A 288,358-nucleotide genomic window follows, 5' to 3' on the forward strand; every position below is an offset into this window, starting at 1 on the left:
TTCAGACAAAAGTTATGTGGTTTCAAGGGGGACATGGAACGGTGCCATTAGTTTGACCTTGAAGAGTCAGCTGAAAGTCACGTGAAGATCACCTCCAACTTTTTAAATGGGACACCCTACATGCTTTTGCATATTCTTGTAGTTCATCTCGAGTTCTTTCCAAAACACTATAATTGTTAGTTTTCATTAAGTACTTTCCGAGTTATGAGGCTTGAAATAATTTCTTAATTTTACATAAACTGTAAAATATCTTGTAAAATATTCATTTTTCGATTATCTTACCTTAATACTTTTATATACAAAATAATGAGAGGAATCAATTGGTGTAAAGAAAACACAGTTATTTTTAAGAAAAAAAATGTAATTGTTAATTGCAAATTACATTTTTCTTTTCGAAACAGTTATGTGTTTGTGATGCGGGATACATTTCACTTTGCATAGAAAGTTACAAATGTAACATTTTTCGCGCACAAATAGTTTAATAATTCATCATATTTTGTTGTTAAAGCGAGAAACTTGTAAAACTTCATGTTAACTGTACAACAATCTATCTTGTATTAACTCACCTTTTCTTAAATATTTTCAAAGAAATCATAAGTCATAAGAAAAGTCATAAGAAATATCAAAAACAGAAGCCTATCATTGTTCCACTATCTGATTTCAATATAAGAAAGGTAAACAATGTCAAACGACAACATAGTTTATATACGGTGTCATAAAATTACATATTATTTATTAGACATTTTTTGTTGATAACTTTTTAATAAACAATTTCCGCCGACTAAAACCTCCACAACATTACTCAGAGTGATGATCTTGATAACATATGTGAGAATTATTGAAATCGGGAGGTGGTCCGTTTAAGTAAATAATTACGACCTGTGCCGATGCGGGCACGTCAAGTTTTCATAACTTACTTCGATTTAGAGACTGTAAACGTAGCGACTTAAAACTTGCGTAAAACGTTTTTTATAAATTATACACATTGTATAAAAAATGTTTTAGGAATTAAAAGAATCCTAATTCTCATTTAGTGTTGATTTTAAATATTTTAAAAATCCAGTTTCTCTGAATAAATATAAAATGCGTTTTAATTTCTTAGGGAGAATTTATGTATAATATTTCTACAATGTAAGAGATTGATATATTATATTTCATGACAAATATTATATCAAATTTACAAATTGCTCTTAAGTACTTGGCTAATAGTAATTATTGATTTCATATTTAGTTTTAATATTATATTTTTTAATATTTTTTCATGAAAATTATTTGTTGTTTTGTTTTTTAAAAAAATGATTTTGTGAAGGAAAATTACTGTAAATTATTTTTAAGGACTTTTTTTATTAAACATTTTGTTGCATACGAGGTAGAATATTTTTTATATACTTGACGTATTTTTTTCACCTTTGTAATCCTGTTTTCTGTAATAGAAGATAACTAACAGATACATTGAAAGACATATTCTACGTAATTACCGGAAATTTTTATCGTGTTTATTTGTTAGACATTTATATGGACATTTATAACCGTAAATATAACATTTAAATATAAAATAAATATCATACATTTTAAGATACAAACATCAAATATAAATATATCTGAATCTGTTGGAGTAATAGTATAAAAGGTTGTTGTTTTACGTGCGTTAGCTTAATACGTGACATCGTTTAATGGTGTATTATTAATTATTAATCGATGTGTGTACTCTTGTATTTATTGATATTTTAATATGTCTATTAAGGTAAATGTTTACTTTAGATTACACAGCTCGAAAAATTTTTATTTTCACATATGTTGTAGAGCAGAGCTGTCCACGTTTTGCACATTTCGGCCGATTTCCGTTAGTCAACACCTATCGCCTCCCACTTACGACTCGAGATCTTAACAACGAGCCAGCTAATAACCGTAACCAAGACGCGCGACACTTTACTTCAGGTACGGCGCATCTATAACGCGATGCCGTTCCCTACGCCCCGTCTGCCAAATGTCAATATTTTATTATTAATGTAATTAATAATCGGGAATTGAAACTTTGTTATACATTTTGAATTAATTATCTGAAAAGATTTTAAAGAACTCGCGTATTTTTTTAAAGTATTAAGTTGTAGAGGATACATTCCTAAGTAATACACCATTTGAATTTTGCGACGGTCTCTCTTCGTTCCTGAGATATGCGGTTTTGAAATTTTATACTTACTTGTATCACCTTTTCGTTACATTCTAAATATGTTTATATTTTTCTGTTTACATTTACCGGGATCATCTTTCTGAATAATTTTCAGAAGGTTTTAGCCGCTTCTTATTTATTAAATAGTTATTAACAAAAAAGTTTCATGAATAGAATATAATTTTACCATATCATGTATGTTTAAGAAGAAATATATTTAATACAATATATGTATTTGTAAACTTTGCTTTGTCTTGCAAAGTACATGCGTGGATAGATCTTCGAAAGATATAACCTAACCCAATCTGTGTCTGAAGTGTAGGAAATACCTTGATATATGACATTTCGCTTTATATGATTCATATAGTTTATATAAGTTTGTAACTTTCTATGCAAAGCCAGGTATATTCCACATTTCAGACACGGGTTGGGTTATATCTTCCGAAAGTGGGGCCCCCCCGTAGGGGGGGCGGAACATGCGGTGCCCCCGCATGTACTTTGCAAAACAAAGCAAAGTTTACAAATACATATATTCTATTAAAATTATTTTTGTATTTATTATTTTTATCCTTTTTCAGCCTATATCTCCAAAACTATTTGAGTCCGACCCTTATATATACATACGAAATTACTCGGGAAGATCTCCCCTATTACATATTTAAAAATAAAGCAAATCGGAGAGGAGGCCCCTTTTATGTATAATTACCTAACAAATAATATTGACGATGTATATTCCTAATGATCTTAAGGAGTCATGTCTAGTTATAAAAAAGTAAAAAAAATGGATTTTTAAGTCTTTACATTTTCTTGGAGTATATCATTAAAAATATTTCCTAAAAGTTTCAAATTAATCGAATGAAAATTGACGGAGTTACAGGTATACGTTTCATGAAGCGTCAGAATGGATGACTTCGTTTAAACACGACATGAAAAGCTTTACCATTTGATGTCTTGAGGGCTATCAAGCTAATATATGAAGATTTAAATAAACTAAAATTATATGGCCCAGGATTAGATAATTCTGTGTAAGTTAAAAATATTTATATTTTATTTAAGCATAAACTTAACAAAACTTTAAACACGTTTTTCTTGAAATCACTTTTTCAAAGTCGGTGAGCAAGATATTTCGATAACTGTTACACCGATTTGTTTGAAATTTTACAGGCTTCTTCTACATATAAAAACTAGTAGATGAACGAAAGATTTTTTATTTTAACGGATACTTTCTTTTTAATTAATAAAAATGAGCGATTTTTAAGTCGAAAAAAAATATCTTACATTTAGTCAAATGGCTGCCACATTTTGTCCCAAACAATTTTTCGATTAATCCTTCGTTCATCTACTAGACAATTTCATACATTAACATTTTATCGAATTTTTTATATCAGATGAATCAGCTTCGAAGCACTTCTCATCGCGCAGCGCTTTTTAAAAAGCAATATCCGGGAGAAATAGTTATAACTTCTACATTTCTTAATATTTTATTTAAAAAATATAATAATATCCTTAATATTTATACTTTTAAGTAAAAATTTATTTGTTAAAAAAAGAATTATTACACTTTGCAAAATAAATTTCCAAAGGTCATATTTTCTTCAGTCTAAGGGCATGACCTCTAGATGCTTCCTATGACTGACAATAAGTGCAAAATTCATCAATTCAAACTTAAAACAAACAAAATTTTACGAAGCATCTGGAATAAAATAATGCAAGAATGTATACGCCATTAGTTGTGCATTTGCGCGCCGCGATACTCTAATACGACATAGTAATATGAAAATATAATATGTATCTAATAATTAATATGTATCTAACAATAAGCGCAAAAAATATAATGAATGCCTACTCAACCTGTCGATTCTTAGCTGAAGGACGTGTAGCTAAAATGTTTCACTCCTATTTTGATTTTGCATATTTGTGTGAAGCAACCTTTTTTTCTTTAAACATGATTAAAACTTTCTAATGTTCTAGTCTGATTTAATGTATAATGCTGCAATCAAATCTTCATAAGTTTAGATAGCATATAATAATAAAAATTTGGCAAATATCGTACATTTTATGCAATTATTATTTTATACAATTTATTACATTTAAGACATTTAAGATACCAACTAAATTATATTGAATAAGTGAAATTATGAAATAACAACGCATCAAACTTACAAGGAAACAGATCGTGATAAGAATTTTCGACGAATAAATATACTTGAAAAATATCATTGATCAGGCAAAAACAGAAATAAGAGATAGTGATCAAGCAAAGACTAGAGATTAAAAACAGTTGTTAAATAATTATAACAATTATTACCTAACAAGATCGACAAAACAAATGAATAAAAAAATTAAGAGTTTTAGAGCAAGAGATGTATATCGATTTTAATCGGGTTTTAAATGATGCATGAATTATGCAGTTTCTACACATTATTATGTAGTTTAGTACACATTACGTATTATGTAATTTGCATTCTTTTCATCATAACCATATCTTTCTCTTTGATTCAGTGAAATTTCTTCTTCTTATCTTTCATTTCTTTACTCAAGCCATCAGTGATCGACCTATTCTTTATTCTTCCCTAGCATTATAAATACATTTTTCTATGCAATTTCTATTATCATAATTTTCTTCATAATTCTTCTAAACTTCATAATTACATAATTGCACACGGTACTATAGCCAAACCGATGCATGCGATAGTAATTTTACATGAGAATAAATTGCACTAGTACATATATAGTGAAATGATAGGTACGTGAAGCCAAGCGAGACAGCAGAAAGCAAAAAAGGAAAAGAATAAAATAAATAAAAAAATAACAATAAGTAACAATGAAACAATTCATCGGATATCACAGCAGCATAGGATGCTTTTGCTTGCATCTTTTTCCATAATGTTCATTAATGTTCCATAATGTAATTAAAGCTAATAAAATTTATTTTACAATTCTTCATACAATTTCAGGATAAAGAATTAGATAAAGAAATTTTACTGCAATTTTTAAAGTACATTTATATCAAACATAGATATAGTGATTATAATTAATATTAAATATAAATAACCTATAATTATAATAAATATAAATAATTCTATAAATAATCTAAAATTGTAAAATATTACGATAATATAAATATTTTATTTTCTTTTCATCATGTGAATATTTATATATTACTTTATCTTAAATATACCCAACTGATAACAATACCTATATGAAATGTTTCAATTGTCGAATTCATATACGTTTTTAATTCCAAAAGTATTTTTAACTCAATTTTTAATTCAACATCTCATTAAATAAAAAAAATTATCGCAACATATTCAGTGAGTCATGATTTTTAAATATAATCAGTCAAGAAACGACTGTGTTACGGACAGTTAAAACGAACAGTTGAAACAGTGCGTATAGATGTAGATCAATATTAATTATTAATATAACTCTTTAATTCATATTAGTAGTATTGTTTTCAAAAATCATATGTTAAAAATAATTACTTTTATTAATATTAAAATTTTAATAAAAAAAAGCGTTCAAAATAATATATTCAATCATTATATAGGGTGTTTGAAAACTTTTCGCACTCGAAGTGTGAAAGTAGATTGACACAAATTAAGAAGGAAGGACCTCTACTGTTTTGCGATATTCGCAATAATTAACGAAAAATTAATCAAAAAAGAGAGTGGTGAGTCCGGGCCTCACTCACCACCCCTTGCCCATTCACCACTTCGCCGCGCGCTTAGTATAAGGTTACAGTGGGACGACTTTCGTCGCCACGCGCTTCTACTCACGCAGATTGGCCGACCTTCTTTAATTAATTTTTCGTTAATTATTGCGTATATCGCAAAACAGTAAAGATCCTTCCTTCTTAATTTGAGCCAATCTATCTTCACACTTCTGGAGTGCGAAAAGTTTTCAGACACCCTATATAGTCTATATGCAATAATTTCAGATTGTGTTATTAATTTTGTGAAGGAAGGTAAACGATACCATAAAAATGCTTAAACTAGAAATGCCTACATTTAAAGAAATATTAAAAGAGACTAGAGGAAACGAGCAACTTTTAGAAGAGCTACTGGATAAACTTCGACTATGGTTGAAGCAACAAATTCATCTTCCTCAAGGTTTGTATTTTTATTCAAAGATAAAGAAAAACGGTAAATATCTAGATGGACGACAATCTCACCAATGATCTTAATTTTGATATATTTTATCAAGGTCATAATCCTGAGTAACCTCCAAAAAGTTTTAGTTAGCGGTCATTATTTATTTAAAAGTTATTAACAATTAATTGTAAATAGTAAAAACATGCATTAAACATGTTCATGCGAAGATTTGGTGATCCATTTTCCTTTTCCATCCTAACGGAAAGAATATCAAATTTACACCGAGAAAACGTGAAAAAAAATTGCCAATAATATACAGTTATTTACATCGCTATAATCATACAATGACGGTCAATCAATGACGGTCTTTAAGCGTTGTTAATCAAATTCGTCTTTGAGTTGCTCCGACCGATTTCAAAATTTTTTTATAATTTTATAATTTGACTCGCACGCGTACAACGCTCCTATTTTTTATTTATATTTTATCATATGTAATTTATCGTAACGGAATATCAGATATTAATGTTTTTAATTACTGTATGTTTATGTTTATTTATCACTGTAATTTTTACTGAAGAGGGTCCGAATTGGACTGAAATGTCTACATTTTTTATTTTTGATATATACTAAAAGATTTTTAAGAAAACTGTGCTTTAATTACTGTGTTCCATTAAAGGTCTTTAATAGCCGTTTCCAAACTTTTTGTTGAAACCTAGTGTTACCCTCTGGATTTACAAAACCATTCTATTACCACGCCTCACATATGCTGCAGTGGCCTAGGATAAGTGTGGTAAAAGTGGGGACTAGGGACCTCCTCAAAAGCTTTCAGGTTGTTACCTGAAGGCGGTGATAGGGGCCATGAGAACCATCTCAACGTAGGCGTTTGAGATTGCACTCTGTCTTCTGCCCTTAGACGGCTTCATTATTAGCTTACCGTCTACAGACTAAAGTGTCAAGGTGTGTGGAGGGGCTACCGCCTTGGTCACACTAAGTTAGTGTTCCTCCAGAAACACCCATTACTCTGCTGTATAGAATACCTAGGAAATTCCAGGTTCTTAAATCCTTTAAAATTCAGATACCTTCTAGGGAAAATTAATCCAGAGTAATCCAGAGCGAATTTATCGACTAAACTTGAACATCTAGTACACGGATGTCTCAGGGGCAAATGGACGATTTGGAGCTGATATGTTTAGAATCAATCATAGAGAATCTTTTCCCCTAGGTGAGCTAGTTATGGTCTTCCAAGCCGAGATTTTGGCCATCCTTGAGTGTGTAAAAATCTTAACTTCAGTTGAAGCTATAAATAGAAATATTTATATCTGCTCCGATAGCAGAACAGCCATCAATACCTTAGCCAAGACCATCACCGAGTTCTCGGTGGTTTGGTATACAAGCACTCAACAAACTAGGTGAAACTAACAAAATCATCGTAGTCTTGGTCGCTGGTCATCAGGGAATTTTTGGCAATGAAGTGGCGGACGGCCTAGCAAAACTGGGCAACCGGATTTGAAATCCCGGCTAAGCAAGTCCTCGGCGTCCCTTTTGCCATAGGTAAAGATTTTATCAAAAAATCTTTAAATCGGGAACATCTGGTCCCGTGGGATCAAGTTCAATGCTGTCAAGCCAAACTCCTAATGAACCAATTCAAAAGGACAGATGAACTCCTAACAATGAGTAGAACAAAACTTAATATTTCCATTGGTCACGGATCATGTAGCCCTTAGGACTCACTTATTTAATTTCGGCTTACTTAGCCGAGCAGAAAGATTGTCATCTATGCGGCGGAGAAAAAGAGGATAATATTCACATTCTGTGTCACAGTCCTACCCTTGTACTTATGAGATACAGATCCTGAGTTTTCTTGTTTCCAGATCTAGTGATCTGCACAACGTAAAGGTGGGCGATCTTTACAATCTTTTTGTAAAGATCGTGAAGATAGATCACTATTCGTAACTGTTATAACGAGAGGAACGCGCATAATAAAGGACGAGAGAGAATCAGAGTTCTTGGTTTGGAATATATACTTTTATAATAATATTACGTTACAGCGTCACTTCGGTTATTATTATACTCGCTATATAAAAAAGGAGGTGGCAGCCATAACCAACAAAGGAGGCGCATCCGTCGCGTAGCTCCGACCGACGGAAGAACTGTAGTGACAGCGCAAGCATTTGAAATCCTCAACACCCCCTCAAATCAAGCGCTCTATCACTACAGAACAGTTGGTCGAATTCCGAGGAGTTCCATGCATCTGAAATGTTTCTCCTTTGAAAGTCTCTTTGTTAGGACATCTGCAGGCATCTCTTCCGTTGACAAGTATTCTAGCTCGATAAGATCCTTTTCAAGAATGTCGCGAATAAAGTGATGTCTCAGATCAATGTGCTTGGACTTTGCGTGAAAGACAGGACTTTTGGCCAATAACTGCGCCCCTTGATTGTCATTCGTCATTAATACTTTGCTCACGTCGAGAAGTCCAATTTCATTCAAAAATTTGTACAAGTGCAGGGCTTCCTTCGTGACTTCGGTTAGGGACATGTACTCAGCTTCGGTGGATGATAAGGCAACTGTGCATTGTTTCCGAGATTCCCAACTAATGGCTGCATCGCTTATTGTAAATGCATAACCCGTGTAGGATTTTCGATCAAAAGGACAACCGGCCCAATCCGCATCCGTAAAGCCTTTTAATCCTTCTGCGTTCTTACGGTATACGATGCCGTAAGAACGCAGATGGTGATGGTGTGTTTCAAATATCTCAGTACTCGTTTTGCTGCCGTCCAATGTTGTTTTCCGTGACAGGAATTGAACTGACTGAGACAGCTAACAACATAGGCCATATCTGGTCTTGTACCTACGACTAAGTAGTTTAGGGCTCCAACAAGTTCACGGTAAGGCTCTTCTCTCGATTCCTTGTCTTCGTCCTCGTTGTTTTTTGTCAATTTGCTCCCCGGTTCTATTGATGTAAGAACCGGCTTTGAGTTTTCCATTCCGAATCGTTTAATGATGTCGTTAATGTATCCTGCCTGCGACATAGCAATATAATCTTTGCCTCTTTTAATTTCTCTTCAATTCCTAGTCTCTTTTAATTTCTCTTCAATTCCTAGACAGAAATGTGCTTCACCGAGATCCTTAACCTCGAAATATTTTGAGAGACCATTTTGCAGAAAATTTAGATCCGTCGCTTTTCGATAAGCAATTAGGATGTCATCTACGTAAACAAGTACTAATATTTCCTTCCCTCTTTTTGTGAAATAAATACAGGGATCGGCACTGGTAGGCTCTAATCCTAAGCTCCTGAGTTTTTTGTCGAGTTTTCTATGCTATTGTCGACCGGTTTGTCTTAGCCCGTATAATGCCTTATTCAAACGACATACCTTGTCGTCGCCTTGCAGATCGCGAATCATCTTTCTTGCTTTTGATCCAATGGGATCAAGTTGGTTCCTTCGATTAGCAATCTCCGTCAACGATTCTAGCAATAGCTTAGGTTTCTTCATGTAAAGCTCTTCTTCGATCTCTCCATTCAAATACGCCGTGGTAATATCCAGCTGACGTATTTTGAAATCGAACTGAACTGCGAGTGCCATAATCAATCTAACGGAGCTCAGACGGGCCACTGGAGCTGAAGATATCATGAAAATCGATTCCCGACATCCCTTCGGATGTTGAGAGAATCCCTTAGCTACAACGCGTGCCTTTCTTTTCTCGATGGTACCGTCAGCGTTGTACTTATTTCTTAGAACTATTATGCAACCAATCACGTCGCGATGGCCTATTTACGACATTCCAAGTGTCGTTCTTTACAAGACATTCGATTTCAGTCAGAATTGCTTCTTTACAGTCGTCGGCGTTTGGACCTTGCAGAGCCTGATTCCAAGAGACTTCTGCAATACTCACGAATTCCGCTCCCGATGTTTTCGTGTCGAATGTTTCAGAGTCCGACTCTTGTTCTGGATTGTCTGGAACTTCTATCATGTTATATCTTCTTTTTGGTCGCCCTTTCTGACCGGTAAGGATTTTTGCTGGTCTTCCTGACAGGTCCTCTCCTGACAGTCGTATTAGCATTTCCTTCGGCTGATCCCGGTTCCTCGTGATTTTCGTTTACCGGTACGTCTCTCTCCTCGAGATGAGCGCAACTTCCTCTCCAGTAACTGGATCCAAATGGAATTCTGTAAACAGTTGAGTGATTAATCTTCTGTTCATTGATTTGGCCGTCGTCCTTGTTGCATGCTTTTAGATGCTTCTCCTTCGACTCTAGGATACCGAGGAACTTTACATCTCGAGATACAATTATCTTTTGTTCACTAGGTACCCACACGCGATATCCTTTTACTGAACTGTCATATCCAACGAAATTACATCTAATTCCTCGATGGTCGAGTTTTCTTCTTTCAGGATTCTTATTCAGGACATACGCGATCTCTCCGAATGCTTTAAAATGCTTGACATCTGATCGTTTTTTATGCCATATCTCGAAAGGCATTTCCACACCGAGTGCGGTGGTTAAACACCGATTCCTCACATAGTTTGCTGTCGATATGGCTTCTGCCTAAAACGACGATGGTAGCCTGGATTGCGCAAGTATACAGCGGGCCATTTCGACTAGAGTCCGATTTTTTCTCTCAGCTATTCCGTTTTGTTGCGGAGTGTAAGGAGCCGTTAATCTTCTGTTGATTCCTTCGTCTCTCAAAAATTTGTCGAACTCCATATTACAAAATTCTTTACCGTTATCCGATTGGAAATTTTAATTGTTTTCCCAGTTTGTTTCTCGGCATAGCTTTTAAAATCCTTAAAAGTCTATAGCGCGTCGCTTTTGTTTCGCAAAAAGCTTCACCACGAACCATCTAGAATAGTTGTCTGTGAATGTAATAAAATACCTGGCTTTTCCCCTTGATTCGGTTCTCATTGGTCCGCAGATGTTTGAATGCACGATGTCGAGAATTTCTGTGCATCTCTGCGATGATTTCGGAAAACTGGGTGCCGTGAGTTTTGCCTTTGAACAGATTTAGCATGGGAGCATTAATTTCTTGTTTCCTAAGTCCATTCCAAGAACCAATTCCTTCCGATTTAACTCCAGGAGGTCGTCTTTCTTTAGATCAGTGCTGGGATTTATTTGCAACTTTTGACCAAATTTCTTAGCTTACGCCTACCATTCCCCTCTTACCACTCGCACCTTAGCGACCACGCCACCGAACGCTCATAACTAAGGAGCGCTCAGGAACGTGCACGTCACAAATGTAATGTGACAATCTCAATCATTTCAGTTCTCTTTATTGTTTATTAATAATAAAAATAATTATTCCATTATTAATTACATATATGTTCTGTAATAATTAAAAATATTTGTGTTTTGAAACGTAATTAATAATAGAATAATTATTTTTATTATTATTAAACAATAAAAAGAACTTAGATAGATTGCCACATTACATTTGTGACACGCACCTTAGTTACGAGCGGCGCGAGCGGTAAGAAGAGAATAGTAGACATAAGCTAAGAAATTTGGCCGAAAGTTGCAAATAAATCCCAGCACTGATTTAGATGGCCAAATCTTTCGTGCCAAACTTGCAGTTTCGATTTTTGGTCATTTGTCAACGTAACGTTGGCCCTATTGCTCAGGGATAGTTCGGACGTAGTATAGATCGCCGACTCGATCTGCAATCAATAAGACTTTTCCCTTTTTATTTCTTACCTTAGCCTTTTTCTTTCTGAAGATTATTTCATTGCCGGTGTCTATAATTTTTGCTACCGACATCAAATTGCTCCAAATATCAGAAACATGTAGTGTGTTTTCCAGACATACGCCCCTCGTGGTATGTCCATTTGTTGCAATAATTTTCACAGTTTCTTTGCCTTTTGTCTGCTGACGAATGACTGGCTAAATTCAATTTGACATCATTCAATTCGGTAAGTTTTACGAAACTTCCCTCATCATTACATAGATGAGGTACAACTACTATCTAAGCACCATTCGTTTTCCTTTTTATCGAATTCGGCACGGCAAGAGTTGCATTCGGTCAATGACGTCAGAAAAGATACGTCTTTGGCGGTTCCGGCCTTTTCCTATCTTTCAGAGCACTCGGCAGCTTTATGTCCAGTTTTTCTGCACTTGTGACACATAAATTTGAAAGTTCCATCAGATTTTCCTTTCTCCGTCTTCCCTTGATTTTCCTTCTTAGGTTTTTGCCACGTTCTTCGTGCCAAAAGAGCATCGTGGTCGTCATTCTGAATTCTCTGTTTCCTTGTAGTATTCTCGTTCAAAATTTTAATTTTCAATACTTCAGGATTAGGTAGATTATCTCTCGATTCGATTGCGCATCGAAAGTTGCCGAAGCTTTCCGGCAGGCTGTGCAATAGCATAATGGATTGTAATTCATTGCTTACCTCGATAATTAATTCCGAGAGTTTATTGACAATATCGAAGAATTCATTAATGTGTTGATGTACATCACCATTTTCTTTGAGCCGATGCATCATTAATCGCTTCCAGAGAGAGGCTTTCCTAGCTGGTCCCTTCGACTCAAATATCGATTTCAGCCAGATCTCCCGCGCGGTCACACAATTCCTCACATGTTTGAGTTCAGCATCGTTGACAGCAAGATACAAATCTGCTTTGGCTTTGTTGTCTTCTTCCTTCCTGCTATTTCAGCCGCGTTCTCGGGCTTCGACTTTTGACCACTTGCATATGACCATGTTTTATTTTTTGTCATGATCGCTTGAATCCTCGATTTCCATGTATCATAGTTGTCTTTCGATAGCAGGGGGATGCGTGATGTGGTTCCCGCGTTTTGATCCATAGTTTTTGTCAAGACGTTCACGTTTCACTTAACCTGACAAATTTTTACGTATGAGTTTGTTTGCTGTGAAGACTCACTTTCTTGATTTCTGGGCTTATACTGGGCCCATAATCTGTTAAATGACGAGAGGGACGCGCAATAATAAAGGACGAGAGAATCCTTCTTATGTAATATTCAGCGATGAATCGTTATTCATACAAGAAGGAATTTTTAATTCACACAATATGCATATTTGGAGTGAAGAAAATCCCAGAGTCACACGACAGAAAAATTTCCAAATTCGTTGGAAAATCAATCTGTGGGCTGGAATAACGGGAACTCAGATACTTGGTCCAGTTGTTCTTCCAGATATTTCAACTGGCCAATCATACGTGGACTTTTTAAGAGAGAATCTGCCAGAATTCTTAGAAGAAGTTCCATTATTAGAGAGAAACAAGATTGTTTTTCAACAAGACGGTGCTGGGCCACACAACGTCAGAATCGTTACAAATTATTTGAATGAGCAATTTCCTGGACGTTGGATGGGTCGATATGGCCCGATACGGTGACCCGCAAGATCCCCGGATCTCAATCCTTTAGATTTTTTTGATGGGGATATTGTAAGGAAGTAATTTACAAAACGCTTCCCCCGAGGATGTCGACGATTTAAATGCAAGATTGCGACGTGCTATTTGGGTTATCGAAGAAGCGATGATAGAGAATGTCCAAAGAAATTTATTAAAACGCATGAGAGCTTGCATTAGAATGGATGGTGGTCATTTTGAGCACCTATTATAAGATTTTTTCAATCCGCTCTTTTTAGAGCGATCAACGACAATCCGTCAGAGCCTTCTCAGAGCGACTAAAGATAATCCGCTCTTTTCAGAGCGACCAACATATTTTTACGTGAAACATTTTATTCGCAAAAAATATAATTTAAAAAATTGGTAAAATGACAATTGCGGCCTATACGCCGATGACCTTGACCTTGACATATGTTGTCAAGGACACCTTCCCGAGTAATTTCATGTATATATATAATAGGCGGACTCGAATAGTTTAGCCCCTACCTCCATTTCAAGGTTTCAAAAGATGATAATTTTATACAATTCGGGCCTCTGCCGCGACTTTGATCTTCATATATGTTGTCAAGGGCATCATTCTAAGTAACTTTTACTTATAAAATAATTGGAGGTCGCTGCTTATTAAAAAGTTGTTAACAAATGAAGTTAATGATATAAATGATGTGAAACGAGGTGTATATTTGCAAAATTTCACATAGGTTTGCGACTTTCCACATGAAGCAAGGTCCACCTTGCCTACCGGCGGGGTGGTTGCGGGAGGGGGGCCGAAGGTCCCCCTTGCACCACCCGCGTGTGTGTGTGTACACATACATTTCTGATATTTTTTAATTGTATTAAATTTATATAGAATTTAATACAATTTAATACAATTAAAAATTATCAGAAATGTATGTGTACATACACACACACACACACACACACACACGCGGGTGGTGCAAGGGGGACCTTCGGTCCCCCTCCCGCAACCACCCCGCCAGTAGGCAAGGTGGACATTGCTTCACATGGAAAGTCGCAAACCCATGTGAAATTTTGCAAATATACACTTCGTTTCACATCATTTATATCATTAACTTCATTTTTTAATAAATTTTTAATAAACAACGAGTGACGGCTAAAACCTTTTGCATGTTACTCAGAACAGTGACCTTGATAACATATGTCAAGGTGAAGCTCAACGGAGGTGAGTCCCCTAATATCAACCTTTACCATATTTTTTAAACTTCGTGTGTTCATAACTTTTTAATAAGCAGCGACCCCCAATTATTATATAAGGAAAAGTTACTTAAAATGATGCCCTTGGCAATATATATAAAGATCAAAGTCATCGGGGCGGAGGCCCGAATTATATACAATTACCTAATTTTTTTATATAACAGCCAAAATAATGAATTTACGTAAAAAATGTTTATAACATTTTTATAAAGCTTTTTAATAGCCTCATTTTTTGTTAATAACTTTTTTGTCCAAAATCGATATTTTCGAAGATATTCAGCGAAATCTTTTGAAACTTTGAGATGGAGGTAGGGGCTAATCTATTCGAATCCGCCTATTATATACAGGGTAGGCCATTTTAATCTACGCACTAAATTATCTCAAAATCCATAAGTTTAAGACAAAAATGTTTCAGACAAAAGTTGTATGGTTTCGAGGGGGACATAAGATGGTGCCATTAGTTTGACCTTGAAGAGTCATCTGAAGGTCACGTGAAGGTCACCTCCAACTTTTTAAATGGGACACCCTATATGCTTTTACATATTCTTGTAGCTCATCTGGAGAGCTTTCCAAAACACTATAATTAAGTTAGTTTTTATTAAGTACTTTCTAAGTTATGAGGCGTGAAATCATTTCTTAATTTTACATAAACCGTAAAATAACTTGTAAAATATTCATTTTTCGATTATCTTACCTTAATATTTTTATGTACAAAATGATGAGAGGAATCAATTTATATAAAGAAAACACAGTTATTTTTAAGAAAAAATATGTAATTGTTAATTGCAAATTACATTTTTTTTCGAAACAATTATGTGTTTTTTTTACACCAATTGATTCCTCTCATTATTTTGTACATAAAAGTATTAAGGTAAGATAATCGAAAAATGAATATTTTACAAGTTATTTTACGGTTTATGTAAAATTAAGAAATGATTTCGAGCCTCATAACTCGGAAAGTACTTAATAAAAACTAACTTAATTATAGTGTTTTGGGAAGCTCTCGAGATGAGCTACAAGAATATGCAAAAGCATATAGGGTGTCCCATTTAAAAAGTTGGAGGTGACCTTCACGTGACCTTCAGATGACTCTTCAAGGTCAAACTAATGGCGCCATCTTATATCCCCCTCGACACCATACAACTTTTGTCTGAAACATGTTTGTCTTAAACTTATGGATTTTGAGATATTTCAGTGCGTAGATTAAAATGTCCTACCCTGTATATACATGAAATTACTCGGGTAGGTGTCTTTGACAACATATGTCAAGGTCAAGGTCATCGGCGTATAGGCTGCAATTGTCTATTTTACCAAAAAATTAAATCTAAATTAAAAATTAAAAATTATTAATTTTAAAATATAATTTGTCTCGGTTGCATAAAGGAAACAAAGCATATAATATTAGTAATAATATAATATTAATATTAATAATGTTTAGTTAATATTAATATAATATTAATAATGTTAAGTTTTAATATTAATATTGTTACGTCCAGGCCCGAGGAAGGATGGGCCGAAGGAAGGACGTAACACTTGTATCCCGAGAACAGGTTCCTTAAGGGCAGATGTCTCGGGTCGAGCGAGCCTGCGAGAGAGCCAAAGATAGGTCAACGACCGCAAGGGTCGATCTTACGCTATTTCCGAATGGCCGCTCGACGGTCCCCTTTTTGGTAAAGGAACTTAATCCTTTTTACCCGGGACGGGACAAAGTGCGATTCAGGAGCGTGGGTGATGAGAGGGATCGATTGAGTTGAACGCGGAAGAATAAATTTAAATGAATTTATTGTACATTATAAAGAAAGGTTATATAAAAATTTTAATCATAAATCGATACGGTCTAGTACATGATTCTGTAACAATATTAAGTGAGTATGTGTGTGTGTGTGTGAGTGTGTATGTGTATGCGTGTGTGTGTGTATATTTATGCGTGTGTGTGTATGCGAGACGAAGAGGATCTAATCAGAATCAGGAGGGTACCTTTCCCATAAGTATTCTATAGGAAAGGCGATGGGCTTATCGGTAAAAGGGGTGAAACAGGGGATGGAAATATCGGAAGGAGCGGTGCTGAGAAAAGCCTTAAGGCTAGGAATGTGTATGGGACCAGGTCCCAAGGTGAAATAACCTGGCAGAAATGGGATCTCTGTATTCAGGGTAGGTTAAGGAGAGAATTATTGCGACAGTTCGATCGGTAAGATCGATCGAGGAGAAAATAGGGGGAGGAAGAGCGGGAGGAGAGAAGAGATGAGAATGTGGAGCTGCTTCGTGGGGTGGAGAAGGAAAGGGCGACAATGGCGGAAAATCAGGCGGATGGTCGGGTTCCGTGTCGTACACGGGAGAGTAACTAGGAGCAAGAGTTCCAGGAGACAGATACGGAGAGTAATTGGGAGGAGAGGTTTGAGGGGACAGATACGAGGAGTATCTCGCGTATCTTCTTGGATGTTACCCAAGACGATTCGGGTGATAGGAAGATTCATGTTTAATTTGTTTAAATATAATGTAAAAGAAGGGTCAGCCACAGCCCGAGCCAGTAGTCTGCGCGTTCGGCGATTGCGACGGAATCGGAGTCGCTTTGCCTTGGCTTTAGTGGATTTCCTCGAAGCGGGTTCCACTAGGGAAGCGATTATAATAAGTAAAGAGAAGAAAACGGAGGGAGTTCGTAAACAAAAAAAAAGACTTACTATTTGTTTCAGAGAACGCGATTAGCGCTGGCTTGTGATGGTTGTTGCTGGCCTCTTGGCGTCGAGAATGACAGGATACTTGCACTGTTATTTAGTTGCGAACACGCACTGACTCGATGGGGTTACTGACTGTTTTTGCTAATACTATTAATCCCGAGATTTTTGAGAATAGTGGCTTAGTAATGCAAAGAATGCTGAGATACCAAATAAATAGCCGATAACTGATTAATAATAATGAAGACTTAAGAATGAAGAATACTTAAGAATGCTGATTTTTTCGAAGTTCGCGCTTATATATCGTTTTTGGATTACCTTCTCCTAGAGTGAGGAGCTAGGGAAGTTAACGAATAGAAACTCTCATTAGATTTCCATCGTCTCTTCCCTGCCCCCTCTTATGAGCGTTTAGAACAAATGTAACAAATCAGAATTTTATTAATAATAATCGAAAAGAAGGCTATTAAAGACCAAGCGAAGCGCAGGTGGTAATGCGTGACAAAAATTTTTATTTTTCAATAATTCTATATAAATTCAATAAATTCATACATACAAACGTTTCGGTCCCTTTCGGACCCTCCTCAGTGTGACAACAATAATATTCATATCAGATATAAAAAAATACAAAAATAAATAAATGAAAATTACTGTACAGGTCAAAAGATAAAATTGTAAAAATAAACACAGTCAAACAATAAAAACACCGTTAAGGATTTAAAATAAAAGCAGAATAAAAACGCAAAAACCGCGGCGCAAAACACATCCATTATTTCCAAAAACGCTACGATGTTACCTAATAATCCTCACCGTCCCACGCAACTTACAACCATCCGCCTTTAAAAATTATTGACGTAATTGTTCCCACGAAACCGTTGGCCACCAAACTCACACTCAAGCACACCCCATCGAAATCCATTCAACTTGACGTTTTTTCCAAAGAACGTTAAGGGGTTATGCCTAGTCAGGAGGTCGAAAAAAGACGAATTTTTGAGAATTTTTTTTGAAAAAGTGTATGCATATCTTTTTACAAAAGTTTCTATATTTAAAATAGTTATATTTAACAAAATTATTGTAAAATTTTGGTACAAAAATATAAATTTATGGCAAAGACAGCCGATGTCCGGGAAGCCTATATTCCAAAAGCGTTTTGCGGTGACCACTCCTGTTTGGAATTGAGTTATCTGCAATCAAAAATTCAAGAAAATTTAGTTAATATATTAGTTTATCTAGTCTTTAATGGTTCCCTGTTACAAAAAATTAATTTGCGGGAAAATGGCGGCCGCTTAAATTGAAATTATCGATTTTCGTAAAAAAAAAAAAACGCTCGTTTTTCATTCATAAAATAAAAATTACGCATTGAAAAAAAAATCCTTCGGTCAAAGACTAGATTTTTATGTTTAAAAGAAGTTTGCAAAAGTTGAAATAGATTGGTGCAGCAGTTTTCGAGATATTTTGGTCACCGTCTTTGAAAATGTGGTTTCGAGAAAAACGCGTTTAAAGTTCCGAGTCTAATTTACATTAAAATAAAAAATTTATTTTTCAACTTACACAGAGTCATCTATTCCAGGCCCATACAGTACGCCTTCTGCTGCAGTTGTTGCTTTTAAAATATTAATTTGTTCTTGTCGATGACGTATTCTTACCTCTCGAGTACTATCGAGTGTGCGGCAGTCAGAAATCTTTATGCGGCACAATAATCTCTTTTTGCAGTTTCAATTTTTTTGCAGATGCACTAAAAGTACTTTCTTCATACTCCATCGTTTTCAGATTAATATTTTGTTTCCTTTTTCTTGATCTTGATTTTCGAAAATTTTCCGATTTTTTCAAATCTCTCGAACCTTTCTTACGATCCATAATTTATTTAGAAATCGAAAAACTACGAAAGAAGCGAACGTTCGATTGCACAGGTCGATGTCAACGTCGACGTTCGTCCCTATAGCGCAGCAGCCGCGCGGGGCGCTCGCGCTCTGACGTATACTTCACGTCGTATATCTCCAACAAATTTCAACGGATTAATTTGAAACTTTCAGGGAATATTTCTAACATTATCTACTTCAAGAAAATGTGAAAATCCCAGAATCGAAAATTTGAAAATTTCTGACTAGGCATAACCCCTTAAGGAAAAGGATCGCGTGCAGTCAATGCTCAAGCGACAGTCCCATGGCAAACCAATGGTAAAAAATCTTGCAGAAAATTCGAAAGATAAAACAAAAATTACGTTGTACAGAAATGATTTCCAAATGCGTCATGATAGACTCCAAGCTAACAACAGACTGTGTGAATTTTATTACATTCGTTCGCGAATAGGAGAGCATCTTCCAAAACGGGGAGACCTAGGATTCTCAGTATCGGAGGTGGTAGTAATTTATGTCTTGCAGGATGCGTCTGCTAAAGACAAGGGATGACTTTTACTATCCCCTTGAAATTAAGATGGGTACGTATGTCGCGTCCGGTCACTCGCATTTTCATGAATAGTTTCTTTTATTTTCTATAGTTTCTATAGATTTTATGAGTTTTCAAGCGATCGGAAAATATCAAATTCGGCTGACTTGCTGACGCCTTGACTGTGACCAGATACTACTCTTTGTGATTTTGTAGCACGTTAATATCTGGCTGTCGTTTTTGGAGCACTTACTGAGAATCCTATTCCAATTTAACTGACATTAATGATTTTTTGGAAGTCATGCACGTGTGCGCCAGTTATGGGAAAGAAAAGAATCATGAAGTCCCTTGGACGTAACAATATTAATAATGTTAATATTAATAATATTATAATATTAATAATGTTGTTATTTAAAAAAAACCGAGTACATTTTATATTATACATTTTATATTTTCGAGATTATCGCATTCACAATGCGGAGGCTTCAGCCAATTATAAGACAGACTAGCATCTCGCGCTTCACGCATAATACCATACGTGCACGTTCGGCAACGCTAGGTCTTAGGCGCTAGAACCAACCTAACCTGCTTGTTATCGACGATCGTCGCGTCGCGCAGTTTTCGCATCGAGTAACGCGCGCGGTACATTGTTAACACGTTTCTTTTTCTCGTGTCGTTTTCATAATTAATTTATAACGAGTGTGTGATTAGTAATGGAGTGCGTTAATCGTTTATAAATCGTTAGTAATCGGTAGTAAATTTTTATCGATCGTGAGTGATTAAGTGCGTGAGTAAATTCGTAAATAAATACGATAAAAGAAAAGAAAAAAACTTTGCTTTCGTCTAACACGGTGTGTCAGAGTGTATGTGTGTATTAGGACAATGTCTCATTGTTATCAACAATGTGTTACATGTGTAACAATCATTTATCATCATATGAATCTCTACAAGGTAAGAATAAATAATGAGTGAGTGAGTGAGAGAGAGAGAGAGAGGGAGAGAGAGAATTAACGTGCATGTGTATATATGCGTGTACATTTTCACACATTCTCACACACACACACACACACACACACACACACACACACACACACACTGATTGCTACACTCATCGCGTATAGCAATCAGCTGATCGCGGCGAGCGCCCCGCGTAATTGCCTATATCGGCCGGTGCATCCCTGCCTACCTCTTGTACTCGTTCCATAATTAGTAAACTATTTTCCTTTGTAGTTTAAAAACTAAGCTCCGGGCAAAATTTTGCAAGAGGAAAAATCGTCTTAGAATTCATTCAAGAATTTGATATTTTAAAGACAAACGTTTGTTCAGAATCACCCTGTATACTTTTATAATAATATCACGTTACAGCGTCACTTCGGTTATTATTATACTCGCTATATAGAAAAGGATATAGATGGCAGCCGTAACCAACAAAGGAGGCACGTAGCTCCGACCGACGGAAGTACTATAGTGACAGCGCGAGCATTTGAAATCCTCAACAGTAACTTCAACTAACGGGTCACGGAGGGGTCACAGAGGAACTTTTAGGTGATAGTAGGGATTACCCTAGTCCCATCCGTTTTTCTACTACTACTACTATTACTCAGGATGTTATAAATATCTTTATTCTGTGTAACAAACAAAAGAACTCGCTCGAAAGAATACGCAGTAATAAAGAGGTTACGCCGCTACGCACGCGCTACACGCTCGACAGTTCGCACAACGCCCGCACACACGCGCCTCATGTAAGCGCGCTAAAAACAAAAAAAATACAACTTGTTGCTTTTCATCACAGGATCATGACCTTGACAACATATTTCAAGATCAAGGTCATTAGTGAGATTGTCGTTCTTCTAGATATTAACCAAAATAACATCTTATTTTAGTCAATTTATTACACATCATTTTTAAATCTAAAGAACATATTTCGTATAAATATACTTATGTATTATTAAAAAATATAATTAAAATATATATACACATAATTTATATAGAAGGAGAAATTATGTGCGAAGATTCGAAGTTGATCAGAAATCGAATATAAAATATTTGAGAAACAATATTTTCTCTCTTAGTTTTTAGTTTATTATAATAAATATATATTATATGTTATAAATCGCCCTCTAGCTCCTGAATAATAACACTGATCGATATTATTTTAGCCTTAAGAAGATGTTGGACTGTCCTGTTTTACTAACTAAAACTTTTTTGCAGACTGAAATTTTTTTATTGGTTTAATAGAATAATAAATCCTTTTCCATGATTAAAATGCACATAGTAATTAACCACGATGTTTCCGAGTTTATGTTAAAAACAAAAAAGAAATTTTAAAATTCGAGTTTTTTAATCAGATTTTGGCGTCAGGTCGCAACAATATTTGCTTAATATAAAAGTTTTGTAATTTGTACGTACGAAATAAGATCACTTCGTAGTGGGAATTGCATAAAGGAGTATCAGTGAACTTTCAGAAATGAATTTAGAAACCTAGTAAAAAATATTTCGGTGTCTAAAATTTTCATTCATGTGTGTGTGTGTGAGATCGAGGCTCAAGAGTAAAAGACCTGTGGATTACAGACCTGTAGATGACAGACCTGTAGATTAGTTGCTCGATATCGCGACAGACAGCGTTATAATTGGTTTGTATGACAAGGAGAGACAATCTCGTACTATCCTTCTTTTCCATTTCGCGTGTAATAGTATACGTCAGTATACATGTACGCGCACATTAAGGCATTACACTCTTGTGTTTCCTTTCTCGTATTGCGCGTCATAGGTCGGTAGTCCATTCTTATATTTAAGATTGTCTTAAGTCTGGTCTTAGGTCGTCTTAAGATTCTGTTCAGCCAATGAAATAGTCGTATAACATTTTTAAACCTTACTTAAGATGATCTTAAATATACGAACGGATTGTGAATACCGGCCATAGATACTCGTTGTCGTACGGCGCCGTAACAATCGTACGCCTAACAAGCTGCGCGAAAACAGCGTTACAACGTGTTATGTGGAAAATATTCTGTGTAAGTTATACATATATACAATATATACAGGGTGTCCCATTTTAAATAATACGCTCAAATATCTCCGAAACGGTGCGTTAAATAAAAAGATGTTTCAAACAAAAGTTGTATGGCTTGAAGGGGGCCATCAGATGATGGCAATGATTTGACCTTGGAGAGTCATTTAAAGGTCACGTGAAGGTCACCGTCAATTTCTTAAATGGAACTCCCTACTTTTTATTGCATATTCTTGTAGCTTATCTCGAGAGTTTTCCAAAACACTATAATAAAATATTTTTCCCTCAAGTGCTTTTTGAGTTATAAGGCTTGAAATTATTTCTTAATTTTGCATAAACCGTAAATTATCTTGTAAAATATTCATATTTCGATTATCTTACCTTAACGTTAAAAAAAATGTAATTTGCAATTAACAATTACATTTTTTTTTCGAAAGAATTATGTGTTTTCTTTACACCAATTGATTCCTCTCATTATTTTGTACGTAAAAGTATTAAGGTAAGATAATCGAAAAATGAATATTTTACAAGATATTTTACGGTTTATGTAAAATTAAGAAATGATTTCAAGCCTCATAACTCGGAAATTACTTAATGAAAACTAACTTAATTATAGTGTTTTGAAAAGCTCTCAATATAAGCTACAAGAATATTTAATAAAAAATAGGTGGTTCCATTTAAAAAATTGAAGGTGACCTTCACGTTACCTTCAAACGACTTTTCAAAGTCAAACCAATGACACCATCTTATGGCCTCCTTCAAGCCATACAACTTTTGTCTGAAACATTTCTTTCTGAAGTGCATAGTTTATGAAATATTCGACCGTTCCAGGACTTTTGGGACACCCTGCATAAAGGATACATAATATATAATACAATAATACATAATAATTAATACAAAAAGGCTGTAAAAACATTTAACGCGGTTACGCGTATTAAATAAAGCGAGAGGCCAAAGGCAACTAGAACGAGAAGCATTGCCTCGTCGCCGACTGTGGAAAGTGAGAAGGAGGCAGAAAACAATATTTCTGTATCCTCCTTTACTATCCGAAGCTAGCCGAAGCGTCGGCTCTCACGGTACGCGGTTTGCGCCTGCGCGCGTCATCCCCTCCACTATGGTTGCGTGTTGCTCGCGTGGGCATTCTGGCATCACTGTTATACGTGTCTCATGCGCTCTAGTATCGATATGTATACTTTTTTTTCTTTAAAAAATGCGGCTTAATCGCGTGCACTTAAGGTCGGCATTCATTCTATTAATTAAGAAGATAGTCATTCTATTAAATTAATTAGAGAAAATAGAAGGATTTCTAAATATCTCGAAAAGGTTGTCTTGAGAAAAAAAAGATTCAACGTTCAAGTTTAACGCTGTACCCTCTTGTATTGAAAAACAGGAAAATTCAGTTTGCTCTATTTCAACGAAAAAAGTTGGATTATAGCAATCGAATATGCATTGGAAAGGATAAGAACTTTAATGTGACGCTAATGCGAATGCTGAAAAAAATTGTTATAGATTATATAGATCTTTGGAAATGCCTCATTTTTTGTACCTTTAAGTTAGAATATCTCAAAAACTTAACATTTTCGAGGTCGTAACGAAATTCGTAATCAGCACATCAAAATCTATTAGAAACAACTTTCAAAATGAAACTTTTAGAAGCAACTTCAAAAATGAAACTTTTTTCAACCTTAAAGTAAACGAAGTTTACCCTTTAAGTTTAAAGTTCTTACCCTTTTATTTTTGTCGAATGTAATCGATGACAACTCAATATACAAGCACAGTATATACAGTAGTGCAACTCTGGCAATTTCAGCGTGGGTAAAAATGAACTGCACATGCGCGGACTTGGTAGGTAACCAATTACGGCAGTGACCTTCTGTCTCGCTTGTTCTCTCTTTCTCTCTCTTTCTAACCAATTATACACACACTATACAAGGCGAAACATCTGACATCGGAACATACACTATACTGATAACTGATAACATATAAATATACAATTTCAGATCAGTCACTCAGTGTAGTGTATTCCGATATCAGATGTCTCGTCCTGTATAGTGTGTATATAATAGATTAGAAAGAGAGAGAAAGAGAGAGCAAGCGAGACAGAAAGTCACTGCCATGATTGGTTACTTACCAAGTCCGCGCATGTGCAGTTCATTTTTACCCACGCCAACATCAAAGGTACACGCACCGGCAGGAATGGTGTCCCGGTATGTATGTGTGGACGGTCGACGTCAAACGTACACACGCGAAGCGCGCACGTATGTGAGCCAAGAATTTATTCATTAAATTTTATCTTTTTATATAATTTAATTATTTAATTTAATAAAATGAATGTCGACCTTTAGTGCCTGCGGTTAAGTCGCATTTCTTAAAGAAAGAAAAGAAAAGTATGCATATCGATAGAGCGCAAGAGACACGTATAGAAATAGCGCAGTGTATAGCTATCTCGCTCGCACTCTCTCGTTCGAGCGTCGAGTGAGAGAGACGGCTATTGGACACCTCTAACTCGGTATCACGTCTTGTAATGCTTTCTCTCTCGCTTTTATCACAGTATATACAGTAGCGCAACTCCCTGTCGGCACCTTTGAAGTTTGTGTAGCATAAAATGGAATGCGCATGCGCGAAGTCAGCGAGTATACTAGTACTGCCATCTGTACTTTCCTCTCATTCTCTCCTTTGGTTTTCGTTCTCTTTCTAACACATTATAATATGTAATATAAATTAAATTCAATAAAACTTGAATATATGTACATAAAGAAATTGTAAAAAATATAATACAAAATATATAATGCAAATATATATAAAAAATAGTATATATGACATGATGTGAATATTAATTAACCATTTTATGTCATATATAACTGATAGCAGAAAAGATATATACTCATAATACTCATATATAATTTATAATATATTTACATATTAATACTTATATATATAATTTTTAATATATTTATATATTAATTGTACATACGTATATTTTATATATATATTCAAAAACTTAAAATTAAAAAAAAAACATTTAGATCGAGACTACAATCACTTAAATTTTATTATATAAAATATATATATTTATGAGCAAAATGAATAAAAAAACAAGAAATATATATTTGTTAATAATATATATTTATTTATAAACAGTTGTATTTCGTTAAAAATATTTATTTCACAAACAGACATAATCTTGAAACTAAACCTTTTCTCTCTCAAATCATCTGACCATACCTCAGCTACTCGGTCCACCTCAGCATGAATCAGAAAGAGAGAATGAGAGAGTAGAAGAAGAGAAACAAGAAAGTGTTTTACATTCAATTAAAATACAAATGTGTGAAATACGTTATAACATATATGTCATATAAACGTTTGATGTTTACATCATATAAACATCAAACGTTTATATAACATATATGTTATAACGTATTTCACATTTGTATTTTAATTGAATGTAAAACATTTTCTTGTTTCTATTCTTCTACTCTCTCATTTTCTCTTTCTGATTCATGCTGAGGTGGATCGAGTAGCTGAGGTATGGTCAGATGATTGATTTGAGAAAGAAAAAGTTTAATTTCAAGATTATTTCTGTTTGTGAAATAAATATTTTTAACGAAATACAACTGTTTATAAATAAATATATATTATTAACAAATATATATTTCTTGTTTTTTTATTCATTTTGCTCATAAATATATATATTTTATATAATAAAATTTAAGTGATTGTAGTCTTAATCTAAATGTTTTTTTTTTAATTTTAAGTTTTTGAATATATATATAAAATATACGTATGTACAATTAATATATAAATATATTAAAAATTATATATATAAGTATTAATATGTAAATATATTATAAATTATATGTGAGTATTATGAGTATATATCTTTTCTGCTATCAGTTGTATATGACATATAAAATAGTTAATTAATATTCACATCATGTCATATGTACTATTTTTTATATATATTTGCATTATATATTTTGTATTATATTTTTCACAATTTCTTTATGTACATATATTCAAGTTTTATTGAATTTAATTTATATTACATATTATAATGTGTTAGAAAGAGAACGAAAACCAAAGGAGAGAATGAGAGGAAAGTACAGATGGCAGTACTAGTATACTCGCTGACTTCGCGCATGCGCATTCCATTTTATGCTACACAAAATCGGGAGAGTTGCGCTACTGTATATACTGTGCTTTTATGCTGTGTGCGAAGGACGCAACATCGGAACGCCTCCCACTTTATCCCCACTATCTCCTTCGCTGCCCGGCCCACGTACATGCGCGCTTCACTTGTGTGAGTGTGACGTCAGTGAACGTTAACACAAGCATACCGGGACACTATTTCTGCCGGTGCGTGTACATTCAAGAAGAAATATATTTAATAGAATATATATTTGTATGTAACTTTGGTTCGTCTTGCAGAGTACATGCATGGACACCGTGGGTTCCGCCCCCTCTACGGAGAACATTACAAATTTATCTGGAAAGTGTTTATATTTTTTTGTTTACATTTACTCTTTAAGTAAACGCGTAGGCGGAGGAGGGGCGGAGCCCCTGCACCCTCAGAAAAGACTAATCCAATCCATGTCCGACGTATGAAATATATCTCGCTTCACATGGTTCATATAGCTTTACGCAAGTTTGCAACTTTTCATACGAAACCAAGTATATCCTACACTTCAGACACAGGTTAGGTTAGGCTATATCTTCTAGTGTCCTCCCCGAAAGGGGGCGGAACCCACGGTGTCCACATATGTACTTTACAAAACGAAAAAAGTTATATATAAACACTTATTCAAAGTTTAGGTAAAATAAAAAGCGCACAATTTTTATAGTTTGTTAAATTATATTTATCTTATAGATCGTGTAGGAGATATAATTCTGCCATAATGTTAAAGAAATATAAACACATAAATAATGAAAAAACAATACAAATAAGTATGAAATTTCAAAATGCCATCTCAGAAACGAAGAGAGACCGTCGTAAAATTCAAATAGTGTATTACTTAAGAATGTCCTCTACAATATATGTCAAAATGAAAATTTTTCGTGTTATGTAACCTAAAATAAACATTTACCAAGTATAAACGTAAATATTAATTTTTATTATAAGTAGTATGAATAATTTAAGTATATAACTTTTGCATAATTTTCACAATGTTGATTATTTCACATTATCTTTCTCATAACTATTACGCGTTTAATTATTTAATTGTTACGTCCAGACCCTTGAAAGGTCGGGCCATCTGGAAGGATGCAACCTACTTACCCGGTGACACACTTATCGGGCGTGTGTATAGATCGGGTCGAGCGCACTGTCAGGGGCCTGGCACAGGTCAGTGATCAGAATGGTCTAATCTAAATATAATTGAAAAAAAAAATGTTTTTGTGTGTTGTTTTGTATATGTGAGGGAATTTCCGCGGGTGTTACATTGGTTCGGAGGACGTCAGCCAGGATAAAAGGTGGGAAGTCTAATCTTCAGGTAATTTATCTTGGCTGGATTATTACAAAATTAATTTTATTTCAATTTTTCTATTTAAACATATGTATTATAAAGTTAAAGGGGAGAGGACTAAGGGTTAAAGATTTGCAAATTGGATAGTGGACGGAGGGAATTTCTTCCACAGGGCTTGTATAGGAACTCCTAATGGAAGGTGGGAGCCAGGGAGATACCATGTAATTACGGTCCACAGGACCGGGGCCCACGCGAAAAGATCCTTCGGGAATGGGGAAGTCGATGAGGGGAAACTGGGATAGGAAATAACCTAGAGGGTGAGAAGGGGGAGGTTCAGGAGTTTCGGGACTGTTAGGAGGTCCCGACGGGGGATCGGGAGGGAAGTCGAAGGGGTTGGAATCCTCTTCGAGGTCGGGAAGATCTCTCGCAAAATCTCCCAGAGCCTCGCCGAATTCAGAAAATTCTGAGGAGGTGGAAGGGGAAGGAGGATCTGAGTCGAGGGTGATAACAGGTATGGGAAGAGTACGCTCCCGGACAGGAGGTGAGGGGGAACGAGGGGGTTCGGGAGAAGGCAAAGGAGAGGGTTCAAATACAAGGGTAGACGGGGAAGGAGAAAGTTCTGGTGGGAGCGGGGTACGAGATCTGGGGGGTGAACCAGGCGAAGGCGCGGGGCCCGGAACAGGTGTACCGGGGGAGGTCGAGGAATGCCCTGGGGACGAGATTGGAGAATAATTCGGGATAAGGGATGAGGAAGAGGGGTTAGGAGGGTGTGTGTTAGTGTTGAGTTTATTACTGTCTATACTAGTGGTCGAACGATTTACTGGACCGCCGATAGCTTGAGCCAGCCCTTCTCTTAACCGTTTGTTCCGGCGATTCCGCCAACGCCTATTGTTTGACCGCGAATTATGAGGCGACACTAGTAAAATTTAAGATACGCGATTTAGATACGGTAATTATTGATGAAGATAGATGATCGATCAGGTATATTAGGTCTCTATCAAGAAACGATCTTCAAGGTTTATTTATCGTTCAATCCTTTCATTTGAAATATATCCGATCACAATTTGAAGAAGCAATTATATATATATATATATATATATATATATATATATATTTATATATATATTTATATCGAGAAGAAAATTAAAGGGAACTAATGGGATAGATTGCTGTAAAGAATCTTTGGAGAGTCTTTGGGGAAGTATTCGTGAATTCCAATTCTGAAATCCGCAACGAATAGATAGGAGGAATATTCGTGAATTCTAATTCTGAAATCCGCAACGAATAGATAGGAGGAATATTCGTGAATTCCAATTCTGAAATCCGCAACGAATAGATAGGAGGAATATTCGTGAATTCCAATTCTGAAATCCGCAACGAATAGATAAGAGTAATATTCGTGAATTCCAATTCTGAAATCCGCAACGAATAGATAGGAGGAATATTCGTGAATTCCAATTCTGAAATCCGCAACGAATAGATAAGAGTAATATTCGTGAATTCCAATTCTGAAATCCGCAACGAATAGATAGGAGGAATATTCGTGAATTCCAATTCTGAAATCCGCAACGAATAGATAAGAGTTATATGGAAAGGGAATTGAATTGTTAACGATAAATTACTATTGATGGTTATTATGAAATTCTAACTGATCGAGAGTATTATTGATTAAATTTTTATTATTTTAAGGATCTATAGTTCAAACTCTTTAATTACTTAAAGATCGTTTTTGATATCGCCAGTCGAATGGGAAAGAGAAATAGGAACTGAGAGAGAAATTTAAACTTACTACTTATTGTGAGCGTTGCAAGGTGTTGAAAAAGAAATTTAATCCGACCGGAGCTGGAAGCGCAGGTGGGTGGCTGTTGGTTGAAGATGAGTGGAATGCTCAGTTGATCCAAAGTTCACCTCACTCACTTCACTTACTTATTGACAATGATTGAATTTAAACAGATACTCTGTGCTGCACGAAAGAGGTGTCGTAATTTCTTTAAAATGAACTGTGTTCTATGAATTGTGAACTGAAGTGTGTCCGCGTCTTCGGCTCGCGAGTTTTAAGGATTTTACTCCTCCTTCCTTCTGGATGGTGGGGAATCTTTTTAGGCGAATGAAATGATTTCTATTACTCCCTTCCTAAGGTCAAGGAGCTTGATTTTTTAAAAGGAGAGGGGTCTCTTAAGATTTTAATTGGTTAAGCCCTTTGGCTCGAGACTTAGCTCCATCCAGTAGAGAGTGGGAGTGAGCTGATTATCTTATCGCTTGGCGATTTGGCGATTCGGAGAACGCTCGAGGGTGGCCTGTCGAACGAGCGCACGTGCACTATCAATTTCAAGAATATTGCTGTATGTTTAGATTTTGACAATCTTCCCGAGAACCAGATCTTTATTTTAAGATTTCTTTAGATAGAGAGGCTTCGAATATAAAGCCGTACCAATAGATACGGGACAGTTAGAGTTTCTCATAACAATTCACGAATTTATTTCGAGTTTTGTTAACGCTATCTCGACTAGCCATTCTCAGTATTAGATTTGTTAAAGTTTAATGGCGATACCCGCGGGTTAGGTTGCGTTCTTCTAAGCGCTATCTTTATTCCTAAGAAGAATCGCTTTGCATTTCGAATGCAGGTCGATCCTTAATTTCTTTCTTCCACGAAATCGTTTCGAGGAAAGAAAAGAATCGTGGAGTCCACCGGATGTAACATAATTATTAATAATTGACAAAATTAATATGTTACATATTTGTAAAGTACATTGGCAAATATAGAGTAAGCTTTCAACTTATTTATATTTATTTATAATTTCTTTCATTATGGAATCTTAGCGTCTATAATAACCAACATTATTTTATACTTCATAGATATCTCTGAACAACGATTAAAGTTCTACATTTATAGTGCAAAATTTAACTTAGAAAAAGCCAAGAAACGCTTGGATTTGCATTATACTCTTCGTAATCTGATTCCGGAGGTTTACACCACTCGTGATCCATTGGCCGACTGTGTGATTCAAGCAACTACAATAATGTAAGTCTTTAATAATACTTCAGAATTAATATCGGATTCTTGCATAATATATTTGGTAATTATTTACTTATACGGACCACCTCGCGATTTCAATAATTCTCACATATGTTATCAAGATCATCTGAGTAATGTTGTGAAGATTTTAGTCGGCGGTCATTATTTATTAAAAAGTTATAAACATGAAAAATGTCTAATGAATAATATGTAATTTTATGACACCGTATATAAACTATGTTGTCGTTTGACATTGTTTACCTTTCTTATATTGAAATCAGGTAGTGGAACAATGGTAGGCTTCTGTTTTTGATATTTTTTATGACTTTGAAAATATTTATAAGAAAAGATGAGTTAGTACAAGACAGATTGTTGTACAGTTAACATGAAGTTCTACGAGTTTCTCGCTTTAACAACAAAATATGATGAGTTATTACACTATTTGTGCGCGAAAAATGTTATATTTGTAACTTTCTATGCAAAGTGAAGTGTATCCCGCATCACGGGTTGAGTTGGGTTCCCTAATAGCACAAAACATTGGCAAAATATTGGTATACCTTAGCTTAATATTGATTATATTGGAAATGTCTTGGCCAATATTTCCCAATGTAAAACTAATATTGGTTGTTAACAAAATGCAAGTGTTCTGCCAATATTGCAGTGCCCATGATGACCAATATTGGCTACTAAATAAATATAAATGTGTTGCCAATATGATTGCATCTATTATAATACAATATTGGTTATGAAGTGTAAATGTGTGCCAATATTGCACGTTCACACATTATATGTGAGCTTCGCGCGTCGCCACTAGGTGGTGAAAAAGAAAACACCTAACCCAAAAGTGGGACTCCATCTAAAGCAGTATATAAGGCCGCGGCACAGGTCCCACGAGTCACGACTTATCAGTCAAAGAGTGCGGTCTATTATAGCCGCACCTCCTCTAACTTTTGCGAGGAGCTCCAGAGTTCCATAAATTAACCACAGACGGTTAATTTCTTTTTTTGATGGCGAATTCCGTCATATATTAGAAACTGATCTATATCCAATGTAAAAATATTTGGGTATGTATAATTAGCCAATCTTGGTTAAAGATGAAAATAATATATTCGTCCAATATTACAATTCAATATTGGCTCAAAATGAAATCGCGTCTACTTTGCAATATTGGACTAACATGGGAAATATTGGATATATATTGTTAGCCAATATTGCTGCGATAAAGTGTGCTACTAGGATTATATCTTCTGAAGCAAAGTTCACTTAATCTTGACCTCCATTAAGAGTAAATTTTGCTTCATCTTAGGAAGTACATGCGTAGGTACAGTATGTTCCGCCTCCCTGCGAGGGCTCCACTTTCAGAAGATATAACCTAACCCAACCCGTGTTTGTGATACACTTGCGGGATACACTTCACTTTGCATAGAAAGTTACAAATCTATGTGAAATTATGCAACAATTGACTTTTCTTTCGATAAATGTATTAATGAACTTATGAAACTTCTTTTGTTTATATCTTTTAATAAACAATGACCGCCGACTAAAACCTTCACAACATTACTCAGAGTGATTATCTTGATAACATATGTGAGATTTATTGAAATCGGGAGGTGGTCCGTATAAGTAAATAATTACCATATATTTTAATGATACTTTAAATGTAATACATCTTATATCATTAAAAATTAATAACAATTTGATACAATAGTATAATGATATACATATAAGGTAAAACTGCTGTTTAGGGGAACCAGCCCGAATGACCTTGACCTTGATATATGTTGTCAAGGTCAATGTCCTGAGTAACGTGCAGGAGGTTTTAGCCGTCGCTCGTTGTTTATTAAAAAGTTATTAACAAAAGAAGTTTTATAAATGGAACTTAATTTTCAGACACCAATAACAGACCTCTTGTCGCGTTGAAAGTTATAAACGTGAATAAACGTAAAGAAAAACGCAAAAAAAGGCAAATTAAGGGTAAATAAAAAAAGGTAAACAATTTAAATTTATATAGAATTTAATACAATTTAATACAATTAAAAAATATCATAAATGTATGTGTACACACACACACACACATGCGGGGGGTGCAAGGGGGCCTTTGGCCCCACTCCCGCAACCACTCCGCCGGTAGGCAAGGTGGACCTCGCTTTACAACTTACAGCATATATCCATTGTGATTGAACTCTTCGCAATGCGTCCCCTACCGGCGGGGTGGTTGCGGGAGGGGGGGCCAAAGGCCCCCTTGCACCACCCCCGCGCGCACGGGCGCGCGTGTGTGTGTGTACACATACATTTGTGATATATTTTAATTGTATTAAATTGTATTAAATTCTATATAAATTTAAATTGTATTAAATGTATTTAAAATAATTATTTTTTTATATAATAGCTAAAATAGTAGGTTTATGAAAAAAATGCATATAACTTTTTTATAGTTTTTCAGCGGCTTTATTTTCTGCTTAAAAATTTTTTTCTCAAATTAATATTTTCGGAGATAAAAAGCATTAAAATTGTAAAATTCTTTTGTTAATAACTTTTTAATAAACAACGAGCGACGGCTAAAACCTTTTGGATGTTACTCAGGACAGTGACTTTGACAATATATGTCAAGGTCAAGGTCATTCGGGCTGGGTCCCCTAAACAGCAGTTTTACCACATATAAGTACAAATGTACATACATAATTATATGTATATAGTTGTCTTTGTTCAATCACTTAACTCGATTTTACATGAAGAAAAAAAGTAAAGAGAGAAAAAGAGAACTCATGTGAGAGATATTTTTACAAATATTTATTTATTTATTTCAGGCAATGGTTACCTCTACCAAAATTAACACCGGAAAATTTTAGAATAATTTTTTTCCGGTTAATACATTCTGACAATTCTATTTTTGATGTATATGAATATATAAAGTACGTATATTTACAAGTTAAACATAGTATATGTAAAATGTAAATACTACAGTATTATATATACACAATACAACAAACAGACAAACAACATTAATATAATAAGATAAATTTTAATTTTATAAAGATTTTATATAAATACTTTGTTCTTATTATTATACTTATTATACTTAAACTGTTATACTTATTATACTTATTATACTTAAACTGTTATGATTTATTATGGATAAATAGAAATAGATTTTTAATGAAAATCTTGACATTTTTTTATAATAATTTCACTAATGTCGAAGGCATCTAATTTATGAAAGTGCCTTTATCACTGACAATTTTGCCACCTCTGAGCCCGCGAAACTCTATGTCATTCGTAATCTTTAAAGTTTTCGCATTTGAAAACTATTACAATCTCGGCATTTCCATATTAGAATTTTCGTCTTAAAATGTTACAAAGAATTTGTCATTAAAATATTTATAATCAATTTAGGTACACCTTGTATACAGGGTGTCCCTGAATGGTCTGTACAAACTTTGCGAATAAGTTCCAGGGACCTAAACAAGCAGAAAATGTCCCATAAACATGGGGTCGGAAACGCTTGCTTCTGGAGTTACGACGGTTCGAAGTTTTCCTGCAATAGCTGGAGAAATTATCACGTCAAATCGCATAGGTGTTACAAAACTGTGTTTATTTATTTCCTCGGCTTTACCACGGACATAACAGGACAGTACACTTGTTATAGCAAATGCTCGAAATAGCCTCCGTTCGTCAGACAATGCGGCGACGTGCGCAGGCTTCCTTGGAATCTAACGGAGGCCATTTCGAGCATTTGCTATAGCAAGTGTACTGTCCTGTTATGTCCGTGGCAAAACCGAGGAAATAAATAAACACAGTTTTGTAACACCTATGCGATTTGACGTGATAATTTCTCCAGCTATTGCAGGAAAACTTCGAACCATCGTAACTCCAGAAGCAAGCGTTTCCGACCCCATGTTTATGGGACATTTTCTGCTTGTTTAGGTCCCTGGAACTTATTCACAAAGTTTGTACAGACCATTCAGAGACACCCTGTATGTACCTATATACACATATATCCGAAAATAAATATCATGCATGTTTTTATCTATCTTTCTAAAAAAAATATCAAGATAAAATAAATAAAAGCATGCTATTTTTTAATATTGCAGGTATTACACCATGATAATCGAGATGCGTATAGAGGAAGATATAGTTAATTCTGATATTATCATTTTTGACTGTACTAATTTAACTTTCGGTCATATATTGAAATTTACACCAATTGCAATAAAAAAAGTTGATACTATTCTGGTATTTAAGAAAAACGATTATTTTTTATATTTATTTCTTATATACAGGGTGACCCATTTTAACTTAGGCAGCCAAATAACTCGAAAAATAAGCAAGATAGAGAAAAATGTTTTAGACAAAAGTTGTATGGTTTCGAGGGGGCCATAAGATGGTATCATTGGTTTGACCTTGAAGAGTCATTTGAAGGTCACGTGAAGGTCACTTCAATTTTTTTAAATGGAACATCCTATATATTTTTGTACATTCTTGTAGCTCATCTCGAGAGCTTTCCAAAACACTATAATTAAGTACATTTTCGTTAAGTACTTTTTGAGTTATGAGGCTTGAAATAATTTCTTAATTTTACATAAACCGTAAAATATTTTGTAAAATATTCATTTTTCGATTATCTTACCTTAATACTTTTACGTACAAAATAATGAGAGGAATCAACTGGTGTAAAGAAAACACATAGTTGTTTTGAAGAAAAAATATATAATTTGCAATTAACAATTCCATATTTTTTCTTAAAAACAACTATGTGTTTTCTTTACACCAATTGATTCCTCTCATTATTTTGTACATAAAAGTATTAAGGTAAGATAATCGAAAAATGAATATTTTACAAGATATTTTACGGTTTATGTAAAATTAAGAAATTATTTCAAGCATCATAACTCAAAAAGTACTTAACGGAAAGGTACTTAATTATAGTGTTTTGGAAAGCTCTCGAAATAAGCTACAAGAATGTACAAAAATATATAGGGTATTCCATTTAAAAAAATTGAAGTGACCTTCACGTGACCTTCAAATGACTCTTCAAGGTCAAACCAATGATACCATCTTATGGCCCCCTCGAAACCATACAACTTTTGTCTAAAACATTTTTCTCTATCTTGCTTATTTTTCGAGTTATTTGGCTGCCTAAGTTAAAATGGGTCACCCTGTATATTAGATGTATAACTAAGTTTCCGCCGTTTTTTTACTCGAAAAAAGTATTTATTTCAAAAAAATGAATTAATATATTAATCAAAATATAATCTATTGTTTTCTATGACTTTTTCCCATCTTTTTTGCAAAAGTTGAATTCCGCGACGATAGAACGACTTGTTCTTTAAAGCAATCCATTGATCGGTGCATTTTTGCATTTCTTCGTAATTAGAGAAGTGTGTATGGGCGAGCACGTGTTGCATTGATTGGGAAAGGTGATAATCCGATGGGGTCAAGTCTGGAGAATAGGCTGGTGCGGGAGAACTTCGCATTCGAGTTCCAATAGTGTTTCTTTTACGATTCTTGCAACATGAGGTCGCGCGTTGTCATAAAAAAGAAAATCACTTTACGTTGATTACTGACATTTTTCGCATCAATTCATCAATCAATCGGTATAATTGTTATTGGTAGCGATCAGTCGTGACTGTTTCAGAAATCAATCGATGAGCTTCAGCTGCAGTTTTATTTAAATCAAAGTAGTGAAGAAGTACATATCGAAAAAACAACTTATCACGTTTCATTTTAAATCGATTCAAAAAATATCTCTTTCACAAAAAATGAATCTTTGCGCACTCAATTTTACTGACAAATGCCTAACCACTACATTTGCAGCTGGAGCCATTTAATTATGAGCGGCGGGAACTTAGTTATACTCCTAATATAATATATATTTTGCAAAAATTTTAATAATTTTTATTATTCAATTTATTTATAGGAAGCATACGGTACAAGACTCAAAGCAGTTCATTTGATAAATGCACCAAGTTTTATTGATGTCTTAATGACAATAGTTAAATCAATAATGAAAGCAAAACTTGTTAAACGAGTATGTTAACTGAATATAAATTGAAAATTTGAATTTTTATATTTCACATGTATATGGATTGAAATAATTATAATTATAATATTTTAGATACATATTTATACATCTGGAATAGAATCATTATACGGGATTATACCAAGATCTCTTTTACCAGAAGAATATGGCGGTGAACAACCATCACTGGATATTCTATCAGGTACAATATTCTTTACGAGAAAAATACAATTTTAAAAAATGTGATTTTATCAATGACTTTTGATTTTTAATATTTAAAACAAAATGTGAAAATTAATTTTTATATATATATATATATATATATATATATATATATATATACAGGGTTTACCAAAAGTGAGGAAACCCTTTAATATATCGAAAAATACGCATTTAAAAAAAAAATGTTTCATACAAAAGTTATAGGGTTCTATGTGGCGCATTACACAGCAACATTATTATGACCTCGAATAGCGTTGTCAAGGTTATGTGAAGGTCACCTCCAACTTTTTAAATGGGACACCCTATATGCTTTTGCTTATTCTTGTAGCTTATCTCGAGAGCTTTTCAAAACACTATAATTAAGTTAGTTTTCATTAAGTACTTTCCGAGTTATGAGGCTTGAAATCATTTCTTAATTTTACATAAACCATAAAATATCTAGTAAAATATTCATTTTTCGATTATCTTACCTTAATACTTTTATGTACAAAATAATGAAAGGAATCAATTGGTGTAAAGAAAAAACATAGTTGTTTTTTCTTTACACCAATTGATTCCTTTCATTATTTTGTACATAAAAGTATTAAGGTAAGATAATCGAAAAATGAATATTTTACTAGATATTTTATGGTTTATGTAAAATTAAGAAATGATTTCAAGCCTCATAACTCGGAAAGTACTTAATGAAAACTAACTTAATTATAGTGTTTTGGAAAGCTCTCGAGATAAGCTACAAGAATATGCAAAAGTATATAGGGTGTCCCATTTAAAAACTTGGATGTGACCTTCACATAACCTTGACAACGCTATTCGAGGTCATAATAATGTTGCTGTGTAATGCGCCACATAAAACCCTATAACTTTTGTATGAAACATTTTTTTTTAAATGTGTATTTTTCGAAATATTAAGGGGTTTCCACACTTTTGGTAAACCCTGTATACACACACACACACACACACACACACACACACAAGGTGTTCCATTTTAACTTTTCCCATCGAAATATCTCGTAAAGTCTAAAAGATACGAAAAAATATTTTAGACAAAAGTTATATGGTTTCGACGAGGACATAAGGTGGTGTCATTAGTTTGACCTTGGAGAGTCACGTGAAGGTCACCTTTAATTTTTTAAATGGAACTGCTTTTTATTATATGTATATTATTATATATATATACTATATATATATATATATTAATATATTATTATATATTCTTGCAGCTCATCTTGAGAGCTTTCCAAAACACTATAATGAAGTATTTTTTCATTAAGTACTTTTCGAGTTATGAGGCTTGAAATTATTTCTTAATTTTACATAAACCGTAAAAATAAAATATCTTGTAAAATATTCATTTCTCGATTATCTTACCTTAATATTTTTATGCAAAATATAATGTGAGAAATCGATTAGTGTAAAGAAAACACAATTGTTTCGGAGAAAAAATATATAATTTGCAATTAACAATTACATATTTTTTCTCAAAAATATCAAAAAATAATGTCAACCGGTCTGGAACTAGTTGACCATCAAATAGAACCAGTTCAAATAATGGATAGGAACAACAGACATAAATAGAGGGCGGTTTGGAATTACAAAATACGCACACTGTATGGGCGTGGAAGTTTTTCACTTAAATTTTAAAACGCTGTATCTCAGTGAAAAATCATCCAATTTCAAAAAATAAAAAACCGTTGAATTCGTATCATTACCAGCTATAACTTTTATTTCGAAGAAAAAATCGACTTCATTTAAAAACATGGCCTCCATGATAAAATCTCTAAAGTGGCGCCATCTACAATTAAATTAGTAATGTCATTATTTTTCTCCCTCAAAGCCATAAAACTTTTGTTGAAAACATTTTTTGAAAAAACTTCTCCTTTTCAAGATATTCGCGTGTATTGATTAAAATGATCTACTCTGTACAAACCACAAGTAGAGCTCGCTAAACTGAACTGAAAAGTCCTATACCATTTTGCAAACAACCATGTAAAATTTCGAGATATTAATTAAAAAAGATCAGCCAATTCGTGAATGGGCGCGGCGAGAAAGGCCGTCCACTGTAACTTGATACTAGGCGCGCGGGGAAATGGCAGGTGGAACGCTCTCCAAAATATGATGGCGGCTTGCGACGCTTCAGCGTTACGTTGGTGAGTAAGTCCTGCCCACCGCTTTGCCGCGCGCCTAGTATAAGGTTACATTGGGACGACCTCTCGTCGCTGCACACTTCTACTCACACAGATCGCCGACCTTCTTTTATTAATTTTTCAATAATTGTTGCAAAAATTGCAAAACAGAAGAGGACTTCCCTTCTTAATTTGAGCCAATCTACATTCCTGCTTCGGGATTGCGAAAAGTTATCAGACACCCTGTACATACAGGGTGATTCAAAACAACCTGATGTCTTTGAAATATGATATTCTTGAACGAATTCTAAGACTATTTTTCCTCTTGAAAAATTTTGTCCAAAGCTTAATTTTTGAGTTATAATAGAAAATAGTTGGCTACTCACGAGTCCGATACAACGGGCAGGCAGGGACGGCGCAACGCGTCACGAGACAAATGCTCTCCCGTTTCCTCAGACAGTCAATTTTATTGCACAATATTTGATCCTTTGAAGTGTATTAAATTATTATTGCAGTTTCTACACAATATTTAACAATATTATTACCGTCTAGGAGGGTTATAACGTAACGCTTAAGAATAAAATATTCAAACGCGAAATTACATAAAGTAACAAATAAACTGGAAATGGACGAATGAAAAACGAAATAGTAATCGCAATTTGATTAAATATTCTTATCTTCAAGAAAATTGACGAATTTTATTTCTTTCTGGGGATTACACAATATTGTTAAATATTGTGTAGAAAAACTACAATAATAATTTAATACATTTCAAAGGATCAAATATTGTGCAATAAAATTGACTGGGGAAACGGGAGAGCATTTGTCTCGTGACGCGTTGCGCCGTCCCTGCCTGCCCGTTGTATCGGACTCATGAGTAGCCAACTATTTTCTATTATAACTCAAAAATTAAGCTTTGGACAAAATTTTTCAAGAGGAAAAATAGTCTTAGAATTCGTTCAAGAATATCATATTTCAAAGACATCAGGTTGTGTTGAATCACCCTGTATATACAGGGTGTTCGGAAATCAACTGACAAATTTTCAGAGATTCGGGGGCACCATAAGAATCATTTTTTGTAAATGAACCTGAGGTCGGAAACGTGTCATTACATTGCTACGGCATACGGAGTGTTCGAAAGAGTCGGGACCTCGAAATATCACAAAAAATAGAAGTTTTACAAAAAATTGTTTCAAACAAAAGTTGTAGGGTGTAAAAAGGTCTATTTACTGGCGCCATGTGTTGATGGCGTTGCCAAGGTCACGACAAGGCCACCTTGAATTTTTGAAATGGAACCCTTCACTTTTTATTGCATATTCTTGTTGCCCTTCTCGAGACCTTTTCAAAGCACTAATTTTACCAACTTTAAGTAAGCCGTTTCGAAGTTATCGAGCTTTTCATGGTAAAATGTCTCGCCCACGAAGGCAAGAGATCCAAACACAAATTCGATTCCTAGATTGGAAGATGATCTAGCCAACCATGGCAAGATCGGTGGCTGATCCAGCCGATGAAGGCAAGATCGGTGCCTGATGATTTCAATCGGGTACGTGCTTTAACAACAGTGCACAACAGTACTGTTTGGAGTACAAACTCAAGTCTACAAAAAAATGAAGGTTTTTATTTGCACGAATGTCTGTAATAAAAAATGGCCCAAAATATCATACGCATCGGTCAGTTATAAAAGTAGATCCACCATCATTTACCACTTCTACCTTCATTCGCAGATAATAATACGATAGCTACAGTCGTCGACTTATCAGGAAAAAACTTTATAACTTCAATAACTTCGAAACGGCTTACTTAAAGTTGGTAAAATTAGTGCTTTAAAAAGGTCTCGAGAAGGGCTACAAGAATATGCAATAAAAAGTGGAGAGTTCCATTTCAAAAATTCAAGGTGGCCTTGTCGTGACCTTGGTAAGGCCATACAAGGTCAAACACATGGCGCCAGTAAGTAGACCTTTTTACACTCTACAACTTTTGTTTGAAACAATTTTTTGTAAAACTTCTATTTTTTGTGATATTTCGAGGTCCCGACTCTTTCGAACACTCCGTATGCCGTAGCGATGTAATGACACGTTTCCGACCTCAGGTTCATTTGCAAAAAATGATTCTTATGGTGCCCCCGACAATCTCTGAAAATTTGTCGATTTTAATTTCCGAACACCCTGTATACATTTATAATATATTTTTATTATATACAAATAAATATTTTTAATATACATATATTTAGAATGTAAAAAATATATTGAAGAATATCCAAATTTCTTGTTTCAGATATGTGGAAAGCAAAATTGATGGAACGAAGAGAATGGTTCCTGGAGCAAGAAAAAGTTAAAGTCAACGAATCTCTCCGATCAAATTCTGTAATAAATCCGGACGATCTATTCGGAGTTTCGGGAACATTTCGAAAATTGGACATTGACTAATATGAATATGTTTTTAAAGATATAGATAATAAGATCGATATTATCAGATATATAAAGATATATGCGCACATATAAATTATAAGTTATATAAGAATGTAATATAAGAAATTCCTAAAAATATTAATCCATAGACTAAAATAAATTTTATATTGACATTGTACGTAAAAAACAAAATTTATAACATATGATAGTAGATTATTTAGACATTGTCATAATATACATGATAAACATATGTCAAATTATACATAAAAAATATATTGAAAAAAGCGCCAACTATAATTGCATAGTAAAAAGTTATAGTTGAAATTTCTATTTTAGTAGTTATAATGTTGATAATAATAACTTTGTGCGTAGTAATAATACGAGGATGGTTTGAAAAGTCTGTGCAAAGTCAGAGAGATGGCACAATGGTGTGTATCGAGATTATTTTCAGTTAGTAGCATCTCTTGGTAGAACACATACCAAGTTTCAGCCAGATCGATCTATTTCTCTGTGTTTGGTGTTCGTTTGAATCGAGGAAGTCGAGTGATTTCTAAAATGGATGAAAGAGAATTTCGTGTGTTGATCAAACATTATTTTATGAAAGGCAAATCGCCTCAGGAGACTAAAGAGAAGCTTGATAAACATTATGGTGAATCTGCACCTCGATTAGAACAGTTTATAAGTGGTTTCAAAATTTTCGGAGTGGCCATATGAGCACAAGTGACGCTAAACGTTCTGGACGCCCTGTCTTTTGGGATTCGCAAGGAATAATCCTCCTCGACTGTATGGAAAAGGGTAAAACTATTACAGATGCATATTATTCATCGTTATTGGACTGCTTGAAAACCGAGCTGCAAGAAAAACGTCCACGATTGGCCACAAAAAAGTCTTTTTCCATCACGACAACGCATCAGCTCACTCCTCTGGAATTATGGTCGCAAAATTGATGGAGTTAAGGTTCCAACTAGTTCCGCATCTCCCCTATTCTCCAGTTTTGGCTCCCTCGGATTATTATTTGTTCCCCAATATGAAGAAATAATAATCCGAGGGAGCCAAAACTGGAGAATAGGGGAGATGCGGAACTAGTTGGAACCTTAACTCCATCAATTTTGCGACCATAATTCCAGAGGAGTGAGCTGGTGAGAAGGAGATTTTATTTTTATTAAATGAGGAGGTGATTGCGGAAACGAATGCCTATTTTGCAGAGTTGGACCAATCCTATTATTCGAAAGGGATCAACAAACTGGAGCAGCGTTGGATAAAGTATATAAGCCGGATATTGTTCCGAATGTGACCCATCGATTTGAACATCGTCCTTGTAGGAACTTAAAAAGTGATCAAAAACAAACAGAAAAAAAATTATTTTAACCACGGCAAGTGTCGTGTTAATTTTTTTTCATATGTATTAAAATTTTACAAATTAACCTCCTGAAAGTGGAGCCCCTCGCAGGGGGGCGGAACACACTGTCCACGTATGTACTTTCCAAGATGAAGTAAAGTTCACTTAATTTTGACCTCCATTAAGAGTAAATTGTGCTTCATCTTAGGAAGTACATGCGTAGGTACAGTATGTTCCGCTCCCCTGCGGGGGGCTCCACTTTCAGAAGATATAACCTAACCCAAACCGTGTTTGTGATGCGGGATACACTTCACTTTGCATAGAAAGTTACAAATCTATGTGAAATTATGTAACAATTGACTTTTCGGTAAATGTGCATAAAAGGTCAGACCTCGCCTAAATACATTTAATACAATTTAAATTTATATAGAATTTAATACAATTTAATACAATTAAAAAATATCACAAATGTATATGTACACATACACACACGCGGGGGGTGCAAGGGGGGGGCCTTCGGCCCCCACCCCGCCGGTAGGCAAGGTGGACCTCGCTTTACAACTTACAGCATATATCCATTGTGATTGAACTCTTCGCAATGCGTCCCCTACCGCCGGGAAAGATGCGAGAAAAGAGCCAAAAGCCCCCTTGCACCCTCCCGTGTGTGTGTGTGCATACACATACGTTTCTGACATTTATATAAGTATCTTTTGCAAAATATATAAAAACTTCAATTTGTTGTATCTTCTAAACCAATACTATCCCCCACTTATTTCTTGCATAGAATTACTCAGAAAACCCTCCTCTACAACATATTTAAGTAGCAATAAGTTCGATGAGGTCTAACCTTTTATGCATATTGAAATTTTAATACATATGAAAAAAAATTAACACGACACTTGCTGTGGCCAAAATTATTTTTTTCCTGTTTGTTTTTGATCACTTTTTAAATTCCTACACGGACGATGCTCAAATCGATGGGTCACATTCGGAAGAACAGTCTATAAGCCTAAAAGGAGACTACGTTGAAAAATAAAAAAGGTTTATCCCGAAAAATTAAGTAGTTTTCATTTATGCACGGACTTTTCAAATCACCCTCGTAACTTTAAATATATAATTGCCACTACAAAATAACCCAATAAATACTGATCTGTGATTTTTACACAACATTTACAGAACAGATGTTCGCTGTTCTGATTACCTTTACGTCATTTTTAGATAATGTTTATGTCAAAATGTCAGCAACATTATGCTGTATATAATACGTAACAAATACCTAAAATTTAGATTTAAAATTACATAACTATAACAAACACTGTTTTGTAACATTTACATAACATTTAAAGAACAAATATTCGTTGTTCTGGTAACTGTTTTATCTTTTTTAGGTAATTTTTAAGTCAATATATAGCAACATCAAGCTGTATATAATACGTAACAAAATAACGTAACAAACATCTAAATTATTTAGATCTTTGTTTCATATTATATACAGCATAGTATTGTTGATATATTCATCTAAAAATTACATAAATGTTACAAAATCTTTTTATTTTAATCATTGATAAGTATATATCATTTTAGTAATCTTTTTAAGAATCGATTATCCACTTTTAGTAAATTTATATTGATTCTTGCAAATAAGTAATTATACGCTGCAAAAATCATTGTATATTTACTGAAAATCAGAATAAATCTATTCCTCCCCTAATTCTTAAATTGATTACTAAAATGATATATGTACATAATTATCGATGATTAAAATATTGGTTTGCTTTTCATTAATTAAAAAATTAAGATACTTAATATATATTTATTAATATATATTTGTATTTTAAAATCGTTTATATAATGATACGGATATGTATATAAAATACAATAAAAAGTTGATTTCTTGAACAATTCTTTAATTTGATAAATTGTTAAACAAATTACAATCTTATATAACGATATTGTCATGTAACGATTTGATATTGCAACATTACCACAATATTCTGTACTGCATAAATCTAATTTAAGATAAAGAATATTATAATCTATTATAAACATAAAAACGCAAATAATTCTTGAATTATATTTGAAAGAAATAATAACATAATTTTTTATGATTTTTGAAAAAAATTCTCAGAAGAAAATTAAAAAATATCAAAATACATAAGTCTACTAATTCTGCTAAAAGAAATATTTAATTCAAATAATATCGTTGTGAGAACTCAAGTCATAATATCGTTAAGAATATAAGTTATAATAAAAAAAAGAACAGTATAGACTATGATTTTAGAACACGAAGTTCTATAAAACAGAAGTATTTAAAACCATTTAAAATCGAAAAATTTGTTAAAAAAAGAATAATTTTGTTCTGTTAATCAGGAATCTAACATAAGGCAATATTAAAAAAAAATTATAATAGAAATATTAAATTATATATAAATTTCAAAATTTCTAGGACATTTAAGTAGCTTGCGAATTTATTTCTTGGGTATCATCCTTTTGTCTGCTAAGTCTCTGAGCACCTTGGCGAAACCATTCTTTGGTGATATCTTCAAATTCTTTGTTTGTGAATTGATATCGACTCGAAATTGTTGCTAAATTATTACAGAAATTTTAAATATGAATTAAATATGAATTAAATATGGTATTTTGTAAGTATAAAAAAAAATATTATACCTTGTATACCCACTAATATGGAATTTAAACCAGAAATTTTAAAATGATTACATAATCCTTTCCAGGATGACTGTTTGGCAATTTCATTAGAAAATAAAGTGCGATATATACGAATTAAATTTTCTTTAGCGGATCTTCCGCCTATGCGAGATATATACAGCATCTTTAGAATTCTTTTAAATCTTTTAAATCTCTAGAATTCTTTTCTAAAGATTTAAAAGAATTCTAGAGATTTAAAAGATTTAAAAGAATTCTAAAGATGCTGTATATATCTCGCATAGGCGGAAGATCCGCTAAAGAAAATTTAATTCGTATATATCGCACTTTATTTTCTAATGAAATTGCCAAACAGTCATCCTGGAAAGGATTACGTAATCATTTAAAAATTTCTGGTTTAAATTCCATATTAGTGGGTATATAATTTATTTCTTAGAAATAAAACATATCGATAATATAATTTTTATCGATCTATTTAGATGAAACTTGCATTGAAATGATTAAATCCCTAATTAAACTTACAAATTTGTTATACTCATCTGCATTTTGTGACAAACTGTTTTCAAAAGCTATAACCTCATTAATAGTTTTAAGCGGGAAAGATCGCTGCGTATTTGATATATCCAAAGCTTCAGGCTTATGTTATGATTATTTTGTTTTTCTATTTCTTTTAAACGAACGTTCAGCTCTTGTATTTCTAATGAAACACCAGTTACAGCTACATATATTTTTTCGAAAATGGTCTGAAAAAATCAATAATATTGATTAAACAATACCAAAAAATATTTATAAGACAGAAAATAAATACAAAACCTTTCATTTTATCAGATATTTGTGTTATTAATGTATTTAAATCCTGTATGCCTACAAATATTAAAAAAGTATTAGAAAAATCACGCAATAAACAGGAATAAGAACTACAATTTTTAATAAAAAATGCTTTATTAGATAATATAAATAAATAGAATAAAAGAACTGTTAAGAATTAAATTTAAATTATCGCGCTGCAATATGCCCGCCTTGTGCGTGCGCCTTTCGGTCACATGACGGCTCGGTGTATATCCGAGTGCCCCCGTTATTTCCTTTTTCCGCTTTCTCTCTTATATCGTTCGTTATCAAGTGCGCACGTGATAAATCACATTGGTCTTGTAATAAGCTAAATCCGTCTGCATCTCATTAATTGAATAAATATATTCATATAGTCTAATTACCTAGATAATTTCTTTTGACCTGACTGCCGTCTCAACAGGTTATGGGCCCAGATTAATGTAATAAATAAGATCAAAAGTATTCATTCGAGTTTTCAGGTTAGCGTTACCGCGTGTTCGTGGACGTGATAAGACTAGACTTTAGTGAAATATGTCGGGAACAGCGATAAACGGAACTCGAATTGAGCCACTGTCTAAGGACAATTACGACACGTGGAAAATGCAGATAGAGGCTTTAATGATCAAAAGTGATTTATGGGAATACGTGAACGGTGAAATTACTCTTCCTGTTGTGGGAACAAGCGCCGACGCAGTAACCGTGTCAGCTTTGCAAAGTCAGTGGAGAAAAAACGATAGAAAAGCCAGATCAGATCTGATTTTCTATTCATCCGTCGCAGCTACCTCAAGTTCGAAATCTGGACACGTCACGAGAAGTATGGCTTAAGCTTGAATCAATTTACGCGTCCAAAGGACCAGCGAGGAAGGCGACGTTACTCAAGCAGCTAATTTTGCAACGCATGGTGGATGGTGAGGACGTAAGAGAGCATATGGCAAAATTTTTTGATGCCGTAGATAAACTAGCAACTATGGAGGTTGAAATCAGTGAGTTGCTATCGATAATGCTTCTTTATAGTCTCCCATCCAACTTCGATAACTTTAGAGTTGCGATTGAGTCTAGGGATGAGCTTCCTACCGTGGATGCTCTCAAAGTAAAGATTCTTGAGGAATACGATGTGAGAAAGCAAACCACAGTAGTTGAAACAGCCGGTGCTCTCGCAGCTGCACAGTCTGGACGACGACTGAGGCGCAAGAAGAGTAAAACCGATGGCAAGGCTCCTGCACTGGATGATACACGAGGAATAAAATGCTACAAGTGTGGCGTTCCCGGACATAAATCTCCTGATTGTCCTTCCAGAGAGCAGAGCGAACCCCAAGGGAAATCTAAACCAGCAGCTGTGAAATCACAAGTTAAGCGCACATGCTGTCGATGACGCATATCTGGCTTGTTACACAACCTTCGAAGAAAGAGAACAGGAATCAGGCTATCAAGCGAGTGTTCGTGCTTGGATACTCGACAGTGGCTGTACCGCTCACTTGTGTAGATACAGAAATTCCTTTGACTGGATCACTCCGTCAAGTGGAGGCAAACTCAATCTTTCCAGTCTAGCCTCGACGAGAATCGATGGCAGAGGGACAGTGAAGATGCCGGTTTCCAGTGATCAAGGTCGCAGACTAGTCGAGTTTCAAAACACTCTTTTTGTTCCAGATTTAAGAACCAATCTAGCCTCTGTAGCAAAAATTACAGACAGAGGAAATACAGTCATTTTTCAGAGTGACTCAGCGTTTGTTACTGACAGAAATGGAGTAGTGAAGATGGTAGCAGATCGACGAGGTGACCTGTATTATATCCGAGACGAAAATGAGTGTGGTGGTGCTGCACAAGCTTCTCTTCCATGCTCCGATCTGTGGTCGTGGCATGAGCGCCTTGGTCATCTGAACTCCAAGGATCTGGTCAAGGTCATAAGTGACTTAAGGTTGCCGCCACCTACAACAAAGGAAGCTGAAGATTTGAAGAAGTGTGAAGTATGCCTGAGAGGAAAGATGACAGCTCTCCCCTTTCCAAAGGACGTCCGCCGTGTACTGAGGTATTAAAAATTGTACACACAGATGTTGTAGGTCCTTTACGTGTCCAGTCGATGAGTGGCGCTACATATTTTGTCACGTTCATCGATGACAGCTCGAGATGATGCGAGGTATATTTTCTAAAGCATAAGAGTGACGTAATCGAAGCCTTCAAACAATATAAAGCCTTTGTGGAACGACAGACGGGTATGAGCATCAAGGCCTTGCAATCAGACAACAGTAGGGAGTACCGTAACACCGAAATGGATTCGTTGTTGACGAACTGTGGGATTGAGCGTAGGTGGACCGTCGCACGAACTCCTCAACAAAATGGAGTCGCGGAACGGATGAACCGAACTCTCCTCGACATGGCTCGCTGTCTTATGTTATAGTCAGGGCTACCATCGACTTTTTGGGCTGAAGCAGTGGCAACTGCATGCCACATACGCAATCGCTGTCCGTCCAGTAGCCTGAGTGGAGTTACTCCCTACGAGAAATGGACTGGCGAATTGCCTAATCTGAATCATCTCCGATCGTTTGGGTCCAATGTGTTCGTCCTGGACAAGGATCCTGCTAAAGATAAATTTGCAGCAAGGTCGACTAAAGGAACCTTCATCGGCTACCCACTAAAGGAACCTTCATCGGCTACCCACGGGAAACAAAAGGCTACAGAATTTGGATGCCGGAAATGAGAAGAGTCATAGTAGCTAGAGACGTAAAATTTCTGGAGACAAAACGTGAAGCAGTAACCGATGAGTGCGATGCTCGTGAATTATTTCAGGTACCTGAATTTTCAGACGATGAGGTTGCTGAGCCAGGAACTCCACCAAATCTGTTTGATCCTGTGCTGAGAGAGCGAACGAGTCCGTTGCATCAACCAACACCAGGAACACCAGTGGCGTCAGTACAACCGGAGGCTCTAAACAGACGCGGGCCGGGTAGACCCAAACTGTTACGCACTGGAAGCAGGGGGCGTCCTCGCAAGCTGTACCAATCGGTTCGTGAGAGTGCTGCAGATGAAGGTAATATATCAACTGAAGTAATTACAGATGAATTGGAGGATGACGTTTTTCGCGAGGAAACTGTCGACCCTGAGGATATATTTGCCGGGGTCGCCGAAGTGTCTATTCAAGAAGCACTGTCGAGTAAAGAGAAGGATGAATGGGAAGAAGCCATCCTGTTAGAAGTGGAAAGTCTGATCAAGAATGACACCTGGGAGATTGTTAGAAAACCTGACAATCAGAAGGCCATTGGCTGTCGAATAGTATTGACCAACAAATATTGTTCAGATGGTTCAATTGCGAAGAGAAAGGTAAGAATAGTAGAGAAAGGATATGGCGCTACGGTGTCGATTATCATCGCACATTCGCTCCTGTCGCTCGACTTGAGTCTATAAGGCTTATGTTGGCTCTCGCGGCAGAGCTCGGATTGACTATCTGGCAGTTTGACGCGTCACAGCATTCTTGAACGGATATCTAGAAGAGGAGGTTGTCATGCAAGTACCAGACATGCTAATGAGCTTGCTAGAGAAATTAATCCTCGAGAAAAACCCCATACCAGAGGTGAAGAGTAGAGCACAGAATATGCTGAAGGAACTGCGCGCAGGAGGAAATGCCTGCCGACTAAACAAGGCTCTGTACGGTCTGCGTCAGGCTGGTTGGCAATGGAATATTCGACTAGACGCAAAGTTAAAGAAAATGGGGCTCACGCCAATGCATGGTGAACCATGCTTATATCAAGCACATCGCGAGCGTGATGTTCTTTTATTGCTGATATATGTTGACGACATATTAGTAGCTTCACAGAACGTCGAGTGGATATCAGAGGTAAAACAGCAACTAGCGGAAGATTTTGAGATAAAAGATCTCGGACCTGCTGAACACTGTCTTGGGCTTGAAATTGTCCAAGAGAATCATGGAATAAAGCTCACTCAAAAGGGATATACGCTGGATATTCTAGCTAGGTTCGGGATGGAGCAGTGCAATACAGTGGCCACACCATCTGAAGTAAATGCCAAACAGGAAGAATTAACAAATTCAAAGACTGAGTCATTTCCGTATCGAGAGCTTGTCGGTGCACTTATGTACCTAGCGGTAGCAACAAGACCCGATATAGCCAATACAGTATCAAGATTAGCCCAATTTAATAGTGAGCCGAAGAGACAACATTGGCTAGCAGCAAAACGCGTTCTCCGCTATCTGGCAGGAACGACAAACCTTGGACTAATGTATACCAAAACGAATGAGCCTCTACATGGGTTCTCGGATGCCGATTGGGGCGGAAACAAAATTGACAGACGTTCGTTCACGGGATATGTCTACCTGCTTGGAGGTGCTGCGGTGTCGTGGAAGTCGCAAAAGCAACGCGTAGTTGCATTGTCATCAACTGAGGCGGAGTACGTGAGCATGACTGAAGCCATCAAGGAAGGAGTATATCTTCAGTATTCTTGAAGAGTTGGATCTGCCTCATATGACTGATATCACATTGTTTGTCGATAATCGTGGAGCGGAGTGCTTAGCAAGCAATCACATGTACCACCAACGTACGAAGCATATCGACATTAGATATCACTTCATCAGAGAAGCAGTCGCAAAAGGTCTTGTGATGTTCGAGCATGTGTCTACCGATCAAATGATAGCCGACATTCTCACAAAGCCACTGCCAATAACGAGTAACTGGAACTGCATCGAGGGTTTAGGATGTGTATGGACATAGCGAAATAGAGATCATAACTACCGCGTGCATCTTGAGGGGGCGTGTTAAGAATTAAATTTAAATTATCGCGCTGCAATATGACCGCCTTGTGCGTGCGCCTTTCGGTCACATGACGGCTCGGTGTATATCCGAGCGCCCCCGTTATTTCCTTTTTTCGCTTTCTCTCTTATATCGTTCGTTATCAAGTGCGCACGTGATAAATCACATTGGTCTTGTAATAAGCTAAATCCGTCTGCATCTCATTAATTGAATAAATATATGCATATAGTCTAATTATCTAGATAATTTCTTTTGACCTGACTGCCGTCTCAACAAGAACTAAAATAAGCCATTACTTTTATGCGATATAGATCCTTCAAGGATGTCCAAGTCAAGATTTTCACACACAGCTGATGAATTAAAAATATTTGAGATTTTGTTGACTAAGATATATTTATCTGTAAGATCTGGTGGAAGTGGTATAACTGATGTGATATCAAAATCAGATTCAGATTCATTATCAGAAACAATAGGTTTTGGCAACTGTTTTCTACATGGTGTACATAACTTTTTTATTTGATTTACATTGCTATCTTCGTTGATTTACATTGCTATAAGTTGTGAAGAATAGTTCCTTGCTTTCTGTCTAGCCTGATCTAATGAATCTTGATTGAAACAAAACCGCAAAATTTAAAGTTACATGATTTTTAAAATATCTTAAAAATAATTACATCATAAAAAAATTCAGAACTAAAATATAAATTATCATAATATCCATGAAATTTAATAGGATATAAAGACCACTTAGGATCATCAGGAATAGGTTTGTTTTGCGATAAAGAGATTAATATTTTTTACCGATGACCACCAGCATTTTGTTAAATTGGAACGAAGCCACAAAGATGGAACTTCTGATACGATCTCTTCTTCATTATCCCTATCGCTTGGAAAAGTTACGACAGCGAAATTTTTTCCTATTATTAATAATCTAAAAAAATAAAGTTTATTAAATAATTTATCACTGTTTTAATTTTATATTCTATTCATATCACTAATTCGCCATAAACATATTTTCTTGGTGATATAATAAAGGCAATATTACAGCTTTTTCGTCATATAAAGGCTATTTTACTCATTTTGATTTAATATCAGATAATGGAACAGTAATTAGTTCGTATTGTAATTCATTAATTTGTTTAATACCAATATTTAAAGAGTCGTATGGAATATGAAAAAATGATTTAACATTTAAACATTTTTTACCAATAACATAAATCTGTTTACTTTTTAAATAAATTTTCGTAAGCAAAATAGTTGTACCATTTAACAAAGAACAACAATTATCAGCAGTTTTTGTATTAAGTTAAAAATCTTTGCACTGAACCGATTTTATTATCTTTCTGCCATTTATAATATGTAATTTTATTGGGTATTGGATAATTTATTTTTCTTTTTTTTTCTTTTTTTTTTATTTTGTATATTTAAATTATCTTCTTCCATACAACGATTGACTAATTGTTTTAATGGTCGACTTGAAGTTCTAACTTTTGATTTAATTTTTTGCATATAATTTTCGAACTTAAACGCACTAAATTCATCAAGCGACGCGGTAGCGTCGCGACGCCAAGTACATAAAAACAGGATCCGAGCATTGAAAATCACTGTTCTCGATGTGGCGCTATCAAGTAGCTTATCCGGAATTTCACGTCATGTAAAAATTAAGATTAAGATATTTCAGAACCCCTCCGGGGTGTGCCACCTTGTCGTGGTGGAGGGGCTCCCATTCTCGTTAGAGAATGGGTCACATTGCACTTCCTCATCTCTCGGAGATAGGCTCGTGGCTTGCCGCAAGTCTGTCGAAGAGGGATGGGAAGGGGGGTTGCGCTCCCTCCGGGCACCTTGGCCTGATGCGCATAGGGGATGGCAAACCCTGACTTCAAATGCCCGGCCCACTGAATGCCGTTAGGGGTGGGAAAACACCCCGACTCATTTCTTTGCTCTCCTCTCTCTCTATTCTTTTTCTTTTAATCCCCTCAACCCTTACCTTTTCCCTTCTAACTCCTGTGCTATGGATGAATGTCTGTGTGAATGGGAGTGTGGCGCGCTGGCGCATGTGTGGGTGAGGTGTGGTTTTCGGGGGGGGGGGAAAGGGTGCCGGACAGGGGCCCCAGCCTCTGGCCCGGTTGGGTGACAAAGTCACCCGGCCGGTCCTTCGGGTTGGTGGTTCCTGGCTAGTGACACCCTAGTATGCTTGTGTGAGTATGTGTGTGTGTGTGTGAATGGGACACGGCCGGCCCCGGTGGATATTCCCGGTAGACTAACCAAGGGGGAAGTAGTTGCCCCCCGACCGCGGTGGAGGGGTGAAGTCTGTACCTGACCTCTGGCCTGGAAGATGCATAAGCCCCGGACTCCGTCCGGGGTGAGGTGCCTGAAGGGCCATGTTAAACGTGGGAAAATCGCTCCCTCTCCACTGGCGGAGCCTATGCCGGGGTTGAAACCGGGTAACCGGGCGTGTGTATGGAGGATTACCTGGCCAGTATTTCCTCATACCCGGAGCTGGGTAGGGTAAATCCCGGCACCGTCTAGCCCGAGGTTTGGGTAACTCGTGGTTCGGATCCACGGGGCCCACTCGACAGGGGTGACGTTAAACCTTTAACATCATTAGAGGCCCTGGCCCTCTCCAGGAACCTTTTTGTAGAGTCACTGTGGACGATTAGGGTTGGCCACCCGAAAGCTGCTTCTCGGTTGTCGTTCACTTTAATTAGGTTAACTGTCTAGGCGGGGAAGTGGCCCTACCATGGTAGGGTTCCCATGATGGGCGAACCGTCTTAAGTCCTGAAATCTGCCACTATGAATTCCACGCAATTAAATTCAACTACCGAGGAAGAAGAGAGAAGGCAACCATCTGTTGCCAGTATCGCGTCGATGGTCTTAATGTCCGATCACCGCGAATTACATAGCAGTGAACGCAACACTGCTGATCAGCAGGGGTACACCGCCCTGCAGCGCATGGACGCTGATCAAACGAATGTCCGACCCCTAGGGGACGGACTGTGCACTCCTGTGCCAGAGTCTCCTCAAGATATCACTTACCGGGATGAAACGATGGATGTCCGATGTCCAACATCTATGGAATGCGAGGTGAACCCAGATACCTTCCCTGGCGAACCATTCTCGGGTCGACTGAGGATGGACCTGGAACCTTCCACTTCTCCTGAGGACCCCGTCGGAATACCCGAAACACCTGAAACAGAAGAAATGACTGTGTTAATAAATCCTGAAGACGTAATAATAAATACTGCAAGCATAACCACAGGCAAACGTCCTCGGTCTCGAGAAGATTCAGATATAGAGGTTGACTCGGATCTGGACTGTACATATCGTCTTCGTCCCAGAAAGGCACGTGTAATAGAGGAATCGGCTACCGAAGAGGATAATAAACCTCTTCCCCTCCCAGCCCCGATCAAGTCCCCTCCTGCCTGTGTTGGAGAGACCACTACTGGAGAAATAGACACACAACAAACTGACGTAGACTCTGCGGGACAAAAGAAAAAGAGATTAACGAAAAAGAAATCGTCCCCTATTGCTCCTAGGTTACACCCATTACCCGGACCTTGAGAGTCTAAAAGAGCAGCCCATTGCGAGCCTGTCGGCTCTTGCGATGGACTGGCTAGATGATATTGAGCTAATCAGACGGAAGAGTAACTTACAAGGAGTAATTAGTAAATACACAAGAATGCGTATTGAACTTCTTCAAGAGGCTCTCCGTATGGTCCATAATTTCTCTCTGCGACCGGATAATCCGGACCTCCTAAAACTGAGGAATGCTCGGTTAGTGTCTGACAACCATGCACTTCAAAGAGAAAATGATTTACTAAAACTGTATGTAGATAAACTTACAAAAGAGAAGTCATTATCTAAAGCAAGTAAAATGACACGAGATGCTGAGACTGCTCCCATGGCTCCTATAATAGAGGATAGAAGTAGGATTCCCACAGAGCTTGTCGAAGAAATATCCTGGATCAAGAATAAATTACAATTAATTGAAGCCGATATGAATAAAACGGACTTACCTGATAGAACTGTCCAGAGTCCACTTCCGCAACGATCCCTTAGACCTCTCTCTGGAAAACCGGTAATAAAAAGCATAGTAGAGATAAACTCTCCGAGGAAAATAATTACTGTAAAAAATTCTACTGTGAACTTACCTATAGCTTCCTCACGCGATCCGGGAAATCTGGTCCCAGGGAAAAGATCCTTGGCCCTTGAAGATTCCCGAAATCCTGCGCCTGCCCCTAGAAAAGGAAAAACAAAAAATAGTGAAACGATTCTTACCTTTAACGACGTTCTGACTGGCCCCTGCGATCCGGATAGTCCCGACGATTGTAATCCTGGCGATCCTTGTAGTCCTGGTGGTCCCACTGGAATGATCCCTGCATCTGAAACAGAAAATAAGAACGTTAGCAATAATAACAATAAAAGTAAAGGTAGGATAAAGGATATAGCAAAGGAGAAACTAAAGGGAAAGGGAAAAGAGGAGATTGAAACAGAAGATACTGCTAGAGACGATGACACAGAAAGATGGAAGATAGTAGAGAAAAATAGGAAAAGAAAAAGGAAGAGAAAGAAGGCAGAAACAGAGAAAACGAAAGAAAAAGCAAAAGAGTCAAGAATGAGTGATACGACGAGGAATAAAACAGCTCCAGTGCCTGCTCCTAGGTCATCTGGGAAAAGCTCTGCACAACTCTTACAAAAAAGAATACCTAAGTCATCTGCAGTTGTAATAAAAGGAAAGGATGAAGGCTTCTCCTATGCGGACGCGCTGACCAGATTAAGGAATAATATCCCACTGGAACAGCTAGGAATTGCCTCCACTAAAATCAAGAAAACTGCCAACGGAGCGGTGCTAATTGAGGTCTTGAGTAACAACAATAAACAAATGGCAGAGGAACTTCGTGTCAAAGCTACGGAAGTCCTTGGTGTAACCGCCTCGATTACGAGACCTGAAGTTAAAGGATGTATTCGAGTTGTCGGATTCGATGAGTCTGTTAGTGTTACGGATATAATGACAGCCATTGCTAAAGCCGGGGGCTGTGAAACATCAGAGGTGACTGTTACACCAATTATCCCTATGCGCAATGGACTGTTCATGACATGGGTAAGATGTCCCGCCTTGGCGGCGTTAGCTGCTTCAGAACGTGGAAAATTTGCCATCGGATGGACGATGGTAAGACTAGAACTCCAGAAGCCACCAACACCCAGATGCTTCAGCTGTTGGCAAACGGGACACCATAAATCCAATTGTACCTCGGAATTCGATTACACGAATACGTGCTTTAGATGTGGCAGTCAAGGACATAAAGCAGCTAAGTGTACTAAAGAGGCTCGCTGTGTAATATGCGAGAAGCGTGGCCTACCGTCTCGCCACAGATTAGGCGCCCATCGTTGTGACTCTAATGTGACGCACCTGGATACCCAACAAGATAAGTCGGATCGGGGGCCGACAGCACCACAAAAGGATTATGAAGATTATCCAATGTAATCTCAATCGCAGTAGACCTGCATTAGATTTACTAATGCAATATACACTGGAGGAGAATATTGCTCTCTGTATTGTATCCGAACCTCCAATATTCAGGCAACAAAATACCCAATGGGCTATTAGCACAGACGGCTTGGCTGCCATCTATTATCGGCCGGAATTATGCGGCTCTCTCATGATTAATGGTAGAAGTGCGAATGGAATCTGTCTAACCAGCATAGGCGGATTTTCCTATATTGCATGCTATCTATCACCTAATGCAGATAAATCTGATGCGCTGGAATTCTTTGATAATTTAACAGATATTCTAGCTACTACGAATAACCTTGTACTGATTGCCGGAGATTTTAACTCGAAATCCCCCCTATGGGGTTCGACCTGCTACAATTGGAAAGGTCTCCTACTTGAGGAATGGATGTCCGAGAGAGACATCTGTACCTTGAATCGGGGCTCGGAACCCACCTGTGTTCGCCCACAGGGCAACTCTATTATAGATATTATTTTGGCAACGTCGCTAATGATCCCACTGATTACGGACTGGATCGTACTCACTGAATATGAGACATTATCCGACCATAAGTACATAAGTTACAAAGTAGACAATGCCCCCCGTCATGTAAATAACAGTGTACATAATCCTGTAAATAATAAACATATTAATAACTTAAACCTAAACTTAAACCTAGGCTTAAACGTAAAGACTGTACATAGCACTACACATTTCAATACAAGACAGCGCGATAAAAACGTAACTCACGTCAAGGGATGGTTGTGTACATCCGTAGACGAAGACAAATTTAAGGCAACTCTTTCATGGCACTCCCCAGCACTTATAGACATGATAGTTGATAAAGAGTTGGACACGGATGCTGTGTCCTATAAAATCCAACAAATCCTAACCGAAGCTGCAGATTCCGCGGCTAAAAGAAAACAAAGACGTAAGCGTGCTAGATCAATGTATTGGTGGAATACTCAGATCGCGGAATTGAGAACTATTACACAAAGAAAAAGAAGAATCTGGATGCGATATCGTAGTAATCAACACCTAGAGTCATATGATGAAGATAGGCAACAAATCCTACGAAGAGAGTACACGTCTAGTAAATCCGAGCTTCGAACTAGTATAATGCAAGCTAAGTCTAAGGCCTGGAATGACCTACTCTTGCTTATCGATGATGACCCCTGGGGTCTCCCTTTCAAAATTGCTATGAGCAAACTGAATAAAGGATCACCTTCGCTTACAGAACTTCTTAATGAAGAAGAACGTGAAAGAGTGCTCAGTAAACTCTTCCCTGCGGGAACTACTCATAATCCAGTCAATATATGGTCGGAATGCCGCTGGGAAGAAGATTTTGAGGTAACGTTTGCTGAAGTTGATAGAATGCTTCGTAGAAAGCCATCTAGAGGTGCCGCTCCCGGCCCTGATGGTATCCCTGATAAGATTACGAAATTATTCCCAGACAGTTTTGTTAATTTTTTAGCTAAATTTTACAGTAAATGTCTGTATGAAGGAGTATTTCCGACTCCATGGAAAAAAGGTAGATTAGTATTAATCCCAAAACCTGGTGCCCCTTCCAATGATGGTATCCCGAAATCGCGCCCAATATGTATTTTGGATGAGCTTGGCAAGGCCCTCGAGCGCATTATCCACTATAGGATTACTCGTTGGCTTCGTGATAATCCAGCTCATGCCCTATCGGAGCATCAGTTTGGCTTCGTTGAAGGCAAATCCACGATAGACGCCTTGAAATACGTTACGAATATAATTGAGAATGCATTCTCTAGAAGACACGTTGTTGTTGCTGTTAGCATCGACATTGAAAACGCATTCAATTCGTTACCTTGGCCAACGATAAGAGCTGCCTTGCGTGAAAAATCGATTCCTGACTACCTACGTAGAATAATAGATGCATACCTTTTCCAAAGAGCGATTGTTTTCCCGACGGCTCACGGCTATGAATCTCGCAGCATTCAGTCCGGTGTTCCGCAGGGGTCAGTCATCGGGCCCCTCCTGTGGAACATCGGATATGATATAGTGTTACATAAAGAGTTGGAAGCGGGCTCATTCCTCGCGTGCTACGCGGACGATATTCTTATCCTTACAGAGGCGGACAATGTTGATGAGACTCTTATGATGGCGTCTATACAAGTCCATAGAATCTTGAAAGTAATAAAAAGAATTGGCCTCCGAGTTGCTACCAGCAAAACAGAGGTCACGATCTTCTCTAGGCACTCGTTATCTATAAATATAAACACGAATTATCTTACACATAATATAAATAGTTTTGTTGTGGAAAAGGATACTGTTAAAATAACTAAACACTTTAAATATCTTGGTGTATATCTAGACAGTCGATTAACATTCGAGAAGCATTTCGAATATGCAATAAAGAAAACTGCGGGTGTTACGGGTGCACTCACACGCCTTATGCCTAATCTTCGTGGCCCCTGTGAGGCTAAAAGGAAATTATTTGCTAACGTGGTTCTATCGGTACTCTTATATGGTGCTCCCATCTGGAGTACATACTTATTCAAAAGGAAAAAGATGATCACACAAATGAATCAAAGCATTCTAATGATCTGCAATAGAGTGGTAGGAGGATACCGCACTATAGCCCAAGAGGCTACCTTATTATTAGCACGAGTTCCTCCTGTTGCTCTACAAGCGGATTGCAGACGCCGGATCTATGAAAGAGTTAAAGACTTATATAATAATGAAGAATACAGCGAGAAAGGTGCTGCCGAAATTAAGCACGAAGAAACTTTGTTAATGTACAGACAATGGTATATAAAGCTAACACATGCAGAATACGGATTAAGAACGATCAATGCGATCTTACCCTGTTATCAAAGGTGGTTAGATCGAAAGCATGGTGCTCTGGAGTTTCATCTAACACAAATACTGACAGGCCATGGAGTGTTTGGCAACTATCTGTACAGGATACAAAAAGCCGATACCCCATTATGCCTGTCATGTAATGAAGACGTAGTAGATACAGTTGAACACACGATCACGGAATGCAGTAGATGGGTCGAACAGAGACGAACCCTCACTGCAACAATAGGACCGGATCTTAATCTCAGTACAATATTCCAGAAGATGCTGGATTCTAAGAATAACTGGTTAGCAATAACCGCTTTTGCGAAACAGGTGATGTTAATTAAGGAAGACGAAGAACGCGCTAGGCAGGCGAGAAGATCGCGGTCTTACTCCCTGTCGATTAGAAGTAGTACAGATAATACCTAGATCCAGCTGATATATAAAACAAGAAAATGCATACTTTTGTATATATGTATATATGTATGGATGGATGTATGAGTGTGTGGGTGTCTGTGTGTGTAAAATGCGAATGACAGAAATTGTGTGTGTGTGTGTGTGTGTATGAGATTTGTGTGTGTATATGTACATGTAGAAAGTATGTGTAAATGTGTAAGTGAAATAAATATGTATGCATAAGAAGAAGCCTAGTAAGATTACGGCTTTAGCCATACTTACTCAGGCTCAGGATACTGAATTTTGGATTCCCAATACGGCCTCATACTAAGGGATGCCTATAGGTTTCCAACTAGAATAGAATCAAGTATAAGTTATACTATTAACCTGAGTTGTAAAACGGACGACACGAAAGCTAGAACTACCAGCACACGAAGTGCGCCTTTAGCGCTGCGGTCTCTGGATTTGGAGGAAGTTATGGCTTCCGGTTCCCTCCAATTCAGATATGACTATAGGAAGAGTTTCCACTGGGGGGTTTCGACCCCCCCACGGGCAGGGGTTTTAGTGGGTAGGCTCGCCGCAGGAGGCGGGAGAGTCCCACACTCCCCCCTGGTAGCTGGTACCGGGGGGGGGGTGCTTAAAGATGGGTCCCGGTCCTCTCCGGAACTCGGAGGTGGCCGGGACTCGGCATTTCCCCTGCTCTCCGTAAGGAAAACCAAAAAAAAAAAAAGATATTTCAGAAAGACCGTAAGCAAAAATCTAACGGCACTTTTATTATATAATGTGAATATAAGCTTTCGATTGCGACCAGTTTGAATAAAATCGGTGCAGTCAATCCTGAGAAATGATGATCGAATATCAGAATTGTGACATTTTTCCTTTTCCAGGTTCAGACTCACGTACATATGTTCGTACGCATACACGCAAAGCGAGTTTGTCCCTCAAGTGGCGTTCATACTGCTGCGTATACGATTATTGCTTCGATATGTACAATGCTTTAAGAGACAAAATCATATGCGTGCATACATGTGATATGTATATGTATGTGTATACGTACAGTAAGCGCCAATAATGCCTTAACATATGAAATTGGTCGCATTCGGGATTAATAATGACTAGTTATTATATTAAGTTATTATTAGTCTCAAATGCGACCAATTTCATATGTTAAGGCATTATTGGCGCCTACTGTACATGTAAGAGATTAATTTATCGTACAGTAACAATTTTCAAAACTATCCCTTCGGGGTGGAATTTAATATTTTAGAAACGGAGGCGTAAAAATACGGAATTTCTGCTGTTAAAAAAAAAGTAATTTATCGTATAGTAACAATTTTCAAAAACCATCCCTTATAAAAGCAAATTTCAAAAATCACCCCTTGAGGATGAAAAATAATATCTCGAAAATGATGTGTCGCAGAAATATGGGACTCACGCCGTTAATTAAGGTTTCTTACAAAGACTAATTTACCATATAATAATAATTTTTAAAAACCACCCCTTAGAGGTGAAATCTAATATCTCAGAAACGGTGTATCACAAAAATATAAAACCTATACTGTTAGTTATAACTTGTAGAAAGACTAATTAAGCGTATAATAACAATTTTTAAAAACCACCTCTTGGGGGTGAAATCTAATATTTTAGAAACGGAGTATCATAAAAATATAAAATCTGTGCCGTTAGATAAGAATTGGGTAAAGGTTGATATTAGGGGACTCATCTTCGATGAGCTTCATCTTGACATATGTTATCAAGGTCACTGTCTTGAGTAACATGCAAAAGATTTTAGGATAATTATGCATAAAAAGGGCCCACCCTCGCACAAATGTGTCATTGACATATGTTGTCAAGGTCATATCTCTAATTAATATTCTGAAGGTTTTAGCCGGCGGTCGTTCTTTATTCAAAAGTTATTAAAGTATTTATGCATAAAAGGGGCCTCCTCTCCGATTTGCTTTATTTTTAAATATGTTAGGGGAGATCTTCCTGAGTAATTTCGTATATATATATATATATATATATATAAGGGTCGTACTCAAATAGCTTTGGAGATATAGGTTGAAAAAGGATAAAAATAATAAATACAAAAATAAGGTAAACCTTCCGAAAACCAACCTATATGAAATAATGGGTAAGAATACCCAATTCCTACATATTTTTGCCTCTTGAACACGAATATTAAACTTAAATATGGCAGTCGAACTCGCAAGTTGAAGAAAAACGCAAAAAAGGTAAATTAAAAGTAAATAAAAAAAGGTAAACAATTTAAATTTATATAGAATTTAATACAATTAAAAAATATCATAAATGTATGTGTACACACACACACACACACACACACACACACACATGCGCGCGCGCGGGGGGTGCAAGGGGGGCCTTCGGCCCCACCTCCCGTCACCACCCCGCCGGTAGGCAAGATGGACCTCGCTTTACAACTTACAGTATATATCCATCGTGATTAAACTCTTCGCAATGCGTCCCCTACCGGCGGGGTGGTTGCGGGAAGGGGGCCGAAGGCCCCCCTTGCACCCTCCCGCGCGCGCGTGTGTGTGTGTGTGTGTGTGTACACAAACATTTGTGATATTTTTTAATTGTATTAAATTGTATTAAATTCTATATAAATTTAAATTGTTTACCTTTTTTTATTTACCTTTAATTTACCTTTTTTGCGTTTTTCTTCGAGTTCGACCGCCATTTTTAAGTTTCATTGTGTTCAGAAGGTAAAAATACGTAGGAATTAGGTATTTCTACCCATTATTTCATATAGGTGGGTTTTCCGAAGGTTTACCTTATTTTTGTATTTATTATTTTTATCCTTTTTCAGCCTATATCTCCAAAACTATTTGAGTCCGACCCTTATATACAGGGTGTCCCTGAATGGTCTGTACAAACTTTGTGAATAAGTTCCAGGGACCTAAATAAGCAGAAAATATCCCATAAACATGGGGTCGGAAACGCTTGCTTCTGGAGTTACGACGGTTCGAAGTTTTCCTGCAATAGCTGGAGAAATTATCACGTCAAATCGCATAGGTGTTACAAAACTGTGTTTATTTATTTCCTCGGTTTTGTCACGGACATAACAGGACAGTACACTTGCTATAGCAAATGCTTATTCACAAAGTTTGTACAGACCATTTAGGGACACCCTGTATATATACGAAATTACTCGGGAAGATCTTCCCTATAACATATTTAAAAATAAAGCAAATTGGTGAACAAATAAAGTAGAATCTTTATGTCAATATTTCTCACATTTATTTGTTAATAACTTTTGAATAAAGAATGACCGCCGGCTAAAACCTTCAGAATGTTAATCAGGGATAACATCTTCACAACATACGTCAATAACACACATTGTGCGAAGGTGGGCCCTTTTTATGCATAATTACCGATTTTAGCTGTCGCTCGTTGTTTATTAATAAGTTATAAACAAAAGAAGTTTTACGAACTTTACATAATTTTCGGACACCATGTACAATAACAAATCTCTTGTCGTGTTGAAAGTTATAAACTAATAAATGTTTATTATTGTACGATTTTACATAGATTTGTAACCTTCTATGCAAAGTGAAGTGTGTATCTCGCATCACAAACACGGGTTGGGTTAGGTTATATGTATCTTCTGAAAGTGGTGCTCCCCGCAGGGAGGCGGAACATACTGTACCTACGCTTGTACTTCCTAAGATGAAGCAAAATTTACTCTTAATTATTATAATTTAAAGGTTTAACTCAGAGACGCATTACGTACTTAGACTTGTTAAAAAGAAACTTTCATTTTCAGTAAAGTACATCTGCAAAAACTACTATCTTATGTCTCCCTCTACCCTCACTTACATCGACCAAAATTCGCTCGACTTCGATTCATTTATCGATTATCATTACAGAGAAAAATAAAAGCGCGAGATTCAGTAAAAAAACTTAACACTCCCACTAATTGAGTGCTTTTTTTCTTTAATATAAAAACAAAATTTGCATATAATCATTCACATACATATTGCACGTTAATTACATTTAAATGCTTGTTATGCCGATCTCTGTACACAGGAATCGAAATTGATCACGAGGAATTGCCTTTGTTAGGATATCCGCAAGTTGATTTTTACTACAAACATAGTGAACGTCTATGTCGCCATAGTTTAATTTTTCGCGTATATAATGGTGACGGATGTCCATATGTTTGGTACGTTCATGAAACTCAGCATTACGTATCAACTTGATGGCACTTTGATTGTCAATAAAGAGTGGTGTCGGTTCATTCAACGATTCCTTTACATCTCGTAGTAGTTGACGTATCCATACTGCTTCTCTTGCTGCACAGGAAGCAGCAATGTACTCTGCTTCTGTTGTCGACAGGGATACTGTCGATTGACGTTGACTATTCCAAGTTACCGGTCCATTACTCAGTTTAAAGATGTAGCCTGTTGTTGATCTTCTTGTATCCGTATCGCTAGCAAAATCAGAGTCCGAGTATCCTTTTAATATGTTAGGTGCATTATTCTTTGTGTACATTATTCCATAATGTTCCGTTTCTTTAAAATATTTAAATATCCTTTCTATTGCATTCCAGTGATTTTCATCATATTTATCAAGGTATCTGCTTGCAACTCCCACTGAAAATGCAATGTCTGGTCTAGATACAATTGCAGCGAACATCAAACTACCAACAGCTTCTCTGTATGGAACTTTCTGCTTTTCTCGGATTTTTGTTCCATTGTTGCTGTCCAAAGATAAATGCACATGAATATCAGCTGGTGTAGAAACCGTTTTTGCGTCTTCCATATTGAATTTCTTAATTATTCGTCTAATATAGTTTTTCTGATTGACAAATATAGAATCTTTGTTTTTGTCATCTCCATACCAACAAAACAGCCTACGGTGCTTGCTGTGATTTCAAAGCTTGTCCTCAGTTTTGATATAATATTTTGAAGAATTTTCTTGCCACTTCCCATTATTAATCCATCATCGACGTACAGGGCGAGTAATATTATGGACTTATTGAAGGTTCCTTGGTAGACACATTTATCTGCATCACTCTGAATAAATCCAATGTCCTTTAGAAAAGCATCAAAACGCTGATTCCAGCAGCCCCGGAAAGCCTTAAACAGGCTTGTTTAAGGCTATATAGTGCCTTGTTAAGTTTGCATACCATGCCAGATTTAACTGCTATTCCTTCTGGCGATAGCATATATACATCTTCTTTTAGTTCGCCGTTTAAGAATGCAGTTTTTACATCAAATTGCATGATTTCATATTCTCGTTGTATCGCAATTGCTAGCAGAATCCTAATCGAATCATATCTCACTGTCGGTGAAAAAGTGTCAGTGAAATCAATACCCTCTTTTTGAGCAAATCCTTTCGCACAGAGTCTTGCTTTAAAGCGAGTGATCTCCCCGTTAGGTTTTTGTTTTATATTGAAAACCCAACGAGAACTTATTGCTTCTTTTCCCTGTGGAAGATGAGTCTCTTCCCATGTCTTGTTTCTTGTAAGCGCATTAATTTCTTCTTGGATGGCTTCGCGCCATTCTTTATTTTTGCAACTAGTTATCGCTTCTTTATAACTCTCTGGAATCTGAATATCTGCATAATGTGCCTCATAGCGCTGTGGTCGCCTAATTTTATCCCTGGAACGCAGGTTATATTCCATGGTAGAATTCTCTTCATCGAGGACGTCTTGTTGCTGTGAATCTTCCGTTGATTCTCTTCTTGAAAATGTACATTCCTGTCATGATTTCTTCCAGGTGGTTCACATTGAGCTTCGTCTGTACCATTCTCAAAAATTATCTTTGCAGTGTTCTTCCTTTCTTTTGATACTGTTGCATTTTCATTAAATATGACATTACGTGACACCTTTATTTTTTTGGTCTCAATGTCACATAGACGATAGTTTGTAGAATTCTTATCATAGCCGACCAGCATCAGCTTTTTACTTTTAGCTGCGAGTTTGTTACGTTGTTCTTTGGGAATGTGTAAAAATGCTTCACATCCGAACGTCCTAATATGATCTAGAGCAGGTTTCTTCCCAGTCCAAAGCTCGTAGGGCGTAGAATTTGGCGCTTGTGATGTTGCAGTCCTGTTCAATATGTAGACAGCTGTGTTTACAGCTTCAGCCCATAAATATAACGGAACATCTTTTGCATACAACATCGAACGGGCACTCTCTACAATCGTTCGCATTTCACGCTCTGCTCTTCCATTTTGTTCAGGAGTTGAGGGAGCAGTAGTCTCTAATATTATTCCACATTATGAAAGATAAGCCCTAAAATCTTCGTTACAATATTCGCTGCCATTATCAACATGCAAAATTTTTACAGAATTACCAAACTTATTTTTTGCTAGTCTATTAAATTCCTTAAAACATTCTAGAGTATCACTTTTATGTTTGATGAAGAAAACTACTTTGTATCCTGACAAATCATCTTTGAACAATACAAAATATTTTGCACCTTGCACAGATGGTACAGACATTAACCCGCAGAGATCACTATCAAGCGACGCGGTAGCGTCGTGACGCCAAGTACATAAAAAACAGGACCCGAGCATTGAGAGTCACTGCTCTCGATCGACGCGGCGCTACCAAGTAGCTTATCCGGAATTTCAAATCATATAAACTTTCGATTAAGATATTTCAGAAACTAAGACCTTAAGAAAAAATCTAACGGCACTTTTATTATATAATGTGGATACAAGCTTTCGATTGCGACCAGTTTGAATAAAATCGGTGCAATCAATCCCGAGAAATGATGATCGCATATCAAAATTGTGACATTTTACGTTCTCCCGGATTTTCTGCAGTCTTACGTACGTATGCTCGCACGCACACAAGCAAAGCGAGTTTGTCCCTCAAGCGGCGTTCACATCGTGCGTATACGGTTATACGGTATGTAAAAAGCTTTAACAAGTTATATGTTGTGTGAAATTATTAATGTATAGTGCGGAATAGTGTATAACAAGGAAGAGAAGTGACATGTTAAGCAGTTAGGTTATTAAACACAAATTAATAATAAATAAATAAAAATGATAAAAATAAAAATAATAATAATAAATAAATAAGTAAATAAATAAAACTATAGTGCGGAACAAGGAAGAGAAGTGACATATTAAAGGTTACTATCAAGCGACGCGGTAGCGTCGCGACGCTAAGTACATTTATTATATAATAAAAACACAGACTTGTGTGTGTGACACTTAACAACAATCAAGTGGATTGTGAAAAATTCATCAAAAAGTAAAAATATTGTAAAATTTTTTTCATTATCTGTTTAGACATAATATATTTTGACATATTATACAGGGTGATTCTAAATAACTTTATGTTTTTGCAAAAACATAATCTTGACCGAATTCTAAGACGATTTTTCCTTTGGCAAAATTTCGTGCAAAGCATAGTTTTTGAATTATTAAAGGAAGTAGTTAACGTATGACGGGTCGAATACAAGAGGCAGACAAGGGTGGCGCGATTCACCGTCAGACGCGGGTGCTTACGCGGGGCGCCTGCTGCGATCAGCTGGTCGCTATACACATACAGACGCACATGCGAACACATACATTCTCTCTCTGTCTGTCTGTCTGTCTGTCTCTCTCTCTCTCTCTCTCATTCGCTCACTCACCTGTAATTTTTTTTTTTACGAGAGAGGGGAAAATGCATTTTATGCATACCCACCGGTCGATCCAGTGAGTTATGTGGGACTCGAGTACCAAGTCGAATTACCAACTCGGTACTCCCTACCCACTAAAAACCCCTCTCTTTTCACGAATTTCCTTTGACACACTGTCCCTCTGACTTCCCGAGATCTGTTTTCACATAACGTCAAAAAATAGTTATCATTACCTTGTTCGATGACTTTTGATGTATTGCTGTAATTGCTTGAAGGAGAAATGAATTTTCCGATAGATCGTACGTTCTCAAATTTAACGTAGATATCACGTTGCAAAAGACAAGAAATCCACACTAAATTATTAACTGAAAGTTTTTCTTCTTTCATGAACTGTATTCTTTTATAAACTTTAACGTAATCACATTTATTTACTCACTCGATGAGACGAGAAATTTACTAATGATTCTATCACTAATCACTATTAATCACTGTCGAATAATAACTGTTGGCGATTAAATATCACTTGATGAAAGAAACACTCGCGGACACGTTACTACACGACGCGACGACGCGACAATGCGACGATAATTATTCGGCGACTGCAAGCAGTTTTTTGTCATGGTAGGTTGCGGTAGGTTAAGGTACTACTGGCGCTATCGAACGCGATCATGTGTTCGATTGAAGAATGCGATAAACATAATAAACATTTAACATATTAAATATTATTATTATCATGAATGTGTGTGATATCCATACATCGTATGATATCTATTTAAAAATTAATTAGATTAAATAAGTATTTTAAAAATATTTATTACTTTTACTATTATCATGTAAAATATTAATATTAAATATTTATTTAACTATTTTATCTATTTATTTATTTATTTATCTATTTCACCTATTTATTTTTAACTATTTATTATCAATGATCGAAAATCGGTCATAAATGCGCAATGAATGCGCTCATAAATAAGCAATATTATATTACATACCCGGTTGTGATAAACAATATAAACAAATAGACCACTCGAGTGTTTATGAGGTCCTCCGGTACTTGACAATATAAACACTTCAGAATCATCTTCCACATTTTTTCTCGGAAGGAATGCAACGCATCAGCGCCGATGTTCGACTGCTTTGCGCTCTCGCGGTACACCCTCTCACCCCCAATATAAGTAATTCTAGATTTTTTTCGTTCGACGTATTCTTATCTCTCTCTCTCATTGAATTACTCGTCGCGCGAATTTATAAATAATATAAACAAATGGCGCCCCCCCCCAGAATTACCTTCAACGATTTTTTCTCGGAAGGAATGCAACGCATCAACGCCGATGTTCGGCTGCTTTGCGCTCTCGCAGTACACCCTCTCACCCCCAATATAAGTAATTCTAGATTTTTTTTTTCGTTCGACGTATTCTTATCTCTCTCTCATTGAATTACTCGTAGTGCGAATTTATAAACAATATAAACAAATGGCGCCCCCCCCCCCAGAATCACCTTCAACGATTTTTTCTCGGAAGGAATGCAACGTATTAGCGCCGATATTCGGCTGCTTTGCGCCCTTGCTTCCTCCGTTCACAAAGATAAGAAAGGGTGAAATATATATAAGGAGGATTGAAACGCATCAAATCATAGTACGTGATTTGAACGCCCATCGACACGTCGGTTGTATAGCGGTGTTCTGTTAAAAAGATTTTGCGCGATTAATGTATAAAAATGGAAGTAGACGAAGAAGATCACGCGTTGTCGATTGAATAAGACTGTTTAAAGTGTGCGCGAGACGGAAAAAATTAATATGAACAATTTTAATTATAATGTGGTCGATGATAAATATTTTGATGATGAATATTTTGATTTGTTGAAAGATGATATCATCGATACTCTGGAGGGTAAAAAAAATTTTTTGAATGTGCAACGAATATCACCGGTGCATTTTCTACGCGATCGCGAACTCGGTTTACGCGTATCACGAACTAGTAACCACGTTGTCGGACAAGGGTCTGTATCCAACGTGAACCTGCTTATCACTGGTCTTACTCCTTCCGAGAAAAAATATACAGACGAATGTTTGACGAGTGCAAGAAAGAAGAAGAATTTAGCTATGGAAATAACTATTACTGCTATACGACGAGCATTCTACGGAAGATTCTGTGTCTCGGCAAAGCTCTGGGCATTAGTATTTGTATGGATATTGGAAAGCGCGTAGAATTGGTGATAATGAACAATTTGCGTCCTTCGCAGTATAAGCGTTGGAAATATCCTAGATATGAAATAATGTTACGAAAAAATTGTGACAATGCCGATGATGATGATATGAAAGTTTTGCATTGTGTTCATGGAGATGTCTTAAACCTATGCTTTCAACGTTATAAACGTATGAATATATTCTCTATCGTTCAAGATAGCGAACGGTATTGCTTATCGTGTACAAAAGTCACGTGCAAGTGCTCCGTAGAAAACTGTGACGTAGTGTTTTAAAAGTGTGAAAGAAAAAGACAGGAAAAAAATGGAAAACATCGAGCAGATTGAACGCGACCTGGTGGAGCAGTCCCGCCAAATTGCCACCTTGGGCGAGTATTTTGCATGGCTGCAGCGTTGCGAGGAATTTATCGAACAGCTCGAAGAACGCAGCCGTGTCAAGCGTCCGCGACTCTCGATCGGAAGTAGACAGTCTTTGGTGGCTAAAATCGCGCGACTCGAAGGTGCAAAGACTCGATTGCAGAGGCGGTTTATACCCAGCGGTGGTGATTACAGCGGCGACAATAACGCGGAAAGACTCGTTTGGCGAGAGATCGATACCGCGTTCGATAGCCGTATTCTGACCGGTGCGGTGATTAACGCAACCTATATCGAACCTCGTCAATTTCTCGAGGATGCCAAAGACATCGTGCTCGAGCAAGTGCAAGACGTTATAAAAACACACAACAGTGTAAAAGTGAACACTATATTCAACGGTGAATTTGTGTCGGGTGATAAACGCGCGAATAAAAGTATCAATACGAGAAACTGTGAACTCTTTCGCACGTCCGATTTACACGAGTGGTACGAGCGTCGCGTTATCGAGCCCACCCTAGCATCGTTGGAAGAATTTCAGGAACGCGATAGTGGCTGGGCATTGTCGCGAATACAGAATTTGACTGTTAATGTAAATAAATATAATGCTATGCGCGCGGGATGTTATATTAAATTGCCGCGAGAAATTACGGCGAAGAAAGCGGTGGTTAACGTGCAATCCAGAGACAATGCGTGTTTCGCGTGGGCAGTGGTGGCCGCTCTGTAACCCGCCGAAAATCATACGGAACGGGAATCTTCATATCCCCACTATACGACGGTTAAATGTACAAAATATTGAGTTTCCGATGACGTTGAACCAACTAAAAAAGTTTGAACATATAAACAATATCTCCATCAACGTGTACAGCATCGAGAAAGAGAACTGCATCGTCCCGATACATCTTTCGGAACACAAGAAAGACAAACATGTGAACTTGCTGTACGTGCAAGACGGCAACAGCGTTGGACATTTCGCTTGGATCAAGAATCTATCGCGACTTGTCAGTTCACAGTTGAGAAAAAGGATCACAAGAAATATATCTGTGATCGGTACGTATAATTTAAATAGTTTATGTAATTATAAAATATAATGCATTGCATAAATCTTTAATTTAAATATTCTTTTACAGATGCTTGCACTATTTCGGATCGGAGAACAAGTTGCAGTCACATACGGTAGACTGCGGAAAAATAAACGACTGCGCTATCGGATTGCCGAGCGATAAGGACAAGTGGCTCGAGTTCAACAACTACACGAGGAAAGAGCGGCTTCCATTCGTGATCTATGCCGATTTGGAATGTGCGTTGACAAAGACTGACGAAGAAAAAAATTATCAGCATCATAAGGTATTTAGTATAGCTTATTATATACACTGTTCGTTCGACGACTCGTTATCCGCGTACCATTCTCGCCGCAGTATTGATTGTATCGCGTGGTTCGCCAAAGAACTTAAAAATTTAGCGTTACGTGTAAAGACTATTTTAATGACTACAAATGTCCCCATGGTAAATTTAACATCGGACGAGCGGGAAAAATTTCACAGCGCAACGCATTGTCATATATGCGAAAAACCGTTTACGCAAGAAGACGATACGCGCGTACGCGATCATTGTCATTTGACCGGGCGATATAGGGGTCCCGCGCACTCAAATTGTAATCTAAATTACAAAGAATCATTATATATTCCGATAGTCTTTCATAATTTATCCGGTTACGACGCGCATTTCATTATCGAGGATATAGCCACAGCGTTCGAAGGGGAAATCGAATTACTTCCGATAACCAAGGAAAAATATATTTCGTTTACAAAAACTGTTAAAGTCGCACAAGACAATTGGAAAAATTATATAAAATTACGCTTCATCGATTCGTACAAATTTCTTACGGCAAGTCTCGACAAATTGGCATCTTTTTTAGAGAAAGATAAACTCAAAATTTTACATTCACAATTTCAAAATTTATCTGCAGAAAATTTCAATTTATTAACACTGAAAGGCGTCTTTCCGTACGAATACATTGATTGCGTCGACAAGTTGCAAGACACGTGTTTACTACCGCGCGAATCGTTTTACAGTTCTTTGACCGGTGAAACTATATCCAAGAGCGATTACGCGCACGCCGAGAATATCTGGACGCGATTCTTCATTCGAACGCTGGGCGAATATAGCGATTTGTATCTCAAAATCGACGTCTTGTTATTAACCGATATTTTTGAAAACTTTCGCGATAGTTGCATCAAAAGTTACGGACTCGACCCCGCGTATTATTATACTCTCCCCGGATACACGTGGGATGCCATGTTAAAGCATACCAAGATTACGTTCGAATTGCTTACCGACATCGATATGGTCATGTTTATCGAACGCGGTATACGCGGTGGTCTGAGCCAATGTTCCAACAGATACGCTCGCGCTAATAACAAGTACATGCAACAATCGTACGATCCATCGAAACCATCGTCGTACTTAATGTATTTCGATGTAAATAATTTATACGGATGGGCAATGTGTCAACCGTTGCCTTACGCCGATTTTCGATGGGTCGACGACGTGTCGAATTTTGACGTAGCATCGATCGCGTTAGATTCGCCTACTGGTTATATCCTCGAAGTCGATCTCGAGTACCCGCAACATCTTCACGATACGCACACTGACCTACCGTTTTGCCCGACACGCGACGAGCCGCCCGGCAAGCGGCAAGACAAACTCCTCGCAACGCTATACGATAAGAAGCGTTACGTGATACACTACCGTAACCTACAGCAATGTACGCAACACGGCCTTCGCGTTACAAAAATACATCGCGTATTACAATTTACACAATCTCCGTGGCTTCGCAGTTATATCGAATTAAATACACAATTTAGAACACTCGCGAAAAATGATTTTGAAAAAAATTTATATAAACTGATGAATAACGCGGTATTTGGCAAGACGATGGAAAATGTGCGTAATCGTGTCGATGTAAAATTATTAACAAAGTGGGACGGACGATACGGCGCAGAAGCAATGATAGCGAAACCAAATTTTCATAGTAGAAGCGTCTTTTCGGAAAATTTGGTTGCCATAGAATTACGCAAACTTGAAGTGAAATTTTATAAACCAATCTATGTCGGCATGTGCATACTCGACATTTCTAAAACGTCCTTGTATGAATTTCATCATGAGTACATGTCACCGCTATATCGTGATAAATGCCGGGTAATGTACACCGACACAGACAGTCTTATATACCACATTGAGTGCGAAGATATGAAAATATGAAGCGCGATATCAACCGATTCGATATGAGCGATTATCCAATTGATAACGCGTACGGTATACCGCTCGCGAACAAAAAAGTGCCGGGTTTAATGAAAGATGAAAATAACGGCGCGATAATGACCGAATTCGTCGGGCTTAGAGCAAAAATGTACGCGGTGAGAGTGGACGGGAAAAAGGATACGAAGAAGGTTAAAGGCGTCAAAAGTAACGTTGTTGCGAGAACGATAACATTCGACGATTACATGCGGTGTCTGAATGACGAAATAGAAATGACACGACAGCAATCTTGCATAAGATCGAAATTGCACGAAGTGTATACCATTCGCGAAACGAAAATTGCTCTGAGTCCGTACGACGACAAGCGATATGTCATACCTGATTCGACCGACACGTTACCATGGGGACATTACCAGATACCCTTATAATATAATATATATATACAATGTAATGTAATATAATGTAATATAGTGTGTGATATAATGTAAGATATTATACTATAAAGAAATATTATTTTTGTATATGTATCTCATATGTATATGTATTTCATATATTGTATTATATACGATTATTGGAAAGGATGTATTAATAAAGATTTTTTGTATTTTATATATTTCATGTATATTTTTTATGTTGTACATATTTTTTCATAAATTTAAAAATAAATACAATTTGTATGAATTAAATCACATTGTCCTTATGTATCCAAGAATTGTGCGAATTGTCAAATCCCAGTCATTTCACGTAAACCTCGTCACCCCTCCTGCGCAGTACTTTCTCCACGAGATACACGTCCGGATAATTCGCGCGATGCAACTCGTGCTCGTAGAACGCTCCAGCGATAGATTTTTTGCGATAATCCTCGAGTAGATAGCTTACGGGATTAGTATGCTGCACTTTAAGGGGATGCTGGAATCATCGGCGAACTCATGCGCGATTTTGAGCGCCGCCTTGAAAGAATTAAAAAAAATGTTACCGACGCAGTCGGCATGAGAGTGAGCGAGATAGCAATAGGAGCGAGCGAGACAGCAATAGGAGCGAGGGAGACAGTAATAGGAGCGAGCGAGATAGTAATAGGAGCGAGCGAGACAGTAATAGGAGCGAGCGAGAAGGGAATAGCAGCGTGCAAGGAAAGGTTCGATCCTCGAGTTTTCTCTTCCAACTGCTATGCTCCTCTCGCTCGCTCCTATTACTGTCTCGCTCGCTTCTATTATTCTCTTTCGCTCGCTCGCTGAAATACATTTGTTGTGTGGTAATAATAATACACACCGCGTGATCTTTGTACATGTGTCGTTTCAAATGGTTATAAAAAAACGACTTTTTTTCTCGACCAAAATTTCGCCGCAAGGCTGAATATAATGTAGAGAACGAATAGGCATATATAAAATGTGTGTAAATTAAATTTGAAAAATATTTGTATATAATAAACATCTAATGTTATACACTTGACTTATATTTATCTGTATATAATAAATACAAATTAATTGTAATATTTAAATACATACATATTGAATATATAATTATTTTTATTTTGTATTTTATATTATAATGAATAAAATAATACTTATAATATACATATATAAATACATATATTGAATATTGTTGGAACATGTATTCATTGTTTGTGTAATTATGATGTAAAGTGTAAAATAAACATAACTATATTCAATTTGTGTAACCGTATTATATTAATTTAATAATTAATTTTGTATTTATCATATACGACTAAAATTAAGAAAAGCATATTCTTCTTTAGTTAAATTTTTTCTTCAATTATAAATGTATAGTAATATATATATATTATATATATATATATATATATATATATATATTTGTAAAATAAATATTTTATCATATTTGATATCTCTTAGACACTTTGCATACGTCTACTTCATCTTGTACATGGCTTCATTATATCATGGTTTTGCATATGCAAAATATGCAATAAATAGGAACTAAATATGTTACAATGTTTCTGAGAAATATGTGTATATAACACTATATATCTAATATCTTATACTTTTCTTATTTTTATCTGTGTCTAATAAATGCAAATAAATTGTTTATTATTTATAATACATATTAGATGTTGAATATATAATTATCTCTGTTTTGTATTTTATACCATAATGTGTGTGAAAAAATTATGAATACGTGTACATTTACAATAATAATCAATATATGTATTTATATGTATATATTGAATACTATTATAAAAATACATTTTAATAATTTCACTCATTATGGTATAAAATAGAAAAAAGCAATTTTATATTTACCTAATTGCATTATAATAAACAATTTATTTTCATTTATATTACACACAGATAAAAATTAGAAAAGTATATAATATTAGATATATAGTGTTATATACACATATTTCTAAAATTAAACATTGTTGAATATTTAGTTCCTATTTATTGCATATTTTGCAAATGCAAATCTATGATATAATGTACAAGATGAAGTAGACGTTTACAAAGTGTCTAAGAGATATTAATCAAATGTAATAAAATATTTATTTCACAAATATATATATATATATATATATATATATATATATATATATATATACAGGGTGGCCCATTTTAATGCATCCAGTCGAATATCTCGAAAACCAAGCCCGGGAGAGAAAAATGTTTCAGACAAAAGTTGTTTGGTTTCGAGGGGGCCATAAGATGGTATTATTCGTTTGACCTTGAAGAGTTATTTGAAGGTCACATGTAGGTCAGCTTCAATTTCTTAAATGGAACCTACTATTTATCATTGCACATTCTTGTAGCTCATCTCGAGAGCTTTCCAAAACACTATAATTAAGTACCTTTTCGTTAAGTACTTTTTGAGTTATGAGGCTTGAAATAATTTCTTAATTTTACAGAAACCGTAAAATATCTTGTAAAATATTCATTTTTCGATTATCTTACCTTAATACTTTTACGTACAAAATAATGAGAGGAATCAATTGGTGTAAAGAAAACACATAGTTGTTTTGAAGAAAAAATATGTAATTTGCAATTAACAATTCCATATTTTTTCTTCAAAACAACTATGTGTTTTCTTTACACCAATTGATTCCTCTCATTATTTTGTACGTAAAAGTATTAAGGTAAGATAATCGAAAAATGAATATTTTGCAAGATATTTTACGGTTTATGTAAAATTAAGAAATTATTTCAAGCCTCATAACTCAAATAGTACTTAACGAAAAGGTACTTAATTATAGTGTTTTGGAAAGCTCTCGAGATGAGCTACAAGAATGTGCAATGATAAATAGTAGGTTCCATTTAAGAAATTGAAGGTGACCTACATGTGACCTTCAAATAACTCTTCAAGGTCAAACCAATGGTACCATCTTATGTCCCCCTCGAAACCAAACAACTTTTGTCTGAAACATTTTTCTCTCCCGGGCTTGGTTTTCGAGATATTCGACTGGATGGATTAAAATGGGCCACCCTGTATATATATATATATATATATATATATATATATATATATATATATATATAATAACATATATATAATATTATACATTTATAATTGAAGAGTAATCTTTAACCAAAGAAAAATATGCTTTTCTTAATTTTAGCCGTATATGATAAATACAAAATTAATTATTTAAAAAATTAATATAATACAGTTACACAATATAGTTATCTTTTACACTTAACACCATAATGACAAAAAATGAATACATGTATTTACAATACTATTTAGTACATGTATTTGTGTATATATATTAAATGTTATAAATATACGTATTAACATTTTATTCATCATGATATAAAACACAAAATAAAGATAATTATGTGTTCAATATGTAATTGTTTGTATTCAAATATTAAATAATTTATTTGTACATATTTATTATATAGAGATAAAAATACGTAAAGTATATAACACTAGGTGTATGTATATACATATAAACGTATAATGCCAGTACACGTTAGATCGCCCCTGGCTTTATTAGTATATAAATATATTTATATTAATATAAAATATTTTTAAAAATATTTCATATATAGAATGGGCCCCATCCATCGCCCATTTTCGTAAGACGCAACCATTATATTTTCGTCTTTCCGATTTGCACACCAAGTGTATAAATAATATAGCATTCTTTTTATGCAAATGAGGGACGCATTGAATATTATTATATTAAACAAATGCTATTTATTTTGATGCAACAAACATTTATTGTGAAGGGAACGGTGACAGCTTGTTAGTTTCTATTATATTCATAAAATGACGTCTCATGCGCTCTACGTCATTAGAATATTTATCCTCACAAGGATTTCTTCCTAAAACTACAGATGTAGCAAAAGCAGCTGCATAAATTCCGCAACATATGCTATCTGGTTGTTCTTGGACTTTTTCAAATATTATATTGCTTACATTTATTCTTGGATAACGTTTGCGAATATAATCTTTCTCTTTTTCTGCCAATTTTTTATATGTACAGCCAGGTAAGCTGTCATATATATGCAGTTTGGAGCCATCACAGAAAATGCATCGCCAGTGATCAGTACAGTTGCCTCCAATTATTTGTAAACTGTTATCGCTATCACTGGCTGTTATCAGATCCGGAAACTCCAAATACAGAACGCTTTGCGTTTCGAAACAAGAAGTTTCTCTAACAACACGCAAGAATCTATCTAACGATTCATCGTTCAGTTTGCTCTGTACAGGCAGAACGTTCTCTCTCACCAAAGGAAGAGGAGCAATTATATCATCTAAAACTTTCTTACGTTTTGCTATTTCATCTTTAGTTAGATTTTGTTTAATCTTTGAATAACTGACTAAGATGCAATCGCTATCTTGCTCTGTATCCGAAACAGTACCAATATTCGCCAAGTCTGTTTGCATCAAATTCAGTTTTAATCGTTTGTTTTCTTGCTTGTTATCTACATTATTTTGTTGCGCAGTTTTGCGGATAATTTTTCTTTCAGATGCTTTTTTTTGAGCATCTTCTACATATTGCGGGTCTCTAATTAACATATGCCTGTTATGACGGCTATCCAAGATTTCTGGAAGCATACAGTCATGATAGAAACGTTTTAGAAAAGGCAGCATTTGATTTTCCCAAAAGTCATTGTCTCTATTTACTACCACAACTTTTAAACTTTTGGGAGTCCATATAGCGAATATGCAATAGTTTCGCTGCGTTATGTTCAACTGCCCTTGAACTTGATAAAAGAATCGATGATTTCGATTCATTTTATCATTATTTTTTCTGTCAAATATGCCTTTCAGTAAAGGCAATTTTTGTACAGCCTCATCAGCTGTTAAATTCTCTGCTGATAGAGGACATTTAATCTCTACCAAACCATCTTCATCGATAAGTCCATCGGGAGAAGCACCCAAAAATGGATTTTTATAATCAATGAACAATCCACATGGTTCAATTTTTTTATTTAATTTTGTAGCCAACTCTTTTCTGGCGACTTCCTCCCTATCGCGACCATATTTCATGGCTGCTGTGTCAATTTGTGAAGGATATAAAATGCTTTTTACAGTCGCTGCACAAGACGTTGTTGGTCTCATGCGACATACAGTTCCAAAATTGGATGCTGTTAGCATTTCACGCCTTAATGAATGCCATAGTTCACATTCATTTTGGTCTCTTGTATCCCGTTCAATTTTTTCCCTGTTTTCTGCATTTTCTGACAACTTTTCTATATGATTTATTTCAAGTTGTTTGTATACGTCAGGTGGAAGATCTGGCTTTTGTGATTGTGGGCCATAATATCGATCTGTTCCTGCCTCTCGTTTAAATTTTTTACATCTGCCATCCTCTTCTCGAGATTTTTTGGTTATCGCAACCTTTATTTGTCGTCGTTTTTCTAAATTTTTGACAGTCGGGGGAACATCCTTACACATGCTTTTGTATACTTGCGTAAGCACTTGTTGAGTATTATACTGCACAACAGCTCCCGCAATTCTAGCATTGTAAGAACCTCGTAAACCAAAATTAAGGCGCTTTCCACCTATTTCTTTGCAGATTATTGAATTAAACGCTTCTGCAGGATTGTTTGTCAAATTTAACAACAAACTATCGGAATAAGCACTCAAATACCTGACAGCACTTTCAATTTTGTCATATAAACCGTGGAATTTTAAATACGGCACATAATTTTGTATTTTCTCACGGTTTTCTTCGCATCTACGGCCACGTTGATTACATCCTTTATGCTCACCAAAAATATGGCTAGGAATATTTAAAATATCTTTTTGTAATTCCGTAGCTTTGTCATGGTGAGGTAATTTTTCCCCTCTTCGTAGAGCGGCAGCTTCTACTACTTCTTTCCGTATTTTTAAAATGTTGTTTTTTACAAGATTTCGTAGCTGTACAAAGCCACGTTTTCTGTGCTGTTTTAGCTGAACTGTACCTGCAACGACCTTCAACTTTTTGCACAAGTTGCGAAGCAAATGATTAGTGCATTCTACTTTTTTTACGGTCACCATTTGTTCGCGATACGGTGCGTTATTTAGTATGGCCTGATATACACTGCTGTCGCCATCAGCAATAACTGTTTTATATATCAGTCCATGCATTTCAAGGCTATTTTTAAAGCCTTCTACAATGGCGTCACTTTCCATACTTGTAGAGCTAGCGTTGCGGTCAAAATTTTTATAACATTTGTGACTGCGTGACTCGAGTCCATTTCGCTCCGCTCTGTCACACACCGTACAAAATTTGTTGCGGATACCAATGAAGAGAACTTTTTTTGTGCGGTAACCAATTATGGCACCAACACCGGAAAGTGAATCGTAAGTGTTGCCGTACGACCTCTTCATCCAACTACCATCCGCTACAACGGTTATGTATGGAATGCCATTTATAGTTTCATTCCTCTCGAGGGCGAGTTGTTTTTCTACTTCGCCTGCCATTTTCATACTTTCTGTAGCTGTTTTTTGAAAATCATCGACTAGATTTTCGCGATATTTTATATAAGTCTTTTCAGACATGCAAGGAATATTTACACCTGCACAGAACTCTTCCAGTTGGGCATAACCATTTCCAATTGTTATAGTTGTAGCTACAGCAGCTTGGTTGAGATCCAACTTTTCAGGTTCTGTGGATTCTGACCATATATTGTCTTCATAGTTGCACATTTGACATTTGAAGAAATATTGCGTCATCAACCCTTCACGATGAGATTTTATGAGTTTCCAATCTTTAAATTGGCACTCTATTCCTCGCGCATGGCTATCAAATGTTCTGTGCATCTCTGTCCATATAAAGGAAAAGTCGACAATACTGCGGCCTTTAGGCATGCATTCTTGGATACGATTTGTATCTAAAAGGCCTTTATTATCGATAACGAGATTTTCGTTATCTTCGCTATGTACAACTTTTTCTATATACATACCTGGTACGTCGCCTTTTATATCTTCGTACTGCATTACTTTGGTACTGATGTTTGAATCCATCTTGTCTGATGATTCCATTGATTCAACAAACTTGATGGATTCATTTTCAGTACCATTAGTAAGCTTAGTACCACGCAGACTTTCAACCCGCTGTAGGTTTAGCATTTGTCGCCTAGAAAAAAATAATCATATAATATTTATACGCATTTGAAACGTCATATAAAACATTATATACTCATTATTCCTTTCAATTTTCAAAAGAAAACTTCAAAAAGATACAATCTTAAAAGTAAGAACAGTTTTTTTCTTATTCTACTGTAAAAAAATTTTCATATACAATACAATATTATGTTCAAAGTAATTAAAACCTTTAAGAGTAAATATAACCAGTACATGATATACTTTTCTGGCATTATTGTTACGAACCAGCTCACGTCAGAATAGACGGCTCTGGCATTATTGTTACGAACCAGCCCACGTCAGAATAGACGCCTCTGGCATAATTGTTACGAACCAGCCCACGTCAGAATAGACGCCTCTGGCATAATTGTTACGAACCAGCCCACGTCAGAATAGACGCCTCTGGCATAATTGTTACGAACCAGCCCACGTCAGAATAGACACCTCTGGCATAATTGTTACGAACCAGCCCACGTCAGAATAGACGCCTCTGGCATTATTGTTACGAACCAGCCCACGTCAGAATAGACGCCTCTGGCATTATTGTTACGAACCAGCCCACGTCAGAATAGACGCCTCTGGCATTATTATTATGACCAGTCCACATTGAAGTATGTCTCTGGCATCAATTACTATTAACTAACTATTACGATTAACTAACTGTGTAACTACTATTTATATCAAGTGTTATTTTTATCAATAAATTAGAAAAAAACTGTTCTTCATATTTTACTTTAATATCTCGTGGATGAACTGGCGGTACACGTTTCTTTTTATCGAAATATAAGATTAATTTTATAAATTTGTTATTTGCTGAAGAAAAATCACAGAATAAAAAAAACCGTAGACTTCACTTTCAATATTTTATACAGGGTGTCCCATTTTAAAAGTTCCACTAGATTATCTCTATGGGAAAGCATTTAAGAAAAAAATGTTTCAAACAAAAGTTGTTTGATTCGAAGGGAGACATAAGATGGCGCCATTGGTTTGACCCTGAAGAGTCATTTGAAGGTTCACATAAAGGTCACCTTGAATTTTTTGAATGGAACACCCTATATATTTTTGCATATTTTTGTAGCTTATCTGGAGAGCTTTCCAAAACACTATAATTAAGTATTTTTTCATTAAGTACTTTTCGAGTTATGAGGCTTGAAATAATTTCTTAATTTTACATAAACCATAAAATATCTAGTAAAATATTCATTTTTCGATTATCTGACCTTAATACTTTTGCACAGAACAATGTGAGGAATCAATTGGTGTAAAGAAAACACATAATAGTTTCTAAAAAAAAGTATGTAATTTGCAATTAACAATTCCATATTTTTTCTACAAAACAACTATGTTTTTTATTTACACTAATTAATTCCTCACATTGTTCTGTGCACAAAAGTATTAAGGTAAGATAATCGAAAAATTAATATTTTACAAGATATTTTATGGTTTATGTAAAATTAAGAAATTATTTCAAGCCTCATAACTCAAAAAGTACTTTAACGAAAAGGTACTTAATTATAGTGTTTTGGAAAGCTCTCGAGATAAGCTACAAGAATATGCAATGACAAATGGTAGGTTCCATTTAAGAAATTGAAGGTGACCTTCATGTGACCTTCAAATAACTCTTCAAGGTCAAACCAATGATACCATCTTATGGCCCCCTCGAAACCATAAAACTTTTGTCTGAAACATTTTTCTCTAAAATGCTTTGTTTCCGAAATAATTGCGTGCGTTAATTAAAATGGCTCACCCTGTATATACAGGGTGTTTCATTTTAATCCGACCAGTCGAATATCTCGAAAACCAAGCCCGGGAGAGAAAAATATTTCAGACAAAAGTTGTTTGGTTTCGAGGGGGCCATAAGATGGTGACAATGATTTGACCTTGAACAGTCATTTGAAGGTCACATAAAGGTCACCTTAAATTTCTTAAATGGAATACCCTATATATTTTTGCACATTCTTATAGCTGACATCGAGAGCTTTCCAAAACACTATAATTAAGTACCTTTTCGTTAAGTACTTTTTGAGTTATGAGGCTTGAAATAATTTCTTAATTCTACATAAACCGTAAAATATCTAGTAAAATATTCATTTTTCGATTATCTTACCTTAATACTTTTACGTACAAAATAATGAGAGGAATCAATTGGTGTAAAGAAAACACATAGTTGTTGTTGCCCCCTCGAAACCAAATAACTTTTGTCTGAAATATTTTTCTCTCCCGGGCTTGGTTTTCGAGATATTCGACTGGTCGGATTAAAATGAAACACCCTGTATATATAGACAGAATAGTAATGGTTGCAGCACTTTTATTATTAAATTTAGGTACAAGTTAGTAATCATATATCGATATACGATATATGATTACTAACTTGTATCTAAATTTAATAATAAAAGTGCTGCAACCATTACTATTCTGTCTACAAGCTTATATGATTATGCAAAACATACCTTCTTGCCCATCCTTTCTTTCGAGAAAGTCGGAGGCGGGAAGGATATTTGTTTTTTAAGTCTTCTTTCATTTCGTATTTATTGCTGTAAGAGAATAAAATAAATAATAAATTTAAAATAATAAATTTTTCGAAATATGTTTGGGGCGATTAAAATTAAACGCCCTGTACATAATTATAATATTTCGTAATATCACAAATCAAATTAGCAATACTTACGAATAAAATTATACAATTACTGAATTGTTTAATTATACAATGTTGTTCGTTGGCTTCGTTATACGACACATATATGTTACACTTGGCAACGTCGGATCGTGCACGCGATAAGCGAGTGTCCACGCAACAAGCAGTGATGCCAGAATGGATACGCTGGCAACAGCAAATTATTTCGCATAGAGTATAGCTCGGCGTTCCTGTGGAACAGTCGAGGGTCGAGAGGCATCGAGGAACGTCGAGCTATACTCTATGTGAAATAATTTGTTGTTGCCAACGTATCCATTCTGGTATCACTGGCAACAAGTGCGAAACGTGTCTTGAAGATAATCGCAGTGTACTGAGTGCAGTAATATTCCATCCGTCGCACGATGAACACACGTAAGTACTGCGCTCGTATATACATAAAATATTACTTTTTATTAGTAGTACTACTTTTATTAGTAGGTACTTTTTATTAGTAGAAATTTATTAGATGTGATATTACAATAGTATTATTAGAAACTATATAAATAACCATGTAAATTGTAATAATATTTGTTGGTTAGGTACAGTAATAGTAATAAGACATAGTAATTAAAGACTATTTTATAAAATAAATCTGTTCGATAGACACATATACGTAAATATTAATTAATGTATATTTATTTAAGGAAGAAGTGAATCAATAGAGAGAGTGAAAAATGTTCTCTCTCCGCTGCTATCAAAAGGGCGGGAAGCGAAATCTGAGGTGAATCGTCGCAAATCAACATCCACGACGGTGCCAACAAAGTGTACAGCAACGGCGATGATGCAAAGGGCTACAACGCAAAAGTCAACGGAGTCTAAGACACCATCAACTAAATACGATGGCGACAATACGACGGCAACAATGCAAAGAGCTACCATGACAGAGCCGATGTCACCAGGGGCGACGACGGCGACGACGTATGAAAATATAAAAGAAAATGTGCATACAAATATAAAAGTAAGTAACTGCATATTTAATTATTGCATACTTTTCTTTTTACTGTATGCAGATCATAGACATATTAACATAGACTGCTCATAAGGTAGCGAAGAGTGTCCTCCTGAGAGAAAAGGATAGCATGAATTTATTTGTGTTTCTATCTTTTTCTGGTACACGCGTGATGCAATTTCAAGTTAAAAGTCAATAACTTAAAATTGCATCACGCATGTGTCAGAAAAAGACAGATACACAAGTTAATTCATGCTATCCTTTTCTCTCAGGAGGATACTCTTCGCTACCTTATGAGCAGTCTATGTTAATATGTCTATAATGCAGATATAAATAATACTTGGATTTTTTAAAATTTGTGAAAAAAGTATATTATATTAGAGATGTCCAAAATTTTATTAAAATATTGATAGGTATGGTCTCTCAGTTGTAAATATTTAAAAATATAATTAGAATATATTTATAATAATAACATTTATCTCTTATTGCTTGTAATCTGAAAACCTATTATAATCGTAACATTTTTCATTTATTCTTTCAATTCGTATTTATTTTTAATTATTAATTTGATATATTACGATAAGACACTTTATGTTTTAAGACTATAAAAACGTATTTTCTTATTGTCTTATTTCATGTATTTTCTTATTGTCTTATTTCATGTATTTCAGAGAATTAATCAAGTCGTGCGTCGGGAAGTCGCCAAAGAAAGGAAAAAAATAAAAAGAGAAGAATTTCAAAGACGAAAAATGAAATACGCGACACGTATTCCACCGATACCTGCACCACCTGTTTATGTGCCACCTTTTGTATCATCGCCAGTACCAACATCGTTTTATGTACCGACTTACGCACCATCGACTTATGCAGCGCCGTTTACATACGCACCACCGGCTCACCCACAACCACCGCCTTACGCAGCACCGACTCACCCACAACCACCGCCTTACGGAACTCCGAATGTAATATTTTCACCTTACGCGCATATGTATCGACCTCATTTTTGAAATTGATTTTTTGCGGCGAGTTTGCATTTTCAATGATATATAAAATGAAGAAAATTTTATTTTTTTTAGCGATAAACTTTTATTGCTAACATATTTCGATAAAAAAAATAATTATTTTTCAGTTGCATTTTCTTCTAAAATTTACAATTTCGGCTGGTTTGAATTTACTTAGCACGTAGGTCGTTTTGACGAATATAAATATGAAATAAATCACAATAACAATTTCAAGTATGCACAAGGTGAAACACATAGAAAAATGTAGGTCCTCTTCGATTTTAAAGTATAATTTTCTTAGAAATAATCTTTCTGACATTTTGCTGTTCTTTAAACACATATTTAAAATGCGCGATTGTTTCATAATATCGAGATATATAATTCTATCAACTATTCTATTAACTAACGAAAACGACAAACGAAATCTATTTCAACAGATTTTTTACGAACTTTCACATGTCTGCATTTTTTTGCATATTTCTAAATTTATTATCGAAAAACCTTTTTGTTGAGTTATTCAAGGGAGAAGAGAATCAGAAAGAAACCTACAATCTGTGCAACAAGCATTGTATATTGTTCGGATGGAGCGTTGTAGACGGCAATTGCAAGGAAGAAACGTAGAAAAAAGTTGTTCACTGGCGCAGATGGTATGACATTGTGATCTATGCAAATTACAAATCAAAAAGCAGCCACAAATAGTAGATATTTAAGATATAAATACACGTAAAGAAATCAGATAAATGTTTTGTTATTCTATTACAAATTCTTTGAATATTGCAATCCAATAGCGAAGACTGACATTTCGATTCTTGTAAAATATAATCTCTATGTGATTATATTTTACAAGAATCGAAATGTCAGTCTTCGCTATTGGATTGCAATATTCAAAGAATTTGTAATAGAATAACAAAACATTTATCTGATTTCTTTACGTGTATTTATATCTTAAATATCTACTATTTGTGGCTGCTTTGTGATTTGTAATTTGCATAGATCACAATGTCATACCATCTGCGCCATTTCTATATCTATGTTATAGAAATGCAAGATATCCAAAAGCTTATTAGCACATAAGAGATGAGAACGTGCGAATTTTTATTTTTGTTTCATTTTTTATTTTTTTTTTAATTTTAATTTTTATGTTTGTCACTTCTTCGTTATCTGTATGATTTAAATATAATTTTTACTGTACCTTTACAGAATAACACACCGTACATTAAACACTAGCCATATATAAAATGTTTATTTTTTTATAATAAAGATAATTTTTAAAGAAAATTAAAAGACTGCAAAATATTTTATTATATAAGTAATGATTATATAATATAATACTGATATGTTTGTACTAAATATTGAAACATGAATATATGAATAAATATATTTTGTATAAATAATTGTAAAGATAGACAAAACATATTCTTTTCTCCCTATCCCTTGTCTCCATATCTCCTAAATATAAAAACACTCCTGAATATAAAAACACTCAAAATTATTATTAATAATAATTAAAATATTTCGAACAAAAATAAAAATTGTATAATTATTATTATTATTATAATTATTCTTTCATGTTTATGCAATTAAAATATACTCATTTCTCAAATTTAGAACTACGTTCAATTATATGTGCATACGTATATACAAGATCTATGTATGTGATTTATGTCGATTGTTGTGAACAAATAATCTAGTTGTTTATTGTTCAATATAACTTATACAAATAGAGAGAGAGAGAGAGAGAGAGGAAGGAAGGATGGAAGGGAAAGAGAGAGAGAAGATGATGAGGAAGGAGAGAGAGAGAGAGAGAGAGAGAGAGAGAGAGAGAGAGAGAGAGAGAGAGAGAGAGAGAGATGGAGATGGAGATGGAGATGGAGATGGAGATGGAGATGGAACATCTTCTATCGTAATATCCTGGAACTAATTTGTTGCTATTTTTCACTCCACTTTACCTACACTCACGCATACATACACACGAATCGTTCTACATACTATACTTTTATATTAAACTTCTAATTTTGATTTCGAAGGTTCAACAATGTTTTTTCGTATAATTCGACCCAAGCAAACTTGTTTTTACGTTCATACAAATTATATAGCTTTTATATGAAGTACATATTATGACGAGTTGACAGTTCGTCTACAATTCGAGACGCCATATTAAGATAAAAATGGATAAGGAAAACTGTAATTTCATAATTATTTCTCGTTTTTCATATAAAATCGAAGTTTGCTAGGATTATTTATGTATGTACTGCAATCCTACATAAATATTTTCAATTCTGTCAAATTAATGCGACGAAAGACCAGAAGTACGAAAATGGTAATTTTGTCGGTAATACAGTCGAGTACAGCATCCCCTTAACGATCTTAAACACCTCGGTTGTCCAATTTGGCGTGTATCCTTTCTCGAAAACTGTCTTGTACTTGCTAACGCGTACCGAGTCACCTACATTGAATTTCGCCGGACCCGCGATATTTACACGGTTGTATACAGTAGCCAAGAGTCTTTCAGCGATCACGGGGGTAACGTCGACGGGTCGCATACCGATCGTTCGATGCTTGCGCGCGTTGTAATCCGATACGAGTCGCGGCAACGCGTGGATCCACTTGTAAGATCCGTTCAGCGTAAACATCTTCCACATGTCGTGTTTCAGCGTGCGATTGAATCGCTCAACGATCGATGCCTTCAATATCGAATACGTAGAATAGTGATTGATGTTATGTTTTCGCACGAATCGTTGCACGTCGGCGTTATAAAATTCCTTCCCCTTATCGGTCTGTATGTTTTTCGGGCACCTCTTGCTATCTCGAATTATCTCGGCGATAGCGTCAGCTGTCTCGCTTCCGCCTTTACTCTTGAGTGGTACAGCCCACGCGTGCTTGCTCAACGCATCGATGACTGTGAGTATGTAGTGGTAACCTCTGTTGAAACGAGAATACGGACGCATCTCGACGATTGTCATCGTATCCCCGCACTATGACGTGTCTTCGGGGAAAATTTTTTCTCGCCGGTGCGTGCAGTTCGTTCACCAACTGCCGTTTCTCTAAACTATGTTGTTTCTTCGCTTCCTCGGTTATTCCCGATCGTCGATTCATCGTTGGCGTTCGATAGACGTTCCTGGCCCGTTCGTTGGCGTTCGATAGACGTTCGATAGACGTTCCTTACACGTTTGATAGTCGTTCACTGCCGTTCTTGACCCGTTTGTTGCCGTCCTTGGCCCTGTTGGTAGTCGCTTCTAAGTAGTCCGTAGCCTCGTGCACAGTCGTTTCTGACCCGTTCGTAGCCTCGTTGACAATCGTTTCTGACCCGTTCGTAGCCGTTCCTGAGTTGTATACCGCCTCGTATGTACCCGTTTCTGACGTGTTCATAGCCTTGTTCGCAGCCGTCCTTGAGGTGCTCGTAACCTCGTTCGCAGCTGTTCTTGAATTGTTCGTAGCCTCGTTCGAGACCGTTTCCTCTTCGATCACTGCCACTCATTGTAGCTTGATAACCGTTCGATAACCGTTTATAGTCGTTCGATAATTGTTTGTAGCTGTTCGATAACTGTTCGTAGCCGTTCGATAAGCCTTTAAAGATGCTCAATAATTGTACAATAGCCGCTCCTAAGCCGTTCACTACAGCTCATTACAGATTGACAGCCGTTTCTGAATTAGCGTTAATCGCACGCCGAAGCTCGTTTATCGCAGTCTGCAAAGCTCGCACGTCCTTCTCGAACGCAGTCAGCTTCTCGTCTGATTCTTTCTGTTGATTCTTCAACGTTTTAACGCATTGTTCCACGTATAGTTGACTGCATCGGCCTTAGGTTGCGCTACACGGCGAATCTTGCGCGATCTCGCGTCATAGGCCGTAGCGACGCGACACAGAGCGTTTTGACGCAAGTAACTCTTCGCCAATTTACCCCAATGATCGCTTGTGTCGATCGCATCATTTCTCCGTTCAAATAATCCAAATTTGTTGATAGGCATTTTTTTTCGATGCGAGTGACGTCGATCGACTGATTAGTTTCGTCGAGACACCGTTTAATTTATAATAAGGCCGGATTCGCGAAGTTCTTCTAGGATCGACAGGATCTCGTTATCGTGAGCGTTGTGGCCAGCTCGGCGCGAAGCGTCGAGCAATCGTAGTCGATCCACTAGCTCGTTGGGGTCGTCCCAGTGCACGTAATCGATCTTATTGTCGGTTAGCGTCATCGCGCGAGGCATGAATACTCCCATTCCGGATTTATTTTTTTTCGATTCGATCGACATCAACGGTGCGATTATTTGTTTATACTTGTATCCCTTGTTGCTATTTAATCGACCTTGCGCATTATATTTGCGTTTATGCGCACTCGTCGCCATTAATATGCTCTTATATTTTTGCATATCGTCCTCAGTGTATATGATGTCATCGGGAATTCTCTTGAAGATCAACTCGTATAATCCAGGTGTATCGATATACCTCACTTTGTCAATGATTATAGAGTCATCTCTATCAATGTCGAATCGTTTGTTACCGAGACGCATTTCATTCTCGTCGAAATAGACACCGTACACGTGATCGATCTTGTTTTTTTCGTCGCCACTAAGGAGAGCGCTCATGTACTTTTGTCCCAGTGGTCCCAAGTGCTCTCGTAACACTTCTTGACCTTCCGACGTTTGTAACATGTTTCGAACGGATATTTCGAGCGGGTTGCCCGTGGTTTCGAAAACATTTTCGATTGCGAGTGATTCAGGGTTGATCGCGGGTTGTACGATTCTCGTTGTCGCTAACGGTGTAGAGGTTATCGGCGGTTCATCCAGTAAAGCATCCGATAGATCTGATGTACGCGGCGTCGATAAACGATTCGCCTTCAATCGTTTCCTCTTTTTCGGTGTCGCATCCTCCTCCTCCTCTTCCTCCTTGTACCGCTTGATGGGTAACGTTTTAATCTTCGCATCAGCGTTACTCTCCGGCTCGTTTTTCACCGCGATTGAGCTAGAGTTGTCGGCGATCTTTTGCAGTGGCTCGATAATAGGTCCAAAATGGGTCTTGACCGCGATATCGTCGTCGATCTTACCGGTCTTCAAAGCACGATGTTTCTTGCGGATCGATTCGCTCGTTTTCTCAATCTCCCTCGCAACCTTTTCACGCTCGCGAATATTATCGCTTCCAGCCATGTCGACGGAATGTCGAGCGTTTCACTCCTCTCGACGGAATGTCGGCAGCGACTAATCGTTTCGCGGTATCGCGAACACGTTAAATCCTTTTCTGTATCGCCCGTTCGTAAGCGAGCTGTCCTTATCTATCACTAGGAATCCATACTTTAGCTGCCAACAAGTACGACATAATTCACTGAAATCCTCGTACGACATGTCGGTATTCACGTGATCGTTGTATACGTGTTTCAAGTTGGTACCGTCCTGATTAAACAAGATCAGCAGGTTCGCGTTGTCGCGTATAAGATGTTTTGGTATTCTCGCGTACGTCTGACAGAGATAGAAGCAGTCGACGTTCGAGTGACGACCCATTGCAAAGTATTCTCTTATCGTATCTTGCTTGTCGCACGCCACGTCATCGAAGACGAAAATCGAGTTTGGACGTGCCTCGTTCGGTGGAATGACGTCACTGTTATTCGAGAACGTAAAGTAGCCGATTTCGTCGATCGGCGTCAACAAATTCTCCAGATATCGATATTTCGGCTGTTGCAGCGACTTCGAGTACACGTACACGTTCTCGAAACGTACACCGTGCGGACTTTCCAGTAGACTTATCAGAACGTTTTATCGCAATTCGAGGGGCCGCAAACGATCGCGCGTATAGTAGTCGGTAGCATCGTACCGTGTCTGCGCATCTCCGCATTGTCCCCCATTGATCGTAATCTGTCATCGCAATTCGTCACGCGTATCGTCAAAGGTTGTCGTACGAACCGCATGTTTTCTCATTCGAATCAATTTTGCGAATGATCGCGAGGGGGGAGACCTATTTATAGAAGTGTCTCGACTCGAAACCGCTCAGTATTAAAAATGTTTCTCCTTCTGTCGGATGAAAGAGACATTTTCCAGCTTACCGCTGAACAACTGCAGTATATCCCAAAGATTCTTTTACTGCAAAATTTTGGTGATTACGTGGAACGATTATGGGACAAGCTTCCAGAATATATAAAGGCTGATTCTGAGGTTCAACAATATCGTTCGTGCATGCGACATTACAATCAGCCGTGGCAGCGAACGCACATCGATGGTCCGCCACCGTTAATAAAAGATTGCTACGTATGTCAGCGAGAATTGTGAGAGGCAGCGGTCTCTTAAATCGTGCGATAAACGCGCTTCCGATCGAATTCCATATTCCCGGCTATCAGTTTTGCGGTCCAGGCACGCGGTTGCAGAAGCGATTAGCCAGAGGCGATCGAGGTATTAATCCATTGGACGCGGCGTGTCGTGAACACAATATAGCATACTCTCGGAGCAACGATCTCACCGAGAGACACGCGGCGGATAGGATACTCGCCGAGAAAGCGCGAAATCGCATCGGTGCGAGAGATTCGACTCTCCGTGAGAGAGCCGCCGCCACAGCTGTCTGGGTAGCGATAAAAGCCAAGACGAAGCTCGGTATGGGTCTGAAGAGGACAAAGACGAAGACGAAGACGAAGAAAAAAACGGCAAAGAAACGGATACTTCCGGTAGCGAAACGCGGCGGCGTGTTGCCGATTCTACCAATGTTGGGTGCGCTCGGATCCCTGATCGGTGGAGCGGCGGGTGTAGCGAAGGCGGTGAACGACGGAAAAGCCGCGCAACGTCAGTTGCAAGAGATGCTACGTCACAATCACGCCAAGGAAGGTCGCGGATTATATCTCGCTCCTTACAAATACGGACGAGGAGCCTCAACGAGAAGAAAAAAAAAAACGTCAAGGAGACGCTAAAAATGCCGCAGGGCGCAACTACCAACGTACAATTGCTACAACTGGCAAAACGTGTGCGCATTCCATATTTTAGAGGTGTTTTCATGCGCGACTCTTTACCGATCGGTGGTATATATCGAAACGAGAGCGGTATCGTAAATTTGGATAGCGTCGAAGGATCGGGTACTCATTGGGTAGCGTACGCAAATAGGGGAGATCGTGTCGTATATTTCGACAGTTTCGGCAATCTTCCACCACCGAATGAATTGGTGCGATATTTCGGACGAAACGTAACGAAGATACAGTACAATCACACACCTGTTCAAACTTACGATCAGAGCATCTGCGGACAATTGTGCTTACAGTTTCTTCGAACGGTCGATGCGTGCGAATTTAAAGACTGATATTGCGCTATTTAATTCAGTATTCGTTAAACAGTTTTGCCGACATGTCTATGACATTCACGTTGACTGGGAAGAGTAGCGTTCTCGCGGCAAACTTCTTTCCCGTCGTAGATTTGGGCAACGATGAATACGAGCTCGGTCTAACGGATTTTGAGACTTATCACACGATACCGAATGTGAATTCCTCGAATAATAAATTTTACTTTGGCAAAGACGACGCGGAAATTACGATTCCCGAGGGATCCTACGAGTTGCGAGATATACATGCATTTTTAAAACATGCAATTTCACGGAAACATCGCGATAAGAAACACATTGACGACGGTGACTATGAAGATGGAGAATATCCGATAATGCTCCGTGCTAATTACAATACGATGAGGAGCGAGATCAAATGCGCATACAGAATAAACTTTAGCAAGCCCAACAACATTGGATCGCTGCTAGGATTCTCGAATCGTATTCTCGAGCCGCGAAAATGGCACGAATCGAACATGCCGATTAACATTATCAACGTGAATATTATCCGCGTAGAGTGTAACCTGACTGCGGGCGCGTACACCAACGGCAAACTCGTTCATACGATACATGAATTTTCACCGAGGGTACCACCGGGATATAAGATATCGGAAACGCCGGCGCAGATCATTTACCTGCCGATCATCGCGCGGAGCATTACGGATTTAACGTTACGCGTTGTCGACCAGAACGGACGATTGCTCGATTTTCGAGGAGAAGAGATCACCGTAAGATTACACGTACGACGGCCATGGCGATAACATACGTATGCGACGTATGAGATGCTCGTGTTGAACGGATCGAAAGACGTGAGAGATAACGCAATCTTTACGAGGCCAGCTACAACAACAACAACGTCGACGTTCGCTAATATCCAATCATCCAAGAAAAAGAAACTCAGCGCATCGAACGTTGCGTTTTTACAATCTTTGGGATTTGCGGTGCGAAACAGCTGAACGATGACCGACATCCTCAACATCGGTGACGAACCGATCTTCGACGATCGTATCGTCAAGATCGAGACTCATACGTACAACCCGTTCGCCAATACAACGTTCGGATACAGTGACGAGATAAGAATACCCATACAACAACAGGATCTGTATACGTTGCCGTATGAGAGTTTCCTATACATCGAGGGAGAACTAACGAAAAACAGACCACCAGCTGACGGAGGAGCTGATGTGGCGCTGGGAAATAATTGCGTCGCATTCATGTTCGATGAGATTCGATACGAACTCGATGGCGTTGAGATTGATCGCAATAGAAACGTAGGAATAACTACTACGCTCAAAAACTATGTAACGGTATCATCCGATAGAAGCGTGATTATGAGGAACGCCGGCTGGGATGCGTCGACCAATGCGAATGGACACTTCAATTTTTGCGTACCGCTCTACATGTTATTGGGATTTTGCGAAGATTACAAACGCGTGGTGATTAACGCTCGTCACGAATTGATCTTAATACGATCGCGCAACGACAACAATTGTCTGCTTGGAGATTCGACGCTGGAGCCTGCGATCAACATATTCAAGATACAATGGCGAATGCCACACGTGCTGTTGAGCGAGATCGAAAAACTGTCGATGCTGCGTGCTCTGGAAAGCGGACGATATCTCAGCATGGGTTTTCGCTCGTGGGATCTGTACGAGTATCCGCTATTGCAGCGTACCACCAAGCATTCGTGGGCCATTAAGACCGCGACTCAGCTGGAGAAACCACGCTACGTTGTCTTCGCTCTGCAAACAGGCCGGAAGAATGTTATGTCTGAGGATACGAGTCGATTCGACGACTGCAAATTGTTCAACGTGAAACTCTATCTGAACTCGGAATGTTATCCGTACGATGATATGAATCTGGATTTTGATAAAAACAGATGGTCCATTCTGTACGACACGTACACGCGCTTCTGCAAGAATTATTACGGATACGAGTATCTCGAGCCGAGTCTCACCGTCTCGATGTTTCTACGTAACGGTCCGTTCGTGATTATCGATTGTTCTCGACAAAACGAATCGGTCAAGAGCGCAACCGTGGATGTGAGATTGGAATTCGAGTGTAAGGAGAACGTGCCGACGAATACCACAGCGTACTGTCTCATCATACACGATCGCGTGATCCAGTACAATCCGTTGACCAACGTTGTACGCAAAATCACCTAAGTGTTCGCTACACAAGAGAGAGGGGAAGAGGAGCAGGATATAAATCAAAGTGTTGCGAGGCGTTGGTTTTAGAGTGTCGTCATTCCTCTCGACGAGAGATCTCGTCATGTCCGTACCAACGTTTGTGGATCTGCAAGGATTTATTGTCGGGAGAAATTTTTTCGTGAAGGAAGCTGCGGTTCTGAGAAAGGGATATGTTCTCTCGTATTACTTTTTCGCAAGTCCCGTACCGTGGAGAGTGCTTACAAAATCTGAGCGATGTCAAGTCTCATGGCTGATTAGAAATCATCACGGATTACATTGGGAAGACGGAAACGTTCCGTATGGCTTGGCTCAGCGTGTAATTACAACAGCTGTCGTTGGTACGATACACGAAGAAGAAGAAGAAGAATCGTCTGTCGTGTACGTTAAAGGACTTGAAAAGCGAGAATGGCTGACCGATATACTAGACGATGCGGGAAACGGCTATATCATTGAAACCTTGGATGCTGATTACGAAGATATTGATTCTCTAAATAAATTAGATATTACCAATAGTATGCGATGTGGAAAACATGTTAAGAATTGCGCATTACAAAATGTATTCAAAATATTTAACTGGTGGTCGAAACGCCAGAAAGAATTGCAAGAAAAATAAAATATGTAAACATTAATATGTGTTATCTCTTATTTCCCCACCCTAATCCTTCATTGCGTTTCTAAGAATTCTTTTGTCCGAGCGCCGTCTCCCCTTCTCCTAAATTTCAGAGCGTTAGAAGCATTGATCCCCCACCACATTATACTTTTGGAAGATGAGCGTCACGTATACTCGGTTAATTCCTGTACGATCAGTGTCGCGTTAACCGTTCACTTTTCATAACCCCAGAGAAATGTACTACGTCGAAAGAAGCAGCAGCAGTAGCGGCGGCATCGGAAGACACGTGAATAATTACGTGCCGCGTCGTGATAAAACTCCATCGTTTGAGAACAAATGTGACGAGTAAGTTTCGTTTAACTTCTTTCTATTTTTTTTTCTATTTTTACAAATTTTATTATTATTACTATTATTCAATTTTAATTTTTCCCGTAGCATTTCATTGGAGCGTCGTGCGGTTCGTATACTAGGTAGACGATACGCATTGACAGCTACGGAATTCAAATTCCTCGAAATTAGTATCAATGTGGGTCCGCCGAGTTACGTGGTGATTGCCATAGGAGATCATCGGGGAAAGGAACTGATATTATCTCTCGAAACGTGGAAGGGACTCTACGAGGAACGTCATAATATTCTAAATCTCCTTCGGAACGGCTCTCAAGACATCTACAGTTTTATAAGTGTTGGACCGCTAACAGTGAGAGTTCATACGATTAACGACGCTAAACTCATAAGTCTCGAATCTTCAGATGTACGCATGATGATGATCGAATCGACGTTACATCGTATGTTCGATCTCGATGATTGCATAGATGTAACTTTTAATCGATTGGTTAGAGTGACCGAGACAGTCGATGTCAAATTTACGCAATTCTCCAATATCGCGTCCACTGTAACGGATCCTAAAGAAGTATCGAATGTAATACGCGCGAGTGACGCTTTCAACAAGCATCAACTCCTCGATTGCGAGCTGGCAGCTTTAGTTTTTAGTCCACATAGTTCGTAAGAAAAATATGTATAAAAAGAAGAATAAAGAGTTTCAAGTTTACTAAATCATGATGTAATTTCTTTGCACATATTTCCATCCTTTGCGCTAGTTATAAGTCTTTACCTTTTTTCTCTCTCTCGTACGCGATCATCTCGCGTTATCGTTCCCTCTCTCTCGCACGCGTTCTCCTCGCACGCGTTGTCTTTCAAAGAAATGCTGCTGTTTATATTGTTTATAAATCGGACATCGGTATATGCACTACTGTTTATATCGTTTATCAACCGCGTATGTAATATAATATTGTTTATCATTGTGATAAAACATTCAACGCGCGCCACCTCCGAAATCCCCTCCGTCCCGCGTGACGTCATTCCCCCTCGCCCCGGAGAACCCCCCTCCGCCCCTCACCCCCCTGAGATCCCTTGGTTAGAACCGGCATAGAATCATCTACTGAAAAATGAATATGTTACAAGATATTTTACGGTTTATGTAAAATTAAGAAATGATTTCAAGCCTCATAACTCGAAAAGTACTCAATGAAAAAATACTTTATTATAGTGTTTTAAAAAGCCCTCGAGATAAGCTACAAAAATATATAATGAAAAATAGAGGGTTCCATTTAAGAAATTTAAGATGACCTTCACGTGACCTTGACAACACTATTCAAGGTCGTACCAATATTACTATATAATACGTTACTTGAAACCCTACAACTTTTGTCTGAAATATTTTTGTCTGTCGTTCTTGGTTTTCGAGATATTTGGCTGGCACGAGTGGTTTGATACACCCTGTATATACAGGGTGTTCGGAAATTCATTCGACAAATTTCCAGAGATTATCGGGGGCACCATAAGAATCATTTTTTGCAAATGAACCAGGGGTCAGAAACGTGTCATTACATCGCTACGGCATACGGAGTGTTCGAAAGAGTCGGAACCTCGAAATATTACAAAAAATAGAAGTTTTACAAAAAATTGTTTCAAACAAAAGTTGTAGGGTGTAAAAAGGTCTATTTACTGGCGCCATGTGTTTGACCTTGGATGGCGTCGCTAAGGTCACGATAAGGCCACCTTGAATTTTTGAAATGGAACCCTCCACTTTTTATTCAGCCACCAATCTTGCCTCCATTGGCTGGATCAGGCACAGCAGGCGAATGCTGTACCGATATACACAAGTGCCTTTAATAAATAAATGTCATAAAATTACATTTTTTGTTTTAAATAATGGAAATTTAAGCTTAAAATTGGCGTATTCTCATAAAAAATTGAAATTAAGACAAAGATAAATATAAAATGATATATGCATATATATATATATATATATATATTGCGACGTTTTTTTTTTACTTTTAATTTTTCAATCCTCCTCGGGTGTTGGAGAGGAGGATGTTAGAAGGGGAGCGAAAACGCCGTAAAAAAAAACACAAGGCGGATAGAGATACTCGCGCTCGGAGGAACTAAGATGGAGGGTGTTCTCGCGCGAGCCGCGGCGAAGCGAAAGCCGTCTCGAGATCTCGAAGTTGGGCGCCAGATACGGTCTTTCGCGTATCAATTCGCAAAATCGTCAGAATGACGCGAAAAACGTTAGCCTGTTTCGCCACGGGCCGACTAGCTCACCTAATGGTGGAGGGGCAGGGTCCGTTGAAAAGGATATTGAATTATTTTATGCGAGGCGGTCGGTGATTACGAAAATTGACGAACACAACGGGATTTAACGCTCACGACAAACGAACACTCAAATAAGTTACGCGAATTTAATAGAAAAGAAAATGTAACAAATTTATTCAAGAATAGAAATATAATAAAAATAAGAATATAAAGGAAAAGAAATAGTGAATCCCAGAAAGAAATAATAATGACAATAATTAGCAGATCAGAATTAACGAACTATAACTGCGGTTAACATAAATTCGAAAATTTGAAATAACGTACAACAGATACTTCTTCGACAGCGGTGATAACAATAATAATACGAGATCGAGATCATAAGAAAGCTGTGATATTTGTCGTCCTCCAGGCCCGTTTTTATGGCCGGACTTTGCGAAACCGAACGGCGTTTCGAGATCGTAACGGAAATTTCGACAATCTCATTAACGACTCAATTTTACCGATCTTTATGCTTTATTCTTTCGCTCGCTCACTTAGTCGACAGCAATAAGTTCGAAAAGAGGCTTAACATTTGAGCGAGAACAATCCAGAAATCTGCGAAGACGAGAAATTGTCGCCCGCGACGAGCGCGTTCGATTCGCTCGGAATTCGATAGCCGTCGGACGTCGCTTCGCTTCTTTTCGGCGTAACGCTTTCTATCTACGCGAAATCCTCGAATTTCGACCCTTTCTCAATCTATTATGCACCGCGACACACTCAAACGTACGACAATTACCACGCAAATACCACGCAATATACTAGTATCAAGAGCGACAAGGACAGTACGACTTTTGCCACGTCGTCACACTCATACGGTCACACGCTCACATATACGCTAATTGCAGACGAAAATTGCCCGGAGATCGGTTGCGGGGATGTCTTACGCGGTTTCGACAACTCTTTTCGACAGCACGGATAGCGAACGCATTCCCCGCGATTTACCGCGCACGTGGTCGATATACGAGAGCCGGTCACTACGCGTTTTACGACACCCCGAATCCCGGAGAGAGACGAACGGTTCCTTATCAGCTACGGCCTACGTTACGATCGTCCTTGATGCCTCGGTCGCTTGTCTCCGGTCGCCCGAAATACACGAAAATCGCGAGCTTGGTACAATGCTCGAGCGACAACGAGACACGAAAATGGCGACGGCGACAGAGCGGCCGGTCCGCGGACAGAATCGCGTACGTGGCTTACAATTAGCGATGGGCAACCTCACCGATACTTTCTCCCGTGACCAGGGGATGATCCTCGGCTCGTCCTCTCAACTTGATCTCCTCGGCGACAACGACACGCTAACGATAACGACAACGACAAAATCTCTCGAACACGACTATCTGTTGAGAGCTCCCGCACCAGAATGATTCCCTGGATCTCGCGATCCAGGGTCGATAGCGGCGTCAATCCTGCGCGCAAGGATGCGCGGATTCGTGGCCAATAGCGCCGCGACACGCGAGGTATTACTGCGCCCCGCGACAACGCCGTATCGGGGGCCGTAACGGCCCCGATAATTTAAAATTCCGAATCTCGGCGACCCTGCTATCCGTGGTCTTCCGGAGGCAGGTCTATCGTCCTCCGTCCTCGGAGGGTGGCGCCGATCCGGTCCGGTTATCTCGGTTCAAGACAACTGGTTCTTCGTCGCTTTTCCATCTTTAATTGAAGGGGGCAAAATCCACCCACGAATCTGCGCTGTCCTGTTCCTCCGGCGCCTTCTCCGTTCTCAAGTCGGAGGTAGGAAATGTCGTATCGGCTGTCGTAACATGGATTCCTCTTGGGCCTTTTCCGGTTTCCTTCCGGCGGGTTGCCCGACGTCAAGAAAAGGATACAAACAAAAAATAATTAATAATAGAGCGAAATATACTAATGGCTCGTCTCTCCGGAGATTTCGGTACGGCTCTCGCAATCTTTTTCTGGCGCGGCCGCTCGGCTCGCGCCCCGTCAAGATTTCCGGGGTGGATGGACGCGCGTCGGGACGGCAACGTCACAATATATATATATATATATATATATATATATATATATATCATAGATTATTTTATTTTTCTGTTAATTATTTAATTGTAATTCTTTTCATATACAGGGTGACCCATTTTAACTTAGGCAGCCAAATAACTCGAAAAATAAGCACACTACGAAAAAATGTTTAGAATCAAAATTTTGTCATTTCGAGGGGGACGTACAATGACGTTAAAATGAGCCCCCCCACCCCTCCCCCTGGGCGGTGAGGGGGGGCAAGTTTGAAATCTTAAATGGGAACCCCTATTTTTTATTGCATATTCGGAATCTTTGGCTAAAAACACATACAATTTGTCTGAAACATTTTTCTCGATTCATGATAGATGGCGCTGTAATCGACGAAATTCAATTTCTTCGATTTCTCTTACTGAGAACCCATGCTTACGATTCTGCAATAAATTAACAATAAAAATACCACGTTTTCATTGTTAATACTCGAAATTAGTCTTAAAACAAACTTCTCATTATTTTTTATTACTCATTAATTACTTCTCAAGAAACTGCTTTTAGCGTAACCCAGGAACAACGTCGTGGACGTAGCAGTTTTCTGTTCCCTTCGGGGTGCTGATTAACGTGAGTCCCCTCGCCTCTCACAATTCGGGGTGCTTGAACGTGTGGTAACCCAGCCAGTGAAGGCAAGGTCGTGTGGTGACCCAGCCAGTGAAGGCAAGGTCGTGTGGTGACCCAACCAGTTAAGGCAAGGTCAAGTAGTGACCCAGCCAGTGAAGGCAAGGTCGTGTGGTGACCCAACCAGTTAAGGCAAGGTCAAGTAGTGACCCAGCCAGTGAAGGCAAGGTCGTGTGGTGACCCAACCAGTTAAGGCAAGGTCAAGTAGTGACCCAGCCAGTGAAGGCAAGGTCGTGTGGTGACCCAACCAGTTAAGGCAAGGTCAAGTAGTGACCCAGCCAGTGAAGGCAAGGTCGTGTGGTGACCCAACCAGTTAAGGCAAGATTGCATTGTTATCAGCTCTCTCCGCATGGAGGAGATGCTCAAAGTGTGCACCATTATTTTCTAAGGATAACAGTAATCGACAGCGAAAGTTACGTTGTACATTTTCTAGCATTAAAGGAGTTATAGCTTCACAAGCTCTTCTTATTCTTTCCATCATATTCAATCTTGTCGTTGGAGCTTTACTATACACTGCATCTTTAACGTATCCCCATAAAAAGAAATCAAGGGGGTTCAAATCCGGTGATCTCGGAGGCCACAGAACTGGTCCACCCCGCCCTATCCACCGATTTGGGAAACTTTGATTCAAAAACATCCGTACAATACGTGCATAATGAGCAGGAGCACCATCTTGTTGATACCATAAATTTAGTCTAACTGCAAGGGGAACATTCTCTAGGTATGCTGGCAAATCATTTTCGAGGAATTCTAAATACATTGGACTATTAATTGGACGTTCAAAAAAATGAGGTCCAATGACTTGGCCATTGCAAATGCCTACCCATACATATAAACTCCAACGATGTTGATTAAGCACCTCACGATACCAATGTGGATTTTCTGGTGACCAATAGTGGCAATTATGCCTATTGAGACTACCATTGCTGATGAATGTTGCTTCATCACTGAAACAAACATTACTAAAAAAATCTGGATTCTGATCTAACATCTCAAGAGCCCATCTACAAAATTGTACTCTGAGTACGTAGTCGGCCTCACTTAATTCCTGTACCAGAGTAATATGATACGGATGGTAATTGACTGATCGTAACAATCTATGTGCCGTAGTTTGAGGGATTCCCAGTTCTCGTTCTATTTGACGGGTACTAATATGGGGATTTTGATGAACCATAGCCAAAACTGCGAGCAATCTAGGGTCATTATTATTATGAAGTCTATTCCTTCGCCTTTCGCGATGAAGTGGATTATTACGAGATCTCCTTTCAATGTTTATAATTTGTTGATCAGTAGGATGGCGGCGATTTGGGAATCGCTCCGCATAAGTACGGGCAGTAAGTCTGTAATTTCTACCACATTCGCCAAAGGTTATAAGAATATCGACTACTTCTGTAGGCGTATAATTTGCCATTTTACCAGAATTTTATCAGAGTACAAATGTTAAAAAAATACATAAACACTTGTGACTTTGGCACTAAATGGACAAAATTTTGGAGGGATACTTAGAGGAACTCCATCAGATGGAAAGTCCAAAATGTCTCGGTACTTTGGACCATTCAAGTTGCCTAAAGGGCAGGTTACGCTAAAAGCAGTTTCTTGAGAAGTAATTAATGAGTAATAAAAAATAATGAGAAGTTTGTTTTAAGACTAATTTCGAGTATTAACAATGAAAACGTGGTATTTTTATTGTTAATTTATTGCAGAATCGTAAGCATGGGTTCTCAGTAAGAGAAATCGAAGAAATTGAATTTCGTCGATTACAGCGCCATCTATCATGAATCGAGAAAAATGTTTCAGACAAATTGTATGTGTTTTTAGCCAAAGATTCCGAATATGCAATAAAAAATAGGGGTTCCCATTTAAGATTTCAAACTTGCCCCCCCTCACCGCCCAGGGGGAGGGGTGGGGGGGCTCATTTTAACGTCATTGTACGTCCCCCTCGAAATGACAAAATTTTGATTCTAAACATTTTTTCGTAGTGTGCTTATTTTTCGAGTTATTTGGCTGCCTAAGTTAAAATGGGTCACCCTGTATATGACAGTTTAAAAATTTTTTTATAATAACAATAGATTTTTAATGTTTGTTATTTTATTAAATTAAATAATTTATTGATAGATATTGTGGCATATCTTTTTATAATAATACATTTAACCTGTATAAATAAAATTTGAAATGTCTTATAAAATACACTATATAAAATAGTATACGCAATAGAACATAATGTAAATAAAAATATAAATAAAATATTGGTTTATACTTACTATTAAATTCTTCATACTTTGAGCTAAAATGCAGATATCTCTTGTTGATCTAGTATTAGAAAGAATAGCGTATTTTAAGCTGTCATTAAATTTTACACTCGCCACTGAATGAATTATTATAGTCACTCTTTCTGTTAGCATTTGCCTATCGACAGCTGACAACCCTAAGTTTTCTTCAATGACATCACCGGAAATCGGAATTAATTTTTTGAAATTTGAGGGTTGCTCTTTTCGCAGTCTATCATATAACTGAAAGAAAATATATTATGTGACGTATTTATTATAATAATTGCCCTGATTCTTAAGAAACCTTTAATAATATTACATAAAAATCATAAAATATTTTGATTTATTTTATAATATCTTTTCATGTTTTTTATCGTATACTTTTATCAAATTTTAAAATTAATTTTCTAAAATAAAAAGTCTTATATAATAAAATTTATAAGAAAAATTTTGCCACTTAAATATTGTAAAGTTTTTACAAAAATACGAAAACGTAAAAAAAAAATCTACTTATGTAATAATCGGTAATTAACTTACCGGTAAGTTTAATATTTTTTCGAGCCTTTCGTTAATGCTTAATCCTTTTTTCGAACGCATCAATACAAATATCTCACGAACATCTGGGCAAGATCGCAATATTTTCTCGATGTATACTTTACCCAGAAATCCTGTCGCGCCTGTTACAAATATACTTTGTCTAACGTAAAATGTCGGAATTGAGTTGGCTGGATCAATTATATTCTCATCCATCGTTAAGTAAAAAAATAAAACCAATATAAATTATAATAACGACACTAGATACTAGCCAAAAATATATGCAAGCACTCGGAAATAGAATCGTTTGTTTTGTTACGTCCGGTGGACTCTACGATTCTTTTCTTTCCTCGAAACGATTTCGTGGAAGAAAGAAATCAAGGATCGACTTGCATTTGGAATGTAAAGCGATTCTTCTTAGGAATAAAGATAAGGCGTAGAAGAACGCAACCTAACCCGCGTGTATCGCCATTAAACTTTAACAAATCTAATTCAGAGAATGGCCAGTCGAGATAGCGCTAACGGAACACTAAATAAATTCTTGAATTAAGAGACGCGAAATTATTATAAGAAATTCCAACAGCCGTATTCATTGGTATAGCTTACTCTTGAAACCGCTCTATCTCAGGGATTATTAAAATAAAGATCTGGTTTTCGGGAAGATTGTCAAAATCTAAACATACAGCAATATTCTTGAAATTGATAGTGCACGTGCGCTTGTTCGACAGGCCACCCTCAAGCGTCCTCCGAATCGTTAAATCAAGAACGATAAGGTAATCAACTTACTCCCACTCTCTACTGGATAGAGCTAAGTCTCGAGCCAAAGGGCTTAACCAATTAAAATCTTAAGAAACGCCTCTCCTCCCAAAAATCAGCCTCCTTGTCCTTAAGAAGGGAGTATTGAAATTATTACAAAAGATTCCCACCATCCAGTAAGGAGGAGGAGTAACTTTAAAATGCAAGCGCAAGGCGCGACGCTGCGCTATTAACATTCTAGTTGACAGTTGAGTACGCTAATTCTTCTGACGGGCAGCAGTGCAGTTGACAGTTCAGTTCACAGTTCCAGTCAAGATTCAGTCATTCAATTTTAAAATTATATAGCCTTGGAGATCCTCTTTTCTTGCATTATGCAATTGAGTTATTAATCTGTTTTATCACAGTGAAAATGATTTTGTTAACATTTAATTGTGCGTCGTGTGAATTTTCTGATGAACATCTCCATTACCCAGCTCTTCATGTTATAAACCTTCGACCTCAGCTATTGCAATTTTATCAACGCACTCATTTTTGTGATGCCAACGAGTTGTGAGTAAAATTGAGTAATTTTTATTTTCTCCCTTTCCCATATCTTACTATCTCATATTTTAAAATCTATGTCTGACAAATAATTTCAAACGGTTTAATAACCATTAAATTTTTACTAATTACTATCAATCAATCAATCCTTGTCTCACCTCTTTCTAATCATCTTCCTCATCTCTCCCTGTTCGTCTAGAATCTCCTCAAGGCGGTTCACGAACGATTTCTTGTTCGTCTAGAATCTCCACAAGGCGGTTCACGAACGATTCCCTGTTCGTCTAGAATCTCCTCAAGGCGGTTTACGAACGATTTCTCGTTCGTCTAGAATCTCCGCAAGGTGGTTCGCGAACAATTTCTTATTTCTTTTTATTAGCTCTTTCTGATTTATTTAGCGAGAATTTATATCCCTAAAAAAATTACCCTTTTAAAAAAAAGGTAAAAAAAGGTGCTAAGTCCGCGTAAAAAACAGTATATGTATTTGCAAAATAGTGTATTATTAACTGTAAAAAACTATTGTAAAAAACCTGTCTCCAAAATAGTGTTATTTTAAAACTGTAAAAAATTACTGTAAAAAACCTATCTTCAAAATAGGATTATTTTAATCTACAAAATAGTTATTTTAATCTGCACAAAATAGTGTTATTTTAAACCGTAAAAAATTGTTCTACAAATTATTTTAATTTTGTGTAAAATTGTATATCCTACAAAAATAATGATATCAAAAAAATTGCGCTAAGTGAAAATAAAAACTTATAAAAATATTTTAACCAAAAAAAGTTATACAAAATAGTTGTTTTAATTTTCTACATTATATCCTAGAAAAATGATGATATCCAAAAATTACGCTAATTGAAAATAAAAACTTAAAATATTTTAAATAAAAAAAATTGTACAAAATAATTGTTTTAATTTCCTACAAATAATATTAAAAAGTTGCGCCAACTGAATAAAAATTTTCATTATAAAATATACATTTCTTTTTTATTTCCAATATTAAAAGAAAAATGATATTAAATGAATTGTAATATATCTATTATAAAAAATCGTTGAAAATATGAACAATCATATACATTGCAATAATCATATGCATATATCCTGAAAAGTTTAATTAAAAAAAAAAAAAAGGAAATGATAATACAAAATACAAAATTAAAAATTATTAAAAAAATTAAAAATTAGAAATTAATAAAAAAAAAATAAAAATTTATATAAAAATTAAAAATTAATACATATAAAAAAATTTTAGTTAAAAAACTTAGCGCTGCTACGTTGAATAATGTGCTAATGAAATTAGCACACTTTATTGTACAATAAAGTAACACTTTATTGTAATACATATTGTAATACATATATATAATAAAAATATAGAAATATATAATAAAAATAGATGACAAAGAATTAATTTTTATTTTAATCTTTTATTGTAATACATAATATAAAAATATTTTATATTGTACAATATATTTTATACATTTCTATTTTCAGATCTAACGAAAAGGAAAATGAAGAAAATCCTAAAAAGTAAGTGTAACACATTATATTATTAATACATATGCGTAAGAAATGATAGATAACAAGGGAATAAAAATTTATTTTACTATTTTTATTGTAATTCACTTATTGTAATTACTTATTTTTTATTGTAATTCATATTTGTGTTGCACACAATACATATATGCATTACAATAAAAGATTAAAATGAAGATTAATCATTTATTATCTATCATTTCTACTATCATTTCTAAACATATTTTATAATATATATTTTATATATTTATTATATATATATTTTATATGTTTCCATTCTTTCAGAACCTACAATATGGAAGAAATGGAGCCAGAAATTGAATTGTCGTCCTTTTTACGTGTTGAGGCTGAAGCGGCTTTAAAAGAAAATATAATACTTAAAAAAAAAATACAAAAATTAATGGAAACACAAAAATTAATGGAAACACAAAAAGAATCGCCGCCACCAACGATGGCATCACTACTACCGCCACTGCCGCCGTCAACGTCGTCACCGCTGCCATCGCCGTTAGCGTCGTCACCGCTGCCACCGCCGCCGTCGTCACCGATAACGACAGCGGGGCAAGTAAGAGGTAAATAATTTTGAATTATATAATTGGCACGTTAATTATAAAGGAATCAGCTAAATGAATCAGCTATGTTAAAAGTTAATAAATCTATTACATTTTCAGATTTATGAATTTAACATTGCCCAAAGTATTTTTAGCCTTCTATAGAATTAAAATTTTTATTTTCATGAATTTTTGTGTCGTATAAATTATATTTTACAAAAGAAATTTTTAATTCACAAATAATTATTTTTATATTTTAAAAGGCTAAAAGTATTTTGCGTAATGTTAAATTCATGAATCTGAATGTACATATATCAAAATTAGATTTATTAACTTTCAATATAGTTAATCCATGCAGTTCTTCTTTAAATATTATATTCAAATAAAATAACATTAAAATATTTCTTTTATTGTAGAACAACCGCGTGCACGATAGGCTAGAGCGGGACGGTCGAGAGGACGAGGCCGAGGCCGAAGTTCCAATCCAAGAACCTCAGCCCGTTATAGAAATAATATTTTTAATTTTTATTAATATTTAAATGTGTATGCGTGTGCGTGTGTGTGTGTGTGTGTATCATCATAACATAGAATATTTTTTATAAATGTGTCTTTTTGTTTTTTCTTTCTATGCTTTGCATAAACTACTTTTTATTTTTCATTTCCTTTTGCAAAGCATAAGCTATTTTTAATTTTGAAAATTTAAATATTCTATGTTATGATGATATAAAAAGATGTTTGTATGTGTGTGCATGCGTGTGCGTGTGTGTATGTATATCATCATAGCATAGAGTATTTTTTCTTTCTATGCTTTTGCATAAACTACTTTTCATTTTTTTCATTTTTAATTTTCTTTCGCAAAGCATAAGTTATTTTTAATTTTGAAATTTTGAATTTCAATACTCTATGTTATGATGATATAAAAATATGTTTGTGTGTGTGTGTGTGTGCGTGTGTATATGTGTGTGTGTGTGTGTGTGTGTATACATCATCATACATAGAATATTTTTTTTTATAAATGTGTTTTTTCGTTTTTTCTTTCTATGCTTTGCATAAACTACTTTTTATTTTTAATTTTCTTTTGCAAAGCATAAGCTACTTTTAATTTTGAAATTTAAAAATTCTATGTTATAATGATGTGTGTGTGTGTGTGTGTGTGTGTGTGTGCGTGTGTGTGTCATCATAACATAGAATATTTTTTATAAATATGTCTTTTTGTTTTTTCTTTCTATGCTTTGCACAAACTACTTTTTATTTTTCATTTCCTTTTGCAAAGCATAAGCTATTTTTAATTTTGAAAATTTAAATATTCTACGTTATGATGATATAAAAATATGTTTGTATATGTGTACATGCGTGTGCGTGTGTGTATATAATATCATCATAGCATAGAGTATTTATTTTTTCTTTCTATGCTTTTGCATAAATTACTTTTCATTTTTTTCATTTTTAATTTTCTTTCGCAAAGCATAAGTTATTTTTAATTTTGAAATTTTGAATTTCAATACTCTATGTTATGATGATATAAAAATATGTTTGTGTGTGTGTGTGCGTGTGTATATGTGTGTGTGTGTGTGTGTGTACATCATCATAACATAGAATATTTTTTTTATAAATGTGTTTTTTCGTTTTTTCTTTCTATGCTTTGCATAAACTACTTTTTATTTTTAATTTTCTTTTGCAAAGCATAAGCTACTTTTAATTTTGAAATTTAAAAATTCTATGTTATGATGATTTCTTTTAAAATCGCTTCAGCCTCAACATGTAACGATGACGATAATTCAATTACTGACTCCATTACTTCTTCCATGATTAGTTTGTGCGTGTGCGTCTGTGCGTGTGTGTGTGTGTGTGTATCATCATAACATAGAATATTTTTTATAAATGTGTCTTTTTGTTTTTTCTTTCTATGCTTTGCACAAACTACTTTTTATTTTTAATTTTCTTTTGCAAAGCATAAGCTACTTTTAATTTTGAAATTTAAAAATTCTATGTTATAATGATGTGTGTGTGTGTGTGTGTGTGTGCGTGTGTGTGTCATCATAACATAGAATATTTTTTATAAATGTGTCTTTTTGTTTTTTCTTTCTATGCTTTGCACAAACTACTTTTTATTTTTCATTTCCTTTTGCAAAGCATAAGCTATTTTTAATTTTGAAAATTTAAATATTCTACGTTATGATGATATAAAAATATGTTTGTATATGTGTACATGCGTGTGCGTGTGTGTATGTAATATCATCATAGCATAGAGTATTTATTTTTTCTTTCTATGCTTTTGCATAAACTACTTTTCATTTTTAATTTTCTTTCGCAAAGCATAAATTATTTTTAATTTTGAAATTTTGAATTTCAATATTCTATGTTATGATGATTTTTTCTTTCTATGCTTTTGCATAAACTACTTTTCATTTTTAATTTTCTTTCGCAAAGCATAAATTATTTTTAATTTTGAAATTTTGAATTTCAATATTCTATGTTATAATGATTATATCAATTGCAGTAAAATGAGCATTATATTTTTTCAATGCCATTGCTAGAGCTGTGATGACTATACCAGAACCACTACCTATTTCTAAACAAATCACAGGTTTCATCGCATGCAGAATGTCTAAATCTTCTTCCAAAGTATCTATTAAAAGATACGAATCCTCAGAAGGATCATAAACTGTCTTGAGTTCTTCATCTGATAAATTAACTACTGGAGTTTCCATAATTTATGGTGAAAATTGTAAGAAATTTCTTTTATAAAACTTGCAAAGTAATCAATGTTAAGTAATAACAATCCGCTGCTTCAGCTCTATTTGACATATCCTATAACAAAGAGAATAGTTATGCATAAAAAATAATACTCTTCGCAACTTTTGTACGCAACTTGTAGTACATGATAGAAGCACAATTTTTTATAACATTCCAATAATTATATATGAAAATTGAAAATGATTTTCAAAATGCTCAAGAATTCTTATAAAATAGGTAACAATAAGATATATATGTTGCTTGTGTAAGTAAATCGCAATTTTTTATCGTTACAATTCGATGAATAAACATATATTTTGCAATAAATAGTACGTACTGTGAAAGAAATATAAGAATAATAAATATACGTAAATTTGCAAGAAGAAACGCGAAAAATAAATGTTACTATTATTGCATGCGCGCTGAACAGAAAACTTGACGTCACCTTGTGGCGCGAATTCTCTCGTCCAGTTGATCCACCGTAGGTTTCAAGAGACTCATAAGACCTTCCGTTAATGCATCCCGCGTCGGATTTTCGCAAAAGTTATCTATCTTGTCGTCGATAGATGTATTGTCACTCGCTGTGTCCACGTCCATGTTATAGCTGTAGTGAAGTAGACACTACCGTGTCTCTTGATATATAAATATTTATATATATATATATATATATATATATATATATATATAATCTGAAATAATAATATAGATACAATCTAATCTAAATATATAAATGTTATATGTATATTATTATTTTATATAATTACCTGAAGTGACACACTTAACCTTTTACAACATATTTATAAGCACCGTTAACGCCACAGAGCGCTACTAACGCTGCGTCGCGTGAATCACTGCTAGCGCATTCTTGTGGCAGACGTTGGAAACGTATTTCTGTATATTCTTTGTTACGTTAAGAGGAGTTGACGATGACGACGTTTCTTAATCGAAATTTTCACATTTCAGACTTTGCATCATGATATCTCCGTTTACAGAGCACGTAGCGCAAAAATAAAAACACTTTTATTATTTAATTTAAACCCAAGCTATCGATTAATTCTACTAAGAACTCGATCCGTTGAGCGGTTATATGAGAAATAAAAATATCGAGTTATACTCTCAATCCGACTCGCGTAATAATACACGGAGTGCATTTTTTTGCTTACGCTGGGACTTAGCAAAGACACTACCGTGTCTCTTGATTGTTTTCTATCTTTATATCTCGTTTCAGCCCTTCTATATATATATATATATATATATATATATATAGAAGGTATATATATATATATATATATAGAAGGTTTCAGCCCTTCTATATATATATATATATATATAGAAGGGCTGAAACGAGATATAAAGATAGAAAACAATCAAGAGACACGGTAGTGTCTTTGCTAAGTCCCAGCGTAAGCAAAAAAATGCACTCCGTGTATTATTACGCGAGTCGGATTGAGAGTATAACTCGATATTTTTATTTCTCATATAACCGCTCAACGGATCGAGTTCTTAGTAGAATTAATCGATAGCTTGGGTTTAAATTAAATAATAAAAGTGTTTTAATGCACTCCGTGTATTATTACGCGAGTCGGATTGAGAGTATAACTATATATATATATATATATATATATATATATATATATATATATATATATATATATATCTCTTTTCATTTCTATTTTTTTCTTTACTCCCTTTTGTATTCTTTTAATTTCCCATCCTCATATTATTATTATTATTATTATTATTATCTATTTCTTTCTCATTATATTATTTTCCTTTGAATTATCATTACTTTTGGGAGAAACCGTTGAAATAGATGAATAATTTTCGAACTTGGACTTGGCGAATCTCTTATCTTAATTTTATTATTGTATTTTAATTTATACCTGTGTTTCAGCGAATTTAGAAAATTTTAATTCTAACTATAACACATATCCGCAAGCGACGAATTCTATATTTCCCTTAATGAGTAAGCGTTATTCATATTTTTTTTTATTACACATCACTTTTTATTTTGTTTTATTTCTTATATTATATTAATTATATATATATTGTATTAACCAGTTAGAATTTAATTCTTAACGTAAATTCTTCCCTGTATATTCTGACTGATAACCTCCGAACGATTGTAACACCCGCGAGAATATATACATACACACACAGATGCCTACTCACGCATAGCTACAACTGCTAAGATGTATTTTTCTTTCTTTATTTTTTTTATATAATATATGTATTTTTTAATTTAATGTATAATTTAATTATTTAACCCGTTCTCTTCCCTAAATCCTGAGATCGCACTAGGTCCCATTGCGCGTAACAAGGATTAAATTCCTTTACCGAAAAGGGACCACCGAACGAATAGGCTTAAAAACGCAGCGTTAAAGAGATCTTCGGTCGCTGACCTGTGTCAGGCCCTTCACATTCGTTCGACCCGATTCATACACACGCCCGAATAAAGTGTTACGTCCCGGTTACAAAATAATAGAAAACTACAATACCGAGATGGGTAACATAATTATTTTATTCTAATATCGCCCGTATTTTTCAGTCACCCTGCATTCACCAGGTTTACTGGGGATGAGGGAGATTATGATCTATTATCAAATTTAAAATTATATTCCAAATGAGAATAAACAGAATAAAAAGATAAAATAAAATAATATAGTATAATTAAATGATTAGATTAAATAAGAAAATGCAATTGATCATAAAATAATGCCGAAAGAATGAATATTAAAATTAAAATAATCAATATTAATATAAATATTATCAACTCAATCATTTCATTTATTAATAAACGATAATAATCAAATAATGATTATGAACTCAAATAATAGGATAATTAATAATTATAAATCGAAATAATAATTAATAATTATAAATCGAAATAATTATAAATTATAGTAGTAATTATGAATCGTACAATATGATTATATCAAGTAAAGTAATAATGACAAAATTATGTTAAATAATTCAATGGAAATTAAATTAATGACATTATTATAATAGTTATATGATAGAAAAAGGATTAAAATAATTTTAACTCACCTAGTTTCTAATTATCCCTTACTTACTAGGAGAATATATAATATTCTTCCTTCCTTCCTTCTAGATCTATCAGAAGTATCGCTCGAAATTCAAAGATCCCGTAGTGTGAATTTTCCAATGGATAATAGATTTCAATATTCGGCGGTAAAGAGCACTGAAAAAATTATTTTTTTGACTGCCACCAAAATATTTAGTACACACATTTTGGTTGACGGTATAAAATATTTTACTTATACTAACCATATTTATCATAGAGAAAACAAAATTCAAAAATTCATTAAAATTAGCGCAACCAAATTATTTGCTTAATTTCTTTAGTTTTTTTTTACAGGCAAATTATCATCTTTACAAGACTTTATTATTAAGTAATATTTAAAAAATTATTATTAAGTACATTTATCTTAAAAAGAAGTGTTTAATAAAAATTTATAATTATATATATACATATAGTGTTAAAAAAGTCTGGACACGGTCGAATATCTCGATAAGGAAGAGTTTTACTAGAAAGTGTTTCAGACAAAAGTTGTATGGCTTCGAGGGGGACATAACATGATACCATTAGTTTTACCCTAAAGAGTCACGTGAAGGTCACCTCCAACTTTTTAAATGGGACACCCTATATACTTTTACATATTTTTGTAGCTCATCTCAAGAGCTTTCCAAAACACTATAATTAAGTTAGTTTTCGTTAAGTACTTTCCGAGTTATGAGACTTGAAATCATTTCTTAATTTTACATAAACCGTAAAATATTTTGTAAAATATTCATTTTTCGATTATCTTACCTTAATACTTTTATGTACAAAATAATGAGAGGAATCAATTGGTGTAAAGAAAATACATAGTTATTTTTAAGAAAAAATATGTAATTGTTAATTGCAAATTACATATTTTTTCTTCGAAACAACTATGTTTTTTCTTTACACCAATTGATTCCTCTCATTATTTTGTACATAAAAGTATTAAGATAAGATAATCGAAAAATGAATATTTTACTAGATATTTTATTGTTTTATGTAAAATTAAGAAATGATTTCAACCTCATAACTCGGAAAGTACTTAATGAAAAATAACATAATTATAGTGTTTTGAAAAGCTCTTGAGATGAGCTACAAAAATGTGTAAAAGTATATAGGGTGTCCCATTTAAAAAGTTGGAGGTGACCTTCACGTAACCTGCAGGTGACTCTTTAGGGTCAAACTAATGACACCATCTTATGTCCCCCTCGAAGCCATACAACTTTTGTCTGAAACACTTTCTAGTAAAACTCTTCCTTATCGAGATATTCGACCGTGTCCAGACTTTTTTAACACCCAATATATATATATAATATAAATATTATTTTTGTGAAATCTGACGGTTATTTTTTCGTCGCACTTTTAGCGGCAGATAGTATTTCATGATGAGGCGGGAGGCGGAAGGGACCAAGCGAGTGCGCGCCTTTGTACGCGCCTTAATACATACGCACTTCGAGTTGCGCGTGATCATACCGGTAAAAAGATCTTGTCAGTACAAGTCGATACGCAGTACGCAGCGTTTGGCAAGATCCAGTTCAAGATCCTAGTAGAAGTTTTTTCTTGTGTCTTGTGGAGTTTAGTTTTACTAAAATTAGTGTCTTGTGGAGTTTAGTTTTGCTAAATTGTGTTAAAATCATGAAACGGGATATTAATGACGATCAAGAATTTATTAAAACGACATTAAATGACTGGAAATTATCAAAATGGTATGATCGATTTATTGGTAAGTACTTATTAAATACGCACATATAATTATATGTTGAATTTTATCATTTTTATCAGATGTAACAATAATTAACATATCGATATCTTGCTTTAGACTATATATATTTAGCATGTTAACATCTTGTTTCATTAAAGTATAAAGTATATGTACATTAGAATACGCATTTTTTAGTCTGTTTTTTAGTTCTGTTGCCGGGTGTTTGTTAAACTTGCGAGAGTGAAATAATTGATTTATGATGAAAGTGTCTTTAACCTATAATACACAAATTGTTGCATTGTTGATTAAGGCTACAGTCAAGCGTGCGCTACGAATAGTGAATCTAGAATGGATACGCTGGCAGCAACAAATTATTTTACATAGAGTATAGTTCGACGTTCGGCCCCTCGATCCTCGACTGTTCCACAGGAACGCCGAGCTATACTCTCTATGCGAGATAATTTGCTGCTGCCAGCGTATCCATTCTGGCATCACTGTTCGTAGTGCACGTTGACCGTAACCTAAAACAAGGACGGACTCGTCGCAACATTCGACTGTTTATACTCTCACGATCTTATTGTTAGTCGGCGATAAAAAAAAGTGCGCATTCCACTTATTCCAGTGTAATAAATAATTCAGTATATTTCGTCGATTTAGAACACATTTTTGAGAGATTTAGTGTATTTATTGACCGATACGGTTTAAATAATTGTAAATGAAAACAAGGCTAGATTTAAGTTTAATCGTTAAACAATATTAATTTTCTTTAATTCTTTTATTCGTATCTCATGTTTTAGAGGAAGACATTGATAAAGAAGCTTTTCTGAATATAAGTGAAATTGAAATAGCACGAATAATAACTACGATTGGAGGGATTCGCTGTTTTCTTGAGAAAAGAAGATTATTGATAGACAGTATAAAATTGGTAAGATAAAAATTTTTATGCTTTTCGAAATATTAAAAAACAGTAAAGAATGAATTAAATTGTAAATGTTTGGAAAAATTAATATCTGATACCTTTATAGGAAAAATTACTAAAAGTATCAAATGACGACAATGATGATAATCAATTGATACAGTTACAATGTCAAAATAATGAAAAAGAGCCTCAAGAATCAAATAAACAAAAAGAAGCAAGATTTTCTAAATTATCCTGTAGTGATGCACAACCTTCGGTATGTTTAATAAAATATTTCTTTTCTTAAAAATTTGAATAACTAATAAAAATAAAGCAATAAATATTATAAAACAATAAAATATATAAAATATATAAAAAATATATAAATAATATATAAAATATATAAAAAATATATAATATATAAAATATATAAAAAATATATAAAATTATAAGATATATATATAAAATATTTAAAATAGTTATATATAAAAATATAAATAGTTATGTATAAAAATATATAAAAAATATATGTATATAAATATAAAATCGAGTTGTAAACAATAAATGTAAAATATAATTACTTAATTGAAAGAAATATATTTATTAATGCTTTTGTTTTGTTTTTTTAGACATCGTGTGCACAAAGAAATCCCTTGAAAGATAAAACAACACAAATATTAAATACAACTTCAATTGATGACTTTCATAGTGAACATTATAACACTGGGAATATATTAAACGATTCATCAGATGAATGTACGAGTACCGAAGAAGATAATAAAAATTCAGCACTAAAGGAATGTGATAATATTAAGGAAAGTGGGTCAGAAAAAAGTAATAACAATCAGAACAAATTTAACATTTCATACACCTTAAATCATTCTACATCAATTCAAAATGCGGTAATGTTTTCATGCAAAATACAATTTTATAAATATTTTATTAATTTTATAAATATTTTACAAATATTTTTTTTTATCATTTTAATAGGATTTGAGAAAACTATTACTAAGTTTTATAGATGGACAAATTATTATAAAATTTTATGAAAAGCATAACATACTCGATGAAACCAAACGTAGGAAGTTGACCGAACTTCTTGTTACTCAATTTATGTTTGCAAAATCTGTGGACGGGACAGAAATGTAATTGCTAAATATACATATATATGTATAAAATATTTATTCTATATTTATATTATTAATATATATATATATATATATATATATATATCATATAAATGTATTCTAATGTTCGTAGAGTTCGTTTGTTGAATGCTGATTTTGACATTGTATCGAAAAAGATTCAGAATTTGTTTCCAAATGAGCAACAGGCATTTTATTATGTTCCACCAAAATCTGAAGGACCTTCCCAAAAAATATCAAAAGGAAAATTACCGGATTTTTATCGAAATAAACTTGATGAATGTCGACAAATTGGACTTATAGAAAGAAAACGAAAGAGAACTAGTGAAAACATTAATAATTCAGATATTGAACTAAGCATTAATTCTGAAGGTAATAATAGAATATATGTAGTTAGTTCTGTAAGTTGTATTTTTTTAGATACGTTACAAATTTAATTAATATTACGATATATCTTGTAAAAGATTTTTAAGTTTAAAACTAAATTATTAAATTAAAATATAAATATAGCTAAACGTGTTTGCGAAACACATCTGCAATGGTTGCGGTATAATACAGCACCTTGGTCGTCTGTAAAAAAACATTGGAATGGATCTCGTGAACTGAGACATCAAAGTTTTATAAAACAAAAAGGAAATGTTTATGACATTTTTAACGAATACCCAGTGCTTAAACAAGAATTCGGTTACATGCTTGTATGTAATGAAAAATTTATTTTTACAATTTCTTTTTAAAAATTTGTATTATATATGTAGTTTTTTTTTCAGTTGGATGCTGATTATAATGCTTTAATTAATGAAAAATCTAATATTTACAACGAATGGCCCGAACTATCTAAAAAATTAGAAACATTACTAGAAAATCGAATCGTAAAAGATAAAACTTTTGCGAAGCAACTTGAAGAGATCCAATTATATGAAAAAGGAGATGGTAATAAAATTTTTAGTATATAATTAAAAAAAAATTAATTTATTGTAATTATTTAATTATGTTGAACAGAATGCAGAGATGCTGCATTGATTTCTTTAATATCGGTATTATGTCCTTCCAATGTGCGATTAAAGATACCAGGAGGAAAGATATGGCGACCCACTATAGCAGAATCAATGGATGCTTTTATTTGTCATATTAAAGTGAGAAATTTATTTAATCGACATTTTGTTATCAGATTCTAATGAAATCGATTAAATTTCATCTTTATATAAGATAATGTAAATACTAATTAAAAATTAATAATAAGAAGAATTTAAATTTATAGGTTCCAGGGGAATTGGAAAGAATAAAACGTCGAAGACAAGAGAGAGCCATTAAACAGAAAGAAACTCTACAGCCATATATAATTGCAATAGGCTCACAATTAACTGCAATTGAGACATTTTATATCATCATTGATGATATAATGTATAAAATGGAAAATGTGTTAAAAGCTGTTGATATCCTGTACAAGATTTTTCAAGTTCTTAATGTCAAATATCCATCCGCCTGTGAACAAGTTTGGCTTTTTATACAAAAATATATTTATGGGCGAACAACAGAATGGGATAAGTATGACAAATCTGTCATGAATTTAATCGATCTTTTGAAAAGATTTTAAAGGCAAAATATAAAATATGATATCAATTTAGATTGAGAATTTGATTTATCATTTATTACATTAAAAGAAAGAAATTGTCGTTAATATAAAATTTTGATATTTATGCATTCATTAATTGATTTAATAATTGATTGATGTTAACTGTTCAATTTATAATTTAGTTTAACACAATTTAAGATAATTGTCATTGTGTTAAATTCTATATTAGGGATGCTAAGTTTATCGGTATTTATCGATACTATCGACAAGCACTAACAGCACAACAGTCGATAGTTGTCGATAAGGAAAATAATTTATCCATAACTATCGATAGTTTTCATGTAGGATTTCTGAACACGGCCTTTGACGATAACATTGTGTAAAAAACCACGACTCGATGCCATTGTATATCGAGATGTAGTAATGCGTTTCAAATATTATTGTCTTTCGCTTTTGTTGTCTTTCGCTACTGTCGTCTTTTGCTCTTATCGTCTTACTATTTATTATAATTAGTAGACAACGGATATATACTAAACATATAATATAAATATATAATATATATAAACCACCTGCAATCTAGAGAACCTAAAATTAAAAAAAATAAACAAACAATTAATAAAATTATCGATATTTGTCGACAGTATCGACAAGGATTTTGAAAACTATCGATAGTATCAACAAGCAAATTGTTTCGATATTTAACATCCCTATTCTATATATTTTATTACGTTATAATTCTATATATTATATTACGTATAGTAGTTTGACTGTTTCCAAAAATATATAGTATAGTTTGAAATGTCGTTAAGCGTTAAATGTAGTTATAAAAGTTTAAAAGTAATATTGATATGTATATGTGTGAATTGCTTTCACGCTATTTAAAATCTTATTTTCTATTTTAATAAGTTGTTTTTTAGACGTAAAAATAAATCTTGCGTTTGTGATTCTATCATTCATGATGTTCCGTTGCTATTTATGTGAGAGAGGATTCAAAAATATTGATCTGTTTATTCGTCATTTTTCTGTAATTCACAAATTTGAAACATGTATCAATCGTTTCACATGTATGCAAAATGACTGTTACCGCATTTTTCAAAATATTAATGTTTTTAAAAATCATTTGATTATTGATCATTCAGAAGATAATCAAAGATCTTTAAATGTATTAAGAATTTCTGCTGTTGATATATCAGCCCCAAGTGATAATAGTAACAGGGATTTTGATCTTACTTCCGACTCATTTGAAAGTGAACAAGAATTTATTAATGATTTTGACAATACTGAACAGAATCTTATTGACTTAAAAAAACAATTACAACATGAAGCTGCAAAGTTTGTATCTAGTTTTTATAATGAATTGTCAATGAATAGAACGCATGTGCAAACGATTGTTGATTCTACACGTATATTTGTCAACAAAATAATATTTTCATATCTGAAGCCAAATGTTCTAAATTTTACCAAAAATGTCGATGCAATCCAGTATAATATTGAGCAAGTCTTCAACTTATTTGAAAATCCATTCGATTCACTTGATTCAGAATTCAAACGGTTTAAATACTTTAAAGAACGAGGTACTTTAATAGAACCAGAATCGTACGTAATTGGACAACAAACTATTGGTAAAAAAATTGAATCAAATTATGTAATTGTACCCACTAATGTGACCGGTCAATATGTATCTATACAATCAGTTATACAAAAATTATTTGCTCTACCTGATTTCTTACAACAAATTTTAAACTATATGCAAAGTTTATCATTAGAATCGAATGGAATTTCAAATATAATTCAGGCTGAATTATTCAAAAAATTACAACAAAAGTATCCAAACAGAATAATTATTCCTCTTATATTTTATTATGATGAATTTGAAGTGAATGATCCACTTGGCTCAAAAACTGGCACTCAAAAAATTGGTGCTGTATATTATTCTTTACCATGTATACCTCCAAATGCTCAATCTCATCTTGTTAATATACAGGTTGCATTATTATTTAATAGTAATCATCGAAAAGATTTTGGCAATAGAAACGTCTTTTTACCACTCATTAAAGAATTAAAATTTCTACATACGCATCCAGTTTACAGGACGAATGACAATATTGATATTTATGTAAATTGTCTCTTATTTGTAGCAGATAATCTTGGTCGTCATGAAATAGGTGGTTTTGTTCAGTCTTTTTCAGCCAATAATCCATGTTCAGTATGTAAAATATCTCGTAACGAATTACTGAGTGCAACTTATGAAAAACCCGAACTTTTACGTAATATGGAAAATTACAAACTTGATGTTGAAAAAAATGATGTTAGTACATCTGGAATACACGAAGAATGTGTATTTAACGAAATAGAAGATTTTCATATTTTGGAGAACAGTGCCCTTGATATCATGCATGATATTTATGAAGGAGTTTGCGAATACGATTTGTCTCAAATTTTATTACACTACATTGTAAATTTAAAGTATTTTACACTTCAAGATCTAAATGATCGTATCGGAGCTTTTGACTTTGGCGTAAGTGAATTGAGCAATCGAATTCCTTTTTTGAAGAGAGAAAAATTAAATAATTATCGTTTAGGTTTTTCTGCATCTCAGGTAATACGTTTTATGAAATATTTTGGCCTTATTATTGGCGATCTTGTGCCTCCAGATGATTCTCATTGGGAACTGTATCTTACTCTTAGAGCGATAATTGATATTTTAAACGCTAGATCATTTTTATTGCAAGAAGTTGAATATTTGCAATGTTTGGTAACGGAACATCATGAAATTTATTAGATTATTTGGAAACACTTTAAAAACAAAACATCATAATATGTTGCATTACACACGACTTATGCTTCGTGTAGGACCTCTAGTGAATCTTTGGTGTATGCGTTTCGAAGCAAAACACAAAGAGTCTAAGATAGAATCACATATAATTACTAGTAGAAAAAACTTACCACTTACTCTTGCTTTGAAACATTTATTAAAACTGAATGATAGATTACTTAATGAAATTTCATTATCTGATGAAATGTTACTCGGACCAAGTATTTTAACAGATGCTATATATTTTTATCCTCATTTTAATTTATTTAAAGAATATTTACCAGAAACTTACACAATTGTGTCATGGATTAAAATTCAAAGCATTTTATTTAAGCCAAAATTTGTGTTAACCTTAAGTGTAAAAGATTTATTACCTGTTTTTGGGATGATACATTTTATTTGTTTAAATAATGTAAAAAAACCGTTTTTTATTTTACAAATTTTAGAAACAGTTAGTTTTTCGAGGCATTTATATGCCTATCGCGTTTCATTTTCAACAAAATGGAAAATTTTTGAATGTAATAATATTAAGTCAATTATTAACTATAATGGTGTTACTTCTTTAGTAAAATCGGCTGATGCCGATTATTTTGTAATAATGCAAGAATAAAATTCTACCAAAAATATGGTTGTTATTATTATATTTTTATTTAAGATAAGAAAAATATTTTAGTTGTAAGAACTAAATACAAGGAACCAAATTTTTTAGTTGGAACAATAAAATATTTGGTTGATCATATATTAACCAAATTATTTGGAACGGTTTACCAAATTTTGATTATGTCAACAAAATTGTTTTTTCAGTGAGTGGTTCTCAGTAAAATCTCTCGTAGAACTTTCCAATTAACTATACATTTATATTGTATAGAATAAAAGTGTATAAGTAGTTACAATCAAGTCAGTGAATAATGCAGTGAACAATCAGCGAAAATCAGAGTACGTCTTGACTGTAAGCCGGAGAAGAAACTTCTGGTCCTCCGTGACAATGCCGGTAGACGCTGGTCCTCCTTAGTACGATTTGGTGGGGGATTAGATAATATAAATTTCATCTTCTTTGTCCGTTGGAATATCGATCGGCCAGAGCTTGGTATGCGGATGTTATGTTTAGCTGATTAGCGAGAGCAAGTCGCCGTGTGAAATATATGAACGAATCCTCTTAATAATATTACAATTCTATTGCAGGCTTAATTCCTCTTTCCAAATTTGGCTATGTACAATTTTGAATTTTGCTCTTATTACCTATTTTCGATATTACTTAAGTGGAATATTTAATTAACCGAAAATTTACAAATGATGTCATAACGAGGGAATGACGACGGTCGTTATGTATAGTTATGATTTACATTCCATAATAGATAAAAGCGCTCGAATCTTAAAGGCGTTTCAATATCGCTCCCTTGTACAATGCATTATTCGTTGATGAACTTATAATTCTTTTTATATAAGTATCCTTATAAAATTAATACTATAACTCTAATAAATTTGGTTAAAATAATTATTTAAAATAATTAATTAAAATATAATAAAAATACAAAAATTAATAAATATAAGACTCGAAATATAAAATTAACAAAACAGTTATAATGGCAATACGAGTCTAGTGTCGATGTTATAACACATTTATTTATATTACAATCAAATAAATATTGATATTAAAGCATACAAAGAGAGGATAGCGAACGTTTCGACCCTATTTTTGGGTCATCTTCAGCGCGAAAGTATATAATAAAAGATAATATAATAACAATGTGTTTTATATCGGAGTCTGTTACAAAGGTTGCTGTTTAAAGCGATAATAAATGTCTCGGTATCTCATTATCTTGACGATGCCTACGTAAAAACAAAGGACAAAAGTAAAATAAGTTAAATAAATAATGTAATTAATATGAACAAAGAAAGAAAAAGTACTAAATTAAACATGAAATTATGAGATTGGAATGTTAATTTATTAAAAATGATCTAAATATAAACTGAACATAAAGTCAAAGAAATAAATAAATAAGTTATAAATAAGTTAAATAAATAATATGACTAATATGAACATAGAAAGAAAAAAGTACTAAGAATTACATGAAAATTACGAGATTGAAATTATTTTAATGTCAATTTATTAAAAATGATCTAAATAAACTGAACATATAGTCAAGAAATAAAAATTAAAAGGTTAAACAGATAAGAAGTTAAAACTACGGAAATAAGACTTACTTCCAGGCATCGAAGATAATGACGCGACGAGGAGATGAATAAAGACAACTTAACATCTCCGAAGACAAAGATCGACTCGTCTTTAACGGATAAATGTGACTTATATATAAACGGTAAAGAGAGTCAAATAATGTATAAATGTACACATACGCAAAGTCGCAGACCTATTTGTTATGATAGAAACTGTGTTAAATTTTTGGCAAGTTGTTGACAATATTTAAATAAATTTCTGGTAAACGTTCAGTATCCGTTTGCAAATTGAGACCATTTTTTTGCCTCTTGATATATAGCATTTCGGAGATCAATCTTTTACTCAAATATGGGGTTCTCGATCCAAAACCTGAACGCCATCCCAATCAAAAGTATGATCAAAACCAACCCTGTGATTCGTGATGACTGATTGAGAATTAGTGTTATGTCTAATGTGGCTGCGATGTTCGTTGATTCTGGTATGCAGTTGTCTGCAAGTTTGTCCAACGTAGGACGCATCGCAATCCATGCAGTTCAATTTGTATATGACGTTCAAAGAATTGGAAGTAGGAAGAGGATCCTTATATTTGCAAACGGATACTGAACGTTTACCAGAAATTTATTTAAATATTGTCAACAACTTGCCAAAAATTTAACACAGTTTCTATCATAACAAATAGGTCTGCGACTTTGCGTATGTGTACATTTATACATTATTTGACTCTCTTTACCGTTTATATATAAGTCACATTTATCCGTTAAAGACGAGTCGATCTTTGTCTTCGGAGATGTTAAGTTGTCTTTATTCATCTCCTCGGCGCGTCATTATCTTCGATGCCTGGAAGTAAGTCTTATTTCCGTAGTTTTAACTTCTTATCTGTTTAACCTTTTAATTTTTATTTCTTGACTATATGTTCAGTTTATTTAGATCATTTTTAATAAATTGACATTAAAATAATTTCAATCTCGTAATTTTCATGTAATTCTTAGTACTTTTTTCTTTCTATGTTCATATTAGTCATATTATTTATTTAACTTATTTATAACTTATTTATTTATTTCTTTGACTTTATGTTCAGTTTATATTTAGATCATTTTTAATAAATTAACATTCCAATCTCATAATTTCATGTTTAATTTAGTACTTTTTCTTTCTTTGTTCATATTAATTACATTATTTATTTAACTTATTTTACTTTTGTCCTTTGTTTTTACGTAGGCATCGTCAAGATAATGAGATACCGAGACATTTATTATCGCTTTAAACAGCAACCTTTGTAACAGACTCCGATATAAAACACATTGTTATTATATTATCTTTTATTATATACTTTCGCGCTGAAGATGACCCAAAAATAGGGTCGAAACGTTCGCTATCCTCTCTTTGTATGCTTTAATATCAATATTTATTTGATTGTAATATAAATAAATGTGTTATAACATCGACACTAGACTCGTATTGCCATTATAACTGTTTTGATAATAAAAATAGTTAAAATATAATTAAAATTAATTAAAATATAACTAAGGATAAATGTAATTATGATGTTAATGCTAACAAAAGATGATATTTCCTTCAATCTTGCTCTTTTATAATTAGATGGAATTGCACAAATTTTAATAAGATAAAGAAGGAATCTACTTATATGGTAAAAGAAGAAAATTATTGGTCGGGACGTCACACCACCCTCCTTAAGAAACAAATACCGATATAATTTTATTGAGGGATTTGTTCACTTCCATCTAATTTCGTTCTTAAGTCTCGAAAAGAATAAACTAAAACAGGTATGGCTTGCATAGGTTGTGGCTGTGTTTGTATGTATTCTGGTTGTGGATTAGGCGCAGTTGCATTAAGAGTATCTTCCTTGTATAAGAAGTATTTTTACAGGAAGACTTAATATATGTTGCATCGCGATATTAGCAGCTTATATCCGTAACTGTACCATGCATACTACCGATTCTTTCAATTAATTACGATGCTTCTGTAAGTCATACTGGGATATCTGAGATAATTTTGGCGATATACATAATTTAACATATTTCTAGCCATTTCTCTTTGCAACAAAAACACAATGCAAAAATTCCTAGTAAATAATAGTTGCTGTTTTCGAATTATATATATTATTTATTATATATATTATATGTATTATATATATTATTTGTATATTTCAAAACAAATAAATTCCTGTTTGCAGAAATATTTGTTACTTAAATTAAACTATAAAATTCAAAATCACTTATGTATTGGGAAAAATAATTAGTTAATTAATCTATATATGTTCAAAAACTATATAAAAATTCTAATTTAACTATAATAAATTTTGTTGAAATATATTTGTAGAATATGTATGAATCTTTGTTTCATTAAATTGAAATTCTCTCTATATCTACAATTAGTATATCTTAAATTCATATTTGATCAAAAATAAATGCATAGGCGAAAGTGAAAGTAAAATAAGTAACATAAAATTAAAACATATAAGTAGATAAAAAAATATATATACACGGTGAGTCATTTTAATCTATAATCCCAATTATCTCGTTGGCAAAGCATGACAGAGAAAAAATTTTCCCACAAAAGTTGTTTGTTTCTTTGGGGGCCATAAGATGGCACCATTGGTTTGACCTTGAAGAGTCATTTGAAGGTCACGTGAAGGTCACCTTCAATTTCTTAAATGGAACCTACATTTTCTCATTACATATTCTTGTAGCTTATCTCGAAAGCTTTCCAAAACACTATAATTAAGTTAGTTTTCATTAAGTACTTTCCGAGTTATGAGGCTTGAAATCATTTCTTAATATTACATAAACCATAAAAAATCTAGCAAGATATTCATTTTTCGATTATCTTACCTTAATTCTTTTATGTACAAAATAATGAGAGAAATCGAATGGTGTAAGGAAAACACATAGTTGTTTTTGAGAAAAAATATGTAATTTGCAATTAACAATTACATATTTTTTCTCAAAAACAACTATGTGTTTTCTTTACACCAATCGATTCCTCTCATTATTTTGTACATAAAAGTATTAAGGTAAGATAATCAAAAAATGAATATCTTACTAGATATTTTATGGTTTATGCAAAATTAAGAAATGATTTCAAGCCTCATAACTCGGAAAGTACTTAATGAAAATTAACTTAATTATACTGTTTTGGAAAGCTCTCGAGATAAGCTACAAGAATATGTAATGAGATAATGTAGGTTCCATTTAAGAAATTGAAGGTGACCTTCACGTGACCTTCAAATGACTCTTCAAGGTCAAACCAATGGTGCCATCTTATGGCCCCCAAAGAAACAAACAACTTTTGCGGGAAAATTTTTTCTCTGTCATGCTTTGCCAACGAGATAATTGGGATTATAGATTAAAATGACTCACCGTGTATATATATATATATATATATATATATATATATATATATATATATACAGGGTGATTCAAAATAACCCCTGTGTCCCTGAAATGACATATTCTTGAATCAATTCTAAGACGATTTTTCCTTCGGCAAAATTTCGTCCGAAGCTTAATTTTTGAATTATTAAAGGAAGTAGTTAACGTATGACGGGTCGAATACAAGAGGCAGGCAAGGGTGGCGCGATTCACCGTCAGACGCGGGAGCTTACGCGGGGCGCCTGCTGCGATCAGCTGATCGCTATACACATACAGACACACATGCGAACACATACATTGTCTCTCTGTCTGTCTGTCTGTCTCTCTCTCTCTCTCTCTCTCTCTCTCTCTCTCTCTCTCTCTCTCTCTCTCTCTCTCTCTCTCTCATTCGCTCACTCACTTGTAAATTTTTTTTTTTTTTTTTTTACGAGAGAGGGGAAAATGCATTTTATACATACCCACCGGTCGATCCAGTGAGTTATGTGGGACTCGAGTACCAAGTCGAATTACCAACTCGGTACTCCCTACCCACTAAAAACCCCTCTCTTTTCACAAATTTCCTTTAACACACTGTCCCTCTGACTTCCCGAGATCTGTTTTCACATAACGTCAAAAAATAGTTATTATTACCTTGTTCGATGACTTTTGATGTATTGCTGTAATTGCTTGAAGGAGAAATGAATTTTCCGATAGATCGTACGTTCTCAAATTTTACGTAGATATCACGTTGCGAAAGACAAGAAATCCACACTAAATTATTAACTGAAAGTTTTTTTCTTTCATGAACTGTATTCTTTTATAAACTTTAACGTAATCACATTTATTTACTCACTCGATGAGACGAGAAATTTACTAATGACTCTATCACTAATCACTATTAATCACTGTCGAATAATAACTGTTGGCGATTAAAAATCACTCGATGAAAGAAACACGCACGGACACGTTACTACACGACACGACGACGCGACAATGCGACGATAATTACTCGGCGACTGCAAGCAGTTTTTTGTCATGGTAGGTTGCGGTAGGTTAAGGTACTACTGGCGCTATCGAACGCGATCATGTGTTCGATTGAAGAATGCGGTAAACATAATAAACATTTAACATATTAATATTATTATTATCATGAATGTGTGTGATATCCATACATCGTATGATATCTATTTAAAAATTAATTAGATTAAATAAGTGTTTTTAAAATATTTATTACTTTTACTATTATCATATAAAATATTAATATTAAATATTTATTTAAGATAATAGTAAAAGTAATAAATATTTTAAAAACACTTATTTAATCTAATTAATTTTTAAATAGATATCATACGATGTATGGATATCACACACATTCATGATAATAATAATATTAATATGTTAAATGTTTATTATGTTTACCGCATTCTTCAATCGAACACATGATCGCGTTCGATAGCGCCAGTAGTACCTTAACCTACCGCAACCTACCATGACAAAAAACTGCTTGCAGTCGCCGAATAATTATCGTCGCATTGTCGCGTCGTCGCGTCGTGTAGTAACGTGTTCGCGCGTGTTTCTTTCATTCGAGTGATTTTTAATCGCCAACAGTTATTATTCGACAGTGATTAATAGTGATCAGTGATAGAGTCATTAGTAAATTTCTCATCTCATCGAGTGAGTAAATAAATGTGATTACGTTAAAGTTTATAAAAGAATACAGTTCATGAAAGAAGAAAAACTTTCAGTTAATAATTTAGTGTGGATTTCTTGTCTTTTGCAACGTGATATCTACGTTAAATTTGAGAACGTGCGATCTATCGGAAAATTCATTTCTCCTTCAAGCAATTACAGCAATACATCAAAAGTCATCGAACAAGGTAATGATAACTATTTTTTGACGTTATGTGAGAACAGATCTCGGGAAGTCAGAGGGACAGTGTGTCAAAGGAAATTCGTGAAAAGAGAGGGGTTTTTAGTGGGTAGGAAGTATCGAGTTGGTAATTCGACTTGGTACTCGAGTCCCACATAACTCACTGGATCGACCGGTGGGTATGCATAAAATGCATTTTCCCCTCTCTCGTAAAAAAAAAAAAAAAAAAAATTACAGGTGAGTGAGCGAATGAGAGAGAGAGAGAGAGAGACAGACAGACAGACAGACTGACAGACAGACAGACTGACAGACAGACAGACAGACAGACAGAGAGAGAATGTATGTGTTCGTATGTGTGTCTGTATGTGTATAGCGACCAGCTGATCGCAGCAGGCGCCCCGCGTAAGCACCCGCGTCTGACGGTGAATCGCGCCACCCTTGTCTGCCTCTTGTATTCGACCCGTCATACGTTAACTACTTCCTTTAATAATTCAAAAACTAAGCTTCGGACGAAATTTTGCCGAAGGAAAAATCGTCTTAGAATTGATTCAAGAATATGTCATTTCAGGGACACAGGGGTTATTTTGAATCACCCTGTATATATATATATTATAGGAACGACCAGAAATGTAAAACTTACTGCTCGCATATGTGTTAAATTAAAATTAAAATTTGAATGGTGTAGACTTCATTGCCGGAGCGTTTAAAATTAAATAAAATGAATCCATTATATATAAACTCAAGCTACAAATTTTATTTATCTGTTTTGATAATTCCTCATATATTTTGCGAATCTTTATTAATTCTTTTGTAATATTGCATAAATAAATAATAAAAAAATAAGATAAGATACCAAAATTAAAAGAAGGAGTAGGAGAGATATAGTAGATAGAAAGGCAAAAAATTAAGAAAGGAATTCTGCGGATCTATTAATAATTTTTAATAACTGAATGTGTATTCTTTTACACTGCATTTAAGCACAGTGTATTAAATAGAAAATTGATAGCATTCGATCGATTTGCATTTTGATTTCGTTGAAAAATTAGTTTCCATTTTTTTATATGTTCCGCTTTATTATATGATGGGCATTAACCATAAGTTTTATAAGCAAAAAAGAGAATATGAAATCAATAATCTATCTCTTTAGCACATACATGTATAAATTTTGTCTAATTGAAATAAAAAAGTTCCATATTTATATCAGTCATGTAATATTTTTAAGGAAATCACAAAAATTAATGAAATATAATCAAGCAATTATTGAATATGTCATATTGAAGTGTATGCTAATATCATATTCAAAAAATTACATAATTATAAAAAAATATATAATAATAAATAATAAAATAATATGTAATAAATCTTTTATTAAAAATAATTTATGGGCAAAGAAATTTAATTAAAATCATAAAATGCCGGAAAAATTATTACGCTATCCGAATCGTTATGTGGAATATGTAGTTTAGGCAAATACGCTTATTGTTTGACAGAATAGAATGTTAGATTGCGCAGCAATTTCTTTCTAATTAGTTTTTAACTTCTTGCGTTTTACAAAAAAGTATCTTATATATGTGCATTTATATATTACTTCAATTTTCTCTCTCTTGCTTGATATATTTATTCAAATCTTATCTCTTTATCTTCTTAACAATACAAAACAATCACATCTTCTCTCTTAAGCATATAATAAAAGTAGAGGTAATATATTTCTACTGTATGGTACAGTAACTTTATGGAATAATATCTTCCAGTACGTTGATAATTAATAGGACATCATCAGTATTCATTATAGTAGTTACTACATAATATTATACCAGTGAGTATAATTTTTAGCATATTAAGTGTATTCATTCGTTACAAAAACTTTCTACAAGCAGTATACGACTAATTAAAAAAAGAAAAACAAGTCAACATTGTTGTCGACGTGTAAATAGGAACGAGTGATATTTGGTTTTCTCAAGATGCCTCGATTACTAAGGAATTATTCAAAACTCTTTGTTTTGGAGAAACTGAAATAAGGAATGAAATAAGGAATCGTGTTAAGAATGGAATGAAATATACAGCTCAGACTTCATAAACGGTTTTTCAATTTTAATTTAGACGCACGCTTCGATTTAGAACCTATGTGACAGATTTATTGGTTAATAATACAATAGATGTAGATACACGTTATACACTGGGAGAGAAGCACGCCATATTGTTACTCAAGATTTCTTTTTCACAGATATCTGCACTCTCTTGTGCACGTCGCTCGCGTCTGCGTAATGCACAGGAAACTAACGATGCATGGATTAATTGCGCGCATAGATCAAATAGATTTCTGACACTCCTCCTATCGATGCGCTCAATTCATGCTATATAAACTAACTTAAATTTAATAAATCCATACAATGTACATGCTTATCCTTAGACAATGCTTTGGTTAATATATCAGCCTTCATTTGCTCACTTTTCAAATAAGTGATTTTTATTTCCCCATTATCGCTCGCTTCGCGTGAAAAATGGTATCTAATTGCAATGTGCTTACTTTTTCCGTGAAAAACGCAATTTTTGCTTAATTGAATCGCGCTCTGATTATCACAATGCACTGTTGTCGCATCATCAACTAAATCAGAATAGCTCATATGTTTTATTAATCGTCTCATATTGTTTCTTTCGCCACCTCAGATAACGCCATATACTCCGCTTCCATCGTTGAAAGCGCGACAGATCTTTGCTTTTTGGCTTCCCACGCAATGGGTCCATTAGCTAACATAAGAACGTAACCTGAGCATGATCGCCGATCATCCATATCTCCAGCCCAATCTGAGTCTACATACGCTTTTAATTTTTCATCATTAGATTCGGTGTATATAATCCCGCAATTTAATGTTCCTTGTAAATATCGTAACACTCGCTTTGCTAATTTCCAATGAGTGGGGCCAGGATTTGTACAAAAACGACTAAGCGCACTAGCTACAAATGCTAAATCTGGTCGCGTCGCATTTGACAAGTAAATTAACGCGCCTACTAGCTCTCTATACGGTACATTTTGCATTTGAATTCTTTCTTCATTCGTTTGCGGACTTGATTGTTTCGTCAATACGGTACTAATTTCTATTGGGGTAGCTACAGGTTTACATTCTGTCATATTAAATTTATTAAGCAAAGATTGTATATACTTAGTTTGTGTTAGCTTAATATTACCGGTTGGACCTTTTCTAGTAACATTAATTCCGAGTATATTCGATACCGGTCCTAAATCTTTCATTTTAAAATTTTTCATTAATTTATCTTTAATACTTTGTAAACTTTTCAATCTAGAAGCAACTATCAACAAATCATCAACATATACTGTTACGCGATCTTGTGGACTTTCTCCTAACACGTATACGCAAGGATCTATATTTGACCTTTTTAGACCTACTTTTGATAAATACTTATCTAATTTTGTGTACCAGGCTCGTCCAGCCTGTTTCAGTCCATATAACGGTTTCTTTAACCGACACACTTTGTCCTGCTTGTTTTCCATTTCGAACATCTCGGGTTGCTCCATGTAGACTTCTTCCTGTAGATCCCCTTGCACGTAGGCCGCAACGACGTCCATTTGATGCACGTGTAGCTTCTTTTGCGCAGCTACAGCTAGGAGGGTACGTATGGTTTCGTAGCGGGCCACCGGAGCAAAAACTTCTTCATAGTCAATTCCTGCTCTTTGCTCGTGTCCTCGAGCAACCAACCTAGCCTTATATTTGTCCACAGATCCGTCCTGATTTTTTTTTAGCTTAAAAACCCATTTGTTGGTTAAAATTTTCTTATTTGCCGGTCTGTCCGTTAGCTCCCACGTATTGTTTTCGACTAACGTATCGTATTCCGTCCGCATCGCAGCTAGTCATGCTTCTCTGTCTTCTCGCTGTTGAACTTCACTCACATTTGATTGCTCTTCGGTATCATCTTTATGTTGTTCTGGTACTTCGTGGAATAGTTTTCTTGGTCTTCCAGGTTTTCCTGTTAATATCCTTTTCGGCCGACCCGGCCCTCTTTTCGTTTGTTTTTGTCCAGGCGTCTCTTGTATCTCACACGTATGGTCTTCTGTTTCTGAATCTTCTTGATGTTCTTCATCGTCGCTGTCCGCAATTGCATTTTGCTCTGGAGTATGAAGATCTTCTTGTCTCATTTCGTCTCTCGGTATTTTCTTTTCTTTGTTTAATTCCAAATTAATAGGAATTTCTAACATTTCGTTTGTGTTTACGTTTGTGCTTCCTTCTTCTGAAATTACATTCTCAAGAAAATGTACATCGCGACTTTTTATTATGGTTTTTGTTCTCGGACACCAGAGTCTGTATGCCTTCGATTCGCTTGAGTATCCTACCATTATCAGGGACTTTCCTTTTGCTTCAAATTTATTACCTTTTACGCCTTTTTGTAATGCGATTGCCTTTGTTCCGAAAATACGCATGAAGCCTAAGTACGGTTTCCGTTGATTCCACATTTCGAACGGGGTTTTATTATCTAGAGCTTTCGTGGGGCATCTATTCCTTATGAAGCTTGCGGTATTTATAGCTTCTGCCCACAGGCTGAGCGGCAACTTCGCCTGAAGCAGCATGCAGCGGGCCATCTCTACTAGCGTGCGGTTCGCACGTTCTGCCACGCCATTCTGCTGCGGAATATGTTCCACTGTCAGCTGTCTTCTTATTCCTTCGGATTCCAGTAGATCTGTAAATTCTCGTGATAGGTATTCTTTGGCATTATCCGTTCGCAATACTTTTATATTTTGCCCTGTTTCGGATTTCATTCGTCGCATATAGTTTTTAAATGCATTTATTATCTCCGAACGTTTCTTTAAAATAACGACTTCTGTATACCTTGTCTTGTCATCAATGAAAGTTGCGAAATATCTTGCACCTCCGAGCGATGTTGTGCGCATTGGTCCGCATATATCCGAATGCACAACTCCAAGTACGTCCTTCGCCCTGTTCTCTGAAAGTTTGAATGGTAATTGATGTATCTTACCCAAATGACATACTTCGCAGTCAAAATTTTCTTCTCTTGTGTTTACGTTAAGACCAATCGCCATTTCGTTAGTTGTTATTTTCTTCAAGTCGTTGAGATTTAAATGGCCAAGCCTCTCGTGCCATAACTTGAGTTTACTCGTTGAATTTTTCATTAAAAATGACGCATGCGCTCTGGATGATGATTCAATCTCATCTATAACATATATTTCACCATTACGTTTTGCTATCATGGCTACAGAGTTATCCGGACGCTTCACTTTCGCGCAATTTTTATAAAAAGTCACTGCATAATTTTTGTCAGTCATTTGTGATACGGATAGCAAATTATTTCGAAACTCGGGAACGAACATCGTATCACACAGTTTAATTTTGTTCGTAGCACTTCCTTGTAGCTTCACGTTCAGTTTTATCTCACCCGAACCGGTAGACTTTACGCATTGTTCTGTTGCAGTGTACACTTTTCGCGTTTTGTTATCTGTAAATGTATGGAATTTTTCCGGATTGTAACACATGTGCTTTGTAGCACCACTATCGAGACACCACTTTGCCGACTTGAACGAATCAGCGTTCATCATAACCGCTGGCATGGCATCTTCTACATTTTTGACTGAATTCTCCTTTTTCTTAGCTCTGCAATTAATTGCTTTGTGTCCAGTTTTGCCACAATTATAACAACTTCCGTCGAATTTTTGCGTGAGCTGCTTCGAATGATTTTTCCTTGCATTTCGAGGATCGTGGTTGACTCTTCTTTTCTCCTTCACAGACAGCGCGTTATTGTCATTTTCGTTCTTACCGACCTGCTCAAGATGTCTCGCTTCTTGCTCGATCAACTTCGATTTCAATGATTCCACTGTCGGTAAATCGTCACGTGACTCGATGGCTATGCAGAAGCTCTCGTATTCGGATGGTAACGAAGTTAACAACATCACGGACTGTAAATCTTCAGGAATTTTCATTCCAGCCTCTTCAAGCTGCTCAATTTTTCGTTGAAAAGAATGCACATATTCTATCATTGTTTGACTCGAATCCTTTTTCAGCCGATATATTTGCTTATACAAGGTGGCTTTCCTCATCGGTCCTTTTGACTCGTGCATATTTTCTAGACTCTTCCATGCCGCAGCAGAGGATTCCGCCTTCTTTATGTGATTCAATTGATTTGTTGATACACACAACAAAATCATTGCCAACGCTTTGCCGTCTTTAGTTTCCCACGTGGCCTGATTCTCCGCCGTCTTCTCAATTCTCTCACACGTGTAGTCCCATAGATCGTTGCAGATCAGTACGTTACGCATTTGCACTTTCCACGATTCATAGTTTGTTTCGGTTAATTTTTCGATGCTGTTCATATTTCCGATTGAAGCCATCTTTACTTTCACTTAATTTTTTTTTTTTTTTTTTTAATCGAACGCGCAGTAGAATCACTCTGGGCCCATAACCTGACAGATTTATTGGTTAATAATACAATAGATGTAGATACACGTTATACACTGGGAAAGAAGCACGCCATATTGTTACTCAAGATTTCTTTTTCACAGATATCTGCACTCTCTTGTGCACGTCGCTCGCGTCTGCGTAATGCACAGAAAACTAACGATGCATGTATTAATTGCGCGCATAGATCAAATAGATTTCTAACACTATGCAATTTAAATATAATATATTTTTGAATGTTATTAAATATCGTAAACTTACATTGTATATTTAATAGCTTAACAATAAAATATGCATTTTTTAAATTTGTATGATTATGTACAACTATTTTAAAAATTATGAATTTTAATTTGTAAGTTTTATAATTTTATTAAAAAAATTATTATCATAATATGAAATATGCGACAGTGTCTCAACATTATACTTTCTATGCACAAATTTTAAAATCGTAAAAATGCTTCAAATTATGCTTTTTATCAATTATATCACAATCACTCTTGATTTAACTTTAAGCTATGCAATACTCATTTAAAAGAAGATTCTTTTTATTTTGATGAAAATGTATATTATATCCACTTCACTAATTTAATTTTCGTTTAATTAATTGAGACGACCAAAATAAAATTTATTTAGTGCAATTATTTAGGATGCAGTGCTATTAATTAATCGCTAAATCGATTTTTAATTAAATTCAATGTTTCATACCTAGGATCTAAAATTCAAATATTTCCGGCGAAATGGATGATTCAAAGATAAATGCAAAAACAAATATAATCTTATATAATCTTATATAATATTTAAATAACAAACTACTGTCAATATGAAGTGAGATATGCACAGAGCATTAAAAATATGCAATGCAAATTTACTAGGTTTGTAAAAATTTTGTAATTAATTAAAAAAATAAACATCCATTATTTTTAGAATCTTACTAAGGAAAATAATGTTTATGGCTGTCGAACGGCTATCGAACGGCTATTGAACGGCTATCGAACGGCTATCGAACGGGTTAGGAACGGCTACGAACGGCTAAGGAACGGCAATGAACGGCTATCGAACGGCTATCGAACGGGTCAGGAACGGCTACGAACGGCTAAGGAACGGCAACGAACGGCTAAGGAACGGCAATGAACGGCTATCGAACGGCTATCGAACGGGTCAGGAACGGCTACGAACGGCTAAGGAACGGCAACGAACGGCTATCGAACGGGTTAGGAACGGCTACGAACGGTTATGTAACGGCTATCGAAACAACGACGGATTGACGATCGAGAATAACAGAGATAGCGAGGAAGAAGAAGAACGGCTAGAGAGTGGCAACGAACGACAACAAACGGGGCAGGAACGGCTACGAACGGCTATCGAACGGCTGTCGAACGGCTACGAACGGTAGCGGACGATACAGAACGGCTATTGGAAAATGACAAACGGTAGTGAACGGCTCAGAAACGGTTACGAAGAGCAAAATAGTGACAACGAATGATAAAACGTACGGTGATACTCGGGGCACATATCGTTTGATCGACGAATCGAGACAACGATGGATCGACGATCGGGAATAACCGAGGAAGCGAAGAAACAACATAGTTTAGAGAAAGGCCACGGCTATTGAAAAATGAACGGTTATGGAATGATATTGAACGACTGTCGAACGACTATTGAACAGTTGTCGAATGGAAATGAACGATTGTCGAACGGAAATGAACGACCGTTGAATGGTTATCGAACGGAAATAGTGTGTGTGTGTGTGTGTGTGTGTGTGTGTGTACTTAAAAGTAAAATTATGTAAAATTTAAGAAATTAATAAAATATAGAAATAAAAAAAGAAAAGAAAAAATAAAAAAAAATGAATATAAAATAATGCGGACGGTGCGCCGGGCTGTAAGGGGAGGCAGCTCCTGAAACAGGAAAAACGCTACATTAATTTTATCTTAATTAAAAATAAAAAACTAATTTTATCTTAATAATTAATAACAAAAATTTTAAAAAGAAATATGTACCTTAGCCCCCTGGAACTGCAGAGCCGTGCCAGTATTCCTATAACCATCTTCTTCTTTTCTCTTCCATTCTTCTTTGCCATTGCCGTATTCTCTCCTCTTCGATTATTCTGTTCTCTTCATATCTTATAACAAATAGTTCGCAGATTTCGTCAGATAGGGACTCCATCCCGAAGAGCAGCCGCAGATTAAAAATGTCGAGATATTTCCATGATCCATTTACATCATTATCCTGGCGACTCTCCGGGGTGTCGCCCCATTCCTCCGCGAGATCGTGTCGCGCGTTCCAGCGCTCCGCCCGCACATTGCGTCGATGCTGTATGTTGATGAACCCGGGAATTTTGACATCATCGGGGTACTATAAAATAATATATTAAAAATACACATACACATACGCACAATTTTTTTTCACAAAAACACTACCTACCTTCCAGACAAATACCACTTTTAGTATCACAGAAAATAAGAGCTCTACAAAACTCCTCTTTCAAAATGAAAAATTAAAAATAGAATCCATTTTATTTGCAGCGTAAGAAATAATCGCACACACGGTTAAACTCGCTGACGCTCTTCTCTCGGACGATACACGACTGAGATTGAAATCGAATGTTACTCTCCGCTGTAGGAATTATAAAGGTCTCAAAACTGGAAGGGTTACACTAGTGTACGAATATTTTTTACACCCACTGTATATTAACCATTGTGATCCTTTCATGGTCTTTTTCTACGCTCGGTATAAACAATATGAACAGTATTCCTATGAAGAGAAATAGATCATGGAACCTTCTTCTTATGTTTTCTGTTTATGATACCAATGTTCGACTGCTATGTACCCTTGCCGCGCGTGTGAGAGAGAGAACGCGTACGAGAGAGAACGATAGCGAGACTTATAATTAATGCGAGAGCACTCAAAGCATTGGAGCGCAAGGGAAAGGCGTGTAAATAATTGCAATTTTTTTTTTGTTACAATTAAAAATATATAATTTATTTAAATGTGTGAGTTTAATAAAATAAAGTATACAATATAAAAGAAAAATAATAATATATAAAATAGGCTGTCGGGCTATGTTGGGGAAGCCGTTTCTGAAAACAGAAGAAAACATATGCATTTCATTAGTTTAAATTATTTAATAATTTATTTTAAGATACTTTTGATATATAATCAATTAAAAGATACTTATACGATGTTATCCATGACTAATCTATTTTAATTTGTTCAAATAGGGCACATGTTGCAGGCCAATATTTGATTCAAACATTTTCAGCACCCTGTGCATGACATATTTTCCACATGGACATAAGCTATGGTTCAATGTTTTCGAACAGAACTAGTTTCTTCAAACTGAAATGATAATTACAATGATCAGTTTTATTATAGAGAAATATATATATATATATATATATATATATGTTATGCCATTGATTCTTATTTTTTATTTTCATTCAAATTTAAAATAAAAGCGTTCTTATAATTAAAATGTAACTTTATTTTAATATTTCAGAGTAATAATGTTGATCATGTTTCATACGAATCGTTATGGTATAAGAAGTATTTTTATAGAAAGACTTAATATATGTTGCATTGCGATGTTTAGCAGCTTATATCCGTAACTGTACCATGCATACTACCGATTCTTTCAATTAATTACTATGCTTCTGTAAGTTATACTGGGATACTTGAGATAATTTTGGCGATATACATAATTTAACATATTTCTAGCCATTTCTCTTTGCAACAAAAACACAATGCAAAAATTCCTAGTAAATAATAGTTGCTGTTTTCGAATTATAAATATTATTATTTGTATATTTCAAAACAAATAAATTTCTGTTTGCAGAAATATTTGTTACTTAAATTAAACTATAAAATTAAAAATCATTTATGTATTGGGAAAAATAATTAGTTAATTAATCTATATATGTTCAAAAACTATATAAAAATCCTAATTTAACTATAATAAATTTTGTCGAAATATATTTGTTGAATATGTATGAATCTTTGTTTCATTAAATTGCAATTCTCTCTATATCTACAATTAGTATATCTTAAATTCATATTTGATCAAAAATAAATGCATAGGCGAAAGTGAAAGTAAAATAAGTAACATAAAATTAAAACATATAAGTAGATAAAAATATATATATTATAAGAACAACCAGAAATGTAAAACTTACTGCTCGCATATGTGTTAAATTAAAATTAAAATTTGAATGGTGTAGACTTCATTGCCGGAGCGTTTAAAATTAAATAAAATGAATCCATTATATATATAAACTCAAGCTACAAATTTTATTTATCTGTTTTGATAAGTCCTCATATATTTTGCGAATCTTTATTAATTCTTTTGTAATATTGCATAAATAAATAATAAAAAAAAATAAGATAAGATAGCAAAAATGAAAAGAAGGAGTAGAGATATAGTAGATAGAAAGACCAAAAAAATTAAGAAAGGAATTCTGCGAATCTATTAATAATTTTAAATAACTGAATGTGTATTCTTTTACATTGCATTTAAGCACAGTGTATTAAATAAAAAATTGATAGCATTCGATCGATTTGCATTTCGATTTCGTTGAAAAATTAGTTTCCATTTTTTTTTTATATATATATGTTCCGCTTTATTATATGATGGGCATTAACCATAAGTTTTATAAGCAAAAAAGAGAATATGAAATCAATAATCTATCTCTTTAGCACATACATGTATAAATTTTGTCTAATTGAAATAAAAAAGTTCCATATTTATATCAGTCACGTAATATTTTTAAGGAAATCACAAAAAATTAATGAAATATAATCAAGCAATTATTGAATATGTCATATTGAAGTGTATGCTAATATCATATTCAAAAAATTACATAATTATAAAAAATATATAATAATGAATAATAAAATAATATGTAATAAATCTTTTATTAAAAATAATTTATAGGCAAAGAAATTTAATTAAAATCATAAAATGCCGGAAAAATTATTCGCTATCCGAATCGTTATGTGGAATATGTAGTTTAGGCAAATACGCTTATTGTTTGACAGAATAGAATGTTAGAATGCGCAGCAATTTCTTTCTAATTAGTTTTTAACTTCTTGCGTTTTACAAAAAAAAAAGTATCTTATATATGTGCATTTATATATTACTTCAATTTTCTCTCTCTTGTTTGATATATTTATTCAAATCTTATCTCTTTATCTTCTTAACAATACAAAACAATCACATCTTCTCTCTTAAGCATATAATAAAAGTAGAGGTAATATATTTCTACTGTATGGTACAGTAACTTTATGGAATAATATCTTCCAGTACGTTGATAATAGGACATCGTCAGTTTTCACTATAGTAGTTACTACATAATATTGTACCAGTGAGTATAATTTTTAGCATATTAAGTGTATTCATTCGTTACAAAAACTTTCTACAAGCAGTATACGACTAATTAAAAAAAAGAAAAACAAGTCAACATTGTTGTCGATAGGTGTAAATAGGAACGAGTGATATTTGGTTTTCTCAAGATGCCTCGATTACTAAGGAATTATTCAAAACTCTTTGTTTTGGAGAAACTGAAATAAGGAATGAAATAAGGAATCGTGTTAAGAATGGAATGAAATATACAGCTCAGACTTGATAAACGGTTTTTTAATTTTAATTTAGACGCACGCTTCTATTTAGAACCTATGCAATTTAAATATAATATATTTTTGAATGTTATTAAAGATCGTAAACTTATATTGTATATTTAATATCTTAACAATAAAATATGCATTTTTTAAATTTGTATGATTATGTACAACTATTTTAAAAATTATGAATTTTAATTTGTTAGTTTTATAATTTTATTAAAAAAATTATTATCATAATAAGAAATATGCGACAGTGTCTCAACACTATACTTTCTATGCACTAATTTTAAAATCGTAAAAATGCTTCAAATTATGCTTTTTATCAATTATATCCCAATCACTCTTGATTTAACTTTAAGCTATGCAATACTCATTTAAAAGAAGATTCTTTTTATTTTAATGAAAATGTATATTATATCCACTTCACTAATTTAATTTTCGTTTAATTAATTGAGACGACCAAAATAAAATTTATTTAATGCAATTATTTAGGGTGCAGTGCTATTAATTAATCGCTAAATCAATTTTTAATTGAATTCAATGTTTCATACCTAGGATCTAAAATTCAAATATTTCCGGCGAAATGGATGATTCAAAGATAAATGCAAAAACAAATATAATCTTATATAATCTTATATAATATTTAAATAACAAACTACTGTCAATATGAAGTGAGATATGTACAGAGCATTAAAGATATGAAATGCAAATTTACTAGGTTTGTAAAAATTTTGTAATTAATTAAAAAAAATAAGACAATTTTAAACACTTCGGTTGTCCAATTTGGCGTGTAACCTTTCTCAAAAATTGTCTTGTACTTGCTAACGCGTACCGAGTCACCTACTTTGAATTTCGCCGGACCCGCGATATTTACACGGTTGTACACAGTAGCCAAGAGTCTTTCAGCGATCGCAGGGGTAACGTCGACGGGTCGCATACCGATCGTTCGATGCTTGCGCGCGTTGTAATCCGATACGAGTCGCGGCAACGCGCTGATCCACTTGTAAGATCCGTTCAGCGTAAACATCTTCCACATGTCATTTTTCAGTGTGCGATTGAATCGCTCAACGATCGATGCCATCAATACTGAATATGTAGAATAGTGATTGATGTCATGTTTCCGCATGAGCCGTTGCACGTCAGCGTTATAAAATTCCTTCCCCATATCAGTCTGTAAGTTTTTCGGACATCTTTTGCTATTTCGAATTATGTCAGCGATAGCATCAGCTGTCTCGCTTCCGCCTTTACTCTTGAGTGGTGCGGCCCACGCGTGCTTGCTCAACGTATCGATGACTGTGAGTATGTAGTGGTAACCTCTGTTGAAACGAGAGTACGGACGCATCTCGACAATGTCAGCTTGCCACAGGTCATCGTATCCCCCGCACTATGACATGTCTTCGGGGAAAATTTTTTCTCGCCGGCGCGTGCAATTCGTTCACCAACTGCCGTTTCTCTAAACTATGTTGTTTCTTCGCTTCCTCGGTTATTCCCGATCGCCGATCCATCGTTGTTTCGATTCGTCGATCAAACGATGTGTGCCCCGAGTATCACCGTGCGATTTATCAATCGTTACTGCTCGATAGCCGTTTCTGAGCCGTTCCTGCCCCGTTCGATAGCTGTTAGTTGCCGTTCCTGCCCCGTTCGATAGCCGTTTCTGCCCCGTTTGTTGCCGTTCGATAGCTGTTAGTTGCCGTTCGATAGCCGTTCCTGCCCCGTTCGATAGCTGTTAGAAAGAAATTGCTGCGCATTCTAACATTCTATTCTGTCAAACAATAAGCGTATTTGCCTAAACTACATATTCCACATAACGATTCGGATAGCGAATAATTTTTCCGGCATTTTATGATTTTAATTAAATTTCTTTGCCTATAAATTATTTTTAATAAAAGATTTATTACATATTATTTTATTATTCATTATTATATATTTTTTATAATTATGTAATTTTTTGAATATGATATTAGCATACACTTCAATATGACATATTCAATAATTGCTTGATTATATTTCATTAATTTTTTGTGATTTCCTTAAAAATATTACGTGACTGATATAAATATGGAACTTTTTTATTTCAATTAGACAAAATTTATACATGTATGTGCTAAAGAGATAGATTATTGATTTCATATTCTCTTTTTTGTAAAACTCTTTTTATAAAACTTATGGTTAATGCCCATCATATAATAAAGCGGAACATATATATATATAAAAAAAAAATGGAAACTAATTTTTCAACGAAATCGAAATGCAAATCGATCGAATGCTATCAATTTTTTATTTAATACGCTGTGCTTAAATGCAGTGTAAAAGAATACACATTCAGTTATTTAAAATTATTAATAGATCCGCAGAATTCCTTTCTTAATTTTTTTGGTCTTTCTATCTACTATATCTCTACTCCTTCTTTTCATTTTTGCTATCTTATCTTATTTTTTTTTATTATTTATTTATGCCATATTACAAAAGAATTAATAAAGATTCGCAAAATATATGAGGACTTATCAAAACAGATAAATAAAATTTGTAGCTTGAGTTTATATATATAATGGATTCATTTTATTTAATTTTAAACGCTCCGGCAATGAAGTCTACACCATTCAAATTTTAATTTTAATTTAACACATATGCGAGCAGTAAGTTTTACATTTCTGGTCGTTCTTATAATATATATATTTTTATCTACTTATATGTTTTAATTTTATGTTACTTATTTTACTTTCACTTTCGCCTATGCATTTATTTTTGATCAAATATGAATTTAAGATATACTAATTGTAGATATAGAGAGAATTGCAATTTAATGAAACAAAGATTCATACATATTCAACAAATATATTTCGACAAAATTTATTATAGTTAAATTAGGATTTTTATATAGTTTTTGAACATATATAGATTAATTAACTAATTATTTTTCCCAATACATAAATGATTTTTAATTTTATAGTTTAATTTAAGTAACAAATATTTCTGCAAACAGAAATTTATTTGTTTTGAAATATACAAATAATAATATTTATAATTCGAAAACAGCAACTATTATTTACTAGGAATTTTTGCATTCTGTTTTTGTTGCAAAGAGAAATGGCTAGAAATATGTTAAATTATGTATATCGCCAAAATTATCTCAAGTATCCCAGTATAACTTACAGAAGCATAGTAATTAATTGAAAGAATCGGTAGTATGCATGGTACAGTTACGGATATAAGCTGCTAAACATCGCAATGCAACATATATTAAATCTTTCTATAAAAATACTTCTTATACCATAACGATTCGTATGAAACATGATCAACATTATTACTCTGAAATATTAAAATAAAGTTACATTTGAATTATAAGAACTCTTTTATTTTAAATTTGAATGAAAATAAAAAATAAGAATCAATGGCATAACATATATATATATATATATTTCTCTATAATAAAACTGGTCATTATAATTATCATTTCAGTTTGAAGAAACTAGTTCTGTTCGAAAACATTGAACCATAGCTTATGTCCATGTGGAAAATATGTCATGCACAGGGTGCTGAAAATGTTTGAATCAAATATTGGCCTGCAACATGTGCCCTATTTGAACAAATTAAAATAGATTAGTCATGGATAACATCGTATAAGTATCTTTTAATTGATTATATATCAAAAGTATCTTAAAATAAATTATTAAATAATTTAAACTAATGAAATGCATATGTTTTCTTCTGTTTTCAGAAACGGCTTCCCCAACATAGCCCGACAGCCTATTTTATATATTATTATTTTTCTTTTATATTGTATACTTTATTTTATTAAACTCACACATTTAAATAAATTATATATTTTTAATTGTAACAAAAAAAAAAAAATTGCAATTATTTACACGCCTTTCCCTTGCGCTCCAATGCTTTGAGTGCTCTCGCATTAATTATAAGTCTCGCTATCGTTCTCTCTCGTACGCGTTCTCTCTCTCACACGCGCGGCAAGGGTACATAGCAGTCGAACATTGGTATCATAAACAGAAAACATAAGAAGAAGGTTCCATGATCTATTTCTCTTCATAGGAATACTGTTCATATTGTTTATACCGAGCGTAGAAAAAGACCATGAAAGGATCACAATGGTTAATATACAGTGGGTGTAAAAAATATTCGTACACTAGTGTAACCCTTCCAGTTTTGAGACCTTTATAATTCCTACAGCGGAGAGTAACATTCGATTTCAATCTCAGTCGTGTATCGTCCGAGAGAAGAGCGTCAGCGAGTTTAACCGTGTGTGCGATTATTTCTTACGCTGCAAATAAAATGGATTCTATTTTTAATTTTTCATTTTGAAAGAGGAGTTTTGTAGAGCTCTTATTTTCTGTGATACTAAAAGTGGTATTTGTCTGGAAGGTAGGTAGTGTTTTTGTGAAAAAAAATTGTGCGTATGTGTATGTGTATTTTTAATATATTATTTTATAGTACCCCGATGATGTCAAAATTCCCGGGTTCATCAACATACAGCATCGACGTAATGTGCGGGCGGAGCGCTGGAACGCGCGACACGATCTCGCGGAGGAATGGGGCGACACCCCGGAGAGTCGCCAGGATAATGATGTAAATGGATCATGGAAATATCTCGACATTTTTAATCTGCGGCTGCTCTTCGGGATGGAGTCCCTATCTGACGAAATCTGCGAACTATTTGTTATAAGATATGAAGAGAACAGAATAATCGAAGAGGAGAGAATACGGCAATGGCAAAGAAGAATGGAAGAGAAAAGAAGAAGATGGTTATAGGAATACTGGCACGGCTCTGCAGTTCCAGGGGGCTAAGGTACATATTTCTTTTTAAAATTTTTGTTATTAATTATTAAGATAAAATTAGTTTTTTATTTTTAATTAAGATAAAATTAATGTAGCGTTTTTCCTGTTTCAGGAGCTGCCTCCCCTTACAGCCCGGCGCACCGTCCGAATTATTTTATATTCATTTTTTTTCTTTTTTTTTCTTTTTTTATTTCTATATTTTATTAATTTCTTAAATTTTACATAATTTTACTATTAAGTACACACACACACACACACACACACAATTTGTAATACTCATACACATTTTTAAATAAATTTATATTTCAAAAAAATTGCAATTATTTAGACGCCTTTCCCTTGCGCTCCAATCCTTTGCGTGCTCTCGCATTAATTATAAGTCTCGCTATCGTTCTCTCTCGTACGCGTTCTTTTCTCACGCGATATTATCGTTCTCTCTCACACGCGCGGCAAGGATACAAAGCAGCCGAACATCGGTGCTGATACGTTGCAATTCTTCCTAGAAAAAATATGGAAAATAATTCAATATCCTCAAATATCGCTGTTTATCAACCGGACATCGGTTTATGATTGTTTATACTTGTCATAAAACATCTAACACAAGCGTCCCCCGCCCCGCAGCCCCCGCGCCTACGAAATCCCCTCCGTCCCGCGTGACGTCATTCCCCGCGCCACCGAAATTATATTTCAAAAAGAAAAATGTATAATTATTTACGCACCTCCCCCTTGCACTACCCTTTTCCCATTCTTTGCGCTAATTATAAGTCTCGCTATCGTTCTCTCTCTTTCGCACGCGATATTATCGTTCTCTCTCACACGCGCGGCAAGGGCGCAAAGCAATCGAACATCGGTGCTGATACGTTGCAATTCTTCCTAGAAAAAATATGGAAAATAATTCAATATCCTCAAATATCGCTGTTTATCAACCGGACATCGGTTTATGATTGTTTATACTTGTCATAAAACATCTAACACAAGCGTCCCCCGCCCCGCAGCCCCCGCGCCTACGAAATCCCCTCCGTCCCGCGTGACGTCATTCCCCGCGCCACCGAAATTATATTTCAAAAAGAAAAATGTATAATTATTTACGCACCTCCCCCTTGCACTACCCTTTTCCCATTCTTTGCGCTAATTATAAGTCTCGCTATCGTTCTCTCTCTTTCGCACGCGATATTATCGTTCTCTCTCACACGCGCGGCAAGGGCGCAAAGCAATCGAACATCGGTGCTGATACGTTGCAATTCTTCCTAGAAAAAATATGGAAAATAATTCTGGCCCTAATATCCAATCCTCTTCAAATACCGCTGTTTATCAACCGGACATCGGTTTATGATTGTTTATACTTGTCATAAAACGTCCAACACGTCCCCCGCCCCGCCCCGCAGCCCCCGCGCCGACGAAATCCCCTCCGTCCCGCGTGACGTCATTCCCCCGCGCCACCGAAAAATCCCTCCATCCTGCGTGACATCATTCCCCGCGCCGCTGAGATCCCCTCGCGCCTCACCCCCCCTGAGAGGACCTGAGTTAGAACTCTCCTTGTATACCTACTTCCGCTACCGTTCGTAGCCGTTCGACAGCCGTTCGATAGCCGTTCGTAGCCGTTCCTGCCCCGTTTGTTATCGTTCGTTGCGACTCTCTAGCCATTCTTCTTCTTCCTCGCTATATCTGTCATTCTCGATCGTCAATCCATCGTTGTTTCGATAGCCGTTACATAACCGTTCGTAGCCGTTCCTGACCCGTTCGATAGCCGTTCGTTGCCGTTCCTTAGCCGTTCGTAGCCGTTCCTGGCCCGTTCGATAGCCGTTCGATAGCCGTTCGTAGCCGTTCCTGGCCCGTTCGATAGCCGTTCGATAGCCGTTCGTAGCCGTTCCTGCCCCGTTCGTTGTCGTTCGTTGCCACTCTCTAGTCGTTCGTAGCTGTTCTTCTTCTTCCTCGCTATCTCTGTTATTTTCGATCCATCGTTGTTTCGATAGCCGTTACATAACCGTTCGTAGCCGTTCGACAGCCATAAACATTATTTTCCACAGTAAAATTCTAAAAATAATAGATGTTTATTTTTTTTAATTAATTACAAAATTTTTACAAACCTAGTAAATTTGCATTTCATATCTTTAATGCTCTGTGTATATCTCACTTCATATTGACAGTAGTTTGTTATTTAAATGTTATATAAGATTATATAAGATTATGTTTTTTTTTTGCATTTATCTTTGAATCATCCATTTCGCCTGAAATATTTGAATATTAGATCCTAGGTATGAAACATTGAATTCAATTAAAAATCGATTTAGCGATTAATTAATAGCACTGCACCCTAAATAATTGCACTAAATAAATTTTATTTTGGTCGTCTCAATTAATTAAACGAAAATTAAATTAGTGAAGTGGATATAATATACATTTTCATCAAAATAAAAAGAATCTTCTTTTAAATGAGTATTGCATAGCTTAAAGTTAAATCAAGAGTGATTGAGATATAATTGATAAAAAGCATAATTTGAAGCATTTTTACGATTTTAAAATTTGTGCATAGAAAGTATAGTGTTGAGACACTGTCGCATATTTCATATGATAATAATTTTATGATAATAATTTTTTTAATAAAATTATAAAACTAACAAATTAAAATTCATAATTTTTAAAATAGTTGTACATAATCATACAAATTTAAAAAATGCATATTTTATTGTTAAGATATTAAATATACAATGTAAGTTTACGATATTTAATAACATTGAAAAATATATTATATTTAAATTGCATAGGTCCTAAATCGAAGCGTGCGTCTAAATTAAAATTGAAAAACCGTTTATCAAGTCTGAGCTGTATATTTCATTCCATTCTTAACACGATTCCTTATTTCATTCCTTATTTCAGTTTCTCCAAAACAAAGAATTTTGAATAATTCCTTAGTAATCGAGGCATCTTGAGAAAACCAAATATCACTCGTTCCTATTTACACGTCGACAACAATGTTGACTTGTTTTTCTTTTTTTTTTAATTAATCGTATACTGCTTGCAGAAAGTATTTGTAACGAATGAATACACTTAATATGCTAAAAATTATACTCACTGGTACAATATTATGTAGTAACTACTATAGTGAATACTGACGATGTCTTATTATCAACGTACTGGAAGATATTATTCCATAAAGTTACTGTACCATACAGTAGAAATATATTACCTATATTTTTATTACATGCTTAAGAGAGAAGATGTGATTGTTTTGTATTGTTAAGAAGATAAGAAGATAAGAGGATAAGATTTGAATGAATATATCAAACAAGAGAGAGAAAATTGAAGTAATATATAAATGCACATATATAAGATACTTTTTTGTAAAACGCAAGAAGTTAAAAACTAATTAGAAAGAAATTGCTGCGCATTCTAACATTCTATCCTGTCAAACAATAAGCGTATTTGCCTAAACTACATATTCCACATAACGATTCGGATAGCGTAATAATTTTTCCGGCATTTTATGATTTTAATTAAATTTCTTTGCCCATAAATTATTTTTAATAAAAGATTTATTACATATTATTTCATTATTCATTATTATATATTTTTTATAATTATGTAATTTTTTGAATATAATATTAGCATACACTTCAATATGACATTCAATAATTGCTTGATTATATTTCATTAATTTTTTGTGATTTCCTTAAAAATATTACGTGATTGATATAAATATGGAACTTTTTTATTTCAATTAGACAAAATTTATACATGTATGTGCTAAAGAGATAGATTATTGATTTCATATTCTCTTTTTTGCTTATAAAACTTATGGTTAATACCCATCATATAATAAAGCGGAACATATAAAAAAATGGAAACTAATTTTTCAACGAAATCGAAATGCAAATCGATCGAATGCTATCAATTTTTTATTTAATACGCTGTGCTTAAATGCAGTGTAAAAGAATACACATTCAGTTATTTAAAATTATTAATAGATCCGCAGAATTCCTTTCTTAATTTTTTTGGTCTTTCTATCTACTATATCTCTACTCCTTCTTTTCATTTTTGCTATCTTATCTTATTTTTTTTTATTATTTATTTATGCCATATTACAAAAGAATTAATAAAGATTCGCAAAATATATGAGGACTTATCAAAACAGATAAATAAAACTCGTAGCTTGAGTTTATATACAGGGTGTCAGGGAAATTTTTGCCCATACGAAGTAAGGAGGTAGATTGGCTCAAATTAAGAAGGAAGGACTTGTACTGTTTTGTGATATTCGCAATAATTAACGAAAAATTAAATAAAGAATATCGGCCAATCTGCGTGAGTAGAAGCGCGCGGCGACGAGAGTCGTCCCACTGTAATCTTATACTAGGCGCGCGGCGAAGCGATGGGCGGATCGCTCTCCGAGACATGATGGTGGCGTGCGATATATCGCAATACCGCGCCGAAAAATAACCCGTCCTTTTAGTGGCGAGAAAATGATGCGCTATCATTTCCACACCACCTTGCGGTAGACAGCATGGTGCGCTTTTTTTATAGTGGTTTCCTCCATAGGCCTATTCCACTCTCAACTTAAATATTTGTGAAAATTGTTCAAAATGCCGTTACTGTACGCTGAATGTATCGTAAATGTAAAAAATTGATGATGACAGTACCTTCACAAAAATTGATCCGTGGTTGAAAATCCTTCGATAAAATGTGTTACACACGTTGGTAATGATACGGACGTAATCCATTACACGTAAAGCGTGATGTACTGCGTATCGCGAAAAACCAAATTCATGTGCCACACGAGGCACGCTAGTTCCAAGATATTCATAAAATGCTTCAAGAATCCTTTCATCATCTCGTACACGAAGACGCACTGCTGGACCGGTTATCCCGATATTATGCACGATATCCAGTTTCACATAATTATTGCACAACTCGTAAAACTGTACGTCCACTTGGTTTTCGTGCACGCCCGGGAAATCATTCCACGTAAATTGCGGCCGCGCGATAAGTATTTTCTCCCGCTAGCCCGTATGCCACAATCATATCCGTATATTCCTGCAGAGTACACTTCATTTTCACTATTAATTTACTACGCGAACACAAGATTTTTAATAAAACCGTCTGAGCTCTCGCAGGCTGTTGCCAGAGTGCATACTCCAGCAGCACGCAACTACAGCTGAACGGACATGCGAGTGTAAGCGTACGTGTGAACTCGACGCCTGCGCATTATGATTACACTCACATGTCCGCTCAGCTGTAGTTGCATGCTGCTGGCGTATGCACTCTAGCAACAGCCTGCGAGAGCTGAGACAGTTTTAGTAAAAATCATGTGTTCGCGTAGTAAATTAACAGTGAAAATGAAGTGTACTCTGCAGGAATATACGGATATGATTGTGGCATACGGGCTAGCGGGAGAAAATACTTATCGCGCGGCCGCAATTTACGTGGAATGATTTCCCGGGCGTGCACGAAAACCAAGTGGACGTACAGTTTTACGAGTTGTGCAATAATTATGTGAAACTGGATATCGTGCATAATATCGGGATAACCGGTCCAGCAGTGCGTCTTCGTGTACGAGATGATGAAAGGATTCTTGAAGCATTTTATGAAAATCCTGGAACTAGCGTGCGTCATGTGGCACACGAATTTGGTTTTTCGCGATACGCAGTACATCACGCTTTACGTGTAATGGATTACGTCCGTATCATTACCAACGTGTGTAACACATTTTATCGAAGGATTTTCAACCACGGATCAATTTTTGTGAAGGTACTGTCATCATCAATTTTTTACATTTACGATACATTCAGCGTACAGTAACGGCATTTTGAACAATTTTCACAAATATTTAAGTTGAGAGTGGAATAGGCCTATGGAGGAAACCACTATAAAAAAAGCGCACCATGCTGTCTACCGCAAGGTGGTGTGGAAATGATAGCGCATCATTTTCTCGCCACTAAAAGGACGGGTTATTTTTCGGCGCGGTATTGCGATATATCGCACGCCACCATCATGTCTCGGAGAGCGATCCGCCCATCGCTTCGCCGCGCGCCTAGTATAAGATTACAGTGGGACGACTCTCGTCGCCGCGCGCTTCTACTCACGCAGATTGGCCGATATTCTTTATTTTTGTTAATTATTGCGAATATCACAAATCAGTACAAGTCCTTCCTTCTTAATTTGAGCCAATCTACCTCGTTACTTCGTATGGGCAAAAATTTCCCTGACACCCTGTATAATGGATTTATTTTATTTAATTTTAAACGCTCCGGCAATGAAGTCTACACCATTCAAATTTTAATTTTAATTTAACACATATCCGAACAGTAAGTTTCACGTTTCTGGTCGTTCTTATAATATATATATATATATATATATATATATATATATATATATATATGTATATATTTTTTTTTATCTACTTATATGTTTTAATTTTATGTTACTTATTTTACTTTCACTTTCGCCTATCCGTTTATTTTTGATCAAATATGAATTTAAGATATACGAATTGTAGATATAGAGAGAATTTCAATTTAATGAAACAAAGATTCATACATATTCAACAAATATATTTCAACAAAATTTATTATAGTTAAATTAGGATTTTTATATAGTTTTTGAACATATATAGATTAATTAACTAATTATTTTTCCCAATACATAAATGATTTTTAATTTTATAGTTTAATTTAAGTAACAAATATTTCTGCAAACAGAAATTTATTTGTTTTGACATATTCAAATAATAATATTTATAATTCGAAAACAGCAACTATTATTTACTAGGAATTTTTGCATTGTGTTTTTGTTGCAAAAAGAAATGGCTAGAAATATGTTAAATTATGTATATCGCCAAAATTATCTCAGGTATCCCAGTATAACTTACAGAAGCATAGTAATTAATTGAAAGAATCGGTAGTATGCATGGTACAGTTACGGATATAAGCTGCTAACATCGCGATGCAACATATATTAAGTCTTTCTGTAAAAATACTTCTTATACCATAACGATTCGTATGAAACATGATCAACATTATTACTCTGAAATATTAAAATAAAGTTACATTTGAATTATAAGAACGCTTTTATTTTAAATTTGAATGAACATAAGAATCAATGGCATAACATATATATATTTCTCTATAATAAAACTGATCACTATAATTATTATCATTTCGTATAGAAGAGATATACATTTATATTATAAAAAGATACATAAAGGAAAAAGATTTGAAAATAGACGTGCATATGTAGATTTTATTAATTTTATTTATATGTGTATATATTTATATATACATATATGCATTCCATTTTCCATTGTCTTTAAATGTGTATGATTTATTAATAACTTGAAAGAAATTTCTAACAATATATGTTTAAGTTTTATATATGCCCACAGTTATATGGAAAATATTAAATTATAATTCAATATTATAATAATTATAAAAAATATAATTATAATTTATCCTTTTGCTCTGGAATTAATTTCTTAGCCATAACTTTTAATTCTTTCCTCGCAATTTTTCCTGAATTTGTACGTGGAGAAGCATTCAGAAATATCACTCCAGCACGAAGTTTGTATTAATCCATCATGTTATTTGCCACTAAGTCTATTAATTCTTGTTCTGTCACCTACACATACACAATTTGATCATTGTAGTATATTTGATAAAACATTTTATATACTTTGCATTAGAAAATAATCTGAACGTAATTATCATAGGACATGTATGCAATTAATGTTTAAATTATAATCTGCAATTTATTATTAAAAAAAGGAAATAGAAATTTACAAGTTCAATAACAATTTAAAGAACCGAATAATCTTGATAGGAATATTAAAAAAATTTATTATAAAAAGTTGTAACGTTTCATGTAAGATTTTTAAATTTCCATACAACTGATAAATCATAAATTGACAAATTTATATTTTATAAATATACTCGCGTTTTGTACCCTTATCATATTTGCAATAAGATCGTCGGAAGACGCGTGAATAATTATGTACCGAGTCGTGATAAAACTCCATCGTTTGAGAACAAATGTGACGAGTAAGTTTCGTTTAACTTCTTTCTATTTTTATATTTTTTTTACAAATTCTATTATTACTATTATTTAATTTTAATTTTTCCCATAGCATTTCGTTGGAGTGTCGTGCGGTTCGTATACTAGGTAGACGATACGCATTGACAGCTACGGAATTCAAATTCCTCGAAATTGGTATCAACATGGGTCCGCCGAGTTACGTGGAGATTGTCATAGGAGATCATCGAGGAAAGGAACTGATATTATCTCTCGAAACGTGGAAGGGACTCTACGAGCAACGTCGCAATATTCAAAATTTCCTTCGGAACGACTCTAAAGATGACTACAATTTCATAAGCGTTGGACCACTAACAGTGAGAGTTCGTACGATTAACGACGTCAAACTCATAAGTCTCGAATCTTCAAACGTATGCATGATGATGATCGAATCGACGTTACATCGTATGTTCAATCTTGATCAATGCATAGATGTAACTTTTGATCGATTGGATAAAATTATCCAAACAGTTGATGTCAAGTTTACGCAATTCTCCAATATCGCGTCCACTGTAATAAATCCGAAAGAAATATCAAATGTAATACGCGCGAATGACGCTTTCAACAAGCATCAGCTCGTCGATTGCGAGCTGGCAGCTTTAGTTTTTAGTCCATAGTACGTAAGAAAATATGTAAAACAAAAATAAAGAGTTTTAATAAGTCTAAATCATGATGTAATTTCTTCGCACGTATTTCTATCCGCCCAATCCTTCAAAAGAATACCTCTATTTATATTGTTTATTAAATGGACATCGATAATATTGTTTATACTTGCGATAATACAGAGATGACAGAGAGAGATAAAGGGATAGAGAGAGAAAGAGAGAGGGATAAAGATAGAGGGATAGAGGGATAGAGAGAGAAAGGAATAGAGAGAGAGAAAGGGATAGAGAAAAATTATTCTGGGGCGCCATTTGTTTATATTGTTTATAAATTTGTGCGACGCGTGAAATTTGAAAAAATCTATAATTATTTATATTAGGTGTGTACCGCGAGAGCACAAAGCAGCCGAACATCGGCGCTGTTAAAATTTTTCCTTAAAAAATAAAATAAAATAAAATAAAAAAGGGAAGATGATTTTGGGTCAGCCCCAAGATCTTCTTTAAAGGAATATCGCTATTTATATTGTTTATCAACTGGTGATATTGTTTATACTTGCGATAATACAGAGATGACAGAGAGAGATAAAGGGATAGAGAGAGAGAGAGAGAGAGAGAGAAAGAGAGAGGGATAGAGATAAAGGGGGGAGGGGTGAGAGAGAGAGAAAAATGATTCTGGGGTGCCATTTGTTTATATTGTTTATAAATTGGTGCGACGCGTAATTTGCAAAAATCTAGAATTATTTATATTAGAGGTGTACCGCGAGAGCACAAAGCAGCCGAACATCGGCGCTGTTACAATTCTTCGTTAAAAAAAATAAGATAAAATAAAATAAGATAAAATAAAATAAAATAAAAAAAAGAGAAAATGATTTTGGGTTAGGCCCAAAATCCTCTTCAAAGGAATACCGCTGTTTTTTGTTTACACTTGCGATAAAAAACATCCAACACAAGCGTCCCCCGCCCCGCCCCGCGCCAACGAAATCCCCTCCGTCCCGCGTGACGTCATTCCCCCGCGCCACTGAGATCCCCTCGCGCCTCACCCCCCCTGAAAGGACCAGGGTTAGAACCCGCCTTATATATCTACTCATTATTGAAAATGGAATACAATAATGCTAAATGTAACGCATATAATGCTAAATACACTGCATTAAGAAAGCGAGGAAATAGTCAAATATAAAATGGTGCAAGTCATTCCAATCGAAATTCAATCGAATTTCTCGTCGATGAGATTCATTAATTTCAAAAGCAAGGTTAATCAGAAACACACGTCAGATATCGCATTATACAGTATGCGCATGTTCGCATACACATGTATATTGATATAATGAAACAAAACACTAAAATCATTTAATCATTTAGTTACCAAAAATTATCATTAAATAGTAAAAAATGTTTGAAAACATATATATTATATTTTATATATTTAAAAATATATAAAAATATACATGTACGATGCTACTAATTACATACATATACGTACATTTTTGGGTAATTTGCGTAGGAACACTTTTTCATCTCGTGATAATGTATAATGTATATAAACAAAGTTAAATATGCTACAAAATTGAAAACAATAACTTATTGAAATAAGTTTATATTTATAGTTGACTTTTTTGTATTTAACAGCGAATTTACATAATTAATTTTACTCTGAAATGCTAAAGAAGAAATGTATTTATATTTGTATGCCATTAAAATGTACAAAAATAGGAATAGATGTGGATATATACTAATTTGCATTAAATTTAACTTTTATAACACAAAAATATGTATGATATACATACGATACGATATATACCGGCTATAAAAAATATTACGAGAAGAATTATAATGTGGTAAAATAATGATCGATATTTAAATTAAATGATTAAAATTAAACGTTAACAAATTAGTCGTCGGTTCACAGATTAATGTCGCTTACAAATTGATGAGCAATGCAGGTGAATAATACAAATATATATAAGAAATATTTCTCTTGTCGATCTTTTCAGACTCATTCGTGATTTTATCCGGATAGATTGGCTGCGTTCCGATATTCACTGCCAGTACTAAGAATCTATAGTTTATGTCACGCATACTATAGATTTTTAGTACTGGCAGTGAATATGGAACGCAGCCATTGTTATAAGATAACAATAGAATTTATAAGTTTTCTACAATCCATTTGACTGAATACGCGCATTATTTTATTTTCGGTGTATTTAATCATTTCGATATTGTTACAATTGTGAGAAATGAATAAAGAAACGACTTTGTCAATACCAACATTTTATTCTGGAAGAAGTATATTTATCACAGGCGCATCAGGATATTTGGGAAAAGCGTTGATAGAAAAGTTGCTGAGGTCATGCCCCGATACGCGAGAAATATTCTTATTAATACGCCCGAAGACCAATATGTGCATTGAAGAAAGACTCCAGCAGATACTGGCAAACTCGGCAAGTAGTATAAGAGAAACAATTAAAAATATTAATTAATTTATATTTATAATAATATTATATATAAACAAGAAAGTTCAATATATATTGCAAGCAACTCCAGAACAATTTGACCTATTCATACTTTTTAAATGTCCAGACGAACTTTATAACAATGATAAAGTTCGCCCTTCATGGAACAACTTCATTTTTAATTTTAGAATTATAAAAAAAATTTATAATTTTTCGAATTGTACGGAAATACAAACTTTACATAAAATATCGAATTATTAACTTGTACCTCCCTCATCTTAGTCTTGTATCATCAAGTCCACTTTGTATATAATATTGTGTTATAAAAATGTTGTATTTATTAATAATTCGTTTATTTATTTTTCTCTATCTGTATATCTATATATATATATATATACACATAGATTTTCCAAAATTATGGGATTCAAGAAAATTATACCATTTTATGCGTATTATTTTCTGCAGTTATTTGATAGATTACGCAACGAACGAGCCTATTGTGTTTCGAAAAATTGATTCCATTGGAGGGTGATATCGAAATCGAGGGATTAGGTTTGTCGTCTGCTGACAGAAACACTTTGATCGAAAGGGTATCTATAATATTTCACGTAGCGGCGAACGTGAGATTCGATAATACACTAAAAAAGGCTATATTTATAAACCTTCGGGCGACAAGAGACATCTGCGTTTTAAGCGAAAGTTTAAAAAATTTGATGGTAAGTGATTGTATAGAAATATCGAGATGATATGTTTTCCTGAAAATTCTGCGCGATTAATTACAATTAAAAATAATTCCTCGCAAACATTATCGCATTACATTAACTAAATTTTATTCTTAAGGCGTTGGTGTATGTCAGCTCGACTTATTCGCAAGTCGATAAATTCGTCGTCGATGAGATCGTATATCCAATGGAAATCGACTGGAGAAAAACGATTAAAATTGCCGAAACCATGGATGATTATGTCTTGGAGGTATTTAAATCAAAGTGAGTGTTAAATTTTTGCAGTAATTCCTCTATCTCATATTTTATGATAATCAAGTTATAAAAATATTATATATGTACTTTTATTATAATAATTTTATATACCTTTTGATAAAGTTTAAATTCTTTTTTATTTACATATTACATTTATAGCCAGTGCAAACAACTTTGAAATAATTCTCTGTGTTCGGTGCTCATTTGAATTATTTATATTAATATTTTTCATAATTAATCTGAATAATATTGTTTTCTTACATTTTTATTTATATAGCTCTGACATATCTTTGAGATTATTTGCAGATATTTAGGTGCAATGCCGAATACATACACATTTACCAAGAAACTTGCGGAACAGGTGATAACTGATTATTCTGAATCATTGCCGTGCGTGATTTGCAGACCATTTATAAGTACGTTGTTATGTCAAATAAATGCATACATCATAAAAGAATATTTTAACGTAATTTATCACTATGATTCTGACAATGTAATTGCAATTATGATTGGTTTTATGGATTTTATATATAAATTTTATATAAAAATTACTCCACACACATTTAATATACAATTCTTTTAATATTAAACAAAGATAAATTAAACAATTTACGTTTTACGTTATTTCGAATAATATCAAAACAGTTTCTTATAAAATCAAAAAGTATTATGTTCCTTAAACTTTTACATAATTTAAATTAAACAATAAGATAATCCATACACGGATTTATTGATGTAAAATTTTCCTAAATTAAAATTTTCTATATCCAGTTTCATCAGCGATAAACGAACCTGCAAAAGGCTGGTTAGAAAACTTTAACGATCCAGTGAGATTGATGGTCGGTTGTGGAAAAGGAATAGTACGAGTGTTTTACAATAATCTCTCTCCATTTGCTTCTGACAATTATATAGCAATTGACATTGTTAAAGCTATGATTGTTGCGGCATGGAAACGTGGCATGATGAAGTACGATAAATTGCATTCTTATAAATCGTTTTTTATTTGAGAAATGTAGAATATGTCGTATAAAATTATTTAATATATATTATAATGTAATTAAATATTATTAAAAGTATATTTAAATAATTAAATAATTACAAAATTTCAATAATTATAAAATTTAAAATATGATAAAAAAATGTTATAAAAAGTTTGTGTAATAAGTAGTAATATCGTTTTCTGTAAGTTATTTAATGATTATTTAAATTTTTAATTTTATTAGCAAGATACAGAAAATATTCATCCACTCGTTTATAATTGCTCGACTGATCATAGCACGAATCTATCACGCTTAACAATGTTGCAAATGAGCAAGCGAATCCTCCTTTCGGAGACTCTTTTTGAGAACATAATCTGGACTCTTGAAACAGTTATGATACAGAATCATTTTTTTTATAGAATATTAGTATTACTGCTGCACGTGATACCGGCCATATTTGTCGACAGATTATTACGCATTGTAAGCAAAAGTCCCAGGTAAAATTTTATTGATCAGAATGTACTTGTTAATCTTAGTTCAAAGAAGATTAAGAAAACAAAAATAAGCTTAAAAATATTTTGCCTTACATCATACAATATAATATAATATAAATAAGGAGACGTTAAGGAAACTTTTCTAAAAATTCTTTTTCTTGTATCAAAGTAATTTCTTCCTGACTGTTAAAGAGAAATTTATTAAGAAAAATATATTATTGTAGAACAGAATAGTATTTTGCCGAAATATATATATTTATACACTCGAGACGTTAGTAAAATTTTGTTCAAATATTTTTAGATTATTGAAACAATACAGGAAAATATTTGTAATTAATAATCATGTCGCGCATTTTTTATTCAACGATTGGGACTTTCGAAATCAAAAACTATTAAGTTTATCAAATGAAATATCGCTTGGCAATCAACAAGACTTTGGGTTTGTGGCAGACGTAAATTACAATGGTGACAAGCTATTGTATTATAAGTGAGTAAGACAAAAACTGTGCATCGCAAAATTTACTTATCTTCAGAAAACAAGCGAAAGATTAGTATTTATCTCATTTTTGTATCTGTTGAAAAATATTAATTTTAAGAAAAAGTAACGATCAATTCTAAAAACGAAAACATTCTTTAATAAAATAAGAACAATTCTGTGTGTATATCTGATTAATACTGCGAGACTGATAAAAAGTTTTTTTGTATAAAATGTGTTATCGAATAAAATATTATTTTCTCTCGTAGAAATTGTCTAACTGGAGGTAAAATTTCTCTTCCAAACGAGAGCACGGATCAACCAAAACTAGATGCAGCGAGATTCCATCATAAAAGGTAAGATTTTAAAGACTGCGTGTTCCACAGTTATATAAAACATTACGCTATTCCTTCGTATTTATTTTTTCAGTCGCATATCAAATAAATTTTTTCACACAATTATTGTAGCTAAAAATATTTACATTACTCAAAATAATTTAACTTTCTCAAAATATTTAGAAAACTTAGATACGTCTTTAGAAATTATATTAAATATATAATACTTTGATTTTCCTTGATTTATTAAACTTTGTTTGATGTTTGGTTATTAAACTTGGTTTGTGTTTCGAGCAATATATATATATATATAAAACTAAGCTTTCTTTATAGATTTAATTAATCGAATTATTTTGAGAGAAATCTAATTAATGATTTGAAACAAACATTATTATTATTATTGCTAGTCCCGAATAATAATTAAATCTGTTTCATGACTACAGAATGCTTTGGATAGACAGAATTGTGAAAATATTAATCGGCATTCTCTTCGTATGGATAATATGGACTCGATATATGAACATATATTGATTATTCTACGAGAGATAATTTGGCTTCATAGATAACCGTAGTCATATCGAAATATAATCTAGATCATTAGTAGGTTTATAGATAACTGTATAAAAATTGATTTCTGTAATATCTAACTTATTTCTATATTAGTATAATTTCGCATTTATATTAATATCCCTCAAAAAAAACCTTACAAAGGTAAAAAAAATACGCCAAGTACATAAAGAATATTCTACCTTATATGCATCTTTAATAAAAATATTCCTTAAAAATGATTTTTTACAGTAATTTTCCCTCTAAAAATCATTTTCCTAAAAAACAAAACCTCAACAAATAATTTTCATAAAAAAATATTAAAAAATAAAATATCAAAACTAAATATGAAATCAATAATTACTATTAGCCAAGTACTTAAGAGCAATTTGTAAATTTGATATAATATTTGCCGTGAAATATTAATTTTATACAGTGGTATTATACATAAATTCTCCCTAAGAAATTAAAACGCATTTTATATTTATTCAGAGAAAATTGATTTTTAAAATATTTAATGAGAATTAGGATTCTTTTAATTCTTAAAACACATTTTATATAATGTATATAATTTAAAAAAAAGTTTTACGCAAGTTTTAAATCGTACAGTCTTTAAATCGAAGTAAGTTATGAAAACTTGGCGTGCCCGGATCGTAATCAAATACAGATTAAATATTTAATTACATAATGTCTAATATTTTACATTTTATTGGAGATATATTTGTTTATAATGTAAACAATCCGGGCACGCCAAGTTTTCATAACTTACTTCGATTTAAAGACTGTGCGATTTAAAACTTGCGTAAAACTTTTTTTTAAATTATATACATTATATAAAATGTGTTTTAAGAATTAAAAGAATCCTAATTTTCATTAAATATTTTAAAAATCAATTTTCTCTGAATAAATATAAAATGCGTTTTAATTTCTTAGGGAGAATTTATGTATAATATTTCCACTGTATCAAATTAATATTTCACGGCAAATATTATATCAAATTTACAAATTGCTCTTAAGTACTTGGCTAATAGTAATTATTGATTTCATATTTAGTTTTGATATTTTATTTTTTAATATTTTTTTATGAAAATTATTTGTTGAGATTTTGTTTTTTAGGAAAATGATTTTTAGAGGGAAAATTACTGTAAAAAATTATTTTTAAGGAATATTTGTATTAAAGATGCATACAAGGTAGAATATTCTTTATGTACTTGGCGTATTTTTTTTACCTTTGTAAGGTTCTTTTTAGAGGGATTTCACACCTTTTTGTAAAATTTTATACCCTTTCTGCAAATTATTTTTTGAAGGAAAAAAATATTATCTATAACTCTATAGTTCTATAGTATATAATTATATATATATACATATGTGTGTGTGTGTGTATGTAGAAATTTACATATTTGACTGCGCAACCATAATTATTATAGTTACATAGACATTTATTACATTTGCCTGCGTAGACAAATATAGTTACACAGAAATATTTCCTACATGTATAATGATAATTATATATATATATGTGTATGTGTGTGTGTGTACACACACACACACACACACACACACACACACACACATACACACACAGATATAGTGTGTGTGTAAAAATTTACATATTTGACAGCACAACCATAATTATAGTTACATAGATATTTATTACATTTGCCTGCGTAGACACAAATATAGTTACGCAGAAATATTCGCTACATGTATAATGATAATTATATATACTTATGTGTGTGTGTCTGTGTGTTTGTAGAAATTTACATATTTGACTGCGCAACCATAATTATAATTACATGGACATTTATTACATTTGCCTGCGTAGACTCAAATATAGTTATGCAGAAATATTCCCTACATGTATAATTATATATATATATATGTATATATATATATATATATATATATATATATATATATATAATTATATATATATATATATATATATATATATATATATATAATGTATATACAGGGTGTTCAAAAAGTCCCGGACCGGTTGAATATTTCATAAACTATGCACTTTAGAAAGAAATGTTTCAGACAAAAGTTGTATGGCTTGAAGGGGGCCATAAGATGGCGTCATTGGTTTGACCTTGAAAAGTCGTTTGAAGGTCACGAGAAGGTCACCTTCAATTTCTTAAATGGAACTCCCTATTTTTTGTTATTTATTTTTGTAGCTTATCTCGAGAGCTTTCCAAAACACTATAATAAAGTATTTCTTCATTGAGTACTTTTTGAGTTATGAGGCTTGAAATAATTTCTTAATTTTACATAAACCATAAAATATCTAGTAAAATATTCATTTTTCGAGCCATACAACTTTTGTCTGAAACATTTCTTTCTAAAGTGCATAGTTTATGAAATGTTCAACCGGTCCGGGACTTTTTGAACACCCTGTATATACATTATATATATATATATATATATATATATATATATACATATATATATTATAAATTACATAATAATTATATTCCACAAAATGATAACTGTCTATTCTCTTTATTAAGATTAATATATAATATGTCAAAATATATTATGTCTAAACAGAAAAATTTCACAATATTTACCTTTTGATTGATGAATATGTAAGCGTAAGAGAGACATAGGTCGATATCAAAAGGATCGATATGGCAGGGATTCTTAGATTCGGCGAAAAGAGGCCGAATTTCGGCGAAAGTGGGAATTTAATTCGCTGAAGAGAGGATAAGGGCGCCGTTATCGGCAATGACTGACAAAAATTTCGGATATGAGGGACATGGAAGGGAGAGAGTGATGAGAGAGCGGAGTTGAGTTCGAGCAGCGAAAGTAAGAAGTCGTGTGTAAATTTAGGGAGAGCTGAGAGCAGTTGAATTTTCAAATAAATATATTTTTATATACGGTTAATTATTTTTTTTTATTTTTATTTTATTTCACTTCTATCCGATCGTACTCTTAATAACGATACCGACATAAAACAAACGATTCTATTTCCGAGTGCTTGCATATATTTTTGGCTAGTATCTAGTGTCGTTATTATAATTTATATTGGCTTTATTTTTTTACTTAACGATGGATGAGAATATAATTGATCCAGCCAACTCAATTCCGACATTTTACGTTGGACAAAGTATATTTGTAACAGGCGCGACAGGATTTCTGGGTAAAGTATACATCGAGAAAATATTGCGATCTTGCCCAGATGTTCGTGAGATATTTGTATTGATGCGTTCGAAAAAAGGATTAAGCATTAACGAAAGGCTCGAAAAAATATTAAACTTACCGGTAAGTTAATTACCGATTATTACATAAGTAGATTTTTTTTTACAACGTTTTTGTACTTTTGTAAAAACTTTACAATATTTAAGTGGCAAAATTTTTCTTTTAAATTTTATTATATAAGACGCTTTTTATTTTAGAAAATTAATTTTAAAATTTGATAACAGTATACGATAGAAAAACATGAAAAGATATTATAAACATTATAAGATATTATAAAATAAATTAAAATATTTTATGATTTTTATGTAATATTATTAAAGGTTTCTTAAGAATCAAGGCAATTATTATAATAAATACGTCACATATTCTCTTTCAGTTATATGATAGACTGCGAAAAGAGCAACCCTCAAATTTCAAAAAATTAATTCCGATTTCCGGTGATGTCACTGAAGAAAACTTAGGGTTGTCAGCTGTCGATAGGCAAATGCTAACAGAAAGAGTGACTATAATAATTCATTCAGCGGCGAGTATAAAATTTAATGACAGCTTAAAATACGCTATTCTTTCTAATACTAGATCAACAAGAGATATCTGCATTTTAGCTCAAAGTATGAAGAATTTAATAGTAAGTATAAACCAATATTTTATTTATATTTTTATTTACATTATGTTCTATTGCGTATACCAGTGCTGGGATTTACTTGCAACTTTCGGCCAGATTTCTTAGTTTACGCCTACTGTTCCCCTCTTACCGCTCGCGCCACTCGTAACTAAGGAGCGCTCAGGAACGTGCGCGTCACAAATGTAATGTGGCAATCTATCTATCTAAGTTCTCTTTATTGTAATTACGTTTCAAAACACAAATATTTTAAATTGTTACAGAACATATACGTAATTAATAATAGAATAATTATTTTTATTATTAATAAACAATAAAGAGAACTTAGATAGATTGCCACATTACATTTGTGACGCGCACGTTCCTGAGCGCTCCTTAGTTACGAGCGTTCGGTGGCGCGGTCGCTAAGGCGCGAGCGGTAAGAGGGGAACAGTAGGCGTAAGCTAAGAAATCTGGCCGAAAGTTGCAAGTAAATCCCAGCACTGGCGTATACTATTTTATATAGTGTATTTTATAAGACATTTCAAATTTTATTTATACAGGTTAAATATATTATTATAAAAAGATGTGCCACAATATCTATCAATAAATTATTTAATTTAATAAAATAACAAACATTAAAAATCTATTGTTATTATAAAAAAATTTTTAAACTGTCATATATATGAAAAGAATTACAATTAAATAATTAACAGAAAAATAAAATAATCTATGATATATATATATATATATATATATATATATATATATATATATATATATCATAGATTATTTTATTTTTCTGTTAATTCTGTTATTTCTGTTAATATATATATATATATATATATATATATATGATATATATATATACAGGGTGTTTCATTTTAAACCGACCAGTCGAATATCTCGAAAACCAAGCCCGGGAGAGAAAAATATTTCAGACAAAAGTTGTTTGGTTTCGAGGGGGCCATAAGATGGTATCATTGGTTTGACCTTGAAGAGTCATTTGAAGGTCACGTGAAGGTCACTTCAATTTTTTTAAATGGAACACCCTATATATTTTTGCACACTCTTGTAGCTGACATCGAGAGCTTTCCAAAACACTATCATTAAGTACCTTTTCGTTAAGTACTTTTTGAGTTATGAGGGTTGAAATAATTTCTTAATTTTACATAAACCGTAAAATATCTTGTAAAATATTCACTTTTCGATTATCTTACCTTAATACTTTTATGTACAAAATAATAAGAGGAATCAATTGGTGTAAAAAAAACACATAGTTGTTTTTAAGAAAAAATATGGAATTGTTAATTGCAAATTACATATTTTTTCTTCAAAACAACTATGTGTTTTCTTTACATCAATTGATTCCTCTCATTATTTTGTACGTAAAAGTATTAAGGTAAGATAATCGAAAAATGAATATTTTACTAGATATTTTACGGTTTATGTAGAATTAAGAAATTATTTCAAGCCTCATAACTCAAAAAGTACTTAACGAAAAGGTACTTAATTATAGTGTTTTGGAAAGCTCTCGATGTCAGCTACAAGAATGTGCAAAAATATATAGGGTATTCTATTTAAGAAATTTAAGGTGACCTTTATGTGACCTTCAAATGACTGTTTAAGGTCAAATCATTGTCACCATCTTATGGCCCCCTCGAAACCAAACAACTTTTGTCTGAAATATTTTTCTCTCCCGGGCTTGGTTTTCGAGATATTCGACTGGTCGGATTAAAATGAAACACCCTGTATATATATATATGCATATATCATTTTATATTTATCTTTGTCTTAATTTCAATTTTTTATGAGAATACGCCAATTTTAAGCTTAAATTTCCATTATTTAAAACAAAAAATGTAATTTTATGACATTTATTTATTAAAGGCACTTGTGTATATCGGTACAGCGTTCGCATGTATAAATAATGCTGTCATAGAAGAAAAGGTTTACCCACCTATAGCCGATTGGCGGAAAATGATCAAAATGGTCGAGTCATTAGATGAACATATTATAGATATCTTTATAACTAAGTAAGTATGATAAGATGTTCAAACATGTTATACGTGTTTGTCAATTTCAAGTATGCGGGATATATATGCAATTAAAAAAATATAATACCATCCTTTTTCACTCACATAATATCATTACAATCATTTTCGGAGACTTTATTAATTTTCCATATATATAATTTTTGAAATATTATGTACAGATGTTTGAATAATTTTCCCAACACATATATATATTCAAAGAATTTAGCTGAAACTATAATAGCGGAATATTCTTCATCATTACCTTGTGCGATTATAAGACCTTCTATAGGTATGTCACTCTCTCTTTTTCCTTAAAATGTTAGAAATAAGTTCTTACTTTCCTCTTTGTATACTTATATCAAAACTGTCGAAAATAAATAATAAATAAATAAATAAATAAATAAATAAATAAATATACGAGTATATATATATATATATATATATATATATATATATATATATATATATAATTCATTTTTCTTTAGAAATGTATAAATGAAAAATACCTTGATATCACTAACACTAAGCAATAATTATCTAAAAAATATGATTCATTTTTTAGTGACATCTTCATTGAACGATCCATTTCCAGGATGGGTAGATAACTTTTATGGTGCAACTGGAATACTCGTTGGTAGCGGGAAAGGAGTACTACGAGTATTCAATGCTCCTAAACATACTTGTCCAGATATAATGCCAGTAGACATTGTCATCAAAAGTATAATAATCACAACTTGGAAGCTTGGATTGAACACGTACGATTATCAACAGAAATATCAATGCATATCTAAATATGCATATTTAATTGCATTAAGCTACAAATATGAAAAAGAAAGCTTTCTTTCTTCAATTAAAATATATCAACATTTTAGAAGAATCGTACGCATCTTACTTAATTTCTCGTTAATCTTTTGTCCCATTAAAAAGTTTAAAATTAAAAAAGGTTAATTTCTGAGTGAACATAAATACAATTTATTGCGTATATAATTAAATTGATGATTTTAAAATAATCACTTTTGTTTAAATTTTCAATGCTTAGTTTACCAAAACTTGTTAACTTTGAGTGTTAAAACATTGTAAATTTTTCAAAAATATTGTTGGAGCTTAATGCAATTTGTATATCTTGTATAAGTAATAATTTGAAGCATTCGTTTCCTTATTTACTAGCTTCCCGACAGGTCAACCTTTTATCTTAAATTGTACTACTTTTAATCAAAGAATCTTGTCACTGCAAGGAATAATCAAAATGAGTTTTCAACTCGTAGAGGAGATACCCTTAGAGGGAGTTGTTTGGACTCCTAGTACAATATTTACTGATAGTTCCATCACATATTACATATTGACAATATTATTGCATATTTTGCCAGCTATGTTAATAGATCTGATTTTAAAACTTGCGAAATATCAACCTATGTAAGTACCAAACTAACTAATTACGTTATTGTCTTAGAACACATAAATCATTCATACCTCATTAGATACTGGTATTATTAGATATTTAATTGAATTGAGGGAAGATTAGAAAAAGAGAGGAAAAGAGAAAGAAATATTAGAGAGAAAAGAAACATACTATTTAAATACTAATAAAATACTTTATTTTTAATGCAAAATGTTTTCCTTTATCATAAATAAATCCAAAATATTAACTTACGCATATTTCCTTTGTACAAGTAGGCAAAAAACTTATTAGAAAAACGTTTTTTAACGCAATCACATACATCTCTATAAAATAATATATCTGTCTTTTTAAAGCTTTTTATTAAATTTTCCATATTTCCGAATTCAATAATATGGCTGACATAAATGTATAAATATTAATAAAGCATTTATGCAAATGTATAATATGTAGGTTAATAAAACTGCAAAGAAAAATATACATGGCCAACTGCGCTGTAAAACATTTTGTACATAATGAATGGAAATTTGAAAATAAGAATAATGTGAAATTATTGACTTCAGTTCCACCCAAGGACAAAGAAATATTTTCATTCAATATGCTTAATATTGATTTTAAGGACTTTTATAGGTGAATGTTTTTTATTAATTTAATTTTTTAAGTAACATTTGTATCAGATAATGTTAAATCATTAGATATTTATTTTATAAAATGAAGGAATGGTATAATTGGAGCAAAACTATATCTCCTCCACGAGGATATGAATCGATTAGATGCAGCTAAAACGCATCGTAAAAGGTAAGTATAAAATATTTTATAAACAGAAAATTGCTATCATTATGACGAATGTAAGGCTTAAAATTAGCTATTAAACAAGACCTTAAAAGACTGATTATTATCCTATTATATTAAGTAAAAATGATTTTAATTTTTATGAGAATAAGAATTCAACTTTAAAGGCATTTTTAAATTTGTGTTCAAATCACACATTGATTGTGCAATATATTATATGATTTAAATTTTAAATAATAGAATTTTCACAGAATTGAAAGAAGATTATTAATACATAAGGAATTTATTAGATACATGTGAAATAAAGACAATAAAATTAAAATAATTTGTTGTTATTGATAAATATTATGGGAATAATCAAAATATTTATAATGTGTTTATTCTGCAAATATTTTAGGATAGATCTATTTGTTACGACATTGAAAACTATCATCATTATTGGACTACTGTGGATGATATATAAGTGGATCTGCACTTAAATATTTTCAGATCCCACACTAATCAATATTGTCATATACAATTATAATGTAATACATAATAATTAATGTAATATAAAGAGTAATAAAAACAAAAATATAATAATGTAAGACAAAGAAATAAATAAGTAAAATAAATAAATAAAATGAATAGAATTGTATATGTGTTTGTGGTGTAAGACGAAAGAAGATTTGTAATTAAGCATGTATAAAACGCTTGTTTATTATAACACTATTGCATTCGTCTACGAAAAGAATCACGTAACTCACATGATATATGCAGAGCAAACTACGAATATGGAAAAACTTGCTCTTTTGAACTTTAGGCATATCATTACTATTGGATAACTTCTGCGTCATTTCCTGTGCACAAAATTCGTTGTGTTGTTCATTCACATTATCATCTTTTATCGAAGACGAAGTACTGCGACTCTCATTTCGAGTTCAACTATCGTGACTTAAGTTCAAAATAATTCGATTCGTTTTTTCAATTTTTTAGGTTGGCCTTCATATAAAATCTTGCCATTTCGTTATCTATTATCTGCACTTTTCTGTAACCGAACGTATTATCATTTGATATTTTATTTATTTTTTACCGGAAACAGTTGCGTTTAAATATGAAGAAAGACGCGGCAAATACATTTATACCGGCATTTTATGCTGGTCGGAGTATTTTAATATCAGGATCTATATATATATATATATATATATATATATATATATATATATACACATATATATACTGGATTTTTAGGCAAAGTGCTATGTGAGAAATTGCTGTGTTCTTGTCTTGATATTGCTGAAATATTTGTCCTGATAAGGCCGAAGAAGCAATTGAGCGTCAACGATAGGCTCAAAAAAATGTTAGAAAACAAGGTAAAATTACACGGAGAAAACGATATGGTTACCAAATGCATAATTATGGTAGATGCAACCATAAAAAATTGTAATATTTGGTACAGCAATATGTATAGTTGTCACATCCATATTGATTTAGTCGTGTTGTCTATAGTTGAGATTACTACACTGTATGATTGGAGCAACTATAGCGAATTTATACCGCTTGCACTTCATGTAGCTTTCGGAACCATATCTAAAAAGATATTCTTTACATATAGAGAAAAATGTTTCTTTGGATTTAATAAAGTTTACTGAAGTCAAATAAATTTAATTATTGGTCTAAAAGTTTTTTTTTGTCTAATTTCAAATAATCTGTTTAATATTCTGAATCTCAACAAGGAATTTAGATTATTAAATAAATTATTTTAAATTCAGTTTGAAATTAAACTGATAAACAGTGATGTCAGAAAGAAGATGCGGCTCAAATGCACACAATCAGAGAACCTGTGAGTGAGCAGCGTCCTCTTTCTCGCACCACTGCTAAGAGAAAAACCCCTGTCGAACTAGCCCCCCCACTTTTCAAAAATAAAAAAACTAATAGCTCATAATAATGAGCTTTTTATGAGCTTTCATATCCCGCAAATTAAAAATTTTGAGCTCGTTGCAATAAGCAGGAATTTAATACTTTTTGTGGGGGGGCTGAGTCGACGTCGACTCAGCACCCCCAGTACTTAAAAATAAAAATATTGAATTAATCTTTGCGGCACAATTAGGAGTTATTTATGAGCTTTCAAACTGATATAGTTTTGATTTTTGAGCTTATCTCTTTAATTTTTAAACAACCTTTTAATTGACGCTATTCACAAAAAAGTCTGAAATTCTGCGAAACGAAACACGCACGTAATTCGGCGTTTAAATATTTTAAAATAATATTAATTAACAAGTATTTTAATATCATTAACTGTCGAACATTAATTTATTAATAGAACTTTACTCTTGTACCGCAGTAGGTGCGACCGATGTTTAAGTGCGAAATTCTGCGAAACTAAACGAGCACATAACTCAGCATTTAAATATTTAAAAATAATATTAATTAACAAGTATTTTGATACCATTAAATGTCGAGTTCCTAATTTTTTAATAGGACTGCACTCTATTTTTACTCTATTTTTAGTTTATATTTTGATGAATCATACTATAATTTATTTAAAATTTTTTTTATAAATTAAATTATAATATATGAAAATATAAAAGATTATTAGAGATATTTAATCTTAAATCTCAGATATTTAAATTCTATAACAAGATAACATTCAATAATTTTCTTACATCTGTTCTCTCTCTCTCTCTCTTCTTCTTCACTCTTAAAAGAATTAATGAAATGAATAACTATTCGTACCATCCAATTTTGTTCAGAATTAAATTTATCTATTATAGTATTATTACATGTGTGATTTGGATTTCTATATAAAATAAAATTGTCTTTTTTATGAGAATATATCTAGTTTATTTTAAACACACTTTATTTACTAATGGCCAGCTTTCATATTTATAGCTTTTAATTTCAAGTAATTATCGTTGCTTAGAATAGGAATCTTCATTATCATGTAATATAAATTACTTTTTTTGTAAATATATATTATAATATTGGTTCTGGTATCGCTCTCTAATCCACGCCAATTTTCTACATTGTTGAGATTTTGATTTTTTTTATTTGTGATACGAAGTAGCATAAGTTGACATAAGATATACAAATAGCATAAGATATACAAATGCATTTTTGTCCAAATTCTTTGTCATCTTCTTCAATAGCTTTTGAACAAGAATCTAATACGTGACATTTTTTTTGTGTGAAATTTGTACGCCACAAAAGAAAAATCATTATTCTTGCAAGGGGGACATTCTTCAATTTGTGAATTTTTATTTGTAATTGTATGTTGTATTAGATTGTATATTGATATTAGTATTTATAATCTTGTTTTTTTTTGCAATGTAAGTAGGTATACAGGGCCGGTTCTAACGCAGGGGTTCCGAGGGAGGGTGAGGGGCGGGGGGAACCGGGGGGTGACGTCACAGGGGGTGACGTCACGCGGGGGGATGACGTCACGTGCGGGGGGGATGACGGCACGTGCGGGGGGTGACGTCACGCGGGTGTGACGTCACGCGCGGGGGGGGATCCGCGGCGCGAGCGATGGACGAGGGGGTCCGCGCGGGTAGGGGGGATCCGCGGCGCGAGTGATGGACGAGGGGGTCCGCGCGGGTAGGGGGGATCCGCGGCGCGAGCGATGGACGAGGGGGTCCGCGTGGGTAGGGGGGATCCGCGGCGCGAACGATGGACGAGGGGGTCCGCGAGGAGAAGGGGGATCCGCGGAAAGAAGACGGTGGTGTGAGAAGGATAGCGCTACGTGTGGGAAAAGGACAGTGCTACATGTGGGAAAAGGATAGCGCTAAGTGTGTGAAGAGGACAGTGAGGCCACAAGGATGCCATCAACGTACGACAAAGATGACGTCAACGTGGGACAAGGACGATACATTGTAAGATGACGCATAGGTGGGAGAAGGACGACGCAAAGGTAAGTGAGTGAGTGAGTGATAGCGACGAGCATATGAAAGAGAGAGAACGATAATAGCGCGAGAATAACGCGTGCGAAAGAGAACGATATTGCAAGAACAACGCGAGTGAGAGAGAGAACGATAGCGCGTACGAAAGAGAGAACGATAATAGCGCGAGAACAACGCGTGCGAGAGAGAACGATATCGCTATACTTACAACTAGCGCAAGAGAGAAAGAGAGAGAGAGAGATGCAAGGGATGGGAGCGCAAGGAGAGGCGTGTAAATAACTGCAATTTTTTCTTTTTTTTTAAATTAAAATATAAAATTTATTAAAAATCTGTTATACATTTTTGTATCATAGCGCGAGAGAGATTACTTATTCTAAGCGCGTACGAAAGAGAGAATGATAATAGCGCGAAAGAACAATGATGAAGATAGAGAGAACTTAAGATTAACGCGTGCGAGAGAGAACGATATCACGAGACTTACAACTAACGTGCGAGAGAGAGATAGCGCAAGGGAACGCAAGGAGAGGCGCGTAAATAATCGCATTCTTTTCACAATTAAAATATAAAATTTATTTAAATGTGTGTGTGTGTGTGTGTGTGTGTGTGTGTGTGTGTGTGTGTGTGTGTGTGTGTCTAATAATAGTAATATAATATTAATATAATAAAAATATAATAATAATATAAAATATAAAAAAAATATATATATGAGGAGGGGGTGATGCGCCAGGCTAAGGGGGAGGCCGCTCCTGGAACAGAAAAAAGATGCTGCGTTAATAGAAATATATCACGATCAGATTTATAAAAAGAAAAAACACACATCTGTCAATCCATTCCTGTTCCTCCACTCCTCTTTCCTCCTCCTCCTGCTCCTGCTCCTGCTCCTCTTCGTGAATCCACTCTTCCTCTTCTATTTCATCGTAGGGCTCTTCCCCGAAGAGCCGCCGCAGGTCGAAAATATCTTCAACCTGGTGATGGCGACTCTCCAGAGTGTCGCCCCACATATAGGAGAAGTTCTCCCTCTCAGCCCGGCGCACCGCCCGCACCCACTGACGGTGCTCTATATTCATGAAACCGGGAATTTCCACCTGGTCCTGGAACTACATAAAAAAAATGTTCATTTAAAAAATACAAAATTTTTCACAAAATAATCAAAAATATTCACAAAAACGATACTTATATTCCACGTAAAAGTCATGTTTAACACCACGATGCACAATGTATCCATTAATTTCGTCTTCCAATCTTTATAAACTTGAAGAACGCGATCCATTTTAGTTATTTTTTTTTTTTTTACACTACTCGCGCACACGATTCAGAACTTTGTGACGAGGCAACGAGGTCTATGCATGAGATTTTATAGTAGAGATGTGGCATTATCATCATATCAAAAACGCGTCGTAAGACAAAAGTACGGTCCCATGCAACTCAGCGTGGTATATAATACAATATTAATATTATCATACCGCGACTTTGTGAGGAGACAATCGTCTCGGTACGAAACTTTAGAATAGGGACGTACCATTATCGCTTTACCAAAAACGCGTCGTAAGACAAAAGTATGCATGTTCCCATGCAAATTAGCATGATATAATATAACATTATAATATAATGCGTCAACCCTGATCGAACGGTTATTGAACGGTCATCGAACGCCCATCGAACGGAAACGAACGACCGTCGAACGGCTATCGAACGGTAATTGAACGGTCATCGAACGGAAATGAACGCCCGTTGAACGGTCATCGAACGGAAATGAACGACCGTCGAACGGAAACGAACGCTCGTCGAACGGAATTGAACGGTCATCGAACGACTGTCGAACGCCCGTCGAACGGAAACGAACGCTCGTCGAACGAAAATGAACGCCCGTCGAACGGCAATTGAACGGTCATCGAACGGAAATGAACGGTCATCGAACGGAAACGAACGCCCGTCAAACGGAAACGAACGATCATTGAACGGCTATCGAAAGGTAATTGAACGGTCTTCGAACGGAAATGAACGGTCATCGAACGGAATTGAACGGTCATCGAACGGAAATGAACGGTCATCGAACGGAATTGAACGGTCATCGAACGGAAATGAACGCCCGTCGAACGGAAATGAACGCCCGTCGAACGGCAATTGAACGGTCATCGAACGGAAACGAACGATCGTTGAACGGCTATCGAACGGCTATCGAACGGTAATTGAACGGTCATCGAACGGAAATGAACGGTCATTGAACGGAATTGAACGGTCATCGAACGGAAATGAACAGTCATCGAACGGAATTGAACGGTCATCGAACGGAAATGAACGGTCATCGAACGGAATTGAACGGTCATCGAACGGAAATGAACGCCCGTCGAACGGCAATTGAACGGTCATCGATCGGAAATGAACGGTCATCGAACGCCCGTCGAACGGAAATGAACGCCCGTCGAACGGCTACCGAACGGCAATTGAACAGAAATGAATGGCTATCGAACGCAAAACTATATTTTCAATTAAATTATTCTTCAATATGTCTGCAACCTTATTATGCTGTATGGGTATCTTCGTTTGCTTACCAAGTGTTGAAAAAATAAATCTTTCATCAGCCGGCCATGTATAATTTTCCTCATATTCGAAGTATCTCAATATCAAGCGAAACTTGTATAAAGTTCCCGATTGTAAATCTTCCACATGGTATATTACTTCTTTGTTATAATTCATTTTAATATAATTCATTGTGTGCCACTTTTCTGCTGCAATATCTCTGTACTCTAGTGTAGAAAAGATCGTCAGATTAATGTTTGAGATCCATGAAATGTCCATGCTATTCATGTCGACCCTGCTCAAAGTAATATTGATTGGTTCTGAATATACAGGGTGATTCTAAATAAATTTATGTTTTTGCAAAAACATAATCTTGGCCGAATTCTAAGACGATTTTTCCTTTGGTAAAATTTCGTCCGAAGCTTAGTTTTTGAATTATTAAAGGAAGTAGTTAACGTATGACGGGTCGAATACAAGAGGCAGGCAAGGGTGGCGCGATTCACCGTCAGACGCGGGTGCTTACGCAGGGCGCCTGCTGCGATCAGCTGGTCGCTATACACATACAGACACACATGCGAACACATACATTCTCTCTCTGTCTGTCTGTCTGTCTGTCTGTCTCTCTCTCTCTCTCTCTCTCTCTCTCTCATTCGCTCACTCACCTGTAATTTTTTCTTTTTTTTTTTTACGAGAGAGGGGAAAGTGCATTTTATGCATACCCACCGGTCGATCCAGTGAGTTATGTGGGACTCGAGTACCAAGTCGAATTACCAACTCGGTACTCCCTACCCACTAAAAACCCCTCTCTTTTCACGAATTTCCTTTGACACACTGTCCCTCTGATTTCCCGAGATCTGTTTTCACATAACGTCAAAAAATAGTTATTATTACCTTGTTCGATGACTTTTGATGTATTGCTGTAATTGCTTGAAGGACAAATGAATTTTCCGATAGATCGTACGTTCTCAAATTTAACGTAGATATCACGTTGCAAAAGACAAGAAATCCACACTAAATTATTAACTGAAAGTTTTTCTTCTTTCATGAACTGTATTCTTTTATAAACTTTAACGTAATCACATTTATTTATTCACTCGATGAGACGAGAAATTTACTAATGACTCTATCACTAATCACTATTAATCACTGTCGAATAATAACTGTTGGCGATTAAAAATCACTCGATGAAAGAAACACGCGCGGACACGTTACTACACGACGCGACAATGCGACGATAATTACTCGGCGACTGAAAGCAGTTTTTTGTCATGGTAGGTTGCGGTAGGTTAAGGTACTACTGGCGCTATCGAACGCGATCATGTGTTCGATTGAAGAATGCGGTAAACATAATAAACATTTAACATATTAATATTATTATTATCATGAATGTGTGTGATAACTATACATCGTATGATATCTATTTATAAATTAATTAGATTAAATAAGTGTTTTTAAATATTTATTACTTTTACTATTATCTTAAATAAATATTTAATATTAATATTTTATATGTTGTTTCGAAGAAAAAATATGTAATTTGCAATTAACAATTACATATTTTGTCTTAAAAATAACTATGTATTTTCTTTACACCAATTGATTCCTCTCATTATTTTGTACATAAAAGTATTAAGGTAAGATAATCGAAAAATGAATATTTTACTAGATATTTTATGGTTTATGTAAAATTAAGAAATTATTTCAAGCCTCATAACTCGAAAAGTACTCAATGAAGAAATACTTTATTATAGTGTTTTGGAAATCTCTCGAGATAAGCAACAAGAATAAGTAACAAAAATAGGGGGTTCCATTTAAGAAATTGAAGGTGACCTTCACGTGACCTTCAAACGACTTTTCAAGGTCAAACCAATGACGCCATCTTATGGCCCCCTTCAAGCCATACAACTTTTGTCTGAAACATTTCTTTCTAAAGTGCATAGTTTATGAAATATTCAACCGGTCCGAGACTTTTTGAACACTGTATATACACACATACACATATATATATAATTATCATTATACATGTAGGGAATATATCTGCGTAACTATATTTGTCTACGCAGGCAAATGTAATAAATGTCTATGTAACTATAATTATGATCGCGCGGTCAAATATGTAAATTTCTACACACACACACACACACACATATACAGGGTGATTCAAAATAACCCCTGTGTCCCTGAAATGACATATTCTTGAATCAATTCTAAGACGATTTTTCCTTCGGCAAAATTTCGTCCGAAGCTTAGTTTTTGAATTATTAAAGGAAGTAGTTAACGTATGACGGGTCGAATACAAGAGGCAGGCAAGGGTGGCGCGATTCACCGTCAGACGCGGGAGCTTACGCGGGGCGCCTGCTGCGATCAGCTGATCGCTATACACATACAGACACACATGCGAACACATACATTCTCTCTCTGTCTGCTGTCTGTCTGTCTGTCTCTCTCTCTCTCTCTCTCTCTCTCTCTCTCTCTCTCTCTCTCTCTCTCTCTCATTCGTTCACTCACCTGTAAATTTTTTTTTTTTTTTTCTTACGAGAGAGGGGAAAATGCATTTTATGCATACCCACCGGTCGATCCAGTGAGTTATGTGGGACTCGAGTACCAAGTCGAATTACCAACTCGGTACTCCCTACCCACTAAAAACCCCTCTCTTTTCACGAATTTCCTTTGACACACTGTCCCTCTGACTTCCCGAGATCTGTTTTCACATAACGTCAAAAAATAGTTATTATTACCTTGTTCGAAGACTTTTGATGTATTGCTGTAATTGCTTGAAGGAGAAATGAATTTTCCGATAGATCGTACGTTCTCAAATTTAACGTAGATATCACGTTGCAAAAGACAAGAAATCCACACTAAATTATTAACTGAAAGTTTTTCTTCTTTCATGAACTGTATTCTTTTATTAAACTTTAACGTAATCACATTTATTTACTCACTCGATGAGACGAGAAATTTACTAATGACTCTATCACTAATCACTATTAATCACTGTCGAATAATAATTGTTGGCGATTAAAAATCACTCGATGAAAGAAACACGCGCGGACACGTTACTACACGACGCGACGACGCGACAATGCGACGATAATTACGACTCGGCGACTGCAAGCAATTTTTTGTCATGGTAGGTTGCGGTAGGTTAAGGTACTACTGGCGCTATCGAACGCGATCATGTGTTCGATTGAAGAATGCGGTAAACATAATAAACATTTAACATGTTAATATTATTATTATGTTAAATGTTTATTATGTTTACCGCATTCTTCAATCGAACACATGATCGCGTTCGATGGCGCCAGTAGTACCTTAACCTACCGCAACCTACCATGACAAAAAATTGCTTGCAGTCGCCGAGTCGTAATTATCGTCGCATTGTCGCGTCGTCGCGTCGTGTAGTAACGTGTCCGCGCGTGTTTCTTTCATCGAGTGATTTTTAATCGCCAACAATTATTATTCGACAGTGATTAATAGTGATTAGTGATAGAGTCATTAGTAAATTTCTCGTCTCATCGAGTGAGTAAATAAATGTGATTACGTTAAAGTTTAATAAAAGAATACAGTTCATGAAAGAAGAAAAACTTTCAGTTAATAATTTAGTGTGGATTTCTTGTCTTTTGCAACGTGATATCTACGTTAAATTTGAGAACGTACGATCTATCGGAAAATTCATTTCTCCTTCAAGCAATTACAGCAATACATCAAAAGTCATCGAACAAGGTAATAATAACTATTTTTTGACGTTATGTGAAAACAGATCTCGGGAAGTCAGAGGGACAGTGTGTTAAAGGAAATTCGTGAAAAGAGAGGGGTTTTTAGTGGGTAGGGAGTACCGAGTTGGTAATTCGACTTGGTACTCGAGGCCCACATAACTCACTGGATCGACCGGTGGGTATGCATAAAATGCATTTTCCCCTCTCTCGTAAAAAAAAAAAAAAAAAATTTACAGGTGAGTGAGCGAATGAGAGAGAGAGAGAGAGACAGACAGACAGACAGACAGAGAGAGAATATATGTGTTCGCATGTGTGTCTGTATGTGTATAGCGATCAGCTGATCGCAGCAGGCGCCCCGCGTAAGCTCCCGCGTCTGACGGTGAATCGCGCCACCCTTGCCTGCCTCTTGTATTCGACCCATCATACGTTAACTACTTCCTTTAATAATTCAAAAACTAAGCTTCGGACGAAATTTTGCCGAAGGAAAAATCGTCTTAGAATTGATTCAGGAATATGTAATTTCAGGGACACAGGGGTTATTTTGAATCACCCTGTATATATAATTATAAATTACATAATTATATTCCACAAAATGATAACTGTCTATTCTCTTTATTAAGATTAATATATAATATGTCAAAATATATTATGTCTAAATAATGAAAAAAATTTTACAATATTTTTATCTTTTGATGAATTTTTCACAATCCACTTAATTGTTGTTAAGTGTTGTTTCTCAACGCTTATTGATTTACGCCGGCTGAAAGTATGCGTCGCAGATTCAATTCGTTTTTTTCCTACATCAATGTTACATACAACTACAATGCTACCAGACTCTTAAAATCATGGATTGGTCTTAGAAAGGCTATTATATCCAACAGAATTAGAGTTAAATTCTTGAGAAGATGTATCGCCTTTTCATGTACTTATTTCTATTACCGTGTTTTTAGTTTTTTGTAACTTAAATGAATTATATTTTCTGATTATTTACTTTAAGTTAAATTTAATTCTCTTGCTCTCTATTGCCTATTGTATTTTTTCTAATTATTGTTAATTTAAAGAGAGCTTTTCTCAACGCTTATAATAAATGTACTTGGCGTCGCGACGCTACCGCGCCGCTTGATAATAACCTTTTCTTCCTTGTTCCGCACTATAGTTTTATTTATTTACTTATTTATTTATTATTATTTTTATTTTTATCATTTTTATTTATTTATTATTAATCTGTGTTTAATAACCTAATTGCTTAACGTGTCACTTCTCTTCCTTGTTACACTATTCCGCACTATACTTTAAAAATTTATCTTTTATACGTCCGTACACACATATATATACATATCACACGTATGTATGCACATGCACACATATGATTTTGTCTCTTAAAGCATTGTACATATCGATGCATAATCGTATACGCAGCGGTATGAACGCCGCTTGAGGGACAAACTCGCTTTGCTTGTGTGCGTGCGAGCATACGTACGTGAGACTGAAGAAAATCCGGGAGAACGTAAAATGTCACAATTTTGACATGCGATCATCATTTCTCGGGATTGATTGCACCGATTTTATTCAAACTGGTCGCAATCGAAAGCTTGTATCCACATTATATCATAAAAGTGCCGTTAGATTTTTTCTTAAGGTCTTAGTTTCTGAAATATCTTAATCGGAAGTTTATATGATGTGAAATTCCGAATAAGCTACTTGGTAGCGCCGCAGTGACTCTCAATGCTCGGATCCTGTTTTTTATGTACTTGGCGTCACGACGCTACCGCGTCGCTTGATAAATATTACAGATATCAAGAAAGATAAAGAAATTTTAGATATTGAATAAAAATAACATAGAAATCTATTAAAGTATCATCGTATGTATATATTAATGTAGCAGATAGTAGACAGACAACTACATTAATTTTAAAAATTATTATTTCTAAAATTAATGTAGTTGTCTGTCTACTATCTGCTACATTAATATATACATACGATGATACTTTAATAGATTTCTATGTTATTTTTATTCAATATCTAAAATTTCTTTATCTTTCTTGATATCTGTAATATTTATTGATATATAGTAAGATTTATACTAATGTAGATTTTATTTTAAGAAATTAATTTAGAAAGTTAGCATCACTTCTTTGTGTTAAGTGTAATTATATTATACTAAATATGGAGATTGAAAATCTGTTTAATAAAAAATTATTCATTCTTCAAATGGTATCTATTAACGTTAATATTTCGATCGACAATAACAATCGCTAGATTTTATATTAATTTTCATTGTACATATATCCATTTATATACAATTATATGCACATATTCTTATCGAGGCATTATCGGTTTATACTATTATTTCCAGGATTTGTTTCTGTTAAAAATATAACGACATTCGAGAAAAAACTTGACAAGGTTATAATTAAAAGAATTTACATAATCCTATGACTAATATTTAATAACTGTAAAGAAACAATATTTTTTAATCTTTTTATTCTTGCAGTACAAACATTAATAAAACTTTAATAATATCGGCAAATTTTTGAAAAGAAATTTGAGTCACGGTAAAAGTGGAGAAGAGTTAACTAACCTATCATCAGAAAGAATTAAATCGTTAGACAAAATTGTTTTAATAATTGCAAGAAGCTACACTTTCGCTTGTACTACTTGCTAAAAGCTGTTATGAATCCTCATTGACACTTGTTAACCTATTGATTGGTTTTCTTTTTGATATGAGTTACGTTTGATATACAAGATGCCTTAAAAAAATAAATAAAAAATAGATTTTACGATATTAATAAAACTACATCACATTTAATATATATCATTTAGGAATGGTATATATCAAACTGGTATTATTAAGAAAACAAAAAACGAATAGCAATTTTTCGTTTAATTTTATAATTTATATAATTTATCATTATAAGCAGCAGAAACAACCACTTCAACAATATTCACTTAATTCTTTTCGTATGTTATATTTTATGAAGGATATTTCAATGTCCGAGAAAAGTGATCATCATATACTAAATTTCAAATCTGACCGGAGTCATTCTGATAGTACTGTGAGAAATAAGCGAGAAGTCGATGAAGTTACACTCGAAAATATTTCTATCATCCCAGAAACAATCGGTAAGTTGCAAAAAAAATGCATAAAACATTAATAAAAAATCTATGACGAAAAAGTGTAAATATAATTTAAATTCAAGAGAGAGTGGAAATCAAATCTAAAAATATCTTCCAGTAGTGAGAAGAATATAAATTCTATTCCATTCAAAAAAGAAATAGAAAAGCATAATATAAACATAACATGGTACATAAAAATTTTCATGATTTAAGATAAAGTCAATTTTATTAATTTGCTACTTTGTTTTGAAGCAATCGCAAATATTGTACTTCTGATTTCTTAAGCTGTAGGAATTTATCGAAAAATACTTGTCATCTTATTAAAAGTTATTTATTTGTTTTTGCCATGGATTAACGATTACTTTTCTAAATCTTAAATGACGCAAAAAATTCTTATATTATTTTTTTAAAGATCAATACTGTGCTAATTTCCATATTTTGTAGTTTACATTTATTTTTTTCTCTTTCCTTTATTTTCACATTAAATTGTTCTTTCTGATTTACCGAGATAATCCACTTAATCTTATATATAATTATGTTAATATGTACGATCTTAACATCTCTAGGAAGCAGTTTGAACAAGCCAACATCTCTCAGAGCATTTGTACAATTCGACAGTCAATTCATAGAAAAAGTAAACGACATTTTTGTGACATTGAGGTAAAGAATCTAAATTCTCAGTTTGTATTCTTTCATTTTTCTCTCTTTTCCTAAATTCAACGACATAAATATATCAAAATGTTAATTCTGTTATAATTTTACTAAATATAAAGAGACTGAAATGTTATTCTTTTATAGATGGAACCAACCTAACTTTACCGATGAAATAATACAAGGGTACACGTTGCAGTGTTTTATTATCGAAGACTTAAAAGAGATTCAAATCGGCGAGAAAAATATCACAACTACAGGAATCGAAGTGCACAATCTAACACGACATATTATTTTCGAGTACGTGCGTATACTAAAATTGTTGCTGGTCCTTACACGGATTTAATCAATGTGTCGACTACACATGAAAATCCAGTACCTAAATTATTACTCGCAACGACTGCAGGCATGCAAATATGGGACGTGGATTTAAACATTACTAATTTCTTATCGTCAATGTACGTATACTGATAAAAAAAATAGTTATAATTATCATAAATTATTTTTAACTATAAAGTTAAAGTTATTATTATTATGCACAAGTTTATTATTATCAACATTATAGCAGTAATAACTATAAAATTAGAAATCTCAACTATAATTTTTTTTACTATACAATTATAGTTGACTCCTTTTTTCAGATCAGTAGTAAATTTCGCTTATTCGATACAAGAACATAGAATTTATTGGAGTACCCCGGAAAGAGACCTAATGACACTGAAGATTAATGAAAATAATATCACAAAAATAGCTACATTTGATTATATTCTAGATGCTCTCTGCATTGACTGGGCAGCAAGAAATCTATATTGGACCTATGAAGAGTCAGACTACAATTATTACATTGTAAAGTTCGACTTAACAATGTGGGAAAATGGCATAATTAAATTTGATAAGATTTTAAAACCTAAACAAGGCTATATAAATGTATTACCGTCTATAGGGTACGTTTACTACCGTTCGCCTGAAAAAATAATTTTCCATTAAAGATTTAAGACAAATTTGTAATTTTTCCATAATTTTACGAGGTTTTATCATTAAGATCAAAAGTAAAAAAAAAATAATAATTTATTATATAATTACAAGAATTTCGAATTTTCACTACATACAAGTTTTTGTTTTTGTTAAAATAATGTTTTATAATGAGTAAAATAATTATATATTTAAAATAATTATAAATTTTTTAGAATTTTCTATTTCGATTTTAACACATCGAATGATGGATATAATGATTTGGTGCAATATGATCTCGATGGAAAAAATAAGCAAATTGTTCACACAAAATTATACTCTTGCCTATCTCGTCAGACAAGGAAACATCTTGATTTTATGTATAGTATTGTTATGAATAATGAGGAGCCGTTAGTTTACTGGATAAGTTCTGATCTCATAACTGTGACAGACCTTAATGTTTCTATGTGCAATATGATTTTACACAAGAAAAACATAAGTGATAACATCGATTTCCAATATATGACGATTGACAAAACAAACATGTACCTTTTAGTATTTAAAGAGAGTCAAAATACTCAACATATCTACGTTTTGAAAAAGAAATATGCAAGTCTCAGCGTAATTGCAAACGAATATGTTGAAAAGATAACAACAAAGACAGATGTAAAAATCTTTAGTTACATTCACGCTTTGGATAAATCTTTGCAACCATATCCTTCAATGAGATGTCTAACACCTGACGAAAATGTTTATAATTTTGAGAATGTGACTGCAACGACAAACAGCATCATTGTAAATCTTCCGGAGCCGGTTGTAAAGAGTGGATGCAAAAAATATAATTTACCAACTACTATATATACTATTACCGTAAGCCTTTTTTTTGTCCTGCTTAAACAACAATCTCAACAAGTCTGAGAAATTCAATGTGCAGACGTACGAGCGATATTACGAAATTCAGAACTTAACACCATTTACAGAGTACAAGTTGAAGTTTACTTTAAGCAATTTTTACTTTGATCAATTATCAATAAATCCATTGCATTCGAATGTGATACCGATAAAAACTAATTCGGGCAAGCTTAATGCACCAAAACATTAGTGTTCTAGCTTTGACGCCTACTATAGCAGTAGTTTATTGGATGCCACCCAAGAAAGTGAACTGCGTGGCCGTCACCTGCGAAGTGCATTGGAAGTCAGTTACATTAGTGAACGGCACGCAACAAAAGAGCAAACAATTTATCAATGTGCCGAAACGTGTGGCAGACGGCAGATTTTTCACAAAGATTAACTTGTCGCCAGTACAAGATTACTTGATATACGTGCGTGTGTATCCAATTAATTTCAGCGATTTCTACAACGAGAGGTTAAGCAAGATTGATATATATTCAGAACCAAACAATATTACTTTGAGCAGGGTCGACATGAATAGCATGGACATTTCATGGATCTCAAACATTAATCTGACGATCTTTTCTACACTAGAGTACAGAGATATTGCAGCAGAAAAGTGGCACACAATGAATTATATTAAAATGAATTATAACAAAGAAGTAATATACCATGTGGAAGATTTACAATCGGGAACTTTATACAAGTTTCGCTTGATATTGAGATACTTCGAATATGAGGAAAATTATACATGGCCGGCTGATGAAAGATTTATTTTTTCAACACTTGGTAAGCAAACGAAGATACCCATACAGCACAATAAGGTTGCAGACATATTGAAGAATAATTTAATTGAAAATATAGTTTTGCGTTCGATAGCCGTTCATTTCCGTTCGATGACCGTTCAATTACCGTTCGATAGCCGTTCGACAGTCGTTCGATGACCGTTCGTTTCCGTTCGACGAGCGTTCGTTTCCGTTCGATAGTCGTTCGATGACCGTTCAATTCCGTTCGACGAGCGGTCGTTTCCGTTCGATGGTCGTTCAATTACCGTTCGATGACCGTTTGATGGGCGTTCAACAGTCGTTCGATGACCGTTCAATTCCGTTCGACGAGCGTTTGATAGCCGTTCGATGGTCGTTCAATTACCGTTCGATGACCGTTTGACGGGCGTTCGACAGTCGTTCGATGACCGTTTGTTTCCGTTCGACGGGCGTTCGACAGTCGTTCGATGACCGTTCGATGACCGTTCGATAGCCGTTCGACAGGCGTTCGATCAGGGTCGATCAGGGTCGACACATTAATATTATATCATGCTAAGTTGTATGGGAACATGCATACTTTTGTCTCACGACGCGTTTTTAGTAAAGCGATAATGATACGTGCCTATTCTAAAGTTTCGTACCGAGACGATTGTCTCCTCACAAACTCATGACATGATGATATTAATAATATATTATACCATGCTGAGTTGCATGGGACCGTACTTTCGTCTTACAACGCGTTTTTGACATGGTGATAATGCCACATCTCTACGATAAAATCTCGTGCCGAGACCTCGTTGCCTCGTCACAAAGAGTTTAGAAGTGCGCGAGTCGAGAGAAGAGTTTAACAGTATGTAAAAGTTAAAAAAAAAAAATAATGGATCATCTAGTATCAATTTATAAAGACTGAAGACAAAATTATTGGACATATTATGTATCGTTGTACTAAACATGACTTTTACATGGAACGTAAGTAGTGTTTTGTGATTATTTTGTGGAAAATTGTTAAGATCCCCCTTCCCCGCGCGTGACGTCACTGACCGAGCGTCGCAATTCCTCCTTCCCCGCGCGTGACGTCAGATGACGATACGGATGATGATGATTATTGGATGGAGAGAGAAATGGAGAGAGAGAAATGGATGAGATGGAGAGAGAGAGAGAAAGGAGAGAGAAATGGAGGAGGAATTATCCGATGGGAAACCTGATTTCCGTTTTCGGATTAGTCAAGATGAAGAATTACTTCGAATAGAGCGGGAATAACTTTCAAAGAAGAATCTGGAAACTTCAATCGTTCAGTTTATAAGACATCAAGAGCTCGGCTTGGAAAAACCTCGCACAAATTCGTTGAGGACATTTCTCCTAACTCGAGAAATATGTGCGCGAGATTTTGCAAAATATCATGGATGTAAATGTTTCAATGTAGAACCTAATCATTCTAAAGTAAAATGTATTGGAAATAAACTGCGCGTGAAAATCTCGAATTAATAGAAGATTTTGAAAAACTGGAAGAAGATGAGCATGAGAATATACTACGGCGGAAATTGGAAACGTTGAAGGTAAAATATTTTTGTCAATGTGTAATAAATTTAAAACACTTAAAATTAATATGTTTGATTTTAGAGTTTACGCGATGATATGAATGGCCGACGAGAGGATAAACAGATATGTGTATCCAAACCTGTATCAAAATATAAATTGTGCGTATTGTATAACGATGAATGGAAAATGCCATGGAAAGAGTATTGTAAGTAACTTTCAATTTACTTTTAATATAATACATCAAAAGTTCTAAAATAAATTATTAAAAAACTATTCAAATGTATGTCTTTTTCTGTTCCAGAAGCGGCCCCCCTCAGCCCGGCACATCGACCCCTTAGCCTTCCAGGAGCGGCCTCCCCCTTAGCCCGGCGCATCACCTCCCTCACCCTTATTTTTATACTTTATATTTTATATTATATTAGATTATTATATTACTATTATTACTATTATTATATTTTATATTAGATTATTATTATTACTATTATATTACTATTATTCTTAATTTTAAGTACACACACACACACACACACACACATAAATGTATTTACACACACATTTAAATAAATTTTATATTTGTAATTTTAAAAAAGAATGTGATTATTTACGCGCCTCTCCTTGCGTTCCATCCCTTGCGTCTCTCTCTTGCGTTAGTTCTAAGTCTCGCGTTAATCATAAGTTTCTCTCTCTCGCACGCGTTGTTCTCGCGCTATTATCGTTCTCTCTTTCGTACGCGCTATCGTTCTCTCTCTCACTCGCGTTGTTCTTGCAATATCGTTCTCTCTCGCACGCGTTGTTCTCGCGCTATTATCGTTCTAAGTCTCGCGATATTATAGTTCTCTTTCGTATGCGTTCTCTTCGCGCTATCGTTCTCTCTCGCAAACGTTGTTCTTGCAATATCGTTCTCTCTCGCACGCGTTGTTCTCGCGCTATTATCGTTCTAAGTCTCGCGATATTATAGTTCTCTTTCGTATGCGTTCTCTTCGCGCTATCGTTCTCTCTCGCAAACGTTGTTCTTGCAATATCGTTCTCTCGCGTACGCGTTGTTCACGATATTATCGTTCTCTCTCTTTCATATGCTCATCGCTATCATTCGCTCATTTACCTTTGCGTCGTCCTTTTCACGCCACCTTACATTGCGTCATCCTTGTCCCACGTTGACGTCATCCTTGTCGCACTGTCCTCTTCACACACATAGCGCTATCCTTTTCCCACACGTAGCGCTATCCTTTTCACACCACCGTCTTCTTTCCGCGGATCCCCTCCTACCCGCGCGGACCCCCTCGTCCATCGCTCGCGCCGCGGATCCCCCCTTCCCGCGCGTGACGTCACTCCACCGCACGTGACGTCACCCCCCCGCGTGACGTCATCTCCCGCGTGACGTCACCCCCCCGCACGTGACGTCACCCCCCGCCGCGGTTCCCCCCTCGCACCTCACCCCCCCTCGGAGCCCCTGGGTTAGAACTCTCCTTGTATACCTACTTATATATATGTATATGTGTATGTGTGTGTATACACACACACACACACACACACACACACACACACACACACACACACACACACACATATATATATAGTGTGTGTGTAGAAATTTACATATTTGACTGCGCAACCATAATTATAGTTACATAGATATTTATTACATTTGCCTGCATAGACATAAATATAGTTACGCAGGAATATTCCCTACATGTATAATTATATACAGGGTGACCCATTTTAACTTAGGCAGCCAAATAACTCGAAAAATAAGCAAGATAGAGAAAAATGTTTTAGACAAAAGTTGTATGGTTTCGAGAGGGCCATAAGATGGTATCATTGGTTTGACCTTGAAGAGTCATTTGAAGGTCACGTGAAGGTCACTTCAATTTTTTTAAATGGAACATCCTATATATTTTTGTACATTCTTGTAGCTCATCTCGAGAGCTTTCCAAAACACTATAATTAAGTACATTTTCGTTAAGTACTTTTTGAGTTATGAGGCTTGAAATAATTTCTTAATTTTACATAAACCGTAAAATATCTTGTAAAATATTCATTTTTCGATTACCTTACCTTAATAGTTTTATGTACAAAATAATGAGAGGAATCAATTGGTGTAAAGAAAACACATAGTTGTTTCGAAGAAAAAATATGTAATTTGCAATTAACAATTCCATATTTTTTCTTAAAAACAACTATGTGTTTTCTTTACACCAATTGATTCCTCTCATTATTTTGTACATAAAAGTATTAAGGTAAGATAATCGAAAAATGAATATTTTACAAGATATTTTACGGTTTATGTAAAATTAAGAAATTATTTCAAGCATCATAACTCAAAAAGTACTTAACGGAAAGGTACTTAATTATAGTGTTTTGGAAAGCTCTCGAAATAAGCTACAAGAATGTACAAAAATATATAGGGTATTCCATTTAAAAAAATTGAAGTGACCTTCACGTGACCTTCAAATGACTCTTCAAGGTCAAACCAATGATACCATCTTATGGCCCCCTCGAAACCATACAACTTTTGTCTAAAACATTTTTCTCTATCTTGCTTATTTTTCGAGTTATTTGGCTGCCTAAGTTAAAATGGGTCACCCTGTATACAGGGTGATTCTGTACAGACGTTTGTCTTTAAAAAGATAAATTGTCGAGTCTATTCTGAGACGATTTTCCCTTTACCAAAATTGTCTACGAGGCTTAGTTTTTAAATTATTAAATAAAATAGTTCGCGAATTACGGAACGAGTACAAGAGGTAGACAGGGACGGCGCAACTCACTGTCCGATACAGGCGATCATGTGGGGCGCGCGACGCGAACAGCTGATTGCTGCACACGATGAGTGTAACAATCAGTGTGTGTGTGTGTGTGTGTGTGTGTGGGGTGTATTTATGCACGCGTATCCACACATGCACCGTACTCTCTCTCTTTCTCTCTCTCTCTCTTTCTCCCTCTTTCTCTCTCACTCTCTCACTCACTCACTCACTCACTTATTCTTACCTTAATAATGAGATTCTTCATACTGCTGATAAATAGCAGTGCCCAGTGTGTTGCACGATAATAATCGTCGTCGACGAGACGTCGTTTCTTCAACACGCAGTCTGACACAAATAAGCGAAGTTTTTTCTTTCATCACTTTCGACACTTTTACAAATTTATTCGCGCACTTAATCACTCACGATTGAACGATAAAAGGAGGAATTTACCAACGGTTACGGTACGAATTTAATAAACGGTTAACGCATTTAATTATTAATTACACACTCGATTAAAGAAACGCGTTAACAGAACGCGATACTCGATGCAAAGCGCGCGACGCGACGACCGACGACAAGCAGGTCAGGTTAGTACTAGCGCCTCTAGCGCTGCCAAACATAAACGTGTAGCATTACGCGCTAGTATTAACCTGACCTGCTTGTCGTCGGTCGTCGCGTCGCGCGCTTTGCATCAAGTATCGCGTTCTGTTAACGCGTTTCTTTAATCGAGTGTGTAATTAATAATTAAATGCGTTAACCGTTTATTAAATTCGTACCGTAACCGTTGGTAAATTCCTCCTTTTATCAATCGTGAGTGATTAAGTGCGCGAGTAAATTTGTAAAAGTGTCGAAAGTGATGAAAGAAAAAACTTCGCTTATTTGTGTCAGACTGCGTGTTGAAGAAACGACGTCTCGTCGACGACGATTATTATCGTGCAACACACTGGGCACTGCTATTTATCAGCAGTATGAAGAATCTCATTATTAAGGTAAGAATAAGTGAGTGAGTGAGTGAGTGAGAGAGTGAGAGAAAGAGGGAGAAAGAGAGAGAGAGAGAGAGAGAGTACGGTGCATGTGTGGATACGCGTGCATAAATACACCCCACACACACACACACACACACACACACTGATTGTTACACTCATCGTGTGCAGCAATCAGCTGATCGCGTCGCGCGCCCCACATGATCGCCTGTATCGGATGGTGAGTTGCGCCGTCCCTGTCTACCTCTTGTACTCGTTCCGTAATTCGCGAACTATTTTATTTAATAATTTAAAAACTAAGCCTCGTAGACAATTTTGGTAAAGGGAAAATCGTCTTAGAATAGACTCGACAATTTATCTTTTTAAAGACAAACGTCTGTTCAGAATCACCCTGTATATACAGGGTTTAGCAAAAGTGTGGAAACCCCTTAATATTTCGAAAAATACGCATTTTAAAAAAAAATGTTTCATACAAAAGTTATAGGGTCTTATGTGGCGCATTACACAGCAACATTATTATGACCTCGAATAGCGTTGTCAAAGTTATGTGAAGGTCACCTCCAACTTTTTAAATGGGACACCCTATATGCTTTTGCATATTCTTGTAGCTTATCTCGAGAACTTTCCAAAACACTATAATTAAGTACCTATTCGTTAAGTACTCTTTGAGTTATAAGGCTTGAAATAATTTCTTAATTTTACATAAACCGTAAAATATCTTGTAAAATATTCATTTTTCGATTATCTTATCTTAATACTTTTATGTACAAAATAATGAGAGGAATCAATTGGTGTAAAAAAAACACATAGTTGTTTTTAAGAAAAAATATGGAATTGTTAATTGCAAATTACATATTTTTTCTTCAAAACAACTATGTGTTTTCTTTACACCAATTGATTCCTCTCATTATTTTGTACGTAAAAGTATTAAGGTAGGATAATCGAAAAATGAATATTTTACAAGATATTTTACGGTTTATGTAAAATTAAGAAATTATTTCAAGCCTCATAACTCAAAGAGTACTTAACGAAAAGGTACTTAATTATAGTGTTTTGGAAAGCTTTCGAGATAAGCTACAAGAATATGCAATGACAAATAGTAGGTTCCATTTAAGAAATTGAAGGTGACCTTCATGTGACCTTCAAATAACTCTTCAAGGTCAAACCAATGGTACCATCTTATGGCCCCCTCGAAACCAAACAACTTTTGTCTGAAACATTTTTCTCTCCCGGGCTTGGTTTTCGAGATATTCGACTGGATGGATTAAAATGGGCCACCCTGTATATATAAATATATATATATATATATATATATATATATATATATATAATTATAAATTACATAATTATATTCCACAAAATGATAACTGTCTATTCTCTTTATTAAGATTAATATATAATATGTCAAAATATATTATGTCTAAACAGATAATGAAAAAAATTTTACAATATTTTTACTTTTTGATGAATTTTTCACAATCCACTTGATTGTTGTTAAGTCACACACACAAGTCTGTGTTTTTATTACATAATAAATGTACTTGGCGTCGCGATGATACCGCGTCGCTTGATAATAACCTTTAATATGTCACTTGTCTTCCTTGTTCCGCACTATAGTTTTATTTATTTACTTATTTATTTATTATTATTTTTATTTTTATCATTTTTATTTATTTATTATTAATCTGTGTTTAATAACCTAACTGCTTAACGTGTCACTTCTCTTCCTTGTTATACACTATTCCGCACTATACATTAATAATTTCACACAACATATAATTTGTTAAAGCCTTTTACATACCGTATAACTGTATACGCACGATGTGAACGCCGCTTGAGGGACAAACTCGCTTTGCTTGTGTGCGTGCGAGCATACGTACGTGAGACTGAAGAAAATCCGGGAGAACGTAAAATGTCACAATTTTAATATGCGATCATCATTTCTCGAGATTGATTGTACCGATTTTATTCAAACTGGTCGCAATCGAAAGCTTGTATCCACATTAGTAGATATGGGCCACTATGGTGCGTCAAAACAAACCCCCACCACTCGGCCCTGGCGGCCGTGGACGTGACCGGCTGTGGAGGGAGGCGTTCTGATTGGTGGAAACAATATCCCACCTCCCGAAGTCTCGATTTTGATTGGCTTGCACCATAGTGGCCCAGAGTTTGATTGGCTTGCACCATAGTGGCCCAGAGCTGTGATTGGTCGACGCCCCCTATGTCGGGGATTTATCAAATTTTTATTTCTCTACCTCCACGGTACTAGACTCGAAAAAGCAAACCTCCTCCCTCCAGCTCTGCCCCACCTGTACAGGCTTCCGAGTCAAATTCCCGTTACCTAGCCCTTAGTCGCTCTCGCTACGTCTTGGCAGAACGAACCCCCCACCTACCGACTTTCGGAGGGTAGCCGGCGGTATATGTCTCGAGGAAACAATCCTTACCTCCCCACTCCGTCTCGGGACCCGCTATGGAATATCGAAACAAACCCCTCCGCTCGAACAGTTCATGACGCGCTTTATCGGAAAAAAAAGGACAAAGCATCTCAGCAGGAGACAATAATTATTATAATTAGACTACATTGCACTACAGAGGTAAAAAGATGAACATCCGGATGATTGAACGCGAGGCGGGGGTGTTATAAAGGAAGAAGGGAAAAGCTAAAAGTATTAAACACGAATTAAGATAAAAAATTTTCACATTTATTAATATTTTTCAAAACCAGGCATTTTTTATACAATTTTTGCTTATTATTAATATACAGAAATATATACAAAGAAGAATTATATTTATATTGTTATAAATTTTACATTTTTTCTTATGCTACAATATTTATAATTCTATTTTTTTTAAATAAAATCGGAAAATGCACGACTTTTATTTAAAAAAGGAAAAGACGCACAAGAAATAAGAATATTGTTATACCGTCGCATATCCGTACGGTAGCGAATATCTGTTATTGATAAATCTACGCTTTACTAATATCGGCGCACATATTTTTGTTTCACTTCGCGTAACAATTTCATGAAACGCCGTACGTCGAATCGCATTAAAGCGTAGATTTATCGAAGTTTCGTTATTTTCTTCTTCTTCGTTTTCTTGTGTATCTTTTTCTCTCGCTAATAGTAGCTCTTTTATAGCATTAAAATTAATTCGTCGCGAGTTCTCGTAATTGAGAGTAATACCCTTAACTTTACAAGTTTCGTGAGTATTACCCTCCGGTGTTCGCACGATGTAGGCGTAAAATTTCGGCCCCCCGGACACGAACGCCTCGATATAGCTACCACGGCCGTAGCTTTCGAGTTCATCCGTCATGTCGCCTAGAAAATTTCCCGTAGGCGGCACGTATTCGTTCGAATCACCGGTGCTTATAAAAATACACGAATCCGTATCGTAATATAATACACGACGATCTAAATGTTCTAGGTACTCGTACAATTTTAAACGCGCTAGTGCAGTCGTATACGCAGCTATCACAACGTTTGTTATCGGCGAGGGAACGAGAGCCTCTTGTCGCAGTCGTCACGAAACATACATCACCTCGTCATTCACGGGTAATATATCGGTTATCTCGTATTCGGCGCTCGTTAATAATGTCGCGAAACGTTGTTGTGTTTTTACGATTTCGGTAGTCGGCAAATTGGATCGTTGGCCGAATTTTCCCCTGAATGAATTTAAGCACAGTTTCGCAACCGAGCGTAAACCGGGATTCCGCGCGATGTTTCGCTTATCGAGAGCGATACCCTCGGCTTTTTCATATTCCCTCAAGTAACGCTCTTTTGCCTCATCGTCGTTTTCCCCGCATTCGCTCGGCCAACCACTGGCTTCCTGTTTAAGCTGTAAAAACGTATTAATATATTCGGCGAACAATCCACCTTGCCGCGACGCACGATCGTATTGGCTAACTCTATATTGCCAAATTTCGCTTACCGACGTTACGAGATAACCTTTCTCGACGGCCTTGCGTAATTCGCAGGTTACCCAGGTACCCTCGAATTCACGCTCGCTATCATTATGAGTGCACGGTGTCTGAGAAAATGTTTCGCAGCAACTACGACATAACGCGAAGAGTAATTTTCCTCGCGCGCGATGCGGAAGTACGGGGTGAAATAAATCACGAGGAGGGAGTACTCTACAACGTATGAGGCCTTCGAATAAGTCGAAATTATAATTCGGTGACCTTCCGACTAACGCGCTACATTCATCGCCGACGTAAATTTCCGGATGACCGATCGGAAAAGCGCCCGTCTTCAATACAAACGGGTATAAAGAGCATACGTCGACGTAGCGTATTTTCTCCGTACCTGTGACTTCGTATTGAGTTGCGATATTTCCCGTACGCCCACCGAAAAACGCGTCGCGAGGATCGAGTGGTGGTGTTTCTACCATCGGATGATTCGCGAGAAAATCATACATTACGCGATTGTTGCGCATTTCTTGGTCGAAGGCGCACTCCCACTTTTCCGACACTAATGTATCCCCGCTGACGAAGGCGCCATGAAACTGCGAGAGTTCGTTTATATCGCGAATTTAATGTATCTCCGCGATCCTCCCCCGACGAAAGCGCTTTATCGCGATTTACAGGGAAACAAGTTGAACATCCGTGCCAAAAGCAACCGTGAAATTGCAACACGTGACGCTGCGTCCTTCCCGCAACAGACGTTTCGAAATAACCATCGCCGAGCGTATCCTCGATCGTGCGATATTCCCGTGCACGCTCCGCGTGCGAAGATCGAGGGTACGCTCGTCGATGGTTATTTCGAAACGTCTGTTGCGGGAAGGACGCAGCGTCACGTGTTGCAATTTCACGGTTGCTTTTGGCACGGATGTTCAACTTGTTTCCCTGTAAATCGCGATAAAGCGCTTTCGTCGGGGGAGGATCGCGGAGATACATTAAATTCGCGATATGAACGAACTCTCGCAGTTTCATGGCGCCTTCGTCAGCGGGGATACATAGTGTCGGAAAAGTGGGAGTGCGCCTTCGACCAAGAAATGCGCGACAATCGCGTAATGTATGATTTTCTCGCGAACCATCCGATGGTAGAAACACCACCGCTCAATCCTCGCGACGCGTTTTTCGGTGGGCGTACGGGAAATATCGCAACTCAATACGAAGTCACAGGTACGGAGAAAATACGCTACGTCGACGTATGCTCTTTATACCCGTTTGTATTGAAGACGGGCGCTTTTCCGATCGGTCATCCGGAAATTTATACGACGGTCGAGTTCACGCTCCATCCATATCAGCCATTGTAAGGCTTTACGCGAATGATTGCTCGCGCATCTGTATCCCCCCGTAGGAATAATGCCTATCGTATCGGCTTGCAAAAAGTTTTTCCGGAAAACCGTCATGCAGGTCGAAGCAATAGTTGTACATTCCTCGAACGGGCATACATTTCCGCGATCTAGGAAAATTTTTCTAAACGCTACGCACGCTCGTCAAAGAATATCAACATCGTTTACGACAATAGCGCACTATCTCGCGTTGGAAGTCGAATACGGTATTTTTTCCCCTCATTTCGGTATGCCATGTGAGAAAGCGTTCGCGATCCTGCGATTTCATGCTATCCGGAGAATAATATTGTACATCAGGTAACGGTCCGACGTACGTTTGATTTTCGATAGTATTAAATAAATGCGGAAAAATGCCCTTATCCTCAGTATCCTTTAGACCGAAAGCCTTAGGTAATTCGGATAAGCGCATCGGCATATAATTAACGCTATCGATGAATTTTGTATGTCCCACGGTTAAAAGAATAATTTTGGTGCCGTTTAAAATTACTTTCGGTTCAATATCCCTACAATTTTCCACGATATATTTCAAGATAAATTGCGCGTCGAACGCTTTCGCATTATGCACTATACAAATTATGTGTTTAAAATATTTTACCGGACGCGTAACGAAATCTACAAACTGTTTAACCGGATCGCGTTGAAATACGAACTCTCGCACTCCGCACCAACGACACCACACGGACATGTCATTTTCCCCCACGCATGCTTCGCAAATCTGTTGCGCGATGCATAGCGTCGGAATATATTTTTTTATATTTCCCGTTCCTTCGACCGTCTCGTCCTGTCGCGTTTCGAAATCGTAAAATACGAAAGCCACACGTCCCTTTCCGCGTTCATATGCACGTTCGTTCTTTTCCGCGTTATCACATATGTTCCGTGCTTCTTCTTCTTCTTCTTCTCTCGTGGTAGATATATCTACCTCATCCGGTACCATCGCCGATGAAGATGACCCGGCAGAGGAAATATCGACACGTTGACGAAGAGGTTGCATATAACACATATGATTGCGCGGTTGTTGTGAACGACATAATTTGCAATAAGAAACGCCGCATTCGTGTTTTAAATTCGATTTAACGATACGACCGCAACTGTCGCAAAATCGCACGATGCTACAAACATTAGCGCGAGTTCTACCGTCGTATGATTTGTCGCTACGATGACGCACGAAACACCCTGCACCGTAAAATAACCGATTGCACGCGTCGCATTTTATTTCAGCGTAAGTGGAATCGCACGGCGGTACGGATAAACATCGCGGGCATTTATTTAAACACCGGTGACTATTAGGCCTATCATTTCGAAAGCCTACATTACACGCTACACAATAATCGCGAGTACCAGCGGCGGCTTTTAAATTTAAAATAGGATTATAATGTTGCGAATCCTCGCAATACGCGATATTTAATCGCCGCGAGGACTCGCGTCTGAGAGAAGCGAGTATTTCGGTTCCGTCATACAACGGTTTTTCGCCACGACCGAAAGTATTAAAATTATATACAACAATCGCGATATTGTCGGCGGCGAAATAACGTTGGAAACGTTCGATTTCGCGAATTCCGCAACCCTCTTCCGGTATTACGACACCGGCATTTCTCGTTAATTGCAATGCACATTCGCGTTGTAACGAAGAATGCTGATATCTTATCGCGTTCCATTTCTCATGCAGCTCGCTTGTACGGATATTACCACGCTCGCTATAAGTTCGAGCTACTACTCGAGGGTGCGAGGAAAGCACAGGTTATCCGAATTATTAATTTCGACTATCGAACGTTTCGCGACATCCCCGCGTGTTAACGCGACGCGACCGCGACCTGAAGGCATCGAGACATTATAAACCCGTATGTTAAATTGGTCAACGATATCGAGACCACCAGCGCTCTGTGCTAACGAACTCACGAGTCTCCAAATATCCTCATAACTCAAATCGCGCGACGGACGAAAAGATATACTCGCTGGACCACGCGATAAATTCGACGAATCAAACGATAACCCTACGTAATCGCCCGGTTCGCATGAATTTAACGCATACGCGTGAATTTCGCGAAACGCGTTTTCTAACGAGTGATATATATCGTCGCCTTCGGTCAACGGTCGTATCGTGAAACTCGCTTCTCTACCGATTACCCTGAATCTTTTAAATTGTCGCGAATTTTCCGATATTAAATTTACAAAATTAAAATTATTATTTCCGACCTGCTGCTGCTGAAGTTGTTGCTGCTGTTGCTGTTGTTGATGTTGGTACTCATGCTCCTCCTCTTCCTCCGCGTCCTCTTCACCCTCCTCAGTCTCGGATGAAATATTTTCCGAGCGGGGTAACTCGGCTACCTCGCCCTCAGTCTCCTCCTCCTCCGCTTCTTTTTCTTCTTCCTCATTGTTGCGGGAGAGCGCCGAATTTTGTTCGCCGACAACACCACCGCCTCCGTATTGCACTGTTAAAAATAAAAAACCATATAAATTATAAAATACTATTTTTATTATTTTTATTATTTTAATATTTTTATACTCGAATGTAATCCGTACTATGAATGTTAATACAACGAAATAACTCACCTTTTTAGCAGTATTCGCTGTTTTTTATTCCGTTACTAATATTCCGGGGAATAGCTAATCCCCCAGCGACGAGTTTCTAAAGAAAAATTAAGAATTTGTTGGATTAAATTCGGGCATAAAAATATACCGAGAAATAAATTAATAAAGTTACCTTCTCTGGAGGGAGCGTATACATTTTCCTCTTCTTCTTCATCCTCCTCTTCTTCCTCTCTCTCAGTCTCTTCTTCTTCTTCTTCTTCTTCTTCCTTCTTCTTCTTCTTCTTCTTCTTCTTCTACCACTATCACTTCTTCCTCTTCCCGCGCTTCTTCTTCTGCCTCCCCGCTCTCCTCTGTCTCTTCTTCGTTAATCTCCACTCTCTTGCGCTCCTCCTCCATCTCTCGCGGAAATTCTAATAATATTTTAAGATTTGAATATTTAATATTATAGAAACAGAAAGTTTTAAAAATACTTTTATATTCGGATTTTCGTTTTAGTATATATTTTACATCAACATCATCTTACCCGGCGAGAACACTTCGCTATCGGGGCTGCTGACCGCGTATGCGATGTCGGCAGCGTCATCGTTCGTGTTTTCCTCGCCGTCGTCATCGTCGTCAAGAACGACAACGGGAATCGCCGGATTTTCCTCGAGTAATCGCGGTCTTCCTGAAATGTAGAATATTTTTTATTAGTATTAATTATTATTTTTATTACTAGCGAACAATTTATCTGAGAAAAATTAGCACACGTTTTTATTACGTGCAAACTTACGTGAAGGACCTGCCTCGGGTTCTTCCTCAGCGCGGCGTCTACGCGAAGGTCGCACCGTCACTGTTCTCGTGGGATTATTGTTTCCTACGATTATAATTAGTAATTAAATATTTAACTTTATAATCGCGATTTTCGTATTTTTTCATCGAAAGTAAAAATAAATAAAATAAGTAAAAATAATTACCCGCCGACTGGATCCTGCTGTAGTTTTGGAGTAGGTAGGTTACGTGTCCGCCTACATCCTCCTCTTCTTCATTTTTCTCATCTCTTCTCAAGGCTCTTCGCGCACCAATTATTTCGCCGGCAATATTTAGTAATTTCGCGTCGCCGCCGAAATGCCCCAATTTATATAAAATTACCAGCATTGTATCGGAGCAGACACACGCGAAACTCGAAAATACATTATAATTATGTTCACTTGTTTCTTCACTTTCCCTTAATTTGGAAATGTACCTCGCGAAATTTATCTTTGGAGATAAATTCGCAGCCAACTTTACACAACTTGATATCAAATTTTTATTACACGCCATTTTTTTCTCAAAGGAATAACACGCGAGTGAAAATCGTACAAGTTTCCTCGGCCGAAGAAAATCTCGAAAATGTTTATATTCGGTTAAACGTTGTCCATTTTATATATTCTGCTCCCCACTCGAAAAAGGAAAACCAATCAAACCCTTATCACCGCTCGGAGAAGCCCCGAAAAATGTAGAAGTGAAATTTCTTGTAGTCATACCGTATTGTAATTATATTTTTCATCGTAGCGTGAATAATCTATTTGATTTTTTATTTTGTTTTTTCGAAAAAGTAACTGACGCCAAGCATTTTTTCTAGTTACCTTAATTAAGTATCGGTATACGCATATGATTTCTTAAAAACTAAGCGTGATAAAAAAATTTGTAATTATTTCATTTGTCAAAGATTTTTATTCCGCGTCGACCATAGCTATTACGCGAGTAGAATAAATTTTTAAAATGATTTGTTTCTTTATAAGAAAAAATACTCGTTTAATGCTAATAATAATAATAATAATAATAGCAATACACGACGTGTTGCTGCGAGTTCGCGGTAAAGGACAGAAAGACATATTGGGAGATATATTGAAAAAGCAGTAAAAAAAAGTACTCTGTGAATTTTTTTAAGAAAAACTTGATATTTATTATTATTACATTTATCGATGTACGTTTATTTATTGGTTTTCATAAAATTTTCGTTTTTATTTTAAGCGAAAGTATTTCTACAAATACAATGCTGAAATATACATCTAAAAATGTTAAATTATTAATTTGAGTTCGGACACTTTGTTCGATTTCTTCATAATTTCCTTTAATTGTGAGTTTTATAATTTCACAATCTATGTACGACGAGGGAAGTTTTAATTCTATTTCGTTTATTATATAGTTAGCACATGTATTGACGGTGTCAACGATATTAATTAATTGCGACAAATGCGTATCTACGCATTTTATAATATTTTCCAAGCCGAGGAAAGTAACTTTCTGCATCACGATAGCGGTGTTATAAGTTTTTCGTTTCTTCAACGGAGGTTGTTGTTCTTCTTCCTTCTCGCCATTAGTCGCGGAATGTTCGGTGGTTTCCTTGTATGCCACTAGAATAGCCCTCGCGCCATAAGCGCTGGTAAAGTTGATGGTGATATTGTTAATAATAATCGGACTTAATCCCCCCGTTCTTTTTTGATCCTCGTTCAAATACTGCCTCATATGATCCATGCAGCTTCGAAATTTCTGCCACGTGTCAAAGTCGAAACAAATCCCATCAGCATTATTGCTCGTTAATTTAACAATTGGAACGAAGCAGTCTTCCTTCGTCGATTGCAATCCCACTTGTATCTTCTTAGTGAAGGATGAATTAAGTCCATATGTTGTTGATAGCAACAAATGTCGGTTTCTTCCGCCGTTGCCGATTTTATTGTCTCCATTTCCCGGCTCCGTAATATCACAAACGTGCGTGGATTTCACAAAACTCGCTATTTTTTCCGTCGTTCCGGCCATTGCTATTAACTTTCGAGTGCACTATGTAAAAATACTCACAACAACGATAGCGTATTCGCGTAGAATTTTTCTTCTTCGCGCTCGAGACTTAACTTCTGTTAACGGCGGAATTCGAATGAATACGCGGTTTGTCCTCGCGCTTATATTACTGCTTTCCCCCTCAAAAAAAATCTAAAAAGAGTGGTGGGAAAATAATATGCGCAAAAGTGAGCATAAATGCGTGTTTAAACAAAATATTTTACAATAATCAAAAGAAAAATACCGAGAAACTTCTATAAACGTTTCTAGAAACTTCTAAAAATTTTCTCTAAGCTATATCTCGGTGATTCACCATGGGAAAAATAAGAATATTTTCCATATCTTCCTAAATTATTTAGAAAGCGAATTGTTTTCTGATCACGGGGGGATAGCGATTGTCCGAGTCAGCTATCGGTTGATTCATAAAATACGAGTATGTACAGGTATTTTGTAATTTAGATGATACATCGATTTAAAATATATTTTCCGGAATTTAAGCATTTTATTTTTACTATAACCGTATATGGAGAATCAATTATGAGCTCATTAGTGTTGAAAACCATCGATGGTTATCTTAAGATTAGATTATTTTATTGGATATCTCGAGTTTTTAACGCGCGTTTAGGCTTTTAAGAATTTCTAGATATTATTATATCGCGGGGGGAAAGTGTTTGTCCGAGTCAGCTATCGGTTGATTCATAAAATACGAGTATGTACAGGTATTTTGTAATTTAGACGATACATCGATTTAAAATATATTTTCCAGAATTTAAGCATTTTATTTTTATACTATAAGCGTATATGGAGAATCAATTATGAGCTCGTTAGCGTTGGTGCTCGCGAAAGTCGCCGATGCGAGTCTACCCTCGCGCGAATACGCTTACTCGCGGTCGCGCGCGTCGTGTATCGGCTAATCAGCGGTGCTTTCCGCTCGCACGCGTAACAGAGAACGCTAGCGCGAGCACGCGGCCGCCGCGGATGGGGCCCCCGCGAATAAGCTTATTTTCTTCTTACATTCCTGCAAATAATATTCGAGGAGCATTTTTTAATTAGGTTATTGTTGTTAAATATCATCGTTTACTTTTTTATTTATGAGATTGTTCCTAAACACGAAATCGATTATTTTGTGTAATGGACGTGAGCTGGAAACATCCTTGGACGTCGATCGTCTGCGGTCCTACGGGATGCGGGAAAACAATTTTCGTGAAAACATTTCTTCGACATTTATCCCGCATGTCCGATGTCCGATTCGAGAGAATTTTATTTTATTACGCCGAGTGGCAAGATGCGTATCAGTGCTTACATTGCGACACGGGTGAGAGAGAAGAAGAGAAAAGCGAGAGCAAATATAGCGATAATGCTTTAGTAAAATCGAGGAAAAATATAATCGAATTTCACGAAGGGTTACCGCGCCCGGAGGATTATTCCAACGATCCGCTTTCTCCGAAATTGGTGATAATCGACGATCTTATGAGGGAATCATCTTCGTGCGACGCTATCGTGGATCTATTTACCAAAGGAAGTCATCATAAGAATCTCAGCGTTATACTCATTTCGCAAAATCTTTTCCATCAGGGGCGTGGGCAGCGCGACATATCTCTCAACACGAATTATATAGTAATTTTCAAAAATCCGCGCGATCGCGCGCAAATTCGACATTTAGCACGCCAGGTATATCCCGACGATCCAAAATTTATGGAAGAAGCGTACTACGACGCTAGCTCGAAACCGCATGGATATTTATTGCTCGATTTGAAACAATCGACTCCAGACGAATACCGATTTCGCACGTGTATTTTTCCGGAGGATACTCTACATTACGTCTACATACCGCGTAAATCTGTCATTATGGGCGGAAGCGTATAAAAGAACGGTATTCGCACCCGCGAGTTGTAGTTGCACGATTACGGCGCAATGGTGAAAAAAGCAGACCCTAACAAAACATCATCGACAGCGACAGCGAGGAATTTACCGAATAGCGCGATAAAGACTGCAAAACGCCGCATCGAAGAGAGGAACCTGTGTCTCTTAAAAACTCTATGCTATTTGAAAAAAAATCAAAGAGCGACGTTCTTACGCGATGCTGACAATAAATTTGTAAAGTGTATTCAAGAGTGTATTTTCAATACGCTCGAAGGTAACGTACCGCTCGAATCTAGCGAAAAAAAGCGCTTGTCCAAGCATAAAACGACTTTACGTCGCATCGCGGCAAAGCGGGGTAATTTGAAGACTAAAAGAAAACTATTGGTACAACGCGGAGGATTTTTACCCTATATTATCGGAGGATTTTTATCCTATACTCGGAGCTTTATTATCACGGATTATCGGCGAGTGAAAAAAAGATACAATTCTTTATATCCTTTGTGAGGAAAAATAATAATATTTGGAAAAGTATTAAAAATGGAAAAGGCTAAAAAAATGGTTTTAATTTCTACGGAAAATCTCGAAAAAATGCAGCAAATGCAGCAGCAGCAGCAGCAACAAAATCAACAGTCGGAAAATGTTAATAATACGGAAAATGATAATAATAAATCTGTACGGACACCGGGAACCCCTTTATCGCGACTCGATGCGGAGATGTGTCGTATTCTCAATCTCTCGACTCCTACCGACGAGGGTGAAAGATGGAAAATGTATAAAGAAGTACTTCAACGTTATCTTTACTTTGTTCGGGATGCAAAAAAGCGTTTTCGCAAAGATTCGCGTGGGGCTTTAAACGACGACGCCGATGATAAAACTGAGCAGGACGAGGACATGTACTTGGAAGATGACGATACAGCTGAATTTACGCGTACTTTAATTAGTAGCGTTGGAGATGGAGGAGGTGACGCTAATAGTTTTGGGAAAAAACGCGATCAATCGGCGGAAATGATTAAAAATATAATCGAAAGTGTGCCGAAAACTTATCGCTACAAAGCTCACACGCTATTGAAATATTTACTCGATGCCCCGTCGTCAAAGATCGGTTGGGATAGACAAGGACTCGTGACTATAAACGGTGCGGTTGTAGCGGGTTCGAATATTAGCGATCTCATAAATGACGCGATACGCGAGAGAGAAACAGTAAAAGCAATCGGAAGAGTTCAGTTTGCGCGATTACTGCACGACATAAACACACCTTCCAGTCTCATAGGAAATCGTAGTTTTTTACACGCGGGCAAAATAGCTCGTCGTATTAAAAGCAGCGAATTAGCAGCTTCCACTCCGAAAACTCGTCGTTCACGCAGCAGGTTAAACGAGACAGATGTATCCGAAGGAGATACGGTATTTATATCTGCCGATAAGGATGAGGATGAGGCCGATAAAGCATTAGCAAGTAAGGACGAGAATTCCCCGACAAAGAAAGCAAGAGGTTTATTCGGTTGGAGCAAATTCTAATAAGATGGAACTCGAAAAATTATATTACGATCCTTCGCACTACGCGGGTTATTCAGCGACGGTCAACGTCACTATCACGAGCGGCTAAGCCGAATTTCTCGCGTAACGAGGTTGTCGACTGGCTTAAATCGCAAGACGCGTACACGCTGCATCGTTCAGTACGACGAAAATTTCCGCGTTTATAACGTGACAAATATCGATGATTTATGGGAGGCAGATTTAATCGATCTTCGTAATCTTAAGAGTTATAAGGACGGATATTCCTATCTACTGGTGGTTATCGATGTACTTAGCAAATTTGCTTAGGTAGAACCTTTGCGCGATAAAATTTCGGCGTGCGTGATAAAGGCCTTTCAGAACATATTCTCGAGAAACAAAAAACGTTTACCCGTATACCTACAAACCGACAGAGGTAAAGAATTTATCGCCACTACTATACAAAAATTTTTAAAAGAAAAAAACATCTGTTTCCGCGTAGCTCGTAATCCTGATATTAAAGCAGCTATCGTCGAGCGTTTCAATAGAACACTTAAGGAGAGGATGTGGCGTTATTTTACGCATAAAAATACTCGTCGTTATATCGATATTTTGCAGGATATTGTTCGCGCTTACAATCATACTCGTCATTCTAGCATTAAAATGCAACCCGCGGCTGTTACGTTGGAAAATGCGCGTATCGCGCGAGAAAATATGAATCGGCGTTGGAATATCAATGATGATGATGATGATGATGCTGGAGGGAGAAAAAATCGCGGACGCAAACAAAAGTGTAAATACAAAGCGGGCGAACTCGTACGCATCAGTAGAGCAAAAGCGACGTTTGAGAAAGGATACGAGGCTGGTTGGAGCGAAGAAATATTTCGAATTCATCGCGTTCTCGAATGGAGAAGACCTCCTGTATACGAACTAAGTGATTTACAGGGCGAGGTTATAGACGGGATTTTTTAGGAGCAAGAATTAACACATGTTATTAAAGACTTGCGAGAGGGAGAATTTATCGTAGACCGTGTGATAAAAACCAAGGGACGAGGTAACAATAAACAATTACTAGTTAGTTGGCGGGGATATCCTTCTAAATTTGATTCTTGGATACCAGCCTCGAGTTTAATATCAAAATGAGATGGGAAGAATTTTACATAATCCTCCCGAGCAATAGTAGCATGCGATATTTTCCGGAAAATAAAACAACGTGTTTCATCACCGAATTACCTCAACGTATAGACTTAAGCGATCGTTGGGAAGTAGCGCTCACGGAGATCCAGTTTCCGTGTAGCTTTTTACATATACGCCCTGGAGAAGATACATTACAATTCCTCCATGTTAGAAGGAAGAACGAAGAGATAATTCCTGTAGACGATGCCGAAGTATCGTCAGGCGTTTATTCAAATATACGCGATATTATAGAAACGATGAATTACGCGTCCAAATTGGTAAACTCGCATATCGTTTGGGAATTAAAAGTCGGAGGTAGAGTTGTTGCGAAACTTTCTTGCGTAGAAGAGAAATGCGACATGGTCCATTACGTATATTTTTCCGACAAACTTTGTCGAATACTCGGTTTTGATATAGACGGTAAAAAACGTTCACGCTTACTTTTCCCGTCATTTCTTTTTGCGCTCGAGGATGCTACCGGCGATATAATAGCCGACAAACCAGCTAGCTTGTTGCGAGGCATTCCCGACAAACTTTTCGTCTACTGTGACATTTGCGAGCCTTATATCACGGGTGATGTACAATCGCCCCTTCTTCGAATAGTCACGCACAATGCTAGAAATAATTATTTGTTTGCATCTAGCCAGATAACCCATTTTTCGCCAGCACAATACATCGCTCTGCGTCAAACATGTTTCCGAACAATCGAAATAGATATAAGAGATCAACGGGGGAAGGTATACCATTCGAATTCGGAACGTTGACTGTGACTTTGCACTTTAGACGTATCGATTAGATATTATAAAATACACAGAATCTGCGAAAGAGAAAAAGTGCATTTGACCGCTCATTATTATTATTATTAATGGACTATTACTCGGTATATCGCGACGAATTACAGAACGGAGGCGGTCGCGGCGGCGGAATCCCGCGAGTTTTCGTCGGATTGCCCTATCAGCGCGATCACGGAATCGGCAGTTTTCTCGGGGGATTATTCAGACGCGTAATACCATATTTAGGTAAAGCCGCGCGAGCTGTGGGGAAAGAAGCTTTACGAGCCGGCGTTAATACAGAGCGATCCCGAAAAACGATCCGTCTATAAAATGACGTATTACTGACACCATTCTAAGACAATTTTTCCTTTACCAAAATTTAATTTGAAGCGTAGTTTTTGAATTATTAAAGGAAGTAGTTAACGTATGACGGGTCGAATACAAGAGGCAGGCAAGGGTGGCGCGATTCACCGTCAGACGCGGATGCTTACGCGGGGCGCCTGCTGCGATCAGCTGGTCGCTATACACATACAGACACACATGCGAACACATACATTCTCTCTCTGTCTGTCTGTCTGTCTCTCTCTCTCTCTCTCTCTCTCTCTCTCTCTCTCTCTCTCTCTCTCTCTCTCTCTCATTCGCTCACTCACCTGTAATTTTTTTTTTTTTTTTTACGAGAGAGGGGAAAATGCATTTTATGCATACCCACCGGTCGATCCAGTGAGTTATGTGCGACTCGAGTACCAAGTCGAATTACCAACTCGGTACTCCCTACCCACTAAAAACCCCTCTCTTTTCACGAATTTCCTTTGACACACTGTCCCTCTGACTTTCCGAGATCTGTTTTCACATAACGTCAAAAAATAGTTATTATTACCTTGTTCGATGACTTTTGATGTATTGCTGTAATTGCTTGAAGGAGAAATGAATTTTCCGATAGATCGTACGTTTTCAAATTTAACGTAGATATCACGTTGCAAAAGACAAGAAATCCACACTAAATTATTAACTGAAAGTTTTTCTTCTTTCATGAACTGTATTCTTTTATAAACTTTAACGTAATCACATTTATTTACTCACTCGATGAGACGAGAAATTTACTAATGACTCTATCACTAATCACTATTAATCACTGTCGAATAATAACTGTTGGCGATTAAAAATCACTCGATGAAAGAAACACGAGTAGTTGGCACTAGGAGAATTCTAACGCAGGGATCTCAGGGGGGTGAGGGGCGAGGGGATCTCAGCGGCGCGGGGGAATGACGTCACGCAGGATGGAGGGGGGATGACGTCACGCGGGACGGAGGGAATTTCGATGGCGCGGGGGCTGCGGGGCGGGGGACGCACGTATAAACAAAAATGGCGGTATTCCTATGAAGAAGATTTTGGGTCTCTCTCTATTCCTCCCTCTCTCTCGCTCTCTCTCTTTATCCCTTTATATTTCTATCCCTCTCTCTCTCTCCCTCTCCATCCCTCTATCCCTCTATCTATCTCTTTATCCCTTTTATCTCTCTTTCTCTCTGTATTATCGCAAGTATACAATATTAGTCATAAACTTATATTTTGAGATATTTCGGGGTCCGACGTTTTCGAGCAATCTGTGAATCATAGCGAGATAACAACACATTTTTGAGATATTATACAATATTACCAGTTAACAAACAATATAAATAGAAGTATTCTTTGAAGGATTGGGTGGATGGAAATGTGTGCGAAGAAAAATTACGTCATGATTTTGTTACAATTAAAAATATATATATAATTTATTTAAATGTGTGTTTAATAAAAAGTATACAATATAAAAAAATAATAATAATAATATATAAAATAGACCGTCGGGTTATGTTGGGGAAGCCGTTTCTGAAAACAGAAGAAAACATACGCATTTCATTAGTTTAAATTATTTTAATAATTTATTTTAAAATACTTTTGATATATAATAAATTAAGATACTTACAATGTTATCCATCATCTATTTTAATTTGTGCAAATAGGGCACATGTTGCAGGCCAATATTTGATTCAAAGATCTTCTGCACTCTTTGCATGACATATTTTCCAAATGAACATAAGCTATGGTTCTATGTTCTCGAACAGCACTAGTTTCTTCATACTGATCCGGTGCTTCTAGAAAGCATTCGATACAAAATTTTAATCCATTTTCCATGTAGTAATATGAAATGCAACATATCTTTGTTGCTTGATTGTATGTCATTATTTCAGATATGCTTAAATCTCGCTGTTTCTTTTGTAACCGTTCATCAAGAATATCGACACTATTGTCACTATCATAATCACTGTCCTTCGCCAAGGGTTCTATATCAGATCCATCATCTTCCATCTCTCTCCTCTCTCTCTCCTCTCTCTCTATCTCCATCCGCTCCGCCACAACTGGATCCATCCAATAATCGTAATCATCATCCGTATCGTCGTCGATGATAATTACGTTTTCTTCAGCCATTGCACAAGACTAACGAAACACAGAAGAGCAATGAAAGAAATGATACTCTAGTGCAGCAGACCACCGAAACACAGAAGAGCAACGAAAGAAATGATACTCTAGTGCAGCAGAGTCCTCTTCATTATATTTTTTTAACATACGCAATATAAATAGAAGTATTCTTTGAAGGATTGGGCGGATGGAAGTACGTAGATAACAACACATTTTTGAGATATTTCGGGGTCCGACGTTTTCGAGCAATCTGTGAATCATAGCGAGATAACAACACATTTTCAACCCTAGGTTCAGTTACAAAATTTTTTTTCTTTTGTGCCTTCAACAATCTCTGAAAGTTTGTTGGTTGAATATAAGAAGGATCGAAGCGCATCAGATCATAGTACGTGATTTGAAAGCGCATCGACACGACGGTATAGCAAAAGTATAGTCAAAAATTATAGTGTTCTGTCAGAAAGTAATGTTCTGTCAGTGTTGTGTGATAATATAAAAATGGAAGACGAAGATCACGCGTTGTCATCTGACAGTGATTGCATTAGTGACTGCAGTGAGAACTCCACGGAATTCAGAGAGAAAATAGTGTCTGTTGCGGAAATTAATGCTTTAAACGCACGTAGTACAAAATTTTGTATCATATACTTTTATTATTCCACGGGTGGTGCTTTAGCTGTATGTCCTTCGTGTATGATTGCATTGCAAGGCGTGGATAGCCAAATGATGTATGCTGTTCGAAAGCATAAAATTGAGACACTTGATGCGATGGATGGCCGATTCTGTTCAAGTTGTAGCGAGCCGTTGTATATAAGATTTCCGTGCAATATGTGCCCAATTTGCACTCTGTGAAGAAATGGAAAACGTCGAGCAGACTGAATGCGACCTGGTGGAGCGGTCCCGCCAAATTGCCACCTTGGGCGAATATTTTGCATGGCTACAACGATGCAACGAGTACATCGAGTCGCTGGAAGAGCAAAGTCGGATCAAACGACCGCGATTATCGATCGGGAATCGACAATCGCTGATTGCTCGAATCGCGCGACTCGAAGGTGCAAAGACTCGATTGCAGAGACAGTTTATGCCCAGTGGTGGTAATTACAGTGGCGACAATAACGCGGGTGCCGGATGTAGCGCGCATCAAAATGAACTTGTGTGGCGCGAGATTGATACCGCGTTCGATAACCGTATTCTAACCGGTGCTGTGATTAACGCAAACCATATCGAACCTCGTCAATTTCTCGAGGACGCCAAAGACATCGTGCTCGAGCAAGTGCAAGACGTTATAAGAAGATACAACAGTGTAAAATTGAACACTATATTCAACGGTGAATTTGTGTCGGGTGATAAGCGTGCGAATAAAAGTATCAATACGAGAAACTGTGAACTCTTTCGCACGTCTGATTTACACGAGTGGTACGAGCGCAGCGTTATCGAGCCCACTCTAGCATTGCTAGAAGAATTTCAGGAACGCGATAGTGGCTGGGCATTGTCGCGAATACAGAATTTAACTGTAAATATAAATAAGTATAATCCTATGCGCGCGGGATGTTATATTAAATTGCCGCGAGAAATTATGGTGAAGAGAGCTGTAATTAATGTACAATCTAGAGACAATGCGTGTTTCGCGTGGGCAGTGGTGGCCGCTCTATACCCCGCTGAAAGAGACACAAATCGGGAATCTTCATATCCCCACTATACGACGGTGTTAAATGTACAAAATATTGAGTTTCCGATGACGTTGAACCAACTAAAAAAGTTTGAACATATAAACAATATCTCCATCAACGTGTACAGCATCGAGAAAGAAAACAGCATTGTCCCGATACGTCTTTCGGAGCAGAAACGGGATAAACACGTCAACCTGTTGTATGTGGAAGACGGTAACAGCGTCGGACATTTCGCATGGATCAAGAACTTATCCCGGCTCGTGAGCTCGCAACTGAGCAAACACAACGGCCGAAGATATATCTGTGATCGGTATGTATAATTTGAATAATTTATGTAATTATAAAATATAATGCATTGCATAAATCTTTAATTTAAATATTCTTTTACAGATGCTTGCACTATTTCGGATCGGAGGACAAGTTGCAGTCACATACGGTAGACTGCGGAAAAATAAACGACTGCGCTATCCGATTGCCGAGCGATAAGGACAAGTGGCTCGAGTTCAACAACTACACGAGGAAAGAGCGGCTTCCATTTGTGATCTATGCCGATTTGGAATGTGCGTTGACAAAGACTGACGAAGAAAAAAATTATCAGCATCATAAGGTATTTAGTATAGCGTATTATATGCATTGTTCGTTCGACGACTCGTTATCCGCGTACCATTCTCGCCGCAGTATTGATTGTATCGCGTGGTTCGCCGAAGAACTTAAAAATTTAGCGTTACGTGTAAAGACTATTTTAATGACTACAAATGTCTCCATGGTAAATTTAACATCGGACGAGTGGGAAAAATTTCACAGCGCAACGCATTGCCATATTTGCGAAAAACCGTTTACGCAAGAAGACGATACACGCGTACGCGATCATTGTCATTTGACCGGACGATATAGGGGTCCCGCGCACTCAAATTGCAATCTAAATTACAAAGAATCATTATATATTCCGATAGTCTTCCACAATTTATCAGGTTACGACGCGCATTTCATTATCGAGGATATAGCCACAGCGTTCGAAGGGGAAATCGAATTACTTCCAATAACCAAGGAAAAATATATATCGTTTACAAAAACTGTTAAAGTTGCACAAGACAATTGGAAAAATTATATAAAATTAAGTTTTATCGATTCGTACAAATTTCTTACGGCAAGTCTCGACAAATTGGCATCTTATCTAGACAAAGACAAATTCAAAATTTTAAAATCAGAATTTCAAAATTTATCTGCAGAAAATTTCAGTTTATTAACACGGAAAGGCGTCTTTCCGTACGAATACGTCGACTCTGTAGATAGGTTGCAAGATACGTGTTTACCACCGCGCGAATCGTTTTACAGTTCTTTGACCGGTGAAACTATATCCGAGAGCGATTACGCGCACGCCGAGAACATCTGGACGCGATTCTCCATTCGAACGCTAGACGAGTATAGCGATTTGTACCTGAAAATCGACGTCTTGTTATTAGCCGATATTTTTGAAAACTTTCGCGATAGTTGCATCAAAAGTTACGGACTCGACCCCGCGTATTATTATACTCTTCCCGGATACACGTGGGATGCCATGTTAAAGCATACAAAGATTACATTCGAATTGCTTACCGACATCGACATGGTCATGTTTATCGAACGCGGTATACGCGGTGGTCTGAGTCAGTGTTCCAACAGATACGCGCGCGCTAATAACAAGTACATGCAACAATCGTACGATCCATCGAAACCATCGTCGTACTTGATGTATTTCGATGTAAATAATTTGTACGGATGGGCAATGTGTCAACCGTTGCCCTACGCCGATTTTCGATGGGTCGACGACGTGTCGAATTTTGACGTAGCATCGATCGCGTTAGATTCGCCTACGGGTTATATCCTCGAAGTCGATCTCGAGTATCCGCAACATCTTCACGATACGCACATTGACCTACCGTTTTGCCCGACACGCGACAAGCCGCCCGGCAAGCGGCAAGACAAACTCCTCGCAACGCTATACGATAAGAAGCGTTACGTGATACACTACCGTAACCTACAGCAATGTACGCGACACGACCTTCGCGTTACAAAAATACATCGCATATTACAATTTACACAATCTCCGTGGCTTCGCAGTTATATCGAATTAAATACACAGTTTAGAACACTCGCGAAAAATGATTTTGAAAAAAATTTATATAAACTGATGAATAACGCGGTATTTGGTAAGACGATGGAAAATGTGCGTAATCGTGTCGATGTAAAATTATTAACAAAGTGGGACGGACGATACGGAGCAGAAGCAATGATAGCGAAACCAAATTTTCATAGTAGAAGCGTCTTTTCGGAAAATTTGGTTGCCATAGAATTACGCAAACTTGAAGTGAAATTTTATAAACCAATCTATGTCGGCATGTGCATACTCGACATTTCTAAAACGTGCTTGTACGAATTTCATCATGAGTACATGTCACCGCTATATCGTGATAAATGCCGGGTAATGTACACCGACACAGACAGTCTTATATACCACATTGAGTGCGAAGATGTCTATGAAAATATGAAACATGATATCGCTAGTTTCGATACGAGCGATTATCCAATTGATAACGCGTACGGTATACCGCTCGTGAATAAAAAAGTACCGGGTTTAATGAAAGATGAAAATAACGGCGCGATAATGACCGAATTCGTCGGGCTTAGAGCAAAAATGTATGCGATGAGAGTGGACGGGAAAAAGGATACGAAGAAGGTTAAAGGTGTCAAAAGTAACGTTGTTGCGAGAACGATAACATTCGACGATTACACGCGGTGTCTGAATGACGAAATAGAAATGACACGACAGCAATCTTGCATAAGATCGAAATTGCACAAAGTGTATACCGTCCGCGAGACGAAAATTGCTCTGAGTCCGTACGATGACAAGCGGTATATCGTACCTGATTCGACCGACACATTACCATGGGGACATTATAGGATACCCTTATAATATAATATATATAATGTAATGTAATATAGTATGTGATATAATGTCAGATATTATTTTTGTATATGTATCTCATATGTATATGTATTTCATATATTGTATTATATACGATTATTGGAAAGGATGTATTAATAAAGATTTTTGTATTTTTATATATTTCATGTATATTTTTTATATGTTGTACATATTTTTTCTTAAATTTAAAAATAAATACAATTTGTATGAATTAAATCACATTGTCCTTATGTATCCAAGAATTGTGCGAATTGTCAAATCCCAACCATTTCACGTAAACCTCGTTACCCCTCCTACGCAGTATTTTCTCCACGAGATACACGTCCGGATAATTCGCGCGATGCAACTCGTACTCGTAGAACGCTCCAGCAATAGATTTTTTGCGATAATCCTCCAGTAGATAGCTTACGGGATTAGTATGTTGTACTTTTGCAATTTTAAACACTTCGGTTGTCCAATTTGGCGTGTAACCTTTCTCGAAAACTGTCTTGTACTTGCTAACGCGTACCGAGTCACCTACTTTGAATTTCGCCGGACCCGCGATATTTACATGGTTGTACACAGTAGCCAAGAGTCTTTCAGCGATCGCGGGAGTAACGTCGACGGGTCGCATACCGATTGTTCGATGCTTGCGCGCGTTGTAATCCGATACGAGTCGCGGCAACGCGCTGATCCACTTGTAAGATCCGTTCAGCGTAAACATCTTCCACATGTCGTTTTTCAGTGTGCGATTGAATCGCTCAACGATCGATGCCTTCAATACCGAATATGTAGAATAGTGATTGATGTCATGTTTCCGCATGAGCCGTTGCACGTCAGCGTTATAAAATTCCTTCCCCATATCAGTCTGTAAGTTTTTCGGACATCTTTTGCTATCTCGAATTATCTCGGCGATAGCGTCAGCTGTCTCGCTTCCACCTTTACTCTTGAGTGGTATGGCCCACGCGTGCTTGCTCAACGCATCTATGACTGTGAGTATGTAGTGGTAACCTCTGTTGAAACGAGAGTACGGACGCATCTCGACAATGTCAGCTTGCCACAGGTCATCGTATCCCCGCACTATGACGTGTCTTCGGGGAAAATTTTTTCTCGCTGGCGCGTGCAATTCGTTCACCAACTGCCGTTTCTCTAAACTATGTTGTTTCTTCACTTCCTCGGTTATTCCCGATCGCCGATCCATCGTTGTTTCGATTCGTCGATCAAACGATGTGTGCCTCGAGTATCACCGTGCGTTTTATCATTCGTTGCTAGACGTTCCTGGCCCGTTCGATAGCCGTTCAAAGCTGTTCGATAGCCGTTCATAGCCGTTCGATAGCCATTCATAGCTGTTCGATAGCCGTTCCCAACCCGTTCGATAAACCTTTGTAGATGCTCATAGCTGTTCGATAACCGTTCTAGCTGTTCGATAGCCGTTCCCAACCCGTTCGATAAACCTTTGTAGATGTTTAATAATTGTACAATAGCCGTTCCTAAACCGTTCACTACAGCCGCTCATTACAGGTTGATAGCCGTTTCTGAATTAGTGTTAATCGCACGCCGAAGCTCGTTTATCGCAGTCTGCAAAGCTCGCACATCCTTCTCGAACGCAGTCAGCTTCTCGTCTGATTCTTTCTGCTGATTCTTCAACGTTTTAACGCATTGTTCCACGTACAGTTTGTTGACTGCATCGGTATCAGCCTCAGGTTGCGCTACACGGCGAATCTTGCGCGACCTCGCGTCATAGTACGTAGCGACGCGACACAGAGCGTTTTGACGCAAGTAACTTGTCACCGATTTACCCCAATGATCGCTAGTTCTAATTGCTTCATTTCTCTGTTCGAATAATCCAAATTTGTTGATGGGCATTTTTTTCTCGATGCGAGTGACGTCGATCGACTGATTAGTTTCGTCGAGACACCGTTTAATTTATAATAAGGCCGACTTCGCGAAGTTCCTCTATAATCGACAGGATCTCGTTGTCGTGAGCGTTGTGGCCAGCTCGGCGCGAAGCGTCGAGCAATCGTAGACGATCCACTAGCTCGTTGGGATCGTCCCAGTGCACGTAATCGATCTTATTGTCGGTTAGCGTCATCGCGCGAGGCATGAATACTCCCGTACCGCATTTTTTCTTTTTCAATTCGATCGACATCAACGGTGCAATTATGTGTTTATACTTGTATCCCCTGTTGCTCTTTAATTGACCTTGCGCATCATATTGACGTTTATGCGCACTCGTCGCCATTAATATGCTCTTATATTTTTGCATATCGTCCTCAGTGTATATGTCATCATCGGGAATTCTCTTGAAGATCAACTCGTATAATCCAGGTGTACCAATGTACCTCACTTTGTCTATGATTATAGAGTCATCTGCGCCGATGTCGAATCGTTTGTTACCGAGCCACATTTCATTCTCGTCGAAATAGACACCGTACACGTGATCGATCTGGTTTTTTTTATCGCCACTAAGGAGAGCGCCCATGTACTTTTGTGCCAGTGGCCCGAAGTGCTCTCGTAACATTTTTTGACCTTCCAACGTTTGTAACATGTTTCGAACAGATGGTGATTCGAGCGGGTTGCCCGTGGTTTCGAAAACATTTTCGATTGCGAGTGATTCGGGTATCGTGGGTTGTACGATTCTCGTTGTCGCGGACGGTGTGGAGGTTATCAGCGGTTCATCCGATGTATGCGGTGTCGATAAACGATTCGCCTTCAATCGTTGTCTCTTTTTCGGTGTCGTATCCTCCTCCTCCTCCTCCTCTTCCTCTTCCTCCTTGTACCGCTTGATGGGTAACGTTTTAATTATAGCGTCAGCGTTACTCTCCGGCTCGTTTTTCACCGCGATTAAGCTAGAGTTGTCGACGATTTTTTGTAGTGGCTCGATAATAGGCCTAAAATGGGTCTTGACCGCGATATCGTCGTCGATCTTACCGGTCTTCAAAGCGCGATGTTTCTTGCGGATCGATTCGCTCGTTTTCTCAATCTCCCTCGCAATCTTTTCACGCTCGCGAATATTATTGTTTTCAGCCATGTCGACAGAGTGTGTCGGCAGCGACTAATCGTTTTGCGGTATCGCGAACACGTTAAATCCTTTTCTGTATCGCCCGTTCGTAAATGAGCTGTCCTTATCTATCACTAGGAATCCATACTTTTGTTGCCAACAAGTACGACATAATTCACTGAAATCCCCGTACGACATGTCGGTATTCACGTGATCGTTGTACACGTGTTTCAAGTTGGTACCGTCCTGTTTAAACAAGATCAGCAGGTTCGCGTTGTCGCGTATAAGATGTTTTGGTATTCTCGCGTACGTCTGACAGAGATAGAAGCAGTCGACGTTCGAGTGACGACCCATTGAGAAGTACTCTCTTATCGTATTTTGCTTGTCGCACGCCACGTCATCGAAGACGAAAATCGAGTTTGGACGTGCCTCGCTCGGTGGAATGACGTCACTGTTATTGGAGAACGTAAAATAACCGATTTCGTCAATCGGCGTCAACAAATTCTCCAGATATCGATATTTCGGCTGTTGCAGCGACTTCGAGTACACGTACACGTTCTCGAAACGTACACCATGCGGACTTTCCAGTAGACTTATCAGAACGTTGGTTTTACCACAATTCGAGGGGCCGCAAACGATCGCGCGTATAGTAGTCGGTAGCATCGTACCATGCCTGCGCATCTCCGCGTTGTCCTCCATTGATCGTAATCTGTCGTCGCAATTTGTCACGCATATCGTCAAAGGTTGTCGTACGAATCTCATTTTTTCAACACTGCTGATTGGATCGAACGCCTGCCTATTTATAGGTGCGCGAAATCACGAGTCGCTCAGTAGAGAAAAAATGTTCATCCTGCTAACAAATCCTTCCGATATTCGCGATTTGAGCGTCGAACAGCTACAATTTGTGTCGAAAGCAGTTCTATTGAGAACGTGCGGTGATTACGTCCACTACGTGTGGGACAAACTTCCGGAACACATAAAAGCGGATCCGGAGGTTCAGACGTATCGTCGCTGTTACGAACACTACAATCAGCCGTGTCAGGAAACGCACATCGACGGTCCGGCGCCGTTGATAAAGAATTGCGGCGAATGTCAACGAAAATAGGTAGAGGCCTATTAAATCACGCGATAAACGCACTTCCGATCGAATTCCATATTCCCGGCTATCAGTTTTGCGGACCAGGCACGCGGTTGCAAAAGCGATTAGTCAGAGGCGATCGAGGTGTCAACCCATTGGACGCGGCGTGTCGCGAACACGATATAGCATACTCTCGGAGCAACGATCTCACCGAGAGACACGCGGCGGATAGGATACTCGCTGAGAAAGCGCGGAATCGCATCGTTGCGAAAGATTCGACTCTCGGTGAGAGAGCCGCCGCCACAACTGTCTGGGCAGCGATGAAAGCCAAGACGAAGCTCGGTATGGGTCTGAAGACGAAGACGAAGAAAAGAACGGTGAAGAAACGGATACTTCCGGTAGCGAAATGCGGCGGTGTATTGCCGATTCTACCAATGTTGGGTGCGCTCGGATCCCTGATCGGTGGAGCGGCTGGTGTAGCGAAAGTGGTGAACGACGGAAAAGCCGCGCAACGTCAGTTGCAAGAGATGCTACGTCACAATCGCGCCATGGAAGGTCACGGATTATATCTCGCTCCTTACAAATACGGACGAGGAGCCTCAACAAGGAGAAAAAAAAAAACGTCAAAGAGACGCTAAAAATGCCGCAGGGCGCAACTACCAACGTACAATTGCTACAATTGGCAAAACGTATGCGCATTCCATATTTTAGAGATGTTTTCATGCGCGACTCTTTACCGATCGGTGGTATATATCGAAACGAGAGCGGCATCGTAAATTTGGATAGCGTCGAAGGACCAGGTACTCATTGGGTAGCGTATGCAAAGAGGGGGAATCGCGCTATATATTTCGACAGTTTCGGCAATCTTCGACCGCCGAATGAATTGGTGCGATATCTCGGACGAAACGTAACGAAGATACAGTACAATTACACACCTGTTCAAACTTACGATCAGAGCATCTGCGGACAATTGTGCTTGCAGTTTCTTCGAACGGTCGATGCATGTGAATTTAAAGACAGATATTGCGCTATTTAACTCAGTATTCGTTAAACAGTTTCGTCGACATGTCTATGACATTCACGTTGACTGGGAAGAGTAGCGTTCTCACGGCAAACTTCTTTCCCACCGTAGATTTGAGCGACGGCGAATACGAGCTCGGTCTAACGGATTTTGAGACTTATCACACGATACCGAATGTGAATTCCTCGAATAATAAATTTTACTTTGGCAAAGACGACGAAGAAATTACGATTCCCGAGGGATCGTATGAGTTGCAAAATATACATGAATTTTTGAAACATGCAATTTCACGGAAACATCGCGATGAGAAACACATTGACGGCGATGACTATGAAGATGATGATGAATATCCGATAGTGCTCCGCGCTAATTACAATACAATGAGGAGCGAGATCAAATGTGCCTACAGAATAAACTTTACCAAACCCGTCAACATTGGATCGCTGCTAGGATTCTCGAATCGTATTCTCGAGCCGCGAAAATGGTACGAATCAAACCTGCCGATTAACATTCTCAACGTGAATATTATCCGTATAGAGTGTAACGTGACCGCGGGTGCGTACAACAACGGCATACTCGTTCATACGATACATGAATTTTCACCGAGGGTACCACCGGGATATAAGATATCGGAAACGCCTGCACAGATCATTTACCTGCCGATCATCGCGCGGAGCATTACGGATTTAACGTTACGCGTTGTCGACCAGAACGGACGATTGCTCGATTTTCGAGGAGAAGAGATCACCGTAAGATTGCATGTACGTATGCGACGTATGAGATGCTCGTATTGAACGGATCGAAAGACGTGAGAGATAACGCAATCTTTACGAGACCAGCAACACCACCACCACCAACAACAACAACAACAACGTCGACGTTTGCTAATATCAAATCATCCAAGAAAAAGAAACTCAGCGCATCGAACGTTGCGTTTTTACAATCTTTGGGATTTGCGGTGCGAAACAGCTGAACGATGACCGACATTCTCAACATCGGTGATGAACCGATCTTTGACAACCGTATCGTCAAGATCGAGACTCACACGTATAACCCGTTCGCCAATACAACGTTCGGACACAGTGACGAGATAAGAATACCCATACAACAACAGGATCTGTATACGCTGCCGTACGAGAGTTTCCTATACATCGAGGGACAACTAACGAAAAACAGAACAACAGTTGAAGGAGAAAGTGATGTGATACTGGGACATAATTGCGTCGCATTCATGTTCGATGAGATTCGATACGAACTCGATGGCGTTGAGATTGATCGCAATAGAAACGTAGGAATAACTACTACGCTCAAAAACTATGTAACGGTATCATCCGATAGAATTGTGATTATGAAAAACGCCGGCTGGGAGCCGCCGACCTATTCGCATGGTCATTTCAATTTTTGCGTACCGCTCCACATGTTATTGGGATTTTGCGAGGATTATAAACGAGTGGTGATTAACGCTCGTCACGAATTGATCTTAATACGATCGCGCAACGATAATAATTGTCTGGTTGGAAGTTCAACGCTGGAGCCTGTGATGACCATATTCAAGATACAATGGCGAATGCCTCACGTGCTGTTGAGCGAGATCGAAAAACTGTCGATGCTGCGTGCTCTGGAAAGCGGACGATATCTCAGCATGGGTTTTCGCTCGTGGGATCTGTACGAGTATCCGCTATTGCAGCTTACAACGAAGCATTCGTGGGCCATTAAGACCTCGACTCAGCTGGAGAAACCACGCTACGTTGTCTTCGCCCTGCAAACAGGCCGGAAGAATGCCTTGTCTAAGAATGTATCTCAATTCGACGACTGCAAATTGATCAATGTGAAACTCTATCTGAACTCGGAATGTTATCCGTACGACGATATGAACCTGGATTTCGATAAAAACAGATGGTCCATTCTGTACGACACGTACGCGCGCTTCTGCAAGAACTATTACGGATACGAGTATCTCGAGCCGAGTCTCTCCGTCTTAACGTTTCAAGAACTCGGTCCGTTCGTGATTATCGATTGTTCTCGACAAAACGAATCGGTCAAGAGCGCAACGGTGGATGTGAGATTGGAATTCGAATGTAAGGAGAACGTACCGGCGAATACTACTGCGTACTGTCTCATCATACACGATCGTGTGATCCAGTACAATCCGTTGACCAACGTTGTACGCAAAATCACCTAAGCGATAACATCGACACAAGAGAGGGGAGGAGGAGGAGGAGGAGGATATAAATCAAAGTGCTGCGAGATGATTTTAGAGTTTGCCATTCCTCTCGACTGACGTATCGAAGAGAGAAAGAGAGAGATCTCGTCATGTCTATACCAACGTTTGTGGATCTGCAAGGATTTATTGTCGGGAGAAATTTTGTCGTGAAAGAAGCGGCAGTCCTGAGGAAGGGATATGTTCTCTCGCATTATTTTTTCGCAAGTCCTGTACCGTGGAGCGTGCTAACAAAATCTGAGCGATGTCAAGTCTCATGGGTGATTAGAAATCATCACGGATTACAATGGGAAGACGGAAACGTTCCGTATGGCTTGGCTCAGCGTGTAATTACAACAGCTATCGTTGGTATGATACACGAAGAAGAAGAAGAAGAATCGTCTGTCGTGTACGTTAAAGGACTTGAAAAGCGAAAATGGTTGACCGATATACTAGGCGATGTGGGAAACGGCTATATTATTGAAACTTTAGATGCTGACTATGAAGATATTGATTCTCTAAATAAATTAGATATTACCAATAGTATGCGATGTGGAAAACATGTTAAGAATTGTGCATTACAAAATGTATTTAAAATATTTAACTGGTGGTCGCAACGCCTGAAAGAATTGCAAGAAAATAAAATATGTAAACATTAATATGTTTTATCTCTTATTTCCCCTCCCTAAACCTTTCCATGCGTTTCTAAGAATTTTTTGTCTGAGCGTTATCTCCCCTTCTCCTAAAACTCAAAACGTTAGAAGTATTAATCCCTCCACCACATTATACTTTTGGAAGATGAGCGTCATCCATACTCGGTTATTTCTTATACGATCAGTGTCGCGTTAACACCGCTCTCGTGGTTCACTTTTCATAACTCCCAGAGAAATGTACTACGTCGAAAGAAGCAGCAGCGGCAGCGGCGTCGGAAGACGCGTGAATAATTACGTATCGAGTCGTGATAAAACTCGATCGTTTGAGAACAAATGTGACGAGTAAGTTTTTCGTTTAACTTCTTTCTATTTTTATATTTTTACAAATTGTATTACTATTATTTAATTTTAATTTTTCTGTAGCATTTCGTTGGAACGTCGTGCGGTTCGTATACTAGGTAGACGATACGCATTGACAGCTACGGGATTCAAATTCCTCGACATTGGTATCAACGTGGGTCCACCGAGTTACGTGGAGATTGCCATAGGAGATCATCGAGGAAAGGAACTGATATTATCTCTCGAAACGTGGAAGGGACTCTACGAGCAACGTCGTAATATTCAAAATTTCCTTCGGAACGACTCTAAAGATGACTTCAATTTCATAAGCGTTGGACCGCTAACAGTGAGAGTTCGTACGATTAACGACGTCAAACTCATAAGTCTCGAATCTTCAAACGTATGCTTGATGATGGTCGAATCGACGTTACATCGCATGTTCGATCTCGATCACTGCATAGATGTAACTTTTGATCGATTGGATAAAATTATCCAAACAGTTGATGTCAAGTTTACGCAATTCTCCAATATCGCGTCCACTGTAATAAATCCGAAAGAAATATCAAATGTAATACGCGCGAGTGCTGCTTTCAACAAGCATCAACTCGTCGATTGCGAACTGGCAGCTTTAGTTTTTAGTCCATAGTACGTAAGAAAAATATATAAAATATAAATAAAGAGTTTTAAGTCAAAATCATGACGTAATTTCTTCGCACGCATTTCCATCCACCCAATCCTTCAAAGAATATTTCTATTTATATTGTTTGTTAACTGGTAATATTGTATACTTGCGATAATACAGAGATGACAGAGAGAGATAAAAGGGATAAAGAGAGAAAGAGAGAGGGATATTCAGAGATTGTTGGAGGCACAAAATAAAAATTCTTTTGTAACTGAACCTAGGGTTGAAAATGTGTTGTTATCTCGCTATGATTCATAGATTGCTCGAAAACGTCGGACCCCGAAATATTTCAAAAAATGTGTTGTTATCTACGTACTTCCATCCGCCCAATTCTCCAAAGAATACTTCTATTTATATTGTGTATGTTAAAAAAAAAATATAATGAAGAGGACTCTGCTGCACTAGAGTATCATTTCTTTCGTTGCTCTTCTGTGTTTCGGTAGTCTGCTGCACTAGAGTATCATTTCTTTCGTTGCTCTTCAGTGTTTCGGTGGTTTTGTGCAATGGCTGAAGAAAACATAATTATCATCGACGACGATACTGATGATGATGATTACGATTGGATGGATCCAGTTGTGGCGGAGAGGATGGAGATAGAGAGAGAGGAGAGAGAGAGGAGAGAGATGGAAGATGATAATCTCTATGAATCAGACGAGGAAATAGAAATAGAACCCATAGCAGACAGTGATTATGAGAGTGATAGTAGTGATGAACTAATACACACTAAACATCGAAATTTAGACTTGACTGAAATAATGGCATTGGATCACACGAAGATATGTTGTATATCTTACTACTATGTAAAAGATGAGTCCAAATATTGTACCGAGTGCTTCTACAGATTATCATTCCTGTTCTTAGAAGCTGGTATTGTTCGGGAACATAGATGCACATATTATGAACATTTGGAAAATATGTCATGCAAAGAGTGCAGAAGATCTTTGAATCAAATATTGGCCTGCAACATGTGCCCTATTTGCACAAATTAAAATAGATGATGGATAACATTGTAAGTATCTTAATTTATTATATATCAAAAGTATTTTAAAATAAATTATTAAAATAATTTAAACTAATGAAATGCGTATGTTTTCTTCTGTTTTCAGAAACGGCTTCCCCAACATAGCCCGACGGTCTATTTTATATATTATTATTATTATTTTTTTATATTGTATACTTTTTATTAAACACACATTTAAATAAATTATATATATATTTTTAATTGTAACAAAATCATGACGTAATTTTTCTTCGCACACATTTCCATCCACCCAATCCTTCAAAGAATACTTCTATTTATATTGTTTGTTAACTGGTAATATTGTATAATATCTCAAAAATGTGTTGTTATCTCGCTATGATTCACAGATTGCTCGAAAACGTCGGACCACGAAATATCTCAAAATATAAGTTTATGACTAATATTGTATACTTGCGATAATACAGAGAGAAAGAGAGATAAAAGGGATAAAGAGATAGATAGAGGGATAGAGGGATGGAGAGAGAGAGAGAGAGGGATAGAAATATAAAGGGATAAAGAGAGAGAGCGAGAGAGAGGGAGGAATAGAGAGAGACCCAAAATCTTCTTCATAGGAATACCGCCATTTTTGTTTATACGTGCGTCCCCCGCCCCGCAGCCCCCGCGCCATAGAAATTCCCTCCGTCCCACGTGACGTCATCCCCCCTCCATCCTGCGTGACGTCATTCCCCCGCGCCGCTGAGATCCCCTCGCCCCTCACCCCCCTGAGATCCCTGCGTTAGAATTCTCCTAGTGCTAACTACTAACACGCGCGGACACGTTACTACACGACGCGACGACGCGACAATGCGACGATAATTACTCGGCGACTGCAAGCAGTTTTTTGTCATGGTAGGTTGCGGTAGGTTAAGGTACTACTGGCGCTATCGAACGCGATCATGTGTTCGATTGAAGAATGCGATAAACATAATAAACATTTAACATATTAATATTATTACTATCATGAATGTGTGTGATATCCATACATCGTATGATATCTATTTAAAAATTAATTAGATTAAATAATGTTTTTAAAATATTTATTACTTTTACTATTATCATAAAAAATATTAATATTAAATATTTATTTAACTATTTTATCTATTTATTTATTTATTCATCTATTTCACCTATTTATTTTTAACTATTTATTATCAATGACCGATTTTCGATCATTGATAATAAATAGTTAAAAATAAATAGGTGAAATAGATAAATAAATAAATAAATAGATAAAATAGTTAAATAAATATTTAATATTAATATTTTTTATGATAATAGTAAAAGTAATAAATATTTTAAAAACACTTATTTAATCTAATTAATTTTTAAATAGATATCATACGATGTATGGATATCACACACATTCATGATAGTAATAATATTAATATGTTAAATGTTTATTATGTTTATCGCATTCTTCAATCGAACACATGATCGCGTTCGATAGCGCCAGTAGTACCTTAACCTACCGCAACCTACCATGACAAAAAACTGCTTGCAGTCGCCGAGTAATTATCGTCGCATTGTCGCGTCGTCGCGTCGTGTAGTAACGTGTCCGCGCGTGTTTCTTTCATCGAGTGATTTTTAATCACCAACAGTTATTATTCGACAGTGATTAATAGTGATTAGTGATAGAGTCATTAGTAAATTTCTCGTCTCATCGAGTGAGTAAATAAATGTGATTACGTTAAAGTTTATAAAAGAATACAGTTCATGAAAGAAGAAAAACTTTCAGTTAATAATTTAGTGTGGATTTCTTGTCTTTTGCAACGTGATATCTACGTTAAATTTGAGAACGTACGATCTATCGGAAAATTCATTTCTCCTTCAAGCAATTACAGCAATACATCAAAAGTCATCGAACAAGGTAATAATAACTATTTTTTGACGTTATGTGAAAACAGATCTCGGGAAATCAGAGGGACAGTGTGTCAAAGGAAATTCGTGAAAAGAGAGGGGTTTTTAGTGGGTAGGGAGTACCGAGTTGGTAATTCGACTTGGTATTCGAGTCCCATATAACTCACTGGATCGACCGGTGGGTATGCATAAAATGCACTTTCCCCTCTCTCGTAAAAAAAAAAAAAAAAAAATTACAGGTGAGTGAGCGAATGAGAGAGAGAGAGAGAGAGAGAGAGAGAGAGAGAGAGAGAGAGACAGACAGAGAGAGGATGTATGTGTTCGCATGTGTGTCTGTATGTGTATAGCGACCAGCTGATCGCAGCAGGCGCCCCGCGTAAGCACCCGCGTCTGACGGTGAATCGCGCCACCCTTGCCTGCCTCTTGTATTCGATCCGTCGTACGTTAACTACTTCCTTTAATAATTCAAAAACTACGCTTCAAATTAAATTTTGGTAAAGGAAAAATTGTCTTAGAATGGTGTCAGGAATACGTCATTTTATAGACGGATCGTTTTTCGGGATCGCCCTGTATAATCGAAGATGTCGAAAACAATACGCCATTTAAGGTAGCGGTCAAACACCGTTTTGAAGAATCGCGAGACAAACTCAAGAGAAAAGCCAAAGAAAAAATAAGAAGTCTAATGAAGGGCTCGGGATATAAGTCTGATGCGAAAATGCATGTAGCTCAGTTCCCTTTTGTCGGGCTTGATAATCACATCGCACGATCCTCAATAACATCGGCTCGTAAGCGACGACGGACGAGTAAGAAAATCAAAGCGGTTGGGAAAAAAATAACGAGTACAAAAGCACAGAGAAATAAAAAGAAGAAGAAAAGTCGTACGCTTGTGAAAAAAAGACTTAAACGTCTGCGAAACGACGTAAAATCGGTAAAAAACGTACCGTATCCGATATATTTTCTTAAGCGGTTATATTCGTAGCATTCTAATTTAACGACGGTGGCGAGCGACGGACGACAGCGAGCAATTTGCGATAAAGAAATATGTCTTTTCTTCACACGCATTCGAGCGAGTGTTTAAAGAGCGAACTAGATCTCTTCTCTCTACCGCCTACGCAAACTAGCATCGAAAATTCGCAATGGATTCATTACAAACCCGTGACCTCTCTCTCGGACGACTCGCCGATAGGATTCGTCATCCCCGGACACGGAGAAGAATATTTAGATCTCACGCACACCATGCTGAGTCTTCGTCTACGTGTAGAAACAAACGTCGATTCCACGAGACAGGCTTCAGGAACAAGCGCCGAAAGAATAGCCGTAGGCCCTGTAAATCATTTGCTTCATTCTATCTTCAATCAAATCGACGTGTATTTCAATCAAAAGCTCGTGTCGCCTCCAAACAACGCTTACGTGTACCGAGCGTACATAGAGGCGTTGTTAAATTATTCTTCACCCGCAAAAACTTCCCATCTAACTTCATGTCTATGGGACATGGATGCACCTGGACACATGGACGATTTGTTGGAATCAAATCCCGGCAATCCCGCTCTCGCGAGACGCGCTCGTTACATTTCCGGAGGAAAGGCGTTAGATCTCGTAGGACATCTCCATTGCGACGTTTTCAATCAAGACAAATTTTTAATTAACGGTGTAGAAGTACGGTTGAGATTCGTTCGTTCGAAAGATTCGTTCTGCCTCATGGAAAGTAGCGGAACATCGAAAATTCACATTCTCGATGCTACCCTGCTCGTTAGAAGGGCGAAAAGCTCGGGTTTGTTACTCACGCATGCTAGAATGATGAGTAAAGTTACAGCCAAGTATCCGCTCACGAGAGTCGAGGTTAAAACATTCACGATTCATAGCGGTGTTATGGGTGAATCGTTAGATAATGTAATACTTGGTCAATTACCGAAGCGAGTAATAGTCGGTTTCGTTAGTAATAAAGCGTTTAACGGCGACAGAAAATTAAATCCGTTTAATTTCAAAAACTACGGAATAAATTTCTTTTCGCTGTACGTCGATGGCACGCAAATTCCCAGTAGACCTTTGCAACCAGCTTTCTCCGTGGATGAACCGCTTTACATCGAAGCTTATCAAACGCTTTTCTCGGGGACGGGCATTCATTTTTTGAACGAAGGAAATTCTATAAGCAGAGACGATTATTTCAAAGGATATACTTTATTCGCTTTTGATCTTACTCCCGATCTATCCGCTAATTGCGCTGGACATTGGAATCTCGTCAAACATGGTAGTTTACGATTAGAAGTGCGATTCGTAAAGGCACTTTCCGAGACGGTTAATTGTATTATCTATGCCGAATTCGATAATGTCATAGAAATCGACTCGTCTCGTCAGGTCATCATCGATTTTTCGGGGTAAATTCTGTATAGACGCTTAAAATTGTTCCCCCTCTACCTCGCTCAAAACACCGACATCAGCGCGCAGCGTTTCGAAAAATATTCAGTTTCGTTGGAGACACGCTCGGCGTCGTTGTTTCACATAGAGCCTCGCGTCGAATCACATAAGTTTTTCGTAAGATGGATATAGTCGTCGATATTCAGGGTTTCCGCGATGCGAGGAAAAAGTTTATCCCTAAGGAGGTTGCTGTTGTAGCGATTGACGCTCCAATCGTCGATCATTGGATTATGATACCGCCGCATTCGTTTGCCGAATTACCCGAAAAAATAAGACAAGAAAACAACTAGCTCACGCGAAATCATCACGGCATTGAATGGTTCGATGGCGAAGCTAATCCGAAATATTTTACATCGCAACTGCGGCAAATTACAAGATGCGTGCGTCACATTTATGTTAGAGGAAACGAGAAAGCGAGTTATTTGAAGAATCTACTTTCTAGAAATATATATAATTTGGAAGGCATCTCACCGGCATTCAAAAATCTGACGGTGGAAGAAGAGTGCGGACATCACGGATTTCGAAAATTCGGAATCTTTCATTGCGCATTACGCAACGCTTACAAATTAAAAAGCTGGATTGTTGCGCAAAATAATTTCAGCAGCGAAAGAGACAGCATTACTCAAACGACTTGCAGTTCTCCCGAAATTTTGATAGTAAGCGACGACGACGACGACGACGACGACGACGACGATGAAAATGAAAATATTAAAGCACAATCAAATAATAAAATAGAGAAGAAAAATCTGCAAAAAATCGAACGTACTGTTATTAACTGCCCCGCGCAAACAGAAAATCCGTTAGCTGTACAACCCGAAAACAAGCCACCAAAAGAAATTATTCAAATAATACCGCTTGTTCGCTCGTCTTCGCTGTAAACAAATGGACTCTCGCGAAATTCTGCAAGCATTGCGTCAGCTAGATGTCAAACATGTGGGAGTCTATCCCGCCGACAGATTGCCGATGGTGTGGACGAGGTCGACGGCCATCGTCGCTAATACGGACAATCATAATCGCCCTGGAGAACACTGGATCGCTTTCTTCCTCGACGAAGACGGTACAGGGACATACTTCGATAGCTACGGAATACCGCCCTTGTATCCAGGTTTTTTCCTACGTCTCCGACGAAATTCCAACATTTATCGATGGAATACCGAACAACTACAAGGGCTTTTCTCTCAAACCTGCGGACTCTACAGTTGTGTATTTTTATATTATATGTGCAGCGGTTACGATCTCGATGGATTTCTTAGTCTTTTTTCCGAAAATTGCGAATATAACGATCATTTAATCGTAGAATTATTTCATAAAATTTTTCTTCGCGAAAAGAAACATGAAAAATATAATGTTAATTAATAGCGTGTTTAATTGTAAGAAGATATAAAAATTATTTTTGCGAAGTACTATGAATTGTATGCGGGTATATTAATAAATGTGAAAATTTTTTATCTTAATTCGTGTTTAATACTTTTAGCTTTTCCCTTCTTCCTTTATAACACCCCCCGCCTCGCGTTCAATCATCCGCATGTTCATCTTTTTATCTCTGTAGTGCAATGCAGTCTAATTATAATAATTATTGTCTCGTGGCGAGACTTTGTCTTTTTTCGATAAAGCGCGTCATGAACCGTTCGAGCGGAGGGGCTTGTTTCGATATTCCATAGCGGCCCCCGAGATGGAGTGGGGAGGTAAGGATTGTTTCCTCGAGACATATACCGCCGGCTACCCTCCGAAAGTCGGTAGGCGGGGGGTTCGTTCTGCCAAGACGTAGCGAGAGCGACTAAGGGCTAGGTAACGGGAATTTGACTCGGAACCCCGGAGTCTAGTATCGTGGAGGTAGGGAAATAAAAATTTGATAAATCGGCGACATAGGGGGGCGTCGACCAATCACAGCTCTGGGCCACTATGGTGCGAGCCAATCAAACTCTGGGCCACTATGGTGCAAGCCAATCAAACTCTGGGCCACTATGGTGCAAGCCAATCAAAATCGAGACTTCGGGAGGCGGGGCATTGTTTCCACTAATCAGAACGCCTCCCTCCACTTCAGACGGTCACGCCCACGGCGCCAGGGGTCGAGTGGTGGGGGTTTGTTTTGATGCACCATAGTGGCCCATATCTACTACTCACATTTCACCTAAAATGTACCAGCTGTGAAGATAGTGTTCATAAATAGTCTATAAAGTGTTAGGGAAGAATAAATTGACACACTTGAAGTATGAAATTATGAAATACATTTGCACATCTTATTTTTGTCAAGAATAACGCATGAACATTTTACTGGCATGTAAGAGAATTGAGAGCTGTTAAATTTGTATACTATTTTTCATATATAACTTACCGTATCCATATAACGTATATGGATGGTGTACAGTTGTACGAAGGGTGGCATTTTAGGAACCACCTGGACACAAAAATATAAATTTTTTCAAAATATTACGAATTTTGACAACGTTTTATTTTATTTTTTTTTTTATTGTTATCGCTCGTACTAAATAATATCAAATCTCAAATAAGCTCACCGAAAATGTACCATCCATATAAATTTTTGTAGTTGCTACCAAAGAATCTAGAAGAGCGTCACGTGTAAATATAATTGCTCTATGTCCCTCATCTGATAATATTGTACCCTTAAAGATATGTTGAACTGGTTGAAAATTCATTAATATCACATCAAGTTCGGCAATGATATGCGGTGTTTCCGGCCTTCGACGTAATTGTTCCCTAGTGAGAACGCTTCTCATAACGGAATAAGATATCTTTGCAGCCGCTACTGGATTTCTGTAAAAATAAAAGCAAACGCGTGAGTAAAATTATAATTTGTGTATTTAATTTATATGCATATATATTTATATACATACATACATGTGTATGTGTGCGTGCGCGTGTGCGTGTGTGCGTCAACGTTTCATGTATGTTACGTTTACAATGTTTTATCATTTGTCAAAAGAAGATTACAACGTTAATTTTCATTAATTTGTAACGATGCATCCCGATGCATCGTTCCTAATTCCCGGCAGAACACCAGCCGGAAGCTGCCGCCCGGCAGAACACCCGCCGGGCAGAGGCAGGGGCGCGGTGCGCCCATCTTTTAATCGTTCTCATTACGGCCCAGAGCCGTTAAGGGCTCGAAACGGCCGAACACCGCCGATCAGAGCCGAGGTGGCCCGAACCGCCGACCGGCGAAAACCCGCGTTCGGCGCTCAACCCGAACCCCTCCGAACGGACCCGACCGTACCGTTTCCGAAAAACCGTTCGGAAAGGGTTATACCGCCGCGCGCCGACGCGGGCAATTAGTCGGTATAAAAAGGGCACATCTCGGCGTCTAATCACCATATTCCTGATCCGCTCTAAGCAGTACGCTTCAGCAGCAATCCAGAAATCCTACCAAGCACTCATTACAGAGGACGAAAGGTGGAGCGCGCTCCGTCTTAGACGAGAGATCTCGATTCCAAAGTACAAGTGCAAACCACCTAATCCGCAGCTGGGCCATCACGGAAGGTGGAGCTCAGAGCCGCCCCGAGTCGAGTGTTCTCGACCCAGCTGCAACGCGAGTACCATCCTTCGCGACGCGATCCTATCTCGCGCACTTTAACATCGAACGCATACGCGCATTTGATTATCGCGGCCTCCGCCGCCGCACGTATCAACCGCACCGAGCGCAGAAGCGCAACCGTTTATCGCGGCCTCCGCCGCCGCGTATGTTATTACCGAACGCATAAGCGCATCCGTTTATCGCGACCTCCGCCGCCGCGTATTTTGTTACCGAACGCATAAGCGCATCCATTTATCGCGGCCTCCGCCGCCGCGTATTTTGTTACCGAACGCATAAGCGCATCCGTTTATCGCGGCCTCCGCCGCCGCGTATTTTGTTACCGAGCGCATAAGCGCATTCATTTATCACGACATCCACCGCTGGGATTAAAGCGCACCGAGTTTAATAGACCAAACGCGGCCCTTTAAAGTGTAGCGCCGGGGAAATAATAATTCTCGGGAAAGCGCCCGTCGATTCCGAGAACCCGAGGATTCCAAGAATATCGGGATTCCCCGCGGAAAAAGTGCCGCAAAAACACGCGCTGTCTCGCACGTTGTAAACACCGAACAGGTGTTCGCGATCAAAGACCGGACCTAACATCGAAACTGCATTGGTCGCGTCATTAATCGGCCAGCCGAATTACCACACACACACACACGCACATTCGCATACACATACTCTGTATATTACAATAAATACGTTCATTTAACACACATCGCGTATTTTCTTTCCAACGAACCTCGTACCGACGATCTATCCGCGCAGCGAAAGAACGTCCGAAAACACGACCGTTACATTGGCGCCCGAACAGGGACGTTTTTTTTTTTTTCTCTCTCTCCGCTTAGTGTGAGGTGTGAGTGTGCATTATGAGATCGTGGTTATACGCACTCCCGAAAGAGCAACTGGCCGTGCTAGCGGAAGGGTATGGATTAGAGAGCACCGGCACTCTCGATGACATCCGCCGACGCATGCGGGAATACGCAGACACCCATGCGGACGAATTCGCGACCGATCCGCGCGAGCAAGCAGGGCCTTCCGGCACGTTACCACACGTGGTCGTCACAGGGGCCTCGCCCATGGGCCGCGATGCGCCCATAGATTTCGCGAACCCCGCAGTGCCCGACCATCGCGCAATCAACCAGATCCGGAAGAGTGGATATCATTTTGATGGGCGCGACCCCGCAGCGTTCCTGGAACGTCTTGCCGAATTCCGCGAAAACTATCACATCGCCGAGGAACAACTCCTGCGTGGATTATCGGAATTATTAAGGGGGGACGCCCTTTTGTGGTACCGGAATCACCGGACCAGCTGGGCCTCTTGGCAGGGGTTCGAAGCGGCATTCCGGCTGCAGTTCCTGCCCCATCGGTACGATGCCTCCCTCCGCCGCGAAATCGAAAACCGACATCAAAAGGCCAACGAGACATTCGCGCAGTACTCCACGGTGATGATGACGCTCATGCGCCGGGCCGGCGGATTCTCACCCGTTATGCAGCTCGAGTATTTGTACGACCATATGCATCCGGAGTACAAATTCTATATTCGGCGGCGCGATGTTGGCGATATCTCCGAATTACAGGCCCGCGCTCGCGAACACGAGGATCTGGTGAGCGAACGGCAGGAAGCGCTCAGAAGGGAAAAGGCCGAAACAAAACCCGCCGTGGCGGCCGTATACAATAAAGCCGAATGCTGTTGGCGATGCAAACAGCGTGGGCACACGCGTCGTCAGTGCAGACGCCCCGCGAAGAAGTTTTGCTCGCAGTGCGGGCGAGACGGGGTGTTCACCGCGCAGTGCCACCCGCCGGCGGGAAAAGCCGACGGGGTTGGAGAGAAGGCCGCCGTCGCAACTCCCAGCCCCGAATAACTTTAAAACCGCGACCGCATACCGTGATCGGCATCGGGGGACACACTTTCGACGCCTTGGTAGATGGGGGGTCCGAAGTGTCCCTGATAAGTGAGAGAACTGCCGAACGATTAAAACGAACGGGTTTCGCGTGGACCACGGGGGGAAGCCAGATACAATTGGCAGACGATCGCAACGCAGACCTCGCGGGGGGAATGACCCTGCCAGTTGAAGCGGCCGGCCGCACCGCGACGCATACGTTCGAGGTATTACCGGGTCTCTCGAGCGAAATATTAATGGGGGTGGATTTGCAGGCGAAACTGCGGATCAGTACGCCGGCTCCGCCTTTACATGTGATCCGATGGCACCAGCAGTGCTGCACCATCGGAGGCCTGGCCGGTAGGACCGCCGAGAAAGACAGACAGCTCCAAGAATGTCTGCGAGACGAGCTCGCGAAATTTGAGCCCGTGAAGGGGCCCACCGATCGTGCTCAGCACGCCATTCGGCTCATAGACGACACGCCCATCAAGCAAAGGTATCGCCCGCGCAACCCGGCGATGCAGGCGGTTATCGATACCGAGGTGGACGAGATGCTCGCCCAGGGGGTCATTGAACCCTCGTACAGCCCCTGGAGTTCACCCATCGTGATCGTCAAGAAAAAGGACGGTCGGCAGCGTTTTTGCATTGATTTCCGCCGAGTCAACGACGTGACACATAAAGACGCGTATCCGCTACCGCAGATCACCGCGACGTTAGACAAATTGAGAGGGGCCCGGTATTTGTCTACCTTAGACCTAAAAAACGGTTACTGGCAGGTGCCCTTGGCTCCAGACAGCCGGCCGATCACCGCGTTCACGATACCGGGAAAGGGGCTTTATCAATTTAAAGTCATGCCGTTCGGGTTGCACTCCGCTCCGGCCACGTTTCAGCGATTACTGGACACGGTTCTCGGACCCGAATTAGAACCGCACGTGTTCGTCTACCTCGACGATATCATCATCATCAGCCGAACGTTCGACAAACATCTCGAGCTGCTTAGGGAGACGTTTCGCCGCCTTCGTGACGCCCGCCTCCGCCTGAACCCAGAGAAATGCCGTTTCTGCGTTGACCGTTTGACGTACCTGGGACACGTAATCGACCGGGAGGGAATTCGGACCGACCCCGGGAAAATTCAAGCGGTGGCCAACTGGCCGGAACCGCAATCCGTCAAGCACATATGTCAGTTCGTAGGGATGGCGTCGTGGTATCGTCGTTTCATCCCGAACTTTTCCACGATCGCGGCCCCACTCACGCAATTAACAAAGAAAAACGCCCGATGGAAATGGGGCGAGGGGGAAGCCACCGCGTTCGCGCAGCTTAAACATGCTCTAAGTTCCGCGCCGGTTCTGGCATGTCCAGACTTCACACGCCGTTTCTTTCTCCAGACCGACGCTAGCACGACCGGACTTGGCGCGGTTTCGACGCAAAACTTTGAGGAGGGCGAGCGCGTAATCGCCTATGCGAGCCGTACGTTGAATGCGGCCGAGCGCAACTATAGCGCCACGGAGCTCGAATGCCTAGCCATCGTATGGGGCATCCGGCGGATGAAGAGCTACCTAGAGGGTTACGCCTTCACCGTCGTGACAGACCACCAGGCCCTGCGATGGCTACAGAAAATAGAATCTCCGACCGGACGCCTCGGACGCTGGGTATTCGAGCTCCAACAATACGATTTTGACGTGAAGTACCGTCGCGGGGTACTTAATCGCGTCGCGGACGCTCTATCGCGTCACCCGGCGACCTGCGCTGCGAAACGCCAGGGGTGCACCTGGTACCGCCGGAAATTCCAAGGGGTGCAGCAGGACCCTACCGCGCACACCGACTACCGGATAGAGGACGGAAAATTGTACCGCCTCCTCTATCACAGCCTCAACTTTAAGGAAACCGCAGCAGAGGAGCAGTGGAAACTCTGCATACCGAAGGAGGCCAGGAACGACATCCTACGCCGATACCACGACGCCCCCACCGCCGGGCACATGGGCATCGCAAAAACAATCGCCCGGATTGCCGAATCTTATTACTGGCCGGGGATGTTTCGCGACATCGCGAACTATGTGCGGACCTGCAAAAATTGCCAAACGCACAAGGTCGCACAGCAGCGACCGGCCGGCACACTCCACGCCACGTACGTCAGCCGACCGTGGGAACAGGTCACTCTCGACCTGGTCGGACCGCTGCCACGCTCTCACCAAGGGCATACGTGGCTGTTCGTGATGCAAGATCGCTTCACGAAGTGGGTGGAGCTCGTGCCTCTACGCCAAGCAACAGCAAGCGCCGTCACCAAAGCGCTGACCGAGCACATAATTTTGCGCCACGGACGACCAGACTCCGTACTGTCGGACAACGGCACCCAGCTAAGGTCCGGCAAAATGGAAGAACGCCTGCGGGCATGGAACATCCGCCACGTTACCGCTCCAGCTTACTCTCCACACTGCAATCCGGTGGAGAGGACCAACCGGACCATTAAAACCATGGTCACGCAGTATGTGGAGAAGGATCACCGAGCCTGGGACGAGCACATTCCGGCGTTCCAATTTGCTTTCAACACGGCCATCCACGACGCCACCGGATATACGCCCGCCTTTTTAAATTACGGGCGCGAGCTACGAGGACCGGAGGACACCGACCAGCTGATCGCGGAGCACGACGCTCCGGATAACCTCCGCAGAAAACTCACGGAGGCATACGAGCTCGTGAGGATACAGCTCGCTCAGGCGTTTCAACGCCAGAAACATCATTATGATCTTCGCCGCCGACCCTGGAAACCGAGCATTGGCGAATGGGTGTGGAAGCGCGACCACCCTCTTTCAAAGAAAAGCGAAGCGTACAACGCCAAACTGGCGCCCAAATTCAGCGGGCCATACGAGATCAAACGAATCGTGTCACCCGTTATAGTCGATCTCAGAAGCAAACGGGGGAAATGGATAAGACACGTACACGTACAATATTTGAAGGCCGCTCATGTCAACAATAACAACTTTATTCCCCCCGAGGACGACATCGACAGCGAGCCTGAGGTGGCAAAAATCCAAGCCACACTAGCGATCGAACCGTCAGACGAGATGGAGCAACCAAATCGCGAGATTTTAGCAGACATCGAAGCCCTGCTTCGAGAATACGAGGCAGGCATCGCCGACGCGGTCCGGAATATGGAGCCGGAACCGCAACGCATCGCCGCCACGCCAACACCAGCGCGGCCACCGAAGGTCGGGACCGTTATTCAGCGGTCCGATCAAATGAACCGGCGCAAGCAGGAGGCTTTCCTGGCGCCTCCGCCACCACCACCGAAGGCGAGGGCCCAACGCCCGTACGAGAGGCCACCCCGGCCAATAAGCCAAGCAGTCGCCACCACCGAGCGGCCTGCGTTACTGCGGCCGATGGGACCGCAGCAGCCACCGCCGATCCCCATCGAAGTGGAGCCCGGGGTCATCGTGGAGGTTCCACACTTTGCGGTATACGTATCGCGAAGATACAAGCCGCGGACAGCAACCGGACGGTGGATCATACGATTCACCCGTAACGGAAAGGTCCGTTACTGCCGTCGACTGCAATAAGCAGTAACCCGCAAATAGCCGCCGAAGACCAGCGCAATATGCCCGACCGACCGACCGACCGAATGCCCCCAATTCAGGCATTATTTGTATTGGGGGGTGATGTAACGATGCATCCCGATGCATCGTTCCTAATTCCCGGCAGAACACCAGCCGGAAGCTGCCGCCCGGCAGAACACCCGCCGGGCAGAGGCAGGGGCGCGGTGCGCCCATCTTTTAATCGTTCTCATTACGGTCCAGAGCCGTTAAGGGCTCGAAACGGCCGAACACCGCCGATCAGAGCCGAGGTGGCCCGAACCGCCGACCGGCGAAAACCCGCGTTCGGCGCTCAACCCGAACCCCTCCGAACGGACCCGACCGTACCGTTTCCGAAAAACCGTTCGGAAGGGGTTATACCGCCGCGCGCCGACGCGGGCAATTAGTCGGTATAAAAAGGGCACATCTCGGCGTCTAATCACCATATTCCTGATCCGCTCTAAGCAGTACGCTTCAGCAGCAATCCAGAAATCCTACCAAGCACTCATTACAGAGGACGAAAGGTGGAGCGCGCTCCGTCTTAGACGAGAGATCTCGATTCCAAAGTACAAGTGCAAACCACCTAATCCGCAGCTGGGCCATCACGGAAGGTGGAGCTCAGAGCCGCCCCGAGTCGAGTGTTCTCGACCCAGCTGCAACGCGAGTACCATCCTTCGCGACGCGATCCTATCTCGCGCACTTTGACATCGAACGCATACGCGCATTTGATTATCGCGGCCTCCGCCGCCGCACGTATCAACCGCACCGAGCGCAGAAGCGCAACCGTTTATCGCGGCCTCCGCCGCCGCGTATGTTATTACCGAACGCATAAGCGCATCCGTTTATCGCGGCCTCCGCCGCCGCGTATTTTGTTACCGAACGCATAAGCGCATCCATTTATCGCGGCCTCCGCCGCCGCGTATTTTGTTACCGAGCGCATAAGCGCATTCATTTATCACGACATCCACCGCTGGGATTAAAGCGCACCGAGTTTAATAGACCAAACGCGGCCCTTTAAAGTGTAGCGCCGGGGAAATAATAATTCTCGGGAAAGCGCCCGTCGATTCCGAGAACCCGAGGATTCCAAGAATATCGGGATTCCCCGCGGAAAAAGTGCCGCAAAAACACGCGCTGTCTCGCACGTTGTAAACACCGAACAGGTGTTCGCGATCAAAGACCGGACCTAACATCGAAACTGCATTGGTCGCGTCATTAATCGGCCAGCCGAATTACCACACACACACACACGCCCACGCACACACACACACACACCCACACACGCACATTCGCATACACATACTCTGTATATTACAATAAATACGTTCATTTAACACACATCGCGTATTTTCTTTCCAACGAACCTCGCACCGACGATCTATCCGCGCAGCGAAAGAACGTCCGAAAATACGACCGTTACAAATTTTCTAAAACCATAGTTTATTTGATTTAATATACATAGAACTTTCAAAAAATTATAGGCAATCAATCTATAAGTAATAATATTCCGTGTGCAATGTGATTTCGTGCGCAAAACTGTCACGTGTGCAAAGGTGCGTCCCTCCTTAATTTTTTTTGTGCGCAATAGAGCATGTAGGCAATCGATTTGTAGGCAATAATATTATGTGTGTAAACGTGCGTTCGTCTCTTAATTTTTTTTATTGTGCGCAATATAGCATGTAGGCAATCGATCTATAGGCAATAATATTATATGTGCAAACGTGTGTTCGTCTCCTAATTTTTTTATTGTGCGCAATAGTGCATGTAGGTAATCGATCTGTAGACAATAATATTATGTGTGCAATGCTGTGTTTGCGCAAAATTGTCGTGTGTGCAAGCGTACATTCATCTCTTCATTTTTTTATTGTGCGCAATAGTGCATGTAAGCAATCGATCTGTAGGCAATAATGTTATGTGTGCAATGCTGTATGTGCGCAAAATTGTCGTATGTGCAAATGTACATTCATCTCTTCATTTTTTATTTGTGCGCAATAGAGCGTGTAGGCAATCGATCTGTAAGCAATAATATTATGTGTGCAATGCTATGTGTGCGCAAAATTATCGTGTGTACAAACGTACATCCATTTCTTAATTTTTTATTTGTGCGCAATAGAGCTTGTAGGCAATCGATCTGTAGGCAATAATTTTTGTGCGCAAACGGAATGTCGGCAAACGGGATGTCGGCAGATGACACTGTTGGCAAAAAATTTGTAGGCTAACGGGGCCCTCCCATAAAATAATAATATAATAATTAAATAGAATTATAATATATAATTATATATAGTAATAGTTATATATATAATTAAGTTTTTATATATTAATAATAATTACATTATTATTATAATTATTTTTTTATTTTATATTTTTTATATTTTACTTTAATTTTTTATATTTTATTTTATATTTTTTATATTTTACTTTAAATTTTTTAAATTTATTTTATTTTGTTATATTAATTAATAATATTAATTATTATGTATATTTGTGATATATTTATAATATAATTTTAATTTGTTCAATATTTTTTTTACAGTATTACAAGCATATATTAAGTCTAACTTTTATGAAATGCTCAATAATAAATTGAATAAAACTATTGGATACGGTTCGCTTACGGACGGAACATTTAAATTGGAAGTCCATATAATAAATTTTACAAATGAAGAATATGATTCAAAAATAAAAAAAGACGATAGAATTGAAGTTATAGGAACCATGTATTCTGTAGGTATATAAAGAAAAATATTTATATTAAAAATAAATAAGTAAATAATTAAGTACATATATATATATACAGGGTGACCCATTTTAACTTAGGCAGCCAAATAACTCGAAAAATAAGCAAGATAGAGAAAAATGTTTTAGACAAAAGTTGTATGGTTTCGAGGGGGCCATAAGATGGTATCATTGGTTTGACCTTGAAGAGTCATTTGAAGGTCACGTGAAGGTCACTTCAATTTTTTTAAATGGAATACCCTATATATTTTTGTACATTCTTGTAGCTTATTTCGAGAGCTTTCCAAAACACTATAATTAAGTACCTTTCCGTTAAGTACTTTTTGAGTTATGATGCTTGAAATAATTTCTTAATTTTACATAAACCGTAAAATATCTTGTAAAATATTCATTTTTCGATTATCTTACCTTAATACTTTTATGTACAAAATAATGAGAGGAATCAATTGGTGTAAAGAAAACACATAGTTGTTTTTAAGAAAAAATATGGAATTGTTAATTGCAAATTACATATTTTTTCTTCGAAACAACTATGTGTTTTCTTTACACCAATTGATTCCTCTCATTATTTTGTACATAAAACTATTAAGGTAAGGTAATCGAAAAATGAATATTTTACAAGATATTTTACGGTTTATGTAAAATTAAGAAATTATTTCAAGCCTCATAACTCAAAAAGTACTTAACGAAAATGTACTTAATTATAGTGTTTTGGAAAGCTCTCGAGATGAGCTACAAGAATGTACAAAAATATGTAGGATGTTCCATTTAAAAAAATTGAAGTGACCTTCACGTGACCTTCAAATGACTCTTCAAGGTCAAACCAATGATACCATCTTATGGCCCCCTCGAAACCATACAACTTTTGTCTAAAACATTTTTCTCTATCTTGCTTATTTTTCGAGTTATTTGGCTGCCTAAGTTAAAATGGGTCACCCTGTATATATATATATATATGCACAAAGCATGTTTTGGGACATCTCACTTGTACTTATTTAATTAGTGCTATAAGAACTCATAAGTAACATCCAATTGGAAATTTTGTTTATAGAGCAATAAATAAAAAAATATTAGCAATTATGTAGTTATTGTATACTTTGAGATTTTTTGAGTGAAGGCATTGATTGGGAATTGTCCTCAAATTATACAAACGACATACCTGACGGAAATGTCCTCATATTAAACATTTCACCTATAAAAATATATAAAAATCTATAAAAAGACATAAAGCTGGTTTATCAATTATTTAAGCACATATTTAGAAGACATTTTTTAATATTATGATGATACATGAAGAATTCCACAATTAGGATTTAACTACAATTGTCTTTTCTAAAAAAATGCTAAATATGTATGTAATATTTATTCTAAATGTATACTTCGAGACTGTACGTTTACGAGCAATGAATGCTTCGCAGCTCTTATAAAAATTAATAATGAATAAGGATTAATAAATTAATAAATTTTTAGTAAAAAATAAATTTTTAAACATTTGTATAAAATAATATATTTAAGTATAAAAAATTGTGTTAAAGATTCATGACTCTTAATTTTTAATTCACAATATTTAATGTTTCTTAAGAAACGTGAAATCAAGAAATACGTTTAACAAAAGAAGTAAATACTTAAACTGCTTGAAATATGTTTGGAAAACGTTGAGATAAAATGTTTATTTTTGAACATAAAATATGCCTTAAAAGTGTATTGAGATGAAATGTTTAATTCGAGGACATTTCCGTGTATCTATTGTATGATTTAAAGACAGTTATCAACAAATGTCTCAAAGTATACAAACACTTCAAAATTGACAATATTTTTTTTATTTATTACTCTATAAACAAAATATTCAATATGTTGTTTGTAAGATGCAAATATATATATAAAAGAGAGAATATTTGAAAACATGTTCATTTGTATATGACATAAAGTGTTCCACCGAAAATATACAACTAAAACTCGTTTCAGGAACTAAGCTAGGAAAAAATCCTATACCGTTTTGCAAACAATCATGTAAAGTTTCGAGATATTTATTAAAAAAGATTAGCCAAAGTACAAGCGCGCGACGAAAGCCGTAATATTGTAACCTGATACTAGGTGCGCGGCGAAGCTGTGAGAGGAGATCTTATCAAACGTATCATTCTGAAGCGTCGCGAGCCGCTCTATTGTGTTTTGGAGATCTTTAACTAATATCTTGAAATTTTACGTTATTTGCAAAATGGTATAGGACTTTTTAGTTCAGTTTAATAAGGTCTACTTGTATATTTTCGGTGTACAACTTATGTCAGACACCTTGTACAATAGAATGTCCAGATAACTGAATTACCTCTTCTATGTAAATAGATTGAATCAAGTAGAAAAATACTGTTTTGCAATTTTCGAAATAATTGATAAGAAACTAATTGTAAAAAATCGATTTATTTGCGCGAGTATAAACGCTTGGCGATATAAGAAAGTCGGATGTTACATAATCTTTAAGACGAGTCCATCCGCTGGAACGTTGAAACTAAGATATTGGTACAGAACTGTCTTCAAATTATACAATCGGTTATATGGAAATGTTCTCAAATTAAACATTTTATCTTATACTTCTATATTTTATGTCTCTAAATTAAACATTTTATCTTGATGTTTTTCAGACATATTTCATACGATTTTAGTATTAGGTTCTTTTGTTGAAAATATTTTTTGAGTACATTTAAAAGAAAAATTAAATATTGTGAATTCTTAATTGAGTTCCATAAAACTTTAAGACAATTTTTTTTCATAATTAAATATATTGCTTTATAAATATCACATAAATAATACATGAAAAAGATCGCAGTTGAGAGAATTATAACTACAATAGTCTGTTCTAAAAGAATTTGAGTATGTATATAATATTTATATTCAGAACATACATTTTTAAAATTATACGCTGACATATAATGAATTCTTTAAAGATAATTCTTTATAAAAGATAATAAAGAAAATCTTTTATAAATTATTGATAAATAAATTTTTTAAGTATTTGTAATATAATATACTTAATTATAAAAAATTGTCTTAAAGTTCTATGGACCTCAATTAAGAATTCATAATATTTAATTTTTCTTTTAAATGTACTCAAAAAATATGTTCAACAAAAAAATTTAATACTAAAATCGTAGGAAATATGTCTGAAAAACATCGAGATAAAATGTTTATTTAGAGACATAAAATATGCCATAGAAGTATAAGATGAAATGTTTAATTTGAGAACATTTCCATATAACCGATTGTATAATTTGAAGACAGTTCTCTATCAATATCTTAGTTTCAACGTTTCAGCGGCTGGACTCGTCTTAAAGATCATGTAACAACTAACATTCTCATATCGCCACGCGTTTATTCTCGTGCAAATAGATCGAATTTTTAAAATTAGTTTCTTATCAATTATTTCGAAAATCGCAAAACATAGTATTTTTCTACTTGATTCAATCTATTTACATAGAAGAGGTAATTCAGTTATCTGGACATTCTATTGTACAAGGTGTCTGACATAAGTTGTATACCGAAAATATACAAGCAGACCTTAATAAACTGAACTAAGAAGTCATATACATTTTGCAAATAACGCAAAAATTTCGAGATATAAATTATAAATCTCTAAAACACAATAGAGCCGCTCGCAGCGCTTCAGCATGATATGTTTTGGTGAGATCTCCTCTCACAGCTTCGCCTAGTATCAGGTTACAATATTGCGGCTTTCGTTGTCGCGCACTTGTACTTTGGCTAATCTTTTTTAATGAATGTCTCGAAACTTTACATGATTGCAAAACGGTATAGGATTTTTTAGCTTAATTCCTGAAACGAGTTCTACTTGTATATTTTCGGTGGAACATTTTATGTCATATACAAATGAACATGTTTTTAAATATTCTCTCTCTTATATTTACTCGCATCTTACAAATATTATATTGGAAATTTTGTTTATAGAGTAATGAATAAAAAATATTGTCAATTTTGTAGTGTTTGTATACTTTGAGACATTGGTTGGAAACTGTCTTTAAATTATAAAATCGATACACGCGAAATGTCCTTAAATTCAATATTTCATCTTAATACACTTTTAAAGCATATTTTGTGTCTCAAAATAAATGTTTTACCTCGATATTTTTTAGGCATATTTCAAATATTATTTACATACTCAATATTCTTTTAGACCAGACTTGTAGTTATAATTTTCTCAATTGCGATCTTTTTCATGTATTATTTATGCGATATTTATAAATATATATAATATATATAATATATAATATATTTAACTATGAAAAAAAATTGTCTTAAAGTTTTATAAATCTCAATTAAGAATTCACAATATTTAATTTTTATCTTAAATGGACTCAAAAAATACGTTTAGTAAATAAAATTAGTACTAAAATCGTTTGAAATATGCCTAAAAATCATCGACGTAAAACATTTATTTTGAGACATAAAAAATGGACTCAAAAAATACGTTCAATAAATGAAATTAGTAAAACCGTTTGAAATATGCCTAAAAAACATTGAGGTAAAACATTTATTTTGAGACATTAAATATACTTTGAAAGTCTATAAGATAAAATGTTGAATTTGAGGACATTTCCGCGTGTATCGATTTTATAATTTAAAGACAGTTTTCAACCAATGTCTCAAAGTATACAAACACTACAAAATTGACAATATTTTTTATTCATTACTCTATAAACAAAATTTCCAATATAATGTTTGTAAGATGCGAGTAAATATAAGAGAGAGAATATTTGAAAACATGTTCATTTGTATATGATATAAAGTGTTCCACCGAAAATATACAAGTAGAACTCGTTTCAGGAACTAATCTAAAAAATCCTATACCGTTTTGCAAACAATCATGTAAAATTTCGAGATATTTATTAAAAAAGATTAGCCAAAGTACAAGCGCGCGACGAAAGCCGTAATATTGTAACCTGATTCTAGGTGCGCGGCGAAGCTGTGAGAGGAGATCTTATCAAACGTATCATGCTGAAGCGCCGCGAGCCACTCTCTCTATTGTGTTTTGAAGATCTTTAACTAATATCTCGAAATTTTACGTTATTTGCAAAATGGTATAGGACTTTTTAGATTAATAAGGTCTACTTGTATATTTTCGGTGCACAACTTATGTCAGACACCTTGTACATTAGAATATCCAGATAACTGAATTACCTCTTCTATGTAAATAGATTGAATCATGTAGAAAAATATTATGTTTTGCGATTTTCGAAATAATTTATAAGAAATTTTAAAAATTTGAGCTATTTGCGCGAGTATAAACGCATGGCGAGATGAGAAAATCGGTTGTTACATGATCTTTAGGACGAATTAAGCCGCTGGAAATTTTGAAACAAAGAGATTGGTGGAGAACTGTCTGAGAAATTGTACAATTGATTTAAATATATAAATATATCTTTAAATTAAAAGTATTACCTCAATACATTTGAGTTCACAATATATATATTTTCTCTTTTTGTGGACTCAAAAAATATGTTCAACATAAGAAATTAGTACTAAAACGGTTTGAAATGTATCTAAAACATTGAGACATTTATTTTGGGACATAAAATATTCCTCAAAAGTATGTCGCAAAATGAACTTTTTATTCCAATATTTTTCAGGTATGTGTTTTAAACAGTTTTAGTACTGATTTCTTAGGTGATTGCTATCGCTGGCTTAAAACGCATATCTTATCTAGTTGCGCGAAACACGCACATCTGATCTAATTGCGCGAAACATGCATTTATTCACTAATTTTTTTTAATTAATATTTCATTAATTATTATAAATATTGCAATAGGACATTTTATTCAGTTTACTGCTCATTACTGTGCTTACGAGCGTTGGTATAATCTTTATGAGATACCCCGCATGCTTCGAATAGTTTTAAAAGAATTATATATACATATATAGGGCGATCCCGAAAAACGATCCGTCTATAAAATGACGTATTCCTGACACCATTCTAAGACAATTTTTCCTTTACCAAAATTTGATTTGAAGCGTAGTTTTTGAATTATTAAAGGAAGTAGATAACGTATGACGGGTCGAATACAAGAGGCAGGCAAAGGTGGCGCGATTCACCGTCAGACGCGGGTGCTTACGCGGGGCGCCTGCTGCGATCAGCTGGTCGCTATACACATACAAACACACATGCGAACACATACATTCTCTCTCTGTCTGTCTGTCTGTCTGTCTCTCTCTTTCTCTCTCTCTCTCATTCGCTCACTCACTTGTAATTTTTTTTTTTTTTTTTTTACGAGAGAGGGTAAAATGCATTTTATGCATACCCACCGGTCGATCCAGTGAGTTATGTGAGACTTGAATACCAAGTCGAATTACCAACTCGGTACTCCCCACCCACTAAAAACCCCTCTCTTTTCACGAATTTCCTTTGACACACTGTCCCTCTGACTTCCCGAGATCTGTTTTCACATAACGTCAAAAAATAGTTATCATTACCTTGTTCGATGACTTTTGATGTATTGCTGTAATTGCTTGAAGGAGAAATGAATTTTCCGATAGATCGTACGTTCTCAAATTTAACGTAGATATCACGTTGCAAAAGACAAGAAATCCACACTAAATTATTAACTGAAAGTTTTTCTTCTTTCATGAACTGTATTCTTTTATAAACTTTAACGTAATCACATTTATTTACTCACTCGATGAGACGAGAAATTTACTAATGACTCTAATCACTAATCACTATTAATCACTGTCGAATAATAACTGTTGGCGATTAAAAATCACTCGATGAAAGAAACACGCGCGGACACGTTACTACACGACGCGACGACGCGACAATGCGACGATAATTACTCGGCGACTGCAAGCAGTTTTTTGTCATGGTAGGTTGCGGTAGGTTAAGGTACTACTGGCGCTATCGAACGCGATCATGTGTTCGATTGAAGAATGCGGTAAACATAATAAACATTTAATATATTAATATTATTACTATCATGAATGTGTGTGATATCCATACATCGTACGATATCTATTTAAAAATTAATTAGATTAAATAAGTGTTTTTAAAATATTTATTACTTTTACTATTATCATATAAAATATTAATATTAAATATTTATTTAACTATTTTATCTATTCATTTATTTATTTATCTATTTCACCTATTTATTTTTAACTATTTGTTATCAATGATCGAAAATCGGTCATTGATAATAAATAGTTAAAAATAAATAGGTGAAATAGATAAATAAATAAATAAATAGATAAAATAGTTAAATAAATATTTAATATTAATATTTTACATGATAATAGTAAAAGTAATAAATATGTATGTACAGCTCTCATATAAGTAATAAATATCCAAGGATTGAGTTTGCAAAGTGCTATTATGGACATTGGTAATTCTGTGTTTAATTGTGGCCAAACTTATGTTGCATTATCGCGATTAACATCTCTAGAAGGATTACATTTAATTAACTTCGATCCTTCATCAGTAAGAGCTAATGAAGATGCAATTATTGAATATAATCGTCTAAAACAAATACATAAACCGAAAGTAGAAATGATTGCTATGTCAAAGGAACAATATTACAAAGTAAAAGATGTCTTATGGGTGTTACCAAAAGTAATAGCTTCTGTTCAAAAACCAGGTTTAGATGAAAATGTTCGAAAAAGTACAGCTCGGGTCATGCATGGTTTTCAAAATACAGACAAGGTTTCAGGCTATGCAAATGCAGTATTACAGTGTTTATTGAATTTAAATGCCATTAGGCAGCAATTGTCCAATTGTGATAAATCAGATATTTTACGTATGTTAATGCATTGATATGAAAATGGAATATGTAATTTAAATACATATGCAATACGACAATGTGTAGGGGAATATTTTTCAAGTCCTATAAAACGAAATGCATCTGATTTTTTTATAGCTCTTTGTGAAAAATATGAATATATAAAGAGTTTAGTGAGGCATCAAATAACTTCTATTAGACGATGTAAAACTTGTGATAATACAAAAACTACTGTTGATAATAATATTATTTCTATTCCTATTAATCATTTAAAGAAGAAAACTTGTAATCTTAATGAATTATTGAATATTACGTTTTCACATTGGTATCAGTCGCATAATGACACGTGTGAATATTGTACTGGAAATGATATAATATTCAAAAAAGAAATAATATTATCAAAAGAGATAATTGTTATTCGTGTAATATTTTCATCACAGGACAATAAATTAACGAAAGCAACACAAAACTTTAATTTGAGTGCTATTCCAACAACTAAAGTATTAATAGATGGACATTTATATAAAGTCATGAATGCTATATTTTACTATGGTTCAAATATTGATGAAGGTCATTATATAAGCATGTGTAGAGAAGGAACATTTAATATTTGGATTGAAGTTAATAATGTTCAAGTTAAAAAAAGGCAGTGGCCTAGAGGTGCTAAAGATGTTTATTTACTATTTTTACAGAAAATGTAGTAAATAATAAATATCAAATGTTATAAAATAAAAAAAAAAATTCCTTATTAAAATATATTTACATGTTTAACTTGATTAATACTTAATCATTTAATAATTGTATTTCGATCAGTTCTATGCAAAAAAAGGTGTTATGTATCAGCAATTTCATGAACAATGTTTAATATTCTGTACTATTTATGTAAAAAAAATTTTAATGTGAAAGAGAAAGAGAAAGAGATTATCAATTATATATTTTTATTATTAAATAGAATATTTTTATTATTTAAAATAAAAGTTTGTAACTCACTCTTTTCCTGTTTTACTTATTCAAAGATGAATTAGATAAGCAGAGCAATGATTATTTATTACTAAATTTAGAAATATTGATTGAGTGAAAAAATAATTAACTTCTAATGACATATTAATTTGTTTGTATTTGTCTAGTAAGAATAGCAAAGAAGTTTGAAGTCTGGTTGTCTAAGTAAGCTCTAAATAAGATCTAAAAATGACCGTCATATTTTAATAAAATATGATGGGGGTGGTGGCGAGGTCTTTCCTTATATATTTAATCATGTTTAATGTATGTATAGTACAATTTATGTTTAATATATGTATAGTACAATTTATGTATAGTACAAAAAGGAGTGATATCTACAAAAATTACCCTTTTAAAAAAAAGGTAAAAAAAAGGTGCTAAGTCCGCGTAAAGACTGTTATGTGTTTGCAAAATAATGGTTATTATAATCCTCAAAAACTATAAAAAACCTATTTCAAAAATAGTACCATTTCAATCTACAAAATTATTTTAATCTACAAAATAGTTATTTTAAACCGTAAAAAAACTAAGTTATTTTAGTTATACATTTTACTTACCTTACAAAAGTAATGATATCAATAAAATTGTGCTAAGTAAAAATAAAAATTTATAAAAATAAATCAAAAAACTGTATCAAAAAAGTTACAAAATACTATCAAATCCAAACAAAAAATAATATCGAAAAGTTGTGCTATTTGAAGATAAAAACAATAATATTTTAATAAAAAGTTAGACATCATGTGTTTAATTTTTTAAAAATATATATTACAAAATTGCGCCAACAAAATAAAAACTTTTAATATAAAATATATATTTTTCTTAAATTTCTAGAATCAGGTTACAATATTACGGCTTTCGTCGCGCGCTTGTACTTTGGCTAATCTTTTTTAATAAATATCTCGAAATTTTACATGATTGTTTGCAAAACGGTATAGGATTTTTTAAATTAGTTCCTGAAACGAGTTCTACTTGTATATTTTCGGTGGAACACTTTATATCATATACAAATGAACATGTTTTCAAATATTCTCTCTCTTATATTTACTCGCATCTTACAAACATTATATTGGAAATTTTGTTTATAGAGTAATGAATAAAAAATATTGTCAATTTTGTAGTGTTTGTATACTTTGAGACATTGGTTGAAAACTGTCTTTAAATTATAAAATCGATACACGCGGAAATGTCCTCAAATTCAACATTTTATCTTATAGACTTTCAAAGTATATTTAATGTCTCAAAATAAGTGTTTTACCTCAATGTTTTTTAGGCATATTTCAAATATTATTTACATACTCAATATTCTTTTAGACCAGACTTGTAGTTATAATTTTCTCAATTGCGAAGAAAACATAGTTGTTTTTAAGAAAAAATATGGAATTGTTAATGCAAATTACATATTTTTTCTTCAAAACAACTATGTGTTTTCTTTACACCAATTGATTCCTCTCATTATTTTGTACGTAAAAGTATTAAGGTAGGATAATAGAAAAATGAATATTTTACAAGAAATTTTACGGTTTATGTAAAATTAAGAAATTATTTCAAGCCTCATAACTCAAAGAGTACTTAACGAAAAGGTACTTAATTATAGTATTTTGGAAAGCTCTCGAGATAAGCTACAAGAATATATAATGACAAATAGTAGGTTACGTTTAAGAAATTGAAGGTGACCTTCATGTGACCTTCAAATAACTCTTCAAGGTTAAACCAATGGTACCATCTTATGGCCCCCTCGAAACCAAACAACTTTTGTCTGAAACATTTTTCTCTCCTGGGCTTGGTTTTCGAGATATTCGACTGGATGGATTAAAATGGGCCACCCTGTATATATGTATCTACAAAAATTACCCTTTTAAAAAAAAGGTAAAAAAAGGTGCTAAGTCCGCGTAAAGACTGTTATGTGTTTGCAAAATAATGGTTATTATAACCCTCAAAAACTATAAGAAACCTATTTCAAAAATAGTACCATTTCAATCTACAAAATTATTTTAATCTACAAAATAGTTATTTTAAACCGTAAAAAAACTAAGTTATTTTAGTTATACATTTTACTTACCTTACAAAAGTAATGATATCAATAAAATTGTGCTAAGTAAAAATAAAAATTTATAAAAATAAATCAAAAAACTGTATCAAAAAAGTTACAAAATACTATCAAATCCAAACAAAAAATAATATCGAAAAGTTGTGCTATTTGAAGATAAAAACAATAATATTTTAATAAAAAGTTAGACATCATGTGTTTAATTTTTTAAAAATATATATTACAAAATTGCGCCAACAAAATAAAAACTTTTAATATAAAATATATATTTTTCTTAAATTTCTAGAATCAGGTTACAATATTACGGCTTTCGTCGCGCGCTTGTACTTTGGCTAATCTTTTTTAATAAATATCTCGAAATTTTACATGATTGTTTGCAAAACGGTATAGGATTTTTTAAATTAGTTCCTGAAACGAGTTCTACTTGTATATTTTCGGTGGAACACTTTATATCATATACAAATGAACATGTTTTCAAATATTCTCTCTCTTATATTTACTCGCATCTTACAAACATTATATTGGAAATTTTGTTTATAGAGTAATGAATAAAAAATATTGTCAATTTTGTAGTGTTTGTATACTTTGAGACATTGGTTGAAAACTGTCTTTAAATTATAAAATCGATACACGCGGAAATGTCCTCAAATTCAACATTTTATCTTATAGACTTTCAAAGTATATTTAATGTCTCAAAATAAGTGTTTTACCTCAATGTTTTTTAGGCATATTTCAAATATTATTTACATACTCAATATTCTTTTAGACCAGACTTGTAGTTATAATTTTCTCAATTGCGAAGAAAACATAGTTGTTTTTAAGAAAAAATATGGAATTGTTAATGCAAATTACATATTTTTTCTTCAAAACAACTATGTGTTTTCTTTACACCAATTGATTCCTCTCATTATTTTGTACGTAAAAGTATTAAGGTAGGATAATAGAAAAATGAATATTTTACAAGAAATTTTACGGTTTATGTAAAATTAAGAAATTATTTCAAGCCTCATAACTCAAAGAGTACTTAACGAAAAGGTACTTAATTATAGTATTTTGGAAAGCTCTCGAGATAAGCTACAAGAATATATAATGACAAATAGTAGGTTACGTTTAAGAAATTGAAGGTGACCTTCATGTGACCTTCAAATAACTCTTCAAGGTTAAACCAATGGTACCATCTTATGGCCCCCTCGAAACCAAACAACTTTTGTCTGAAACATTTTTCTCTCCTGGGCTTGGTTTTCGAGATATTCGACTGGATGGATTAAAATGGGCCACCCTGTATATATATATATATATATATATATATATATATATATATATATTCTTACCTAATTTGTATCCTCAATTCTTCCCATCAACTCCTGTATCTAATATTTGATACTGATAAATTAATGTTTTGCTAACAATTTCATACAAATCAATATTTATGCAAAAGTTAATAACTTCTTGAAGTTTTACTAAACAATTTAACCAAAACCTTAACAAAAACAATTTTAACTGATTTAATTTTTTAACTATTGTAAAATAATTATTTCTCTATCAGCAAAATTAACATCAACATTTTAATTAGTATTTACTCTTGTAAGTATGGTGGTTGGTGGTGCTCACGTTAGGGGCGGTTTCTCGGCCAAAGGGGATGAGCACGAAAATCTCATTAAACATATTTCAAAAGCACATAAATCGGGAAATATTTTAAGCCTAAAACCAAATCGCTATCTGTATTTTAACTGGTACTTTACTCTTGGTGGTGCTCACGTTAGGGGCGGTTTCTCTCCCCTGCGGGGTACGCCACCTTGTCGTGGTGGAGGGGTTCGGGTGATCCAACGATCCACTGTGACAGTACCGAGGGTCCAACCCTCGGGAGAGCCGGCGGGGAGGATCACTCGCTAAGAGCGTAACAGAGCACCCGGCTTTGCTCAGGGGACAGTTCAGTCCCCAAAGGGTCACTGAGACCCAATGTCGGTAGGGGAAGGAGTCCTCGACTACAAACCCCGGCTGCACGGAGCCGATAGGGGAGAGTTTCTACTCTCCCCACCGTGCAGGGGTATGTGCCGGGTGCTCCCGGCATTGTGTGGGGGAGGGGGTGAAGGGGGACCTTGTGTCTGGGGGTGACGCCCTTATCAGGGCGTGCACTCTGGCATGGGGTCTCCTGGATCCCCAGTGGGGGGGATGTGGTGGCTGGGGGACGTTCCCGTGTCCGGGGGTGCATCCTAGGATGTCGACCCGGTGCGGTGCGTCCTTTCAGCGGCCTACAGTGGGTAGAGGGGGGCCGGCTGGGCTTGTCCAGTCGGATGGGCCCTCTGTCCAGGGGGGATGTGGGTGCCGGGCCTCCCTGTGTACGGGTGGCGTCCATAGTTGGGCGTCCCCCGGGGGGGAAGCGGCGTCCCACAGTGGGGAGGGCCTCCACCGCCTGGCAAACGGCCTGGAGCGTGGCTCCAGGATACGCGCCAGGTAGGAGGGACGACGGGTCGGCAGTATTACGTCCGGAGATATCCGGACAACCAGGCTTGCCCGGGCTGCCGCCCCGGGTCGCACCGGACCACTCGGACGTTTCCGAGCTCGGGTCGGTGCGACGGAGGAAGCAGCGGCTGGGTGTCCCTGAGGGGGAGTCTTCCTCTCCAACGGTCCCCCACCGCTGCTTGCCGCCAGAGCCGCTCGGACGTATTCCGGGGTCGGGGTCTGGCGGCGAGAGTTTGGGTACCCGGTGGCTGCCGTGACCATTTCCCCTTCCGAAGCGGCAGTCACCGGGAAGGCTCAGGGCCTCAGGTCTAGAAGATCTGGGGCGGGACGACAGCTGGTCGCCACGGCGGGCAAGACGGGGTAGGGGAGCGGCTGCCCTGTCCCAACCGTCCGTGGGGCTCCCCGGGTGGCGCCGCCCGCTACGGTACCCACGAGGTCGAAGGCGTGGGGCCCCTGAAAGCCCATGGAGGCGTCAAAACCAACATGGGTTAGTAAGGGGCTGGAGTCCTGCGCCGGCGCTACCTATGGCCGCCGGCCCGTGACATATCTTGCCCCCCTGGGGGAACTCAGGGCCCCCGTCGGGGGTGTTGCCGGTCATGTTTCGGGACACTTCCGGCGGGGTGAGGGTATACCCGGGCAAGGGAGCCGTAGCGGGTCGTGGGATTAATCCAAAATGAATTTTGAATTAAACAACCCACAAACGAATAACCCACAAATAAATATGAAGAACGACGGTGGCGAGGAAAGACACACGAAGGACGGGGAACTTTCCTTCCCTCTGGTAATCCTTTCCCGAGTAGAGGTTTCGCACTCCTCCTTGGAGAGGGCAAAGGTCCTCACTGAGGAGCCGGTTTTGGGCTCTAAGCCTGGGCCGCGATGCTCCAAGAAATGGAGCCATAGCTCGGCAAGCCTTGATAAGGAGGTAGAGATGACCTCTGCAGAGGAGGTGATGGAAACGGGAAGTAACCTTCGCCGGTCCGCCTTAAGCTCATCAAGAGACACTATCGTCATGGAGGACGAAGAGCCCATGAGGAGCACCCCAATGCTGCCGGTCGGGTTTGACTTCACCAACAATCCGTTTCTCGCCACAGAGTCCCAGGGGGGCACTGCTGCCTTTTCAGCAGAGAGAAAGGTGGCGAAGGCGGTGAAGAGGCAACGCGGTAGGCCACCAACCCACGGTAGGACTGCGGGTCTGAGCAAGGCAAGAGAGGAGGAGAGGAAAGGGAGAGAATAGGAGCTCCAAGAGGCCATACAGGCCGAAGCTGAACTCGAGCTGAATTCGATTTGACTACGTTCGGAACGGCCAAACGTTTGTAATGGCCACGTTCGAAACGGCCACGCTCGGAATAGCCACGGGAAATATTGAATAAAGTTCCATTTGACCACGTACGGAACGGCTACGTTCGTAATGGCCACGTTCGTAATGGCCACACGTTCGTAACGGCCACGTTCGTAATGGCCACGTTCGTAATGGCCACACGTTCGTAACGGCCACGTTCATAATGGCCACGTTCGTAATGGCCACACGTTCGTAACGGCCACGTTCGGAACGGCCACGTTCGAAATGGCCACGGATAAATTTGACCACGTTCGAAATGGCCACGTTCGAAACGGCCACGTTCGAAACGGCCACATGTTCGAAACGGCCACACTCGGAATAGCCACGGGAAATATTGAATAAAGTTCCATTTGACCACGTTCGTAATGGCCACACGTTCGTAACGGCCACGTTCGTAATGGCCACACGTTCGTAATGGCCATCACACATGAAATTCCATAAGCACATAAGACGTAAACGTAAGGAAATCGACCAATCACGATCAAGTATTAGCCCCTCCAAGGGGTCAAAATTCGACCGTGATTGGTCGATTTCCTTACGCTTATGTCTTACGTGCTTATGGAATTTTATGTGCGAAAGCCTTTATGCCTTGAGAAATTAACCAATTGAATTTAGTGGTCATTACAAATGAGTGGCATCTGTTTGACCACGTTAATATTGACCACGATGATATTGACCACGTTGATATTGACCACGTTGCGATTGACCACGGTCTCGATTGACCATGGTTGATATTGACCACGTTGCAATTGACCACGGTCCCGATTGACCACGGTTGATATTAACCACGGTTGATATTGGCCACGTTGATATTGGCCACGTTGAGATTGACCATGTTGATATTGACCACGGTTGATATTGATCACTTTGATATTGGCCACGTTGATATTGGCCACGTTGATATTGACTACGTTGATATTGACCACGTTAATATTGACCACGTTGCGATTGACTACAATCCCGATTGACCACGGTTGATATTGACCACGGTCCCGATTGACCACGGTGATATTGGCCACGTTGATATTGACCACGTTGATATTGACCACGTTGCGATTGACCACAGTTGATATTGACCATGGTTGATATTGACCACGGTTGATATTGGCCACGGTGATATTGGCCACGTTGATATTGACCACGTTGGTATTGACCACGTTGATATTGGCCACGGTGATATTGGTCACGTTGATATTGACCACGTTAACGACAAGGCTTTACAATCTAAACTGTCAGCATTCGGCCCCCCTCCCGGCCCCGCACCCTCCCCGTCCCCCTCGCTTCGCGTGAAAAGTTGCAAAGTGGAACCTCGCTTCGCGTGGAAAGTTGCACCCTCCTGGACCCACTCCGCCGGCAGGGGTGCCTACGGTAGGGTACCAATATCAACCGTGGTCAATCGGAACTATGATCAATCGCAGCGTGGTCAATATCAACGTGACCAATATCACCGTGGCCAATATCAACGTGGTCAATACCAACGTGGTCAATATCAACGTGGCCAATATCACCGTGGTCAATCGGGACCGTAGTCAATATCACCGTGGTCAATATCAACCGTGGTCAATATCAACCGTGGTCAATCGGGATTGTAGTCAATCGCAACGTGGTCAATATTAACGTGGTCAATATCAACGTGGTCAATATCAACGTGGTCAATATCAACGTGGCCAATATCAACGTGGCCAATGTCAACGTGGTCAATATCAACGTGATCAATATCAACCGTGGTCAATATCAACCGTGGTCAATCGGAACTGTGGTCAATCGCAACGTGGTCAATCGCAACGTGGTCAATCTCAACGTGGCCAATATCAACGTGGCCAATATCAACCGTGGTGAATATCAACTGTGGTCAATATCAACCGTGGTCAATCGGGACCGTGGTCAATTGCAACGTGGTCAATATCAACCATGGTCAATCGGGACCGTGGTCACTCGCAACGTGGTCAGTATCAACATGGTCAATATCAACGTGGTCAATATCATCGTGGTCAATATTAACGTGGTCAAACAGGACGCTCCCATTACAAATGTGTCGCCGTTTTGAACGCGGCCGTTACGAACGTGTGGCCATTACGAACGTGGCCATTACGAACGTGTGGCCATTACGAACGTGGTCAAATGGAACTTTATTCAATATTTCCCGTGGCTATTCCGAGTGTGGCCGTTTCGAACATGTGGCCGTTTCGAACGTGACCGTTCCGAACGTGGCCGTTACGAACGTGGTCAAATGGAACTTTATTCAATATTTCCCGTGGCTATTCCGAGTGTGGCCGTTTCGAACGTGGCCGTTTCGAACGTGGCCATTTCGAACGTGGTCAAATTTATCCGTGGCCATTTCGAACGTGGCCGTTCCGAACGTGGCCGTTCCGAACGTGCCCGTTTCGAACGTGCCCGTTTCGAACGTGCCCGTTTCGAACGTGCCCGTTTCGAACGTTCCCGTTTCGAACGTGCCCGTTTCGAACGTGCCCGTTTCGAACGTGCCCGTTTCGAACGTGCCCGTTTCGAACGTGGCCGTTCCGAACGTGCCCGTTTCGAACGTGGCCATTACGAACGAGTGACCATTACGAACGTGGCCGTTTCGAACGTGATCAAATTTATCCGTGGCCATTTCGAACGTGGTCAAATTATATCCACTCATCACAGCTCACAGAGCCACGCACTGATGGAGAGTCCTTAATGAGGAAGATGAAGGACATCGAGAACATGTAAACAAAAGAGCTCCAGGAACTGATGTATGCGGGTGCGGAGCAGCTCCAAGTAATAGGAGCATACAAAAGCCAGAAGGGGACGACTACAAAGCAGCTAAACCTGGCGAAGATGACGACGACGGTGGCCCAGGAATTGGGCAGTCGCAGCCGCTCCGGAGAGGTTCGCCGCCTCGAGGATGACAACGCCTTTCTTAAAGCGGAGGTAGAGAGCCTTAAAGTGACTCTCGCAGAGATGAGGCGAAAGTTGGAGGACCTCAGGAATGGTCAGGCTCCAGCACCCCTTAACCTCCCAGAGGCAGGACAAATCTCCTCGCTGAGAGAACGGGACGGGGCAGAGGGAACCCACTCCGGGAAAAGAAAGGATAGCCGCACTGGAGAACAACAGGGGATATCATTACCACCCTATGCCGATAATCTGGTACAGGAGATCATACGTCAGGTTGGGGCAATGATGAACGACAGGTTGAATGCGAGACTTGAAGCCATAAAAGACCGGTTGCTCCCGGAAAAGAGCATACGGCCCCAGCTTGGTGCCTCGAAAAAAGACAGCGCAGGTCAAAAATCCGCTCCCGGCACTAAAGCCAATAAGGGTGGTGGCAAAAGTGGAACCAGTTCTGCTCTGCCCCCGCCTATAGTAGAAGTCAGTCAGGTCGGGCCCCCTCTCCCATTTCCCGCCATCGGTTCTATGTCTGAGATATGGACCACAGTGGTTAGGAGGTGAAACAAAAAGGAGCAGATCAAGCCCAAGGAACTCACAGGGGGGGTTCGAAGGGTCCAGACCTCCTCCCCCTCCTCTTCCTCCCCCAAAACCCCCGCCGAGGGGACCAGGGGAGGAAAGAAAAAGAAAAAGAAGGGGAGGAAGAAGAAGAAAGGGGACAGTACGTCTGCCCCCTCCCAACAACAAGGGGGGGCAACCAAGAAGGTGAAAATCATCACCCCCAAGACTGCGGCGATAATTATATCGCCGCAGAGGGGGGTGGAGGACAAGGTTGTAGCGGAGCTGTCTAAAGCCAAGGGGCAAATAGACCTGGCGGCACTCGGGATCGAAACGCTCAAACCCAGACCTGCGATCACCGGGGCCGTCATGTACGAAGTTCCCGGAACGGACAGATTGGACAGCTCCAAGAAGGCGGATTTGTTAGCCCAACAACTAGCACAAATCCTGCCGGTGGAACTAGTAAAGATCTCCAGACCGACCAAGTGCGCTGAATTGCGCGTAGTCGATCTGGATGATACCACCCCCTGACGAAGTCAGGAATGCGGTGGCAACGGGAGGAGAATGCTCTGTAGGGGAGATCAAGACAGGTGAGATCAGGCGTTCCCCTACAGGGCTAGGATCCATATGGATCCAGTGCCCAGTGGTGGTCGCTAAGAAATTAGCGGAAGCCGGCAAGATAAAGGTGGGCTGGGTTGCGGCCAAAGTGGAAGCGTTGCAGCCTAGGCAGTTAAGATGTCACCGCTGTCTTGAATCTGGGCACACAATGCAGCGGTGCACGTCGGCGACAGACCGCAGTGATAGATGTTATCGCTGCGGTCAGAAAGAACACAAGGCTGGCACATGCACGGCGACACCCAAATGTTCGCTGTGCTCCGACCTTGGGAGACCTGCAGAACACCGCTTAGGTGGTGCCTCGTGCGCCCCTACCCCGAAAAAGAGGGGAGAAGCGCAAACGAGGCAGAAGGGCGTAGCGGGGAACGATCCCCCGCATGCACCCCCCTTCCCGCAAAGGGAGAGGGAGAAGAACAGAGGAGGGAAAAAAGAAGATGGGGCAGTTGCACCATCTCCAAAAGATATGGACGACGCAGCCCGTATTGAGGAGACGTCGAAGGAGGCGATGGAGGTGGTCGTGGACTGATGCGACCACGCCGTCTCTTACAGGCGAATTTAAACCACTCCGCCAGGGCGCAGGACCTTTTGACCCAAACCCTGGCGGAGTGGAATATTGACCTGGCCATAGTCACCGAGCCGTATTATGTCCCGCCCAGAGCCAACTAGCTAGGGGACGAACGTGGTTTGGTGGCTGTGGTGGGAAAGAGTGGTCCAGAGTCCCTCCCCCTCTGTCTTAAAGAGAGAGGAGAGGGCTTTGTGGCCGTCACGTGGGGGGAAATTGCCGTCGTGGGGCTCTATATATCACCCAATATAAGCCTCGCCCAATTTGAAGGCACCCTGGCCGAGATGGGGGCCGTTGTTAATCGGTCCTTGCCCGGTCGGGTTCTGGTTGCCGGGGATCTCAATGCCAAATCAGCGGAGTGGAGATCCTCGGTAACGGATAGAAGGGGCGAAGAACTGGGTGAATGGGTGGCCGAACACGACCTCCGGGTTCTCAACCGGGGGTCGGCTTTTACCTGCGTGCGGCGTGATGGGGGATCGATCGCGGACGTCACTTTCGCATCCCCGCTGGCTGCGCGCATGGTGACCGGCTGGAGGGTGGTGGGTACGGAGACATTATCTGACTACCGGTATATCCGGATGGATGTCTTCGACCCATCACTCCGAGATGGACCGGTAGGCCGCCCTAATAATGGAGCCGCGACTCCCCGCTTGGTGCTAAGGCGCCTAGATAGGGATGCCCTGTTGGCTGCCGCCACTGCCATGTCCTGAGAGGGAAACGTAATCCCTCCCGGGCAAGATAAAGCGATCGCGGGGGCTGCCTGGTTCCGAGAAGCGACGCAGATTTGTAACACGTCCATGCCTCGGGCTGGGCCCCCCCCTGCGACGTAAAGAGGTGTACTGGTGGTCGCGTGAGATTGCAGACCTGCGTACGGTCTGCAACAACGCGCGGCGCCAGTACACTCGCTATCGCCGTCGTAGACGGAACAGCGAGGAAGTGGCGGCACAGCTGTATGAGACATACAGGGAGACAAAGAAGTCTCTGCAGCTGGCCATCAGGAAGGCGAAAGCCCAGGCATGGCAGGAGCTTTTAAAGACTCTCGATGAGGATCCGTGGGGGCGCCCATACCGGATGGTGACAAACAAGTTGCGATCCGGTGCCCTCCCGGTAACAGGGAGTCTCCACCCCCGCCTGCTGGATGATGTAGTGTCCACCCTCTTCCCCCTTCGGGATGGAGGCGGTGGGCATCCTCCGGCGGGCCAGGCGCACCAGGACTTAGGGTGGTCCGCCGACATAGGGGTAACGGAGGGTGAGCTCCTCAGGGCCGTACGGAGGCTCGGGGCAAAGAATACCGCCCCGGGTCCCGACGGTATCCCTGGAAGAGCCTGGGTGATCGCCTTGAGCGTCCTAAGGGACCGCCTCAGGCAGTTATTTGACTGCTGCCTGAGGACGGGGCGGTTTTCCTCCATTTGGAAGGAGGCAGGCCTGGTCCTCATTCCCAAGTCAGGCAGATCTGCGGACTCGCCATCGGCGTACCGCCCGATTTGCTTACTTGACGAGGCGGGCAAGCTCTTTGAAAGAGTTATTGCTGCCTGTCTCGTCGGACATCTGAACCAGATGGGCCCCGATTTGTCAGATCGACAATTTGGTTTCCGAGGGGGTCGCTCGACGATAGATGCTATCAAGCGCGTGAGGGCCCTCTCGGAGGAGACAGTGGCCCAGGGTGGGGTGGCGATAGCAATAAGCTTAGATATAGCAAATGCTTTCAACACCCTACCCTGGGTCAAGATAAAGGAGACGCTCCGATACCACGAAGTGCCTCCCTATCTAGAGGAGGTAGTCGGGGCCTACCTGAGTGACAGACAAATAGCCTGCATCGGGGTACGGCAGGACCTACAGAAGAGAGGTGACGTGCGGGGTTCCGCAGGGGTCGGTCCTAGGACCACTCCTGTGGAACCTCGCATACGATTGGGTCCTGCGGGCCGATTTGCCCTCAGGTCTGGATATGATGTGTTACGCAGACGACACACTGATCCTGGTCCGGGGGAGGGAATGGGGAGAGGCGATGTGCCGCGCAGCGGCGGGGATGGCACTAGTCGTCGCCAGGATTCGCGCCATGGGGCTCGAGGTGGCTTTCCACAAAACCGAGGCTCTGTGGTTTGCAGGGCCGAGGAAAAGGGGGCCGCCCCGATCTCAACTGGTGGTTGAGGGAGTCCGCGTCGAGGTCAGGCCCTGCATGAAGTATCTGGGTCTGACTCTCGACAGTCACTGGAGCTTCAAGGAGCATTTTGGTCGTCTGACCCCGACTGCGGGTGGCGGTGTCCAACTTGGGACGTCTCCTACCCAATCTCGGGGGACCTCGAGACGGGGTCCGCCGCTTCTATATGGGGGTGGCGACATCCATCGCATTGTATGGAGCCCCCGTGTGGGCCAATGATCTGGCTGCCAGCCAGAGCAGCGTCAAGCTGCTCCATGGGGAGCAGCGGAAACTGGCGATCAGGCTTGCACGGGGGTATCGCACCATCCCCTACGAGGCGGCGTGCGCGGTGGCGGGAACTGCACCATGGGTCATCGTGGCGGAGTCGTACTCGCGTCTTTATGAGGGACGCAAAGAACTCATCCGCGAAGGTGCAGTCCTCCGTGCAGGGACGGTCAAGGCGCTGAAGCTCCAGGCTCGGCAGCTCGTGATGGAGGCATGGCAGGAGGAGTTGGCTCACGCAAGAGCTGGCCTCCGAGCTGTCGAGGCTATCCGCCCGGTGCTAGTGGAGTGGGCGGATCGACGACACGGCGGACTCACCTTCAGGCTCGTGCAGGTGCTCACCGGGCATGGTTGCTTTGGTGAGTACCTGCACGACAAGGCGCGACGTAAGGCGACGACCAGGTGCCACCATTGTGTGGAGGACCGGGACACGGCGCAGCACACGTTGGAGCATTGCCCAGCGTGGGAAGCACAGCGCCGTGTCCTGATGCAGGAAATTGGTGGAGATCTCTTGCTGCCGGCTGTAGTCAGGACGATGGTCGACAGCGGGAGGGCATGGAAGGCAGTGGTCTCCTTCTGTGAGGACGTCATCTCACAGAAGGAGGCCGCTGAAAGGGACCGGGAGACAGACCCGACCGCCGACTCCATTCGCCGAAGGAAGAGGGGAGTCCGGAGAAGAGCATACGCTCGGCTCCCGTAAAGGACTCCCCACCCACAACAGGGGCCACCGGGGCCTCGGTGCGGCGGCACTGAGGTCCCGTTAAATGTGGCCCTGGGTAGGAAGCGGCGAACGGATGTGGCCCTGTTCGCCGTTCCACGGCAAACATGCCGACATCGTTAGGACTGACGGAGAAGGGGTCTCCCTCCTGCTAAAATGGGGGGGAGGACCACCATGCGTTGGGAGGGGACGCGGTAGAATGCTACAGCGATCCCGTGTCCCCTCCCACAAGCGCAAGATGAGGTCACCGTGGGGTTTTAGTGGGTAGTCGGGAGAGAGTCAATCTCCTGGAGTCCCACATAACCCTCACCCTCCCCTCCGGAGGGTGGGGGTATGCGTATATGTATTTCCCCACGCTAAAAAAAAAGAAAAAAGGGGCGGTTTCTCTGCCAAAGGGGTTGAGCACGAAAATCTCATTAAACATATTTCAAAAGCACATAAATCGGGAAAAATTTTAAACCTAAAACCAAATCGCTATCTGTATTTTAACTGGTACTTTACTCTTGTATCAGCGATATATATCTATCTTTTTGGCGTATATCTTCGCAACTATTATAGATAGCCTAATTTTATTGAATGCATCTAAAAGCACATAAAAAGCACATAATTCTAGCATTTAAACTTTTTTTAAAGTTTAATTGTATATGTATTTTTAATAAGTGTGGGTGCTGACTTACGTTAAGTTAGCACCTCCATGTTCAATTGCGATTTCCCGCTCGAGCACAAAAATCATCAATGGAGCACATAATTAGCACATAAAGAGCACTTTATTTTCCATATATGTTATTTTGGTTTTTTATGGTGGGGGTGCTAACTTAACAGACTTAGAAAAGTTTTATTCCCATTTTGGGGGAAGATGATGTTACACGATGTATTAGATATGATAAATTATTAATGACATATACAAACAAACTATGTATCAAGTACAATCATCAGCATCAACAAGATATGATACGTGCTAAACTTCGATTATTAGGACGATTTCTTATCGCAGTAAAAGAATATAATCCTAACGTAACAGAGTTTTCTGATATATATGATTTTTCTATATATGACGATTGTCTTAAAGCAGTAAATAAAGTAGCTTATTTTGATGAAATAAATAAAAAATACGGCGCACCATCAGTTGCTTCGAATATTGGGACAAATTTAAAACAAATTGGTAATTTGTTAATAATAGAATGCATAAAATTAAATGATATAAAGAAGCAAAGTAGCACAGAAAATTTTTTTAAATTAATACAAGAAGATTATGGAATATCTATAAACAAAACAGTAGAAGAAGATATAACACAACATAAAAGACAGAAAAAAGTTACGCTTCCATCTATGGAAGATATAAAAAAGCTACACTCATATCTAAAATGCGAAAGAAAATTGTTATATATAAAACTTCAGAAGAAATTTATTTAAAAAACATGGCTAGAGTTTGCAAAAGTTACACTTACATCTACACAAGTTTTTAACAGGAGAAGAGCAGGAGAAATTGAACGTGTTACTATAGAAGATTTTAATACTCGTGAAGGTATAACACAAAAGAAACTCATTTATATTTATATAAATCATTAGGGACAAATTTACAACAGGTATAAATTATTTTTTTATGCGTAAATAAAATATGTACTGTACTATTCCTAATAACAGACATGTCCGAAAGATGTTCAGAGAACATCCAGAAGATATCCAGATATGTCTCTGGATGTTCTCTGAACATCTTTCGAACATGTCTGCTGTTAGGGATATAATGCAAAATAATAATTCTATAACTTTTGTATGTAGATTGCTGATAAATACGTAAGATTTTTAATTCGTGGAAAATTAGGACGCACAGTGCCTGTGATTTTAGATATAGAATTAGTTCAATGTATTGAACTAATTTTGAAGCATCGAGAGGATGCAAATGTTCCTGAAAAAAATCCATATGTGTTCGGCATACCTAGTAGTACAAAGCGCTATTTTAAATACTTAAGAGCATGTACCCTTATGCGATATTTTTCTAAAAAAATGTGGTGCACAAATACCACATGCATTAAGAGGCACTGAATTACGTAAACATATTACTACAACGTGCATCACATTGAATTTATCCGAAAATGAAGTGGATGATTTGGCGAACTTTATGGGACACCACGAAAAAATTCATAAACGCCACTATCGACAGTCAATACCAGCAGTAGAGATCATTCGTATGACGAAATTTTTTCAAGTAGCATTAGGTGAAAATGTGCAAGAACAATTTAATAATAGTGATTCAGGTATATATGCACTACTTGTTTTATTATTTTATATGTACATGTTTTTTTATAAAATACATTAACTATTGTATTCTTTTTTCCGTTTTTTTTTGTATTTTTATTATATATATTTATATATATATTTAATTATTTAATATATATTTAATATATATATTCTATTAATTTAATATATTAATTTAATATATTGTATTTTTATTATATATATTTATATATATTTAGTTAGAAGACAAAAGCAAACAAAGATACCTATAGATTGAATCACGAAATTAAGGCTTATGTATGCCACAATCGCAAATGTTGATACGTAGAAATCGAGAAAAATAACAATGAATGCAATAATGTTTTGGTCTCAATTTGGATTCTTTTTAGACAACAAAGTATGAATATAATATATTTATATTTTGTTGATTGAAAATGATCTAAATTCAGACCGAGACATTGTATTATTGCATTCATTGCTGCTTCGTTCAATTTCTACGCATTTACAATTGTGGTATACATTAATCTTTAAGTTTCATGAATCGATCTTTATATTTATTTACATCATAATTATCATGATATTGATGTGTTAATCATAATATTGTATTAATAACAGAAGAGAAGATGCAAGGTACAAATGAAGACACCGAGTGAAGAAAGCAATGCCGAAATATGTTCACATAAGCCTCTTTCAGTACAATCTGAAAGCAAATTTCCTAAAATTTGCATAACAGATAAACAAAAATCTGTAAAAAGAAAAATTATGCGTCAAAATCATGCATTTGCGAATAATGGCAATGATTTCGATGAAACTTATTCTCCAAAGATGTAGAAACGTTGTAAGTAGTAAGTTTATTTTCACTTTTATTTTATACTTTTCAAATTTATCAAATAAATGTATATTCCCTTAAATATTATTTAGTGTTGTTTTCATGGTTATATCAAAGCATGTATTGAGTTCTAATGTATAATGCATTTTAATGTAACAATTTCAATATACATAATAACAATTTGATTTAAAATATGATAATGAATAATGATTTCACACAAGCTTAATTTAAATTTTCATTTATTTATATTTTTTATCCTATATTATCAATTTTTTTATTTTTATATTTCCATATATTTCTATATATTTCCATATATTTCCATATATTTCCATAATTATGATTTTATAACTTTATGATTAATTAAAATATTATTCAGTATTTTGAAGATTCATTCATACTTCTTACTTAGGAAAGTACTCGAAACGTTAGTATAAATAAATAAAAATATAAATTAAATTTAGGTCGATTAGAACCATTGTTTTTTAAAGTGTTATTAATTTAATTTACTTTGTATTTAATTTATTTTGTAGCATCCCCATTTGGTTTAACGAAAAGAAGACAGAAGAAGTACGTAATATAATAATTAAAGAATTTTTAAAGGAAATTACCATTTCACAACTGCCATCTAACAAGAAAATTGTCCATGTAAAAGAAAATAATAAGTGTTTAGCCAATCGATCTGTTGCTCAAATTAAAACATGGATCCATAACTATATATCTGGTAAAATTAAACGCCAGTAAGCACAAATGTTTATTCAAAAATATTTCAATAGTTTATTCAACAATAATATATGGATTATATGTTGTTTTATTTAGTATTATTTAAGTTTTTAACAATCGCAGAAACATATTGCCTTTTTTATATGTACTCTAAAAATAAATGATTTTTGCGCAATAACTTTTCTAATCCTTTTTTATAAAATTCTCGCAATAAATAAATAAATAGAATATCTAATTTTAATTATTTCGACATAATTAATTAAAAGTTAATGTTATTGCGAAAATTTCATTTAAAAAAAGTTAGAGAAGCGATATTGCGCAAAACCACTTATTGTTATATAGAGCACATATCCATATTAAATATTTATGATGATGAGGCGTAATTAAAAGCAAAAAACATAGTAACAATTATAAAAGACTGATTCCAACAATATCCGGGAAAAAGTGCACAAAGTGCACAAAAGTGCAGTTAGAAAGTATAGCTCAGAAAAATTGCTTTTTTAAATGTAAAGTGCAAGGTGCAACACTTTGTATAGTACTAGAGTAGTCATATAAGAATTTTGGGACATCTTGTTAAGATTGCATATTCAGTAGTAACTCATAATGAAAATGTATAATGAAATCTTTACTACAATCGTTATAAAGCCTTAAATAATTAATTTGAAGAATATATTGGTTTTACTTGATTAATATATAAGACCATAAGCTATTCGGTTAGCACTGGTGGCTTGCTAATATTTCGGTAATATAAAATAACTAAATGTAATGAACATCAAGTAAATGCGAATATATATATATATATATAGTCATATGAAGGATTATATAAGATAGAGAATTTTTATAGCGATTATATAAAGTAGAAAGTTTTTTCGTTGCGGGACGTAACATTATATAGCCAGAAGTATATTATGACATACTAGCAGCATTGCATATATACGAAGATGTTTATATGAAGTATTATTATTGATCATTTTATATAGAGAGAAATAGATTCAAAATTTTATTAAGGAAAACCCTTTAACTAAAACTTCTCTGAGCGATGCAATAGTGTTAAAAGGATTCGCAATGAATTTTAGTATAAGTCGTTATGTAAATATCATAAAAACTAATTATTTTAAATATCAATGCATATTTAATCGACAATTAATTGAAATAATATATATATATCAAAATATTTTAAAACTCAAATAATAACATTAAATTTTGTCAAGGGCAGACTCAAAATCTTATAATCCATACGCGCATATATACTTACCATATTATAAAGTTCCAGGAAACATCCACAGCAATAAAACATGGAAACATTCATGGACCAACTAAGCCATCTAATAAACACCATTCTCCATCTGAAAATTATAGAGCAATAATAGAGACAATTCATTAAGTCCTTTTAACTAATCACACTTTATAAAATAACCCGTAAAACATCATGTTATAAACAACATAAAATTTTTTATTATAAAAATCCGTTATATATATATATATATATATATATATATATATATCTTATATGCCATATATGGTAATCCTTAATTAACTAATATATTATATAATAAAAAAAAAGAATATAAAGAATATAGGAAATAATATCATATTATATTGGCAATAATCATACATACAAACAATTATATACGGAAAAGTGAACATAAAAATAAAAAAAAAACGTTATTACAGTTAACTCCTTCCATTAAAAAGAAGACAGATTTAAATTTTTATTAGATATTGGTGAATTTGTCATTTACATTGTCAAGGTAATAATGCCGTAAAGAAAGATATTACAAAGGCTCTATGGGAAAACCTGCATATGAGTCAAAATATTTCATAAAACGATACTTACCCAAATTTTGTTAATAAATAACCTTGTGATCCTGCGGGTATCCCTTCAATAAATAGTATAACTAGCTTGCCAAAAGTAAGCTGCAACAATCACAAATCTTAAAACCTGGAAAAATAATAAATTAATATTTGGATGTATCGAGACATAACCTGCGGCAAAAATGCTAACGAACATATAAATAAATTACTAATATAAAATGTTAATAAGGAGTTGCGTGCAATAAAAGGAAATTTAATAAATTAATATTCTATAACCACACGTATACATACGTATACATACAGGAATATACCATACGTATACATACAAGAAATATAAGAAAATGAATAATAAATAAGATGTACCAAGTTAATAAAAAGATCAATATCCATGAATAATAATTATTATATGCTAAATTCGCCTTTTTATATAATAATAATGATAGTAATGGGATAACCAATATTCTAGAAAATGAAACTAACTAATTGTTTGAAACTATATAGTAAAAATTCCATTATACTATTGAAGATGCAATCTCATGTCACAAAACTTTCCTTTCATATAAATATACTCTATGTAATTATTCAATAGAAAATTCACCTCTAAATCTATATATATATATATATATATATATATATATATATATATATATATTCATAATACAGTACTAAAAGCTTAAAATGTAAGATTTTCTTAAATCATTAATATTAATACTCAACCGTCAAAGACCAGACGTTGATATCAAATATTTCTTAATTAATGAAACATAATTAATTAAGTGAAATCTCTATTAAATATTCTCTCGAAAATTCTAATTAATTTCTGGTCCCTAACCCTTATTCAATATTTTCATTAAATGTTCAAAATAGATATAAGTCCATAAGGAAAGAGATACATACCTGTACGTATATGTCCTTGTTAAAAGCTCCGTAAAGTTAGCCGGACCACTTTAACTTTTTTATAATTTAACTTATCTAATCGTTTGATGATCGTTTGGTGATGATTAGTAGTCTAATAAAAACGTTTGGTGGTTAATCGTTTTTTTAAATTACATAATTAAAATGTTGCTGTAGTTAACCGGACATTTCTTTATTTTTAGTCTAAATCGATTAAATCAGGGCTCTTTCGATGCAGAATCGTTTGGTGGTGATTGGTAGTCTTATTAAAACGTTTGGTGGTCCATAGTTTATCCAATAAATAAAAAAGAAATCATGTGCGGTTAGGTACTAGCCGGACCAATATATTATTCATCAACCGATTCCGTTCAGACTGGTCTTAATTGAAAGATAATCGATTATTTAAACAACAAATTATTAACAAAATATTAGCAATTATTGAAAATTAAAATATGTAATGACCATATAGAAAAAGACATTATTATAAAATATTAAATAAAATACTTATAAAATAATACGTACCTGAATTCTGTTGATAGATGATCCTATGATTCTGCATGCATTCCCGTCATAATAATATAAGGCAGCTTGTCATAAATAAGCAGCAGAAATTCCAGGCCTCGAAAGCTGAAAATTAATAACTAAATAATATTAGTAGTAAGACTAGGAGAGTTCTAACTCAGGGATCTCAGGGGGGGGTGAGGGGCAAGGGGGAAACCGCGGGGGGATGACGTCACGTGCGGGGAAGGGGGATGACGTCACGTGCGCGGGGGGTGACGTCACGCGCGGGGAAGGGGGGATCTGCGGCGCGAGCGATGGATGAGGGGGTCCGCGCGGGTAGGGGGGATCCGCGGCGCGAACGATGGACGAAGGGGTCCGCGCGGGTAGGGGGATCCGCGGCGCGACCGACGGACGAGGGGGTCCGCGCGGGGAAGGGGGATCCGCGGAAAGAAGACGGTGGTGTGAGAAGGATAGTGCTACGTGTGGGAAAAGGATAGCGCTAAGTGTGTGAAGAGGACAGTGCGACAAGGATGGCATCAACGTGTGACAAGTATGACATCAACGTATGACAAGGATGGCGTCAACGTGGGACAAGGACGACGCATTGTAAGATGCTGCATAGGTGGGAGAAGGACGACGCAAAGGTAAGTGAGTGAGCGACGAGCATATGAAAGAGAGAGAACGATAATATCGCGAGACAACGTGTACGAAAGAGAACGATATTGCAAGAGCAACATGTGCGAGAGAGAACGCATACGAAAGAGAACTATAATATCGCGAGACTTAGAACGATAATAGCGCGAGAACAACGCGTGCGAGAGAGAATGATATTGCGAGAACAACGCGTGCGAGAGAGAACGAAGATATCGCGAGACTTACAACTAACGCGCGAGAGAACGCAACGAAGATATCGCTATACTTACACTAGCGCAAGAGAGATAGAGACGCAAGGGATGGGAGCGCAATGAGAGGCGCGTAAATAAATACATTTTTTTTCAATTAAAATATATAAAATTTATTAAAAATCTGTTATACATTTTTGTATCATAGCGCGAGAGAGATTACTTATTCTAAGCGCGTACGAAAGAGATAGCGCGAAAGAACAATGACGCATGCCGAAGATAGTGAGACTTATGATTAACGCGTGCGAGAGAGAGCGAGAGACTTACAACTAACGCGCGAGAGAGAACGCAACGAAGATATCGCTATACTTACAACTAGCGCAAGAGAGACGCAAGGGATAGGAGCGCAAGGAGAGGCGCGTAAATAAATACATTTTTTTTTTAAATTAAAATATAAAATTTATTTTAAAATGTGTGTGTGTGTGTGTGTGTGTAAATACATTTATGTGTGTGTGTGTGTGTGTGTGTGTGTGTACTTAAAATTAAGAATAATAGTAATATAAAATTTAATCCGTTATAAGGATGTGAACAGCTCATCAAAATTGACGTCAAAATTTACATCTTGATCCCCATTTTGATCTCCATTTTGATCATCATTTTAATCGTCATTTTGATCTCCATTCAGATCTTCATTCAGATTTCTCATCTCTCCTGAAACATTCTCCTGCAAAAAAATCACTCAAAATAATTACTTAAATATTTTAAATTAATTTCACAATTATATTAGCAAAAATTATCTGTTACCTGTTCAGTCTCTTCCTGTTGCTTCTTCTTTTTACTTACATACTTTTTGTATATAATTTCGGGTGGACATTTACATTTACGAGATTGACATTGTGTACAGTACCGCGTTATATGTAATAATAATTTATGATGATTACCAGCAATTCACTTTCTAAAATCATCATATTCAATATTATGATCAAAATCATCCCAGAGTATCAAGTCTATATACGTTGGGTTTATACCCGTTGGGATACGTATATTTATACACGGGGTGTATCTACAGTCATTGATACACTTATCTACCCAACTGTAATCAACACCCTGATATCTACAAACATTGTCCACATATTTAAATATTTGATTGCAATATCCTCCAGTATGGCGTCTGATACATTGGTATTGCCAAACATTATCAGAGTCTATGAATCGAGTAATTTTACGTTTATTACTGAAATAAGAGTCATCATCATCGTCTACATCAATTGAGACGTGTGTCTTTCGAATTTCACGAAAAATTTTCAGTTGTACATGATCGGGCCATTCTGTATAACCATCTTCATATATAGTAACCTCGGCTTGTTTGACGAAACGTTGTTTACGCATAGCTCGTATGCCTAATTCTCGATCGCGCACATATTGTGTTATCGACATCTGTTTAGCGTTCGATTTATCCATCGCACTATTATTGTCATCTCGAACAAGGGTGATTATGCGTCTCCATTCTTCTATACGTGTTTGCAGATCCATTGTTGTAATATTATTTTATGCTATAGTCCACACATATATGTATTGATAAAAATTGTCTTTTAATTAATTAATCTAAATTTAAATATTATCTTTGTCCAATACTCTTAACTGTTCATATATTACAATCACACACAAGTCCAAGTTTTTTTTTCACTGTCAAATATATTAGGTGCGCAACTAAGTTCCCGCTGTTTGTCAATAGATTGCGCCACCAATAAGTGTTGGTCGATTTCGACATATCCAAAACGTCATGAATCAAGCTTAGACATATGGTAAACAAACCGTTTTGACACAATAGTGATTTTGTTTTGGCGTCATATATATACTTTTGGTTGTGTGAAAATGTCTGATTTTGTGCTAAATAATCGTCATTTGCGGGAAGTGTTGATTTTCTTCTTTCATTCGAAGAAAACGGCGGCTGAAGCGCATCGAGAGCTCCACAAAGTTTACAGAGATGCTGCTCTAAGTGAAACAACGTGCCGTGATTGGTTCCGTCGCTTCAAAGACGGTGATTTCGATGTTGACGACCGTCCGCGTGAAGGAAGGCCAAAAACCTTCGAAGACGCTGAATTGGAGGCATTGCTCGATGAGGATCCATGCCAAACGCAACAAGAGCTTTCATCAGCATTAGGAGTTACCCGCCAAGCCATTTCCAAGCGATTGCATGCGTTGGGAATGATTCAAAAGCAAGGAACTTGGGTTCCTTATGATTTGAAGCCAAGGGACGTTGAGCGTCGTTTTTTCGCCTGTGAACAACTGCTCCAGCGGCAAAAAAGGAAGGGTTTTCTTCATCGCATCGTGACGAGTGATGAAAAATGGATTCATTACAGCAACCCAAAGAAAAGAAAGTCATGGGGACTGCCCGGTCATGCTTCTACGTCGTCGGCTCGGCCGAATATTCACGCTGCGAAGGTTATGCTGTGTATTTGGTGGGACCAGGTCGGTGTTATTTATTATGAGCTGTTGAAACCGAACGAAACCATCACTGGGGAACGGTATCGACTTCAATTGATGCGATTGAGCCGAGCACTGCGCGAAAAACGGCCACAATACGAGCAGAGGCACGAAAAAGTGATTCTACAGCATGACAACGCTCGGCCTCACGTTGCCAAACCCGTTAAAACCTACCTGGAAACGCTCAAATGGGAAGTCCTACCCCACCCGCCATATTCCCCAGATATTGCGCCGTCCGATTATTACTTGTTCCGTTCGATGGCACATGGTCTGGCTGATCAGCAGTTCCGCTCATATGAAGACATCAAAAAATGGCTTGATTCGTGGATAGCCTCAAAAGATGAACACTTTTACCGTAACGGTATTCGAGCTCTGCCAGAAAGATGGGGAAAAAGTTGTAGCTAGCGATGGGCAATACTTTGAATGATTCATTTGTAACCATTTTTTCACAATAAAGTTGCATTTTCATAAAAAAAACAGCGAGAACTTAGTTGCGCACCTAATAATTAACAAATTTGTTCATACGAATCACATATCACATATCAATTTGATTAGGCGCGATTTCCACACTCCCTATAGAATTATGGCCACAAGTTGTGGCTCACAAGAATAATACTCTAATGCCGCAGACTGCCTCCTCTTCATTATATATCTTTTAATATCTTTTGTCTCATTCCAACTAGAGCATCACGTCTCATCTACCTCAGCATTTCTCTTCATCTTTGGCGGAGCATGTTGAGAAAAGTATAACTATTCTTATTCGTATGGAAGGAAAGAATTAAAATCATAGATGGAATAAAAATAATTATTTATTGCACACATCGTAAAGAATATCATTTACAGCACATGTTAATAATTCGCAATCGATTAATGATTCACTGTTAAAGACATCACTCTCGCGTATCGTTTTTACAGCATCGCATACAGTAGTAATATTGTTACGTTGTAATACAGTTTCAAATTGTTTAAATTTTTCATTCACGAGATACGTATTCTCACATAACCAATTGTGCATATGATCGATACAATTTTCAAAATTAAATAAATATAATAATGTTTGTGGTTTCATGTACAAAGAATTTTCACATAATGTGAGTTTTACAATTTTCGATTGATACATTTCGATCGATAAATCTCCAATCCTTAATGGGAGAGCAGTCGATTGTAGAAATTGTTCAACGTCTGCTTGCTTCTGCATCAACAAATTCCACGTTGAAGAAGGCAACACTATTTGATTGCCTCGATTATCGCCGAGAATCAGTTCCACGTACGATACAGCTCCCACCCTTATTCCAATGTCCAAATACTTGTACGACATTGGGATTAGAGCGTATCTTCTTCCAAGTATGCGAGTCGCACGATGAGGCTGAATGCTATAAAAATATAAATAATTAGATCAATATTTAAAAAAAATTAATAAATAAAATTTTTAAACGATCGAAACTTACGTGTCGCATTTTTGCTTCTTACACGGTGGAGTTTCACCGTTTCGAATCGGAACGTAAATATTCATGTTGATTTCTTCAGCAGTGAACCTTTTACACGCGCGATTGATGTAATACAGATCGTATTAGAATTAATTTCAATTCAAATAGTATCTCAAATTGCGATGTAGAGGGGATTATTGCCGACGCATCATTTTAATTTCCTCTAAAATTTTGTCGCGCAGATGTACGGCTGCGATGACATCATCCCCAGAACAAAAAATTAGCTGAATTCGCTAAAATCGAGCGCCGATGTACGGCTGCTCCCGATGCGATCAATTATAGGTGACAAAACGTAAAATTTTCAAGGTTAAATTGCGCATCGGAACAAAGATTTAGCTGAATGCGCTAAAATCAAGCGCCGATGTACGGCTGCTCCTGATGCAATCACGTTAGATTTTTCAAATGTACGTGACAAAACGCGAAAAAAATAACCTCCAAGGTTAAAATGCGCATCACCCCTAGACAAAGATTTAGCTGAATGCGCTAAAATCAAGCGCCGACGTACGGCTGCTCTCGATGCAATCATGTTAGATTTTTCAAATGTACGTGACAAAACGCGAAATTTTCAAGGTTAAGATGTGCATCGGAACAAAGATTAACCGTCAAGGTTAAAAGGCACATCACCTCTAGACAAAGATTTAGCTGAATGCGCTAAAATCGAGCGCCGATGTACGGTTGCTTCTGATGCAATCACGTTAGATTTTTCAAATGTACGTGACAAAACATGAAATTATCAAGGTTAAATTGCACACGCTACTCCGGGGAATTTTTTGTAAGATGAAATCATTCTAGAATGTTCGATGATAAAACAATGCATGAGACGGTATATAAATCATGATAAATTCTATAAATTTTAAAATCAAGCAATATAAAATTTAAAACCATTGAATTAAAAAGTAGCGTAAGAGATAATTTTTGTTCAAATTTTATTGATATATAATCTAATCACAAAATCAATTATTATATAAGACGTGATATATATTTATTATTACATGATTATATTATATTATATTACATTGTTATGTTTATTATTACATGATTCTTGTTTTCTTTATTTTTTATAATTGATATTATACACTCAGGATTTGATAAAACATTTATTTATTTATCTTTCTTAAACCGTTGTTTCTCTTTTTAAAAGAATTTTTCGATGGAATATAAGAATGAGTTATACACTGTCTGCTTATAGTTTTTTACATCTTTTGACTTTTGTCCTTTAGATCTTCAGAAAAAACAAGATTTTTATACGATTCTTGTATCCTAACATATGTTATCCTCTTTTGCTACCAGTCTATATTTATATATACTAAAAAAACACACATACACTCATATCATTCTCCGCGGGATGTTGAACACAATGTTGCACAAATATAAAAAGAAACTTCGGATAGCTCGGATTTTCAATCCTCGATCCTTTTCTTCAGGATTTTACACGTGAAAAAAGTTGATCCAGCGATTCTCGAAGGACGCAGAGAAATTAAAAGCAACAATCTACATGTGATCCATGTATGACATTCACTCGTAAATTCGCCTTCGTAGATCTCGTGTAAGAAAAATTGTTAAGGACGATTTGATTCGCGAAACATCGATACATTCGTATTGTTACACTAGAGAGTGAAAAGAAATATCGAAAGGTGGAGGAAGACAGTGAGATGATGCAGATAATGCCACTACTCAATGTCATATATGCGAAAAACCATTCGTGCAAGACGATACACGCGTTCGCGATCATTGCCATCTGACCGGGCGGTACAGAGGTCCAGCACACTCAAATTGTAATTTAAATTATAAAGAATCTTTTTGTATTCCGATAGTTTTTCACAATTTATCCGGTTACGATTCACACTTTATTATCGAGGAAATAGCTACAGCATTCGAAGGGAGAATCGATTTACTTCCGATAACTAAAGAGAAATATATTTCGTTTACCAAAAATGTTTGTATGGAACAAGAATCAAAAAATCAAGTAAAATTACGTTTCATCGATTCAAATTTCTTGCATCGAGTCTCGACAAATTGACATCATTTTTGGATAAAGACAAACTCAAAATTTTTTAAATCTGAATTTCAAAATTTATCAACAGAAAATTTCAATTTATTAACGCGAAGAGGTGTATTTCCGTACGAATACATCGACTCTGTGGACAGGTTGCAAGATACGTGTTTACCACCGCGCGAATCGTTTTACAGTTCCTTGACCGATGACACTGTATCCGAGAGCGATTACACGCACGCCGAGAACATCTGGACGCGATTCTCCATTCGGACGCTAGGCGAATATAGCGACTTGTACCTCAAAATTGATGTCTTGTTATTAGCCGACATTTTCGAAAACTTTCGAGATAAATGTATCGAAAGTTACGGACTCGACCCCGCGTATTACTATACTCTCCCCGGATACACGTGGGACGCCATGTTGAAGCATACGAAAATTACGTTCGAGTTGCTTACCGATATCGACATGGTTATGTTCATCGAACGTGGTATACGCGGCGGTCTGAGCCAATGTTCCAACAGATACGCTCGCGCTAATAACAAGTACATGGAATCGTACGATCCATCGAAACTATCATCATACTTGATGTACTTTGATGTAAATAACTTGTACGGATGGGCAATGTGTCAGCCGTTGCCCTATGCCGATATTCGATGGGTCGATGACGTGTCCAATTTTGATGTATCATCGATCGCGCTAGATTCGCCTACAGGCTATGTCCTCGAAGTCGATCTCGAGCATCCGCAACATCTTCACGATGCGCACACTGACCTGCCGTTTTGCCCGACACGCGACAAACCACCTGGCAAGCGAGAGCTCAAGCTGCTCGCAACATTATACGATAAAAAGCGTTACGTGATACACTACCGCAACCTGCAGCAGTGTACGCGTCACGGTCTTCGCGTTACAAAAATACACCGAATTTTACAGTTTTCTCAATCTCCATGGCTTCGAAATTACATAGAACTAAATACACATTTCAGAACATTGGCTAAAAATGATTTCGAAAAAAATTTATATAAATTAATGAATAATGCGGTGTTTGGTAAAACGATGGAAAATATGCACAATCGTGTAGACGTTAAATTATTAACAAAGTGGGATGGTCGGTACGGCGCAGAGGCAATGATCGCAAAGCCAAATTTCCACAGCAGAAGCATTTTTTCAGAAAATTTAATAGCTGTGGAATTGCGTAAACTCGAGGTGAAATTCTACAAACCGATTTACGGGGGTATGTGCATACTCGACATATCCAAGACGTGTTTGTACGAGTTTCATCACGAGTATATCGTGCCAATGTATCGCAACAAAGGTAAAGTCATGTACACCGACACGGATAGTCTCATATATCACATTGAGTGCGAAGACGTATTTGAGAATATGAAGCGCGACGTCAACAGATTCGACACGAGCGATTATGCTGTGGATAATGCGTACGGTATGCCGCTTGTAAATAAAAAGGTACCGGGTCTAATGAAGGACGAAAACAACGGTGCCATAATGACCGAATTTGTCGGGCTCAGAGCAAAGATGTACGCGTTACGAGTCGATGGGAAAAAGGATACGAAGAAGGTTAAAGGCGTCAAGAGCAACGTTGTCGCGAGAACGATAACGTTTGATGATTACACGCGGTGTTTGCATGATGAGATTGAAATAACGCGTCAGCAGTCGTGTATAAGATCGAAATTACATCAAGTATACACGATCAGCGAGACGAAAATTGCTCCGAGTCCGTACGATGACAAGCGGTATGTCATACCCGAAACCACCGATACGCTACCGTGGGGACATTATAGGATACCTTTGTAAATAAATGTATATTTTATTTATTATTAATTGTGTATATTTTGTACATAACCATGTATATATTTTATATATTTTATATATTATTAAATATTTATATATTAAATTATTTATATAGTTTATATGTATATTATTTTAATAAATGTTTATAATGCATTATTTTTATGTATCCAAGAGTTGTGTGATTTATCCATTCCCAACCATTTTACGTATACGTCATCACCCTTTTCCCGCAAAATTTTTTCCACGAGATATACGTCGGGATTAGCGATGCGTTGTAACTCGTATTCGTAGAATCCTCCAGCGACGGGATATCCACGCGAATCTTTGAGTATGAATGTCGCGGGATTATTCGATCGTCCAATTTGACATAAAACCTTTTTTCAAAGATGGTCTTGTATTTGCTTACGCGTACCGAATCATCTACTTTGAATCATATTTTTTTTTATCGTATGATTTGGTTCATAAAGCATATTTAAAAGTTTATCTACAATGCGGGAGTGACATCGACAAGTCTCATACCGATAGTGTGATGTTTCAATATACAATACATAATTTTTATATATCCAAGAGTAGAACGATTTAGCCATTCCTAAACATTTTACGTAAACGCCAGATATTACATTTCAATACTGCTACATTGTGGTACATGATAAAACATTTTAAATATTTAATAGATAATTGAATATAGTTTTGCGTTGATAGTCGCTTGATAGCCGTTCAATGCTGTTCGATAGCCGTTCAACGATCGTTCGATAACCGTTCATTTCCGTTCGACAACCTGTCGTAACCCGACGAAATAATAATTTAATTAAACTAAAAGAAAGAGATTAGGAAATAAGATATTAAGATATTAAGAAATAAAAATAAAACGTGACGAAAAGAAAAGCAAGTCACGGCCAAAGCTGAATAAGCATAACAAAACGGAGCACGAACCGCGCTCCGGCCCAGGGACACCTCATCCTTCCTGTACCCAACGATATATAAACCGATCACCACGACGGGGTGGCAGAAAGAAATCTGAAGTCATCAACAATATAAGCCGCCGCATTGACTAAAGTAGGCTCGCTACGCTTAACCCTAGCGTATAAGATAAACACAAGAGTAGCGTAAGGCCAGTGTAAGAAGAACGACCGAAATATATTCCTTTACTATCAAGTACGGAGTGTCTACATTTGTTGCCTGGGTCCTAATCCTTTGGGCGAAAAACCCTGAAGTCCCGTCCCCCACGGCGCGGGCACAACATAAATTGGTGGCAGCGGTGGGATTCGCCTGCATCAAGTGAGACAAAGGAAATAAGAAACGTCGTGACTGCACACACCCGCTACTACAACGAAAAGCAGAGAAGTCAACTAGGAACTTCCCGGACACCCGATTTAACGAGGTAACGACCGGACTGCAACCCAAGGAGGAGACGACCTACCTCAACCGCGGAGGACAACGCGAGAACTGCGACCAAAGGAGAATGCTGCTCATCGCACTAATGTAAGTCGAACGAAGCAATTATTATAACGCGTGGATGTCGGAAGGACAAAACAAACGATCAAACAATAGAACGAACGCATCGTGGCTACATAGCGATTCTGCGGAAAGAGCGATAACACGTAGTCTATTAAGCTCGCAAAGAATAGCAGAGACCGCGCTTCAAGATATCAGTAGTAATGTGCGTAAAAATTTAGAAGCATACTACTCAAGCGACAGCTCGTCCGAAAACGAATACGGAGCGAACGTAATAATTGAACGCGAATATTCATTCGGCGAAATAGATCCGAGTTTAATCGCGAACACCGACGACGCGGAGTCAGCGGTTAGCTCGCCCAGTAGAATAACACATAGGCGCGAATTTTCATTAACATCATACGATTCGAGTATTTTCAACCCCGAAATAATATATCGCGAACGTGGAGACATGACACATGCACCACAGGGTACATCGCGAGACATCACTTCCGTAGAAGTAAATAGAGAAATCAATCGGTTACGAGAAGAATTGGATAACGATACCACGAATGCTCGATCGCAACAAGAAATAAATAATCCACCCGACGAATTCAGAGATATGATGCAAGCAATGATGCAGGAGATTAGAAACCTGCACGTCGAAATAAATGATGTCAGAGAGAGGCAAGGAAGACAGAGTACTGGACGCCTCACGCCATTAGAAGATAGACGCGAACCAACATACGACCTTTCGTTCGACGATGTACGACATCATCGGGGACGCGGACATCTATCGTTGAAAGAAGCACGCGGTTTAATACCAGAATTCGACGGATCAGCAAACAAACTACAGGAATTCGTGAGTGCAACCACGTACGCGGTTGAAAATATTAACCCGTTAAATGAAGTCACATTATTAGGCGCAGTATTATGCACGAAACTAAAAGGCAGAGCGATGCTAGATTTTCAAACGCGAAAGATTCAAAATTTTGCACAATTGAAACAAGAATTAGAAGCCTGTTACGCCAGTAAAAGGAATACGACACATCTACAAATAGATTTCAATACGTTAAAACAGAAAACCGGCGAAAACGCGAGAACATACGGACTTCGAACAGACAAGTTAGCGATGGAACTATACGAATCAATGCTAAACGGACAACAGTATACGACCGATCAAAAACGCGTAATACTCAATATTATCCAACAACAAGCCTTAGAGAATTTCTAGATCGGATTAAACGATGATATAAAACAGTAGTGCGATCCCGAGGTTATACGACACTGCAAGAAGCAATATCGGCTGCGAGCGCAGAAGAGAAGGTCAAGGGACCGGCGATAGTCAGCACACGACCAAAGAGCGCTGCGACGCCGACATATTACCGTGACACTAGAAATGTCATACAATGCCAAAAATGCGGAAAATTAGGGCATCATGGGCGAGAATGCCGTACGAGCCGTTACGCTACACGGTTTTCATTACCGAAACCAGAGCGACACTCGCGCGTAAATACCGTTGACAAATACTGCAACCATTGCAAGAAAACTGGTCACAATCGCGAAGAATGTTGGCTGCTACACGGACGACCTAACAGAGATCGACCTAACCGTCAAAAGCCGAATCAAATGGCACGAGACAACAAAAATCGATATAATCACGACAGAAAGAAAAAGAAGACCTACTACGCTCAAGAGAGTGACGAAGAAAACAAGGAAGAGGAAAAACAGAGGCCCGCCAGCGAGTATCACGTATCGCATATAAGACGAACACCTCACACACACACAGGCCTGGATTTAGTTGCATTACCCATGCAGGAGGCAAAAGGAGGAAAAACAAACCTATTATGCGATACAGGAGCGGCCATTCACTTATTAAAGTAGGAAAGTTAAAAGGAGAGACAATGATAACCGAGGATAAAATAGTCCTCACAGGTGTGACCGGACACAAGATCCACCCAATTGGGCGGATAAACGCCACCATAAACCTACGAGATGGGAAAATAAAACACAGACTGTATGTCGTGAAAGACGATTTCCCTTCGGAATATGAAGGAATATTGGGAATAGACTTCCTTAAAGAACAAAAGGCGATATGTAATTACGCCACAAAACAGCTAAGAATCGGACGGAATATACTAAGACTATATCCTTATCGGAAGATCACGTTACAACCACGGAGCGAGACGATAATGCAAGTAGCAACTACAATCAACATGATGGGGATAACCAGAGCAGAAGAAATAATACCAGGAGTATTTATAGGGAACTGCCTAGTAGAGCCCGAAAATTTTTTATGCCCCGCGAGCGTAATAAACACGAATGAAAACGAGGTCGAAATACTAATGCCTCAAATATCACTAGAGGAAATTAAAACCGAAGAAACAGCAGAAGTAAATAAAACTTGCACAAAAGCGGAGGGGAAAATCCCCCGGCGCACTGAGAAAATATTGCAGGATCTCCGCACTGGACATCTAAACAAAGAAGAGGAAAGGTCAGTAAAGGAAATCTGCGGAGAATATAGCGACGTATTCCACACAGAGGGAGAGCCGCTCACATGTACAAACACAGTGACACATTGAATTGCAACGCAAGCGGATAGCGCAGCGGTCAACATACGACCGTACCGTTCAATGTGTCACTGTGTTTGTACATGTGAGCGGCTCTCCCTCTGTGTGGAATACGTCGCTATATTCTCCGCAGATTTCCTTTACTGACCTTTCCTCTTCTTTGTTTAGATGTCCAGTGCGGAGATCCTGCAATATTTTCTCAGTGCGCCGGGGGATTTTCCCCTCCGCTACCAGAGAAACAAAAAACCGAAGTGAATAAACAAGTGCAAGAGATGCTAAGAAATGGAATAATTCGAAAAAGTGTAAGCCAATGGAACGCACCCTTATTGGTTGTCCCGAAAAAACCAGATGCGTCTGGAAAACAAAAATTGAGAGTGGTAGTAGACTTTCGAAAATTGAACGACCTAACGGTAGGCGATTCATTCCCTGTACCGAATATCACCGACATACTAGACCAACTAGGAAATGCAAAATACTTCACAACCCTCGATTTGGCATCAGGGTACCATCAAATCGAAATGGAATAGAGCGACAAATGCAAGACAGCGTTTTCCATGCCATACGGGCATTACGAATTTAATAGAATGCCGTTTGGATTAAAAAACGCGCCCGCTACATTCCAACGTTTAATGAACGCGGTGCTAAGCGGACTACAAGGAATAAAATATCTAGTATATTTAGATGATATCGTAATTTTTGGAGTCAGCCTAACGGAACATAACAAAAGATTGAGAGAAGTATTGAGAAGATTGCGGGAAAATCGACTAAAATTGCAACCTGACAAATGCGAATTTCTGAGGAAAGAAGTTACGTACCTTGGACATAAAATAACGGAAAACGGAATATCACCGGATCCAGCTAAATTAGAAGCTGTAAAACATTTTCCTATACCAAAGAAGGTTAAGGACATACAAGCATTTATAGGACTAGCCGGATATTATCGAAAATTTATCGAAGGATTTTCCAAGATAGCGAAACCGCTCACGAAACTAACGAAGAAAGGAAAAAATTTCGAGTGGACGCAAGAACAACAAAACGCTTTCGAGACATTAAAAGAAAAGCTGACGACAGCGCCGGTATTAAAGTATCCAGAGTTTACGGAAGAATTTATAGTAACAACGGATGCCTCCGACTACGCAATCGGAGCCATATTATCAGAAGGCCAGATAGGGCAAGACCGGCCAATAGCATATGCAAGCCGTGTACTGTCAAAGGCCGAATTAAACTATAACACGACCGAGAAAGAATTACTCGCTATAGTATGGGCCGTTAAGCATTTCCGACCGTATTTATATGGAACAAAGTTCACCATTGTCACGGATCACAAATCGCTTGTATGGCTATTCAATGTCACCGACCCCGGATCCCGATTAATCAGATGGAGGCTTAAACTAGAAGAATACGATTATGTAATAATACACAAGCCCGGGACAGCAAACAGAAATGCTGACGCGTTAAGTCGGCATGTGGCGGACATCAACGCGGTCGAAGAGAAAGAGACAGACGACGTTACGACAAAGAAAGAATATACAGAGGACGAAAAGCAAAGAATACTATATGAATATCACGACGCACCCTTAGGAGGACATCAGGGAATTGAACGCACGATAAACCGGATTCGAAGGACCCACGATTGGAAAGGGCTGACGAAGGACGTCGAAAACTATATAACGAAATGCGAACTCTGTCAGAAAAATAAACTGTCAAGAAAAAACAAAGCGCCATTAATATTAACAGATACCGCCGACAAACCATTTGAGAAATGCGCATTAGATATAGTAGGACCATTAACAATTACAAATAAGGGAAACAAATATATATTAACCTTCCAAGACAATCTGACGAAATTTAGCAAGACGATACCGATAGCGAACCAAGAAGCCGCGACAATCGCGAGGGAATTCACAACTAAAATCATATTCGAGCACGGTATACCAGAAAAAATTCTAACCGACCAAGGAACAAATTTCCTAAGCGAGATATTCAAGAATACTTGCAAACTATTGAAAATCGAGAAAATACAGACGACAGCGTATCATCCGGAAAGCAACGGAGCACTGGAACGATCACACCGGACACTAGCTGAATACCTACGACATTATATAAATGCAGATCAGACCGACTGGGACGAATGGATTCCATACGCAATGTTTACATATAATACAACCCCACACACAGCAACAGGATTCACCCCATTCGAACTGATTTACGGGCATACTGCGATTCTACCGACAACGCTATCACAACCTCCAAGACCCACATATACGTACGAAGACTACGCGAACGAACTCAAAGAAAAATTGCGCGCGACGCAACAAGTTGCGAAAGAGCATATACGCAACGAAAAGATGAAGGCTAAAGGAAACTACGACAGGAAGACACGTGAAACGAAATTCGAAGTAGGAGAAAAAGTCCTATTACACGACGAAACAGTTCGCCGAGGACGATCGAAAAAACTAGATTCCCTATGGATAGGGCCTTACGTAATCACCGGGAAAAATTCCGACGTGAACTACACGATCAAAATGGGAAGAAGAACAATACGCGTACACGTGAACCGATTAAAAGCCTTTATCGAACATTAAACACACAAAAAGAAAAAAAAAAGAGAGAGAGAGAGGGGGGAGGAAAACGTTAACAAACCTAAGAAAGAATTAGATAAAAGACAGCGAGAGCATAAAACTCTTTAGGAAAACGCAATGACGTAATATGATACCCATGTATTGCAGGAGTCTCACTGCCCTGAGCGGAGGCAGGACAGAAGAACCTGACACCTATAAGACCTGGCAAATAAAAAAATTCCGGCACGAACCAGGCATATATTTTGAAAAAATAGGAAAAATTAATCAAGTCGAGTCCACATGGAAAATGGTGATCAGAGCAGACATCACAGCAATGGACCACCGACAAGAACAAGTAACGGGATATATGGCACAAACAAGAGCATTATGCTACGACAAGCCATTAGAACAAAAAATGAAAGAAACATGCAGCATATTACTACAAGTAACAGAGAAGGAATATAAAAAAGCAGAAACCTTATTGACACGATTAAGGAAAACTTACCAATTAACGAAGAAAACACGAAGAGGACTAATAAACGGCCTCGGAACAATAGCAAAAACGCTATTCGGCACACTGGACGCCGACGATGAAAAGATCATCACTGAACAATTAAAATTAATAAAGGGAAAACAACAAACGCTGCAGCACGCATTAAAAAATCAAGTAAGAGTATTAAACGCAACTATCGCACATGTGGACGAATCAGAAAAAATTATACAAGAAAACGAAGAAAGATTTCTAAATATAACGGAAAAAATGCGACAAAGTTGGCTACGAACGACAGCAAGTTTTGAAGATAGAGAAGAGATGGACGAACACTTCATCGTATTAAATGCAATCATTAGAGATCTAATAATCGATACTACAGACATTATTAACCACCTAACCAGCACAAAAAGTGGAATAATAAACATAAGATTAATACCGATCGAAACAATTATTGATAACCTTAAGGAAATCGCGACACAAGTACCACAAGGAACGCACTTCCCCTTTCAAATAACACAGGAAAATTGGGGAACAATCGAAAAATTTATAGCGATTAGCGCATACTACGATAACGAAGGCATAATTACGGTAATAAAACTCCCACTAATTATGTACCCCACATATGATATAATAAAGGCAACACCCCTATCCACCCACAAACAAAACAACACCTTTATATGTATAGAGGTAAACCAACCCATAATAGCGGTAGACATGGACAGCCGAACACATTTTACAACCACGGAAAACGAATTAGAAAAATGTATGCGAAATAACAACGAATATGTATGCGAACAAAACTATCCGATACATCATGTAGATGACCAAGCGTTGTGTGAAATACAGACATATGTACAACTAGAAAAACACACAGACAACTGTAACATAAAATACGTACACACGAACACAACGATATGGACAACGTTAAGTAACGCGAACACATGGATATATTCCACGCGAGCGAAACAGCAGGTAGAGATAACGTGCGAGAACGAGACGACACGGAAAGTCGAGATTGATAGAACGGGACAGTTAACGATTAGAGGGAAATGTAAAATCGTAACACCCGACGTAATAATAAGAACGAAAAAATCTACACTAGTAACGTACATCAAAACACACATACCAGATTATAATTTAACACTAACGCCCAAAAAACAAACAGACAGACTACTAAATAGAATCGAGACAATTAAGTTACGAAAAATAATAAAAAACCCATCAGAATTAATGGAACTCAGCAAAACATTGACCGACATAGACGAACAAATAAACGAAGACAACCTACAGATTCGAGAACATATACTATACCCGGCGATCTCAAGTATCACAGGGACGGTAATAATAGTCAGCCTTGTAGCGATAACTTATGCGATAAAAAAGAACCAAGCAAAAAAGAAAGCACCAGTCAACGCAATATTAAACCCAATAAGCATACCGCGAATATCAAGAGAATATATCTACGATAGACCCTACCAACCAGACTCACCGACAAACAACACAGCAATATTATACTAAACAAAATAGATATAATTGAAAACAGGTAAAGAAAATTTACCGCCAGTAAATTTTCTTTTCCCAAGGAGGGAAGGATGTCGTAACCCGACGAAATAATAATTTAATTAAACTAAAAGAAAGAGATTAGGAAATAAGATATTAAGACATTAAGAAATAAAAATAAAACGTGACGAAAAGAAAAGCAAGTCACGGCCAAAGCTGAATAAGCATAACAAAACGGAGCACGAACCGCGCTCCGGCCCAGGGACACCTCATCCTTCCTGTACCCAACGATATATAAACCGATCACGACGACGGGGTGGCAGAAAGAAATCTGAAGTCATCAACAATATAAGCCGCCGCATTGACTAAAGTAGGCTCGCTACGCTTAACCCTAGCGTATAAGACAAACACAAGAGTAGCGTAAGGCCAGTGTAAGAAGAACGACCGAAATATATTCCTTTACTATCAAGTACGGAGTGTCTACATTTGTTGCCTGGGTCCTAATCCTTTGGGCGAAAAACCCTGAAGTCCCGTCCCCCACGGCGCGGGCACAACAGAATAAATATAAAATGCGTTTTAATTTCTTAGGGAGAATTTATGTATAATATTTCTACTGTATAAAATTGATATTTCACGGCAAATATTATATCAAATTTACAAATTGCTCTTAAGTACTTGGCTAATAGTAATTAATGATTTCATATTTAGTTTCGATATTTTATTTTTTAATATTTTTTTATAAAAATTATTTGTTGAAGTTTTGTTCTTTAGGAAAATGATTTTTTGAAGGAAAATTACTGTAAAAAATTATTTTTAAGGAATTTTTTTATTAAAGATGCATACAAAGTATATCGATAATATAATAGGCCCTTTCATCGCCCATTTCCATAAGACGCAACCATAATATGTATTTTTTTCGTCTCTCCGATACAAACGAGATATTTATACTGACAATGAGGCATCTTTTTCTAACGATATTCATTGGAATATCGTTAGAAAAAGATGCCTCATTGTCAGTATAAATCGTGATATGACTAAAAAGAAATCGTGATATGAGTAAAAAATCGTGATGAGTAAAAAAAAATCGTGATATGAGTAAAAAAAAGAAAATGTAAGATGATATATGAATAACTTACCACTTTAGAAAAGGCAATTTACTGTTAATTTAAAAAAATGTTGCTTCATACATTTTACATTATTGAAATATTTTTCTTTACAAGGATTTCCTTCTAAGGCTATAGTTTATAGAAGTGTAGCGAAAGCTGCAGCATAAATTTCACAGCGTATGCTATCAAGTTGTTGAAACTTTTCAAATATAATTATTTCTAGGCAACGGCGATGAAAGTAATTTTTTAGGCACCAATTTATCATATGTACAGCCGAGTATCGTACATTCAAAGCTTGGTGTCATCCAAAAAAATCGCCAGCGATCACTATAGTTTGCTCTAATAATTTGTTAGCTTTTACCGCTATATGATATGCTATAATTATATAAGAATTATCGAAATATAGCACACTTTAAAATAAGAATCATCGTTTATAACGCTTAAAAATCGGTCCAATGATTCATCTTATCTGGATTTTTATTCTTATTAAACATGCTTTTTAGTTTAGGCAGTGTCTATGATCTCTGAATTAAATTTCGCTACCAGAATGCACATGCAATTATATCTAATGTAAAATATTTTTGAAAATAACCAGCAAATTAAGATCACCTCTGGATTTTTTTTTGAATAACCAGCACCCGAATTAAATCGCCTCTGGGTTTTGTTTAAATCAGCACACGAATTAGATCGCCACTGGATTTTTTTTGAATAATTAGCTCACGAATAGGTCGCCTCTGAAATAAATATTTTAACAATTAGAGCGCACATGCAAACCGCTTCTGGTATGAAATATTTCTAATAATAACCAGCCCACGAATAAATAGCCTCTGGATTTTTTTTGAATAACCAGCACACGAATTAAATCGCCTCTGGACTTTTTAAACCAGCGCACGAATTAGATCACCTCTGGATTTTTTTCAATAATCAGCTCACGAATAGATCATCTCTGAAATAAATATTTTAATAATCAGAGCGCACGTGCAAACCGCATCTGGTATGAAATATTTCTAAAAATAACCAGCACACGAATTAAACCGCCTCTGGATTTTTTAAACCAGCGCACGAATAAGATCGTCTCTGGATTTTTTTTCAATAATCAGCTCACGAATTAATCGCCTCTGAAATAAATATTTTAATAATCAGAGCGCACATGCAAACCGCATCTGGTATGAAACATTTCTAAATATAACCAGCACACGAATTAAATCGCTTCTGGACTTTTTAAACCAGCGCACGAACTAAATCGCTTCTGGATTTTTTTTCAATAATTAGCTCACGAATAGATCACCTCTGAAATAAATATTTTAATAATCAGAGCGCACATGCAAA

At 36.6% G+C, this 288,358-nt stretch overlaps 21 protein-coding genes, 1 long non-coding RNA gene and 3 pseudogenes across 25 annotated transcripts; 18 read left to right on the plus strand and 7 right to left on the minus strand.

Moving 5' to 3' along the window:
• The first annotated feature begins 6,155 nt into the window (after positions 1–6,155).
• On the plus strand, positions 6,156–42,268 carry LOC145974828 (alpha-tocopherol transfer protein-like). The gene is made up of 7 exons (XM_083104870.1): positions 6,156–6,282; positions 31,213–31,378; positions 34,180–34,284; positions 35,464–35,605; positions 37,290–37,400; positions 37,488–37,593; positions 42,011–42,268. The coding sequence occupies exons 1-7, from the start codon at positions 6,156–6,158 to the stop codon at positions 42,160–42,162; spliced, it is 909 nt and encodes a 302-aa protein (XP_082960996.1). The 3' UTR covers positions 42,163–42,268.
• Positions 42,269–64,445: 22,177 nt separating this feature from the next.
• Positions 64,446–65,213, minus strand: LOC145974318 (uncharacterized). The gene has a single exon (XM_083104110.1). It carries the CDS (start codon positions 65,211–65,213, stop codon positions 64,446–64,448), a length of 768 nt encoding a protein of 255 aa, XP_082960236.1.
• An 8,543-nt stretch (positions 65,214–73,756) lies between these two features.
• Positions 73,757–74,274, plus strand: LOC145974405 (uncharacterized; annotated as a pseudogene).
• Positions 74,275–78,037: 3,763 nt separating this feature from the next.
• LOC145974573 (uncharacterized) lies at positions 78,038–81,136 on the minus strand. The gene has a single exon (XM_083104471.1). It carries the CDS (start codon positions 81,119–81,121, stop codon positions 78,038–78,040), a length of 3,084 nt encoding a protein of 1,027 aa, XP_082960597.1. The 5' UTR covers positions 81,122–81,136.
• Positions 81,137–84,258: 3,122 nt separating this feature from the next.
• LOC145974470 (uncharacterized) lies at positions 84,259–86,797 on the plus strand. 2 transcript variants are annotated; one of them, XM_083104311.1, is made up of 3 exons: positions 84,259–84,443; positions 84,716–85,029; positions 85,692–86,793. In XM_083104311.1, exons 1-3 carry the CDS (start codon positions 84,434–84,436, stop codon positions 86,025–86,027), a joined length of 660 nt encoding a protein of 219 aa, XP_082960437.1. In that variant the 5' UTR covers positions 84,259–84,433; the 3' UTR covers positions 86,028–86,793. The 2 variants fall into 2 exon arrangements, with proteins under 2 accessions (XP_082960437.1, XP_082960438.1); XM_083104312.1 differs by having other exon boundaries at positions 84,263–84,443; positions 84,720–85,029; positions 85,692–86,797.
• A 3,244-nt stretch (positions 86,798–90,041) lies between these two features.
• LOC145974319 (uncharacterized) lies at positions 90,042–91,915 on the minus strand. Its single transcript, XM_083104111.1, has 2 exons — positions 91,822–91,915; positions 90,042–90,820 (listed from the first exon to the last, which is right to left on the minus strand). Exons 1-2 carry the CDS (start codon positions 91,913–91,915, stop codon positions 90,042–90,044), a joined length of 873 nt encoding a protein of 290 aa, XP_082960237.1.
• Positions 91,916–94,928: 3,013 nt separating this feature from the next.
• On the plus strand, positions 94,929–95,468 carry LOC145974320 (uncharacterized). Its single transcript, XM_083104113.1, has one exon. The coding sequence runs from the start codon at positions 94,929–94,931 to the stop codon at positions 95,466–95,468; it is 540 nt and encodes a 179-aa protein (XP_082960239.1).
• An 869-nt stretch (positions 95,469–96,337) lies between these two features.
• Positions 96,338–97,108, plus strand: LOC145974321 (uncharacterized). Its single transcript, XM_083104114.1, has 2 exons — positions 96,338–96,447; positions 96,538–97,108. Exons 1-2 carry the CDS (start codon positions 96,338–96,340, stop codon positions 97,106–97,108), a joined length of 681 nt encoding a protein of 226 aa, XP_082960240.1.
• Positions 97,109–102,857: 5,749 nt separating this feature from the next.
• LOC145974322 (uncharacterized) lies at positions 102,858–107,993 on the plus strand. The gene is made up of 4 exons (XM_083104115.1): positions 102,858–102,955; positions 106,965–107,000; positions 107,292–107,578; positions 107,974–107,993. The coding sequence occupies exons 1-4, from the start codon at positions 102,858–102,860 to the stop codon at positions 107,991–107,993; spliced, it is 441 nt and encodes a 146-aa protein (XP_082960241.1).
• Positions 107,994–108,695: 702 nt separating this feature from the next.
• LOC145974738 (SNAPIN protein homolog) lies at positions 108,696–111,199 on the minus strand. The gene is made up of 3 exons (XM_083104760.1): positions 111,058–111,199; positions 110,739–110,925; positions 108,696–110,368 (listed from the first exon to the last, which is right to left on the minus strand). Exons 2-3 carry the CDS (start codon positions 110,888–110,890, stop codon positions 110,326–110,328), a joined length of 195 nt encoding a protein of 64 aa, XP_082960886.1. The 5' UTR covers positions 110,891–110,925; positions 111,058–111,199; the 3' UTR covers positions 108,696–110,325.
• Positions 111,200–114,587: 3,388 nt separating this feature from the next.
• LOC145974635 (uncharacterized) lies at positions 114,588–122,096 on the plus strand. Of its 2 annotated transcripts, none has more exons than XM_083104598.1 (10): positions 114,588–115,063; positions 115,857–115,984; positions 116,085–116,234; positions 116,587–116,859; positions 116,948–117,102; positions 117,218–117,474; positions 117,613–117,797; positions 117,870–118,032; positions 118,102–118,235; positions 118,361–122,096. In XM_083104598.1, the coding sequence occupies exons 1-10, from the start codon at positions 115,042–115,044 to the stop codon at positions 118,694–118,696; spliced, it is 1,803 nt and encodes a 600-aa protein (XP_082960724.1). In that variant the 5' UTR covers positions 114,588–115,041; the 3' UTR covers positions 118,697–122,096. The 2 variants fall into 2 exon arrangements, with proteins under 2 accessions (XP_082960724.1, XP_082960723.1); XM_083104597.1 differs by having other exon boundaries at positions 114,589–115,080.
• Positions 122,097–124,271: 2,175 nt separating this feature from the next.
• Positions 124,272–125,111, plus strand: LOC145974457 (uncharacterized). Its single transcript, XR_014439688.1, has 2 exons — positions 124,272–124,509; positions 124,885–125,111. It is a non-coding gene; the product is annotated as an uncharacterized LOC145974457 (long non-coding RNA).
• An 8,194-nt stretch (positions 125,112–133,305) lies between these two features.
• On the minus strand, positions 133,306–134,042 carry LOC145975081 (uncharacterized). The gene is made up of 2 exons (XM_083105219.1): positions 133,749–134,042; positions 133,306–133,599 (listed from the first exon to the last, which is right to left on the minus strand). Exons 1-2 carry the CDS (start codon positions 133,958–133,960, stop codon positions 133,416–133,418), a joined length of 396 nt encoding a protein of 131 aa, XP_082961345.1. The 5' UTR covers positions 133,961–134,042; the 3' UTR covers positions 133,306–133,415.
• An 11,624-nt stretch (positions 134,043–145,666) lies between these two features.
• LOC145974323 (uncharacterized) lies at positions 145,667–154,411 on the plus strand. Its single transcript, XM_083104116.1, has 2 exons — positions 145,667–145,746; positions 153,850–154,411. The coding sequence occupies exons 1-2, from the start codon at positions 145,667–145,669 to the stop codon at positions 154,409–154,411; spliced, it is 642 nt and encodes a 213-aa protein (XP_082960242.1).
• Positions 154,412–156,630: 2,219 nt separating this feature from the next.
• LOC145974324 (fatty acyl-CoA reductase 1-like) lies at positions 156,631–160,638 on the plus strand (annotated as a pseudogene). Its single transcript, XR_014439643.1, has 10 exons — positions 156,631–156,834; positions 157,312–157,562; positions 157,687–157,832; positions 158,130–158,239; positions 158,595–158,790; positions 158,832–158,847; positions 159,047–159,300; positions 159,599–159,784; positions 160,042–160,128; positions 160,551–160,638. The product of XR_014439643.1 is annotated as a fatty acyl-CoA reductase 1-like (transcript).
• A 2,816-nt stretch (positions 160,639–163,454) lies between these two features.
• On the plus strand, positions 163,455–169,267 carry LOC145974445 (fatty acyl-CoA reductase 1-like). Its single transcript, XM_083104293.1, has 9 exons — positions 163,455–163,920; positions 164,234–164,482; positions 166,346–166,491; positions 166,671–166,780; positions 167,054–167,246; positions 167,659–167,904; positions 168,341–168,517; positions 168,605–168,685; positions 169,077–169,267. Exons 1-9 carry the CDS (start codon positions 163,708–163,710, stop codon positions 169,156–169,158), a joined length of 1,497 nt encoding a protein of 498 aa, XP_082960419.1. The 5' UTR covers positions 163,455–163,707; the 3' UTR covers positions 169,159–169,267.
• Positions 169,268–184,198: 14,931 nt separating this feature from the next.
• On the minus strand, positions 184,199–197,971 carry LOC145974326 (uncharacterized). The gene is made up of 7 exons (XM_083104117.1): positions 197,919–197,971; positions 196,018–196,228; positions 194,562–194,933; positions 194,361–194,459; positions 193,966–194,267; positions 193,616–193,797; positions 184,199–184,251 (listed from the first exon to the last, which is right to left on the minus strand). The coding sequence occupies exons 1-7, from the start codon at positions 197,969–197,971 to the stop codon at positions 184,199–184,201; spliced, it is 1,272 nt and encodes a 423-aa protein (XP_082960243.1).
• Positions 197,972–207,648: 9,677 nt separating this feature from the next.
• Positions 207,649–214,186, plus strand: LOC145974371 (uncharacterized). The gene is made up of 2 exons (XM_083104163.1): positions 207,649–210,784; positions 210,865–214,186. Exons 1-2 carry the CDS (start codon positions 209,661–209,663, stop codon positions 213,425–213,427), a joined length of 3,687 nt encoding a protein of 1,228 aa, XP_082960289.1. The 5' UTR covers positions 207,649–209,660; the 3' UTR covers positions 213,428–214,186.
• Positions 214,187–214,519: 333 nt separating this feature from the next.
• On the plus strand, positions 214,520–218,241 carry LOC145974374 (uncharacterized). Its single transcript, XM_083104167.1, has one exon. It carries the CDS (start codon positions 217,509–217,511, stop codon positions 218,133–218,135), a length of 627 nt encoding a protein of 208 aa, XP_082960293.1. The 5' UTR covers positions 214,520–217,508; the 3' UTR covers positions 218,136–218,241.
• On the minus strand, positions 215,339–216,451 carry LOC145974373 (uncharacterized). The gene has a single exon (XM_083104165.1). It carries the CDS (start codon positions 216,447–216,449, stop codon positions 215,340–215,342), a length of 1,110 nt encoding a protein of 369 aa, XP_082960291.1. The 5' UTR covers positions 216,450–216,451; the 3' UTR covers position 215,339.
• A 1,251-nt stretch (positions 218,242–219,492) lies between the features above and the next one.
• LOC145974372 (uncharacterized) lies at positions 219,493–223,891 on the plus strand. The gene is made up of 3 exons (XM_083104164.1): positions 219,493–221,713; positions 221,795–223,401; positions 223,499–223,891. The coding sequence occupies exon 1, from the start codon at positions 219,495–219,497 to the stop codon at positions 220,698–220,700; it is 1,206 nt and encodes a 401-aa protein (XP_082960290.1). The 5' UTR covers positions 219,493–219,494; the 3' UTR covers positions 220,701–221,713; positions 221,795–223,401; positions 223,499–223,891.
• Positions 223,892–226,311: 2,420 nt separating this feature from the next.
• Positions 226,312–227,975, plus strand: LOC145974327 (uncharacterized protein F54H12.2-like). Its single transcript, XM_083104118.1, has 2 exons — positions 226,312–227,187; positions 227,832–227,975. The coding sequence occupies exons 1-2, from the start codon at positions 226,312–226,314 to the stop codon at positions 227,973–227,975; spliced, it is 1,020 nt and encodes a 339-aa protein (XP_082960244.1).
• A 35,435-nt stretch (positions 227,976–263,410) lies between these two features.
• On the plus strand, positions 263,411–265,558 carry LOC145974328 (uncharacterized; annotated as a pseudogene).
• Positions 265,559–278,699: 13,141 nt separating this feature from the next.
• LOC145974329 (uncharacterized) lies at positions 278,700–285,892 on the plus strand. The gene is made up of 3 exons (XM_083104120.1): positions 278,700–278,847; positions 284,099–284,597; positions 285,665–285,892. Exons 1-3 carry the CDS (start codon positions 278,828–278,830, stop codon positions 285,890–285,892), a joined length of 747 nt encoding a protein of 248 aa, XP_082960246.1. The 5' UTR covers positions 278,700–278,827.
• Positions 278,882–280,683, plus strand: LOC145974999 (uncharacterized). The gene is given in 2 exon segments (XM_083105125.1): positions 278,882–280,049; positions 280,052–280,683. Coding segments are annotated over 2 exon segments (1,800 nt in total).
• Positions 285,893–288,358: the final 2,466 nt, after the last annotated feature.

Source organism: Camponotus vicinus, unplaced genomic scaffold, assembly GCF_025532165.1.
Source record: "Camponotus vicinus isolate PSW18456_S1 unplaced genomic scaffold, iyCamVici1.0 SCAF_7, whole genome shotgun sequence".
Lineage (NCBI taxonomy): Eukaryota > Metazoa > Arthropoda > Insecta > Hymenoptera > Formicidae > Camponotus > Camponotus vicinus.

Excerpts from the sequence above, each read along its gene's own strand:
- LOC145974828 (XM_083104870.1), top strand. The coding sequence starts at position 6,156 with ATGCTTAAACTAGAAATGCCTACATTTAAAGAAATATTAAAAGAGACT. Across the intron at positions 31,379-34,179 it reads ATTCAAGCAACTACAATAAT|GCAATGGTTACCTCTACCAA; the intron begins GTAAGTCTTTAA and ends TATTTATTTCAG. Across the intron at positions 37,401-37,487 it reads AAGCAAAACTTGTTAAACGA|ATACATATTTATACATCTGG; the intron begins GTATGTTAACTG and ends ATAATATTTTAG.
- LOC145974318 (XM_083104110.1), bottom strand. The coding sequence starts at position 65,213 with ATGGAAGACGCAAAAACGGTTTCTACACCAGCTGATATTCATGTGCAT.
- LOC145974573 (XM_083104471.1), bottom strand. The coding sequence starts at position 81,121 with ATGCCTAAAGGCCGCAGTATTGTCGACTTTTCCTTTATATGGACAGAG.
- LOC145974470 (XM_083104311.1), top strand. Across the intron at positions 85,030-85,691 it reads ATGTGCATACAAATATAAAA|AGAATTAATCAAGTCGTGCG; the intron begins GTAAGTAACTGC and ends CATGTATTTCAG.
- LOC145974319 (XM_083104111.1), bottom strand. The coding sequence starts at position 91,915 with ATGCGGTTCGTACGACAACCTTTGACGATACGCGTGACGAATTGCGAT. Across the intron at positions 90,821-91,821 it reads TGCGGAGATGCGCAGACACG|ATCTATCGGATGCTTTACTG; the intron begins GTACGATGCTAC and ends CGCGTACATCAG.
- LOC145974320 (XM_083104113.1), top strand. The coding sequence starts at position 94,929 with ATGGGTTTTCGCTCGTGGGATCTGTACGAGTATCCGCTATTGCAGCGT.
- LOC145974321 (XM_083104114.1), top strand. The coding sequence starts at position 96,338 with ATGTACTACGTCGAAAGAAGCAGCAGCAGTAGCGGCGGCATCGGAAGA. Across the intron at positions 96,448-96,537 it reads TTTGAGAACAAATGTGACGA|CATTTCATTGGAGCGTCGTG; the intron begins GTAAGTTTCGTT and ends TTTTTCCCGTAG.
- LOC145974322 (XM_083104115.1), top strand. The coding sequence starts at position 102,858 with ATGGACAAAATTTTGGAGGGATACTTAGAGGAACTCCATCAGATGGAA. Across the intron at positions 102,956-106,964 it reads TCAAGTTGCCTAAAGGGCAG|ATCTAACGAAAAGGAAAATG; the intron begins GTTACGCTAAAA and ends TTCTATTTTCAG. Across the intron at positions 107,579-107,973 it reads GACAGCGGGGCAAGTAAGAG|AACAACCGCGTGCACGATAG; the intron begins GTAAATAATTTT and ends CTTTTATTGTAG.
- LOC145974738 (XM_083104760.1), bottom strand. The coding sequence starts at position 110,890 with ATGGACGTGGACACAGCGAGTGACAATACATCTATCGACGACAAGATA. Across the intron at positions 110,369-110,738 it reads GAGAGAATTCGCGCCACAAG|GATATGTCAAATAGAGCTGA; the intron begins GTGACGTCAAGT and ends TCTTTGTTATAG.
- LOC145974635 (XM_083104597.1), top strand. The coding sequence starts at position 114,993 with ATGAAACGGGATATTAATGACGATCAAGAATTTATTAAAACGACATTA. Across the intron at positions 115,081-115,856 it reads ATGGTATGATCGATTTATTG|AGGAAGACATTGATAAAGAA; the intron begins GTAAGTACTTAT and ends CTCATGTTTTAG. Across the intron at positions 118,033-118,101 it reads ATTATATGAAAAAGGAGATG|AATGCAGAGATGCTGCATTG; the intron begins GTAATAAAATTT and ends TATGTTGAACAG.
- LOC145975081 (XM_083105219.1), bottom strand. The coding sequence starts at position 133,960 with ATGGCGATTGGTCTTAACGTAAACACAAGAGAAGAAAATTTTGACTGC. Across the intron at positions 133,600-133,748 it reads TTCATTGATGACAAGACAAG|ATCTACTGGAATCCGAAGGA; the intron begins GTATACAGAAGT and ends GAGAATTTACAG.
- LOC145974323 (XM_083104116.1), top strand. The coding sequence starts at position 145,667 with ATGGCAAAGAAGAATGGAAGAGAAAAGAAGAAGATGGTTATAGGAATA. Across the intron at positions 145,747-153,849 it reads TGCAGTTCCAGGGGGCTAAG|CATTTCGTTGGAGTGTCGTG; the intron begins GTACATATTTCT and ends TTTTTCCCATAG.
- LOC145974445 (XM_083104293.1), top strand. The coding sequence starts at position 163,708 with ATGGATGAGAATATAATTGATCCAGCCAACTCAATTCCGACATTTTAC. Across the intron at positions 163,921-164,233 it reads AAAAAATATTAAACTTACCG|TTATATGATAGACTGCGAAA; the intron begins GTAAGTTAATTA and ends ATTCTCTTTCAG. Across the intron at positions 166,492-166,670 it reads ATAGATATCTTTATAACTAA|ATGTTTGAATAATTTTCCCA; the intron begins GTAAGTATGATA and ends TATTATGTACAG.
- LOC145974326 (XM_083104117.1), bottom strand. The coding sequence starts at position 197,971 with ATGAGTACCAACATCAACAACAGCAACAGCAGCAACAACTTCAGCAGC. Across the intron at positions 196,229-197,918 it reads AACAACTTCAGCAGCAGCAG|GGATATTGAACCGAAAGTAA; the intron begins GTCGGAAATAAT and ends GGAAAATTGTAG. Across the intron at positions 193,798-193,965 it reads CCCGTGAATGACGAGGTGAT|CACCGGTGATTCGAACGAAT; the intron begins GTATGTTTCGTG and ends TATTTTTATAAG.
- LOC145974371 (XM_083104163.1), top strand. The coding sequence starts at position 209,661 with ATGGAAAACGTCGAGCAGACTGAATGCGACCTGGTGGAGCGGTCCCGC. Across the intron at positions 210,785-210,864 it reads CGAAGATATATCTGTGATCG|ATGCTTGCACTATTTCGGAT; the intron begins GTATGTATAATT and ends ATTCTTTTACAG.
- LOC145974373 (XM_083104165.1), bottom strand. The coding sequence starts at position 216,449 with ATGGCTGAAAACAATAATATTCGCGAGCGTGAAAAGATTGCGAGGGAG.
- LOC145974374 (XM_083104167.1), top strand. The coding sequence starts at position 217,509 with ATGTCAACGAAAATAGGTAGAGGCCTATTAAATCACGCGATAAACGCA.
- LOC145974372 (XM_083104164.1), top strand. The coding sequence starts at position 219,495 with ATGACCGACATTCTCAACATCGGTGATGAACCGATCTTTGACAACCGT.
- LOC145974327 (XM_083104118.1), top strand. The coding sequence starts at position 226,312 with ATGTCTTTTCTTCACACGCATTCGAGCGAGTGTTTAAAGAGCGAACTA. Across the intron at positions 227,188-227,831 it reads TTGGTCAATTACCGAAGCGA|GGTTTCCGCGATGCGAGGAA; the intron begins GTAATAGTCGGT and ends GTCGATATTCAG.
- LOC145974329 (XM_083104120.1), top strand. The coding sequence starts at position 278,828 with ATGCTGCTCATCGCACTAAT. Across the intron at positions 278,848-284,098 it reads ATGCTGCTCATCGCACTAAT|GAGTCTCACTGCCCTGAGCG; the intron begins GTAAGTCGAACG and ends CATGTATTGCAG. Across the intron at positions 284,598-285,664 it reads AGCACGCATTAAAAAATCAA|CAAAACATTGACCGACATAG; the intron begins GTAAGAGTATTA and ends AATGGAACTCAG.